The sequence below is a fragment of the Hemitrygon akajei genome, chromosome 8, assembly GCF_048418815.1.
Source record: "Hemitrygon akajei chromosome 8, sHemAka1.3, whole genome shotgun sequence".
In the NCBI taxonomy this organism is placed as follows: Eukaryota; Metazoa; Chordata; class Chondrichthyes; order Myliobatiformes; family Dasyatidae; genus Hemitrygon; species Hemitrygon akajei.
Genome location: NC_133131.1, coordinates 71,665,334 through 71,953,691, shown reverse-complemented (window position 1 = coordinate 71,953,691; position 288,358 = coordinate 71,665,334). Strand labels below are relative to the sequence as shown.

The window sequence follows — 288,358 nt, the reverse complement described above, 5'->3', positions numbered from 1 at the left end:
TAGGTGAGACCAGGTGAAGGGGGAGGTGGGATGAAGTAAGAAGCTGGGAGGTGATAGGTGAGACCAGGTGAAGGGGGAGGTGGGATGAAGTAAGAAGCTGGGAGATGATAGGTGAGACCAGGTGAAGGGGGAGGTGGGATGAAGTAAGAAGCTGGGAGATGATAGGTGAGACCAGGTGAAGGGGGAGGTGGGATGAAGTAAGAAGCTGGGAGATGATAGGTGAGACCAGGTGAAGGGGGAGGTGGGATGAAGTAAGAAGCTGGGAGGTGATAGGTGAGACCAGGTGAAGGGGGAGGTGGGATGAAGTAAGAAGCTGGGAGATGATAGGTGAGACCAGGTGAAGGGGGAGGTGGGATGAAGTGAGAAGCTGGGAGATGATAGGTGAGACCAGGTGAAGGGGGAGGTGGGATGAAGTAAGAAGCTGGGAGGTGATAGGTGAGACGAGGTAAAGGGCTGAAGAAGGAGGGATCTGACAGAAGAGGAGAGTGGAACATGGGAGAAAGAAAAAGAGGAGGGGAACCAGAGGGAGGTGATGGGCAGGAAAGGAGAAGAGAAGGGGTGAGAGGGAGCCAGAATGCAGATAAGAAAACGATTTAGGGTTACTAATTTGTGGAGGTGCTATTTTGGTGCTGGCCAGTTGTGGTCTGCCCCCAGCAGAATGCTCACTGATTTGACGCAAATGACGCTTTTCACTGTGTGTTTCGATGTTTTGATGTACTAAAGCTAATCTTTAGTCATTGTAGGTGAGGAACGTTAGACTTACTAGAGGCGACTCGATGATGATGACGCCCTGGGAGCTTTTATGCAGGACATTGGCAACACTTGACTTCCTGTTTCCCATCCTATCTGTCTGCAAAACAGAGACACGTTCCATTACTCATCGCGCCCAGCCACGGGCTCCGATCGACGGCGAGCCGGAATTGATCCTCAAGCACTCACAGTTTCATTCCATTGTCAAGTCTCTCCTTGGACGCGATTGTTGCTGTCCAGTGTTGGCACTGTGAAGCAAAGAAAACCACTGTCAGTACAGGGTCCTTAATCTCCTTTAGCATGACTTATTTGAAATGTACTTCTTATTGTAATTTATAGCTTTTAATATTAAGTATTGCACTGTACTGGTCTAGCAAAACAACACATTTCATGATAGTGGCCACTTGATGAGGTACCCCGGACACCTGCTCGTTACTGCAAATATCCAATCAGCCAATCACGTGGCAGCAACTCAGTGCACAAAAACATGCAGGCATGGTGAAGAGGTTCAGCCGTTGTTCAGACCGAACATCAGAATGGGGAAGAAATGTGATCTAAGTGACTTTGATCGTGGAATGATTGTTGGTGCCAGACATGGTGGTTTGAGTCTCTCAGAAACTGCTGATCTGGGATTTTCACGCACCACAGTCCAGAGTTTAGAGAATGGTGTGAAAAACAAAACAATAATCCAATGAGTGGCAGTTCTGAGGGTGAAAACGCCTTGCTAATGAGAGACAGGTCAGAGGAGAATGGCCGGACTGGGTCAAGCTGACAGGAAGGTGACAGTGACTCAAGTAACCACACGTTACACCAGTGGTGTGCAGAAGAACGTCTCTGAATGCACAACACGTTGAACCTTGAAGCGGATGGGCCACAGCAGCAGAAGGCCACTGACATACTCTCAGTGGCCACTTTCAGGGGTAAAGTGGCTACTGGGTGTAAATAAAAACATTTTCATTACTACAATGAGTGAGGGGTACACAGACGTCTAGACCCACTCTGATGGGGCACCATGTTAGCACAGTGGTTAGCGCAGTGCTATGTCAGCTTGGGGCATCGGAAATCAGAGTTAAAATCTGGTGCCGTCTGTAAGGAGTCCTCCCCTTAAACACGGGGGTGTCAGAGTCAGGTTCCTCTGGGTGTTCCATCCACAGTCCACAGGTGGACTGGTTAGTTGGTCACTGTAAACTATAGTGTGATTGAGCTAGGGCTATACTGGGGGATTGCTGGGCACCACGCCTCAAAGTGCTGGAAGAGCCTGTTTCATGCTGTAACTCCAAATAAAGTAAATAGATGAAATTTAATAAGTAGTGCAAAAAAGAGTACGAAAATCTGATGGCAGAGGGGAAGAAGCTGTTCCTGAGATGTTGAGTGTGTGTCTTCTGGACCCATCCTCCACCCAGATGGTAGCAATGAGAAGAGGGCATGTCCTGGTTGATGGGAGTCCTTAATGATGGACGCTGCCTTCTTGAGGCAACACCTTTTGAAGATGTCCTGGATGCCCATGATGGAGCTGGCTGAGTTTACAACTTGCTGCAGCTTTTTCCGATCCTGTGAGAAGAGAGCATGGCCTGGATGGTGGGGGTCCCTGATGATGGATGTTGCTTTCCTGTGTCAGGGCTCTGTGTAGCTGTGCTCAATGGGAGGGGGAGAGCTTTACCCATGATTGACTGGGCTGTATCCACTACTTTTTGTAGGATTTTCCATTGTTGTTTCCATACCGGGTCATGATGCAGCCAGTCAATGCAAACGGAAAAAGCAGAGGATACATGCCAGTCCATCTCAGGCAGAGCCCTACCCATCATCGTGCACATCTGCAAGGAGCCTGCCAAAGGGAGGAACACCCATCATGCAGGCCATGCTATTGTCTTGTTAATACCATTGGGCAGGAGGTTCTCATTCCTTCTCTTCTCCTCACCTGCCGATCACCTCACTCTGGTGCCCCTCTTCCTTCCCTTTCTCCCATGGTCCACTCTCCTCTCCTATCAGATTCCTTCTTCTTCAGCCCTTTACCTTTTCCACCCATCACCTCCCAGCTTCATTACTGCCTCCCTACTACTCCCCCTCTCTGATCTGAAGTTTTCTTCAGAATGTAGCTGTCCTGGGACTGTTGATGAGGACAATGTAGAGAGGATTGCACAGAAAGAGATTTGCTCAGAAGGTGACATGTTCCTTACTGGGCGAGAGACATGGGAAGAATGGGGTGGGAAGGGGGATCTAACTGAAATCTATCAAATATTAAAAGGCCTAGTAGAGTAGATGTGGAGAGGATGTGTCCTATAGTGTGAGAGTCTAGGATCAGAGGGAACTGCCTCAGTATACAATGATGTCCCTTTAGAACAGAGAGGAATTTATCCAAGCAAAGGGTGGTGAATCTGTGGAATTCATGACCAGAAACAGCTGTGGAGGCCAAGTCATTGGGTATATTTAAAGTGGAGGTTGATAGGCTCTTGTTTAGTAAGGGTGTGAAAGGTTATGGGGAGAAGACAGGAGAATGGGGTTGAGAGGGATAATAGATCAGCCATGATGGAATGGCAGAGCAGACTCGATGGACTGACTGGCCTAATTATGCTCCTATACTTAATGGTCTTTCTCAGTACTGATACACAAATAAGTTATTCGAGGCCAAGCTGTTGGACAAATCAGTCAAGAAGCTACTCACCATGACTCCTTCCTGGCTCACAGTTTCAGCATACCTACTTGGACTTGTTCAGGCCTAAAGAAGGGTTGGAATACGACAGACGTTTAGACAAGGAACAGGCAAAGACTGTACATACAAAGAAAAGAACTTCCCTTCAAGACAACTCCAAGCTTATATCTGGAAACAAAAGATCTTCATTAAATAGTTGCCTGTATTTCAGCATCTTCTGACCTAGCTTGGAGTGGCGAGGCACTGAGAGAAGCACCCCCCCCCCCCCATCATCATCGAGGACTCCCATGCTCTCTTCTTGAAGCTGTCATTGGCCAGGAGGTACAGGAACCTCAGGACACACACCACCAAGTTCAGGAACAGTTATTACACCTCAACCATCAGGCTCTTGAGCCAGAGGGGAAAACACTCAACTTCATTCACCTGGTCCCACAACCTATGGACTCACTTTCAAGGACTCTGCATCTCATGTTGACATTATTTATTTAATTATTATTATTAATTGGGGTTTTTTGCATTTGCACAGATTGCCTTCTTTTGCACATTGTCAGTCTTTGTGTACAGTTGTTCATTGTGTTTCTTGTATTTACTGTGAATGCCTACAAGAAAATGAATCTCAGGGTGGCATACGTAACTTTCATATACATACTTTGACAATAAATTTACTTTGAACTGTGAACTTTTTGAACTTTGGTATGTCTAGTCTGATGGACTAAACATACTGCAGAGGCTTCATGTTAAAAACAAACAGTGCTGGAAGCTCTCAGAAGGTCTGGTATTTAGTGGGGGAAGCGTGTGGCACTGTGGGTAGAAGGGCTACTTTGCAGTGCTGGAGAACCCGGTTCGATCCTGACCTCGAGCACTGTCTGTGTGGAGTTTCCACTTTCTCCTGTGGCTGTTCAGAGCATAGAACAGTACAATGCAGAAACAGGCCCCTCAGTCCACGATGCTGTGCGGAACCAAACAAATTAGTAGTGAAATAGCCAAGTAAACTAATCTCTTGTGCCTACACAATGTTCATATCCTTCCATTCCCCCCACATTCCCTGAACATCTCTTAGAAGTCCCTAATGCATCTGGCTCGAGCACCATCCCAGGCAGTGCATTTAGGGAGCCCAGCACTCTGTGTAAAAAACTTCCCCTCACATCCCCTTTAAAACTATCCCCACTCTCCTTCAATGCATACCCTCTGGTATTAGACATTTCAATCCTGAAAAAAAGACACTGTCTATCTACTCTATCTATGCCTCTCATAATCTTATAAACCTCTATCAGACCCCTCCTCAGCCTCTGCTGCTCCAGAGAAAACAACCCAAGTTCGTCCAACCTCTCGTTACAGCACGTGTCCTCTAATCCATTCTGACCCTCTCCAAAGCCTCAACACCCTTCCTCAAATGGGTGACCAGAACTGTATGCAATACTCCAACGTGGCCCAACTAGACTTTAATAAAACTGCAACATAACTTGCTGACATTTGCATCAGCAATCAATGCCATTTGCCTTAACCACCGATCAACCTGGGTAGCCATTTTCCATTGCCTCCCACACCCTGAGGACGTGTGTGTCAGTAGGTTAGTTGACCGATGTAGATTGCACCTTGTGTATAAGTGGGAGGGAGAATGTGGAGAGAGTTAAAGGATTTTTTAATAAGATTAGTGTAAAGTGGTGTCTGATGGTTGGCCCAGGCTTGGTAGGCCGAAGGGCCTGTTTCTGTGCTGTGTGAATCAATGATCGCCATAAGATCATAAGAGCAGAATTAGCCTATTGGTCCCATTGAGTCCGCTCCACCATTTCATCATGGCTGATTTATTAACCCTCTTCACCCATTATCCTGCCTTCTCCCGGTAACCTTTGACATCCTCACTAATGAAGAAATGGAGTAATTGAAAGCATTAGGTCCTCATCAGTGGCAAATCTCAGCATATCTGCATCTGTGCCAAGAGAAACACAATTAACGCTTTAGGCTGAGGACCCTTTGTCACAAATATGAAGGAGGCAGAAGTCTGAGGATGTGGAAGGGCAGAAAGGGGTGGATACGGCCCAGTCCATCAGGGATAAAGTCCCCCCCCCCATCAGTGACCACATCTTCATGGAGCACTGTCACAGGAAAGCATCTTCCAGCATGAAGTGGTGGAAGCAGCCCGGTCCATCACAGGCAAGTCCGTCCCCACCATTGAGCACATCGACACAAAGCTCTGCCACAAGAAAGCAGCACCCATCATGGAGGACTCCCTCCACCCAGGCCATTCTGTGCTCTTGCTACTACCATCAGGCAGGAGGTACAGGAACCTCAGGACCCACACCACCAGGCTCAGGAACACTGATTACCCTTCCACCATCAGACTCCTGAACCAGCTTGATGTTGATCAGGAGCACTGCTGTCTTCACCCACAAGTCTTTAATCTTTTCTCTTTAGATAGAGCGGCTGTGGAGAGGATGTTTCTTATACTGGGGGAGTCTAGGACCAGCGGGCGCAGCCTTAGAATTCAGGGACATGCATTTAGAACAGAGATGAGGAGGAATTTCTTTAGCCAGAGAGTAGTGAATCCGTGGATTACATTGTCACAGACGGCCGTGCAGGACACTTAAAGTGGAGTTTGATAGATTCTTGATTAGTCGGGTCATCAAAGCTTACATGGAGAAGACAGGTGAACGTGGTTGAGATGGAAAATAAATCAGACATGATGGAATGCCAGAACAGACTCGATGGGCTGAATGGTCTAATTCTGCTCCTACAGTTTGAGCTTCTGATCTATGAAATCACCTCTCAGCCTCCTCCACTCCAGGGAAAGCAGTCCGAGCCTAATCTGTCCCATCTGATAATGCAGGCTCTCCACCTCAGTAACATCCTCGTAATTCTTTTTTGCTCCCTCCACAGTTCTTTTTTATTTCACTATATTTTTTTACAAATCAGACAATAATATAAATTTCCTAGTGGACCCAGAGAGTGGGAGAAGATACATACACTCTGCACCCCAGTCACTGATTCAGGAACTGATTGTGGACTTCATGAAGGGGAAGTGGAGGGAACACACACCCCTCGTCATCGAGGGATCAGCAGTGGAAAGGGCGTCAACATCTCTGAGGATCTATCCTGGGCCCAACATATTGATGCAATTACAAAGAAGACTTGGCAGCGGCTATATTTCACGAGGAGTCAAAGAGTCTTGGAAAAGTACAACACAGAAACAGGCCTTTCAGCCCATCTAGTCCATGCTGAACCATTTAAACTGCCCACTCCCATCGACCTGCGCCTGGACCACCACCCTGCCAATCATGTACCTACCAAACTTCCCTTAAAGGTTGAAATTGAACTCACATGAACCTCTTGCACTGCAACTCATTGTACACTCTCATAACCTTCTGACTGAAGAAGCTTCCCCTCATTTTCCCCTTAAACTTTTCATCTTTCACCCTTAACCCATGATCTCCAGTTGAAGTTCCACCCAATCTCAGTGGAAGAAAAACTGTTTACATTTACCCTGTCTATAGCTTTCAGAATTTTGTATACCTCTATCAAGTCTCCCCTCAACCTTCTGTGCTCCAAGGAATAAAGTCCTAACCTCATCAAACTTTCCTGACCACTCAGGTCCTCCAGTCCAGTCATTGTAAATTTTCCCTATACTCCAACATTATTTACATCTTTTCCGTAGGTAGGTAACCAAAACTGGACACATTCTCCAAAATAGGCCTCACCAATGTCTTATGCAACTGTCCACTACACCCCCAATCTTGGTGTCATCTGCAAATTTGCTGATTCTGTTCACCACATTATCATCCAGATCATTAATATGGATGACAACCAACAATGGACCCAGCACTGATCTCTCTGGCCCTCCATTAGTCACAGGCCTCCAGTCAGAGAAAGACAACCATCGACAACCACTCTCTGGCTTCTCCCAGAACGCCAAATTCTAATCCAATTTCCTACCTCACCTTGAATGGCAAGTGGCTGAACCTTCTTGACCAGCCTCCCATGTGGGACCTTGTCAAATGCCATGCTAAAGTCCATGTGGACAACATCCAGTGCCTTGCCTTCAACTTTCCTGGTAACTTCCTCAATAAGATTGGTTAGACATGACCTAGCACACGCAAAGCCATGTTGATTATCCCTGATCAGTCCACATCTATACAAATACTCATATATATGGTCCCTTAAATACCTTCCAATAACTGATGTCAATCAGGTTCACTGGCCTATAATTTCCTGGTTTACTCTTAGAGCCTTTCTTAAACAGTGGAACAACATTAGCTGTCCTCCAATCCTCCGGTACTAATTTGCCTGCCTCAAGACAGCAAACAACTCCTCCTTTGCAAGCTGTATAGGATCCATGAAGTTGATGCATTTTGCCTCACTTCTATAGAGAGTCTCCTAAGTAAATACAGGTGCAAAAAATCCTTCTCAACTCTCCCCCATCTTGTTGGCCCAACACATGGGTTACTATTCTGATCTTACAGAGGACCAATTTTGTCCCTTGCAATCCTTTTGCTGTTAGCCTATCTGTAGGATTCTCCTTCACCTTGTCTGCTAGGGCACACTCATGTGTTCTTTTAGCCCTCCTGATTTATTTCTATACTCCATACATTTCCCTTGCATTTCCTATACTCCATAAGCACCTCATTTGTTCCTACCTGCCTATACCTGCTCCTTTTTTTTCTTATCTAGTGCCTCAATATCTCCTGTAAACCTAATTGCCCTACACTTGTTATCTTTACCCTTTATTCTGACAAGCACATACAAGCTTTGTACTCTCAAAATTTCATTTTTCCCACTTACCAAGAACACCTTTGCCAGGAAGCAGCCTGTCCCTCCTGCCACCGTCTCACTACATCATAATTCCAGCTGTTGATTCCTGCCCTGAGCTCACTCACCTTTCCTATGATACCTCTTGCATTGAAATATACACACTAGTCACACCATGCTCCTGACTTTGAGATCTCAGCAACAGCCTCTCCACTATCTGTTCTGGCACTCTGGTTCCCATCCCCCTGCAACCCTAGTTTAAACCCCACCGTGCAGCATCAGCAAACCATCCCACTGGGATACTAGTCCCGGTCCAGTTCAGGTGCAAACCATCCCACTGGGATACTAGTCCCGGTCCAGATCAGGTGCAAACCATCCCACTGGGATACTAGTCCCGGTCCAATTCAGGTGCAAACCATCCCACTGGGATACTAGTTCCGGTCCAATTCAGGTGCAAACCATCCCACTGGGATACTAGTCCCGGTCCAATTCAGGTGCAAACCATCCCACTGGGATACTAGTTCCATCCAGTTCAGGTGCAAACCATCCCACTGGGATACTAGTTCCATCCAGTTCAGGTGCAAACCATCCCACTGGGATACTAGTTCCATCCAGTTCAGGTGCAAACCATCCCACTGGGATACTAGTCCCGGTCCAATTCAGGTGCAAACCATCCCACTGGGATACTAGTCCCGGTCCAATTCAGGTGCAAACCATCCCACTGGGATACTAGTTCCATCCAGTTCAGGTGCAAACCATCCCACTGGGATACTAGTCCCGGTCCAATTCAGGTGCAAACCATCCCACTGGGATACTAGTCCCGGTCCAATTCAGGTGCAAACCATCCCACTGGGATACTAGTCCCGGTCCAATTCAGGTGCAAACCATCCCACTGGGATACTAGTTCCATCCAGTTCAGGTGCAAACCATCCCACTGGGATACTAGTTCCATCCAGTTCAGGTGCAAACCATCCCACTGGGATACTAGTCCCGGTCCAATTCAGGTGCAAACCATCCCACTGGGATACTAGTCCCGGTCCAATTCAGGTGCAAACCATCCCACTGGGATACTAGTCCCGGTCCAATTCAGGTGCAAACCATCCCACTGGGATACTAGTCCCGGTCCAATTCAGGTGCAAACCATCCCACTGGGATACTAGTCCCGGTCCAGTTCAGGTGCAAACCATCCCACTGGGATACTAGTCCCGGTCCAATTCAGGTGCAAACCATCCCACTGGGATACTAGTCCTGGTCCAATTCAGGTGCAAACCATCCCACTGGGATACTAGTCCTGGTCCAGTTCAGGTGCAAACCATCCCACTGGGATACTAGTCCCGGTCCAGTTCAGGTGCAAACCATCCCACTGGGATACTAGTTCCGTCCAATTCAGGTGCAAACCATCCCACTGGGATACTAGTCCCGTCCAATTCAGGTGCAAACCATCCCACTGGGATACTAGTCCTGGTCCAGTTCAGGTGCAAACCATCCCACTGGGATACTAGTCCTGGTCCAATTCAGGTGCAAACCATCCCACTGGGATACTAGTCCCGGTCCAGTTCAGGTGCAAACCATCCCACTGGGATACTAGTCCCGTCCAATTCAGGTGCAAACCATCCCACTGGGATACTAGTCCTGGTCCAGTTCAGGTGCAAACCATCCCACTGGGATACTAGTCCCGGTCCAATTCAGGTGCAAACCATCCCACTGGGATACTAGTCCTGGTCCAATTCAGGTGCAAACCATCCCACTGGGATACTAGTCCCGGTCCAATTCAGGTGCAAACCATCCCACTGGGATACTAGTCCCGGTCCAATTCAGGTGCAAACCATCCCACTGGGATACTAGTTCCGTCCAGTTCAGGTGCAAACCATCCCACTGGGATACTAGTCCCGGTCCAGTTCAGGTGCAAACCATCCCACTGGGATACTAGTCCCGGTCCAGTTCAGGTGCAAACCATCCCACTGGGATACTAGTCCCCGTCCAGTTCAGGTGCAAACCATCCCACTGGGATACAAGTCCCGTCCAATTCAGGTGCAAACCATCCCACTGGGATACAAGTCCCGTCCAATTCAGGTGCAAACCATCCCACTGGGATACAAGTCCCCGTCCAGTTCAGGTGCAAACCATCCCACTGGGATACTAGTCCCGGTCCAATTCAGGTGCAAACCATCCCACTGGGATACTAGTCCTGGTCCAATTCAGGTGCAAACCATTCCACTGGGATACTAGTCCCGGTCCAATTCAGGTGCAAACCATTCCACTGGGATACTAGTCCCGGTCCAATTCAGGTGCAAACCATCCCACTGGGATACTAGTTCCGTCCAGTTCAGGTGCAAACCATCCCACTGGGATACTAGTTCCATCCAGTTCAGGTGCAAACCATCCCACTGGGATACTAGTCCCGGTCCAATTCAGGTGCAAACCATCCCACTGGGATACTAGTCCCGGTCCAGTTCAGGTGCAAACCATCCCACTGGGATACTAGTCCCGGTCCAGTTCAGGTGCAAACCATCCCACTGGGATACTAGTCCCGGTCCAATTCAGGTGCAAACCATCCCACTGGGATACTAGTCCTGGTCCAATTCAGGTGCAAACCATCCCACTGGGATACTAGTCCTGGTCCAGTTCAGGTGCAAACCATCCCACTGGGATACTAGTCCCGGTCCAATTCAGGTGCAAACCATCCCACTGGGATACTAGTCCTGGTCCAATTCAGGTGCAAACCATTCCACTGGGATACTAGTCCCGGTCCAATTCAGGTGCAAACCATTCCACTGGGATACTAGTCCCGGTCCAATTCAGGTGCAAACCATCCCACTGGGATACTAGTTCCGTCCAGTTCAGGTGCAAACCATCCCACTGGGATACTAGTTCCATCCAGTTCAGGTGCAAACCATCCCACTGGGATACTAGTCCCGTCCAATTCAGGTGCAAACCATCCCACTGGGATACTAGTCCCGTCCAATTCAGGTGCAAACCATCCCACTGGGATACAAGTCCCGTCCAATTCAGGTGCAAACCATCCCACTGGGATACTAGTCCCGGTCCAGTTCAGGTGCAAACCATCCCACTGGGATACTAGTCCCGTCCAATTCAGGTGCAAACCATCCCACTGGGATACTAGTCCCGTCCAATTCAGGTGCAAACCATCCCACTGGGATACAAGTCCCGTCCAATTCAGGTGCAAACCATCCCACTGGGATACAAGTCCCGTCCAATTCAGGTGCAAACCATCCCACTGGGATACAAGTCCCGTCCAATTCAGGTGCAAACCATCCCACTGGGATACTAGTCCCGGTCCAGTTCAGGTGCAAACCATCCCACTGGGATACTAGTCCCGTCCAATTCAGGTGCAAACCATCCCACTGGGATACTAGTCCCGTCCAATTCAGGTGCAAACCATCCCACTGGGATACAAGTCCCCGTCCAGTTCAGGTGCAAACCATCCCACTGGGATACTAGTCCCGGTCCAATTCAGGTGCAAACCATCCCACTGGGATACTAGTCCTGGTCCAATTCAGGTGCAAACCATCCCACTGGGATACTAGTCCTGGTCCAGTTCAGGTGCAAACCATCCCACTGGGATACTAGTCCTGGTCCAATTCAGGTGCAAACCATCCCACTGGGATACTAGTCCCGTCCAATTCAGGTGCAAACCATCCCACTGGGATACTAGTCCCGGTCCAATTCAGGTGCAAACCATCCCACTGGGATACTAGTCCCGGTCCAGTTCAGGTGCAAACCATCCCACTGGGATACTAGTCCCGGTCCAGTTCAGGTGCAAACCATCCCACTGGGATACTAGTCCCGGTCCAGTTCAGGTGCAAACCATCCCACTGGGATACTAGTCCTGGTCCAATTCAGGTGCAAACCATCCCACTGGGATACTAGTCCTGGTCCAGTTCAGGTGCAAACCATCCCACTGGGATACTAGTTCCGTCCAGTTCAGGTGCAAACCATCCCACTGGGATACAAGTCCCGTCCAATTCAGGTGCAAACCATCCCACTGGGATACTAGTCCTGGTCCAATTCAGGTGCAAACCATCCCACTGGGATACTAGTCCTGGTCCAGTTCAGGTGCAAACCATCCCACTGGGATACTAGTTCCGTCCAGTTCAGGTGCAAACCATCCCACTGGGATACAAGTCCCGTCCAATTCAGGTGCAAACCATCCCACTGGGATACTAGTCCCGGTCCAGTTCAGGTGCAAACCATCCCACTGGGATACTAGTCCCGGTCCAGTTCAGGTGCAAACCATCCCACTGGGATACTAGTTCCGTCCAGTTCAGGTGCAAACCATCCCACTGGGATACTAGTCCCCATCCAGTTCAGGTGCAAACCATCCCACTGGGATACTAGTCCCGGTCCAGTTCAGGTGCAAACCATCCCACTGGGATACTAGTCCCGGTCCAGTTCAGGTGCAAACCATCCCACTGGGATACTAGTCCCGGTCCAGTTCAGGTGCAAACCATCCCACTGGGATACTAGTCCCCGTCCAGTTCAGGTGCAAACCATCCCACTGGGATACAAGTCCCCGTCCAGTTCAGGTGCAAGCTGTCCGTTCCGTACAGGTCCCACCTTCCCTGGAGGAGAGCCTGATGATACAAACATCTGATACTTCCCCCCTACACCAGCTCCTTAGCCATCTGTTAAACCGTATGTTCTTCCTATTTCTGGTCTCACTGGCACGTGACACAGGTAGCAATACTGAGATCATGGCCCTGGAGGTCCTGTTCTTAACTCAGCAGCTAACTCCCTGAACTCGCTTTGCAGAGCCTCAACACTCTTCCTATCTATCTACATGAACCATGACCTCTGGCTGTTCACCCTCCCAGACAGCAATACTGAGGACTCAATCTGAGAACTCAGACCTTGTCACCCAGGAGGCGACATACTATCCGGGAATCTCATCTACAGAATCTCCTTTCTGATCCCCTGTCTAGATAGATAGATAGATAGATACTTTATTCATCTCCATGGGGGAATTCAACTTTTTTTCCAATGTCCCATACACTTGTTGTAGCAAAACTAATTACATACAATACTTAACTCAGTAAAAAATATGATATGCATCTAAATCACTATCTCAAAAAGCATTAATAATAGCTTTTAAAAAAGTTCTTAAGTCCTGGCGGTTGAATTGTAAAGCCTAATGGCATTGGGGAGTATTGACCTCTTCATCCTGTCTGAGGAGCATTGCATCGATAGTAACCTGTCGCTGAAACTGCTTCTCTGTCTCTGGATGGTGCTATGTAGAGGATGTTCAGAGTTTTCCATAATTGACCGTAGCCTACTCAGCGCCCTTCGCTCAGCTACCGATGTTAAACTCTCCAGTACTTTGCCCACGACAGAGCCCGCCTTCCTTACCAGCTTATTAAGACGTGAGGCGTCCCTCTTCTTAATGCTTCCTCCCCAACACGCCACCACAAAGAAGAGGGCGCTCTCCACAACTGACCTATAGAACATCTTCAGCATCTCACTACAGACATTGAATGACGCCAACCTTCTAAGGAAGTACAGTCAACTCTGTGCCTTCCTGCACAAGGCATCTGTGTTGGAAGTCCAGTTTAGCTTCTCGTCTAACTGTACTCCCAAATACTTCTAGCGAATCTCCTATCACCAGAACTCGCCTCCTCTCCCCCCTTTCCTCAGAGGCACAGAGCCAGGTTCACTGCCAGAAACCTGACCGCTGGGAGTTTCCTCAGCTTCGTCATCCCCACCCCCCCCAGACAGAATCCAAAGTGGTACCTCTCCAATTGAGGGGGATGTTCCACAGGGATGCTCAGGAGTTTCAGGAGAATTGGTATGTCACCAAAGACCCTCTCAAATTTCTACTGGTGTACTGTGGACAGCATTCTAACTGGCTGCATCACTGTCTGGTGTGGAGGGGCTACTGCACAGGATCGGAAAAAGCTGCAGGAAGTTGTAAACTCAGCCAGCTTCAGCACGGGCACTAGTCTCCGCAGCCATCGAGGGCACCTTCACAAGGCGATACCTCAAAAAGGCAGCGTCCATCACCCAGGACAGGCCCTCTTCTCACCACTACTATCAAGGGTGAGGTACAGGGGCCTGAGGACACACACTCAACGATTCAGGTACAGCTTCTTCCCCTCTACCATCCGATTTCTGAATGGACATGAACCCATGTACACTATATCACTAAGGCACACGAGTGAATCTGCAGATGCTAGAAATAAATAAAAACACAAAATGCTGGCAGAACTCAGCAGGCCAGACAGCATCTATGGGAGGAGGTAGTGACGACGTTTCAGGCCGAAACACTTCATCAGGAGAGGGTTTCTTCACCCTCCTGATGAAGGGTTTTGGCCCGAAACGTCATCACTACCTCCTCCCATAGATGTTGTCTGGCCTGCTGAGTTCTGCCAGCATTTTGTGTTTTTACACTATATCACTAATTCTCTTTTACAGTATTTATTTATTTGTCCATTATTTGTTTATATATCTATTTATTTATTTGTTACCTGAGCCTAACAGTAATTTTTTTACATCTAGCACTGTACTGCTGCCACTAAACAAAATATTTCACAAGGTGCCAGTGATAATAAACCTGATTCTGATCCCTACTTCAAATCCCCCCTATGTTTCTGGTCTCTGGGACCAGACCCGAGACCCGACTCCAGCCATACCCTAGCTCAAAGCGTGTATTCTGGACCTCCAACTCACATTCTGAATTGATGAGTGAGGTAGAGGCCAGATTAACAGGATTTCTGAATTCCATATGCCGGATTACTACAGTTTTACTTCACTTAACTGGCTCCTCCAAGCGGACCACAACCTTGCCGTGGTTTGGAGGCTCGCGTGCCTCGATGACCTGGAGAGCTCTGCTGGCTAGAGTCAGGCCTTGAGCTTTGACTCTTGGTAGGGTCACCCATGCCAAACAGGTCAAAGGGTAGAGGCCACACTAAGAGTGGTCCACCGGCCCTCCAGTTTCGGGGGGCTTCAGCTCAGGGCTAACAACCCTGACAGGTCAAATAAAACTGTTTTGGGAACAGCGATGAAGAATCTTTCTCTTTCCGTGGTCAGAAATGCCCGAAATGTCAGGAGCATAACGGGCAGTAATTAAATAAGAGTTAGGGTCTTGCTGGGCTAGCTTACATCCTTTGTCCTGAAAGAAATCTCTCAGAAGCTGGGGAGCCAAGACCGAGACACAGGCAAACTGTTGCCATGGGCAGGTTGGGGTGGTAACAAAGTCGGAGCCGAGGAGGGTTAATGGCGCCTAACAATGACTCCTTTGCTTACATCTTCAGAAACAGCTCTATTTCCATCTTTACTATCTCTACCTTTTCTCTTTCAAGGTTCTTTTGAAGACCCTGACCTGGAGTTACACGCTGACTACGGTTCTTTGCGGGAATGGGACCCGCTCTCAGGGTTTCACAACTAGCCGTTGTTCGGCACGCCAAGGGCTCGGTGTAAGAGCTTCCCTCACCCTCAGAGCACCGAGTTTTTGTGGCTCTGGAGATGGGGGGGATTGGAAGTCTGTGTCCGAGCAGGAGACCAGTGCGTTGTGGAAGATGGAAGAGCTAAGGCTGTGTGCCCAGGGACCCAAGACCTTTGGGCACAGAGCTCGGAAAAAGTGACGTGGCAGACTTTTAACATCATAAACCAGCGAGTTGTTTATTATGTCTCCCCTCTCGCTGTGAAACAGAGACATCTCTTTTCCCCTCATTAGAACGAGAGAGAGAGTCTGCGGTATGTCGAATACTAGGTGAACAAGTCGTCTTTGGGGTAACTGCAAGTCTGTGTCTTTGCTGTTGCTTTGCTCACGTTTGAGGGCTCGGTGGCGGGTGCTGATGCTTCTTTTTGCTGGTGGGGGGGGGATTGTTACTTGCTGCTGGTTACACGCGGGAGGGAGGGGAACTGGGGGGGACTTTGGGGTTCTAACATTTAATTGTTGTTCATTCTTTGGGGCGCTCCTCTGTTTTCGTGGATGGTTGTGAAGAAAAAGCATTTCAGGATGTATATTGTATACATTTCTCTGACCTTTGAAACCTTTGAAACTGTGTCCAGTGATAATGAAACTGATTCTGATTCTGATTTTGAAACTGGGTAAATGCTTAGACGGGCATCTTTTCCAGCACGGATGACCTCCCTGCTCTATCACTCTATGACCCTAATCATGACTGCAAATACATCTTAATTCAGATAATTAAAAGAAGGTGGTAAGTAATTACTTTCACATTATCTATCTTTGAGTTACAGAGAAAGGTTGGATAGTTTAGGACTTAATTCCCTGGAGCGTAGGAGAGCGAAGAAAGATTAGATACAGGTATACAAAACTGTTCAAAGCTCAAAGTAAACTTATTATCAAAGTACGTATACGGTATGGCACCATATACAGCCCTGAGATTCATTTTCCTGTGGGCATACTCAGCAAATCGATAGAGCAGCAATTATGACAAGATGAATGAATGAAAAATCAACCAGAGTGTGGAAGGCAACCAAACAATACAAATACAAATAAGTGGCAATAAATAACAAGAACAGGAGTCCTTAAAGTGAGATCAGTGGTTGTGGGAATATCTCAATGGATGGGTAAAGTGAGTGTGGTTACCCCCTTTTGTTTAAGAGCCTGATGGTTGAGAGGTGGTAACAGTCCTTGAACCAGGCGGTCATAAAGAGTCCTGAAGCTCTTGTACCTTCTACCTGATGACAGCAGCAAGCAAAGAGCATGGCCGGGGTGGTGAGCATCTCTGATGATGGATGCTGCTTTCCTGTGTCAGCATTTCATGTCATTTCGGGTCATTATTAGAACAGGTGTGCACCAGGGGACCACTCTCTTATCAGAGACTAATTCTGAGTGTGAATTTAGTGTAGACTTCACACTGTCAACTGACAAGATTACACAGAAACAGGATTAATAGCAAAGATAGGCCGTGATAGCAGAATGGTGATTACAGAAAGACTGAATTAAATAACATTCCAGGTCTCAATTACAGAATAACACACACGATTCTGCAGATGGTGGAAATCCAGATTAACACACAAAGTGCTGGAAGAACCCAGCAGGCCAGGCAGCATCTACGGAGGGGAATAAACAGTCAATGTTTCGGGCTAAGGCCCTTCTTCGGAACTATCTACTTTATTCGCAAGTCAAACAGAGTAAACAGTTGGATGTTTCTAACAGTTTTCTGTACTACAACGGGTTCCAGTGAAGTTCCTGAGCGCTGGCCATCATCGCCGCACCATTCCTTGTCTCTACTTCCAGCCTTTGTCTGCGGTTCCCCGTTACTGCATCAGCACAACTCACATCCCCAGTTAGCAGTTTTTAACTCTCACAAGGAGCATTCTGCCTGGCATCATACCAAGAGATAAGATTCTAGCAGGCAAAGCGGAAACTGTTATCACAGCCCGGCTATAACATGGTGGTTAGACACAAAACAGCCTGCACACCGAAGGATGGGAAACATATGAGTGAAGGAAGATAAGAAGTGTATTGATAGACATGTACAAGATGACAAGAGGCACAGACAGAGTGGACAGCCAGAAACAGTTCCCCATGGCGGAAATAGCTAATACAAGGGGGCATGATTTTCAGTTGATTTGGGAAGGAAGCATATGGGGGATGTCAGAGGTAGTTGTTTTTACACAGAGAGGTACATGAGAAAACCCTGTCTCACTCAACCTTTCCTCATAAACATGCGCTCTAATCCAGGCATCATCCTGGTGAATCTCCCCTACACCCCCTCTAAAGCTTCCACTCCCTTCCTATAATGAGGCAATCAGAACTGAACACAATACTCCTAGTGTGGTGTGTCGATGTGGAGTCGTGCGAACTTTGCAGCAAAGGACATCAAAAATGCCAATTGCTGATAAGAATTGGACGGAGAGACAAAGTGTGACACAGTATAGAACACGGAACACAGAACAGCACAAGCCCTTCAGCCCACAATGCTCTGACCTTTTAACCTACTCTAAGATCAACCTAACCCTTCCCTTCCACATAACCCTCCATTTTCCTATCGCCCATGTGCCCATCTAAGAGTCTCTTAAATGTCCCCAATGGATCTGCCTCGACCACTGCCCCTGGCAGGGCATTTCACACACTCACCACCTCTGACACCTCCTCTATTCTGTCTTCCAGTCGCCTGAAAGTTATGCCATTTCATATTAACCTCTGCAACCCTGGAAAAGCATCCTGGCTGACCACTGTGTATGCCTCTTATCACCTTGTGCACCTCTTATCAAGTCACCTCTCATCTCCCTTCTCTTCTAAGAGAAAAATCCTTAGCTTGTTCAGTCAGTTCTCATAAACCTACTCGCTCATCCAGGCAGCATCCTGGTAAACCCTCCATGTCAAAGCCGGCTGGTGGAAACGTTACCTGTTGGAAGTGCACAGAGTCTGTGGAAACATGGGCAGGGTGACGAAGAAGGTGGCAGAGAGAAGATACTGTGGGAAAACATGAGGCTAGCCCCTCCCGTTGGTGTTCACTCAATGGAAGACAAGCTGGACTGCGTCTGTATGTTTGTCTGTGGACTGCTGCGGTCTGCTTGCTCTTGCTGATACCATCAGTTTACAGGACAGAGATGTGGGCTATATATCTTCTTGTGTGACATTAGCTTACTGCTGTCTTATACGTGCTAATGTGCCTTGTGTGACTGTCAGTACTGTGGTTTGCACCTTGGCCATGGAGAAACACTGTGTTGTTTGGCTGATAGTTGAACTTGAACTTGGGAGGAAGAATAGAAAGGGAAAATATTCTGATTGGCGATAAACGTACAGAAGGATCTCAGAGAGCTGGATCACAAAACACAGACAGCAATATTAGACTGGTCTCCTTTGCAGGGCACTGGGGCATGGAAGTTAGGAGAGGGTGCTGACGTTGGGCTTTGAGAAGCAACGATTCAGGAACTGCTTCTTCCCCTCTGTCAACCGATTTCTGAATAGACATTGAACTCATGAACACTACTTATTTCATGTAACTACTTTATATATAAATATACTTACTGTAATACTCATTTTTATTGTTATATATTACAATGTACTGCTGCTGCAAAAAGGAATTTGGCAACACCTGCGGGAGAGATTAAACCTCATTCTGATTCTGTTCTGCGCGCGATTCCCATCTCTGAACTTGCCTTGGGGTCGGTAGGGGGAGAGGACAGAGACTGAAGTTGGTGACTGAGTCCTACTCTAGGCCTTTATTCCCTGGAGCGTAGGAGAATGAGGGGAGATCTGATAGAGGTGTACAAAATCATGGGGGTTATTGATAGGGTAAATGCAAGCAGACATTTTTTCCACTGAGGTTGGGTCAGACGAGAACTAGAGGCCGTGGGTTAAGGGTGAAAGGTGAAATGTTTAGGGTGAACCTGAGGAGGAGGATCTTCACTCAGAGGGTGGTGAAATTGTTGAACGAGAACCAGCAGAAGTGGTGATTGTTCAAACACACCCTGGCGATGTTCAAACCTGGGCACTTGCCCTTCTTCACCCACTCAACTCCGCCCCCACACCCAATCCCCCCTCCCCACCACTCCACCTTGGCTCTTTCTGACACCTCAAAACTCCCCTCCTGAGGAGAATGGTGTTGAGACAGAGGGATAATAAATCAGCTATGTTGGGAAAGAAGAGACTCGATGGGCCGATTGGCCCAAATCTGCTCCTATGTCTCACTGTGCTATGGCTTCCCTGCCACTGAAACTTTCACCTGAATGCCCATCTGTTTGAGGAAGAGAACAGCCCCGCGCTCAACCCCACCACGTAAAGAGGAACACAGTTAATAAAGAGTTCTTGCCTGAATGAGGAGCTGCACCAGAGCTAAAGGGGAAAAATTGCTCAAAGACCGTCAAAGAGTGGCAGTTAAGGAGCTGGGACAGTGATCTGTGAGACTTTGCTGAGGCCCCATTGTGATTCGCGGTACACACGGGTGGCATTGTGAAGTCAGCGGTTACTGTGAGTGCCTTACAGTGCTGGCTGGCAGCCTGAGGTCACGTCCTCACTGGACCAGATAAATCCATAACCAAAGCTTTTTCTCTTCGTTTTGACCCTCCGTCCACACTAAAACGGCGTTTTCCTCCCCTGAGAATGGAGCTTTTCTAAAACACCCTCTAGAGTGTGTACATTTGAAAATGCCACTTGGGCAGGAGTAATGTGGACGGGGTAACCGGAGATTTCTAGAAACGTCATGACACACTGGAACAGATGGTGGCATTTCATTGTTTTCCTGAACGCAACCCCCACACAACCTAACAATTTCAGAACAGACGGCAACGAGACTGAAGCCAGAAGAGTTAGAAATGTTCTCACCAAATACTTTGACCCATAACTTACTGAATAAATAAGTATACTTACTTTGCCCTGTTTTCTGTCCTTGTTCGTATGAAGGTGCTATTTATGTAGGTACTTCTCTGATGATAGATGTGTTACAGCCTACTGTAACATTGTATGGAAATACAAGATAACACTGATGCAGACATGTTTTATACATTTAACAAGGTGCTTTATTAATGCAACAGAGTTAGTCAGTTTTTCAATGTTCGTCACTGGCCGGGTCAATCTGTCCGTGAACTCCCTGTCGGTTGCCTCCGTACACTCCAGTATTTGTTTTTTTTTAGTTTTAAGTCCTCCTGCGCGAGAGCCAACAGCTGTCCGGCGTTTGGCAATTTCCTTTTAAGTTTTTCTAGTCTGTAACTGGACGAACGTGGACTTTCACAGCGAGATTCAACACCAAACGTGTCGCTGTTTTCTGTAGATGTGTCCTGCGCATGCCCAGTAGGACGAGATTCGCCCAAGTACCCGTTTTAATGTGGACGGAGGTATTTTCAAAAACGCTTGGTGTAGACGCCTATCGTTTTTACGCGAAACCGGCGTTTTCAAAATTATCCAGTGGACATAGCCTCAGCCTGGCTCAGCATATCTGCGACTCAAGGAACACACTGCAGAGCCCATCTTTACAGGGAGAAGCCTACCAAGTATTGAAAGGCCTCGACAGAGTGGACGCGGAGGAGTGGGGGAGTCTAGGACCAAAGGGCACAGCTTCAGAATGGAGGGATGTCCATTTAGAACCGAGATGAGGAGGAATTTCTTTAGCCAGGTGGTGTCTGAATCTGTGGAATTCATTGCCACAGGTGGTTATGGAGGCCAAGTCACAGAGTATATTTACACTGGAGGCTGGCAGGTTCTTGATGAGTCAGGGTGTCAAAAGGTTACAAAGAGAAGGCAGGAGAATGGGGTTGAGAGGCATAATAAGTCAGCCACGATGGAATGGCAGGGCAGACTTGATGGGCTGAATGGCCTAATTCTGCTCCTGTGTTTTATGATCTTTACATCCTCACTCCCCTGACACCCGCTAACTCTCTGCCTCACACTCTGAACCCTGAGTCGCCCCATCAGCCAAAGTTCAAATTTGAAATATATTATCAAAGTATGTGCTATCCACTACCATACACTACTCTGAAATTCACTTTCTCGCAGGCATTCCCAGCAGAACAAAGAACTGCAACAGAATCAATCAATCAATAACTGCGGACAAACAACCAATGTGCAAAAGAAGACAAACACCGCAAATACTAAACAAACCAAATTAAATCAAGCATCACTGTCAGAAGCCTTCCAGAGCTTCAGTGCACTCAAAGAAGAAACTTTTCGGCACTTTTGTTTCTTTGTTTTATAATTATACTTCCTCATCTGTGATTCTGCCACATGAGCACAAAATGCAGGAGGAACTCAACAGGTCAGGCAGCATCTACAGAGAGAAATAATGAAGGCCTTGGCCTGAAACATCAACAGTTGATTCCTCTCCATAGAAGCTGCCTGGCCCGCTGAGTTCCTGCAGCATTTTGTGTGTGTTACTCTGCATTTCCAGCATCTGCTGAATCTCATGTGTTTGTGGTTCTAACACTTCGTGAAAATATCTCAAAGTTTAAAGCAACACATACAAAATGCTAGTGGAACACAGCAGGCCAGGCAGCACCTATAAGGAGAAGCACTGTCGACGTTTTGGGCCGAGACCCTTCGTCAAGTTTAAAGTAATTTTTTTATATCAAAGTATACCCTGTGCTACCCTGAGATTTATTTTCTTGCTGGCATTTACAGGGAAGTAAATAAAAAAAATAGCATTTATGAAAATAAATATAGTTATTTATAAAATAAATACATGTATTTATGAAACAAAGAACTGCAAAAAGATTTATAAAAAGCAATAGCTCAACATCTATAATCATTCCTACAGATCTGATCAAAGCGCTCCATTGCCTGGGCCTTGATGTCCTCACCAGAAGACTGCGGTCTGTGCGAATCAGAAACAGCATATTGATCTCACTGACGCACCTCAACGACGCTCTACTCTCCTTAACCCATGACTGTGTGGCTAGGCACAGCTCAAGTGCCATCGATGAATGTTCTGATGATACAACTGCTATTGGAGAAATTTCAGGTGGTGACGAGAGGGTGTCCGGGAGCGAGATACACCAGCTGGTCGAGTGGTGCCACAGCAACATCAGCAAGACCAAGGAGCTGACGGCGGACTTCAGGAAGGGTAAGATGAGGGAACACACACCGGTCTTCATAGAGGGAACAGAAGTGGAAAGAGTGAGCAGTTTCAAGTTCCTGGGTGCTAACATCTCTGAGGATCTATCCTGGGTCCAACGTATTGATACAGCTGCAAAGGCGGCTACATTTCATCAGGAGTTCGAGGAGATTTGATATGTCACTAAAGACACACAAATTTCTACCTATGGAGAGCTTTCCAACTGGCTGCATCACTGTCTGGTATGGGGGGAGTGGGCTACTGCACGAGATAAGCTGCAGAGAGTGTGTGAACTCAGTCAGCTCCATCATGGGCTCTAGCCTCCGTAGTGTCCAGGACATCTTCAAGGAGTGATGCCTCAGAAAGGCCATCATTAAGGACCCCCAACATCCAGGTCATGCCTTCTTCTCAATGATACCATCAGGGAGGAGGTACAGAAGCCTGAAGACACACACTCAATGATTCAGGGGCAGATTCTCCCCCTCTGCCATCAGATTTCTGAATGGACAATGAACCATGAACACTACCTCACTACTTCCTCACTTCTATTTTTGCACTAGATATTTAACTTAACTGTATGCCAGTGATATTACCCCTGATACTGACTCCAAACACTTTTGAGGCCCTCTGTTGGTCAGGGTTGCCCGGGAATGCTGTGTCCTAGCTCTCTATGTGACAGGACAGTATGAGATGGAGAGCAAGCTGACAGGCTCCCCCTCTTCTTGCAACTGATGAACCAAAAGCAATGGCAGAGACTGACGCAGTTCGGCACCAGCGGTGTTGCAGGATTGCCTTAGGGACTTCAGCTCCAGATTTCCCCCCCCTCAGGTTTTACTTCCAAAGCCCTCCCACGAGTGGGTTTAGCCACAAGGCAGCGGAGGTTTAAGATCTGAATTTCTCTTCTCCTGGACGAGCTGCCAGCCTTGGCTGGCGAGCCCCATCTGCCCGAAGCGACTGGCTTTAAGGCACCAGTAACCCGGCTTTGCCCCTTCTCCCGTCAGTGGAAATGGCTCCTGCCAGTCTTGGTAGCTAAGCCACACGTGAAGGCCAGGAGCTGGACTTGGTTGTCAGAGGCTATTTGAGGCGCATGCCATTGGGAGCAGTTAGTAGGATGTGGGAGCAATCATCTTTATATTTTGTTTCAAGGAGGTCACCCCTCATGAAGGAATACAGAGCAAAGCTGTCCAGGTCCTCTTGGTAGGACAGGCCCTCTCATCGGTGTAGTGGGAACATTAGGCAGTACACCTTTCCTTTGTCAGTCTACACCTTCCCCTTAGGGAACTTATTCTAGTCTCTCTAGATGGGGAGATGAAACAAGGAAGAAAGAAAAAGAGAGGGAAATTAAGCTCCTTAACCCAACACCAATAGCGGGAAAAATGCTGAAATCTGTAACAAAGGATGCAGTGTCAAGGCCACTTTATTAGGTACCCCTGTACACCTGCCCATTAATGCAAATACCTAATCAGCCAATCACGTGGCAGCAGCTCAATGCATAAAAGCATGCAGACATGGTCAGGAGGTTCAGTTATTGTTCAGACCGAACATCAGAATGGGGAAGAAATGTGATTTAAGTGACTTTGACTGTGGAATGATTGTTGGTACCAGACAGAATGGGTTGAGTATCTCAGAAACTACTGATATCCTAATATTTTCATGCACAACAGTCTCTTGAGCTAATAGAAAATGATGCGAGCAACGATAAAACACCCAGAGAGCGTCAGTTCTGTGGGGAGAAATGCTCTATTAATGAGGGAGGTCAGAGGAGAATGGCCAGACTGTTTCAAGCTGACAGGAAGGTGACAGTAACTCAAATAACCCCGTGTTACAACAGTGGTGTGCAGAACAGCATCTCTGAATGCATGTCGAACGTTGAAGTGGACGAGCAGCAGTTGCAGAAGACCACGAACGTACACTCAATGGCCACCTTATTAGGTACAGCCGTGTGCTTTGTCGGTGAGGAGGCTGTGTGTAGGGGCTTGGCACTGATCAGAGCTCAGACCTGAGATAAGACCATAAAACCATAAGGCATGGTAGTAGAGTTATGCCATTCAGCCCATCGAGCCTGCTCTGCCATTCCATCATGGCTGATTAACTATCCCTCTCAAACCCATCCTCCTGCCTTCTCCCCGTAACCTTTGAAGCCCTGACTAATCAAGAGGCTATCAACCATCACTTTAAAAATACCCAATGACTCGGCCTCCACAGCCGTCTGTGACAATGAATTCCACAGATTCACCACCCTCTGGCTAACGAAATTCCTCCTCATCTCCGTTCTAAATGGACATCGCTCTATTCTGAGTCTGCGCCCTCTGTGGCATGGCCTGAAGACTGACAGTGTGATGTTTTTGGCACTGTTATAATAAAACAAACAGCTGTATAAATATGTGGAACAGCAGAAATGAAAGATGCAAAGTGACAAGTGCGGGATGAGAGTGTGTTTGTGAGCTGGGGAGTGGGGAGGGGGGCAGGGGGCAAGGGGCACAGGGCATTCAGACAGAGTGTACGTGTGCTGAGTGGCAGTGTAGGGTAATGTACCGTAATTGGTGGAAATGTACAGAATTCACAGCTACTGACATTGAGTTGGGCTTCACTGTAAGAGGGTGATGGACGTGATGACATAATTATGTAAAGTACTTTTATCTCACTGTTTTTGGAGTATAATAAATGAGCTGTTATGGTTTTCCTTAAGCTTCAAATGCCTCACATCATTTCATTTGCAAAAGCCTACACTGGTGACCCTGATGCTCCAGGATGATTCCAGAGTTATTCAACGTGTCAGCCAACATGGTCGCCTTGAAACTGCCGGAGTTTTGGGAACAAAATGCTGTCCCTTGGTTTATACCAGCCGAGGCCCAATCTGCGCTGTGAGAAATCACTACGGATGACACCAAGTTCTACTACGTGGTAGCGTTGCTCAGAAACTCCATGGCTGCGAGAGTGGCGAGTCTGTTAGAACACCCGCCTGAACTCGACAAATACCAATTGCTGAAAACTCACCTTTTACAGACTTCTGGACTGTCAGAGTCTGAGCGCGCCAAACAGTTGCTGTCCCTACCCAGTCTAAGCTGTCGGAGTTAACGTAGCACGTGCTGACTCTCCTGGGAAATCACCATCCTTGTTTTCGTTTTAAAGAACTCTTCATGCAGCAAATGCCTGATCCAGTTTGCAAAGCCCTCGCTAATGTATCTGCGAAGGACTATAAGGAGCTTTTGCTAAACTGGCTGACGGTCTACACTCAGCCAGGCAGCGGCGCATCATTCCTCCTCTTTTCTCTTCCTCAATAAGCAAGGCCCTCAACAGACGACTAACCCACGCTGAGAAAGCGACATCACTGGCTCCGTGCTTCACCACGCTTGCTTTGATGGTGCCAGCACGCCGGCACGTCAGAGGTCAGTGAGCACCCTGGGTTACAGCTGCCAGGGTCGACTCTTTTCATTACGGACACCCCTTCAGGACAACATTTCCTGTGTGACGAGGCTGCTCGAGTGAGTGTGCTGCCAGCATCGCCTAATGATGAGAGGGCAAGAAGCAACAAAACCTCACTGGAGGCCGCCAAAGGCAGCACGATCCGGACTTACGAGGCATGACAGGTGACTCTCTGCTTCAGAGAGAGATGTTATACGTGGGACCATCTCGGCTAAAGTGGCTGGACCTCTGCTCGGTACAGATTTCCTGTCTGCCCAAGGACTGTTGGTCGATGTTAAAAGCTGCCGGCTTGTGGATGTCAAGGACTTTGGGTGGTCACCCTGATCCCCCAGTAAGTTCCCCACAATGACTGTCAAGCCCTGATGTGCACCGCTGCACGTGAGTTTACTCGACTGCTGGGTGAATTCCCAGACCTCACCAAGCCCACACTCTCCACTACAGTCCCAAAACACAGGGTTGAACACCACATTCCCACAACTGGCCCACCAGTCCATACCCGCATGTGTAGACAGGACCAGATGAGCTGGTGACCGTGAAGACTGAGTTTACCAACATGGAAAGACTTGGCATTGTACGTCAGTCAAATAGCCCCTGGGTTTCACCCCTCCATATGGTCCCTAAGTATAATGGTGGTTGTCACCCATGTGGCAATTACTGATGCCTTAACGAGGCATCCTCTGATCGCAGTCCCCAATCGTATCAGGCCTCTGGGCTATGATGGTGTTAGGCCACATCACACCACAGTGTATCACCCAGAGTCCAATGGCCAACGCGAGCAGTTCACCTCCCCCTTAAAGGCTGCTGTCCCGTGGGTCCTGTTGGGGCTGAGAACAGCTCCAAAAGAGAACCTGCTGTCATCGGCGGCTGTGTTGGTATACGGGCAGCCGTTACGAGTGCTGAGTGATTTTATTCCTGACTCCCCGATTGCCTGGTCAGCCTCTCAGTGTTAAATTCAGTTCCTCTGCACCGGTTCCTACCTCCCACCTTGGGTTCCTGTTGACCTACGTTTCCATCCGCCATGATGCACAGCTTATGCCCCCTTACGATGGCCCGTTCTGCGTCTTGGAATGGAGAGAAAAGACTTCTATCGTAGAGAAGGAGGACAAGCCTGAATAGGTTTCAGTAGATCGCGTTGAACAAGTTTTGGAGGATTCCATTACCACGCCCCTGCGCCTGTCAACACACCTCAGGACGAGCCGGGGGCACCTTCTGTTACTCCACCCACGGAACATGGGACCTGGGCCAGGTGGCTCGCCCGAGCTCCAGACAGGCTCACAGTGCTGGGGGAGCTAAGGGTAACATAATTAGTGGAAATGTGCATAATTCACAAGCACTGACATGGAGTTGGAGTTTCACTTTAGGAGGCTGGTCTGACATGATGCTGTAATTATGTAAACAACTTTGACCGCGCTTTGTGTTTTTATTTATTTCCAGCATCTGCAGATTCACTCATATTGACCGCGCTTTGTGTTTTTATTTATTTCCAGCATCTGCAGATTCACTCATATTGACCGCGCTTTGTGTTCAGTTTATTGGAGTTCATTAAATGAGTTGTTACAGTTTGTTTTCTAAGATGCCTCACGTTGTTTTATTTGCCAAATCCTACAGCGGCAGGGTGATAGAAGCCTAACAGCCTGGGGGAAGAAGCTGTTACCCAGCCTGACAGTTCTGGTTCTTACGCCATGCATGTGCTGCCTGATGGCAGGGGATTAAAGAGTTTGTTGGAAGGATGGCGGGGGGGATGGGGCTATTTGACAATACTGGAGACATTCTGTATCCAGCATTTCTGATACACGTTCCATGGGATCAATGATTACCCCTCCCCAACTGACTGACTCACTGCCTTTATCTGGTGACTCCTCTCCCCTGCACTCCCCATTCTGGTTCCCCTATCTTCTCCTCACCTGAACATCACCTCCCTCACAATCCTCTCCTATCAGATTCCTTTTTCTTCAGTCCTTTAACTTCTCCACCTATCACCTCCCAGCTTCTTACTTCATCTCCCTCCCCCACCCACCCACCCACCTGTCCTCTCACCTGGTCTCACCTATCATCTGCTAGCTTGACCTCCATCCCCTCACCCACCTTCTTATTCGTGCTTCTTCTCCCTTCCTTTCCGGTCCTGATGAAGGGTTTCAGTCTGAAACTAGAAGCACAACAGAATCAAGGAAAGACTGGTGGGTTTGGTCTTCCTCTGATTCTGTTGTGTTACTGTGAGTGCTCGTAAGGAAATGAATCTCAGGGTTCTATATGGTGACAGATTTGTACTTTGATTTAAAATTTACTTTAAACTTTAAAGTGAACTTCGGTTGTTTATTCTTCTTCATAGATGCTGCCTGACCTGCTGAGTTCCTCCACCATTTTGCATATATTAATCCTAAATATAATACATTCTCCCTCTCATTCAATTATATTCTAATCTGAGTTGTGCGGTTTCCCTGCCCTTTGCAGTTAATTTCTTTGTTACCTCTCTAAAAATGCCCTTGCAATCTCCACAACCACTTCAAGTTCAATTCTCATTCAACCCTACATGAACAGCAAAGTGAAATAGTATTCCTCTGGGGCCAAGGTGCAAACACATTAGCAACAGCGAACAGCACATTGCACATCTGGTTATGATTTCAGAAAACAGACAGTCACAAAAAATAATTTAGCCCAGACCCCTGAGCGTCTGATCTACAGTTCCTGCATAACTGTGGATTTTGCCAGTCCAGCTTATTCTTCCACTGAGCAAACACTGGAGAGCAGCACCGAAACGAGGGACTGACCCTACCCAGCACGATTCCACAGTGCCCAGCAAAGGCCCCTACTCACTCTCTCGGCCAACAGGCTACTGTGTCCAAGGTGACCCCATGGCCAAGGCCCAGTCCTTGCCACAACAGAGGCAATGCAGCTCCCCTGCCATCAGTCAGACCAATGAATGAACTTGCAGTATTCTATATTACTAATGTCTGTTGGTAACCTCCTTATGACCTCACTTCCCCTAGAAACTCTGACAACTGTCACCAACATCCTCTTTCCCTGAAGTACTTCACCATCCTCCTCCAGCTGCATGACCATTATTTGCTTTCACTATGACCTCCCATTCACTGGACATCTTCCCAGGCTCCCTAACCTTCGCAGCAACTCTGTTCCCAGACTCCCTAACCTTCCCGGCCACACTTTTCCCGGACTCCCTAACCTTCCCGGCAACGCTGTTCCCAGACTCCCTAACCTTCCCGGCAACGCTGTTCCCAGACTCCCTAACCTTCCCGGCAACTCTGTTCCCGGACTCCCTAACCTTCCCGGCAACGCTGTTCCTGGACTCCCTAACCTTCCCGGCAACGCTGTTTCCAGGCTCCCTAACCTTCCTGGCAACGCTGTTCCCAGACTCCCTAACCTTCCCGGCAACTCTGTTCCCAGACTCCCTAACCTTCCCGGCAATGCTGTTCCCAGATTCCCAACCTTCCTGGCAACGCTGTTCCCAGACTCCCTAACCTTCCCGGCAACTCTGTTCCCAGACTCCCTAACCTTCCCAGCAACGCTGTTCCCAGGCTCCCTCACCTTCCCGGCAATGCTGTTCCCAGATTCCCAACCTTCCCGGTAACGCTGTTCCCGGACTCCCTAACCTTCCTGGCAACTCTGTTCCCAGACTCCCTAACCTTCCCGGCAATGCTGTTCCCGGACTCCCTAACCTTCCTGGCAACTCTGTTCCCAGACTCCCTAACCTTCCCGGCAACGCTGTTCCCAGACTCCCTAACCTTCCTGGCAACACTGTTCCCAGACTCCCTAACCTTCCCAGCAACGCTGTTCCCAGACTCCCTAACCTTCCCGGCAACTCTGTTCCCAGACTCCCTAACCTTCCCGGCAACGCTGTTCCCAGACTCCCTAACCTTCCCGGCAACGCTGTTCCCAGGCTCCCTAACCTTCCTGGCAATGCTGTTCCCGGACTCCCTAATCTTCCCGGCAACGCTGTTCCCAGGCTCCCTAATCTTCCCGGCAACGCTGTTCCCAGGCTCCCTAACCTTCCCGGCAATGCAGTTCCCAGATTCCCAACCTTCCCGGTAACGCTGTTCCCAGACTCCCTAACCTTCCTGGCAACTCTGTTCCCAGGCTCCCTAACCTTCCTGGCAATGCTGTTCCCAGGCTCCCTAACCTTCCCGGCAATGCTGTTCCCAGATTCCCAACCTTCCCGGCAATGCTGTTCCCGGACTCCCTAACCTTCCCAGCAACGCTGTTCCTGGACTCCCTAACCTTCCCGGCAACGCTGTTCCCGGACTCCCTAACCTTCCCGGCAACGCTGTTCCCGGGCTCCCTAAGCTTCCCGGCAACTCTGTTCCCGGACTCCCTAACCTTTGCGGCAATACTGTTCCTGAACTCCTTAACCTTCTCTCCAATTTGTCTACGTAGGTTCTCAGTCATCCAGGTTATTATATATCAAGCAGCAGCAAATCAAGGCAACTGGACTCATTGTGTTGTCTGGAAGATGTTTCTCCACTCATCCAAGAGGCTTCTTCAGTTTGATCTATGGTAGGTAGTTTTCTGGTTTATAAACTCTGAGTTGTTTAAAGGTATAGCAACCACATGAGGTTCATTAAGAGTCGTAGAGGTAATGAGAGTCATTAGTCTTATCTTTATACGAATATAGGTGTGAACTGTTGTGGAGATACTGGAGTAGAGATGTTAGGACTGTCTTGCATGTAGCTGATTGGTGGTGTTGGGCCCCACCCCTGGGTTTTCCAGTTTGACAAAGATGGCTTCTTTAACCCCTCTTTTAAACCACCTGCCCTCCCTGTCCAAAATGTGAACATTGTTATCACCAAAAGAGGTCCCTTGTCCTTTAGGTGTTGATATACAGCTGGGTCTTGACCGGAGGTGTTAACCCTCCAGATGCCCAGATGCCCTTCATTTATTTGAGCACTTCGCACATAATCAGAGCAGGAGACTGCTGCCAAACTGTTTCTAACTGGCGTCAGACGTGTGCACCTGTGTGGCTGTTAAACAGAACACTGTGTTTAGAGATAACAGTTTCCAAATAGCATCAATTGAGTGTGCTTGTGTTCAAACAGCAATGGTTTTTGTCACTGACAGTAGGTGAGAAATAATCAGAAAGGCAATTCAAAACGGTTCTGCTCACTGCGCTTTCACGCATTCAGGCTTGGAGATGCCAGAAACAGCAAAATGATTTCACTACTTCAACAAGTTAGAAAGTATGAAGAAATTGAAGGTATTGGCAATCATCTTAAACGTTACAAAGAAAATGAAGATTTGGAAGATGCAATTATCAAAAGCATTGTATGAAGGCAGTCCATTATCTAACTAGGTTTTATTCACTTACGGTCAATCAAAAGAATATGACAGTGAACTCTGGATAAATTCTTCCATCAGTAAGTATTAGGAACTAATATGTACAGTATTTTTATAGTACAACAGTACAATTGGTAGTGTTCTAATTTGTTCTGTATTTCATTTAAATACATAATTTGTTATTCAGTTTGTCTTTTTGTTACCTTTTTAACTATTTCCATGAAACTTCAGCTAATTGGGGCACCTATTTAATTGGGCCATAATGTACTAGTCCTGATGTGTCCCAATTAACTGGAATCCACTTTATTTCGACAACAATGAGCGTATAGATGTTCAGCTATAAGCCTCATAAGATATTTCCTGGAATCATAAAGCTATTTCCCTATGCAATAGTAGTTTTATTTTCTATTTTAAGTTTTATGTGCTTTTTCATGACTCAGCAGTAATGAGGAAGCCTCGAGGTTCGGGATGTGTTCACACGGGAGTTTTTGAATTGTTTTATTTATTTACAGCACTACCCAGCAACCGCGATTTTCCCTTGAGGAAAACAAAATACAGGGACGGTTGGGCGGTATCTGTGGAGGGAGTATCGGAGTATGTGTCCACAGATGCTGCAGGAACAACTGAGTGTTTCCGACTTTGTGGTTTTTTTCTGATTTCTAGCACATTGTGATAAATTCAACTGGACAGGAATATTCTCGGGTTGTAAGACTCTGCTTTGATGTTTTCATTGTATGACCTCCTGTTGCCAATGACCTCAGGTGGTCATAAATAGTCAAGTAAACGAAAATATAGTCTCGGTGGCCACTTTAGCAGGTACACCTGCTCATTAATGCAAGTATCTAATCAGCCAATCACGTGGCAACAACTCAATGCCGAAAAGCATGCAGACATGGTCAGGAGGTTCAGTTGTTGTTCAGACCAAACATCAGAATGGGGAAGAAACTGGAGAATGATTGTTGGTGCTAGACAGGGTGGTTTGAGTATCTCAGAAACTACTGATCTCCTGGGATTTCCACACACAACAGTCCCTAGAGTTTACAGAGAATGGTGTGGGGGAAAAAAATAAAATTCAGTGATTCGCAATTCTATGGGCAAAAATGCCTTGTTTATGAGAGAGGTCAGAGGAGAATGGCCAGATTGGTTCCAGCTGATAGGAAGGTGACAGTAACTCAAATAACCACGTATTACAAAACAGTGGCGTGCACAACAGCAGCAGAAGGCCGTGACCGTACAATCAATGGTCACTTTATTAGATACAGGAGGGACTGAATAAAGTGGCTGCAGAGTGTACTTTTTCGACCTTCCTTCCGTTGTTTTGATAGGCTGCAGATCACCCTCACTATGAGTTTAATCTTTAGTTTCCGGAAACCACAGGGCAGTCCTTCAGGATTGGCCACCTACGTGGAACTTTCTGCATGCCATCCCAATCTGTGTGGAGCCTCTCCCTTACCAATCCAGGCTGATCTGCAGTTTGCAGGATGGCATCGACTTCCCCCAGTGTGGAAAGGGGGATCGATGCACCCCACACCGAATGAGGCCCTTTTGGTCCTGTTGAAATGGTGGGTTGAACCAGCATCCATATCGTGCTCTATGAAGTTCCAGTTAGACCACATTTGGAATATTGTGCTCAGTTCTGTTTGCCTCGTTGTAGGAAATAATGTGGAAGATTTAGAGGGGGTGCAGAGGAGATTTACCAGGATGTTTCCTTTGTGAATATGTGAGGCTTTTCCTCCTTATAATCAGCCAGTGAGATTCACACCTGGATGTCTGGGCCTGGCATAATTTTTGCTTTATAAACACAAAAGATAGAGTGACTGTCTAAGTAAGAATTCACTCCAGTAAGATTCAAGATAATTTATCACGTGTACATGAAAGCATGCTGGTGAAATTCATCATTTGCATTAACAAAGTGTCACCACACATTCCAGCTCCAACATAGCATGCTCACCGTGCTCGGCAGAACAACGCAGAACACAGCAAGCAACAGAACAGCAACCGCAAGACTAGCCCCTTTTCTCCTGCACGCTCACCCACATACTCCTTTGGACCCCAGTGGACTTGCAGAGATTCACAGACCCGTGGTGCTGGCCAACAGGCCTCGACTTCCTATCGATCCTTGGGCCTCAATACCTGGCAATAACCACAGCAGCTGCCGCAAACTCCAGACTCGCCGATGATGGCCTGAACACCAGCTCTCAAACTCCAGAATTACTGATGATGGGATCCTGAACACATGGCCTCAAACTTCAGACTTGCCGATGATGGGACCCAGAACTCCAGACCTAACGATGATGAAATCCCAAAATCTCTAACTCCAAAGTCACCAATGTCAGGACCTGAATTCCAGGCCTCAAACTCCAGACTCACCAATGACAGGAACCTGAACTCCAGGCCTTAGACTCCAGACTTGCTGATGACAGGACCTGAACTCCAGGGCTCTAACTCCAGACCTACCGATGACAGGACCCCGAACATCAGGCCTCAAACACCAAACTGTCCAATGACAGGACCCCGAACACCAGACCTCAGAGTCCAGACTCGCCAATGACAGGACCCCGAACACTCGGCCTTAAACTCTAGTGTCGACTGCATGAGGCAATCATTGGCAGGACTAAAATATGAAAGATTTTTTTGGAAAATATAGTTTGGAAATGGTGAATTGAAGAAAAATAATCTGGGACACAAATCTACAAGTTATTAAATGAAGCAAGTTAATAAAGTTTATTTCTAGACTGATCCACATGAAGAGCAGAAATAATATATTACAAGTTACAAATTTTCAAATAGACCACACTTGGAACTTTGGGAACAGTTCTGGACTCCATTTTATAAATAAGAAATGTCCCAGAGAGGGTGAGAAGTGGACTTCAATTTAAGTTTATAGATTTAATTTAGAGATACAGCACAGTAACAGGTCCTTCCTGGCCCAACGAGCCCCCACTGCCATGTGACCAACTAACCCACTAACCTGCACATCTTTGGAATGGGGAGGAAACCCACATGGTCACAGGGAGAACATACAAACTCTTTACAGACAGTAAAGACAGAGGCAGGAATTGAACCCGGGTCACTGGCCCTGTAATAGCGCTACTCTACCTATCATGCTGCCCCTAATGAGGATGAATGATTGGTTATAACCTTCCTGAGAGACTGATTAAAGGCTGATTTTGTCTCATAAATGGAAGTCTGGGATCTGAACTAAAGGAGGGCTTTGAGTTTGTGGAAAGATTTAATCAAGTAGGCTTAGGGAAGAAGATTCCAAATGTGAGGCGATTTAGTTTCAGGGAACATTAAAAGGGAACACACAATGAAGAACATGGAACTTACCAGCAGCGGCGAAGAGGTGGGTTTAAGGGGAAGTTGAGAAACATAAAGGAGAGAGGAACTGGATTATGTGCTTATTATCAGAAGTAGAAATAGTGAGCAGGTTCAATTCCTGGGTGTCAACATCTCTGAGGATCTGTCCTCAATTACAAAAAAGGAGCTATATTTCACTAGGAGATTTGGTTTGTTACCAAAGACACTCACAAATTTACACAGAGGTACCACGGAGAGCAGTTTAACTGGTTGCATCCCTGTCTGGTTTGGAGGGGCCACTGCACAGGATCGAGGGAAAAGCTGCAGAAAGTTGTAAACTCAGCCAGTTCTATCATGGGCACCACCCTCCCCAGCATCAAGAACATCTTCAAAAGGTGATGCTTCAAAAAGGCGGCATCCATTATTAAGGACTCCTATCACCCAGGACATACCCACTTCTCATGGCTACCATCAAGGAGACCTGAGGACACACACCCAAAGATTCAGGAACAGCTACTTCACCTCCGCCATCAGATTTCTGAGTGGACAATGGACCCATGAACACTACCTCAGTAATTCTTCCCTCTCTTTTTGCACTACTTATTTAACGTAATGTAACTTTTAAAAATATGTACTTATTGTAATTTCTAGTCTTTATTATTATGCATTGCAATGCACTGCTGCCACATAACAACAAATTTCACAACATATGCCAGTGATGCAAAGCCTGATTCTGATTCAAGGACCATTAGTAGGGAGCAGACCACGCAGAATGTGGAACTTGTCAGCTGTGGTGAACAGATGGGTTTAAGAGGATGTTTGAGAAATAGAAGGGGGAGAGGAATAGGAGGACATTTTAGGGAGACAAAGGAAATAAGGACAATTGTGGATGGAACATTCTAGTAGGTCCTTTTCCTGTGCCGTGCATTCCACATAATCATAAACACATTAGATTCCGCAGATGTTGGAAATCCAGAGCAACACACACAGAATGCTGGAGGAAGTCCGTAGGTCCTGATGAAAGCTCTCTGCCTGAAACTTCAACTGTTTATTCCTCTCCCAACTTCCAACTTCCCCTAGTGTTTTGTGGCTGTCACTCCATGCAGCATTAGCTCTTCTGTGAGAAGTTCAGAGGGGGCTGCCCATTGCTTATCCAAGTTGTGCTGTAGAACTGCAAAGCTTCTGGAAGCATCTCAGATTTTTAAAAAAAATGACGTGGCAAGGCAGTCTGTTTGACCAGAGAATGGATCCATGAGGAGGTGCTGCGAGAGAGTGTGAGATGTTGGAGATGCACCAGACTGGTGGGACCATTGCATGCCTTGTGTGGGTGGACCGCATGAACCATCCCGTCAGTGCGAGCACAGTAAACAGACAAAGTCCAAATCGTCAGAAGAGCAGAACCCACAATCGTAGATATATTTACAAGCCCGCAGAGGGTGAGGGTGGGGGCTTCCTCGCAGTGGGGTGGGGGGCGCTGGCGGGCATCAGGCTCAATCGCCGTATGACTTGTAGTTGTTGCAGATGTGGCAGTAGAGCGTCATGGCAAAGGACATGCCAAGCACCTGGAACACAGAACATAGCCGGTGAACAGCCCACCGCGTTGTGCCAAACCAATTAAACTCATCCTTTTTGTCTACACCATATCCCTGTTCTTCCATTTCCCTCTTTGCCTATCTAAATGTCTCTTAAAATTACCTAATGTTTCTGTCTCTACCACCACCCCTGGCAGCGCATTCCAGGTGTAAGTACGTATACAACTGCATGACTTTTGCCTGTCGATACCAACCTTTTACCCGATCGGTCTTTAGTTTGCTGCCCACTGACCTGCACCTCTGGTGTATTTAATTGCATTTGATCCCAGCTCCCCAGCATGATCCATCACTCAGGCTGGGGAATGCGGGTCCCTGTTCAGATATCTGTCCTCCACTTTGGAGGGATGGTGAGAGGCCGATCAGGACTAGTGGCGGCAACAGTATCGAGGGAGATTAGATGATCAACACCTTTTTATTTTGTGGAAACTAAGTCTTTTGCTCTCCTTTCTAAACAGCTTCTCTCTAACTTTGATAGAAGGACTAAAGACACAGACTATTTTCTAAATGAGGAGATCAGAAATCGGAGCTGCAAAGGGACTTAGGAGTATGTGCAGAACTCTTTAAAGTTCTAGTTGTAGTCTCACCTAGTCTCAGGGGAAAAAGCATGCTTGCATTTGGCCTAACGTTACTCATAACCTCATATTTGGCCTCATAATTCACTAAATGTAAGGATTCCTTAAAGGTTAATCTGCAGATTGAGTTGGTGGTAAGGAAGGCAAATGCAACGTCAGTATTCATTTCAAGAGGACTGGAATATAAACACGAGAGTGTAACGCTGATGCTATATAAGGCATTAGTCAGATCGCACTTGGAGTATCGAGAGTAGCTTGAGGCCCTTATCTAAGAAAAGGTGTGCTGACATTGGAAAGTGTCCAGAAGAAGTTCATAAGAATAATTTTGGAAATGAAAGGGTTAACATACGAGGAGAGGTTGACAGCATTTGCTGGAACTGAGAGGAATGAGAGGGAATCTCACTGAAACCTATTGAATGTGAACTCAGCCTTTTCTCCTTGCAGCAAAGGAGGATGAGAGGTGACCTGATAGAGGTGTATAAGATGATGAGAGGCATTGATCATGTGGATAGTCAGAGGCTTTTTTCCAGGGCTGGAATGGCTAGCACGTGAGGGCAGAGTTTTAAGGTGCTTGGAAGTCAGTACAGAGGAGACGTTAGGGGTAAGTTTTTTTATGCAGAGTGGTGAGTGTGTGGAATGGGCTGCGGGTGACGGTAGTGAAGGCGAATGCAATAGGGTCTTTTAAGACTCCTGGATAGCTACAAGGAGCTTAGAAAAATAGAGGGCCATGGGTAACCTAGGTAATTTCTAAGGTAAGGACATGTTCCACCCAGCAAACATGACAGGACATATGTGACAAACAGGGTTTTAGATTCTTAGACCACTGGGATCTGTTTTGGGGTAAGGATGAATTGTACAATACCAGTGAAAATCCACATTTCAGTGAGATTCATCAAAGGCATTTAATATTGCTTACTGAAGGAACATGTGTCAATTTACAAAGGAGACAGGTTGTACCTTAACAGGCGGGGGAATCAGCATTCTGGCAGGCAGGTTTGCCACTGCTACACGGGTGTGTTTAAACTAAGTAGTGGGGGGGGGGGAGGGGATGAACTGGAAATATAAGGATGGAGTTAAAGGGAAATAGAGAATAAGAAAAGTTAAGAAAGACAACAGAATTAACGGGGCAGAAAGCTCAGGAAGGGATTGGAGAGTATGGCCAAGTGCAGTAGGGATCGGTGAGAGAGGTGAGGGAAGTAATGGATTAAAAGTATTATGTATGAATGCACGAAGTATAAGGAATAAAGTGGATGAGCTTGAGGCTCAGTTGGAAATTGGCAAGTGTGATGTTGTAGGAATAACAGAGACATGGCTGCAAGAGGAGCAGGGCTGGGAAATGAATATTCAAGGGTATATGACCTATCGAAAGGACAGACAGGTGGGCAGAGGGGGTGAGGTGGCTCTGTTGGTGAGGAATGAAATTCAGTCCCTTACGAGGGGTGACATAAAATCAGGAGATGTAGAGTCAGAATGGATAGAACTGAAAAATCGTAAGGGCAAAAAGACCCTAATGGGAGTTATCTACAGAGTCCCAGATAGCCTGGACATAGGGTGCAAGTTGAATCAAGAGCTAAAATTAGCATGTCGCAAAGGTAATGCTACGGTTGTAATGGGGGATTTCAACATGCAGGTAGACTGGGAAAATCAGGTTGGTACTGGATCCCAAGAAAGGGAGTTTGTGGAGTGCCTCCGAGATGGTTCCTTAGAGCAGCTTGTACTGAAGCCTACCAGGGAGAAGGCAATTCTGGATCTAGTGTTGTGTAATGAACCAGATTTGATAAGGGAACTCGAGGTAAAGGAGCCATTAGGAGGTAGTGACCATAATATGATAAGTTTTAATCTACAATTTGAGAGTGAGAAGGGAAAATCGGAAGGGTCAATATTACAGTTGAACAAAGGGGACTATGGAGCCATGAGGGAGGAACTGGCCAAAGTTGACTGGAAAGGTATCCTAGCAGGGATGATAGTGGAACAATAATGGCAGATATTTCTGGGAATAATACAGAAGGTGCAGGATCAGTTCATTCCAAAGAGGGGGAAAGATCCTAAGGGGAGTAAGGGGCGGCCGTGGCTGACAAGGGAAGTCAAGGACAGTATGAAAATAAAAGAGAAGAGGTATAACATAGCAAAGATGAGCAGGAAGCCAGAGGATTGGGAAACTTTTAAAGAGCAACAGAAGATAACGAAAAAGGCAATACGGGTAGAAAAGATGAAGTATGAAGGTAAGCTGGCCAAGAATATAAAGGAGGATAGTAAAAGCTTCTTTAGGTATGTGAAGAGGAAAAAATTTGTTAAGACCAAAGTTGGGCCCTTGAAGACAGAAACGGGTGAATTTATTATGGGAAACAAGGAAATGGCAGATGAGTTGAACAGGTACTTTGGATCTGTCTTCACTAGGGAGGACACAGACAATCTCCCAGATGTAATAGTTCATCTGTAAGGAACTAGGGTAACAGAGGAACTGAAGGAAATTCACATTAGGCAGAAAATGGTGTTGGGACTGAAGGCTGATAAATCCCCAGGGCCTGATGGTCTGCATCCCAGGGTACTTAAAGAGGTGGCTCGAGAAATCGTGGACGCATTGGTAATTATTTTCCAATGTTCTATAGATTCAGGATCAGTTCCTAAAGATTGGAGGGTAGCTAATGTTATCCCACTTTTTAACAGACAGACAGACAGACATACTTTATTGATCCTGGGGAAATTGGGTTTCGTTACAGCCGCACCAACCAAGAATAGTGAAGAAATATAGCAATATAAAACCATAAATAATTAAATAATAATAAGTTAATCATGCCAAGTGGAAATAAGTCCAGGACCAGCCTATTGGCTCAGGGTGTCTGACACTCTGAGGGAGGAGTTGTAAAGTTTGATGGCCACAGGCAGGAATGACTTCCTATGACGCTCAGTGTTACATATCGGTGGAATGAGTCTCTGGCTGAATGTACTCTTGTGCCTAACCAGTACAATATGGAGTGGATGGGAGTCATTGTCCAAGATGGCATGCATCTTGGACAGCATCCTCTTTTCAGACACCACCGTCACAGAGTCCAGTTCCACCCCCACAAAATCACTGGCCTTACGAAAGGAGGGAGAGAGAAAACAGGGAATTATAGACTGGTTAGCCTGACATCAGTGGTGGGGAAGATGCTGGAGTCAATTATAAAAGATGAAATAGCGGCACATTTGGATAGCAGTAACAGGATCGGTCCGAGTCAGCATGGACTTACGAAGGGGAAATCATTCTTGACTAATCTTCTGGAATTTTTTGATGATGTAACTATGAAAATGGACAAGGGAGAGCCACTGGATGTAGTGTGCCTGGACTTTCAGAAAGCCTTTGATAAAGTCCCACATAGGAGATTAGTGGGCAAAATTAGAGCACATGTTATTGGCGGTAGGGTACTGACATGGATAGAAAATTGGTTGGCAGACAGGAAACAAAGAGTAAGGATTAACGGGTCCTTTTCGGAATGGCAGGCAGTGAGTAGTGGGGTACCGTAAGGCTCAGTGCTGGGACCGCAGCTGTTTACAATATACATTAATGATTTAGATGAAGGGATTAAAAGTAACATTAGCAAATTTGCAGATGACACAAAGCTGGGTGGCAGTGTGAAATATGAGGAGGATGTTAGGAGAATGCAAGGTGACTTGGACAGGTTGGGTGAGTGGGCAGATGCATGGCAGATGCAGTTTAATGTGGATAAATGTGAGGTTATCCACTTTGGTGGCTAGAACAGGAAGGCAGATTACTATCTAAATGGTGTCAAATTAGAAAAAGGGAAAGTACAACGAGATCTAGGTGTTCTTGTACATCAGTCACTGAAAGTAAGCATGCAGGTACAGCAGGCAGTGAAGAAAGTTAATGGCATGTTGGCCTTCATAACAAGGGGAGTTGAGTATAGGAGCAAAGAGGTCCTTCTGCAGTTGTACAGGGCCCTGGTGAGACCACACCTGGAGTATTGTGTGTAGCTTTGGTCTCCAAATTTGAGGAAGGACATTCTTGCTATTGAGGGAGTGCACCGTAGGTTCACAAGGTTAATTCCCGGAATGGCGGGACTGTCATATGTTGAAAGATTGGAGTGACTGGGCTTGTATACACTGGAATTTAGAAGGATGAGAGGGGATCTGATTGAAACATATAAGATTATTAAGGGATTGGCCACGCTAGACACAGAAAACATGTTCCCGATGTTGGGGGAGTCCAGAACCAGAGGCCACAGTTTAAGAATAAGGGGTAGGCCATTTAGAACGGAGTTCGAGTTGAGGAAAAACTTTTTCACCCAGAGAGTTGTGGATCTATGGAATGCTCTGCCTCAGAAGACAGTGGAGGCCAATTCTCTGTATGCTTTCAAGAAAGAGTTAGATAGAGCTCTTAAAGATAGTGGAGTCAGGGGATATGGGGAGAAGGCAGGAAGAGGGTACTGATTGTGGATGATCAACCATGATCACAGTGAATGGCGGTGCTGGCTTGAAGGGCCAAATGGCCTACTCTTGCACCTATTGTCTATTGTCTAAAAACAGCAGTTACTTACCCCAAACGGTAAGGCTTATCAACACCTCCACCCACTAACACAGCCGTTTACACCCCCAACCACCATGACTTTATCATTTCCTGTCAGTCAACCGATGTACAGACACTCCTGCGCCTAGTGTTACTTTATGCACAATCAATCTATGTATATAAGCTATCTTATGTATTTCTATTTATCGTTTGTTTATTATTGTGTTTTTTATCTTATTGTGTTTTTTTGTGTTGCATGGGATCTGGAGTAACTATTATTTTGTTCTTTACATTTGTGTACTGGAAATGGCATTAAACAATCTTCAATCTTGAATTTAACCCTTCATTCCTGCAAGCTGTGACAGCTTTACCTGGATTATTGACGCACAGATGACAGCAATTCCAACAACTAGGAAGTTTGACTCAAACCATTCCCGGACCAGGTCGTAACAACCCTGTGAATCAGAAGCACAAAGATTTCAGAAGTTGCCTTTCCTCAGCCAACAGCGTCTGCAAAACCCCTGAGATCATCTAGAGAGAGCAAACAACCTGACAGGAAAGTCAAACTGTGCAGTTTTTTTGCAGGTATAAGAACTCAGAATCAGGTTTAATATCACTGGCATATGTCATGAAATTTGTTGTTTCGTGGCAGCAGTACATTGCAAAACATAATAATAAAAACTGTAAATTATGATAAATATATGCATATAATAAGTAGTGCAAAACAGAGCACTGGTGGAGGGGAAGATCCTCCTATAAACATGCATGTTAGAGTCCTTATCGAGGGACTCGCAGTGGAGCGGATGAGCGGTTTCCTGAGTGTCAATATCCTGAGCTCTACACATTGAAGCAACACCAAAGAAGGCACAGAAGTACCTATATTTCATTCGTAGTGTGAAGGCAATTGGTATGTCCCCAAAGGTGACAGCAAATTTCTACAGATGTGTCATGGAAAGCATTCTAATTGATTGTATCCACCATCTGGTATGGAAGCTGCAATGCACAAGAGCACAAGAGGCCATAGACTCAGCCAGCCCCATCACGGGCACAATTCTACCCACCATCATGGACATCTCCAAATGGCAGTGCCTGAAGAAGATGGCTTCTATCATGAAGAAGTGTCACCACCCAAGACATCACTTTTTGAAAGAGTGCTATCTGTCTCTCCTTTGTTAGTGAGAGAGAGAGAGAGAGCAAGAGAGAGAGAGAGAGAGCCTGTGTAGACTGTGGTCTCTCTTTGGGGGCTTTGCTGTGGGAGGTGGGAATGATTATGCTTTATGCAAGAATAATTTGGGGGAGGAAGCTTCAGGGTTCTTACATCTCTTTTTCTGTCAGTTACTCTTTGGGGGGGTTTTCTTCTGTTTCGAGGATGTCTGCGGAGAGTAAGGATTTCAGGTTGTATATTGGATGCATTCTCTGAAATGAAATGGACCTATTGAAAACTATTAATTAGGCCATTCAGACCAACGAGTCTGGTGCACATGCCATCTTCTCATTAATACCAACAGGGATGAGGTACACACTAAACATACACACTCAATGTGTTAGGAACAGCTTCTTCCCCTTCACCATCAGTCTTCTGAACAGTCAATGAACCCACGCACACTACATCCTTACTCCTCTTTAGCTCAATTTATTGTAACTTATAGCAATTTTTATGTACTGCAATGTGACAATAAACTGATTTAGCTCTTTACTCTCCCAGCCTAGTAATTAAATGCCTTAACTCTTCCTTAAGTTTTGAAAGATCAGACAATAGTTTGAAAGCACCACTCATCTGATACTCAGTGGCTTGTCACAGAGGCATAAAGCTGGTCCAAACCCAGAAGAGATAATTCGTTCTTCTCACCTTGGAAAAATAGTTCTCGGAGATGCAGGATCTGTTTGGACAACAGGATTTGGGGATGTTATTGCCCCAGTCTGAAGAGTTCACAACGCCACAGCACTTCAACTAAGAGGAGACAGGATACAACAAAATCAGGATGACAATAGTATGTGGTTAACTGGATTAGCAAATTTGCAAAGTTGGGGTGTAGTGGACAGCGAGGAAGACGACCAGAGCTTGCAGCAGGAGCTGGACCAGCTGGAAAAATGGGCTGAAAAATTGCAGATGGAACTTAATGCAGACCAGTGTGAGGTACTGCAGTCCGGTAGGACCAACCAGCGTAGGTCTCACACAGTGAACGGCAGGGCACCGAGGAGTGTGGTAGAACAGAGGGTTCCAGGAATACAGATCGATAATTCATTAAAAGTGGCAACAGAAGTAGAAAGGTTTATAAAGAAAGCTTTTGGCACCTTTGCCTACATAAATCAATGCACTGAGTACAGGAAATGGGATGTTCTGTTGAAGTTGTATAAGACATTGGTAAGGCCTAAGTGTGTCCAGTTTTGGTCACCTACCTACAGAAAAGATATAAATAAGGTTGAAAGAATACAGAGAAAATTTACAAAGATGTTTCTGGGACTTGAGGAGCTGAATTATAGGGAAAAGTTGAATAATTTAGAGTGTTATTTCTTGGAATGTGGAAGATTGAGGAGAGATTTGACAGAGGCATACAAAATTGTGAGGGGTATAGATAGGGTAAATGCAAGCAAGCTTTTTCCACTGATTTAGGTGGGACTACAACCACAGGTCATGGGTTAAGGGTGAAAGGTGAAATATTTAAGGGGAACATGATGGGAAACTTCACACAGAGGGCGGTCCAAGTGAGGAATCAGCTGCCAGCACAAATGGTGAATGCGAGGTTGATTTCTGTAATCAAGAGAATTTTGGATAGGTACAAGGATGGGAGGGATATGGAGGGCTAAGGTGTGTCAATGGGAATAGGGAAATTAATAGTTCAGCATGGACTAGATGGACCAAAGGGCCTGTGCTGTAGTGTTCTATGACTCTAAAGTTACCCTCACACAAAGAGCTGTACACTTCACAACTTCCTCCGATGTGTGCTCTTGACTAACTTAAGTTCATTCCTGTATTTATTCTAGCTTTCAACCTAGTTCAGTATTTATGCCCACAATTGCCACTGTCAGAGATTCTCTCTTCTTGCCGTTGCCACCACGAAGAAAGTACAGGAGCCTCAGGGCTCACACTATATTGGATTTAGGAACAGTTATCACCCCTCAACCATCAGGCTCTCGAACCAGAGGGGATAACTTCACTCACCCCAACACTAAACTGTTCCCACAACCTATGGACTCACTTTCAAGGATTCTTCATCCCATGTTCTTGATGTTTGTTGTTTATTTATTTACTGTTGTTTTTTTCTGTTTGTGTTTGCATAGGTTGTTGTCTTTTGCATCTTGCTGTGTGCATTTTTTCATTAATCCTATTGCGTGTCTTGGTATGCAGTGTGAAGAAATTAATCTCAGGGTTGTATGTGCTGACATAAGTACTTTGATAATGAATTGACTTTGAACTTTGGTGGTAGGGACAGATACATTAGAAACATTTTAAGAGATTCGTAGATTGGCACATGGATGCTTATGCCATCATGTTGGAGGCTATCTAGACAGAATATGAGGTGTTGCTCCTACAGCCTGAGAGTGGCCTCATCATGGCAGTAAAGTAAGCAAAGGACTGACGTGTTGGAGTGGGGATGGGAATAGGAATTAAAACGACGTTGATAATTTTCTTGCATTGTCACTGACTTGCCAGTTAGATATTGGAGGGAGTTTTCCTGTTGCACCCACATTCACTCTAAGTTTTGAGGAAAATCCCTGGGGAATTTGCAGGTTAACGATAGATAATCCAATTGTAAGCGGACTGTACAAATGTTGAAATTGACTACACTTATTAAAGGTAAAGCTCTTTATTTGTCATGTGCACCATCAAAACATACAGTGAAGGGTGTCATTTGTGTCAAATGAAATCAGCAGGGATTGTGCTGAGGTACTCCCGTGTTACCGGTGCCAACATAATGTGCCCACAACTCATTAAACCTAATACTCACTAAACATCTTTGGAATGCTGAAGACCGGAATCTAATGCATTCCCTAACCAAAGCAACACCTGAGACCCTAAACACACATAGCCCTTAACATCCCCTAAAGGTATACCCATACCCTAAACAACACCCCATTAACCCTCAGCACCCATACTAAACAGCTTGTAGACCCTGTCTACACATCTCCCATCTCCATTGACACAGACTACACATCTCCCTTCTCCAGGGACATTGTCTACACATCTCCCTTCTCCACGGACATTGTCTACACATCTCCCATCTCCACTGACCCTGTCTACACATCTTCCCATCTCCACGGATCCTGTCTACACATCCCCCTTCTCAACGGACCCTGCCTTCACATCTCCCTTCTCCACGGACCCTGTCTACCCATCTCCACTCTCCATGGACCCTGTCTACACATTTCCCATCTCCATGGACACTGTCTACACATCTCCCTTCTCCACGGACCCTGTCTACACATCCCCCTTCTCAACGGACCCTGCCTTCACATCTCCCTTCTCCACGGACCCTGTCTACCCATCTCCACTCTCCATGGACCCTGTCTACACATTTCCCATCTCCATGGACACTGTCTACACATCTCCCTTCTTCAGGGACATTGTCTACACATCTCCCTTCTCCACGGACATTGTCTACACATCTCCCATCTCCATGGACATTGTCTACACATCCCCCTTCTCCATGGACCCTGTCTACACACCTCCTTTCTCCACGGACCATGTCTACACACCTCCCTTCTCCATGGACGCTGTCTACACATCTCCCATCTCCACGGACCCTGACTACACATCCCCCATCTCCACGGACCCTGTCTGCACATCTCCCATCTCCACGGATCTTGTCTACACATCCCACTCCTCCACGGACACTGTCTAGACATCTCCCATCTCCACGGACCCTGTCTACACATCCCGCTCCTCCACTGACACTGTCTACACACCTCCCTTCTCCACGGACCCTGACTAGACATCCCGCTCCTCCACTGACACTGTCTACACATCTCCCATCTCCATGGATCTTGTCTACACATCCCGCTTCTCCACGGACCCTGACTACACATCCCCCTTCTCCACGGACCCTGTCTACATATCTCCCATCTCCACGGACCCTGTCTACACATCTCCCATCACCACGGACCATGTCTACACATCTCCCTTCTCCACGGACCCTGTCTACACATCTCCCATCTCCACGGACCCTGTCTACACATCTCCCATCTCCATGGACACAGACTACACATCTCCCTTCTCCACGGACATTGTCTACAAATCTCCCATCTCCACTGACCCTGTCTACACATCCCCCTTCTCCACGAACCCTGTCTACACATCCCCCTTCTCCACGGACCCTGTCTACACATCTCCCTTCTCCACGGACCCTGTCTACACATCCCCCTTCTCCACGGACCCTGTCTATACTTCTCACTTCTCCACGGACTCTGCAATTTCTCACTTGTCCACACACTGTCTCCCAGGCCTAGGAGTAAGCACACCAATAGATCCTCTGATTGACCAGAATGCTATGATTTGACCATGTTTTAATAATGAACCAATTCGAATTCCAGTCCCTAGGTCCTGCACTGTCCAACCAGTGTAAGTTAGGGTTCCTGCTTACACATCTTTTTAGGGCAGGACACAGCTTAGTGATGGATTACAATTGCATTTCCCCCCCCCACCCCCCCCCCCCCCGAAGTTGGCCACTCGTGGCAACTTTAGCTTACATTTCCTTGGATGTTATCCCACAGTTCTGTGTTGTTATTTGTTTGAAGTTCATCCAGTGCCCTCTTCATGTCTTCTTCGATGTGTCTGTCTATCTGCAGGACAGAGACAAGATGGTCATGGGGTGACTGGCACTTTCATTACGTATGTGTGAAACCATCATCAACCATACAGTCCACACTGCTGCAGGGAGTTCAACAGTGAAGTGAGTGGGCAGTTCCTATGCACCACATGGACACAAAGGCCGCTGGTCAGGCAGAGTTGGGTCACAGAGTGAATTGTCAGAGAGCGACGGGACAGAGAGTGATAGGATGAGGTTGGAATGATGAGGTGGAGAATGATGGGGTTTCACAAGTAATGAGGTGTGTCTATGGACAGTGATAGACTGGGACAGAGAGTGGTGTCGAGGGAATGAGGAGGATATCTGGCCCACTGGACAGTCCTAGAAGTGGATAGGTCTGATCCAGAGTCTCAGAGGAGGGCAATAAATTAAGCTAAAACACAGCCATGACTGAAATGACACTGAAGGAGTAGTCCATCGTGATCTGCTGTGTTAACGCATGAACACATGCCTAAAATCCAGCTGCAGTTGCTTTTGGTGCCAGTGGATTTCCACCATCGATTACTTGTGATTGTTTGGCCACATGGGAGAACATGGCCACTGTGCTGTACCTCAATTACTTGGCATGCCTCCACCCCTCAGACGTACCTGTCTCTCATAGACAAAGAGGATGATGGCAGCCATGACTTCAATCAGAAGGATCAGGAGCAGTATGATGAAGAACTAGAGAGACAAGAGAGACAGGCAGGACCGTTAGTGTCAATTTCACCCTCTCTGAACGTGGCGACACTTTCATTGCAACAGCCAGGATCTCCCGGTGACATACTGTGAGATCCCAGTCACGCCTGACAGGGTCCTGTCAAACTGTGAGACCCAACACATCTCAGACAGGGGCCTGACACACTGTGAGACCACACACACCCCTGGCACGGTCTCTTCTCCTCACCTGCCCATCACCTCCCGCTGATGCCTCTCCTCCTTCCCCTTCTGCCACGGTCCACTCTCCCATCAAGTTTCCTCTTCCTCCTCCCTTTACCTTTTCCACCTATCATCTTCCAGCTTCTCACTTCGTTCCCCCTTCCCTACACCCACCCTCCATCCCCCTCCCCTGGTCTCACCTATCACCTGTCAGCTTGTACTCCTCCCCTCCACCCACCTCCTTATTCCGGCTTCTTTCCAGTCTGGAAGAGGGGCCTCAGCCTGAGACATCAGCAGTTTATTCCTCTCCATGGATGCTGCCTGACCTGCTGAGTCCCTCCTGCGTTTTATGTGCGTTGCCCTGGACTTCCAGAAGCTGCAGAATCTCTCGTGTTTATGACCTCCTTTGCCCACATGCATCCCGTTTCCAGCCTGCTTCACATGCATGCCCTTGCCACATGTGTGCAAACACACACATATGCACTCATGTGCAGATGGCACACGTGTGCATGCAAACTTTTACACCTCTGTAGTGTGCACATGCATACCCAGGAAAGAAAGAAAGAAATGTGTGTGTGTGTGTGTAAGACTACCAACACTTGCCAAGGGATCTGGACCAGCTGAAAAAATTAGCTTAAAGACAGTGGATGGGATTGAGTACAGACAAGTGTGAGGCGTTGCAGAGCGGGGTCACGGTGAGCAGTTGGGCCCTGAGCAATGCAGCAGAACAGAGGGATCTCTGAACACAGATCCATTACTCCTTGAAAGTGGGGTCACGGGTAGACTGGGTTGTGAAGAAATCTTTTGTCATATGCGCTTCATAAATCAGAGTATTGAGTCCAGGAGTTGGGATGTTATGTTGGAGTTGTATAAGACATTACTGAGGCCTAATTTGGAATATTGTGTGCAGTTCTGACTATTTACCTACAGGAAAGAATCAATAAGATTGAAAGATACAGAGAACATTTACAAGGATTTTGCTGGGACTTGAGGATCTGAGTTACAGGGTGAATAGGTTAAGACTTCATTCCCTGGAGCATAGAGAATGAGGGGAGATTTGATAGAGGTATACAAAATTATGAGGGGTGTAGATAGGGTAAATTCAAGCAGGCTTTTTCCACTGAGGCTAGGTGATACTAGAGGACATAGGGGAAGGGCGAAAGGTCAAATGTTTATGGGGAAACTTCATTACTCAGAGAGTAGCGAGAGAGCGGAAGAAGCTGCCTTCACAAATGGTGGATGCAGGTTCAATTTCAACACTGAAGAGAAATTTGGATGTGGGGTGAGTACGGAGGTCTATGGTCCAGGTGTGGGTTGATGGGACTTGGCAGAATAAAAGTTCAGCCTGGGTTAAACGTGCGGAGGGGCCTGTTTCTGAGCTGAGGCTTTTCTGTGGCTGTAAGTGTGGCAAGCACCAGTCACCTACAAATGACTGAGCTGTGGAACATCAAGGAATGCAGGGGCCCTGCGTGGGTCAGGGATGAGGGTCAACCACTGATCTACCAAACGGCGGTTAAAACCGAGACCCGTACCCGGCTGGAAGCACGAGAAGAGTTAATTCCTCATATTCGCTGGGAATACACTAAATCCTGTTTCCAGTAGATCTTCTGAACTGTGATCGATGCAGTCCGCTGCCTCTACTTTCCCTTTTTGCGGATGTAATCTGAATGAACCGGTGCGGTTGTGATCTCCTGGGGGACCGGGCGAACTAGACGACAACGCAGGTAGGAGCGCGGTCAAGGCCCGATGGCGGGAGGCGAACCCGTGGTCAGCTCCATTACTCCGAGGGCCGAGAGGGGAAAGCAGACATCTATCTGCCTGCGTCTGAGTGCTCTCCCTCTCTCCGGTTAGGTGGTGGGTGCGGGAGTGCCGGATTCCACACCGCCAGGTTCGAGCGCAGTTCTCTCCCTGCCGCCATCACTTCCCTCGCCACAACACTGACCGGGCTCACCTCCGGGGGCTGGGGCGGGGGTATCTGCAGCCGCGGGCTCACCTCCGGGGGGCGGGGGTATCTGCAGCCGCGGGCACCTCCGGGGGGCAGGGGGTATCTCCAGCCGCAGGTTCACCTCCGGGGGGTGGGGGGTCTCTGCAGGCGTGGGCTCACTTTCAGGGGCTCTGCAGTTCATGTTCCAATGTTTTTGTTTACTTTTTATTTACTATTTGCACAAGTTGTCTTCTTTTGCAGAAAAAACGATGTGTAGCAGTGCTGTGTGTTTTTTCAGTGAATTCAATTGTGTTTCTTTGTTTTATGAGTGCCTGCAAGAAGAGGAATCTCAAGGCTGTAGACCATACACACATGTTGATAACTAATTTAAACTTTGGATTTGATGGCAGGTAGACTGGTACCTCGAGTGCATAGGGCAGTTTTATCTCCCCGTCCCTCTGACTCTAGTATTCTGTTTCTCAAAGCTGAGGCTAAGTTGCCACGATCACTGAAACACGGTGTCCTCACTTCCCACTCTATTCCTGCGCGAAGGGCATCGAACAGCGCTTACCGACAGGAGGAGGCATTTGTTTTCCTTGATGGAGCCCGTGCAGCCCAGGAATGCCACCACCATTGTGATACAGCCCACGATGATGAGAATGTTTGCCACGGAGAGGGACGGCACACTGGAGAATAGCAAACTGACCATCCGCATGTTCAGCATGTAGATTCCCAATCCCATGATGACACATCCGCAGATCTGGAACAGAGAGAGAAGACTGTTTCTCCGTTGCATAGCAGAAAATCACATCACAGCACAGAAGGTGGCCATTCAGCCCACAGAGTCTGTGGTGACCATCAGTCACCCCTGTAGAGTAATCCCCCACTGATCCCATCATTTCTTCCTCATCCATTCCCTCCAGGCCCCACCATTCACTCCTAGGCCGATTAACCTACTGACCAGCACGCCTTTGGATTGTGGGAGAGCACCGGAGCACCTGGGGAAGCCCACACAGTCACAGGGAGAGCGTGCAAACTCCACACGGACAGCCGCTGAGGTGAGGATCGAGCTGGTGTCTCTGGAGTTGAGGCAATGACTCTACCTGATGGGTCATTGTGACACTAAGAACATGAATACTGAACACAACATAGAACACGGACATTACAGCACAGTATAGCACCTTTGGCCCACAATGCTGTGTCAACCTTTTAACCTTTCATTCTAACCCTTCCCTCACACACAGCCATCCATTTCTCTATCACCCATGTACCTATCTAAGAGTTTCTTAAACGTCAGTAATGCATTTGCCTCTACCACCACCCTAACAGAGCGTTCAATGCAGTCTCTGTAAAAGACCTACCTCTGACATCCCCCACCCACCTCTATATTTTCTTCCAATCACCTTAAAATGATGCCCTCTGGTATTAGCCATTTGTTCCCTGGGGAAAATGTATCTGGCTGTCCACTTGATCTATGCCTCTTATCATCTTGTACACCTATATCAGGTCACCTCTTGTCCTCCCTCACTCCAAAGAGAAAAGCCCTAGCTCACAAAACCTATCCTCATAAGACATGCTCTCTAACCCAGGCAGCACCCTGGTAAATCTCTACTGCACCCTCTCTAAAGCTTCGACATCCTTCCTATAATGAGGTGACCGGAACCGAACGCAATACTCCAAATGTGGTCTAACCAGAGTTTTATAGAGATGCAACATTACCTCACGGCTCTTAAACTCAATCCCACAACTAATGAAGACCAACAAAATACAGGCATCTTACCAGGTACAGCTCTGCACAAAATGACATCAAAATTACCCTTCAGCCTCCACACAGGGGTCGTCCTTCTCTCAGTGGGGCACCTCACCCACCTTCTCCTCCCCCTGCCCCTTCCCTCCGATCCCTCCCCTTTCTCTAAACCCACCCCCTGCTCCTCCGGCAGCAGGACTGACTGTAAAAGGATGGCTCCGCTTCACTGTTCATTGGCCAGGCTTGAGGCAATGGGAATGTGTGGAATGAGGGAGAAAATGAATCCTGAGATTCAGCAGAGGAGCCAAAGGTATTTTAATTAAAATTCAATCGAAGCTTTGTTCTTTTGGAGTGAAGGAGGATAAGAGGCAACTTGACAGAGATGTATAAGTGGCATAGATCGAGTGGACAACCAGAGACCTCTCTCCGGGGTGGAAATGGCTAATACGATGGGGCATAATTTTAAAGTGATTGGAGGAACGTATAGGGGAGATGTCAGAGAGCGGTGCGTGTATGGAACGCACTGCTAGGGTAGAGGCAGATATTTTAGGGACAATTAAGAGACTCTTACACGCAGTAGGCAGATGGATGATAGAAAAATGGAGGGTTCTGCAGGAAGGAAAGGTTAGATTGATCCAAGGGGACCTTGCTCTTTGGATCCAGAATTGACTTGCCCACTGAAGGCAAAGAATGGATGTAGACAGATCATATTCTGTATGGAGGTCAATGATCAGTGGTGTGCCTCTGGGATCTGTTCTGGGACCCCCTACTCTTTGTGATTTTTATAAATGACCTGGATGAGGAAGTGGATGGATGGGTTAGTAAATTTGCTGAAGACACAAAGGTTGGGGGTATTGTGGGTAGTGTGGAGGGCTGTCAGAAGTTACAGTGGGACATTGATAGGATGCAAAACTGGGCTGATAAGTGGCAGATGGAGTTCAACCCAGGTAAGTGTGAGGTGGTTCATTTTGGTAGGTCAAATATGATGACAGAATGTAGTATTAATGGTAAGACACTTGGCAGTGTGGGGGATCAGAGGGATGTTGGGGTCCGAGTCCATAGAACACTCAAAGCTGCTGTGCAGGTTGAATCTGTGGTTAAGAAAGCATGGGCCTTCATCAATCATGGGATTGAGTTTAGGAGCAGAGACGTAATGTTGCAGCCATATAGGACCCTGGTCAGACCCCACTTGGAGTACTGTGCTTAGTTCTAGTCACCTCACTATAGGAAGGATGTGGAAGCCATAGAAAGGGTGTAGAGGAGATTTACACAGATGTTGCCTGGATTGGGGAGCATGCCTTATGGGAATAGGTTGAGTGAACTTGGCCTTTTTTTCCCTGTGGTGAGATAGACAACCACTAATGTTTGGGTTGAGTTGTTCTCCAATTTTGGCAATCCATTGGCAAGCGTTTCATTGCCCTACAAGGAGACGTCATCAGTGTGTTGTTAATTTGTGGTGTGTCCTCCCGATGCTTGGCCTTTATTTACGTATCAATCAGCTGATTGGTCGATTACAGAAACTCAATTGTGACGTAGGGAGGGGCTCTTGTTGCTGATTGGCTGCGTGGCAAACACTGGAGTGTCATGGTCTGGAATTTTTGCCTGCATTGGCTTCTAAATGGGATTGAGATATCGATGCATGTTTACAGATTTGTTCATGGAAAGCCGGGCTTCTTGGAATTCTCTTGTGTGCCATGTGTTTGCTTGTGCCGTGACTTTCACTGCTGCCCAGTCAAATTTGTGCCCCTCTCGATCTTCATGGGTGGAGACCAGGGAGAGTTGGTTCCTGCTGCTTTGCAGCCCGTGGATAGTTTCCTTCCAGTTTGGCTGACATCATACTTGCTCCAGTCCACACATTGGATATTGTATTGTACTTGTCATGTTCTATAGGTCTGTAGTGCATTCTCCTCAATGTTACTGTTGGTTCATGTGTGACCAAAATTCTATGTTCTCGGAGCAATCGGGCTGTCATTTCTGAGATATTACAAGTTTATAGAAGGACAAATGTTACTGGGAGAAGGCAGGAGAATGGGGTTGAGAAGGATAATGAGTCATCTATGATGGAATGGCAGAGCAAACTTGATGGGCTGAATGGCCTAATTCTACTCCTGTGTCATATGGCTCCAGATTAAGGATGCAAATTAGGGATGCTATTGTAGCATAGCAGTTAGTGTGACACTATTACAGCTCGAGGCGTTGGAATTCTGAGTTCAATCCCAGTGTCCTCTAGATGGAGACTGTACGTCCTCACCGTAGAATGCTTGTGTTTTGTCCTGGTGCTCTGGTTTCCTCCCACATTCCAGAGAGGTACCGGCTGGTAGGTTAATTGGTCATTGTAAATTGTCCTGTGATTAGGCCGGGGTTAACTTGTGGGTTGCTGGGCCAGAACACGGGATACAGAGTGAAGGGAGGGTGGCACAACTCTGGGTCAGCAGGAGGGGTGGAATGCTGGCTGACTGTGCCTGTGGGACAATAGTTACACTATTGTAGATGCACACAGCATCTACTCGAGTCGAGTGTGGGGTTGTCTATTGGTAGGCCCTCAGAATTCTATTCAGGCCAATCCAGGATCCGCATATTCTGATAGGTTTCCTTAAAGGAGAACGCCTGTGTGTGTGATCTTGCTTAACGTGGGGAAGGTGAAGCACGGGCTGCTACCACACGGCCCTTGATAGATCGGGGTCAGGGTCCAGTGGCATGGAGTGCAAGACAACTGAGGGTTCTTCACCCGCCTTCACTGGCGTTGTGATGTGGCATCACCTTCTGCCAGCTCCACCACTGAGGCCTTCGTTGGATTGCTGGAAACTCCCCCTTCACCTCTCCACCATGGGTGACCCTACCAGGAGCTAAGCTCCAGGAACCATCGCTCTCGGGATCTCGGGAACTCACCAGCCCCTCCACCATGGCAAGGTGACAATCGTCAAAGAGGGATCGGCAGTAATGGCGTCTGGGGCTCTCCTGTGACACGACACAATGTAGGGTAACAACCCCTCATTGCACGGGATGAATTATTACTTTCAACTGCAGAGTTTGTTTTTCCTGTGAAGGTCGTTCCAGTACTCACCCAAAATAGCAGGTTGAATGCAAACAGCATATACTTCAGTGTCTTTAAACATCCGAAAGCCATCCTGAAAGCTTCTCACCTGCGACAGAAAAGTCCAACGTTATTCCACATCCGATCAAAGCTTAACGCCGGTTCTTCAGGACACACTTCATCTTTGTAAATAAGACCCAGTCCCAGCAACATTGCACAGTTACAGATTCATAGATCACTACAGCACAGAAACTGGCCCACTTGACCCTGCTGACCTATATCATTTGGCCAGAATATGGGTGACCCTTTCACTGGCCACCAGTCCACCTTCCCCATCGCCATAACAACCAAAACTTAATCTATTTACACTCAGTGGCCACTTTATTTGGTACTTCATGTAAAGTGTTCACTGAGTGTATGTTCATGGTCTTCTGCTGCTGTAGCCCATCCACTTCAAGGTTCAACATGTGCAATCAGAGGTGCTCTTCTGCACACCGCTGTTGTAGCGCCTGGTTATTGGAGTTACTGTCTCCTTCCTGTCAGCTTGAACCAGTCTGGCCATTCTCCTCTGACCTCTCTCATCAACAAGGCATTTTCACTCACAGAACTACCACTCACTGGATGGTTTTTGTTTTTCACACCATTCTCTGTAAATTCTAGAGACTGTTGTGTGTGAAAATCCCAGGAAATCAGCAGTTTCTGAGATACACAAACCACTCTGTCTGGCAGCAAAAAACTTTGCACGGTTTAAGTCATTTAGATCAAATTTCTTCCCCGTTCTGAGGTTTGGTCTGAATAACTGAACCTCTTGACCACATCTGCATTCTTTTATGCATTGAGTTGCTGACACATGATTGGTTGATTAGAAGTCTGCATTAACAAGCAGATGTACCCAATAACATGGCCACTGAGTACAGGTTTGAGTGCATGCAATAGTTTTGTATGTTAACTGTATAGTTTCCATTGCCTGCCTCGCTTTCATAATGATCTGGAGGAAAACCGTGCTGAAGGCCGGGTGCACGACCAAAGGGGACATTGATGTTAAAAATGAGACAACTGTTGCAAGACCAGGAAACCACCAGGTCTCTAAGCTGATATTCATCCCTCCCCCCCCCCACCCAGTCCCCAAGTGAAATCATCCAATCACAAACATCATTGCTGCTTGTGTGGGCTGTGCGTTCATTTGCCACTGCATTTCCAAAGACAACAGCAAATCAGAAAAGGAAACTCATTTGCTGTGAAGTACATCGACCCACCTTAGAATGGCAAGGATTGATCTAGAAAGACAGTAGTATGAGAAACAAATTACTCAGAAATGACATAAAGAAATGGAATGATTGAACAAGCAAGTGGTGATATAATCTCGTGCATTAGCAGACTCTGGCTGTGTTGCAAACTGTTGTCAGAATGTGCCCACATCCTGTTGTTCACTTCCTGATACAGGACATTGTACACTTCAACAGACGCGCACAAACACAAACCTGAAACACCTTCAAAAGAGTTGACAAGTTATTTACTCTCTCAGTTTCAATTGACTACACACACACACACACACACACACACACACACACACACACACACACACACACACACACACACAGATGTAAACCTATATATGCACTAACACACAGATACACACACATGTACACCTACCCCCCCCCCCCCCCATATGCACACTCATTCACGCATACAAAGACACACACACTGCCCATGACACACTGGAATATCCACATTCACAAGGAAGCCTTAAGAATATCCTTGAACGTTAGAACACAAGAAATAGGAGCAGGAGTAGGCCATTGGCCACCAAACCTACTCCACCAATCAATAAGGTCGTGGCTGATCTGACCATGAACTCAACTCCACCTACCTGCCTTTTTCCCCATTGCCCTTAATCCCCCTGCTACGTAACAGTCAATCTAACTGTGTCTTCAATATATTTAATGAGGAGTTTCTGCTTTCCCACAATCGGAGACATGCCGTTTGCTGATGATGCAGCAGTCACAACCCACACTCCACAAAAACCTCCAGAGTTTGATGGATCACTTCTCCCAGTCTGCAAGGAATTTGGTCTGGCTATCAGCCTGAAAAAGACATGGGGCAAGACATGGAGCCACCACCAGTCATTACCATTGATAACTACAAACTGGATGTTGTCCATCAGTTCACATACCTGGGGTCCATCATCAGCGGCAACCTCTCCTTGGGCACAGAAATCGGCTAGCAGATTGGGAAGGCTGCACCAACTCTTGCTGCCTCACCACACGAGTCTGGGAGAATTCCAAACCCTCAGTCAAAACGAGGATGGCAGTGTACGGTGCTTGTTTCACCAGCACACTGCTGTAGGGCAGTGAGACCTGGACAACACATGCTCAGCAGGAGAGGAGGCTCAACACCTTCTATTTAAGGTGTCTTTGTCACAGTTTGGGCATCTCCTGGAGAGGCAGAGTACCGAATACTGAGGTTGTCTCTCGCGCCGGCCCCCTGGCAGCGTAGGCTGTGCTGGTTTGGTCACGTCTGCTGCATGCAGGATGTCCGTGTTCCCAAAGACATCCTCTAGTCGGGCAAGGAAAAATTCCTGAAAGTGGCTGAAGACAAATGGGCCCACAGAAAGGAACGCTGGATCTCCTGCACAGATGGGACCACTTACGGACGCAACTTTTGCAACAGAGATTGCCACTCTCACATTGGTCTCGTCAGCCACAGACAGCACTGAACCAACAGTGTAGGTAACATGGTCAACTTTGACCAACGGAGGGCCACAGAATCTACAGCTTTCCTGGGCAGAGAACTCCACAGATTCACTACTCTCTGGGAAAAGCAGTTCCTGCTCATATCCATCCTAAATCTATTTCCCTGAATCTTGAGACCATGTCCCCTAGTTCTTGTCTCACCATCCATTCCTTTCATAAGTTGCCAGGCTGTATCACTACATAAGAATAGCAAAATACCATGGTCACCACCGTAGCATAGCAGTTGGCACAATGTCATTACAGCTCGGAGTGGAATGAAGTTTGGAGTTCAATTCCATTGCAGTCTGTACATTCTCCCCATTAACTGTGTGGGTTTCCTCCAGGTGCTTTGGTTTCCTCCCACAATCCAAAAATATACTGGTCAGCAGGTTAATTGCTCATTGTAAATTGTCCTGTGACTAGGCTAGGGTTAAATAGGTGGGTTGCTGGGTGGCATGGCCTGTTCCACACTATATCTCAAAATAAAATAAAAGATTGTTTTATATCTGTCTGTAAGAGTTCCTCTCATCCTTTCGAATTATGTGAGAATGCTGTTCTTGGACTACAGTTCAGCATTCAACACCATAATTCCCTCCAGGCTCGACAAGAAGCTCAGAGACCTCGGCCTTCTCCCTGCCTTGTGCAGCTGGATCCTGGGCTTCCTGTCAGACTGCTGGCGGGTGGTAAGAGTGGATTCCTTCACCTCTGCCCCTCTGACCCTCAACACAGGAGCCCCTCAGGTCTGTGTCCTAAGCCCCCTCCTTTACTCTCTCTATACCCATGACTGTGTTGCCACCCACGCTCCAATCTGCTAATTAAATTTGATGACGATACTACATTGGTTGGCCTAATCTCAAATAATAACGAGACAGCCTACAGAGAAGAAGTCATCACCCTGACACAGTGGTGTCAAGAAAACAACCTCTCCCTCAATGTCCCAAAAGCAAAGGAGCAGGAGGAATGGAGACAGGCTAACCCCTATTGACATCAATGGATCTGAGGTTGAGAGAGTGAACAGCTTTAAGCTACTCAACAAAAACACAACAGTGCCTCTTTCACCTAAGATGGGTGAAGAATTTTGGTCTGGGGCACAATTGAGAGCATCCTGACTGGCTGCATCACTGCCTGGTATGGGAACTGTACTTCCCTCAATTGCAGGACTCTGCAGAGAGTGGTGCGGACAGCCCAGCGTATCTGTAGATGTGAACTTCCCACTATTCAGGACATTTACAGAGACAGGTGTGTAAAAAAGGGCCTGAAGGATCATTGGGGATCAGAGTCATCCCAACTACATTCCAGCTGCTACCATCTGGGAAATGGTACCACAGCATAAAAGCCAGGACCAACAGGCTGCAGGACAGCTTCTTCCAACAGGCCATCAGACTGATTAATTCACACTGACACAATTGTATTTCTATGTTATATTGACTGTCCTGTTGTACATACTATTAATTACAAATTACTCCACATTTAGACGGAGACGTAATGTAAAGATTTTACTCCTCATCTACGTGTAGGATTCAAGTAATAAAGTCAATTCAACTCAATTCCAGCAAGTACAGTCCAAGGTGACTCAATCTCCCCTCAAAGGCCAACCCTCTCATCCCAGGAATGGACCTGATGAACCTCCTGTGTACTACCTCCAAAGCCAGTATATCATTCCTCAAGTAAGGAGGCTAGAATCCAGTGCAGCCTCACCAGCAGTCATCCCCCTTTGTCTGTCTGAACTGAGTGGAGTGTGTGCTTTGGGAATATGGTGCGGGCTGTCTGTCGAAGGTTTTCAATTACAGCCTCAGTTCTGGGGCTGTCGCCTTGGATGGGAACACTGACATAGTGCAATGTAATATGTGGCTGAGTAGTTATGGGGCGGTCAGATTCTAGAGAGGACTGTTCTGGCCAATTGATTTACGAGGGGCCCGGAGTTCAATGGAGGGAGGGTGCCTGGCTATACTATTTATTGCACCCCGCACTGCCTGGAAGGAGTTTGTGCATTGCCCCTGACCCCATGGGTTTCCTCTGGATTCCTCCCACACTCCAATGATGTACGGGTTAGGGTTAGTGAGTTGTGGCAGTGCTCCGTTAGTGCTGGAAGCATAGCATCACTTGTGGGCTGCCCCTACTACAATCCTCGCTGATTTGATTTGACGCTGGCGATGCATTTCACTGCATGTATCAATGTACACGTGACAAATAAAACTAATCTAGCCCAGTCTCATTCAAAGAGGCCAGTTGCAGCCAGTCTTGATGAAGGGTCTTGGCCTGAAACGCTGACTGTTTATTCATTTCCACAGATGCTGCACTGACCTGCACCAGTCTGTGTGTTTTACTTCAGAGGCAAGCTCTTATTTCAGCCATTATTTATTAGATGCAGAGTTATGGCTTCCACTAAGAAAAACGTGTATGCATATGAGCCTCTTGCCAGTTATGAGAGGAGTCTGGAGAGAGCTCGCCTTGTTTTGTTTGCAGTGGGGAAGGTTGAGGGACAAACTGACAGACACATACAAAATTAGGAGGGGCTTAGAGTTAAAACTTGGAAGCATTACCCTGGCATAGAAGTGCCACAACCATAAGAGGGCATAGTTCAAAGTTCGAAGTAAATTTATGAGCAAGATATGTAAATGTTGCCATATATTACCCTGAGATTTGTCTTGCTGCAGGAGATTACAGGGATAAAAGAAACAGAATAGAGTTTTATGGGAAATTACACATACGGATAATGTGCAAAGGAAGTCAAACAGTTAAAATAAATATAACACTGAGGACACGAGTTGTAGAGGCCTTGAAAGTGAGCCTGTAGGCTGTGGAATCTGGTCAGAGTTGAGGTGAGTGAAGTTATCCACACTAGTTCAGGAGCCTGATGGTTGTAGGTTAATAACTGTTCCTGAACCTGGTGGTGTGGGACCTGAGGCTCCTGTACCTCTTGTCCAATGGTGGCAGCAGGAAGAGAGCATGGCCTGGAATGTGGAGGTCCTTGATGCTGGATGCTGCTTTCTTGTGGCAGTGGCCTTTGTAGACATGCTCAATGGTGGGGAAGGCTTTTCCTGTGATGGAATAAGCAGTGCCTGCTAGCGACTTAGGTAAGGGAAGGTTAGAGGGAATCTGGAACGCACTGCTGAGGGGGTGGTGGAGGCAGAGACTCACACAACATTTAACAAGTATCTGAAAGAGCACTTGAATTGTCAAGACTAGTAGGCTGCAGATCAAGCACTGCTGAATGGCATTGATGGTCAGCATGGACATGATGGGTTGAATGGCCTGTGTGTACTTGCTAGTTGACTCAACACTCAGTGGCCACTTTATCAAGTTTAGGAAGTACCCTAAAAGATACTGTGATCTTGGTTTTCTGTTGCTGTAGCCTGTCCATTTCAAGGTTTGATGTGTTGTGCATTCATAGATGCTCTTCTGCACACCACTGTTGTAATGCATTGAGTTGCTGTCACCTTCCTGTCAGCTTGAACCAGTCTGGCCATTCTCCTCTGACCTCTCTCTCATTAACAAGGTGCTTTCACTCACAGAATTGCCACTCACTTTTTGTTTTTTTTTGCACCATTCTTTGTATATTCTAGGACTGTTGTGTTTGAAATCCCAGGAGATCATCACTTTCTGAGATACTCAAACCACCCCATCTGGCACCAACAAAGTCAATAGATCACATTTCTTCCCCATTCTGATGTTTGGTCTGAACAACTGAACCTCTTGACCATGTCTGCATACTTTTATGCATTGAGTTTCTGCCACATGATTGGCTGATCAGATATTTGCATTAATGAGCAGGTGTACAGGGGTACCTAATAATGTGGCCATTGAGTGTAGAATTCTATATTGCTGCCATGATTGATGGATGCCTGTAAATGACTTCAGATTTTCAGGTATTAACATCTCTGAGCCCAACGTATTAAAGTAATACAAAGAAGTCACAACAGTGGCTACATTTCATTAAGAGTTTGAAGAGAATAGGTATGTCACCAAACACACTCACAAGTTTCTACAGATGTTCTGTGGAAACCACTCTAACTGGCTGCATTACCATCTGATATGGAGAGAACATTGCCCATGATTGGAAAAAGCTGCACACTGTTGTAAACTCAGCCAGCTCCGTCACAGGCACCAGCCTCCCAGCAGTGAGGACATTTTCAAAACATGATGTCTCAGAATGGCGGCATCCTTTGGTAAGGACCCCATCACCCAGGACATGCCCACTTCTCATGGCTACCATCAAGGAGGAGGGACAGGAACCTAAAGACACACACTCAACTTTTCAGGGATTGCTTCTTCCCCTTCACCATTAGATTTCTGAATGGACAATAAACCCGTGAACACCAGCTTACTATTTTATCTGGTTTTGAAGAAGGGTCTCAGCCCAAACACTGACTGTTTATTCATTTCTGTAGATGCTGCCTGACCTGCTGAGTTCCTCCAGTATTTTGTGTGTGTTACCTCACTATTTTGCTCTCTTTTTGTCCCACTTCTTATTGCAATTAGTAGACATTTTTTTGTATATTACATTGTATTATTGCTGCAGAACAACAAATTTCACAACATACGTCCGTGACAATAACCCTGATTCCAGTTCAGAACCCACCACCTTCCTCGGGCAGCTCATTGCAGGCACCTACCATTGTCTGTGTTAAAGCCTACTTTGTAAATCCCTTTTAAACTGTTCAGCCTGCACAGGCAGGCACCTCCCGGTCTGTGCCCAGCTAAAAGAAATCATTTGCCACTCGTTTCCAACTCATCATCTACAGCCTATTTGTACAAACATCAAACCAGCCAGCCTCAGCCAGTTATTCCGAACCTCCAGCTACCTTGTCATGTTTAACATCTGTCCTCTCTTGTGTTGTGGCTTGTTATTTTGCAGGTTTTTTTTAGTAAAATATAGTTTACTGCTGAAACGTCTCCGCTGTTCTGCTTCTTGGTTAAACCTCTGCGTTCTCTGATATAAACTTTCCCCACTCACCTTAAACCCATGACTGTTAATATTTGACATCTCCACCAGGCTGACCATCTATGTCTCTCTTAATTTTAAATATTCTACAGATCACACCTCAGCCTTTGATGCTCAAGAGAAAACAGCCCATGTTTGTTCAACATCTCCTTAAAGATAATACTCCATAATTCATGCAACATCCTGGTGAAATGTTGTTTTTAATTTTTTTCTTGTGGGGAATCTGGGTGGCATTATCACTGGTTGCTAGACCCTTTAAGAACTAACCGCAGTACTAAATCTTTGGCCAATCTGCGTTAGGATGCTAGATCTCCTCCCTGAAGGGCACAAGAGGGTTTTTACAGCAAGCTAGCTGTTGTTGACTATATCAAGGAAATGTATTAACTCTAAATGTCTAACAGTGTTTACCTTTCCCAGATGCAATGGTGGGATTTGAACACTCATTCTGGGATTGTTAATCTATGTCTAAGACACATTTGTCAGGTGATTTAGAAGCTGTTTCTCCATTGTATCTGAATGAAATAGATCTCCCGCTCTGTATCTGTCTCTCTCTCACTGCCTCTCTTTCTGTTTCTCTCTCAGACACTCTCTCTCTCTCTCTCTCTCTCTCTCTAAGAAATCCTCAGGAAGCTGTGCTATGTAACAAGACATTGCAAACCACAATGTATTGCTAGTTGTATTTCTCAGCTGAAGAGGAATAGGCATTACTGAAGAGACACGCTCACATTATTAGCTGCTAACAATGAAGTCCCCACCCTGCTTCAGGAACTGCAGCTGTTAACTGATTCCATTCTATACCGTGTCTGGAGAGCTGCCTTGTGGAGATCAGAGATGGGGGCGTGGGGGGGTTGCTGAAAAGGTCCGAGAACACAAGCTGATTTGTGGAAAAGTCCAGAGACAAGCTGTGGCGGTCATGAATGACTCCATCTTGAAGTGGCGAGGAAGACTGAAACATCGAGGTGAATGCAGAGGGGGTCAGTGTGCTCTGCCCCTGGGTCGGCGGTCACTCTTTACGGAAGGACCGAGTTTGTAGCTTGTGCAGTGTTCTCCTCGTATGCAGATGAAAAGATGTTGTCCAATATTGTGAGATTTGTGTGATTATTGAACTGTACTTCATATTGGCTTCTTTCAGATTTGCATTGTTTTCTTTCTCGTGGACGAGTGGTAGGTGGGTGGTGATCTGTTAATCTATTGTGAGTAGGAGAAGGGGCTGGGAGCTTTGGTGCTACTGTCATTGTTCTTTTCTGCAAGTGAGGGGGTCGGGGATTGTTATTGTCGCTGTCTTTTTTCCTGCAAATGAGAGGGTCAGAGATAGTTAAGGGGTGGGATTGTTATTGTCACACTTTTTTTCTGTGAGGGTGGGGGGATTTTGGGGTCTGCAAAATTTGTTCAGTTTCTGTTTTGTGCTGGGGGTGGGAAGTTGATGTCTTTCCTTTCATCCATGGCCATGGTCTTTCTATATTCCCTGGTTATCTGGAGAAGACAAATATCAGAGTTGTATTCATACTTTGACCATATAATGAACATTTGGACCAGTGATGACTCAGCTTCTCATCTGAAGGAAGAGCAAGGCCACACCCTGCTGTCTGACCATCAAAGACTTTTTCATAGGGTGAAACTGACTAATACCAGAGGTGTAGGAAGGAAAGTATAGGTCAGAGGAGGTTTTCTTAAAATATAAACACAGGGTTGTGGGTGTGTGAAAAGGGCTGGATTGATCTTAGTTAAAAGGTCAGCACAATATAGTGGGTCGAAAGGTCGGTACTGTTCTATGTTCTAAAGACCCCGAACAGTTCCGGATTCGTCCAAATCCCAAACTGTGTATCAAAGCTAACTGGCCCACTGCTCTCTCTACTGTCCTGTGTCTATTCCAAAGAAGTCTCCACAATTCGGCATTAATTCACAGTAATCTCACTCTTATCTCTTGACCAATGTGTCCATTCCAAACTGGCACCTTGGTGCCCGTTCCATTTGGAAACAGGCCTTCAGGCCTAGCTGCAGACCAGGCAGCATCTATAGAAAAGAGTAAACAGTCGATGTTTTGGCTTCAGACCCTTCATGCAGTCCTGATGAAACATCGACTGTTTAGCCTTTTCCATAGATGCTGCCTGACCTGCTGGATTTCTCTAGCATTTTACGTGTGTTGCTTGGATTTCCAGCATCTGAAGATTTTCTCATCTTCAGCCTATCATTCTGCTTTGCTCCAAAGAGAAAAGGCCCTAGCTAATCCTGCATTAACCCTGTGCTCTTTCTTCAAGTTCTACCTTACAAAGTGAACCACTTCACACTTCTCCAGATTGAAGTCCCTCTGCCTCTTCTCAGCCCAGCTCTGCATCCTGGCAATGTTCTAAGTAATTTTATTACCAGAGAGTGTGTATGCCATTATATACCTCAGATTAATTTTCTTGTGGGTGTTCACAGTAGAACAAAGAAACACAATAGAACCAATGAGAAAGTACAGATAAACAAAGACTTGACAAATAAGCAATGTGCAAGTACAAAGAAAAACAAATAATAATAGATAAGTAATACTGAGAACATGAATTGTAGAGCCCCTGAAAGGGAGTGTGTAGGCTGTGGAATTAGTTAGGTGGGTGAAATTATCGTTCCCCCCCCCCCCCCCCAGTTCAAGAGCCTGATGGTAGAATGGTTATAACTGTTCCTGAACCTGGTGGTGAGAGTCCTGAGGCTCCCGTACCTCCTTTCCAGTGATAAAAGTGAGAGGAGAGCATGGACTGGATGCTGCTGTTTTGTGGCAGTGCCTCTAATCGCTTTGTAACCTATGACAAAGTTTTACACTAGCCACGACACTACCAACCTTAGGGAGAGAATGGAGCAATGGGGCAGTCCTTGATTCTCGTTATAGAAATGGAATGCAAGAATTAATCCCTCAGCTAATGGCATTCAGAACCTCTCAGTTAATTGGTGAGCTGCTTAAAGAATGGAAACAAATCAGGAAAATAGCCGGGATTCCCTTCATTTATTTGGGACACTATGCCACTTAACTGGGGCAGGAGACTGTTACCGAACAGGCGTCAGTTGTATGCACTTGCGTGACCGTTGGATACTACAATCCGCTTAGGGTGAACAGCTTTTAAAATAGTGTCACTTATGTGTGCTAATGTTCAAAAGCAGTGATTTGTGTTGCCAACAGTAGATGACAGATAAGCAGTAAGACAACTCAGAACTGGTTTACTCACCACCGTTTCAAGCATTCAGGCTCAGAAATGCCGAAAATGGCCGGGAGTGAAAATGAAATGATTTCACTACTTCAACAAGTTGGGAACTATGAAGAATTTGAAGGGATTGACAGTCACGTTGAATGTTACAATGAAAATGAATATTTGTAGGATGTAGTTATTGATAGCATTGTAAGAAGGCTACATCATCTACACTTGGTAACCGCGCTGATTTTGTTCATTAACAGAGAAGACAGCAGAGTACTCTGGATAAATTCCTCTGTTGATAACTATGAGGAACAAATGCACACAGTTTATAGCATTGTAGTAGTATTATTAGTGTTCTAATTTGTTCTGTATTTCATTTAAATACATAATTTATTACTCTTGTTTGTTGTTTTTTTAAAAAACCTTTTTAACTATTTCCATGAAACTTTGACGAATTGGAGCTGCTGCTTAATCGGGTCACAATGTACTGGTTCCAATGAACCAGAATCCACTGTATTTATACTTGCAAGTCAAATGCTAGGGGAAGTTCCAGCGTCAGGATCTAGAAAGAACAAACTTGGAAACTGTGAGCCACTAATGAGTCATTTACAAAGGGCTATGCTGAGTGCACACATCTGAAACTCTAAATGACCCCTGGGAGACCATCTACCTCTTTCCTATTGCCCTTTCTGAATGACACATTATAGGGCAGACTCTAGCTAACGATACATTACATTACAATAAATGACATTATTAGGCAAGCCCTCCTTATGTCCCCTGGGTGACAGTCCCTGCCTCTTTCCTATTAGTTATTCTATAAGTCACAAGAAACTTCTCATTTCCTGTGAAATTTGCCACATCTTTTTTTCACTATTATTATCTTACTTATTTCACTAAATTGTTATGACTCACGTATGACGAAAATCAGTCATCACCGGAACAAGCAGCACCCTTCATAGCCCTCACGCACGATCACGTTACACGTTACACTTTGCACCAAGCCTATACTGACATGGTCACTGTGCTGCCATGTTTTCAGAAGACCACAAGTACAGGCCCAGAGCCATCAAACGCTCCGCAAATGTTAATCCTACCATTCTTGACAGCCTCCTCTGCACCCTCTCCAATCCCAGCACGTCTTCTCTTAGATAAAGACCACAAAGCTGCTCACACTACTCCAAGTGCCGGCTGACAAATGCCTGATAAAGCCTCAGCATTACATCCTTGCATTTTTATTCTGGTCCTCGTGAAATGAAGACTAACATTGTATTTGCCGTACTTACCACTGACTCAAACTGCAAGCTAACCATCAGGAAATTCTTCACAAGGATTCCCAGTCCCTTTGCAGTTCAGATTTTTAAACTTCTCTCCCCATTTAGAAAATAGACTACGTTAGATGGAATAAAGGCAAAGTGCTTGACCATACATTACCTGACACTGTATTCCTTAACGCTACCTGCCCCTCCACCTAACTTGGTATCGTCTGCAAACTTGGCCACAAAGCCATCAATTCTGTTGTCCAGATCACGGACAACCTAAAAAGAAGCGGCCCCAACACCCAACACTCAAAACCAAAAATGTTTAGCTGTGGCAAAGTTTGTCAGACCACACTTGGAGTACTGCGTTCAGTTCTGGTTGCCTCATTATAGGAAGGATATGGAAACTTTAGAGAGGGTACAGAGATTTATCAGGATGCTGCCTGGATTGGAGAGCACATCCTATGCTTTCGAACAGATAGCACAGGATGAGACTTTGGGGTGAAAGAGGATGAGAGGTGACTTGATAGAGGTGAATGAGATGCTATGAGACATGGATCAAGTGAAAAGCCAGTGTCTTTCCCCAGGCTGGAAATGGCTAATACCAGGGGACATAATATTCAGGTGATTGGAGAGGGGGATGTCAGTCAACTTGTTTTTTTTAAAAAAACAGAGTGGTGGGTGTGTTGAACATACTGCCTGGGGTAGTGCTGGAGGCAGATACATTGAGCGGTGGGGTTTGAGAAACTCTTAGAAAGACACATGGATGATAGAAAAATGGAGAGTGGTATAGGAGGGAAGGGTTGAAATAGTTCAAAAAGGTCCCCACAACATTGTAGGCTGAATGTCCTGTACCGTGCTATATCAGGTTAAACCCCTTGTCTAAACCGATGCTGAAAATCAAATGCCCCTGCCTTGACAGCCTATGACAAAACACGTGGAAATCCCCCAGAATCCCTCCTGTGCTGTTCTGCTCCGGAAAAGCCAGGCACAGTTTTGCAAAGCCTGTGGAAACAAGCTCCATAAATCTGCTCACAGGCCCCTCCTTCCCCCCCCACCCCCCCCCCCCCCCCAGTAACAGTGTGGCAAGTGGGAGATGTGGCATCAACCAAACCACCAGGAAAAATGCCGGAATCCGAAATCAGCCCTGGTATCGCAGATAAAGTCAGCAATAGAGTCAAAGTTATGCAGTGGGAATCAGGCCTTCAGCCCAATGATAGTGCCCTCCTGGGCTAGCCCTATTCACCTGTGCTGGCCTATGCCTCGCTGACCTTTAACTTGTAAATTTTGTAAGTGTCTGTCGTCCTTCTTTACACCCATCACTAACACCCTGGCACAGAAAAGCCTACAAAAAAGTAGTGGATACAGCCCAGGCCATCATGGGTAAAGCTCTCCCCGCCACTGAGCACATCTACATGAAGCATTGTTGCAGGAAAGTAGCGTCCATCATCAAGGACACCCAGGACATGCTCTCTTCTCACTGCTGTCATCAAGGAGGAGGTTCAGGAGCCTTAGGGTCCACACCACCAGGTTCAGGAACAGTTATCACCCCTCAACCATCTGGCTCCACTTCACTCACCTCAACACTGAACTGATCCCACAACCTAGGGATTCACTTACATTATTTACTTCTTATTATTTTGTATTTGCACATTGATTGTTTGCCAGTCTTTGTGCACAGTTTTTGATTGGTTTTGTTGTGTTTCTTTGTATTTACTATGAATGCCTGCAAGAAAACGAATCAGGCTTGCGTATGGAGACATACAGTACGTACTTTTATAATAAATTCTTTCAACTTTGAACCCTCTGTGTGGCAATGTTGCTGCTCAGATCCCCTTAAAATCACCCCTCCTCTCTGTTTAAACCCATGCCTGCCAGCTTTGGAATACCTTATGCTGGGGGGACTGGCCTGTGACCTTCCACCTAATCTTTGCTTCTCACGATTCCATATACTTCCGTAAGGTCAGCCCTCAGCCTTCTTTGCTCCTGTGAAACCAGTCCAGTCACTCCTTATATCTCAAGCCCTCCATTCCTGACAACATCCGTGTGGATCTTCCATGCCTGTATTCCTAGCTTAATGCCATCCTTCCTAGAGCTAGGCGACCAGGACCGCACACAGTACTCTGAGCACAATCTCAACAAGGTCTTGCCTTATGCTATTGTCACACCACATCCCACCTTAGAGCATTGTTCTCTGAATTAGACCACAAGACATAGGAGCAGAATTAGGCCACTCGACCCATCGAGTCTGCTCCCCCATTCCATCGTGGCTGATTTATCATCCCTCTCAACCCCATTCTCCTTCCTTCTCCCTGTAACCTCTGATGCCATGACTCATCAATAACCTATTAGCCTCAGCTTTAAGTATGCCCAATGAGTTGGCTTCCAAAGCCCTCGATAACGATGAATTCTATAAATACACTATCATCCAGCTGAAGAAATTCCTTCTCATCTCTATTCTAAATTGACGCCCCTCTGTTCTGAGGCTGCATCATCTAGTGTTAGAGTCCCGCACTATAGGAAATACCTTCTCCATATCCACTTTTTCTAGACCCCATCATTCTAATCTCCAGCGAGTACAGACCCAGAGACTTCATATAACAGCCTTTCAGTTCATTAATTATTTTTGTGAACTTCCTTTGAATTCCCCCTGACGTCAGCACATCCCTTCTAAGATGAGAGGCCCAACACCGCTCACAAAACTCCGAGAGGCCTCACCACTGCATTTTAAAGCCTCAACATTACAGCTATGCATTTATATTTAGGGCCTCTCGAAGTGAACTCAAACATCGCATTTGCTTTCCTCACCAGCGACTCAACCGGCAAATTAACCTCAAAGAAGCCTGCACGAGAACACCCATGTACCTTTGCACCTAAGATCTTTGAATTTTCTCTCCAATTAGAAAATAGACTACACTTTAATTTCTTTTACCAAAATACATGACCATACACTTCCTGGTACTGTATTCTCCTAATCTTCTACAGCCTTCCTGCTCCCTCAGCACTACCTATCCACCTATCTTTGTATCATCCAGAACTTTGGCCACTAAGCCATCACTTCTGTTGTTTGAATCGTTGACTTATAACGCAAGAAGAAGCAGTCCCAACATAGACCCCAATGGAACACCACTAGACACTGGCAGACAACCAGAAAATGCTCCCTTTATTCCCACCCTTGCCTCCTGCCGATCAGCCAATGCTCTATCAGTGCTAGTGTCTTTTCTGTAATACCATGGGCTCTTATCTCGTTAAACAACCTGATGTGTGGCACCTTGTCAAGGGGCTTCTGAAAATCCAAGTACACTAAATCCACCGACTCTCTTTTGTCCATCCTGCTTGATATTTCTTCAAAAGTCTAACAGATTTCTCAGGCAGGACTTTTCCATGCTGACTTTGGGCTGTTTTATCATGTGCCTCCTAATACCCCAAAACCTCCTCTAGAACAATCAACTTCATCATCTTCCCTTCATTGAGGTAATGGGGTCAGACTAGCTGGACTAAAATTTCCTTTAATCTACCCCTCTACCTTCTTGAATAGCGGAGTGACATTTGCAAGTTTCCATTCCTCCATTCCTTGTGTTGGCGTGTGGCCTAGTGGGTAAGGCATCAGACTAGTAACCTGAAGGTCACTGGTTCGAGCCTCAGCTGAGGCAGCATGTTTGTGTCCTTGAGCAAGGCACTTAACAACACATTGCTCTGCGACATCACCGGTGCCAAGCTGCATGGGTCCTAGTGCCCTTCCCTTGGACAACATCGGTGGCGTGGAGAGGGGAAGGCCTGCAGCTTGGGCAACTGCCAGTCTCCCATACAACCCTGTCCAGGCCTGCGCCCTGGAAACTCCAGGCGCAGATCCATGGTCTCTCGAGACCGATGGATGCCACCACCATTCCTCCAGAACTATGCCAGAATCTATTGATCCTTAAAAGATCATTACTGTACTTCTGAAGAGAAGTACAGTCTACTCATGGATAGTCAACATGGCTTTGTGAAGGGAAGATCGTGCCTCACGAGCCTGATTGAGTTTTTTGAAGAGGTAACAAAAGAAATTGATGAGGGTAGGGCAGTGGATGTGGTCTACATGGACTTTAGCAAAGCATTTGACAAGGTCCCTCACGAGAGACTCAACCAGAAAGTCATGAGGCATGGGATAAGTGGAACCTTGCCTGTTTGGATAAAAAAATTGGCTTAAAGGAAGAAAGCAGAGGGTAGTTGTGGAAGGAAAGTATTCTGCCTGGAGGTCAGTGACTAGTGGAATGCCACAGGGATCTGTCCTGGGACCCCTGCTATTTGTGATTTTTATAAATGACCTGGATGTAGAGGTGGAATGATGGGCGAGTAAGTTTGCGGATGACACGAAGATTGGAGGACTTGTGGGTGGAGCTGTAGGTTGTCGAAGGTTACAAGAGGATATAGACAGGCTGCAGAGTTGGGCAGAAAAATGGCAGATGGATTTCAATCCAGACAAGTGTGAGGTGATGCATTTTGGAAGGACAAGCCAGAAGACTGAGTACAGGATTAATGGTCAATTACTTAAAAGTGTGGATAAACAAAAGGACCTTGGGTTCAAATCCATACATCCCTCAAGGTCGCTGCACAGGTTGATAGGGTAGTTAAGAAGGCCTATGGGATGCTAGGCTTCATGAACAGGGGGATTAAGTTCAAGGGTAGAGAGGTCATGTTGCAACTCTACAAATCTCTGGTGAGACTGCACTTAGAGTATTGTGTTCAATTCTGGTCACCTCATTATAGGAAGGATGTGGAAGCTATGGAGAGGGTGCAGAGGAGATTTACCAGAATGTTGCCTGGTTTGGAGAACAAGTCGTATGAAGCAAGGTTAACAGAGCTGGGACTTTTCTCTTTGGAGCGTAGAAGAATGAGAGGGGATTTGATAGATGTCTACAAGATTATGAGAGGCATAGATAGGGTGGATAGTCAGGACCTGCTTCCCAGGACATCAATAGTAAACACAAGAGGGCATATGTACAAAATTAAGGGAGGGAAGTTTAGGGGAGACATCAGGGCAAGTTTTTTTTTAAAATAAAACACAGACGGTTGTGGGTGCCTGGAATGACTTGCCAGGGATGGTGGTGGAGGCTAAAACATTAGGGGTATTTAAGAGCCTCTTGGACAGGCACATGGATGAAAGAAAAATGTAGGGTTATGGGTTAGTGTTGGTTTAGTTTTTTTAAATTAAGGATTATATGGGTCAGCACAACATGGAGGGCTGAAGGGTCTGTACTGTGCTGTAGTGTTCTATGATCTCTTGAGACACCTCGTTCAGAACCCTGTGGTTCACCATCCAGTCCAGGCGACTTATCTATGCTCACACCTTTCAGATTCCTAAGCACCTTCTGCCTGGGATCTTCACAGTTGGCCAGAACTTCACTCACTTCTCTCACCCCCCCCCCCCCCCGCCCCCACCACCACGAACCTTTTGAAATTCTGGCATACTGCTGGTGTCTTCCATAGTGAAGACCAAGTCAAAATACTTATTCAGTTTTTCTGCCATTTTCTTGTCCCCCATTACTACCTCTCCAGCATAATTTTCGATGGTCTGAAATCCACTCTCACCTCTCTTTTATACTTTATGGATCTGATATTCTTTTTAATATCAATGGCTACCTTCCTTTCATATTCCATCTTTACCTTCCTTATGACTTATTTAGATGCCTTCTACTGGTTTTTAAAAAGCTTCCAATCCTCTAACGTCCCACTAATTTTTGCTCTATTAAATGCCGTCTTTGGTTTTCATGTTGGCTTTGACTTCTTCAGTCAGCAACGGTTGTGTCATCCTGCCTTTAGAATGCTTCTTGTTCTTTGGAATGTTAAGGGTGAGAGGTGAAGAGTTTGAGAGGAACTTGAGGACAAACTTCAGGAGAGAGCTGTGGGAGTGTGCAACGAGCTGCCGGTAACTGTTGCATGCGAGCTCGATTACAATGTTTAAGAGAAGTATATGGGCGGCAAGGGAATGGAGGGCACTGGTCTGGGTGCAGGTCTAACTAGGCAGTTTAAATCATTTAGCACAGACTAGATGGGCTGAAGGGCCAGTTTCCATGTACTTTTCTATGACAAGCTCTCTAATCCAGGCGCATCATGGTATAAATCTCCTCTTCACCCTCTCTAATGCTACCACCTCATTCCTATAATGAGGCGACCAGAACTGAATGCAATACTCTTGAGTGTGATCTAACCAAAGTCTTATAGAGCTGCAGCATTACCTCTGAGCTCCTGAACTCTATTCCCCCGCCTAATGAAGGCCAACACACCATTACACCTTCTCAACAAGCCTATCAAGCTGTGTGGCAACTTTGAGGGATCTGTGGATGTGGATGTCAAGGTCCCAGAGTTCCTCCACGCTGCTAAGAATCCTGCCATTAACCACATAATTCTTCCCTCCTATATAAATGCCCCTAATGTATCTGCCTCCATCATCACCCCAGTAGTGTTCCATGCACCCACCACTCTCTAAAAAAAAACTTACCTCTGTCACACCCCCCCCTTATACTTTCCTCGAATCACCTGGAAGTTACACCCCCAGATGCCTTTAACATTATTGATTGCCAAGAGTCCACTCACCTCCGGTTCAACAAATTCATACAAATATTCTGAATCTGGGAGTAACCCAAGCATGGAGAGAACATGGGAGAGGCTTCTGCTGGGCTGAAAGAGTTAAGTTGGTGAGTAAGGTTTCAGTGGTTGGGAGCATATGGAGAAGCTAACGCTGTTTCCCTGAGAGATTCTAAGGCTAAGGGGAAATTTTACGGCAGCATGCCGAGCTCCGAAGGGTTCTGGTGGTGAAGCTGTTGGGAGGAGAGACGGAAATCTGCAGTTCCTGGAATCTGGAACAACACTGTCGCAGCATCTGTAGGGGGAAAGGAATTGTTGACACTTCATGTCAAAGCCTTGCATCAGAACTGAGGGGGGACAACACAGAACACAGAGCAGCATGATGCAGGAGCAGCCCCCTTTGGGCCCACAACGCTGTTCAAGGCTCGAAGTAAATCTATGATCACAGTACGTATGTCGCCGTACACTACCTCGAGATTCATTTCCTTGCAGGCATATCGGTTTGCTTCTGCCAAACTAATTAAACTAGTAATTAACTAATCTCTTCTGCCTACACAATGTCCACATTGCTCCATTCTCTGCATATTGATGTAACTATCTAAGAGCGCTGATGTATTTATCTCCACTGCCACCCCAGGCAGGACATTCCATGCACCCACTTGCCCCTCAGTCTGTGAGCTTACCTCCCTCAACTGCAACACATGCCCTCCAGCAAGAGATATTTTAACCCATGGGTAAAAGATAGCAGATCCCTGCTCTAGATATGTCTCTCATAATCTTACAAATGTAGAACACTGTGCTGTACAGGCCCTTCAGTCCACAATGTTGTGCTAACCTTTTGACCTACTCAAGGATCAATCCAACCCTTCTCTCCCACATAACCCTCCATTTGTCTATCATTCATGTGCCTGTCCAGGAGTTCCTTAACTGCCCCTAACGTATCTGCCTTTACCACCATACCTGACAGGGTGGTCCATGCACCCACCACTCTGTGTAAAAAAAGCTTATCTCTGAGACCCCCACTATACCTTCCTCCAGTCTCCTTAAAGCTATGAACCATGGAAAACTGCCAGGTGTGGTGGGGAGTGGGTGATTGGTGGACCAAGCACCTATGGAGGGGAATTGATGGAAGGAAAGTGGAATCCTGATCAAGTGTTTTGGCCTAAAGTGGTGATAGTTTACCCCCCCCCCCCCCTGTCCATAAATGCTGTCTGTGTTGCTCAGGATTTCCAGCACCCCTGGTATTTAGACTTTATCTTGAAACAGATTTAGGAGAAAATTTGGCAAGCGAGTAAAGGAGACTGTGTGTGGAGCGGGATAAGGAATGGACTACTGAAGGCTAGCACACAATGGATGTAATGGCTGCTTCTACACCTTGCCCCGCCTCTTTAGCCCAACGCCACCGAGTGCCCGCCTCTTTAGCCCAGCTCCTAATTCACCAGTGGTTTATTTCAGGATTGGCCTCCACCTCTCATCCCATTGATTTCACACATCTACTTCTGATGAATGGAAGGATTTGCATTTCCACTGCATGTCTCACCCAGCGAGACAGAGCAAGTGGCTTCACTCCCATTCTTCCTGTATTTCACGGTTATCTGGAGAAGATGAATATCAGTTGTATTGGACACACATACCTTGACAATAAAATGAACCTTTGATGTTCAAAAAGCAACTGTTATTTTTGAACATCCGAGGCGCCAAGCGGGCCTGTTCTGTGCTGTGTCTCAAATAAAATTAAGATACAATAAGCCACAAGGATGTAGACGATTAATTTGTCAGGTTCTTTGGGACTGTAGGGTTGATATGGCAGGTGCCTAGTTTGGATGGAAAAAAAAAAGGTGGTGTAGCAGTTAGTGTGAGAGTTCAGAGTTCAACTCCAGTGTCTTCTGTAAGGAGCATTTGTACAGCCTCCCTGTGCGATGTGTGCGTTTACTCCGGGTGCTCCAGTTTCCTCCCACAGACCAAAGGTGTACTGTTTGGTAGGTTAATTGGTCATTGTAAGCTGTTCGGTGATCAGACTGGGATCAGTAAGTGGTTGGTGGGTGGTTGTCCGGTGATCAGACTGGGGATCAGTAAGTAGTTGGTTGTTCGGTGATCAGACTGGGATCAGTAAGTGGTTGGTGGTTGGTTGTTCGGTGATCAGACTGGGATCAGTAAGTAGTTGGTGGGTGGTTGTTCGGTGATCAGACTGGGGATCAGTAAGTGGTTGGTGGTTGGTTGTTCGGTGATCAGACTGGGGATCAGTAAGTGGTTGGTGGGTCGTTGTTCGGTGATCAGACTGGGATCAGTAAGTGGTTGGTGGGTGGTTGTTCGGTGATCAGACTGGGATCAGTAAGTGGTTGGTGGGTGGTTGTTCTGGGATCAGACTGGTGTCAGTAAGTGGTTGGTGGGTGGTGGTTCTGGGATCAGACTGGGGATCAGTAAGTGGTTGGTGGGTGGTTGTTCTGGGATCAGACTGGGATCAGTAAGTGGTTGGTGGGTGGTGGTTCTGGGATCAGACTGGGGATCAGTAAGTGGTTGGTGGGTGGTTGTTCTGGGATCAGTAAGTGGTTGGTGGGTGGTGGTTCTGGGATCAGACTGGGGATCAGTAAGTGGTTGGTGGGTGGTTGTTCTGGGATCAGACTGGGGATCAGTAAGTGGTTGGTGGGTGGTTGTTCTGGGATCAGACTGGGGATCAGTAAGTGGTTGGTGGGTGGTTGTTCGGTGATCAGACTGGGGATCAGTAAGTGGTTGGTGGGTGGTTGTTCGGTGATCAGACTGGGATCAGTAAGTGGTTGGTGGGTGGTTGTTCGGTGATCAGACTGGGGATCAGTAAGTAGTTGGTGGGTGGTTGTTCGGTGATCAGACTGGTGTCAGTAAGTGGTTGGTGGGTGGTGGTTCTGGGATCAGACTGGGATCAGACTGGGATCAGTAAGTGGTTGGTGGGTGGTTGTTCGGTGATCAGACTGGTGTCAGTAAGTAGTTGGTGGGTGGTTGTTCGGTGATCAGACTGGGATCAGTAAGTGGTTGGTGGGTGGTTGTTCGGTGATCAGACTGGGATCAGTAAGTGGTTGGTGGGTGGTTGTTCTGGGATCAGACTGGTGTCAGTAAGTGGTTGGTGGGTGGTGGTTCTGGGATCAGACTGGTGTCAGTAAGTGGTTGGTGGGTGGTTGTTCGGTGATCAGACTGGGATCAGTAAGTGGTTGGTGGGTGGTGGTTCTGGGATCAGACTGGTGTCAGTAAGTGGTTGGTGGGTGGTTGTTCGGTGATCAGACTGGGATCAGTAAGTAGTTGGTGGGTGGTTGTTCGGTGATCAGACTGGGATCAGTAAGTGGTTGGTGGGTGGTTGTTCGGTGATCAGACTGGGATCAGTAAGTGGTTGGTGGGTGGTTGTTCTGGGATCAGACTGGTGTCAGTAAGTGGTTGGTGGGTGGTTGTTCGGTGATCAGACTGGGATCAGTAAGTGGTTGGTGGGTGGTGGTTCTGGGATCAGACTGGTGTCAGTAAGTGGTTGGTGGGTGGTTGTTCGGTGATCAGACTGGGATCAGTAAGTGGTTGGTGGGTGGTGGTTCTGGGATCAGACTGGTGTCAGTAAGTGGTTGGTGGGTGGTGGTTCTGGGATCAGACTGGTGTCAGTAAGTGGTTGGTGGGTGGTTGTTCGGTGATCAGACTGGGATCAGTAAGTGGTTGGTGGGTGGTGGTTCTGGGATCAGACTGGTGTCAGTAAGTGGTTGGTGGGTGGTTGTTCGGTGATCAGACTGGGATCAGTAAGTGGTTGGTGGGTGGTTGTTCGGTGATCAGACTGGGATCAGTAAGTAGTTGGTGGGTGGTTGTTCGGTGATCAGACTGGGATCAGTAAGTAGTTGGTGGGTGGTTGTTCGGTGATCAGACTGGGATCAGTAAGTGGTTGGTGGGTGGTGCTACTCAAAGGGCAGAAGGGTGTGTTTCGCACAGTATCTCTAAATAAAACAAATAAGCTGGAATGTGGGGCAATGCTCCGTACATATCAGTGTGAAAATTGCCAGGTAATCTTTGCAGGAGAAAAAGATTCCACTGCGTCAACGATAATTTCCCAGCTTCTCTTAGGAGGAAAACCAGCATGACGTCTTTCTGCAAGGGCGCACGTTGGAGCTTTGGTACAGAGAGTCATCCGGGGACAGGAGAGCAACACTCCTGAGTACCGGAATGAGACGGAGGGAGTGTGGGTAACAGGCTGTTAGATCAGGAATGGGGAAAACACAACTCTTCAAACTCAACAAGAGAGACAGTCACAGAAGCTGCAGTACAGAAAAGGCCTTTCAGTCCATCAGATACATGCCGAATGATTATTCCACCCTGTCTGCACCCAGACCACAACCCTGCATACCCCTCCCACCCATGGACCTATCCAAATTTTTCTTAAATATTGAAATCACAGCCGCATCCCACTTCTGTCGGCAGTTCAGTTCACACTCAGACCAGCTCCGAGTGAAGAAACTCTCCCCTTATGTTCACCTTAAATATTTCACTTTTCACCCTTAACCCATGATCTCGTCTCACCCAACCTCAGTGGAAAGAGTCCGCTTGCATCCAATTGAGGTGCGACACCGTTGTACCTTAATCACAAAGCCGATTGTTCGAGACCACGTCAAAAAGCCAGTTGAACAGACTCTGCCCAAGAGAATCTCCTCTCCCAGCCTTTGGTGAAGAGCGCTCTAGACTCCCGCTATCCAATCCGTACCTTGCCCGTGACCGCTGTCCCACCAAACTCGATGGAGTGACTCGGAGCCTGGCTGTGCTGGCGGTTCTGCTGCTGGGGTGATGCGTGGGGGAGTGAGGAGTGAAGTCTCATTACAACATCCTCTTGTTTTTAGTTTCACTCAGTTTCCTTTCCTGGTAGCCAAGCAGCAAGGGGAAGTTACAGGGGGTGGTCCATTTCAGTCGCTGCAGTGACACAGCAGCACAGCTGATGGCTCTGTGTACTCCTCGCTGAGCTTGAAGTTTGCAGAGATACATGGCATGAGATCTGGCCCCTTGAGCAAGTATAATTTTTTTGCTGTATATGTAATTGGGCTCTCTTTACCTAGTTTTAGGACTTATGTGAAGATCTGATCACATTTTAGATCATATTTATGCAGAAATAGAGAAAATTCTACAGGGCCCACAAACTTTTTTTAGCACCGCTGTACAATAGACCACAAGATGTGGGAGTAGCATTAGGCCATTCAGCCCATCAAGTCTGCTCCACCATTCCATCATGGCTGATTTATTATCCCTCTCAAGTCCATTCTCCTGCTTTCTCAATCTTTGATAGCCTGATCAATCAAGAACCTATCTATCTCCTCTTTAAAAATCCACAATGACTCGGCCTCCACAGCCGTCTCTGACAATGGATTCCACAGCTTCACCACCCTCTGGCTAAAGAGATTCCTCCTCATCTCTCTTCTAAAGGGAGATCTCTCTATTCTGAGGCTGTGTCCTCTGGTCCTAGACACCCTCACTCTCAGAAACATCCTCTCCACATTCCTTCTATTTAGGCCTTTCAGTATTTGACACATTCCAGTGAGAAAGCCCATCATTTTTCTAACCTCCGAGTACAGGCCCAGAGCCATCACTGCCGTGATGCTTGGTTTAAAGAATTTACACTTGTTGCATTCTGCTCTGAGCCCATAATCTTCTAATCTTTTTACCACTGCCTAGAGATTTTAGAGATGATCCATGTTACTTGGTAACAGGTAACACCGGATGCCTGGGCAGCCTTGCAGAACCTGTTCCGTAGATGCTACTCCAAAAATAAGCCAATTATAATGATAAAGCCCTTTGAGAGTGTTTACGGTGAAAAACCACTTCTGACTCTTCTTCCATCTCCATCTGGAGGTAGGCCCTAGTTAATTCCATGTTGCTGAAGTGTTTCTCTCCTTTTACCCCTTCTCTTTTCACCAACCATCACATTCCTCCAGTCCTCCTACTTCTTCCTTTTCTCCCAGGGTCCACTCTCTTCTCCTATTGGATTCCTTCTTCCTCAGCCCTTTACTTCTTCCACATATCACCGCCCAGCTTCTCACTTCACTCCCCTCTCCCACCCACTCACCTGACTGCTCAACTATCAGCTGCCAGCTTGTACTCCTTCCCCCTTCCCTGACCCTTTTCTCTGGCACCACCTCCATCCCTTTCCAATGCTGATGAAGAGACTCAGACAGAAACATTGGCTGTTTGTACCTTTTCAGAGTTGCTTCCTGACCTGCTGAGTTCCTCCAGCATGTGCGTGGGTGTGTCCTCTGTTTGTATATTTCCATGTGCTGTACTGCTTCAACAGAACAACAATTTTCATGACATCTGTCAATGGCAGTAACCCTCATCCTGAATTCCCAGGTGCCCATGGACAATAATGGTGGACGTTCCGATTCCCCAGGTCTCCATGGACGATAACAGTGGATGTTCTGATTCCCCAGGTGCCCATGGACAATAATGGTGGACGTTCCGATTCCCCAGGTCTCCATGGGCGATAACGGTGGACATTCCGATTCACCAGGTGTCCATTGATGACGGGTTTGTACATTTTGCTCATTTTTTGAGCCAGTGTGTCCATACCAACAACTATTTTATGATTCCTCTTCAAAAACCACGACCATGATTGTCGCCATTTGGGAGTTGGTTGAAGAGATGAAGAGTACATGCCAGCAGCTTTGAAGAGAGGAACTTCAACGAGAAGTGAATTGAGCCAAATGAGGAAGCTCGGGCAGTACGTTCTTGGTTTTCAGGGCTGTGGAGAGTGCAACTATTATTAACAATGTTACTTACAGACAAATGTGAAGAGCCAGTGTTAGAGGTGACATACGCATCACAGAAACTGCTGAGTTCCTTTCTTGTTATTTTAATTTGTCACATAAAGTTCTATGAATAGATGTGCTGTTTTTTTAAATTTAAAGATTTAGAGATACAGCACAGTAAGAGAGCCATCCGGCCCAATCAGCTCACATTGCCCTTTTAGAGTCATAGGAAAGTACAGCACAGAAACAGGTCTTTAGGCTGTGTCGAGCCATTTCAACTGGCCTCTCCCATTGACCTGTGCCCAGACCCTCGCCCTCCATATGCCTACCATCCGTGTACCTACCAAAACTTGTCCTAGATGTTGAAATAGAGCTCACATAAACCAGTTGGCACTGGCAGCTCATTCCACACTCTGAGCGAAGAAATTTCCCCCCATATTCCCCTTAAAAACTTTTAACCTTTAACCCTTAAACAATGACTTTTAGTTGTAGTCCTACCCAAGCTCAGTGGAAAAAGCCTGTTTGCATTTACCCTTTCTATGCCCCTCATAATTCTGCACACCTACATTAAATCTCCTCTCAGTCTAATCTATGTTCCAAGGGAATGAAGCCCTAACCTATTCAATCTTCCCTTATGACTCAGGTCCTCCAGACCTGGCAAAGTCCTTGTTAATTTTCTCTGCACTCTTTCAATCTTATTTACAATTTTCCTGTAGGTAGGGGACCAAAACGGCACACAATACTCCAAATTAGGCCTCACAGTCTCTTTTACAAATTCAACATAACATCCCATCTCCTGTACTCAATACTTTGATTTAAGAAGGCCAATGTGCCAAAAGCTTTCTTTATGCCCCAATCTTCCTATGACACTGCTTCTAATGAATTATGGACCTGTATTCCCAGATCCCTTTGTTCTACAGCACTGTTCGGTGCCAACCACTTATTGTGCAAGATGTACCCTGTGTGGTCCTACCAAAGTGCAAAACCTCACACTTGGCTGCATTAAATTCCATGTCATTTTTCAGCCCTTTTTCTGGCTGGTCCAGATCTCGCTGCAAGCACTGATGGGCTTCCTCACTAACCACTACACTCCCAACAGTAATCCCTGCAGCCACCAGTCAGAGAGGCAACCCACAAATCTAACATCTAATCCAATTTACTACCTCATCCTGAATGCTGAGGAACTGAATCTACTTACTCAACCTCCCACACAGGACCTTGTCAAACACCTTACTGAAGTCCATGTAGGCAACATCCACTGCCTTGCCTTCATCAACTTTCCTGAAAAACTCTAAGATTGGTTGGACATGACCCACCACACACAAAGCTGCCGTTGTGTGAATGAAGTCACTGGTGCAAAGTACTAGCAGATACAAAGCAGCTTCTTTACTTGATAAAACAAGGTACAGCAGGCATGGTACGGAGACACTTTTGATGGAAAGGTCTGCTGGCCCAACGTGGGGCTTGATATTTTATGTGCCGAACGTCAAAGGACCATTCCATATTTACAACGTATGGACAATGCTTTCTTTGAAACTGCACATACAGTTCTGGCCTCCCAATTCACACCCATACCACAGACATCCAAATGAATTTTACTCAGCACTGTCAGGACTGGGATTCACAGCTTCTAGGACTCCATTGTTCAGACCTGCACTCAGGCACTCACAATTTACACTCAGACCTGAAGACTGGTGGCCAAAGTCATTTGTCAAATGTAAATGTGCTGAAACTATAAAAATTTTTTATTTTTTTTTTATTTTTTTTTAAACTCGCTGTAGCAAAGCAACACTGACCATCCCTCATCAGTCCCTGTCTGATACTCAGACCTGGTCCCTTGGAGCATCTCCAAGAAATTTCCCACCATTGACGTCAGGCTCACCAGCCTATAGTTTCAAGGTTTATTTTTAGAGCAGAACATTAGCTATCCTGCAATCCTCCAGCACCTCACCTATCACAAAGGATGATTTAAATAACTCTGCTAGGGCCCCAACAATTTCTGCACTTGCCTCCCACAGGGTCTGAAGGAACACCTCGTCAGGCCCTGGGGATTTACCCACCCTAATTTTCCACAAAACAGCAAACACCACCTCCTCTGTAATCTGTATAGGGTCCATGAAGTTCATTGCCTCACTTCTATAGACTGTGTCCGTCTCGTGAGTGAATACCTACAGAAACCTACCAAATGGCAAAAACTACAGTGTTGAAAGGACTGGAAAAGATGGATACAGAGAGGATATTTCTAGTGGTGGGGGTGTCTGGAACTAGTGGGCACAGCCTCAAAATTGAGGGTCGACCCTTTAAGATCAGAGTTAAGGAGGAATTTCTTTTAGCCAGAGAGTAGTGAATCTGCGGAATGCTCTGCCACAGATTGCGATGGAGGCCAAGTCCGTGGGTATATTTAAAGCAAAAGTTGATTGGTCAGGGCATCAAAGGTAATGGTGAGATAGCAGGTGTATGGGGTTGAGTGGGTTCTGAGATCAGACATGGAATGGCCCAATTCTGCTTCTGACTTATGGTCTAAACACAGATGCCAAAAAAAAAAAAATAAAAAAATTCCAAGATCTCCTCCATCTGTAATCCAGACTGATTACCATTCTGGTCTTCCAGAGGACCAATTCTGCCCCTTCTATCCATTTGCTCTTAACCCATCTGTGGAATCCCCTAGGATTCTCCTTCACCTTGCCTGCTAGAGAAACCTCATGCCTTCCTTTAGCCATCCTGATTTCTTTCTCATGTGTTTTCTTGCGTTCCTTGTACTCCATAAGCACCTCATTCGTTCCTACCCATGTGACCAATCCATACAGCTTCAGACTGAGTGAAGGACCCGGCGCACCCGGAGGAACTTCACGCAGTCGTGGGGAGAACGTAAATAAACTCCTTACCGACAGCAGTAGGAATTGATCCCCCATCTCCCTGTGAGAAATCTAAAATAAAAGTTGATCATGCTAGGGTAATGTTGGAGAAATACTGGTGGTACTGGCTGAGAGGGGTATGAAGGCATATTAATCATGGCTCATCATTTCATTTAGAGATTCAGCACAGTGACAGGCACAATGAGCCCCCACTGCCCAATTACAGCCATGTGACTAATTAACCTAATAACCGGTACGGCTTTGGACTGTGGGAGGAAACTGGAGCACCCAGAGGAAACCCACACAGACACAGGGAGAACGCGCAGTCTTGTTACAGATAGTGACGGGAGTTGAACCAGAGTAGTTGGTACTGTAATAGTGTAACGCTAACCGGGCTGCCTCCAGGGAAATGAAAGGGAATGTAGACTCCAGAAACCATTTCCATTATCCAAGGCTGATCAAAGTAGAGGAAATAGCAAGAGGTTTAGAGGGATGTTGTCACCTAGGGAGAGGCAAGTAACGAACCACTGCTGGAGAGAGTGGGAGCAGCGGAACTACTAATGGCATTGGTCTAGACGACTCCTGAGTTGACAAGGTATAGAAGATGGGACCAGTACAGATGGCTGCATGTTGGTTGGTAGTGGTGCGATTCAGGGACACTAGCACATTACTCTGTTCTGTGCAATGTCTCCACATCCATTGCGACTGTTACAGATTGGGGCACTCCAGAGGCTGGAGTTCAATTCCAGTGCCATTCCCCAAGGAGTCTCTGTACATGGGATGCGTGTGTTTCCTCTGGGATCTCCAGTTAGCTCCCACAGTCCAAAGACGTGCAGGTCAGTAGGTTAATCGGTCACTGTAAATTGTCCCGCGATTGGCCGAGGGTTGCTGAGAGCACAGCTCGAAGGGCCAGAAGGGCCTGCTCCACAGTGTATCCACAAAGAAATAAAATATGTGGGTCGGGGATTGATATTGTCGCTGCTTTCTTCTACAGGGAGGGGTAGAGGATTTAATGCTATTGTTGCTGTTTTTTCTGCGGGGAAGAGGTTAGTGTTTTTTTGGAGTCAGTGAATTTTGTTTCTTTTCTTTTTCATGCTGGGGATGGGAGGGGTGGGATTTAGTGGCTTTTTATCAGTTCCCATGGTCTGTCTATATTCCCTGGCTATCTGGAGAAGACGAATATCAGAGTTGTATTCTATGTGCATACTTTGACAATAAACTGAACCTTTGAACATTTGATCTAAACCCCTCAATCTCACCTCATTCTCTATGCTCCAGGGGCTAATGTCCTAACCTATTCAATCTTTCCCTGTAACTCAGGTCCTCTAGTCCCAGCAACATCCTTGTAAATTATTTTCCACACTCTTTCAATCTTATTAATATCATTTTTGTGGGTAGCTGACCAGAACTACACACAATACTCCAAATTAGGCCTTACCAAAGTCTTATGCAACCTTAACATAACATCCCAAATCCTGGATTCAATACTTTGGTGAATTAATACCAATGTTTCAACAAAAAAAACCTAACTTACTTATGACCGCTTCAAACTTTGTCTTTAAATCCTGGTGGGATAATATGTCCACTTCACTCTTAGAGGATTACCTGCAATGCCAGAGATGATCTTTCAGCCATTGAGACACGTATCAGGGAAGCAGGCCTTTTAGCCCATCAAGTGCATGCTTGCAGATATATACAACATTATTCCCGAGATTAATGCTCCCTATCCCAGGCCCAGCATATTGATGCAATCACAACGGAGGCATAATATTAGCTATAGTGCTATAGACAACCCCCCACCCCAGAAGGTTTCATGTTTTATTGTTTTACAGCATTGAATCACAATGGATTTAATGTGATTCTTTTAATACTGATCAACAGAAAAGGACTCTTTCATGTCAAAGTGAACACAAATTTCTACAAATTGGTCTACATTTACTAAACACAAAATAATTGATTGCATAATTACTCACCCTCTTCAAGTCTTTATTTAGCAGATGTCCCTTTGTCAGCAATTACAGCCTTGAGCCTGTGTGGATTGGTCTCCATTTGCTTTGCACATCAGGCCACTGCAATCTTTTTCCCCCATTCTTCTTTACAAAATTGTCAAGCTCTGTCAGATTGCATAGGGATCATGAGTGTACGGCCCTTTTCAAGTATCCTCAATTGGATTGAGGTCTAGACTCTGACTTAGCCTCTCCAGGGCAATAAATTTTGTCGTTTTTTAGCCAATTCTGTGTGGCTTCAGATTTATACTGCAGGTCATTTTCTTGTTAGTAAACCAATCTTCTTCTAAGTCACAGTTCTCTTGCAGACTGCATCAGGTTTTCCTCCAGGATTTCCCTGTATTTTGCTGCATTCATTTTACCCTCTACCTTCACAAGCCTTCCAGGGGCTGCTGCAGTGAAGCATCCCCACAGCCTGATGCAGCCATCACTATGCTTCACAGCAGAGACAGTGTTTTTGATGATGTGCAGGGTTTGGCTTACACCAAACATAGTGTTTAGTCTGATGGCTAAAAAACTCAATTTTGGTTTCATCAGACCATAGAACCTTATTCCAGCTGTCTTCAGAGTCTCCCACATGCCTTCTGGCAAATTCTAGCCGAGATTTGTTTCAACAGTGGCTTTCTCTTTGCCACTCTCCCATAAAGCTGCGACAGGTGAAGCACCCGGGCAACAGTCTCTCCCATCTCAGACACTGAAACTTGTAACTCCTCTAGAGTTGTCATAGGTCATTTGGTGGCCTCCCTCATCAGTTCCCTTCTTGCACGGTCACTCAGTTTTTGACAGCTCTGGGCAGATTTACAGCGGTGCCATATTCTTCTCATTTCTTGATGATTGACTTAACTGTACTCCAAGGGATATTCAATGACTTGGAAATTTTCTTGTATCCATCTCCTGACTTGTGCTTTTCAGTAACCTTTTCACAAAGTTGCTTGGGGTGTTCTTCTGTCTTTGTGGTGTAGTTTTTGCCAGGATACTGCCACTGCCACTGCCTCGTCCTCGTGTTTTTACGGCAGTTGGCATCTACACTGTTGTGTTACTGCCAAGCAGTTAGACCTTCCACATATGGGTGTATTTTTACTACCATCAATTGAAACACCTCAACTACACACAGGTGATCTCCATTTAACTAATTATGTGACTTCTAAAACCAATTAGCTGCACCAGCGATGATCTGATGTGTCACATTAAAGTGGGCAAATACTTGTGAAATCAACTATTTTGTGTTTTATAATTGTAATTAATTTAAATCACTTTGTAGAGATCTGTTTTCACTTCGACACAGAGGAGTCTTTCTCTATTGATCAGTGTCAGAAAAGCCAAATTAAATCTACTGTGATTCGCTGTTGTAAAACAACAAAACATGAAAACTTCCAGGGGGGTGTGAATATATTTTATAGGTACTGTATATTCCATTAGGAGTTTGAAAAGAATAGGTTTGTCACCAAAGACACTCACAAATTTTCACAGATGTACCACGGAGAGCATTCTAACTGGTTGCATCACCATCTGGTATGGAGGGCCGCTGCACAGGATCGGAAAAAGCTGCAGAAAGTTGTAAACTCAGCCAGCTCCGTCATGGACACCTTCAATAGTTGATGCATTGAAAACACAGCGTTCATCATTAAGGACCCCCGTCACCCAGGACCTGCCTCTTCTTATTGCTACCGTCAGGGAGGAGGTACAGGAGCCTGAAGACCCACACACTATGTCTTAGGAACAGAGTTTTCCCCTCCACCCTCAGATTTCGGAATAGATTACCATCTCGACCAGCTGCATCGCTGTCTGGTACGGGAATTGCAAGAACCTGCAACAGACTGCCGAGAGGATCACTTGGGTCTCTCTTACATCCTTTAGAGATAATTATCGAATGCAGAGCCCTTAGCATTGTCAGTGATCCCTCTCATCCGTCCAACAATCTCTTTGGCCCCATACCATCAAGCAGGAGGTAGCATAGCATTAGGACATGGACAGCTTCTTCCTCAGCCTGTAGGACAACTGAACTCCCTGTCACCACCCAGGTCTCATCACGTATGAAGCACCAGTAGCGTTATACTGTTTACTTTTTAACTTATGCTGTCTATGCAGCTTATTAATGTATTTGTGGTAATATTACTGTATGTTTTATGTGAGTGAGTTATATATACTGTGCTGTGCACCTTGGTCTGGCGGAATGTTGTCTCGTTTGGTGGTATATATGTGTACAGTGAATGACAATTAACTTGAACTTCAGCTTGAACCCATGTATATTATCTCACTATTTTTAAACTTTTTATTGCTCTTTTCTGCACTACTTATTTAATTTATTTTTAATATAGTTCTTATTATAATTTATAGGATTATTTATGCCTTGCATAGTAACGCACCACCGAGCAACAAATTTCACGACATGCGTCTGTGATAATAAACCTGATTCTGATGTAGTTGGAATCCTCTCTGTGCAGTTACAGTGGCCAATTAACACCCCCACGCTCCCAGCTCTTTAGGATGTCAGGGGAAGCTCACTTAATTTCAGGGGGAATGTGCAAACTCCACGCCAGCTGTGCCCAAGGTAAGATTGACCCCGGGTCTCCAGCACTGTGACCCAACACTCTACGAGGCATGCCACTGTGCAGAGGATGGAGAAACTGTGGTATGTTGTAACAACAGGGAAGTCCAGCAGAAGTTTCCAAAGAAAACGCATAACTTTTTGAAAGGTTTTGGTAAATAAAGCAAATATGTGTTCACTCAGCGACAGGGTATGTAGACACAGATTTATGATATTTGTTCAAAGTACAAAGGACAAATTGTGCAAGTATACGTAATTAATAATGAATAAATAAATAAATAGATTGTTGTGAGGCCCTGCGGTGAGCCATGAGTGCTGGGCTTTGAAGTTTCCTGAGCACCTATATTTACTAACACAAAGTACACTGCAAATGCTGTGGTTAAAGCAACATGTATAACAAGGGTCTCAGCTCGAAACGTTGGCTGCTCGTTTCCATAGATGCTGCCCGACCTGCTGAGTTCTTCCAGCTTGTTGTACGTGTTGCTTTCACCTATATTTACTAATTGTTGTCTTAATTAGAGTCATTAAGCCCTGGGCCTTTCTGCTTAATCTGGTCAAGTTAATTGTGGCTGGCATGGGTTTTGTGCATTCTGTGATTATTTAAAGTGGACTCCGAATTAGCACTCCTTGCAGGGTCCTAACGTTGAGAATGGATTTGTCTTGCAGAGTCACTCAGTTGTGCCATCAATGTCCTGTGGAATTCCTATGTATAACCTCTTGTTCTGTCTCTACATGGGAGTCTGCCATTTTCCACACATGGGATCAGTCATTGCCAGCACTCACCGTGACAGAGCTACATGGATAAGTACATCAATAAACCTACAAATACTGAGAATATATTAGTTGTAGAGTCCTTGAAAGTGGTTCTGTAGGTTGTAGAATCAGTTCAGAGTTGAAGTGAGTGACATTATCCTCTCTAGTTCAAGGGTCTGATGGTTGAGGGGTAACAGCTGTTCCTGAGCCTGGTGGTGTGAGCCCTGAAGCTCCTGTACCTTCTTCCTGATGTCACCAACAAGAAGAGAGCATGGCCTGGATGGTGAGGTCCTTGATGGTGGATGCTGCTTTCCTGCAGCAGTGCTCCGTGTAGATATGCTCTGTGATGGGGAAGGCCTTACTGTGATGGACTGGGCTGTAACCACTACCTTATGTAGGAGATTCTCTTCCTGGGCATTGGTGTCTCCATACCAGGCTGTGCTGTATGACAGAAACAGCAGAGCAGAGGTAAGGAGACTTCTTTACACGTGGTCAGTAACTAAAATCCAAAACCATAATGACATCTCAAAGTTGATAACTAGAAAAGATATATTTGGCCAGAACACGGGGAAAGAACAGACATTTGAGAGCAATGCATACAAAATACTGGAGGAACTCAGCAGGTCAGGCAGCATCTATGAAGATTAATGAACATTTCGGGCTGAGACCCTTCATCAGGACTGGAAAGGAAGGGGGAAGACACCAGAATAAAAAGGTGGGGGGAAGGTGAGGGAGGAGAGCTACCAGGTGATAGGTGAATCCAGGTGGATGAGGGAGGAGTTGGATAGGGTAGACAGGGAACACAGGCTATATGGTGGGATGGTTGAGGAACAATAGAAGAATTTCAAAGAGATTTTTCACAGTGCTCAACAAAAGTGTATTCCAGTTAAAAGCAAGGACAGTGAGGGCGGGGAGAGCCAGCCTTGGATAACTAAAGAAATAAAAGAAGACATCAAACTAAAAGCTTGTGCATACAAAGTCGAAAAGAGTAGTGGGAAACTGGAAGAGGGGGAAAATTTTAAAAAGCAACAAAGCACCACTAAGCAAGCATAAAGGGAGGCTGGATTATGAAAATAAACTAGAACAAATAAAAGAACAGATAGTGCAAGTTTTTATAATTATATAAAGCAGAAACGGGTGGTTAAAGTGAATGTAGATCCCTTGGAGGATGAGAAGGGGGAATTGATATTGGATAATGAGGAAATGGCCAAAGCTTTGTCAGTCTTCACAGTGGAGGACACACCTAACATGCCAAAGAGAGATGATATGGATTGATGGGAGTTGAGGACCTCGATACAATAGCTATCACTAAAGAGGTAGTGCTGAGCAAACTTGTGGGCCAAGTTAGACAAGTCCCCTGGTCCTGATGGAATGCATCCCAGGTACTGAAAGAAATGGCAGAAGTTATAGTAGAGGCTTTGGTGATGATTTACCAAAATTCACTGGACACTGGGCAGCTCCTGGCAATTGGAAGACGGCAGATGTCTTGCCACTGTTCAAAAAAGGATATACTGTAGGCAAAAGGCAGCTAACTATAGGCCAGTTAGTTTAACATCTGTAGTTGGGAAAATGTTTGAAGTTATCATTAAAGAAGAAATAGCGAGGCATCTGGAAATAAAAGGACCCATCAGACAGACACAGCATGGATTCAGCAAAGGCAGGGCTTGTTTGACACACTTACTGGAGTTCTTTGAGGATATAGCGAGCACAGTGGATAGAGAGGAACATTATTTACTTGGATTTCCAGAAGGCATTCAATAAAGTGCCACACAAAAGGCTTAACCGTAAGACAAGGATGCCTAGAGTTGGGGTGATGTATTAGCATGCATAGAGGATTGGTTAACTAATAGAAAGCAGAGAGTTGGGATACATGGGTGTTACTCTGGTTGGCAATCAGTGGTGAGCGGTGTGCCACAGGGGTTGGTGCTGGGCCTGCAACTGTTCATGACATACATTAATGATCTGGAAGAGGGGACCGAGTGTAGTGTATCGAAGTTTGTTGATGATATTAAATTGACTGGAAAAGTAATTTGTGCAGAAGATATGGAGAGCCTGTAGAGAGATATAGATAGGTTAAGTGAGTGGGCAAGGGTCTGATAGATGGAGTACAATGTTGGTAAATGCAAGGTCATCTACTTTGGTAGGAAAATGGAAGAGTAGATTACTAATTAAATGGTAAAAAATTGCAGTATTGCCATTGCCTTCATTGGTTGGCCTTCGTTGCTAGAGGGATTGAATTTAAGAGCAGGGAGGTTATGCTGAAACTATACAGGGTACTGGTGAGGCCACACCTGGAGTACTGTGTGCAGTTCTGGTCTCCTTACTTGAGGAAGGATATACTGGCTTTGGAAGCTGTGTGAAGGAGGTTCACCAGGTTGATTCCAGAGATGGGGGGGTTAGGCTGTGAGGAGAGATTGAGTCGCCTGGGACTGTACTCTCTGGAATTCAGAAGAATGAGAGGAGATCTTATAGAAACATATACAATTATGAAAGGGATAGATAAGATTGAGGCAGAAAAACTGTTTCCACTGGAAGGTGAAACTAGAACTAGGGGACATAGCCTCAAGATTCAGGGGAGCAGATTTAGGAAAGCGATGAGGAGGAACTGCTTTTCCCAGAGAATGATGAATCTGTGGAATTCTCAGCCCAATGAAGCAGTGGAGGCTACCTCAGTAAATATGTTTAAGACAGGGCTGGATAGATTTTTACATAGTAGCAGAATTAAGAGTTATGGGGAAAAGGCAGATAGTTGGAGATGAGTCCATGACCAGATCAGCCATGATCTTATTAAATGGCAGAGCAGACTCGACGGCCGGATGGCCGACTCCTGCACCTATTTCTCATGTTCTTATGTTATGAGAAAAGGAAGGAGGAAGAAAACCAGAGGGAGATGATGGGCTGGTGAGGAGAAGAGATAGGAGACCAGAGAGACATTTGAGACCAGCTACGTACCTACTTGTACAAGCGTAGAAGTTGAGAATAATTCTGTGCTGGGTGTTTCTATAAAGGAGTAAGTTTCTGGTAATATTTTGTGAGTAAGAAAACCAGCTTCCCATATGCCCAAAATAGTTTGTGTGTCTACAGAACTCTTAATAACTCTTCTGCAAATGATACAAAACCTAATGGAAACATTTACTGCTTTGGTCCAGTACAGACACCTGCTGGAGATGTGTGAAAGTTGTGCAAGGTGGGGACTGTACTGAACTTCTCTTTTCTATTTTAACCATCTCACTGGCTCTGTTTCACCTTGGCCCATTTTGTTTCCTTGTAACCACCCTACATCTGCTGAGGGCACTTCACTCAGCTTCACTCGCCCCATCACTGAACTGTTCCCACAACATATGGTTTCACTTTCAAAGACTCTGAATCTCATGTTCCCCATATTTATTGCTTATTTATTATTATATTTTTTTCTTTTTATTTTTATACGCACAGTTTATTGTCTTTGAAAGATCAAAGTAAAAAGTAAATTTATTAACGAAGTACATATGTCACCATACACAACACTGATGTTCATTTGCTTGTGGGCATTCACAGTAAATACAAGAAACACAATAGAATGAATGAAATATCACACGCAGCAGGACGGACAAACAAACAATGTGCAAAAGACATCAAACTGTGCAAATACTAAAATAAATAAATAAATAAACAATAAATATTGAGAACACGTGATGAAGAGTCATTGAAAGTGAATCCATAGGTTGTGGGAACATTTCAGTAATGGGGTGAGTGAAGTTATCCTCACTGGTTCAAGAGCCTGATGATTGAGGAGTAATAACTGTTCCTGAACCTGTTGGTGTGAGTCCTGTGGCTCCTCTTCAAGATGGCGACAGCGAGAAGAGAGCATGACCTGAATGGCAGGGGGTCCTTGATGGTGGATGCTGGTTTCCTGCGACAGCACTCCGTGTAGATGTGCACTGTGGTGGGGAAGACCTTACTGTGATGGACTGGGCTGTAACCACTACTTTATGTAAGAGTTTCTCTTCCTGGGCATTGGTGTTTCCATACCAGGCCGTTTCATATGACAGAAACAGAAAAGCTGAGATAAGGAGACTTCTTCACACACAGACAGTTACTATAATCCTAAACCATAATGACATCTCAAAACTGATAACTGGAAAAGATATATTTGGCCAGAACACGGAGAAAGATCAGACATTTCAGAGCGACACACACAAAAAGCTCAGCAGTTCAGGCAGCATCTATGGAAATTAATGAACAGTTTGGGCCGAGATCCTTCATCAGGACTGAAAGGGAAGGGGCAGACACCAAAATAAAAGGTGGGGGGAGGGGAAGGAGGAGAGCTAGAAGGTGATAGGTGAATCCAGGTGGGTGGGAAAGGTAAAGGGCTGGAGAGGAAGGAATCTGATAGAAAAGGAGAGTGGGCCATGGGAAAATAGGAAGGATACAGAGGGAGGTGATGGGCCAGTGAGGAGAAGTTGTAAGAGGCCAGAGAGACATTTGAGACCAGCTACATATCCGTCTGTACAAGCGTAGAAGTTGAGAATCATTCTGTGCTGGGCGTTTCTATAAAGAAGTAAGTTTCTGGTAATATTTTGTAAGTGCGAAACCAGCTTCCCATATGCCCAAAATAGTTTGTATGTTATTAACTCTTCTGCAAATCATCATCATCAGGTGCCATGCCCAGTTTGAGCTTTGACTGCCGTGGCCCACACACTCCTGTTTCAGGTCAAGTGGATCAATTCATTGGTATTCATTTCCAGTTCTCTGGCTGCTGTCTCCATCATCATTTGTCTTTGCCTTCCTCTTGCTTTCTTCCCTTCAATCTTTCCCATAATTACCACGCATTCTAACTCCTCTTTCCTAATCACATGTCCAATGAAGTTACGTTGCCTTTTCATGATCTCATACGTTATTTCTCTTTTTGTGCTTGCTCTGTTCATGACATCCTCGTTAGATATTTGTTTTGTCCAAGTGATACCAAACCTAATGGAAACATTTACTGCTTTGGCCCCGTACAGACACCTGCTGGAGATGTGTGAAAGTTGTGCAAGGTGTCCAAACTTCTCTTTTCTATTTTAACCATCTCACTGGATCCTGTTTCACCTTGGCCCATTTTGTTTCCTTGTAACCACTCTACATCTGCTGAGGGCACTTCACTCAGCTTCACTCGCCCCATCACTGAACTGTTCCCAACAACATATGGTTTCACTTTCAAAGACTCTAAATCTCATGTTCCCCATATTTATTGCTTATTTATTATTATATTTTTTCTTTTTATTTTTATACACACAGTTTATCATCTTTCAAAGATCAAAGTAAAAAGTAAATTTATTAACGAAGTACATATGTCACCATACACATTTGCTGCTGTTCATTTGCTTGTGGGCATTCACAGTAAATACAAGAAACACAATAGAATGAATGAAATATCACACGCAGCAGGACGAACAAACAACCAATGTGCAAAAGACATCAAACTGTGCAAATACAAAAAAAGTAATAAATAAATAAATAAACAATAAATATTGAGAACACGTGATGAAGAATCATTGAAAGTGAATCCATAGGTTGTAGGAACAGCTCAGTGATGGGGTGAGTGAAGTTATCCCCACTGGTTCAAGAGCTTGATGGTTGAGGAGTAATAACTCCTCCTGAACCTGGTGGTGTGAGTCCTGGGGCACCCATACCTTTTTCTTGATGGCAGTAGCAAAAAGAGAGCATGACCTGGGTGGTGGGGGTCCTTGATGGTGGATGCTGGTTTCCTGTGACAGCGCTCCATGTAGATGTGCTCAGTGGTGGGGAAGACTGTACTGTGATGGACTGGGCTGTAACCACTACTTTTGTAGGATTTTTGTTAAAGGGCATTTGCTTTTCCAAGCCAGCAGTGATGCCTCAGGTCAACACCCCACATTTATAGAAGTTTTTTGAAGTTTTAGATGCCTGCCGAATGTTGGCAAATATCTCAGAGGTGCTGCCTTGCTTTCTTCACAGTGACACTTGTGTGCTGGCCCCAGTACAAATCCTCGGAAATTATACCACCAAGGAACTTAAAGTTGCTAACCCTCTCCCCTCCCCACCTCTGACTCCACCCCCCCACCCATTCCTACCAATGAGGACGGGCTCGTGGGCCTCTGGTTTCCTCCTCCTGAACTCAATAATCAGCTCCTCATTCTTACTGACAGAGGTTGTTGTTGTGACACCCCTCAGCCGGATTTTCAATCTCCCTCCAATATGCTGATTTGTCACCACCTCTGATTTGGCCATTGACAGTGGTGTCCTCAGCAAACTTGAAAATGGCTTTGGACCTGCGCTTAACCACACAGCCTAAAGTGTATAGTGAGTAGAGCAGGGCCTTGTGGTGCACCTGCGCTGATGGAGATTGTGGTGGAGATGTTGTTGCCAATCCGAACTGACTGAGGTCTGCAAGAGAGGAAATCGAGGTTCCAATTGCACAAGGAGGTATTGAGGTCAAAGTCTTCAGGCCTATTGATTAGTTTTGAGGGGATGATTGTATTGAATGTGAAACTGTAGTTGTTAAAGAGCATTCTGACATATGCATCTTTGCTGTCCAGATGTTCCAGAGCTGAGAGAAGAGCCAACGAAATGGCATTTGCTGTGGATATTTTGTTCTGGTGCACCAATTGAAACAGATCCAAGTCACTTGTCAGGCAGGATTTGACGTGTTTCATCACCAACCTCTCAAAACACTTCACTTCAGTGGATGTAGGTGCTACTGGATGATAGTCATTGGGGCAGGCTGCCACGTTCTTCTTAGGCACTAGTATAACTGAAAGTGGGTATCTTGAACTACTGAAGTGAGAGGCTAAAGATATTGGTGAATACTCCTGCCAGCTGATCAGCACAGGTCTTTAGTACTTGGCCAGGAGCCCTGTCTGGGCCCGATGTCTACTGTGGGCTCACCCTCCTGAAAATGATTTCATATCAGTCACAGGGCCATCAGGGGCTGTGGGAGTTTCTGAAGGTTCCTCCATGTTTCGATGGTTGAAGCGAGTGTAAAAGGCGTTGAGCTCATTTGGGAATGAAACCTTATTGTTACCTTTGTCAAGCAACACACACAAAATGCTGGTGGAACGCAACAGGCCAGGCAGCATCTATAGGGAGAAGCACTGTCGACGTTTCGGGCCGAGACCCTTCGTCAGGACTAACTGAAAGGGAAGATAGTAAGAGATTTGAAAGTAGGAGTGGGAGGGGGAAATGCGAAATGATAGGAGAAGACAGGAGGGGGTGGGGTGAAGCTGAGAGCTGGAAAGGTGATTGGCAAAAGGAATACAGAGCTGGAGGAGGGAAAGGATCATGGGACGGGAGGCCTAGGGAGAAAGAAAGAGGGAGGGGAGCACCAGAGGGAGATGGAGAACAGGCAAAGAGTGATGGGCAGAGAGAGGAAAAAAAAGGAAGGGGGGAATAAGTAAATCAGGGATGGGGTAAGAAGGGGAGGAGGGGCATTGACAGAAGTTAGAGAAGTCAATGTTCATGCCATCAGGTTGGAGGCTACCCAGCCGGTATATAAGGTGTTGTTCCTCCAACCTGAGTGTGGCTTCAACTTGACAGTAGAGGAGGCCATGGATAGACATATCAGAATGAGAATGGGATGTGGATTTAAAATGTGTGAACATATCAGAATGCGAATATCCATGGCCTCCTCTACTGTCAAGATGAAGCCACACTCAGGTTGGAGGAACAACACCTTATATACCGGCTGGGTAGCCTCCAACCTGATGGCATGAACATTGACTTCTCTAACTTCTGTTAATGCCCCTCCTCCCCTTCTTACCCCATCCCTGACATATTTAGTTTTTTATCCCCCCCTCCCTTTTTGTTCTTTCTCTCTCTGCCCGTCACTCTGCCTGTTCTCCACCTCCATCTCCCTCTGGTGCTCCCCTCCCCCTTTCTTTCTCCCGAGGCCTCCCGTCCCATGATCTTTTTCCTTCTCCAGCTCTGTATTCCTTTCGCCAATCACCTTTCTGGCTCTTAGCTTCACCCCACTCCCTCCGGTCTTCTCCTATCATTTCACATTTTCCCCTCCCCCTCCTACTTTCAAATCTCTTACTATCTTCCCTTTCAGTTAGTCCTGATGAAAGGTCTCGGCCCGAAATGTCGACAGTGCTTCTCCTTATAGATGCTGCCTAGCCTGCTGCGTTCATTTTGTGTGTGTTGCTTGAATTTCCAGCATCTGCAGATTTCCTCGTGTTACCTTTGTCGCTTGGTTTCACTTTGTAGGAGGTGACAGCAATCAAACCTGGCCGCAGCTGCTGAGCGTCTGTCAGCGATTCACGTTTGGTCTGGGATTGCCACTTTGCACGTGAGGTGGCTTTTCAGACCTCTTGTATCTCAGCGGATTACAGATCTCATGGTCCGTCCAGGGCTCCTGGCTGGGGAAGAGCCTGAACGATTTTGTGGGGACACACTCGTCCACTCATTTTTATAAAGTCTGTGGCAAGCGTGACGTATTCATTCAGATCCTCCAATGAGTCCTTGAACAGGGTTAAGTTCACTGACTCGAAGCAATCCCATAGCTGCTCCCCGCCACCTTTTTGTTGACCTATTTTCTGGAGCTTTTCTCTTCAGCCTCTGCCTGAATGCAGGTTGGAGATGGACAGCCAAGTGATCCGATTTATGGAAGTGCGGTCGGCATTCCTAATCGTAGTATAGTAGTGGCTGAGTGTGTTGGGAGCCCTGAAGCTGCAGGTTATATGCTGATGGGAATTGACCAGGGATTTCTTCAAGCAAGCCTAGTTCTGCACATTGTTTGTTTGTCTGGTCTTTAATTGTGTTTTTTGGTATTTACTGTAACTGCCCAACAGAAACAGAATCTCAGGGTGAGATATATGTACTTTGATAATAGATTTACTTTGTGTGTCAAATTCCAGCATTTACTGCTCTGAAGCACTAGCAGAATTTTTGAAAAATTTGTAATCTCAGCAAGTCCCGAAAAAGAATTCTGTGCTTTCCCGATGCTTAAAATGAAGTGTCATGTTCCCTGAACTCTTCTCATTTCCTCTCAACAGGCAGATTGTCTGACTGAAGGGTAATGCTTCAACCACTGCTGTGTACTGTACACTCGATCGCTGTGTTTGTCTGAGCTGTTTACACCTGTACATGCCTCAATATTTATGAGTAATTTTGATTGTGAAAGTGTGTGGTGGGTGAGTATACGTGTATCTGAATATGTGCATTGTATGAGTTCTGTTTTTGCAATCTGTTACTGTAGGTACTCTCTCTGGCTCTGTGCCTGCACTTGCCTGCATGTAAGTGTGGGGAACTATGTATTCTGCCCTGTGTTAGTGTGCATCATCCATCAGTAAGGACCCCCCATCACCCAGGGCATTCCCTCTGCTCATTGCTACCCTTAGAGAGGAGGTACAGGAGCCTGAAGACACACACTCAGTGTTTCAGGGGCAGATTCTTCCCCTCCACCATCAAATTTGACGTGGTAATGAAGCTGATTCTGATTCTGATCAAGAGCACCTGGTACTGGAGCAGCACAGTGGCTCAGAGATTAGAGGAGATACAAGAGAGCCTGCAGTCCGGAGTAACAAACGATCTACTGGAGACAGTCAGTGGATCGGGCAGTATCTGTGGAGGGAAACGGACAGTGACAATACAGCACAGTACAGGCCCTTCGGCCCAGGATGTCGTGCTGACCTTTTAACCTACTCTAAGATCAATCTAACCTTCCCTCCCACAAGGCCTTCCACTTTTCAATCATCTATGTGCCTCTTGAAGAGTCATAAAGTACAGCACAGAACCAGGCCCTTCAGTCCATCTAGTCCATGTTGAACTACTTAAACTGCCCACTCCTATTCACCTACACCGGGACCATAGTCCTCCATACTCCTACCATCCATGTACCTATCCAAACTTCTCTTAAACATTAAAATCAAGCTTCAAGCACCACTTTTGCTGGCAGCTCATTCCACACTCACATGACCCTCTGAGTAAAGAAGTTTCCCCTCATGTTCCCCTTAAACATTGTACCTTTAATCCATGATCTCTGGTTATAGTCCCATCCAACCTTAGTGGAAAAACCTGCTTGCATTTGCCCCATCTAAACCCCTCATAATTTTAAATACCTCTATCAAATCTCCCCTCAATTTTTTGTTCCATGGGATACAGTCCTAACCTATTCATTCCTCCAGTCTCAACTCAGGGCATCCAGACCCAGCAACATCCTTGTAAATTTTCTCTGTATTCTTTCAACCTTGTTAACATCTCTCCTGTAGGTAGGTGACCAGAACTGCAGACAGTACTCCAAATCAGGTCTCAGCAATGTCTTATACAACTTCAACATAACATCCCATCTCCTGCTCTCTATACTTTCATTTATGAAGGCCACTGTTCCAAATGCTTTCTTTATGACCCTATCTATATGTGACGTCTCTTTCAATGGATTATGAATCTGTGCTCTCAGATCCCTTTGTTCTACGACACACAGTTCTTGCCGATCAATCCCAAACATTGATTGGCCACTGCTCAAAGCTCCAAACAGCTGACAGTCTCTGCCTTTTCTGAGTGAACTACGTCTTCTCTCCGATTGGGCAATGCTCAAGGTTTTTAAAAATGTCCTTAATGTATCTAACACCGTCCCTGGAAGCAAGGTTCATGCATCCACCTATCTCTGTGAAAAAAAACTACCTCTGACACCACCCCCCCCCCCAACTATACTTCCCTCCAGTCACCGTGAAATTATGCCCCCTGGTATTAGCCAATTTTCTGCCCTGTCTGTGTGACTGTGTGGTTGTATGTCTCTGTGTCTGTATGCGTGTGTGCGTGTGTCCCCATTTGTGTCTGGGCTTTGTAGACCTGCAGTCACCCTTTGGCATGGCAGTTGTGGGTGTTTAATCCCTACTGGGATGAAGTCCTCAATTCCCACAGACATACAATGATTATTTGGTACAAATTCCTCATGTGCAGTGACCATTGGGATTGTACACTTAAGTAAATTCCCTGAATGTTTCAGGTTTATAACAGGAAGATTGTGGACACGCAGCATGCAGTGTGCTTTAGGGTTTTCATTCTCTGAATTTTTGTTCCAGTAGAGGAAATGAAAGGACTGATTATTTTCTAAGCGGAGAAAAATACAAAAATGGGAGGTGCAAAGGGACTTGAGAGTCCTTGTACAGGATTATTTGCAGGTTGAGTCTGTGGTGAGGAAGGTAAATGCAATGTTAGCATTCATTTCAAGAGAACCTAAAATATAAAATATTGAACATAAAAGCAATGTTGTAATGTTGAGTCTTTATAAACCCCTGGTGAGGCCTCACTTGTAGAACTGGGAGCAGTTTTGGGCCCCTTATCTTAGAAAGGATGTGCTAAAACTGGAGAGGGTTTAAAGAAGGTTCACAAAAATGATTTCAGGATTGAACAGCTTGTCATATGAAGAGCATTTGATGGCTCAGCGCCTGTATTCACTAGAATTCAGAAGAATGAGGGGTGACCTCATTGAAACCTATTGAATGGTGATAGGCCTTGGTAGAATGGATGTGGAGAGGATGTTTCCTCTGGTGGGAGAGTCTAAGACCAGAGGACACAGCCTTGGAATAGAGGCTCCCTAATGTATCTGTCTCTACTACCATCCCTGGCCTGGCATTCCACACGCCCATCACTCTCTGTAAAAAAAAAACACCTACCTCTGACATCCTCCCTATACTTTCCTCCAAACACCTATAAAATTATGCCTTCTTGTGTTAGCCATTTCTGCCCTGGGAAAAAGACTCTGGATGTCCACTCTATCAATGCCTCTTATCATCTTGTACACATCTATCATATCACAGCTCGTCTTATTCCTCTACTACCCCTTATCCTCCCCACGACTCCCAACCTTCCCTCCACCCCTCATCCCCCTCCATTCTTCTGATCCCTATTCCTCCCCTCAGCCTGCTCTCCCTGAACATCCCAACCCCCCTCTCCCTCCTGAGACCTCCCACTCTTTACCCTCCTCTGACCCCAGCCCCAACCCTTGCCATGTCTTCACCATCCCCTCTGACCTTCCCCTCTCTGAGGCAGAGCGTTCTGTGCTTAGCAAAGACTCACTTTTGTCCCCCTCCGTCCACACCTCAGTGAGTTCCGTGGCCGGCATGACGCTGAACTCTTCTTCTGTCGCTTATGTCTCCGAGCCTACTACTTTAACAAGGATTCCCCTCCCCCTATTGATGACCCCTTTTTCTGTCTTCAACCCTCCTCCTCCTCCTAGACACCCCCACTGGGCCTCCTACCTGCACTCGATCTTTTCATCTCCAACTGTCGCCAAGACATCAACCGTCTCAACTTCACCACTCCTCTCTCCTGTTCCAACCTCACTCCCTCTGAACGCACTGCCCTCCACACTCTCTGCACTAATCCTAACCTCAACATCAAACCCACAGACAAAGGTGGTGCCGTAGTGGTCTGGCGGACGGACCTCTACCTCAGTGAGGCCAAACGGCAGCTCTCTGACACCTCCTCTTACTTACCCCTGGAACAGGACCCAACCAAAAATAATCAAACCATTGTCTCCCGTACCATCACTGCCCTTATCAACTCCAGAGACCTTCCATCCTCAGCCAAAAAACTCGTAATTCCCACACCCCGCACTGCTCGCTTTTACCTCCTCCCTAAGATCCACAAGCCTGACTGTCCTGGTAGACCCATAGTTTCGGCCTGCCCCTGCCCCACCGAACTTGTGTCTGCCTACCTCGACTCCATTTTGTCACCCATAGTTCAGTCCCTCCCCACCTACATCTGGGATACATCCCATGGCCTCCACTTCTTCAATAACTTCCAGTTCCCCGGTCCCGACCGCTTAATTTTCAGGATGGATATCCAATCCTTATACACTTCCATTCCCCATCAAGAAGGCCTCAAAGTCCTCCGCTACTTTCTTGACAATAGACCTCACCAGTTCCCCACCACCACCACACTCCTCAGTTTGGCGGAACTGGTACTCACACTTAATAACTTCTCTTTCGGCTCTTCCCACTTTCTCCAGATCAAGGGTGTAGCTATGGGCACTCGCATGGGCCCTAGCTATGCCTGCCCCTTCGTGGGTTATGTGGAACAGTCTATGCTCCAATCCTATACTGGTACTGCTCCCCAACTTTTCCTTCAATACATTGACAACTACATTGGTGCTGCTTCCTGCACCCATGCTGAGCTCGTCAATTTCATCGACTTTGCCTCTAACTTTCACCCAGCCCTCAAATTCACTTGGTCCATCTCGGACACTTCTCTCCCCTTTCTCGATCTCTCGGTCTCCACCTCTGGAGATAGACTGTCCTCTGACATCTTCTATAAACCCACTGACTCCCATAACTACCTTGATTATACCTCTTCCCACCCTGCCAAATGTAAAAATGCTATTCCCTATTCCCAGTTCCTCCGTCTCCGCCGCATCTGTTCCCAGGATGAAGCTTTCCATTCTAGGACATCCCAAATGTCCTCTTTCTTTAAGGATCATGGTTTCCCTTCTGCCGTCATCAATGATGCCCTCACCCGCATCTCCTCCATTTCCCGCACTTCAGCCCTCACCCCACCGTCCCGTCACCACAACAGGGACTGTGTTCCCCTTGTCCTCACCTACCACCCCATCAGCCTCAGGATCCAGCATATTATCCTCCGCAACTTCCGCCACTTTCAACAGGACCCCACCACTAAGGACATCTTTCCCTCTCTACCCCTCTCCGCTTTCCGCAGGGATCATTCCCTCCAGAACTGCCTGGTCCACACGTCCCTCCCCACAGATCCCCCACCTGGCACTTATCCCTGTGAGCGTAAGTGCTACACCTGTTCCTACACCTCATCTTTCACCACCATTCAGGGCCCCAAACAGACCTTCCAGGTTAGGCAACACCTCACTTGTGAGTCTGTTGGGGTAATCTATCACATCCGGTGCTCCCGGTGTGGCCTCCTCTACATCGGCGAGACCCGATGCAGATTGGGGGACCGCTTCATCGAGCACCTACGCTCCGTCCACCACAACAGACAGGATCTCCCGGTTGCCACTCACTTCAACTCTGCTTCACATTCCCATTCGGATATGTCCGTATCCTCTACTGCCATGATGAGGCCAAACTCAGGTTGGAGGAGCCACACCTCAAAAACCGTCTGGGGAGTCTCCAGCCCCTTGGTATGAACATTGAATTCTCCAACTTCCAGTAATTCCCTCCCCCTCCCTTCCCCCATCCCACATTCACTCTGTCTCCTCCTCCAGCTGCCTATCACTCTCTCATGATTCTGCCTTCTTCTACTACCCATAGTGTTTTCCCCTTACATTCCTTCTTCACCTCTCCTGCCTATCCCCTCCCTGCTTCCCCTCCCCCACCCCTTGATCTTTCCTCTGATTGGTTTTTCACCTGGCACCTACTACTCTCCCCCCACATTCTTTATGGGCCCCTGCCCCCTCCCTTTTCAGTCCTGACGAAGGGCCTCGGCCCGAAACGTTGACTGCTCATTTCCATGGGTGCTGCCCAACCTGCTGAGTTCATCCAGCTTGTTTGTACGTGTATCATATCACCTCTCATCCTCCTGCACTCCAAAGAGAAAGGCCCTCGCTCACTCAACCTATCCCTATAAGACAAGCTCTCTAATGCAGGCAGCATCCTGGTGAACCTCATGATAACCTGCATCATTCTGTGATGTAATTATTATTTATATTACTTTAATATTATATCATTTTTCTGTTGTACTATTATATGTAGTATTCTCATATATTTATTATGTGCTTTTTTGTCTTCTTTTGCATGTTAATTGTCAGTCTTTGTACATAGTTTTCACTGATAATGGTCATAGAGTCATAGAGCACTACAGCACAGAAACAGGCCCTTCAGCCCATCTAGTCTGTGCTGACCATTAATCTGCCTAGTCCGATTGACCCATACCCCCCCCCCCCATCCATGTACTTGTCCAAATTTCTTTTAAATGTTGAAATCAATCTCACATCCACCACTTGCGCTGGCAGCTCGCTCCACACTCTCACCACCCTCTGAGTGAAGAAGTTCTCCCTCACGTTCTTCTTAAATATTTCACCTTTCATTCTTAACCCATGATCTCTGGTTGTAGTTCCACCCAAGCTCAATGGAAAAAAAGCCTGCTTGCATTTACCCTATCTATACCATTCATCATTTTGTAAATCTCTATCATATCTCCCCTTAACCTTCTACGTTTGAGGGAATAAAGTCCTAACCTGTTCAAACTTTTCCTGTAATTCAGGTCCTCAAGTCCCAGCAACATCCTTGTAAATTTTATCTGCAGTCTTCTTATCTTTCCTGTAGGTACGTGACTAAAACTGCACATGATACTCCAAATTAGGTCCCTACATCTTATACAATTTCAACATAACATCCCGTCTTCTGTACTCAATACACTGATTTATGAAAGCCAATGTGACAAAGCTTTCTTTATGACCCTACCTACTTGTGACCCACTTTCAAGGAATAATGGACCTGTATTCCCGGATCCCTTTGTTCTACAGCACTCCTCAATACCCTACCATTGACCGTGTTAAACCTACCCTGGCTAACCCTGCCCAGGTGCAATACTTCTCACTGGTCTGCATTAAATTCCACCTGTCATTTTTCAGCCCATTTTCCCAGTGGTCTCAGCACGTGAGTGCAATTATGAAAAAAGCCTTTACTTCCTTAGGAGTTTGTGGAGATTTGGCATGACTTTGAGCAACTTCAATAGATGAGTACTGGCTGCATCAGAACCTGGTATGGAAACACCAATGGCCATGAACAGAAAATCCTACAAAATGCAGTGGATACGGCCCAGTACATCACAGGTAAAGCCCTCCCCACCACTGAGTATATATTCATGAAACACTGTCACAGAAGAGCAGCCTCCATCTCCTGGAACTCTCTCCACCCAGGTCATGCTCTCTTCTCGCTGCTGCCATCAGGATTGTGGTACAGGAGCTTCAAGACTCACCCCATCACGTTCAGGAACAGTTGTTACCCCTCAACCATCAGGCTCCTGAGCCAAAGGGGAGAACTTCATTCAACTTCACGCGCCCCATCGCTGAAATGTTCCTACAACCTATGGGCTCACTTTCAAGGACTCTTCCATATGACCATATAACAATTACAGCACAGAAACAGGCCATCTCAGCCCTTCTAGTATGTGCCGAACGCTTACTCTCATCTAGTCCCACCAACCTGCTCTCAGCCCATAACCCTCCATTCCTTTCCTGTCCATATACCTATCCAATTTTACTTTAAATGACAATATCAAACCTGCCTCTACCACTTCTACTGGAAGGTCGTTCCACACAGCTACCACTCTCTGAGTAAAGAAATTCCCCCTCGTGTTACCCCTAAACTTTTGCCCCCTCTCAACTCATGTCCTTTTGTTTGAATCTCCCCTACTCTCAATGGAAAAAGCCTATCAACGTCAACACTATCTATCCCCCTCATAATTTTAAATACCTCTATCAAGTCCCCCCTCAACCTTCTACACTCCAAAGAATAAAGACCTAACTCGTTCAATCTTTCTCTGTAACTTAGGTGCTGAAACCCAGGTAACGTTCTAGTAAATCTCCTCTGTACTCTATTTTGTTGACATCTTTCCTATAATTCGGTGACCAGAACTGTACACAATACTCCAAATTCGGCCTTACCAATGCCTTGTACAATTTTAACATTACATCCCAACTCCTATACTCAATGCTCTGATTTATACAGGCCAGCATACCAAAAGGTTTCTTCACCACCCTATCCACATGAGATTCCACCTTCAGGGAACTATTCCTAGATCACTCTGTTCTACTGCATTTTTCAATGCCCTACCATTTACCATGTATGTCATCTCATGTTCTTCATATTTATTGCTTGCTTGCTTGCTCATTTATTTATCTATTTATTTGTTTGTTTGTTTATTTATTTATTATTTTGTTGTTTTGTATTTGCACAGGTTGTTGTCTTCTGCACTCTGGTTGAATGCTCAAGTTGTTGTGGTTTTTCATTAATTCTGTTATTACTCTATAGATGTATTGAGTATGCCCACAAGAAAATGAATCTCAGGGTTGTACACGGTGACATATATGTACTTTGATAATAAATTTACTTTGAACTTTGATAGTCTTTCTTGCTGTCCACTATAACACGAATCCTTGTGTCATCTGCAAATTTGCTGATCCAGTTTACCACATTATCATCTAGATCATTGATATAGGTGACAAACAACAAAGGATCCAGCACCGATCCCTGTGGCACTCCACCAGTCACAGGCCTCCATTCAGAGAAGCAACCATCTACTACCACTTTACTACCTCATCATGAATGCCAAGCAACTGAACCTTCTTGACCAACCTTCCATGCAGAATCTTGTCAAAGGCCTTGTTAAAGTCCACGTAGACAGCAACCACTGCCTTGCTTCATCAACTTTCCTGGAAAAACTCTATAAGTTTGGTTAGGCACAACCTACCATGCACAAAACCACGCTGACTGTCCCTGATCAGTCCATGTAGATACAGATACAATAAATCCATTTAAGATTTCCGCCATCTTTTTTAGATCCATGTAAAGATGACCATTCTGATCTTCCAGAAGACTGATTTTGTCCCCTGCTATCCTTTTAATATATCTGTAGATGCCCTCAGGATTCTCCTTCACCTTGTCTGCCAGAGCAACCTCATGTATCCTTTTAGCCCTCCTGATTTCCTTCTCTTACATTTCTTACACTCCTCAAGTATCTCATTTGTTCCTGCCTGCCCATACCAGCTAGGCATTTCCTTCTTTTTCTTAACCAGGGCCTCAATATCTCCTGAAAATCAAGGTTCCCTAAACCTGTTATCCTTGTCTTTTATTTTGACAGAAACATACAAACTCTGTACTGTCAAAATGTCACTTTTGAAGGCCTCCCATTTACCAAATACACTTTTGTCAGAAAACTTCTCCCAATCCACACTTGCATGATGTTTTGTGATAGCATCAAAGCTGACCCTTCTCCAATTTAGAAGCTCTACGCAAGGACCAGACCTATCCTTTACCCCCAATTACCTTGAAATGAATGGCTTTATGATCACTAGATGCAAAGTGTTTTCATACGCAAAATTCTGTCACTTGCCCTGTCTCATTCCCTAATAGGAGATCTATGAGGGGTGATTGATAAGTTCGTGACCTAAGGTAGAAGGAGATGAGTTATTAACTTCAAACTTTCTGCAAAATCACTCAAAGAGTTGAACTGCATGTGCATGTAACGAGAGCTGTATAACTCATCTCCTTCTACCTTACACCATGAACTTATCAATCACCGATGCTGTGGACCACTTCTGGAGGTCCAAGATCCATATGCTCCACGACAGCTGGACTAAGTGTGTAATTGTAGGAGGGGACTATGTTGAAAAACAAATGTGCTAGGTTTTCTAAAACTGACTCCTTCCACCTCAGGCCACAAACTTATCAATCACTCCTCATAGTCTCGCACACCTTCCAGTTGGGACTTCTATGCACTGATTAAGGAAATTTTCCTGAACACACTTGACAAACTCTTTCCCATCCAGTAAGGGAGTCCCGGTCGATATGTAGTGAGCACCAGAAAGAATGGTCATTTGTGTAATCACATCTACGGTTTATCACTCTGATATCTCCCCCTTTAACACGAGCACACTGAATATGACATTCGAACTACCGAACAGTTTATTCAACACACATTTCCAAAAACGCCACAGAAAGTGTAATGCAACATCTACATTTATATAGCGCTTTTCTCAGCGTCAGAATTTTCCAAACAACTTTAGGACAAGAAAACAGTTTGAAGTGCGGTCATTTTTATCTGGAGAGAGGTGCAGGAGTCAATTTGCTTGAAGTTGCCCACGATGAGTTAGTCTCCATCCGATGATGAAGGTCAGCCTGTGGAGGTGGGGCAAGCCTCTCACCACCCCCCTCCCCGTCACTTTGAGGCAATGATGCCTCTGGACCACTGTAGAGTGCTGGGAAGGCAGCTGTCGAACCGTCACAGCCAGCTCAGAGGACCACAGGAAGAAGGGCCGCGGTGAAAGATTCAAGGCTAGTTCACAGGTCGAAGGCTCAGCCTCTCCTTCTGTGACTTGTACCAGCATCATCAACCTGCAGAAACTATGTCAATAAGATTGAGAGGGTTCAGAGGAAATTTACGAGGACGTTGCTGGGACTTGAGGACCAGAAATATAGGGAAAGATTGAAAAGGTTAGGACTTTTTTCCCTAGAACGTAGAAGATTGAGGGTAGATCTGATAGAGGATTGCAAAATCACGAGGGGGATAGAGAGGGTAAATGCAAGCAGGCTTCTTCCACTGAGGTTGGGTGAGACTACAACTCGAGGTCATGGGTTAAGGGTGAAAGGTGAAATGCTTAAGGTTGAATATGAGGGGGAGCTTCTTCACTCAGGGTGGTGAGAGTGTGGAATGAGCTGCCGGTGGAAGTGGTGGGTGCGGGTTCAGAGAAATTTGGATGGGTACATGGATGGCAGGGATCTGGAGGGGCGTGGTCCAGATACCAGTCAACGGAAATAGGCAGGAAAACAGTTTGGCACGGAGTAGACAGACTGGAGGGCCTGTTTCTGTGCTGTAGTGCTCTGTGACTTTAACAAGACAAAAACCTGTCTGCTCGAAACGGCGTCTCCACGGCTGACTGGGCTTCCACGCTCCTCAGCACCCGATGACGAGGCTGCAGAGGGACCACCCTCCCTTCTCCAGGCTACACCAGTGGCCGTAGAGCAGGCCCTCGACGCAGTCATGGGAGCAGTAGCTGCCGGTGTAGTCCACCCGCGAGGCGGGCGAGCAGTAATCCCAGAGCGACAGGTCCCCTCCCAGCTTGTAGCACCAGTAGAACCGTTGCCCCCGCTTGTCGCAGCGGGAGGTGCAGATGCCCCCGGTGTAGGTGTACGTCACCACCTCGCTCGCTGCGAGGTGCCCAGCAGTGAGCAGCAGCAGCAACCAGGGCACCATCCTGCACAGGCTGAGACCGTCTTAACGCCTGCTGTCACCCGTCTGTGGAGCAGATGCAGACCAGAAGAAATACCCATCAGATACTCGGGCCCAAAACATCGAACATAGACACATTGCCCACTCTATTAGGTTTCGCCTGTCTTCAAGAACACTACAGCATAATACAGGCCCTTTTGTCCACGATGTTGTGCCAGCTTCTTAACCTACTCTTAGATCAATCTAACCCTTCCCTCCTACATAACTCTACACTTTCCTATCATCCATGTGCCCGCTTCAGATCTTCTTTGTGTCTTTGATATATCGGCCTCCAGAACCGTCCCCGGCAGGGCAGAAGTGTTGCAGACACTGAGCACTCAGCATTGTCAAGGACCAGTAAAACCATAAGGTACATGCACAGAATTAGGCTATCTGCTCATGGCTGATCCATTTCTCCTTCAGCCCTGATCTCCCGCCTTCCCCCCGTAACTCTAATCAGGAATCTATCGACCTCTGCCTTAAATACACCTGATGACTTGGCCCCCACAGCTGCTGTGGTAACGAATCCCACAGATTCACCACTTTCTAGCTGAAGAAATGCCTCCTCGTCTCCATTCTAAAAGGATGCCCCTCTATTCTGAAGCGGTATCCTCCGGTCTTAGACACCCCACCATTGGAAACACCCTGTCTACATCCACTCTATTGAGGCCTTTCACTATTCGATAGGTTTCAATGAGGTCACCCCTCATTCTTCTGAATTCCAGTGAGTAGAGGCCCAGAGCCTCAAACGCTCCTCATACAACTAGCCTCTCAATCCTGGTGTGGTGAACTACATATACCTGTCTGGACACGCCCCCTGCTGACTGCTCCTGTGGCTCCTCCCACTGACCCCGGTATAAAGGCGATTGGGGCCTGAGCCCGGCCCTCAGTCTCCAGGATGTAGTATGGTGGTCAACTACTGCTTGTTCTTTCTTCCAGTCAATAAAAGCCGATATCTCGCCTTCACATCTCAGAGTTATTGATGGTGCATCACCTGGAATCATTTTTGTGAACCTCCTTTGAACCCTCTCCAATGTCAACACATCCTTTCTAAGATAAGGGGCCCAAAACTGCTCACAAAACTCCAAGTGAGGCCTCACCAGAGCTTTATAAAGTCTCAACATTACATCCTTACTTTTATATTCTAGTCCTCTTGAAATGAATGCTAACATTGCATCTGCCTTCCTCACCACTGACTCAACCACAAATTAACCTCAAGGAATCCTCCACAAGGACTCCCCAGTCCTTTTGCACCTCAGATTTTTGAATTTTCTCTCCATTTAGAAAATAGTCTACTCTTTTATTTCTTCTACGAAAGCGCACGGTCATGCACTTCCCAACAGTGTATTCCACCCGCCACTTCTTTGCCCATTCCCCTAATCTGTCGAAGTCCTTCTGTAGCCTCTTTCCTATCCGTCCTGTATTCTCTTTGACCTCCTACTATCAAGCAGGAGGTACCACAGTACAAGAACAAGGACTGTCAGGCTGGGTAACAGCTTCTTCCCCCAGGCTGTGAGACCTCTGAACACCCCAATACCGCCCAGTAGACAATATTTAGGACAGCACCAGTAACAATAATACTGTTGTCTATTTAACTCTATGTCATATATGCACTTTTTGTCAACTTGTACATTACCAGAATACTTTTATCTGTTAATATTATGTTATTATTTCATGTGCTGCATGTGATATTTTTGCACCTCGATTGTTTCGTATACATGTGAACATTTGAATGACAATAAACTTGAACCTAACCAACTCTTCCCTCCCACACAACCTCCATTTTTCTATCATCCATGTGCGTATCTAAGTGTTTCTTAAATGTCCTGAATCTATCTGCCTCTCCCATCACCCTGGCAGGGTGTTCCACTCACCCCCACTCAGTGTAAAAAAAAAACCTACTTCTGACTTCCCCTCTATACTTTCCATCAAACACCTTAAACTTATGCCCCCTGGTGCACAATAATCAGCAAGAACACACTCATAAAAACACACATAGATACAGAAAACTATAGCTTATACAGCACAGACAACATATACATAGTTTACAGCTTCCCAGGTCCCAGGAGGGCACCCAAGGGTGCTGGGCTGGAGTGGGGGTAGAGGATGCTGAGCCTAGAGCTAGTAGGGACAATGGGCAGAATAGTCTCTGCCTTCGCTGTGCAATGACTGGGCAAATGCCCTGGACTGACCTGACACCCCCTCCTTCCCATAAACAGCTGCCTGCCCGCCCCTTCTCTCCCACCCAGAAAGACTCACTCCGGCAGCCAGCGTCTGCTTGATACTAACCCTTGACCCCCGACACCTGACTCCGGTGCAAACCAGTACCATCAGCCCCCTTGTCGCCCCCTGCTGGACTGGAGGAAACGGAATCACAGGGCACACAGCACAGAAACCTCCATACCTGCCCACACCTCCACCACTTTGCCCCCTGCTGGACTGGAGGAAACGGAATCACAGGGCACACAGCACAGAAACCTCCATACCTGCCCACACCTCCACCACTTTGCCCCCTGCTGGACTGGAGGAAACGGAATCACAGGGCACACAGCACAGAAACCTCCATACCTGCCCACACCTCCACCACTTTGCCCCCTGCTGGACTGGAGGAAACGGAATCACAGGGCACACAGCACAGAAACCTCCATACCTGCCCACACCTCCACCACTTTGCCCCCTGCTGGACTGGAGGAAACGGAATCACAGGGCACACAGCACAGAAACCTCTATACCTGCCCACACCTCCACCACTTTGCCCCCTGCTGGACTGGAGGAAACGGAATCACAGGGCACACAGCACAGAAACCTCCATACCTGCCCACACCTCCACCACTTTGCCCCCTGCTGGACTGGAGGAAACGGAATCACAGGGCACACAGCACAGAAACCTCCATACCTGCCCACACCTCCACCACTTTGCCCCCTGCTGGACTGGAGGAAACGGAATCACAGGGCACACAGCACAGAAACCTCTATACCTGCCCACACCTCCACCACTTTGCCCCCTGCTGGACTGGAGGAAACATGGCATCACCTGTCACCCCTCTGAACCCCTCGATACCTGATACCCAACACTGGCCCAGAAACCAACCCTCCCATCACATCACCCCTACTAGACAGAAAGATACAGTACATCACCACACACCCCACATACACAGAGATGCTCAACACGCTTACAAATACATACACAAACTACCCCCCCACACACACACACACATCCCCACACACTCAACACATCCCACACCCCACAATCCACCCATTCCATACACCCTCAACACCACCCACACAAACCACACATCCCATACACACACCCCACACAAAAATATTGCAGAGATCCCATACACACAACCCCCACACACACCTAAAACAAACCCACCCCTCACAAACCACATACATCACACACACCTCCCTGACCCATCCCACACACACCCCTGACCCACCCCGCACACACCCCATAGATTCCCCACACTCCCGACACACCCCACACAAAACAGACGTACCTCCGACACTCCCACCACACACGACCCCCACAGATCCCCCACACCCACGACATACCCCATACCCCCAATACATCCCCACACACAAACCACACACACCCCGACCCACCCCACAGATTCAAGTTGCTTTTATTGTCATTTCGACCATAAACTGGTTGTCCAGTACACAGTAAAAATGAAACAACCTTCCTTCAGGAACCTGATGCTACATGAGACACCACAAAACTACACTAGACTATGTGAGACAGCACAAGGATACGCTAGACTACATAAAACAACATAAAAATTTCACTAGACTACAGACCTACACTGGACTGCATAAAGTGCACAAAACAGTGCAGGCATTACAATAAATAATAAACAAGACAGTAGGCACAGTAGAGGACAAATTGCAATGTCAGTCTAGACTCTGGGTATTGAGGAGTCTGATGGCTTGGGGGAAGAAACTGTTGCACAGTCTGGTCATGAGAGTCCGAATGCTTTGGTGCCTTTTCCCAGATGGCATGAGGGAGAAGAGTTTGTATGAGGGGTGCATGGGGTCCTTCATAATACTGTTTGCTTTGCGGATGCAGCGTGTAGTGTAAATGTACGTAATGGCGGGAAGAGAGATCCCGATGATCTTCTCAGCTGACCTCACTACCCGCTGCAGGGTCTTGCGATCCGAGATGGTGCAATTTCCGAACCAGGCAGTGATGCAGCTGCTCAGGATGCTCTCAATACAACCCCTGTAGAATGTGATGAGGATGGGGGGTGGGAGATGGACTTTCCTCAGCCTTCGCAGAAAGTAGAGACGCTGCTGGGCTTTCTTTGCTATGGAGCTGGTGTTGAGGGACCAGGTGAGATTCTCCATCAGGTGAACATCAAGAAATTTGGTGCTCTGAATGATCTCTACCGAGGAGCCGTCGATGTTCAGTGGAGAGTGGTCGCTCCGTGCCCTCCTGAAGTCAACAACCATCTCTTTTGTTTTGTTCACATTAAGAGACAGGTTGTTGGCTCTGCACCAGTCCATTAGCCACTGCACCTCCTCTCTGTAAGCTGACTCATCGTTCTTGCTGATGAGACCCATCATGGTCGTGTCATCGGTGAACTTGATGATGTGGTTCGAGCTGTGTGTTGCAGCACAGTCATGGTTCAGCAGAGTGAACAGCAGTGGACTGAGCACACAGCCCTGGGGAGCCCCCGTGCTCAGTGTGATGGTGTTGGAGATGCTGCTCCCGATCCTGACTGACTGAGGCCTCCCAGTCAGGAAGTCTAGGATCCAGTTGCAGAGGGAGGTGTTCAGGCCCAGTAGGCTCAGCTTTCCAATCAGTTTCTGAGGGATGTGTTGAATGATGAACTTCCCCACAATCCTGCCACACCCACCTCACAGATCCCCCACACTCCTGACACACCCCACACCCCCAATACATCCCCACATAGACACCCCTCCCAAACAAACCAAATCCACCTCCCACACACTACAAAAAACACACACCCTACAGACCCCCAACACACACCACACTCACACACACACACCCGATGTACACGCCGCAAACACACACAAACCCCATCCACGCGCGCAGCCCACACACAAACACACCCATGTATTGCACACCACGTACACTACACACAACACACTCCCCTCACAGCCCCCACCCTCTGAACTGATAGGCCTGATGAGAGAAGGAACCAGAAGACTCAACAGTTGGAAGAGACGTTTATTTCTGTGAAATATTTTGAAATCACTGCGAATTTACCAGAGATAGAGAACCAGGCCGGTGCCCACAGGTTTGCTGACCTTCATTATGACTCAGATGGGGAAGTGGAAGGGTTGTTTAGTAAGTTTTCAGATGACACGAAGATAGGGTGGATTTCTGAATCACGGTGGGGTTTGCAACACGTTATTGTTATTGACAAGATGCAGAGTTGGTCTGAATCACGGCTGAATTATTTTCCCCGCCCACCCCATTCTCCTGCCTTTCCCTTTGAAAGCCTGATGACCCGGGTATCTATCAACTTCTGCTTAAATTATACCCAGTGACTTGGCCTGCACAGCCATCTGTGGCAATGACTTGCAGCCTCTGGATAAAGAAATTCCTCCTCTTCTCTGTTCTAAACGCAAGTCCGCCTGATCTGAGGCAGTCACCCACTTCCCAGAGTCTAAGAGTCACCTGCTGTTGGAAATACCCTCTCCACACCCACTCTACCCAGGCCTTTCAATCTTCAATAGGTATCAGTGAGATACCCCCTCATTTTAAACTGCAATGAGTACAGGCCCAGAGCCATCCAACGCTCCTCTTATGTTAACCCTTTCATTCCTGGAATCTGTCCAGTGGTAAGAGGCCCAAAGCTGCCCACAGTACTCTCTGCCATTTGACCTATGCCTGATAAAGACTTCCCATTACATCTTTGCATTTATACTCTAGTCCTCATGAAATGAATGCTAACATTGCATTTGCCTTCCTCACCATCGTGGGGAATTCTCAATTGACTGCTAATGTCTGCTTTGAGGCCACACGGCCAAGATGTGACGTAAGACACCAGAATGGAAGGCTGTCCCAACACAGACAGGAGAACATGGTGTAGAGCGGTGAGACAGTCTGGCCAGACAACTGAGTATGTGACGGGACAGTGTGGTGTGAGGGTGTCTCAGACTGTGTCCTGTCCCACCGCGACGGGACAGCGTGGCGTGAGGGTGTCTCAGACTGTGTCCTGTCCCACCGCGACGGGACAGCGTGGCGTGAGGGTGTCTCAGACTGTGTCCTGTCCCACCACGACGGGACAGCGTGGCGTGAGGGTATCTCCGGAGTGTGTCCTGTCCCACCGCGACGGGACAGCGTGGCGTGAGGGTGTCTCAGACTGTGTCCTGTCCCACCGCGACGGGACAGCGTGGCGTGAGGGTGTCTCAGACTGTGTCCTGTCCCACCACGACGGGACAGCGTGGCGTGAGGGTATCTCCGGAGTGTGTCCTGTCCCACCGCGACGGGACAGCGTGGCGTGAGGGTGTCTCAGACTGTGTCCTGTCCCACCGCGACGGGACAGCGTGGCGTGAGGGTGTCTCAGACTGTGTCCTGTCCCACCGTGATGGGACAGCGTGGCGTGAGGGTGTCTCAGACTGTGTCCTGTCCCACCGCGATGGGACAGCGTGGTGTGAGGGTATCTCCGGAGTGTGTCCTGTCCCACCGCGACGGGACAGTGTGGCGTGAGGGTGTCTCAGACTGTGTCCTGTCCCACCGCGACGGGACAGCGTGGCGTGAGGGTATCTCCGGAGTGTGTCCTGTCCCACCGCGACGGGACAGCGTGGTGTGAGGGTATCTCCGGAGTGTGTCCTGTCCCACCGCGACGGGACAGCGTGGTGTGAGGGTGTCTCCGGAGTGTGTCCTGTCCCACCGCGACGGGACAGCGTGGCGTGAGGGTGTCTCAGACTGTGTCCTGTCCCACCGCGATGGGACAGCGTGGCGTGAGGGTGTCTCAGACTGTGTCCTGTCCCACCGCGACGGGACAGCGTGGCGTGAGGGTGTCTCAGACTGTGTCCTGTCCCACCGCGACGGGACAGCGTGGCGTGAGGGTGTCTCAGACTGTGTCCTGTCCCACCGCAATGGGACAGCGTGGTGTGAGGGTGTCTCCGCAGTGTGTCCTGTCCCATTGCTGCAGGCTGTGACTGGACTACGTGCAGCATTTCTGTTTCGCTTTAGGCGTCTTCACCAAATCCGTTGGCTCCTCTTTGATCTTCTCTTCCTGCTGTTTCAGCAACCTGTGGAGGAATCCATAGTTACTGAGGGACACATCAATTTCATCCTTTTCAATCTCCCCACATTCCCATCAATTTCCCCAAGCAACTCACTGGGGAATTGAGTGAGTGAGAAAACCCTGGAGAAACAGGCACAAATCACCAGGGAAACAGGCACAAATCACCAGGGAAACAGGCATAAATCACCGGGGAAACAGGCACAAATCACCAGGGAAACAGGCACAAATCACCGGGGAAACAGGCACAAATCACCGGGGAAACAGGCATAAATCACCGGGGAAACAGGCATAAATCACCAGGGAAACACACACAAATCACCAGGGAAACAGGCACAAATCACCGGGGAAACACATACAAATCACCGGGGAAACAGGCACAATCACCAGGGAAACAGGCATAAATCACCGGGGAAACAGGCATAAATCACGAGGGGAACAGACACAAATCACTGGGGAAACGGGCATAAATCACTGGGGAAACACACACAAATCATGAGGGGAACAGACACAAACCACCAGAGAAACACACACAAATCACTGGGGAAACACACACAAACCACCAGAGGAACACACACAAATCACCAGGGAAACAGGCTTAAATCACCAGGATAACAGACACAAATCAGCCGGGATTCTCAGCGGATCAGGCAACCCCTATGGTGGAGAATCAGCTGTCGACATTTCAGGCTGAGACCCTTCATCAAGACCCGTCCTCCAGTATTTTGTGTTTGCATATAAATCTACATGGAGATGACTACCACAACCATACAGTATACACAAGAGATTCTGCAGATGCTGGAAATCCAGAACAACACACACCAAATGCTGGAAGAACTCAGCAGGTCAGGCAGCGTCTATGAGATGCATAAACTGTCCACATTTCAGACTGGGACCCTTCTTCAGGACTGGAAAGGAAGGGGGAAGAGACCAGAATACGAAGGTGTGAGTAGACTCATTGTGACAGTAGAGGAGGTCATGGACCGCCATGTTGGAATGGGAATTAAAGTGGGTGACTTCCAGGTGAAGTGTCGCCCGAATGGGGCGAGGGAGGAGGTGCAGGGACAAGTGTGGCCCTTGCAGGAGATCAGTGGGGAGGGACAACTGGACAAGGGAGTCGCATAGGTAAAACTATGGAAAGGCAAGAGGGTGTGCGTCACAGTAGTGTAGCAGTTAGCACGCTGCTAGTACAGCTCAAGGCATTGGAGTTTAGAGTTCAATACCAGCATCCTCTGTAAACAAGGTTGTGTGTTCCTTCCCCTGTGCCTGTGGGTTTCCTCCAGATGCTCCAGTTTCCTCCCACAGTCCCTAGACGTACCAGTCAGTATGTAAATTGGTCATTGTAAATTGATTGGTCATTGAAACAGAGCACAAAACAAATGCAAGAAGAAATCACTGGTAGGCTTGTGACTGAGCATTGAACCCATGTTCAGGGGTTCCTTAAATACTCAATTCTTGGTGCCAAAACATGACTATCAATTAACGGGAACATCCCAAGCCTTTAAAGAGCCCGCGCCAGCTATCCGAACTCTGGAGAGTTTGAACGGTTAAATCTTTGTGATATGGTGCAACTCAAACTACCTGCGTCTCAATATCACCAAGACCAAGGAGATGGTGGTGGACTTTAGGAGATCTAGGCTTCATATGGAGCCAGTGATCATTAATGGAGAATGTGTGGAGCAGGTTAAGACCTACAAGTATCTGGGAGTACAGTTAGACGAGAAGCTAGACTGGACTGCCAACACAGATGCCTTGTGCAGGAAGGCACAGAGTCGACTGTACTTCCTAAGAAGGTTGGCGTCATTCAATGTCTGTAGTGAGATGCTGAAGATGTTCTATAGGTCAGTTGTGGAGAGCGCCCTCTTCTTTGTGGTGGCGTGTTGGGGAGGAAGCATTAAGAAGAGGGACGCCTCACGTCTTAATAAGCTGGTAAGGAGGGCGGGCTCTGTCGTGGGCAAAGTACTGGAGAGTTTAACATCGGTAGCTGAGCGAAGGGCGCTGAGTAAGCTACGGTCAATTATGGATAACTCTGAACATCCTCTACATAGCACCATCCAGAGACAGAGAAGCAGTTTCAGCGACAGGTTACTATCGATGCAATGCTCCTCAGACAGGATGAAGAGGTCAATACTCCCCAATGCCATTAGGCTTTACAATTCTACCGCCAGGACTTAAGAACTTTTTAAAAGCTATTATTAATGCTTTTTGAGATAGTGATTTAGATGCATATCATTTTTTTTTTTACTGAGTTAAGTATTGTATGTAAGTAGTTTTGCTACAACAAGTGTATGGGACATTGGAAAAAAAAAGTTGAATTTCCCCATGGGGATGAATAAAGTATCTATCTATCTATCTATCTCAGAAGCTGGCGTGCTTGGGAGCAGGTCATAACAGCACCCTCTCCCCTATGGCTGACTCCTAACGATCCTGGTTGCTTGGAGAGGTGGTGATGGTAATCGTGGATCCAGGATGTCTCTTCCTGGCACCCAGCTCCTTTCCTCTGGTCCAAATCCCTCCCGGTCCACTAGGTATTGCTGAGCACCTTGAACAGTGTGCGAGTCCAAAAGCCTTTTCACCATGAAGACCTGTTCCCCCTCGATAAGCCTGGGTGGCAGTGGGACTGATGGTGGTGGAGCAAGGGGTTGGTGTAGACAAATTTTAAATTAGAGATGTGGCAGGTGGGGTTGATCTTTAGGGTCTTGGGGATCTGCAAAGTGTAAGCCACTAGGTTTACTTTCCTCAGGATCTTAATGGGACCAATGAACTTGGGTGCCAGCTTTCTAGTTTCCACTCGGAGAGGCAAATCGTGAGTGGACAGCCAGAACTGTTGCTCAGGCTGTAATGGGGGTCCCAGGCATCTCCTTCAGTTTGCTCCGGTCTCTACTGTCTGGGTAGAGGCCAGCAAAATCTCTCTTGCCCTCATCCATTTCTCCTTGCAGTGTTGGACAAGATCTTCTGCTGCAGGGACCCTAATCTCAGCTTCTTGTTCTGGAAAGAAAGGAAGAGGATGAGCAAACTGGACCTCAAATAGTGACACCCCATGTGCTGAATGTTGTAACATGTTGTGGATGATCTCTGCCCATATCAAATGGTCTCACCACTCATCAGGTCTTTCCAAGACCAGGCATCTCAGGGTGCGTTCTAGATCTTGGTTGGTCTGCTCTGTCTGGCCATTGAACTGTGGGTGAAACCCAGAGGAAAGGCTTGCTGTTGCCTCTATCAGTTTACAGAAAGCCCTCCAGAAATGTGATGAGAATTGTGGACCACGATCCAAGACAATGTCCACTGGGAATCCATGGACTCTAAAGACCAGGTCCAGGACAATCTTGGCTGTCTCCGCCATGGAAGTTAGCTTCTCCAAGGCCTGCAATGAACTTTCAGGCTTTCAAAGAAATGATCAACAACCACCACCATGACCAATTTCCCGTTGGATGGTGGAAGACCCATGACAAAGTCCATGGAATGGGTGGTGGGTGGAGGAGCCCTTGAAGTCAGGTACAGAGCTCCTTGTTCTGGGCACACACCTCACATGCCTGTATGTACTGCTGAACCTCTCTCATCATTTCAAGCCTCCAATCCCTCCCCTTGATAATCCCGAGGGTTCTGACACTCCCTGGGTGTTTGTGGTCATTCTTGACGAGTGTCCCCAAGGCAGTACCTGGAACTGGATGGAACTTCAATGAATGGCCAACCCAAAGGACTGTTCCCAGGAATCTCCCCCTGTGCTTGGGCCGTGTGAACGAGAGCATCGATTTCCCAGTGAACTGGCGCTACCACCCTGGCTTGGAGAAAATGTTGGTAGGCTGATCCTCTCGTTCTGGTTCATCAAACTGGTGGGACAAGACATCAGGCTTAGACCCCAGTCAGTAGGTCAGGATGAGATTAAACTGGTTAAAAAACAAAGACCAGCTGGCCTGCCTGGAATTCAGCCTCTCGGCCTCCTGGATATAGACCGGTTCTTATGGTCAGTTCAAATGATAAAAGGGTTGTTGGCCCCCTCCAGCCAGTGACACCATTTCTCCAAAGCTAACTTAACCGCAAGAAGCTCCCAATTCCCGATGTCATAGTTCCTCTCTGCCAGGGATAACTGCCTGGAGAAGAATGTACATGGATGCAGATTACTGTACAAAGTTGATCGATGAGACAAGAGGGCACCTACTCCGATGTCTGAGGTTTTCACTTCCACAATGAAGGGAAGGTCCAGGTTAGGAGAAACCAAGATGGGAGCTGTAGTAAACCACTGTTAAAGCTCTGCAAAAGCAGCCTCCACTTCAGTAGTCTATAGATTTCTTAGTTAGAGCCATCAGCGGAGCTGCCACTGAGCTGAAGTTCCTGATGAACTTCTGGTAGAAGTTAGCAAACCCCATGAATCATTGGACTTTCCTGATATTGGATGGTGGTGGCTAGTCTCTGACTGCCTGAGCCTTGGTAGGGTCCATCTCAAGATTACCATTAGAGACGATGAAACCCAAAGCTGAAACAGTTGTCACGTGAAACACGGACTTCTCCAACTTGATGTAAAGTCTATGGTCTAGTTGCCTCTTTAAAATGTCCCTGAGGTGAGTGGTGTGCTCCTCTATGGAATTCGAGAAGATTAGGATATCATCCAAGTAGACGAAGGAATACTTATGGAGAGCATCCCGGAGCACGTCGTTTATAAAGGCTTCGGAAATGGCAGGAGCATTTGCAAGGCCGAAGAACATAACCTGGTACTCGCAGTGCCCTGTTGGTGTATTGAGTGCCGTCTTCCACTCATCATTCTCCCTGATAGAGACCAGATTGTAGACACGTCGGAAGTTTAAATTTGTGAATACCCTTGCCCCTTGGAGCATCTTGAATGATGTATTCTTAAGAGGAAGGGGGTAACAGTTCTTGGTGATAGAGCAGTTTAATCCCCTGTAATCAATGCACAGCCACAGGCTCCCATCTTTCTTTTATACAAAGAAGAAACTTGCGCTGGTGGATGAGGTGGAGGACTGAATGAAGCCCGTGCAAGAGCTTCCTTTATATACTCCTCAATGGTGTTTCCCTCTGGTCTGAGAGTCCGTACAAATGACCCCACGGAGGACGAAACCGGGCAACAGGCTTGTGGCACAGTTCTAGGGTCAGAGTGGTGGACGAGTCAAGGCCTTCCCCTTGATGAAACCCCTCTAAGTCCTTGTAAACAGAGGGAATTTCGACTGGTTTCAGTGTTGTTATCTCCTCAGGACTTTCCTTCGAAGTTGACTCCTGGGAATTCTTTGGTGACGGGTGATTCGATGGGCTTCAGAGTGTTCTCCCTGAGCTCACAAAGTTCATCTGCGGAAACAGGCCAATGCGGTGTCCGATCCCCATCTGTATCCACTGGCAACGGCAGCGAGGTGTCACATCCCCGGGAATAGGCTTCAAGGATCGGTGTAAAGGAGTCATTCCCTTCCTTGAAGCCTGGCGGCTGGTTCCCTTCAGCTTAGCGGCCAGTTGCTCAACTGCTTCGGCATTCCTTGGTCTTCTCTTTATCTAGAAATTCCCTCTCTCTAGTTCCTGTGGGATCCGACTGGACTACATGAGGACTTGCACTGTCCGCTTGGCCAGAACCGGATTGTCCACTCTCGAGGACTGGACTAGTCTCCAGAAGGTCTCAGGTTACCTCGCACTGAAGCCTGCTCCCTTGTAGGCCGTTGGTCACCAGAGAGTCTGGGTGGCAGAGCACCATGTCGTAAACAAAGCCTCTTACCAGGACTGGACCAACAAACGATTCTCCCTCTCTCCAGTCCACAGATGGGTTCTGCTGGGACAGCCAAGGGTACCCAAGAATCAGTGGTATGAGTGGAGACTCAATAATGTAGAAACTAATGTCTTCCACATGATCCCCTGTCCTCATCTGCAAAACCACAGTCTGTTGTTGGATCTGCCCAGAATCTAGCGGTTGAAGACAGATGCAGGAAAGAACTGTCTCAACTCTGGCATGGTATATCGAACTGACAGGTGATTTCTAAATCCAGAAAATTATCTGTTACCCTCAAGTCCACAAAACCCTTCACCTATTTCAAGTTCTTATACCAGGTGAACTCCACCTTCAGTACAAAACCAGAATCTGTGGGATTGGGCATAGTGGCTGCTACTGTCACAGTTCCCCTGACACTGGACAGTCTTGCCAGTTCCCTAGTTGGCTGCAGCTTCAGACATTTGGCCCGCAGGTTACCTACCTAAAGTAAAGCAGCAACCCTGTCTCTGATACCGGGACTTCTCATCGGCAGGGTCTACTGCAACCGACCTGCATGTGTTCAGCTGAATCTTGAGCAGGCTGGTCATTGCCAGAGGCTGCGGAGTGGAACTGTGATGCATAGGGTCCAGGCTTGGACCAGCTCTCTTCGACCACATTTGCTCTACCAGACGATTATTGAGACAGATGGACAGGTTGATGAGAACCTCCAAGTTCTCTGCTGGCTCTTGCCAGGCAAGGGCACCCTCCAGTTCGTGTCAGAGTCCGTGGAAGTACAGCGGCCCACGGCCACTCTCCCGGGCCAAGGTCTGAAATCCGATCACATAGTCAGCCGCTGATCATTCCCCCGTCAAGTCTTCAGTCAGGAGAGAGGAAATGGAGGCCACTTCTCCGTGCTCCAAAGGGAGCCAGGGAAGCTGAAGTTCAATACTAACAGCCATTGGACGAGGAAGCTGTGGCAAGAGCCCGGTTTACTGTCGAATCTCTCTGGGGCTGGAAGATTTACTGGCTCCAGAGCGATACCAACTGGATCTGATAAGCGACTCTGGCTTCCTCCTTGCAAAAGCTGACCGATGGAGGTCGTGTATCTCCAGGCTCTGACTGGAAGTATCTTCGCTGCGACTGGTCACAGTGGACGATACCCCACTGGGTCCACGTTGGCTCAATCGTACTGTGACGAGAGTCCTTGACGGGGATGGCTCGGACCCAAATGCTGGAGTATCCGAGGCTGGGATTGAGACACGGGAATCGACAAACTGAGCACTAGATGAACTCACTGGCAGGCTTACAATTGAGCACACTGAACCTCTGTTCAAATGTTCCTTAAATACCCAAACCTTGGTGCCCAAAACATGGTTATCAGTTAACGGGAACATCCTAAGCCTTTAGAGAGGCTGCACCAGCTATCCGAACTCTGGAGGGTTACAGAAGCTGGTGTGGTTGGGAGGGGTCGTAACAATCTGGGTTACTGGGTGATGGAGTTTGAAAGGCAGTAGGGCCGGTTCCAGGCTGTCTCTAAATAAAAATTAAACAATAACGATGAGTTTGATGGAGGGTCCTGCTGAAGATGGCAGAAGTTAGGAGAATAATGTGCTGGATTCTTCCACTCACTTCCACAGAGGGGCAATTTACAGCAGCCACGGGGAGAGGAGTTCAGATCATCTGGAGGAAGCCCACACAATCCATAGAGACACAGACAGCACCCATGCAGAGGTCCCACCCTCTGTGCCACTCCGACATCCGGAGATTATAGCAAACAGAATAGAAACAGCAGGTCAGGACAGGACGGGCCGGGACCGCGGGTCAGTAACGCGTCACACTACCGCACTCACCTGGACAGGTGCACCATGCAAGCGGTGATGTTGTCCCCAGTACAGGCACTGCACTCACTGAACAAGATGTTGTACTCCTGAGAGAGAGGCAGAGAGAGAGAGAGTGAGAGGGTGAGGATGAGAGACAGAGAGCGTGAGAATAAAGGGTGAGAGAGAGAGAGAGAGAGTGAGAGAATGAGAGAGAGAGAGAGAGAGAGAGAGAGAGGGTAGTGAGAGAGAGAGAAAGAGGAAGTTAGAGTGAGGGGAGTGAGAGTGACAGAGAGGGAGAGGGGGATGAAAGAGTGAAGATGAGAGACAGAGGATGAGAATAGAGGGATGAGTGACAGCGAGAGAGAGAGTGTGAGAGAGAGAGAGAGAGAGAGACAGAGGGTGGGAGACCAATAGAGAGAGAGTAGACAGAGTGTGAAGAGAGAGGTGGAGAAACAGAGGGAGAGACAGAGGGTGATAGAGAGGGTAAGAGAGAGTGTGAGAGAGAGGGTGAGAGAAAGTGAGAGAGTGTGTGAGAGAGTGTGAGAGAGAGGGTGAGAGAGAGTGTGAGAGAGAAAGTGAGTGTGAGAGAGAGGGTGAGAGAGAAAGTGAGAGAGAGAGTGAGAGAGAGAGAGAGAGGGTGAGAGAGAAAGTGAGAGAGAGAGTGAGAGAGGGTGAGAGAGTAAGTGAGAGAGAGGGTGAGAGAGAAAGTGAGAGAGAGAGAGAGAGGGTGAGAGAGAGGGTGAGAGAGAGAGGGAGAGAGAGGGTGAGAGAGTAAGTGAGAGAGAGAGGATGAGAGAGTAAGTGAGAGAGAGGGTGAGAGAAAAAGTGAGAGAGAGAGTGAGAGAGAAAGTGAGAGAGAGGGTGAGAGAGAGAGAGTGAGAGAGAGGGTGAGAGAGTAAGTGAGAGAGGGGATGAGAGAGAAAGTGAGAGAGAGGGTGAGAGAGAGAGAGAGTGAGAGAGGATGAGAGAGTAAGTGAGAGAGAGGGTGAGAGAGAGAGAGGGTGAGAGAATGAGACAGCTTGAGGATTTCACACCCTGCACAGTTTCTGGGTCCAACACATGGTCACTGGAACGTGATTATGACTTTTCAACCAGGTACTGAGGTTACCTGTGGCAACCCTTACACCAGCCGTACTGAGAACAGTACAAGACAGGAACATGCTGTCAGATTTCTGAGCCCATCAACACTACCGCCCTACCTTGTAACACACACACAAAACTCTGTAGGATCGCAGCATGTCAGGCAGCAAACGGTCGACATCTCCCTATTTTGCTCCCTTGTTGCACTATTTATTTAATATGTTTACATATTTCTTATTGTAATGTAGGAGTATAGGTGGGGCGAAGTTAAGATGGCGCTAAACGGCGACTCCTTTGTTTGCATCTTTGGAAACAGCTTTGATCTACCTTTGTTCTCTCTTATTTCTCCTTTTCAAGGTTCTTTTGAAGCCCCTGACCTGGAGTTACACTCTGAGTTTGGTTCCTTGTGGAAATGGGACCCGCTCTCGGGGCCTCACGACCGGCCGCTTTTTGATATGTCAAGGACGAGGCCTGGAAGGTGAAGGCACCTTCAGGGTTCTGAGTATTTGTGGCTCTGGAGACGGGCTGATTCTAGGCCAGTGCCCCTGGCTGAAACATTGTGGGGCAACACAGAACATCGGGAGCAGCAAGTTGGCTGCCGGGGGTTGTGTGTCTGGAGACCCGAGCCTTTCTCGTACCAACTCTCTGGGTGCAGAACTCAGAAAAAGCGATGCAAAAGACTTTTAACATTGCAAATCAGTGAGTTGTTTGTTATGTCTCCCCTCTCACTGTGAAAATGGAGACACCCCTTTTTCCCTTATTAGGGAGAGAGAGAGAGAGCCTGTGGGATGTCGAATTACTGAGTGAACGAGTAGTCTTTGGGGTACTGCAAGTCTGTCTTTATTGATGCTTTGCTGCACGATTGAGTGCTCAGTGGGGAGGGGTGCCGATGGTTTTTTTTTGCTGATGGGGAGGGGGACCGTTGCTTTGCTGATGTATGGGTGGGGTAGCGGGGGTGGCTTTGGGGTTCTAACATTCAACTGTCATTCATTCTTTGGGGCACTCCTCTGTGTTCATGGATGGTTGTGAAGAAAAAGAATTTCAGGATGTACATTGTATACATTTCTCTGATATTAAACACACCTATTGAACCTATATTTTATGCCTTGCACTGTACTGCTGGTGCAAAAGAACAGACTCCTTTCAGAGGGCACCAGGATCAAACTCTCAATTCCAACATCCTCAGCTGTATTAGTGTCACACTAACCATGATGTACCTGATTCTGAACTCATTGACCGGGTAATTGAACACCTCTAAGTAACTATGTACAGAGGTATATGTGTATCAAAGTGTGTGTGTGAGTGTGTGTCTGTGAGTGAGCGTGTGTGTGTGTGTGTGTGTGTGTGTGTGTGTGTGAGTTGGTGTGTGTGTGTGTCTGTGTGTGTATGTGTGTGTGTGTGTGTGTGTGTGTGTGTGTGTGTGTGTGTGTGTCTGTGTGTGTATGTGTGTGTGTGTGTCTGTGTGTGTATGTGTGTGTGTGTGTGTGTGTATGTGAGTTGGTGTGTGTGTGTGTCTGTGTGTGTATGTGTGTGTGTGTGTGTGAGTGTGAGTTGGTGCATGGGTGTGTATGTGTGTGTGAGTGAGTTGGTGCGTGGGTGTGTCTGTGTGTGTATGTGTGTGTGAGTGAGTTGGTGCGTGGGTGTGTGTGTGTGTGTCTGTGTGTGTGAGTTGGTGTGTGGGTGTGTATGTGTGTGTGTGAGTTGGTGCATGTGTGTGTGTGAGTGTGTCTGTGTGTGAGTGTGAGTCAGTGCGTAGGTGTGTGTGTGAGTGTGAGTTGGTGCATGAGTGTGTATATGTGTGTGAGTGTGAGTGTCTGTGTGCGTGTGTGTATGTGAGTGTGAATGTATGTGTGAGTTTGTGAGTGTGTCTGTATGTGAGCTGGTGTGTGGGAGGGAGGAAAGGGACTTGTTTCACTGTTGTGTTGTGTTGCTTGTGTTCTGTGTTGTTCTGCCGAGCATTGTGGCAAATTCAGTGTTAGCATTTATTTCAAGTGGACTAGAATATAAATGCAAGGATGTACTGTTGAGGCTTTCTAAGTCACTGGTCAGACCACACTTGAAGGATTATGAGCAGTTCTGGGCCCCTTGTCTAAGGAAAGCCAATGTGCTGACATTAGTGAGGGTCCGGTCCAGAGGAGGCTCACGAGAATGATCCTGGGAATGAAAGGGTTAACGTGCGAGGAGCATTTGATGTCTCTATGCCTGTAAGCAATGGAGTTAGAATGGGAGGGGGGTGCGGAATCTCATTGAAACCTACTGAATATTGAAAGTCCCAGATAGAGAGGAGTGGAGAGGATGTTTCCTGTTATGGGGGAGTCTAGCCTCACAATAGAGGGACGTCCATTTGGAACAGAGATGAGAAGGAATTTCTTTAGGTTGACAGTGGCGTATCTGTGGAACTCATTGACACAGATGGTCTGGGGCCAAGTCACTGGGTATTTTTAAAATGGAGGCTGATAGGTTCTTGATTAGTTACGAGGAGAAGGCAGGAAAACGGAGTTGAGAGGGATAATCAATCGGCCCTGATGGAATGGCAGAGAGACTTAACGGGCTGGGTGGCCTAATTCTGCTCCTATGTCTGATGGTTTTATTTGGGTATCTAATGTCAGTTCATTTTAGGCTTTCCAGCAACAAGAGGCTTCCCACACGATGTGTGGGTATCATGTGAAACCTTCCCGCCCCAGCTGAGTGATTTGCCCCCTCTGCAGACTCAGCCGCACACCGTTGATGGAGGGTTTGTCCCTCTGGTTTCCCGCTGATGGTGGAGATACCTGAGCCAGCTGCTCCCCCTCAGTTCGGGGGACCTGACGACGGTCATCTTCGTCCAGTTTGTTCCCCAGCAGGAGAATACAGACCCGGTCAGATGTCGCTTCCTACAGGAAGAGAGAGAGAGAGAGAATGTGTTTGTGAGAGGCAGATGGAAGGAGGGAACTACAGAGATGGAGGAACACAGGCAGAATGAGGAGAGGGGAGAGGAAAAGGTGGGGAAAAATAAAGTGAAGAGCGAAGGGGGATGCCGAAGGAGAAAGACAAGTTAACAACAAAGAGAAATTAAACAACGGAGGAGGACCAGAGAGAGCGGAAAGAGGGAGAGTAATGAGTGAAATGTCTGGACGTACACTGGATGGCCACTTCATTCGGTACACCTGGACACCTGCTCATTAATGCAGATATCTAATCAGCCAATCATGTGGCAGCAACTCAGTGCATAAAAGCATGCAGACATGGTCAAGAGGTTCAGTGGTTGTTCAGACCAAGCATCAGAATGGGGAAGAAATGTGATCTAATTTCACCGTAGAGTGATTGTTGGTGCCAGACGGGGTGGTTTGAGTATCTCAGAAACTGCTGATCTCCTGGGATTTTCACAAACACCGGCCTCTACAGTTTACAGAGAGTGGCCGAGAAACAAAAAGCAAGGGGTTCCTAGTAAGGTGGCCACTGAGTGGTATATTCTGCATTTCCCTTTCTACTACTTGGAACTGCAGCCTCTGTTTTGTATTTGCTCAGTTTGTGGTCTTTTGCCAGTTAGGCGCATCTTACATTGATACTATTACATTTCTTGGATTTACTGTGAATGCCTGCAAGAAAACAAATCTCAAGATTATACCTGGTGACATATATGTAGCTTGATAATAAATTTACTTTGAACATACCTTTGTGTACCTCTATCAAATTTTCTCTCATTCTCCTGCGCTCCCTTGATTAATTCCTAACCCATTCAACCTGTCCCTATAACTCAGCTCTTCAAGTCCCGTCAACATCCTTGTAAATCTTCTTTGCACTCTTTTAATTTTATTTACATCTTTCCTGAAGGTAGGTGACCAAAACTGCACACAATGCTCCAAATTAGGCCTCACGTAAGATATTGGTCTTATGCAATTTTAACATGACATCCCAACTCCTGTACTCAGTACATTGATTTATGAAGGCCAGTGTGACAAAAGCTGTCTTCACAACCCTGTCTACTGTGATGCCGCTTTCAACGAATTATAGATCTGTATTCTGTTCTTCGGCACTCCAAAGTGTCCGACCACTTGCTGTAAGACATAGCGTGGTTTGTCCTCCCAAATTGCAGCGCCTTGCACTTGTTTTGACTTAGCTTGGCTAGCAGAAGAGGATGTCTGTGTCCCTAGCAACTTCAAGACCTGCTCGAGGCTCCAGCATGTTATCTTAAGCAGAGAAGGGACGGGGCACCGTTACTTACCTTGACACAAGACAGCCAGTAGCGCACCTCAGTGAACGAGCTCGTGGACGTAATGTCGTACATCACAACCACACCATCAGCATTCCTGAAGTACTGTTTGGTCACACTGTGGAACCTACAGGACGATGGTAAAATGACATCAGAAAGGAGCAGGGAGCAGGGACCATGAGACGATAAGATACAGGAACAGAGTCTGGCCCATTGAGTCTGCTCTGTCGTTCCATCATGGCTGGTTTATTATCGCTCTCAACCCCATTCTCCTGTCTTCTCCCCGTAGCCTTTGGCACTCTGACTAATCAAGAGCCTATCAACCTCTGTTTTATCTCTGTTCTAATTGGACGTCCCTCTATTCTGAAGTTGTATCATTTGGTCCTAGACTCCCCCACTATAGGAAACATCCTCTCCACACCCACCCTACTGAGGCTTTTCAATATTCAGTAGATTTCATTGTTCTAACTCCAGTGAGTACAGGCCTGGAGCCATCAAATGCTCCTCATATATTAACCCTTTCATTCCCTAGATCATTCTGGTCAGCCTCCTCTGGACCCTCTCCGTCGTGGATAATTTTTTAACTCTGAAGCAGCGAAGATCTGAGATTAAGAGGGGAAGTTGCTCCAAGTTGCCTAGACTGTGGAAAGTTACACCAAAAGGAAGTTTGCTTTTTGGGAAATTCACCTGATCATTAAGATGTGAGGAGTTACTTTAATGTGTTAAATAAGACCACAGGCCTCCTAAACACCAGAGATTCTGCAGATGCTGGAAATCCAGAGCAACACACACTAAACGCTAGAGGAACTCAGTAGGTCAGGCAGTGCCTAGGGTGGCGAATAAGCAGTCATGTTTTGGGTTGAGACCTTGATGCAATGAGTCAGGGTACTTCCGTAATGTTGCCATAAACCCAGGGGTGGTAACGGGGTTAAGCTCCCACTACCTATTACGTGCTCCCAATGTTGTCAAATAGCCTCTAACAACCAAGTCCAGCCCTTAGCCTTCACGTGTGGCTTGACTACCAAGCCTGATGGATCCATTTCTACTGACAGCAGAAGGGCAAAGCGGGGGCTGGTCGGCTGTGGCTGGCAGCTCAGCTAGGAGAAGGAATGCTCTGACCTTGCTGCTATACCCACTCATGGGAAAGGCTTCGGGAGTGAACCCTGAGGGAAAAATCTGGAGCTGGAGTCCCTAAGGCAGTCCGTCATTGAGATCACTGCTGTCTGGCAACTCCTATAACGCTGCCGGTGCCAACCTGTATCGGTCTCTGCCGTTCCTTTGGGTTCATCAGGTGTGTGGAGAGGGGAAGCCCGCTACATGGATAACAGCTCGCTCTCCCTATCGTACTGCCCTGGCTTGCACATCGATTGAACGTAGACAGCTGGGACACATCACCTCGACCATCAGAGGCCTCCAACATCTGTGGAGGCTTGTCAGCCTCCTTAGCCTCCTGGGACGTTTTAAGGTCAGCGTTTCATACTAGCCCACAGGTGATGAGCATTTTAGTGTGTGAGCAGAAACAGCGGATGGGAGAGGAACACACAAACGGCTGAGACGGCTCGTGAGCAGGTTCGGGAGGAGTGGCTTCGCTGACCCAGACAGCCGGCTCAGCACGCCCGGCCCCGTTCTGCTCACCGCAGCCTCTGATTTGTACAAACAGGCGAAATTCTGCATAGCAGTGTGTGAGCGACGACAGTTGGTGCCTATTGGCTGGGAGGGCGATCACATGGTCAGAGGGAGTTCCACCCCCACAATGTCATTCACCTGGAAGGCATGTGGGGCCGGAAGTCGAGAAAGGAATCTGATACACCAAGAGCAAGGGTTATTCAGAGAAACACACATGAAATTCTGGAGCAACTCAGCAGGTCATGAGGCATCAATGGAGGGGAATAAACAGTCACCATTCTGGGCCAAGAACTGAAATGGAAGGGGAAAGAGGCCACTCCTGTTGTGAGAGAAAGTGGTGGCGGGTGAGGCCAGGCGATGGGGTGAGTGGGGGGGAAGGGACAAAGTGAAAAGCTGGAAGGGGATAGGTGGAAGAGGTGAAGAAGCAGGAATCTGATTGGAGAGGGGAATAGACCATGGGAGAAAGGGAAGGAGGAGGGGAACCAGAGGGAACTGATGGGTAGGTGAGGAGAAGGGAAGGGGTAAGAGGGAAGTCAGAATGGGGAATAGAAAAGGAGATTAGTGGGAGGGGGGAGAAATCGATGTTCCCGCCATCAGGTTGCAGGCTACTCTGATGGAATATGAGGCGTTGCTCCTCCCACCTGAGAATATAGAGGAGGCAATGGACTGACATGATGGAATGGGAAGTCAAATTAATATGGGTGGGCACTGGGTGCTGGAGAAAGTGGTCCCCCAGTCTACGTCAGGCATCAGGAGCACCGAGTGCAGTAGGTGATCCCACTGGACCTCCTCCTCTTTCCCTTTCTTCCACCTTCAATGCACACCAGCACCTTTACTACTGACCATGTGAGCCTCTGTCGATGCCCCCGTCATCTCCCGTCAATTTCATAGAACAGTACAGTACAGCACAGGACCAGGCAGGCCCTTTGGCCCACAATGTTGTGCTGGACCAGTTAAATTAGTAAGCAAATGGCCAACTGAACAAATCCCTTCTGCCTACACAATGTCCATATCCTTCCATTTCCCTCACATTCCTGTGACTATCTAAACATCTCATAAAAATCTGTAATATTTCTGCCTCTACCTCCACCCCAGGCAATGCATTCTAGGCACCGACTGCTCTCCGAACAAAAAAGAACTTGCCCTTCACGTCCTTTGAAATTAACCCCTCTCACCTTTCCCTCCCTCACCTTCTTCCGATCCCTTTCTCTACCCGGCAGCAACACTCTTACGTGCTCAGTGTTTGCATTTTGCCATGGCCAGTGCCTCTAGCCTGCAGTTGAAGCTCCCACTTACCGCTCCTGCCCTGCTGTATCCCACACCTTTAGGGTGATATATCTGTTCTCCACATTCAGGGTCTTCACTCGAAAGTCTATTCCTGCAATAATGGGAGAGCAGATTAATGGGGCGATAAAGAGTGATGACAGCTCCACACACCCTGTGCTGTAGGAAGAACTTTCTGACAACAGGATGTGATTTCACTACAGACTCGCCTCTCTCATGGAGCCAGTGACCCACTCTTATCTGTGGGTGTGAACATGCAGGCTTTAAATCCTGCCCGGTACAACACACAGCATCCAATTTCAATAAACTGCTCCTGTCCTGTCCTGATAACAACAACTGCAATCTACTTCAAGAAAAGATTCAGTTTGGTTGTGTGTCAGGAACTCATTGTGTAACACAGTGGTATGGTGTATCCCCCTGACCCAGAGCTGTGTCTATGATACAGTGTCTCCCTGTCCCAGTGCAGTGTCTGGGATACAGTGTGTCTCCCTGTCCCAGTGCAGAGTCTGGGATACAGTGTGTCTCCCTGTCCCAGTGCAGTGTCTGGGATACAGTGTGTCTCCCTGTCCCAGTGCAGAGTCTGGGATACAGTGTGTCTCCCTGTCCCAGTGCAGTGTCTGGGATACAGTGTGTCTCCCTGTCCCAGTGCAGAGTCTGGGATACAGTGTGTCTCCCTGTCCCAGTGCTGTGTCTGTGATACAGTGTGCCCCCCTGTTCCAGATCTGTGTCTCTGATATAGTGTATCTCCCCGTCCCAGTGCTGTGTCTGTGATACAGTGTGTCCCCCTGTTCCAGATCTGTGTCTCTGATACAGTGTATCTCCCCGTCCCAGTGCTGTGTCTGTGATACAGTGTGTCCCCCTGTTCCAGATCTGTGTCAGTGATACAGTGTATCTCCCCGTCCCAGTGCTGTGTCTGTGATACAGTATGTCCCCCTGTTCCAGATCTGTGTCTCTGATACAGTGTATCTCCCCATCCCAGTGCTGTGTCTGTGATACAGTATGTCCCCCTGTTCCAGATCTGTGTCAGTGATATAGTGTATCTCCCCGTCCCAGTGCTGTGTCTGTGATACAGTGTGTCCCCCTGTTTCAGATCTGTGTCAGTGATACAGTGTATCTCCCCGTCCCAGTGCTGTGTCTGTGATACAGTGTGTCCCCCTGTTCCAGATCTGTGTCAGTGATATAGTGTATCTCCCTGTCCCAGTGCAGTGTCTGGGATACAGTGTATCTCCCCATCCCAGTGCTGTGTCTGTGATACAGTGTCCCCCTGTCCCAGTGCTGTGTCTGTGATACAGTGTGTTCACTGTCCCAGGGGCCGTCTGTGACTCAAGAGGAGCTTAAAGTGGCTGTGATACTTCACTGTGCTGCAGATTAAGGTGAGCTCACTCTCTCTGCTTCTCTTTGTATTATAATGCAGCAATCATTTCTGCTTTAGAACTCTGTGAAAGAGTGTGGAGGCTGCGTTCCTGTCCCTTGATGCAGAGATACCCCCCCCCTTGCTGTAAAGCCCTAGAATGGAAACAACTAATGCAAAACAAGTCGGGAGTAACCTGTAGAAACACTGAGGTGTAAAATAGTGGAATCCTTTTCCACAGCTGACTGTCTGAGCAGTAAGTCTGTAAACAGTTATGGTTTGATGGGAAACATCACTGAAAATAAAGAGGATTATAAGCAAGGTAAATATACACACAGAGGCTACTGTATTCAGTTCCTCCTCTATCTGACTAAAAGTTATTGGCTTAGTCGGTTTTCTTGTGATTGCAAGACCCTGTTTGACATTGGTGGCATGGGCTGCTACGCGTCCAGTTCACTGGTTTATTGGCGGACGTGCTGTGTGGCTTCAGCTGTAGCAGGGACTAGGCCACAGGCTGCAATGTCACCCTCTTCAGCAGCCACGAGAGAGGCACTGGAGGCGGTGTTGCACGCCTTCCGTTCTGCCACCGGCGCTCGGCAGAAGACAAGCTGTACTGTTCAGCTGCAACGTTCATGGACTCAGGGACTTGGACCATTTTTTGTGTGACTGTGATTTACTGCTGTGAATGACTGTTGGTACTGTGTTTTGCACCGTGACCCCGGACTAACACGGTTTGTTTGGCTGTATTCATGTATGATTGAATGACAATCAAACCTGACCTTGACCTTAATGAAGTGGCCACTGAATATATGTTCGTGATTACAGGTGCCCCCCCCCCTTTACAAAGGAAAGCGTTCCTATGAAACCTTTCTTAAGCTGAAATGGCATAAAGTGAAGAACCATTAATTTATATGGGAAAAATTTTCTTGAAAGCGAAAATCCTCTTTGTAATGCGAAAACAGGTTACTAATGTAGGTCTTTTGTAAAAGTGAAGCGGCGTAAAGCGAACATTCGTAAAGCGGGGGACACCTGTATTTGGGTTACCGTCGGTTTGAACCAGTCTGGCCATTCTCCTCTGACTTCTCTCATTAACAAGGTGTTTTTGCCCACAGAGCTGCCGCTCACTGAATGGTTTTTGTTTTGCGCAACCATTTTTTGTAAACACTAGAGACTGTTGTGTGTGAAACTCCCAGGAGATCAGCAGTTTCTGAGATACTCAAACCAGCCGGTCTGGCACGGTCAAAGTCACTGAGATCACATTTCTTCCCTATTGGTCTGAACAACAACCGAACCTCTTGACCATATCTTCATTCTTTTATGCAGTGAGTTGCTGCCACGTGATTGGCTGATCAGATATTTGTATTAGCAAGCAGGTGCACAGGGGTACCTAATAAAGTGGCCACTGAGTGTACTTGCATTCTCTCTAACTTGGCATTCGGTGAAAGAGCATCTCGAGTTGTTTAATCTGTTTGCTGGAATCATCCAGGACTACACAACGGGCTTTCTCCCCACAGAATGTCTGTGCAGCAAGTAGAACATAGATCATGGCCAAACAGTAGCAAAGCAGTCGGAACGAAGCTATTACAGATCGGTGTGTTGGAGTTTGGAGTTCCACTCCGACATCATCTGTAAGGAGTGTGTACCTCCTCCCCGTAGAATGCATGGGTTTCCACCAGGTGCCCCGGTTTCCTCCCACAGTTCAAAGACGTACCGGTTAATAAGTTAATTGATCATTGTAAGTTGTCCTGTGATTAGGCTCGGGTTAAGTTGGTGAGCTGCTAGTGGCATGACTCAAAGGGCTGGAGCCTCTAAATAAGTAAATAAGTAAACGGACAGTCCAGGCCCTTCGGCCCACAATGTTGTGCTGATGTTTTTATCCCAAGATCAATTTACTCCTTCCCTCCCACATAGCACTCCATTTCTCTATCATGGGTGTGCCTCCCTAGAAATTGTTAAATGCCCCTGATGTATCTGCCTCTATCACCCCTGGTGGGGTGGTCCATGCACTCACCACTCTCAGTGTAAAAATGTTACCTCTAACATCCCGCTCCCCACTAAACTCCCCTCCAATTACCCTCGTTATGCTCCCGCTCCCCGAATTAGTTTAAATCTGTCACTTGCACTTAACGATGTCACCATACCTATAGTGGAGGGGAGGCCTGGCTGGAAGCAGCCCTCACAGAAATTATGGATGAAGGATGTTTTTCCAGCATTCGTACTCCCGACAAAGATGACATTGTAGATTGGTTCGGGGTCGTGGGGCTTCTCTACCTGTGTAAAGGAGGGACAATGTTGTTGCATTGGGAGCATATTGTACATCCAATTCACACCGTTACTGTGAGATCAGGGTCACAGGTTCAGCAACTCCAATGGCTGCAAGACCGATCTCAGACACACATCTTCCATCCGCCTAGTACAATAAACCTATTAGACATGGTAGCAGAAATAGGCCATTGGGCCCATCAAGTCTGCTCTCCCATTCCATCATGGGTGATTTGTTATCTCTCTCAAACCCCTTTATCCTGCCTTACCCTGAAATCTGTGATGCCCTGTCTAAACAAGTACTTACCAATTTCCGCTTTAAATATACCCAATGATCTGGCTTCCACGACTATCTGTGGCAATGAATTCCACAGATTCACCACCTCCGGTTAAAGAAATTCCTCCTCATCTCTGTCCTAAATGGATGACCCTCTATTCTGAGGCTGTGCCCTCTGGTCCTAGACTCCCCCCACTATTGGAAACATCCTCTCCATTTCCAGTCTATCTAGGCCTTTCAATATTTGAAAGGTTTCAATGGGACCCCCCTCATTCTTCTAAACTCCTTCAAGTACAGGCCCAGAGCCATGAAATACTCCTCACATGTTAACCCTTTCATTCCCAGGATCATTCTCATGAACTTGCTCTGGATCCTCTCCAATGCCAATACAGTAATACACACTGCATCCGAAGGATGAGCAGGTATACAAAAGGGGTTGCGTGGCTCTGTTAGTAAAAAATGAAATCAAATTCTTAGAGAGAGATGACATAGGATCAGAAGATGTACAATCCTCGTGGGTAGAGTTAAAAAGCAGTGAGAATAAAAAGACCCTGATGGGAATTATTTACCGGCCTCTGAACAGTAGCCAGTATGAGGGATTATATTACAACGGCAGACAGAAAAGGCATGTTAAATGGGCAATGTTATGATAGTCATGGGGGATTTCAAATTGCAGCTAGATTGGGAAAATCAGATTGGCGGTGGATCCCAAGAGAGGGAATTTGCAGAAATCCTATGAGATGGCTTTTTAGAGCCCACGAGGGGAAAGGCGATTCTGGATTGGGTGTTGTGTAATGAACCACGTTTGATTAGGTAAAGGAACCCGTAAGTGTCAGTGATCATGACATGATAGGATTCACCCTGCAGTTTGAGAAGGTGAAGTCAGATGTATTGATATCATAGTGGAGTAAAGGAAATTACAGAGGCATTAAAAAGGAGCTGGCCAAAGTTGATTGGAGAAGGACTCTAGAACTGGCTATATTTAACGTAGTGGTTGATTAGTCAGGAGAATGGGGTTGAGAGGGATACACTGCCATGATGGAATGGTGGAGCAGACTCGATGGCCAAATTGCCGAATTCTACTCCTGTCTCATGAACTTATACCAGGACATCCTTTCCTAGGTAAGAGACCCAAAACTGCTCATAATGCCCCAGATGCAATCTGGTAATTGCCTTATACTTAATTAATCGTTTGCATTTCCATATAGCAGGAATTTTCTGTGACAGTTTGGTGTGACATGCAACAAAAAACAACAACATTCAACAATAATAAAGAATCACAAACTATAGAAAAATAAATTAGAGGTTAAAGTATGGATCTGTAATAAAATGTGCATAAATACATAAATACCAGCACGTATTTACAATGTAAACAGCATTAGAGTGTTCACAGTTTACACTGGAGTGATAGATGGGGGGGGGGGGGGGGGTGAGGGGATATCGGGAATGGTTGATCAGACTAATTTCCTGGGGAAAGGAACTTTGAAGATGGCATGGTTTTTTGTTTTAATAGCCCTAGAGCGCTTTCCAGAGGGAGCTTTTGGGAAAAGAGATTTTATAGGGTGGGTAGTCTCTGCGATGATTTTTCTTGCCTGCTTCTTTGTTGTGCCCATGTACATATCCTGCAGTGATGGTAGTCCACAGCCAACGTCTTTTCTACTGACTTGACGGTTCACTGTATTTTTCAGATGCTACCCCCCAGATGAGCTGTCTTGATGATCATTGTGGCATTTAACCTGAAACGGGGTGGGCTGTGGAGGGGGTGAGTGCAGGGGGGTGGTGGGTGTAGTCAGTCTCTCTCCTGTGAAAAACAACAATGTGAGGCAAGGATATTTCTGGTCTCGCATTAGCCAATGCCTGGGAATTGCCCGGGCTCTCATCCTTCAACACTGAGGATCTGCAAGTGTGACTGGACACTGTGCAATCTGCTCGGATGCACCAAGGAGACTGAGCAGGATTCTGCCTGGGTTAGACAGCGTGACTCATGAGGACAGTTTCAGTGAGCCATGGTTTTTCTCTCTGTAATGGAGGAGGATGAGAGCTGATTTCATAGAGGTGTGCAAGATGACATAGATAGAGTGGACAGCCAGACACTTTCCCCCAGTGTGGAAATGGCTAATACCAGGGGGCATAACTTTGGGGGAAAATATAGGGGGTTGTCGTAGGTAAGTTTTTTTTAACGTAGAGAGTGGTGATACGTGGAACATGCTACCAGTGGTAAAGGCCATTACGTTAGGTCCCTCATTCATTCATTCATTCATTCATCATTCATTCTCTCCAATGCCTCATCTCTTACTGAGGTGGCCACCATTCCCGCATGGGGCCCGCCTCCGCCTCTGCTGTCAAGCCTTGGCCCAGCGCCCTCTCCCAGGGTCTCCGGTTTGCTTGAAGTGTCACGAGCGGTCTGCAGCTGGATGGAAGGAGTCCTCTGCAGTCTGCGGAGGAGAGGTGACAGAGGGAGGGCAGGATTACTCTGCGTTTAATAGTAAAGCAGACAAGAGAATGCATTGAAAGTTTAAAGGCTTGCTGTAGGAACACTGATCACAGGGTTAACGGACTGAAGAAACCTGCAGACTGTTCAGTAATGCACTCGTTCCAGACTCGTCAGCCTCACACGGCCCATCTACGCTCGTCAGCCTCACACGGCCCGTCTACGCTCGTCGGCCTCACACGGCCCGTCTACGCTCGTCAGCCTCACACGGCCCATCTACGCTCGTCAGCCTCACACGGCCCGTCTACGCTCGTCAGCCTCACACGGCCCATCTACGCTCGTCGGCCTCACACGGCCCGTCTACGCTCGTCGGCCTCACACGGCCCGTCTACGCTCGTCAGCCTCACACGGCCCATCTACGCTCGTCGGCCTCACACGGCCCGTCTACGCTCGTCAGCCTCACACGGCCCATCTACACTCGTCGGCCTCACACGGCCCGTCTACGCTCGTCAGCCTCACACGGCCCATCTACGCTCGTCAGCCTCACACGGCCCGTCTACGCTCGTCAGCCTCACACGGCCCATCTACACTCATCAGCCTCACACGGCCCGTCTACACTCATCAGCCTCACACGGCCCGTCTACACTCATCAGCCTCACACGGCCCGTCTACGCTCGTCAGCCTCACACGGCCCGTCTACGCTCGTCGGCCTCACACGGCCCGTCTACACTCGTCAGCCTCACACGGCCCGTCTACACTCGTCAGCCTCACACAACCCATCTACACTCGTCAGCCTCACACGGCCCGTCTACACTCGTCAGCCTCACACGGCCCATCTACGCTCGTCGGCCTCACACGGCCCGTCTACACTCGTCAGCCTCACACGGCCCATCTACACTCGTCAGCCTCACACGGCCCGTCTACACTCGTCAGCCTCACACGGCCCGTCTACGCTCGTCAGCCTCACACGGCCCGTCTACACTCGTCAACCTCACACGGCCCGTCTACGCTCGTCAGCCTCACACGGCCCGTCTACGCTCGTCAGCCTCACACGGCCCGTCTACGCTCGTCAGCCTCACACGGCCCGTCTACACTCGTCAGCCTCACACGGCCCGTCTACGCTCGTCAGCCTCACACGGCCCGTCTACACTCATCAGCCTCACACGGCCCATCTACGCTCGTCAGCCTCACACAGCCCGTCTACGCTCGTCAGCCTCACACGGCCCATCTACACTCATCAGCCTCACACGGCCCATCTACGCTCGTCAGCCTCACACGGCCCATCTACACTCATCAGCCTCACACGGCCCATCTACACTCGTCAGCCTCACACGGCCCATCTACGCTCGTCAACCTCACACGGCCCATCTACACTCGTCAGCCTCACACGGCCCATCTACGCTCATCAGCCTCACACGGCCCGTCTACGCTCATCAGCCTCACACAGCCCGTCTACGCTCATCAGCCTCACACGGCCCATCTACACTCATCAGCCTCACACGGCCCATCTACACTCATCAGCCTCACACGGCCCATCTACGCTCGTCAGCCTCACACGGCCCGTCTACACTCATCAGCCTCACACGGCCCATCTACACTCGTCAACCTCACACGGCCCATCTACACTCATCAGCCTCACACGGCCCATCTACACTCATCAGCCTCACACGGCCCATCTACACTCATCAGCCTCACACGGCCCATCTACGCTCGTCAGCCTCACACGGCCCATCTACACTCGTCAACCTCACACGGCCCGTCTACACTCATCAGCCTCACACGGCCCATCTACACTCGTCAACCTCACACGGCCCATCTACACTCGTCAGCCTCACACGGCCCATCTACGCTCGTCAGCCTCACACGGCCCGTCTACACTCGTCAGCCTCACACGGCCCATCTACACTCGTCAACCTCACAGGGCCCATCTACACTCGTCAACCTCACAGGGCCCATCTACACTCATCAGCCTCACACGGCCCATCTACACTCGTCAACCTCACAGGGCCCATCTACACTCATCAGCCTCACACGGCCCATCTACACTCATCAGCCTCACACGGCCCATCTACACTCGTCAGCCTCACACGGCCCATCTACGCTCGTCAGCCTCACACGGCCCGTCTACACTCATCAGCCTCACACGGCCCGTCTACGCTCGTCAGCCTCACACGGCCCGTCTACGCTCGTCAGCCTCACACGGCCCGTCTACACTCGTCAGCCTCACACGGCCCATCTACGCTCGTCAACCTCACACGGCCCATCTACGCTCGTCAGCCTCACACGGCCCATCTACACTCGTCAGCCTCACACGGCCCATCTACACTCGTCAACCTCACACGGCCCATCTACACTCGTCGGCCTCACACGGCCCGTCTACGCTCGTCAGCCTCACACGGCCCATCTACACTCGTCAACCTCACACGGCCCATCTACGCTCGTCAGCCTCACACGGCCCATCTACACTCGTCAACCTCACACGGCCCATCAACGCTCGTCAGCCTCACACAGCCCATCTACACTCATCAGCCTCACACGGCCCATCAACGCTCGTCAGCCTCACACGGCCCGTCTACACTCGTCAGCCTCACACGGCCCATCTACACTCATCAGCCTCACACAGCCCGTCTACGCCCGTCAGCCTCACACAGCCCGTCTACGCTCGTCAGCCTCACACAGCCCATCTACACTCATCAGCCTCACACGGCCCATCAACGCTCGTCAGCCTCACACGGCCCGTCTACACTCGTCAGCCTCACACGGCCCATCTACACTCATCAGCCTCACACAGCCCGTCTACGCCCGTCAGCCTCACACAGCCCGTCTACGCTCGTCAGCCTCACACAGCCCATCTACACTCATCAGCCTCACACGGCCCATCAACGCTCGTCAGCCTCACACGGCCCGTCTACACTCGTCAGCCTCACACGGCCCATCTACACTCATCAGCCTCACACAGCCCGTCTACGCCCGTCAGCCTCACACAGCCCGTCTACGCTCGTCAGCCTCACACAGCCCATCTACACTCATCAGCCTCACACAGCCCGTCTACGCCCGTCAGCCTCACACGGCCCATCTACGCTCGTCAACCTCACACGGCCCATCAACGCTCGTCAGCCTCACACAGCCCATCTACACTCGTCAACCTCACACGGCCCATCTACGCTCGTCAACCTCACACGGCCCATCTACGCTCGTCAACCTCACACGGCCCATCAACGCTCGTCAACCTCACACGGCCCGTCTACGCCCGTCAGCCTCACACGGCCCATCTACGCTCGTCAGCCTCACACAGCCCATCTACACTCATCAGCCTCACACGGCCCATCTACACTCGTCAGCCTCACACGGCCCGTCTACGCTCGTCAGCCTCACACGGCCCGTCTACGCCCGTCAGCCTCACACGGCCCGTCTACGCTCGTCAGCCTCACACGGCCCGTCTACGCTCGTCAGCCTCACACAGCCCGTCTACGCCCGTCAGCCTCACACGGCCCATCTACGCTCGTCAGCCTCACACGGCCCGTCTACACTCGTCAGCCTCACACGGCCCATCTACGCCCGTCAGCCTCACACGGCCCATCTACACTCGTCAGCCTCACACGGCCCATCTACGCTCGTCAGCCTCACAGGGCCCATCTACGCTCATCAGCCTCACACGGCCCATCTACACTCGTCAGCCTCACACGGCCCATCTACGCCCGTCAGCCTCACACGGCCCATCTACACTCGTCAGCCTCACACGGCCCATCTACGCTCGTCAGCCTCACAGGGCCCATCTACGCTCGTCAGCCTCACACGGCCCATCTACGCTCGTCAGCCTCACACGGCCCATCTACGCTCGTCAGCCTCACACGGCCCATCTACGCTCGTCAACCTCACACGGCCCATCTACGCTCGTCAACCTCACACGGCCCATCTACACTCGTCAACCTCACACGGCCCATCTACGCTCGTCAGCCTCACACGGCCCATCTACACTCATCAGCCTCACACAGCCCGTCTACGCTCGTCAACCTCACACAGCCCATCTACACTCATCAGCCTCACACGGCCCGTCTACACTCGTCGGCCTCACACGGCCCATCTACGCTCGTCAGCCTCACACGGCCCATCTACACTCGTCAGCCTCACACGGCCCATCTACACTCGTCAACCTCACAGGGCCCATCTACGCCCGTCAGCCTCACACAGCCCATCTACACTCGTCAGCCTCACACGGCCCATCTACACCCGTCAGCCTCACACGGCCCATCTACGCTCATCAGCCTCACACGGCCCGTCTACACTCGTCAGCCTCACACGGCCCATCTACGCTCATCAGCCTCACACAGCCCGTCTACACTCGTCGGCCTCACACGGCCCATCTACACTCGTCAACCTCACACGGCCCATCTACGCTCGTCAGCCTCACACAGCCCATCTACGCTCGTCAGCCTCACACGGCCCGTCTACGCTCATCAGCCTCACACAGCCCGTCTACACTCATCAGCCTCACACGGCCCATCTACACTCGTCAGCCTCACACGGCCCATCTACGCTCGTCAGCCTCACACGGCCCGTCTACGCTCATCAGCCTCACACGGCCCGTCTACACTCATCAGCCTCACACGGCCCATCTACACTCGTCAGCCTCACACGGCCCATCTACGCTCATCAGCCTCACACAGCCCGTCTACACTCGTCGGCCTCACACGGCCCATCTACACTCGTCAACCTCACACGGCCCATCTACGCTCGTCAGCCTCACACAGCCCATCTACACTCGTCAACCTCACACGGCCCATCTACGCTCATCAGCCTCACACAGCCCGTCTACACTCGTCGGCCTCACACGGCCCGTCTACGCTCGTCAACCTCACACGGCCCATCTACGCTCGTCAGCCTCACACGCCCCGTCTACGCTCATCAGCCTCACACAGCCCGTCTACACTCGTCAGCCTCACAGGGCCCATCTACGCTCGTCAACCTCACACGGCCCGTCTACACTCGTCAGCCTCACACAGCCCGTCTACGCTCGTCAGCCTCACACAGCCCATCTACGCTCGTCAGCCTCACACGGCCCATCTACGCTCGTCAGCCTCACACAGCCCATCTACGCTCGTCAGCCTCACACGGCCCGTCTACGCTCATCAGCCTCACACAGCCCGTCTACACTCGTCGGCCTCACACGGCCCATCTACGCTCGTCAACCTCACACGGCCCATCTACGCTCATCAGCCTCACACAGCCCGTCTACACTCGTCAGCCTCACACAGCCCATCTACGCTCGTCAACCTCACACGGCCTGTCTACGCTCGTCGGCCTCACACAGCCCGTCTACACTCGTCAGCCTCACACGGCCCATCTACGCTCGTCAGCCTCACACGGCCCATCTACGCTCGTCAGCCTCACACAGCCCGTCTACACTCGTCGGCCTCACACAGCCCGTCTACACTCGTCGGCCTCACACGGCCCGTCTACGCTCGTCAGCCTCACACAGCCCGTCTACACTCGTCGGCCTCACACAGCCCGTCTACACTCGTCGGCCTCACACGGCCCGTCTACGCTCGTCGGCCTCACACGGCCCGTCTACACTCGTCGGCCTCACACGGCCCGTCTACGCTCGTCAACCTCACACGGCCCATCTACACTCATCAGCCTCACACAGCCCGTCTACGCTCGTCAGCCTCACACAGCCCGTCTACGCTCGTCAGCCTCACACGCCCGTCTACACTCGTCAGCCTCACACAGCCCGTCTACGCTCGTCAGCCTCACACAGCCCGTCTACACTCGTCAGCCTCACACAGCCCGTCTACGCTCGTCAGCCTCACACGGCCCATCTACACTCGTCAACCTCACACAGCCCGTCTACGCTCATCAGCCTCACACGGCCCGTCTACGCTCGTCAGCCTCACACGGCCCATCTACGCTCGTCAGCCTCACACAGCCCGTCTACACTCGTCAGCCTCACACGGCCCGTCTACGCTCGTCAGCCTCACACGCCCGTCTACACTCGTCAGCCTCACACGGCCCATCTACGCTCGTCAACCTCACACGGCCCGTCTACACTCGTCAGCCTCACACGGCCCATCTACGCTCGTCAACCTCACACGGCCCGTCTACGCTCGTCGGCCTCACACAGCCCGTCTACACTCGTCAACCTCACACAGCCCATCTACACTCGTCAACCTCACACAGACCATCTACGCTCGTCAACCTCACACGGCCCGTCTACGCTCGTCGGCCTCACACAGCCCGTCTACACTCGTCAGCCTCACACAGCCCATCTACGCTCGTCGGCCTCACACGGCCCATCTACGCCCGTCAGCCTCACACGGCCCATCTACACTCGTCGGCCTCACACGCCCGTCTACACTCATCAGCCTCACACGGCCCATCTACGCTCGTCAGCCTCACACGGCCCATCTACACTCGTCAGCCTCACACGGCCCATCTACACTCGTCAGCCTCACAGGGCCCATCTACGCTCGTCAGCCTCACACGGCCCATCTACGCCCGTCAGCCTCACACAGCCCGTCTACACTCGTCAGCCTCACACGGCCCATCTACACTCGTCAGCCTCACACGGCCCATCTACGCCCGTCAGCCTCACACGGCCCATCTACACTCGTCAGCCTCACACGGCCCATCTACGCCCGTCAGCCTCACACGGCCCATCTACACTCATCAGCCTCACACGGCCCATCTACACTCATCAGCCTCACAGGGCCCATCTACGCTCGTCAGCCTCACACGGCCCATCTACACTCGTCAGCCTCACACGGCCCATCTACGCTCGTCAACCTCACACGGCCCGTCTACACTCGTCAGCCTCACACGGCCCATCTACACTCGTCAGCCTCACACGGCCCATCTACACTCGTCAGCCTCACACGGCCCATCTACACTCGTCGGCCTCACACGGCCCATCTACACTCGTCGGCCTCACACGGCCCATCTACACTCGTCAGCCTCACACGGCCCATCTACACTCATCAGCCTCACACGGCCCATCTACGCTCGTCAGCCTCACACGGCCCATCTACACTCGTCGGCCTCACACGGCCCATCTACACTCGTCAGCCTCACACGGCCCATCTACACTCATCAGCCTCACACAGCCCGTCTACACTCGTCAGCCTCACACGGCCCATCTACACTCGTCAGCCTCACACGGCCCATCTACGCCCGTCAGCCTCACACGGCCCATCTACACTCGTCAGCCTCACACGGCCCATCTACGCCCGTCAGCCTCACACGGCCCATCTACGCCCGTCAGCCTCACACGGCCCATCTACACTCATCAGCCTCACACGGCCCATCTACACTCATCAGCCTCACAGGGCCCATCTACGCTCGTCAGCCTCACACGGCCCATCTACACTCGTCAGCCTCACACGGCCCATCTACGCTCGTCAACCTCACACGGCCCGTCTACACTCGTCAGCCTCACACGGCCCATCTACACTCGTCAGCCTCACACGGCCCATCTACACTCGTCAGCCTCACACGGCCCATCTACACTCGTCAGCCTCACACGGCCCATCTACACTCGTCGGCCTCACACGGCCCATCTACACTCGTCAGCCTCACACGGCCCATCTACACTCATCAGCCTCACACGGCCCATCTACGCTCGTCAGCCTCACACGGCCCATCTACACTCGTCAACCTCACAGGGCCCATCTACGCTCGTCAGCCTCACACGGCCCATCTACACTCGTCAACCTCACAGGGCCCATCTACGCTCGTCAGCCTCACACGGCCCATCTACACTCGTCGGCCTCACACGGCCCATCTACACTCGTCGGCCTCACACGGCCCATCTACACTCGTCGGCCTCACACGGCCCATCTACACTCGTCAGCCTCACACGGCCCATCTACACTCATCAGCCTCACACGGCCCATCTACACTCGTCAGCCTCACACAGCCCGTCTACGCTCATCAGCCTCACACGGCCCATCTACACTCGTCGGCCTCACACGGCCCGTCTACGCTCGTCAGCCTCACACGGCCCATCTACACTCGTCGGCCTCACACGGCCCATCTACACTCGTCGGCCTCACACGGCCCATCTACACTCGTCGGCCTCACACGGCCCATCTACACTCGTCAGCCTCACACGGCCCATCTACACTCATCAGCCTCACACGGCCCATCTACACTCGTCAGCCTCACACAGCCCGTCTACGCTCGTCAGCCTCACAGGGCCCATCTACACTCGTCAACCTCACACGGCCCATCTACACTCGTCGGCCTCACACGGCCCATCTACACTCGTCAGCCTCACACGGCCCATCTACACTCGTCAGCCTCACACGGCCCATCTACACTCATCAGCCTCACACGGCCCATCTACGCTCGTCAGCCTCACAGGGCCCATCTACACTCATCAGCCTCACACGGCCCATCTACGCTCGTCAGCCTCACACAGCCCATCTACGCTCGTCAGCCTCACACGGCCCATCTACGCTCGTCAACCTCACACGGCCCGTCTACACTCGTCAACCTCACACGGCCCATCTACACTCGTCGGCCTCACACGGCCCATCTACACTCGTCAGCCTCACACGGCCCATCTACACTCGTCAGCCTCACACGGCCCATCTACACTCATCAGCCTCACACGGCCCATCTACACTCGTCAGCCTCACACGGCCCATCTACACTCGTCGGCCTCACACGGCCCATCTACACTCGTCAGCCTCACACGGCCCATCTACACTCGTCGGCCTCACACGGCCCGTCTACGCTCGTCAGCCTCACACGGCCCATCTACACTCGTCGGCCTCACACGGCCCGTCTACGCTCGTCAGCCTCACACGGCCCATCTACACTCGTCGGCCTCACACGGCCCATCTACGCCCGTCAGCCTCACACGGCCCGTCTACACTCGTCAGCCTCACACAGCCCGTCTACGCCCGTCAGCCTCACACGGCCCATCTACACTCGTCAGCCTCACACAGCCCATCTACACTCATCAGCCTCACACGGCCCATCTACGCTCGTCAGCCTCACACGCCCGTCTACGCTCGTCAGCCTCACACGGCCCGTCTACACTCGTCAGCCTCACATGCCCATCTACACTCGTCAGCCTCACACGGCCCGTCTACGCTCATCAGCCTCACACGCCCATCTACGCTCGTCGGCCTCACACGGCCCATCTACGCTCGTCGGCCTCACACGGCCCGTCTACGCTCGTCGGCCTCACACAGCCCGTCTACACTCGTCGGCCTCACACGGCCCGTCTACGCTCGTCAGCCTCACACGGCCCGTCTACACTCGTCAGCCTCACACGGCCCATCTACGCTCGTCAGCCTCACACAGCCCGTCTACGCTCGTCGGCCTCACACGGCCCGTCTACGCTCGTCAGCCTCACACAGCCCGTCTACACTCGTCGGCCTCACACAGCCCGTCTACACTCGTCGGCCTCACACGGCCCGTCTACGCTCGTCGGCCTCACACGGCCCGTCTACACTCGTCGGCCTCACACAGCCCGTCTACACTCGTCGGCCTCACACGGCCCGTCTACGCTCGTCAACCTCACACGGCCCATCTACACTCATCAGCCTCACACAGCCCGTCTACGCTCGTCAGCCTCACACAGCCCGTCTACGCTCGTCAGCCTCACACGCCCGTCTACACTCGTCAGCCTCACACAGCCCGTCTACGCTCGTCAGCCTCACACAGCCCGTCTACACTCGTCAGCCTCACACAGCCCGTCTACGCTCGTCAGCCTCACACGGCCCATCTACGCTCGTCAGCCTCACACAGCCCGTCTACGCTCATCAGCCTCACACGGCCCGTCTACGCTCGTCAGCCTCACACGGCCCGTCTACGCTCGTCAGCCTCACACGGCCCGTCTACACTCGTCAGCCTCACACGGCCCGTCTACGCTCGTCAGCCTCACACGCCCGTCTACACTCGTCAGCCTCACACGGCCCGTCTACGCTCGTCAACCTCACACGGCCCGTCTACACTCGTCAGCCTCACACGGCCCATCTACGCTCGTCAACCTCACACGGCCCGTCTACGCTCGTCGGCCTCACACAGCCCGTCTACACTCGTCAACCTCACACGGCCCGTCTACACTCGTCAGCCTCACACGGCCCATCTACGCTCGTCAACCTCACACGGCCCGTCTACGCCCGTCAGCCTCACACGGCCCATCTACACTCGTCAACCTCACACAGACCATCTACGCTCGTCAACCTCACACGGCCCGTCTACGCTCGTCGGCCTCACACAGCCCGTCTACACTCGTCAGCCTCACACAGCCCATCTACACTCGTCAGCCTCACAGGGCCCATCTACGCTCGTCAGCCTCACACGGCCCATCTACGCCCGTCAGCCTCACACAGCCCGTCTACACTCGTCAGCCTCACACGGCCCATCTACACTCGTCAGCCTCACACGGCCCATCTACGCCCGTCAGCCTCACACGGCCCATCTACACTCGTCAGCCTCACAGGGCCCATCTACGCTCGTCAGCCTCACACGGCCCATCTACACTCGTCAGCCTCACACGGCCCGTCTACACTCGTCAGCCTCACACGGCCCATCTACACTCGTCAGCCTCACACGGCCCATCTACACTCGTCAGCCTCACACGGCCCATCTACACTCGTCAGCCTCACACGGCCCATCTACACTCATCAGCCTCACACGGCCCATCTACACTCGTCGGCCTCACACGGCCCATCTACACTCGTCGGCCTCACACGGCCCATCTACACTCGTCAGCCTCACACGGCCCATCTACACTCATCAGCCTCACACGGCCCATCTACGCTCGTCAGCCTCACACGGCCCATCTACACTCGTCGGCCTCACACGGCCCATCTACACTCGTCAGCCTCACACGGCCCATCTACACTCATCAGCCTCACACGGCCCATCTACACTCGTCGGCCTCACACGGCCCATCTACACTCGTCAGCCTCACACGGCCCATCTACACTCATCAGCCTCACACGGCCCATCTACGCTCGTCAGCCTCACACGGCCCATCTACACTCGTCGGCCTCACACGGCCCATCTACACTCGTCGGCCTCACACGGCCCATCTACACTCGTCGGCCTCACACGGCCCATCTACACTCGTCAGCCTCACACGGCCCATCTACACTCATCAGCCTCACACGGCCCATCTACACTCGTCAGCCTCACACAGCCCGTCTACGCTCGTCAGCCTCACAGGGCCCATCTACACTCATCAGCCTCACACGGCCCATCTACGCTCGTCAGCCTCACAGGGCCCATCTACACTCGTCAACCTCACACGGCCCATCTACACTCGTCGGCCTCACACGGCCCATCTACACTCGTCAGCCTCACACGGCCCATCTACACTCATCAGCCTCACACGGCCCATCTACACTCGTCGGCCTCACACGGCCCATCTACACTCGTCAGCCTCACACGGCCCATCTACACTCATCAGCCTCACACGGCCCATCTACGCTCGTCAGCCTCACACGGCCCATCTACACTCGTCGGCCTCACACGGCCCATCTACACTCGTCGGCCTCACACGGCCCATCTACACTCGTCGGCCTCACACGGCCCATCTACACTCGTCAGCCTCACACGGCCCATCTACACTCATCAGCCTCACACGGCCCATCTACACTCGTCAGCCTCACACAGCCCGTCTACGCTCGTCAGCCTCACAGGGCCCATCTACACTCATCAGCCTCACACGGCCCATCTACGCTCGTCAGCCTCACAGGGCCCATCTACACTCGTCAACCTCACACGGCCCATCTACACTCGTCAGCCTCACACGGCCCATCTACACTCGTCAGCCTCACACGGCCCATCTACACTCATCAGCCTCACACGGCCCATCTACGCTCGTCAGCCTCACAGGGCCCATCTACACTCATCAGCCTCACACGGCCCATCTACGCTCGTCAGCCTCACAGGGCCCATCTACACTCGTCAACCTCACACGGCCCATCTACACTCGTCGGCCTCACACGGCCCATCTACACTCGTCAGCCTCACACGGCCCATCTACACTCGTCAGCCTCACACGGCCCATCTACACTCATCAGCCTCACACGGCCCATCTACGCTCGTCAGCCTCACAGGGCCCATCTACACTCGTCAACCTCACACGGCCCATCTACACTCGTCAGCCTCACACGGCCCATCTACACTCGTCGGCCTCACACGGCCCGTCTACGCTCGTCAGCCTCACACGGCCCATCTACACTCGTCGGCCTCACACGGCCCATCTACGCCCGTCAGCCTCACACGGCCCGTCTACGCCCGTCAGCCTCACACAGCCCATCTACACTCGTCAGCCTCACACGGCCCATCTACACTCGTCAGCCTCACACAGCCCGTCTACGCCCGTCAGCCTCACACAGCCCATCTACACTCGTCGGCCTCACACGGCCCGTCTACACTCGTCGGCCTCAGACGGCCCATCTACGCCCGTCAGCCTCACACGGCCCATCTACACTCGTCAGCCTCACAGGGCCCATCTACGCTCGTCAGCCTCACACGGCCCATCTACACTCGTCAGCCTCACAGGGCCCATCTACGCTCGTCAGCCTCACACGGCCCATCTACACTCGTCGGCCTCACACGGCCCGTCTACACTCGTCAGCCTCACACAGCCCATCTACGCTCGTCAACCTCACACGGCCCATCTACGCCCGTCAGCCTCACACGGCCCATCTACACTCGTCAACCTCACACGGCCCATCTACACTCGTCAGCCTCACACAGCCCGTCTACGCCCGTCAGCCTCACACGGCCCATCTACGCTCGTCAGCCTCACACGGCCCATCTACACTCGTCGGCCTCACACGGCCCATCTACACTCGTCAGCCTCACACGGCCCATCTACACTCATCAGCCTCACACGGCCCATCTACGCTCGTCAGCCTCACACGGCCCATCTACACTCGTCGGCCTCACACGGCCCATCTACACTCGTCGGCCTCACACGGCCCATCTACACTCGTCGGCCTCACACGGCCCATCTACACTCGTCGGCCTCACACGGCCCATCTACACTCATCAGCCTCACACGGCCCATCTACACTCGTCAGCCTCACACAGCCCGTCTACGCTCGTCAGCCTCACAGGGCCCATCTACACTCATCAGCCTCACACGGCCCATCTACGCTCGTCAGCCTCACAGGGCCCATCTACACTCGTCAACCTCACACGGCCCATCTACACTCGTCGGCCTCACACGGCCCATCTACACTCGTCAGCCTCACACGGCCCATCTACACTCGTCAGCCTCACACGGCCCATCTACACTCATCAGCCTCACACGGCCCATCTACGCTCGTCAGCCTCACAGGGCCCATCTACACTCATCAGCCTCACACGGCCCATCTACGCTCGTCAGCCTCACAGGGCCCATCTACACTCGTCAACCTCACACGGCCCATCTACACTCGTCGGCCTCACACGGCCCATCTACACTCGTCAGCCTCACACGGCCCATCTACACTCGTCAGCCTCACACGGCCCATCTACACTCATCAGCCTCACACGGCCCATCTACGCTCGTCAGCCTCACAGGGCCCATCTACACTCGTCAACCTCACACGGCCCATCTACACTCGTCAGCCTCACACGGCCCATCTACACTCGTCGGCCTCACACGGCCCGTCTACGCTCGTCAGCCTCACACGGCCCATCTACACTCGTCGGCCTCACACGGCCCATCTACGCCCGTCAGCCTCACACGGCCCGTCTACACTCGTCAGCCTCACACAGCCCGTCTACGCCCGTCAGCCTCACACAGCCCATCTACACTCGTCGGCCTCACACGGCCCGTCTACACTCGTCGGCCTCACACGGCCCATCTACGCCCGTCAGCCTCACACGGCCCATCTACACTCGTCAGCCTCACAGGGCCCATCTACGCTCGTCAGCCTCACACGGCCCATCTACACTCGTCAGCCTCACAGGGCCCATCTACGCTCGTCAGCCTCACACGGCCCATCTACACTCGTCGGCCTCACACGGCCCGTCTACACTCGTCAGCCTCACACAGCCCATCTACGCTCGTCAACCTCACACGGCCCATCTACGCCCGTCAGCCTCACACGGCCCATCTACACTCGTCAACCTCACACGGCCCATCTACACTCGTCAGCCTCACACGGCCCATCTACGCTCGTCAACCTCACACAGCCCATCTACACTCGTCAGCCTCACACAGCCCGTCTACGCCCGTCAGCCTCACACGGCCCATCTACGCTCATCAGCCTCACACGGCCCATCTACACTTGTCAGCCTCACACAGCCCATCTACGCCCGTCAGCCTCACACGGCCCATCTACGCTCATCAGCCTCACACGGCCCATCTACACTCGTCAGCCTCACACAGCCCGTCTACGCCCGTCAGCCTCACACGGCCCATCTACACTCGTCAGCCTCACACGGCCCATCTACACTCGTCAGCCTCACACGGCCCATCTACACTCGTCAGCCTCACACGCCCATCTACACTCGTCGGCCTCACACGGCCCGTCTACACTCATCAGCCTCACACGGCCCATCTACACTCATCAGCCTCACACAGCCCATCTACGCCCGTCGGCCTCACACGGCCCATCTACACTCATCAGCCTCACACGGCCCATCTACACTCGTCAGCCTCACACGCCCATCTACACTCGTCGGCCTCACACGGCCCATCTACACTCATCAGCCTCACACGGCCCATCTACGCTCGTCAGCCTCACACGGCCCATCTACGCCCGTCAGCCTCACACAGCCCGTCTACGCTCGTCGGCCTCACACAGCCCGTCTACGCTCGTCAGCCTCACACGCCCGTCTACACTCGTCAGCCTCACACAGCCCATCTACACTCGTCAGCCTCACACGGCCCATCTACGCTCGTCAGCCTCACACGGCCCGTCTACGCTCGTCAGCCTCACACGGCCCATCTACGCTCGTCAGCCTCACACGGCCCATCTACGCTCGTCAGCCTCACACGGCCCATCTACGCTCGTCAACCTCACAGGGCCCATCTACACTCGTCAACCTCACACGGCCCATCTACGCTCGTCAGCCTCACACAGCCCGTCTACGCTCGTCAACCTCACAGGGCCCATCTACACTCGTCAACCTCACACGGCCCGTCTACGCTCGTCAGCCTCACACGGCCCATCTACACTCGTCAGCCTCACACAGCCCGTCTACGCTCGTCAACCTCACAGGGCCCATCTACACTCGTCAACCTCACACGGCCCATCTACACTCGTCGGCCTCACACGGCCCGTCTACACTCGTCAACCTCACACGGCCCATCTACGCTCGTCAGCCTCACACAGCCCGTCTACGCTCGTCGGCCTCACACGGCCCATCTACACTCGTCGGCCTCACACGGCCCATCTACACTCGTCGGCCTCACACGGCCCGTCTACACTCGTCAGCTTCACACGCCCATCTACACTCGTCAGCCTCACACAGCCCGTCTACACTCGTCAGCCTCACACGGCCCATCTACACTCGTCAGCCTCACACAGCCCGTCTACACTCGTCAGCCTCACACGGCCCGTCTACGCTCGTCGGCCTCACACGGCCCATCTACACTCGTCAGCCTCACACGCCCGTCTACGCTCGTCAGCCTCACACAGCCCATCTACACTCATCAGCCTCACACGGCCCATCTACGCTCGTCAGCCTCACACGCCCGTCTACGCTCGTCAGCCTCACACGGCCCGTCTACACTCGTCAGCCTCACATGCCCATCTACACTCGTCAGCCTCACACGGCCCGTCTACGCTCATCAGCCTCACACGCCCATCTACGCTCGTCGGCCTCACACGGCCCATCTACGCTCGTCGGCCTCACACGGCCCGTCTACGCTCGTCGGCCTCACACAGCCCGTCTACACTCGTCGGCCTCACACAGCCCATCTACACTCGATAACCTCACACGGCCCATCTACACTCGTCAACCTCACACAGCCCATCTACACTCGTCAGCCTCACACGGCCCATCTACGCTCGTCAGCCTCACACGGCCCGTCTACACTCGTCGGCCTCACACAGCCCGTCTACACTCGTCGGCCTCACACAGCCCATCTACGCTCGTCAGCCTCACACGGCCCGTCTACACTCGTCAGCCTCACACGGCCCGTCTACACTCGTCAGCCTCACACGGCCCATCTACGCTCGTCAGCCTCACACAGCCCGTCTACGCTCGTCGGCCTCACACGGCCCGTCTACGCTCGTCAGCCTCACACAGCCCGTCTACACTCGTCGGCCTCACACAGCCCGTCTACACTCGTCGGCCTCACACGGCCCGTCTACGCTCGTCGGCCTCACACGGCCCGTCTACACTCGTCGGCCTCACACAGCCCGTCTACACTCGTCGGCCTCACACGGCCCGTCTACGCTCGTCAACCTCACACGGCCCATCTACACTCATCAGCCTCACACAGCCCGTCTACGCTCGTCAGCCTCACACAGCCCGTCTACGCTCGTCAGCCTCACACGCCCGTCTACACTCGTCAGCCTCACACAGCCCGTCTACGCTCGTCAGCCTCACACAGCCCGTCTACACTCGTCAGCCTCACACAGCCCGTCTACGCTCGTCAGCCTCACACGGCCCATCTACGCTCGTCAGCCTCACACAGCCCGTCTACGCTCATCAGCCTCACACGGCCCGTCTACGCTCGTCAGCCTCACACGGCCCATCTACGCTCGTCAGCCTCACACGCCCGTCTACACTCGTCAGCCTCACACGGCCCATCTACGCTCGTCAACCTCACACGGCCCGTCTACACTCGTCAGCCTCACACGGCCCATCTACACTCGTCAACCTCACACAGACCATCTACGCTCGTCAACCTCACACGGCCCGTCTACACTCGTCAGCCTCACACGGCCCATCTACACTCGTCAACCTCACACAGACCATCTACGCTCGTCAACCTCACACGGCCCGTCTACGCTCGTCGGCCTCACACAGCCCGTCTACACTCGTCAGCCTCACACAGCCCATCTACGCCCGTCAGCCTCACACGGCCCATCTACGCTCGTCAGCCTCACACGGCCCATCTACACTCGTCAGCCTCACACGGCCCATCTACACTCGTCAGCCTCACACGGCCCATCTACGCCCGTCAGCCTCACACAGCCCGTCTACACTCGTCAGCCTCACACGGCCCATCTACACTCGTCAGCCTCACACGGCCCATCTACGCCCGTCAGCCTCACACGGCCCATCTACACTCGTCAGCCTCACAGGGCCCATCTACACTCGTCAGCCTCACACGGCCCATCTACGCTCGTCAGCCTCACACGGCCCATCTACACTCATCAGCCTCACACGGCCCATCTACGCTCGTCAGCCTCACACGGCCCATCTACACTCGTCGGCCTCACACGGCCCATCTACACTCGTCAGCCTCACACGGCCCATCTACACTCATCAGCCTCACACGGCCCATCTACGCTCGTCAGCCTCACACGGCCCATCTACACTCGTCGGCCTCACACGGCCCATCTACACTCGTCAGCCTCACACGGCCCATCTACACTCATCAGCCTCACACGGCCCATCTACGCTCATCAGCCTCACACGGCCCATCTACGCTCGTCAGCCTCACACGGCCCATCTACACTCGTCAGCCTCACACGGCCCATCTACACTCATCAGCCTCACACGGCCCGTCTACACTCGTCAGCCTCACACGGCCCATCTACACTCGTCGGCCTCACACGGCCCATCTACACTCGTCGGCCTCACACGGCCCATCTACACTCGTCAGCCTCACACGGCCCATCTACACTCATCAGCCTCACACGGCCCATCTACACTCGTCAGCCTCACACAGCCCGTCTACGCTCGTCAGCCTCACAGGGCCCATCTACACTCATCAGCCTCACACGGCCCATCTACGCTCGTCAGCCTCACAGGGCCCATCTACACTCGTCAGCCTCACATGGCCCATCTACACTCGTCAACCTCACACGGCCCATCTACACTCGTCGGCCTCACACGGCCCATCTACACTCGTCAGCCTCACACGGCCCATCTACACTCGTCAGCCTCACACGGCCCGTCTACGCTCGTCGGCCTCACAGGGCCCATCTACACTCATCAGCCTCACACGGCCCATCTACGCTCGTCAGCCTCACAGGGCCCATCTACACTCATCAGCCTCACACGGCCCATCTACGCTCGTCAGCCTCACACGGCCCATCTACGCTCGTCAGCCTCACAGGGCCCATCTACACTCGTCAACCTCACACGGCCCATCTACACTCGTCGGCCTCACACGGCCCATCTACGCTCGTCAGCCTCACAGGGCCCATCTACACTCATCAGCCTCACACGGCCCATCTACGCTCGTCAGCCTCACAGGGCCCATCTACACTCGTCAACCTCACACGGCCCATCTACACTCGTCGGCCTCACACGGCCCATCTACACTCGTCAGCCTCACACGGCCCATCTACACTCGTCAGCCTCACACGGCCCATCTACACTCATCAGCCTCACACGGCCCATCTACGCTCGTCAGCCTCACAGGGCCCATCTACACTCGTCAACCTCACACGGCCCATCTACACTCGTCGGCCTCACACGGCCCATCTACACTCGTCAGCCTCACACGGCCCATCTACACTCGTCAGCCTCACACGGCCCATCTACACTCGTCGGCCTCACACGGCCCATCTACGCCCGTCAGCCTCACACGGCCCGTCTACACTCGTCAGCCTCACACAGCCCGTCTACGCCCGTCAGCCTCACACAGCCCATCTACACTCTTCGGCCTCACACGGCCCGTCTACACTCGTCGGCCTCACACGGCCCATCTACGCCCGTCAGCCTCACACGGCCCATCTACACTCGTCAGCCTCACAGGGCCCATCTACGCTCGTCAGCCTCACACGGCCCATCTACACTCGTCAGCCTCACAGGGCCCATCTACGCTCGTCAGCCTCACACGGCCCATCTACACTCGTCAGCCTCACACAGCCCATCTACGCTCGTCAACCTCACACGGCCCATCTACGCTCGTCAACCTCACACGGCCCATCTACGCTCGTCAGCCTCACACGGCCCATCTACACTCGTCAGCCTCACACAGCCCATCTACGCTCGTCAACCTCACACGGCCCATCTACGCTCGTCAACCTCACACGGCCCATCTACGCTCGTCAACCTCACACAGCCCATCTACGCTCGTCAGCCTCACACGGCCCATCTACGCTCGTCAGCCTCACACGGCCCATCTACGCTCGTCAGCCTCACACGGCCCATCTACGCTCGTCAGCCTCACACGGCCCGTCTACACTCGTCGGCCTCACACGGCCCGTCTACACTCGTCAGCCTCACACAGCCCATCTACGCTCGTCAACCTCACACGGCCCATCTACGCCCGTCAGCCTCACACGGCCCATCTACACTCGTCAACCTCACACGGCCCATCTACACTCGTCAGCCTTACACAGCCCGTCTACGCCCGTCAGCCTCACACGGCCCATCTACACTCGTCAGCCTCACACAGCCCATCTACGCCCGTCAGCCTCACACGGCCCATCTACGCTCATCAGCCTCACACGGCCCATCTACACTCGTCAGCCTCACACAGCCCGTCTACGCCCGTCAGCCTCACACGGCCCATCTACACTCGTCAGCCTCACACGGCCCATCTACACTCGTCAGCCTCACACGGCCCATCTACGCCCGTCAGCCTCACACGGCCCATCTACACTCGTCAGCCTCACACGGCCCATCTACGCTCGTCAGCCTCACACGGCCCATCTACGCCCGTCAGCCTCACACAGCCCGTCTACGCTCGTCGGCCTCACACAGCCCGTCTACGCTCGTCAGCCTCACACGCCCGTCTACACTCGTCAGCCTCACACAGCCCATCTACGCTCGTCAACCTCACAGGGCCCATCTACACTCGTCAACCTCACACGGCCCATCTACGCTCGTCAGCCTCACACAGCCCGTCTACGCTCGTCAACCTCACAGGGCCCATCTACACTCGTCAACCTCACACGGCCCATCTACACTCATCAGCCTCACACGCCCATCTACACTCGTCGGCCTCACACGGCCCATCTACGCTCGTCAGCCTCACACGGCCCATCTACGCCCGTCAGCCTCACACAGCCCGTCTACGCTCGTCGGCCTCACACAGCCCGTCTACGCTCGTCAGCCTCACACGCCCGTCTACACTCGTCAGCCTCACACAGCCCATCTACGCTCGTCAACCTCACAGGGCCCATCTACACTCGTCAACCTCACACGGCCCATCTACGCTCGTCAGCCTCACACAGCCCGTCTACGCTCGTCAACCTCACAGGGCCCATCTACACTCGTCAACCTCACAGGGCCCATCTACACTCGTCAACCTCACACGGCCCATCTACGCTCGTCAGCCTCACACAGCCCGTCTACGCTCGTCAACCTCACAGGGCCCATCTACACTCGTCAACCTCACAGGGCCCATCTACACTCGTCAACCTCACACGGCCCATCTACGCTCGTCAGCCTCACACAGCCCGTCTACGCTCGTCAACCTCACAGGGCCCATCTACGCTCGTCAACCTCACAGGGCCCATCTACACTCGTCAACCTCACACGGCCCATCTACGCTCGTCAGCCTCACACAGCCCGTCTACGCTCGTCAACCTCACAGGGCCCATCTACACTCGTCAACCTCACACGGCCCGTCTACGCTCGTCAGCCTCACACGGCCCATCTACACTCGTCAGCCTCACACAGCCCGTCTACGCTCGTCAACCTCACAGGGCCCATCTACACTCGTCAACCTCACACGGCCCATCTACACTCGTCGGCCTCACACGGCCCGTCTACACTCGTCAACCTCACACGGCCCATCTACGCTCGTCAGCCTCACACGGCCCGTCTACGCTCGTCGGCCTCACACGGCCCATCTACACTCGTCGGCCTCACACGGCCCATCTACACTCGTCGGCCTCACACGGCCCGTCTACACTCGTCAGCTTCACACGCCCATCTACACTCGTCAGCCTCACACAGCCCGTCTACACTCGTCAGCCTCACACGGCCCATCTACACTCGTCAGCCTCACACAGCCCGTCTACACTCGTCAGCCTCACACGGCCCGTCTACGCTCGTCGGCCTCACACGGCCCATCTACACTCGTCAGCCTCACACGCCCGTCTACGCTCGTCAGCCTCACACAGCCCATCTACACTCATCAGCCTCACACGGCCCATCTACGCTCGTCAGCCTCACACGCCCGTCTACGCTCGTCAGCCTCACACGGCCCGTCTACACTCGTCAGCCTCACATGCCCATCTACACTCGTCAGCCTCACACGGCCCGTCTACGCTCATCAGCTTCACACGCCCATCTACGCTCGTCGGCCTCACACGGCCCATCTACGCTCGTCGGCCTCACACAGCCCGTCTATGCTCGTCAACCTCACACAACCCGTCTACGCTCGTCAGCCTCACACGCCCGTCTACACTCGTCAGCCTCACACGGCCCGTCTACGCTCGTCAGCCTCACAGGGCCCATCTACACTCGTCAGCCTCACACGGCCCATCTACGCTCGTCAACCTCACACGGCCCGTCTACGCTCGTCGGCCTCACACGGCCCGTCTACGCTCGTCAGCCTCACACAGCCCGTCTACGCTCGTCATCCTCACACGGCCCATCTACGCTCGTCAGCCTCACACGGCCCGTCTACGCTCGTCAGCCTCACACGGCCCATCTACACTCGTCAGCCTCACACGGCCCATCTACACTCGTCAGCCTCACACGGCCCGTCTACGCTCATCAGCCTCACACGGCCCGTCTACGCTCGTCAGCCTCACACGGCCCATCTACGCTCGTCAGCCTCACACGGCCCATCTACACTCATCAGCCTCACAGGGCCCATCTACACTCGTCAGCCTCACACGGCCCATCTACACTCGTCAGCCTCACACGGCCCGTCTACACTCGTCAGCCTCACAGGGCCCATCTACACTCGTCGGCCTCACATGGCCCATCTACACTCGTCAGCCTCACACGGCCCATCTACACTCGTCAGCCTCACACGGCCCATCTACGCTCGTCAACCTCACACGGCCCGTCTACGCTCGTCAGCCTCACACAGCCCGTCTACGCCCGTCAGCCTCACACAGCCCATCTACGCTCGTCAGCCTCACACAGCCCGTCTACGCTCATCAGCCTCACACGGCCCATCTACGCTCGTCAGCCTCACACAGCCCGTCTACGCCCGTCAGCCTCACACAGCCCATCTACACTCGTCGGCCTCACACGGCCCATCTACACTCGTCAGCCTCACACGGCCCATCTACGCTCGTCAGCCTCACACGGCCCATCTACGCTCGTCAGCCTCACACGGCCCGTCTACGCTCGTCAGCCTCACAGGGCCCATCTACGCTCATCAGCCTCACACGGCCCGTCTACACTCGTCGGCCTCACACGGCCCATCTACGCTCGTCAGCCTCACACGGCCCGTCTACGCTCGTCAGCCTCACAGGGCCCATCTACGCTCATCAGCCTCACACGGCCCGTCTACGCTCGTCAGCCTCACACGGCCCGTCTACGCTCGTCAGCCTCACAGGGCCCATCTACGCTCATCAGCCTCACACGGCCCATCTACACTCGTCGGCCTCACACGGCCCATCTACGCTCGTCAGCCTCACACGGCCCGTCTACGCTCGTCAGCCTCACAGGGCCCATCTACGCTCATCAGCCTCACACGGCCCGTCTACACTCGTCGGCCTCACACGGCCCATCTACGCTCGTCAGCCTCACACGGCCCATCTACGCTCGTCAGCCTCACACGGCCCATCTACACTCGTCAGCCTCACACAGCCCATCTACGCTCGTCAACCTCACACGGCCCGTCTACGCTCGTCAGCCTCACACGGCCCGTCTACGCTCGTCAGCCTCACACGGCCCATCTACACTCGTCGGCCTCACACGGCCCATCTACGCCCGTCAGCCTCACACGGCCCATCTACGCTCGTCAGCCTCACACGGCCCATCTACGCCCGTCAGCCTCACACGGCCCATCTACGCCCGTCAGCCTCACACAGCCCGTCTACGCTCGTCGGCCTCACACAGCCCGTCTACGCTCGTCAGCCTCACACGCCCGTCTACACTCGTCAGCCTCACACAGCCCATCTACACTCGTCAACCTCACACGGCCCATCTACGCTCGTCAGCCTCACACAGCCCGTCTACGCTCATCAGCCTCACACAGCCCATCTACACTCGTCAACCTCACACGGCCCGTCTACGCTCGTCAGCCTCACACAGCCCATCTACACTCGTCAGCCTCACACGGCCCATCTACGCTCGTCAGCCTCACAGGGCCCATCTACACTCGTCAACCTCACACGGCCCATCTACACTCGTCAACCTCACACGGCCCATCTACACTCGTCAACCTCACACGGCCCGTCTACGCTCGTCAGCCTCACACGGCCCATCTACGCTCGTCAGCCTCACAGGGCCCATCTACACTCGTCAGCCTCACACAACCCATCTACACTCGTCAGCCTCACACGGCCCATCTACACTCGTCAGCCTCACACGGCCCGTCTACGCTCGTCAACCTCACAGGGCCCATCTACACTCGTCAACCTCACACGGCCCATCTACGCTCGTCAGCCTCACACAGCCCGTCTACGCTCGTCGGCCTCACACGGCCCATCTACACTCGTCGGCCTCACAGGGCCCGTCTACACTCGTCAACCTCACACGGCCCATCTACGCTCGTCAGCCTCACACAGCCCGTCTACGCTCGTCGGCCTCACAGGGCCCATCTACACTCGTCGGCCTCACACGGCCCATCTACACTCGTCGGCCTCACACGGCCCGTCTACACTCGTCAGCCTCACACGCCCATCTACGCTCGTCAGCCTCACACGGCCCGTCTACACTCGTCAGCCTCACACGGCCCATCTACACTCGTCAGCCTCACACGGCCCATCTACACTCGTCGGCCTCACACGGCCCATCTACACTCGTCAGCCTCACACGGCCCATCTACACTCGTCAGCCTCACACGGCCCGTCTACACTCGTCAGCCTCACACGGCCCATCTACACTCGTCAGCCTCACACGGCCCATCTACACTCGTCAGCCTCACACGGCCCATCTACACTCGTCAGCCTCACACGGCCCATCTACACTCATCAGCCTCACACGGCCCGTCTACACTCGTCAGCCTCACACGGCCCATCTACACTCGTCAGCCTCACACGGCCCATCTACACTCGTCGGCCTCACACGGCCCATCTACACTCGTCAGCCTCACACGGCCCATCTACACTCATCAGCCTCACACGGCCCATCTACACTCGTCGGCCTCACACGGCCCATCTACACTCGTCAGCCTCACACGGCCCATCTACACTCATCAGCCTCACACGGCCCGTCTACACTCGTCAGCCTCACACGGCCCATCTACGCTCGTCAGCCTCACACGGCCCGTCTACACTCGTCAGCCTCACACGGCCCATCTACACTCGTCAGCCTCACACGGCCCATCTACACTCGTCAGCCTCACACGGCCCATCTACACTCGTCAGCCTCACACAGCCCATCTACGCCCGTCAGCGTCACACAGCCCGTCTACGCTCATCAGCCTCACACGGCCCATCTACACTCGTCGGCCTCACACGGCCCGTCTACACTCATCAGCCTCACACGGCCCATCTACGCTCGTCAGCCTCACAGGGCCCATCTACACTCGTCAGCCTCACACGCCCATCTACACTCGTCGGCCTCACACGGCCCGTCTACACTCATCAGCCTCACACGGCCCATCTACACTCGTCGGCCTCACACGGCCCGTCTACACTCATCAGCCTCACATGGCCCATCTACACTCGTCGGCCTCACACGGCCCGTCTACACTCATCAGCCTCACATGGCCCATCTACACTCGTCGGCCTCACACGGCCCGTCTACACTCGTCGGCCTCACACGGCCCGTCTACACTCATCAGCCTCACACGGCCCATCTACACTCGTCAGCCTCACACGGCCCGTCTACACTCATCAGCCTCACACGGCCCATCTACACTCGTCGGCCTCACACGGCCCGTCTACACTCATCAGCCTCACATGGCCCATCTACACTCGTCAGCCTCACACGCCCATCTACACTCGTCGGCCTCACACGGCCCGTCTACACTCATCAGCCTCACACGGCCGTCTACACTCGTCAGCCTCACACGGCCCATCTACGCTCATCAGCCTCACACGGCCCATCTACGCTCGTCAGCCTCACAGGGCCCATCTACGCTCGTCAGCCTCACACAACCCGTCTACGCTCGTCAGCCTCACACAACCCGTCTACGCTCGTCAGCCTCACACGGCCCGTCTACGCTCATCAGCCTCACACGCCCATCTACGCTCGTCGGCCTCACACGGCCCATCTACGCTCGTCGGCCTCACACAGCCCGTCTACGCTCGTCAGCCTCACAGGGCCCATCTACGCTCGTCAGCCTCACACGCCCATCTACACTCGTCAGCCTCACACGCCCATCTACGCTCGTCGGCCTCACAGGGCCCATCTACACTCATCAGCCTCACACAGCCCGTCTACACTCATCAGCCTCACACGGCCCATCTACGCTCGTCGGCCTCACACGGCCCGTCTACACTCATCAGCCTCACACGGCCCGTCTACGCTCGTCAGCCTCACAGGGCCCATCTACGCTCGTCAGCCTCACAGGGCCCATCTACGCTCGTCAGCCTCACACGGCCCGTCTACGCTCGTCAGCCTCACACGGCCCATCTCTTGATTTGACATTCAGAGATACTCCTCTGCACACCACCATTGCAACATGTGGTTATGTGAGTTACTGTCAGCTTGAACCAGTCTGGCCTCTCTCGTTCACAAGGTGTTTTTCACCCACACCACTGGCACTCACTGGGTGTTTATTTTTGTTTTTCGCACCACTCCAGACACCATTGAGTGTGAAAGTCCCAGGAGATCAGCAGTTTCTGAGATACTCAAACCACCCTGTCTGGCACCAACGAACATTCCATGGTCAATGTGACATAGGTCACATTTCTTCCCCCTTCTCTTGTTTGGTCTGAACAACAGCTGAACCTCTTGACCATGTCTGCACGTGTTTCTGCATTGAGTTGCTGCCACATGATTGGCTGATTAGATATTTGCATTAATGAGCAGGTGTATAGGTGTACCTAATAAAGTGACCCATGACATCTCCGGAAAATCACTGGTGAAGATGGCAAAAGCAATGTTAGTGTTTATTTCGTGAGGACTGAACTATAAAAGGAAGGATGTGATTCTGAGTCTTTATAAGCCACTGGTCATACTGCACTCGGAGTACTGTGAGCAGTTTTGGGCTCCTTGTCTAAGAAAAGGTGTGCTGGAATTGGAGAGGGTCCAGAGGAGGTTCACGAGAATGATTTTGGGAATGAAACAGTTAATGTATGAGCAGCCATCAATGGCTCTGGCTCTGTACTCACTGGAGTTTAGACGAATGAGTGGGATATCGTTGTGACCTATCAAATATTGAAAAGCCTAGAGAGAATGGATGTGGAGAGGATATTTTCTGTCATGGGGAAGTTTAGGACCAGGGGGCAGAAACACAGAATAGAAGGACGTCCATTTAGAACAGAGATGAAGCGGAGTTTGATAGGCTGTTGATTAGTCAGAGTGCCAAAGGCTACGGGGAGAAGACAGGAGAATGGGGTTGAGAGCGATAATAAATCAGCCATGATGGAACGGCAGAAAGAACTCAATGGGCCAGACTCTGTTCCTGTGTCTAATCCCATGGTCTAATGGGAGGTGTTGTCCCTGCTCCTTTCTGATGTCATTCCACAGTGTGACCAAACAGTACTTCAGGAAAGCCCATGGCGTGGTTGTGATGTACGACATTACGTCCACGCGCTGTAGTGGGGAAGTCTAGAACCAAAGGATACAGCCTCAGAGTAGAGGGATGTTGGTTCAGAACAGAGAGGAAAGGAATTTCTTTAGCCGGGGGGTGAATCTGTGGAATTGATTGTCATGGACGGCTGTGGAGGCCATCACTGGCTATGTCTATTTAAAGTGGAGACTGCCAGTTTCTTGATTAGCAAAGGGTGTCAAAGGTTACAGGGAGAAGGCAGGAGAATGGGGGTTGAGAGGGATAATAAATCAGCCATATTGAGGGGGCCAAAAGGTGCAACTCTACACTTGTCTTATGCTCTTAAATGTTACCATATACTACCTCTCTTGCAGACATTTACAGGAAGGAAGATAGGGAAAGATGTGCAGAGTGTGGAGAGTGTGCTGAGCATTGTCATGGAGTCATAGAACTCCACTGCACAGAAACAGGCCATGCCAAACAATTAATCTGCCTCGTCCCATTGCCCTGCACCCGAACTGGAGCCCTCCCGTTCATGTACCTATCCAAATCTCCCTTCAGAGTTGGAATTAAACCCACATCTAGCAACTTGCTGCACCGCCTGAGTGAAGACCTTCCCCCTCAGCTCATGTTCTTGTTCCGCGAACGCTCAACCAGACTCTCTCATCATACTGGCAAAGGGAGTGCAGGATGGCTACCCTCACCTCTCTGCCTCCTCCTGGAGGGTGACCAGCCGATCCTGGGCCTCCTGAAGCTCCCGTTGGATCCCCTCCAGCCGCGTCTCCATCTCCTGATTGGTCACTTTGAGCCGCTGGTTCTCGGCGCTGGTCTCTTCCTGTTGACCGCGCAGGGACTCGATCTCCGCCTGGAGCTGGAAGGACACAGAGAAACCTGTTCATCATCTCCCTTTATATCCCCTCATTAACTCTGTCCACCTTTCACAGTCTCTACCTCACTCCTTCCAACTCCCTATCCCTCTCCCTCCAGTCCTTTCTCCTTCTCTCTCTGACTCTCTCTCACTCGTTCACTGTCTGTGTCACCCTCTCTCTCTTTCTTTCTCTTTCTGTCTCTCCCTTTGACCCTCTCTCTCTCACACTCCCTATCTCCCTCTATCTGTGTCTGTCTCTTACTCACTCTCTCAGTCTCTCACTCTCAACACTACATCGATTGGCCTTATCTCAAACAATAACAAGGTGGCCTACAGGGAAGAAGTCATCACTCTGACACAGTGGTGTCAAGAAAACAAACTCTCCCTCAATGTCGCAAAAACAAAGGAGCTGGTTGTGGACTACAGGAGGAATGGAGATGGACTAACCACTATAGACTTCAATGGATCTGGGGTTGAGAAGGTAAGCAGCTTTAAATTCCTCGGCATCCACATCACCGAGGACCTCACGTGGTCTGTACACACCAGCTGTGTGGTGAAAAAGGCACAACAGCGCCTCTTTCACCTCAGATGGTAGAAGAAGTTTGGTACGGGCCCCCAAATCCCAAGAACCTTCCACAGGGGCAATATTGGGAACATCCTGACTGGCTGCATCACTGCCTGGTATGAGAACTGTACCTCCTTCAATCGCAGGACTCTGCAGAGAACGGTGTGCACAGACCAGCACATCTGTGGATGTGAACTTCCCACTATTCAGGACGTTTACAGAGACAAGTGTGAAAAAAGAATCACTGGGGACCCAAGTCACCCGAACCACCATCCGGGAAACGGTACCGCAGCATAAAAGCCAGGACCAACAGGCTCCGGGACAGTTTCTTCCATCAGGCCATCAGACTGATGAACTCACGCTGATTTGAGTGTATTTCTATGTCACATTGATTTTTATTTATTATAAATTACTATAATTGCACATTTAGACGGAGACATAACGTAAAGATTTTTACTCCTCATGTATGTGAAGGATGGAAGAAATAAAGTCAATTCAAATTCAATTCTTTCTCTCTCTCACTGTCTTTCTATCCTTCACACACACTCTCGGTCTCTCATTCTGTCAGTCTCCTACTCTAGTCTCTCTCCATCTCCCTCTCTCTCTCTCTCTCTCTCTCTCCCTCTCCCTCTCTCCATCCCCCTCACTAGTCCACACTCTTTCAGATCGCAATCACAGCCACGATAAATCTCCGGAATGAACTCCCCACTTACTGTCATGTTCCCCAGTAAATCCCCAGCCACTGACCTGGGAATCTCCTGAGACTTTTGATGACTTGGCCTCTGGCCATTCATTCAACCTGACCTCCTATGCTAATCTGTGACTTCATGCCTCAGTGAGAATGTGACCGAAACCAACCCAGGACAAGAATCCAGTTCCAGACTCAGGTCCCGAGTGGCTCCAGCTCTGTCTGGGATCCCGGTCTCTGGTCTGTGTTCTGATCACAATCTCTCAGTGGGACAATATTGTGCAACCCAATCCCTACAGGATTAGACCTTCCTGCTGCTTTAAACAAGGAGCAGTCTACTTCCGGGACCAGCTACCTCTTTAATTCTCTCCACTGCCTCGTCTCTTCCTGAGGCTGCTGCCATTTCTTCATGAACCCCATCTCCACCTTCTTCCAGGGTCAGGTCCTGACCTTCGACCCTCGGCCCAGGCCCTTCCCCCTGGGTGTCCAGTTTGTTCGAGGAGTCAGGAATGGCTCGGCATCGGATGGAGTGAGTTTTTTTCAGTCTGCCGTGCAGAGGAGACAGAGAGAGAGGACAGGATTACTGTGTGTTCAGTAACAAAGCAAGCAACAGAGTATGTACAGAGGTTCAAGGCTTCCTGGAGTGACAGTGACCTCAAGGTTGCTGGTTTCCAGGAAACTCCAGATCGTTCCATAACATTCTATATGGCCTCTCATTCTGGACTCGTAGAACACTACAGCCCAGAAGCAGGCCCTTTAGCCCATCTAGTGCATGCTGAACTAAAGCTCTGCCCAGTCCCATCGACCTGCACCTAAACCATAGCCTTGCCTACCCCTCCCATCCATGTACACACCTATCCAAACTTCTCGTAAACATGGAAATCAAACCCACAACCTCCACTTCCGCTGGCGGCTTGCTCCACACTCTAAGTCAGGGGATCCCAGACATTTTATGTCATGGACCCCTACCATTGACCGGGGAGTCTATGGATCCCAGGTTGGCTACCTCTGCTCTAAAAAGTGTCCCCTCGGCTTTTCCTCCTTGGAGCGACGGAGGATGAGAGGTGACCTGATAGAGGTGTATAAGATGATGAGAGGCATTGATCGTGTGGATAGTCAGAGGCTTTTTCCCAGGGCTGAAATGGTTGCCACAAGAGGACACAGGTTTAAGGTGCTGGGGAATAGGTACAGAGGAGATGTCGGGGTAAGTTTTTTACGCAGAGAGTGGTGAGTGTGTGGAATGGGCTGCCGGCAACGGTGGTGGAGGCGGATACGATAGGGTCTTTTAAGAGACTCCTGGATAGGTACATGGAGCTTAGTAAAATAGAGGGCTATAGGTAAGCCTAGTAATTCCTGAGGTAAGGACATGTTCGGCACAGTATTGTGGGCCGAAGGGCCTGTATTGTGCCGTAGGTTTTCTATGTTCCCCTTAAACATTTTACCTTTCACCCTTAACCCATGACCTCTAGTTCTAGACTTGCCCAGCCTCGGTGGAAAACACTTGCTTGTATTTACCCAATCTATACCCCTCATAATTTTGTATACCTCTATCAAATCTCCCCTCATTCTCCTACACTCCAGAGAATGAAGTCCTAACCTATTCAACCTTTCCCTATAACTGAGTTCCTCAAGTCCTAGCAATGTCCTTGTAAATTTTCTCTGTATTCTTTCAATCTTATTGGTATCTGGGGACTAAATAGAATGTTCCAGATGAAGGGTCGCAGCCCGTAACGTCAATGGCTTACTCCTCTCCTTAGATGCTGCCAGACCCGCAGGGCTCCTCCAGCGTTTTGTGTCTTTTACTCCGGGTATTCAGCAGCTGCATCACCTCTTGTTTTTATAACCAGAATCATCACATTAACTGTCTGGGGGAAGAAACCTTTAGGATGGCATGAAGTTTTTGTTTTAATAGCCCTACAGTGTTTTCCAGGGGGAGCTTTTGGAAAGGGCAGTTTGCAGGGTGGGTGGTGTCTGTGAGGATTCTCCCTGCACGCGTACACATCCTACAGTGATGGTAGACCACAGACAATTACCTTCTCTGCCAACCTGACAGCTCACAGCATTTTGAATGTGTTGCTCTTGCCCCTTTACACAGGAACCCAGGTCTCTCTCTCTCTCATACACACACACACACACACACACACACACACACACACACACACACACACACACTCACACACACACACACACACACACACACACACACACACACACACACTCTCACACACACACACACACACACACACACACACACACACACACACACACACACACACACACACACACACACACACACACACACACACACACACACACACACACACACACACACACACACACCAGTCAGTGGCTGGTGCAGGCAGGCTGTGCGGAGTCTGCCTGGTCCCACGTGCTGAGGACACAGTAGCTGGTGCGTTCGCTGGTCCCCGGGTACAGCAGAGAGTGAATGAGCAGGGGATGTATGGTGTTCAATGCACGTACCAGGTGGATACATGGAGGACTTGGTGAATGAACGGAGTGCAGGAGGTGCACAGCTATGCAGTGTGCAGGATGTGTATACAGGGAGCCTCACAATCCCACCATGTCCTACCCTTCTCGCTCCTCCTGGAGGGTGACCAGCCGATCCTGGGCCTCCTGAAGCTCCCGTTGGACCCCCTCCAGCCGCGTCTCCATCTCCTGATTGGTCACTTTGAGCCGCTGGTTCTCGACGCTGGTCTCCTCCTGTTGACCGCGCAGGGACTCGATCTCCGCCTGGAGCTGGGAGGGGAGGGTACGCATGTTGAAAGGTAAATCAGACAAGAAAGTTACTTGTAACCACACGACCACGTGCATCTCGCCTTCCCCGTCAGACTGTGGCATTTTCTATAATCCTTCTTGATCTCTGTCTCCCGTCCTCCTCTACTCTCCATTTTATTCCTCACCTATCCTGCGACTCCCTTCTCCCTCTCTCTCCATTTCTCTCTCTCTTTCTGTTCTTGCAACACTATGACCACGTTGATCATTTTCACTACAATGGAATCTGTGGATATGCTGTTCTAATTCTGCTTTTCCTTGTTTAATTTATGTCAAATTGATGCTTTTCCTGTGAATGACATGTTTCTGATGCTGTGTTTCAAAGTCGCACCAGGACATCGGAAATCCTGGGCCTCGCTCCCTCTGCACGGTCCTGCAGTGCCCCGGCACTGTCTGTGCATGTCATGCTGCTGAAGGTAATGTTTCCATTGCACCTGATCTCACATGGACTCGTGCAGGCGGAGATAAGCTGGACTTTAGCATCACGGAGCATGACATCACATAAACAGGCCCTTCAGCCATCTAGTTCATGCCGACCTGATCTACTGCCTAGTCCCATCTACGCACACCCGGATGCTAATCCCTCCATACCCCTCCCATCCCAGTACTTATGGTAAATGTGCCAATCAAACCCACAACCATCACTTGCAGTGGAAGCTCAGTCCCCACCCTCACCACCCCCTGAGTGAAGAGATTCCCCCTCAGCTTCCTCCTGAATATTCCAGCTTTCACCCTTAACCTATGACCTCTAGTTCTGCTCTCACCCAACCTGAGGGGCAAAAAGCTGATGTTCACGTTGGAGTTTCCCAACCACTACTATCTTTCATCAGGCTCTAATCCAGTGGCCTTATTCTCAGAGGGGACTGTTAGAGTATGGCTGAAACCCCATCTCTCTGATCTGTGATCTGATCACCGTATCTCACTGGGAACAACACCAGGGGTCCTTCCTGCTGCTCTAACCGAGGAAGGGTCTGGTTTCTGGGATCAGCTACCTCTTCAATTCTCCTTGCTGCCTTATCTCCTGCTGAGACAGCCTCAGTGTCCTCGTGGGCCACTTCTCCGTCTGCTGCCAGGCTCTCATCCTGACCCTCGACCCTCGGTCCAGACTCCTCTCCCGGCGTGTGCGTTTTTCCGGGAACGGCTCGGCGTCGGATGGAACGAGTTCTCTGGAGCCTGCGGAGCAGAGGTGACAGAGGGAGAACAGGATAACTCAAACGGCAGTGAGCGTACGATGACAAGGGATGATGATGGCCATCTGTTGGCTGGGAGGGTGATCACATGATCAGAGGGAGCTCCACCCCCACATGAGTATGGAGACAGTATGATTCACCTGGAAGGATCACGAGGCCAGACACCGAGAGGAGACAGAAATCCAACACAACAGGAGTGGAGGTTATTCTGAGAAACACACAAGATGCTGGAGGAACTCAGCAGGTCAGGCAGAGCAGTAAACAGTCAACATTTGAAGTCAAGACCATTTTTAAGTCTGGAAAGGATGTGGGATGACACCAGAATAAAAGGGTAGGTGGAGGGCAAGGAATACAAGCTAGCAGGTGATAGGAGGGAGCAGATGAGGGGGAAGCTCGGAGGTGACAGGCGAAACGTTGAAGAAGAAGCGATCTGATGAGAGAGGAGAATGAACTATGGGAGAAAGGGATGGAGGAGAGGTACCCAATGGAGGCAATGGGCAGTGAGGAGAAGAGACAGGGTGGCAGGGGATCAGAATGGGGAATGGATAAAGTGAGATGGAAGGAGGGGGTAGAGTAACTGAATGTTAGAGAAATCGATGTTCACCCCACCAGGTTGGAAGCGACCGAGATGGAATATGAGGTGTTGCTCCTCCAACATGATAATTATGGCAGTAGAGGAGGACATGGACTATCATGGCAAAATGGGATTGGGGAGTGAAATTAAAAAGGGGTTACTCAGTCAGTCAAGTGAGTGGATCAGAAAGAATTGATTAGCATGTCCGTCAGTCCATGAGGTAAGGGTTTGGGACAGCAGGATTGGGAAAAACTGACATGTAAATATACCATGTGTCTCAACTCTTCCAAGGACTTCCTCACCCTTCCTTCTGCTCCCGGTGAGCTGCCTCCTCCTGAAGGGTGACCAGCCGATCCTGGGCCTCCTGAAGCTCCCGTTGGATCCCCTCCAGCCGCTTCTCCATCTCCTGATTGGTCACTTTGAGCCGCTGGTTCTCGGTACTGGTCTCCTCCTGCTGACCGCGCAGGGACTCGATCTCTGCCTGGAGCTGGGGTGGGAGAGAGAACACAATGATAATCATCTCCATCTGAAGCTGTAGGTCCAGGGAACACACATTAAAAAGGTAAATCAGAACAAAAAAGTTACTTGAAACCATCACAACATAGCACTGACCTTTCCCATTGAGCTCCTCCTGATCTCTCTCTCTCTCTCACTCTCTCTCTCTCTCTCCTCCCCCTCCTCTCCATTTTATCCCTCTCCTGTCCTGTGACTTCCTTCCCCACCCCCCCTCTCTCTTCCTTTCTATCTCCATTTTTCCCTCTCTTTCTGTTCTTGATCACTCTGAAGGTTATGAAGGTTAAGGAGATTTGTCTGGTCACTGAACACTCTAACAAACTTCTACAGGTCCTGTTGAAAATGCCCGAACTGGTCACATCACGGTCTGGAGCAACAATTCTAAAGTACAGGAATGTAAGAGGCTGCAGAGAGTAGTGAACTCAGCCCATAAATCATGGGCACGTCCCTCCCTGCCGTCGGTAGTATCTACAGGAGGTGCTGCCTCAGAGAGGCAACGTCCATCAGAGATCCTCCCCATCCAGGCCAGGCCATCTTCTCACAGCTCCCATCGGGCAGGAGGTAGAGAAGCCGGAAGTCCCACATCACCAGGTTCAGGAGCAGTTAGTTAGTTCTTGAATCAACTGGCAAAACACTAACCACTATCTCAGTACGGCAAAAGACCATGACTACTCTGATCAGACTCACTACAATAGACTGTCGATATTTTGTTCTAATTGTGCTCTTTCTTGGTATGAGCGAGTGAATAAGGGCCTCCATCAGTCACAGTTGACCATGGATATCGCATCCTAGTTGTCTAGGTATGAAAGCCTGGGCAGTAATATTTGGAGAGAAAGCTGTTGCCCCTGTAGCATGTTTCATCTCTCTGCACATCTGATGAACCCAAAGGCATGGCAGAGACTGAAACAGTTTGGCACCAGCAACATCGCAGGAGCTGCCAGTCAGCATTGAACTCAATGTAGGACTGTTTAGTGACTCCAGCACTGGATTATTCCCTCAGGGTTTAATCCCGAAGCCTTCCCCATGAGAGGGTATGGCCACGAGACAGCAGAGGTTTGAGATCAGAGCTTTCCTTCTCCATTTGAGCTCCCAGCTACAGTTGACAAGCCCCATCTGCCCAAAGCAACTGGTTTTAAGGCACCAGTAATCTGCCTTTGTCCCTTCTCCTGTCAGTAGAACAGTTCTGCCAGGCTTAGAAGCTAAACCACACGTGAAGGGCAGGAGTTGGACTCAGTTGTCAGAGGCTATTTGAGGTGCCCCCATTTAGGTGCATCTAATAGGTTGTGGGAGCTTGTCCCCATTACCACCCCTGGTTGTAACAGCCTAAACGAACTTGTTTGACAATTTTATATAATTTATGTCTAATCGATGTTAATCTTGTGAATGTCGTGTCTCTGATGCTCTGAGTCTGTGATGCTACAGAAGGTAGGTTTTCCTGTATTGTCTGTGGAAGACATCCTGTATTGTCCCGGTACCGAAGAAACCACAACCAAAGGAGTTGAATGACTTCAGACCTGTTGCCTTGACGTCGCACGTGATGAAGACCATGGAGCGGCTGATAATACAGAATCTGAGGCCACAAACCAGGCATGCCCAGGATCCTCTTCAGTTTGCATATAAGGAGAAGGTGGGAGTGGAGGATACTATCACGTATTTGCTGCACAAATCACTCTCTCACCTAGAGGGGGTCAGTTGTGCTGTGAGGATTACATTCCTTGACTTCTCTAGTGCCTTTAACACCATCCAGCCCAAGATCTTAAGGCACAAACTAACGGAGATGGGAGTAGACTCTCACATGGTGGATTGGATAGTGGACTGCTTGATAGATAGATCTCAGTATGTGCGGTTGGGAGACTGTAGGTCTGACACGGTGGTCAGCAGCACAGGGGCGCCACAGGGAACCGTACTCTCTCCGGTCCTGTTCACCCTGTACACATCAGACTTCCAATATAACTCAGAGTCCTGCCATGTGCAGAAGTTCGCTGATGACACGGCCATAGTGGGGTGAGTCAGGAATGGACAGGAGGAGGAGTATAGGAAACTGATACAGGACTTTGTGATATGGTGCAACTCAAACTACCTGCGTCTCAATATCACCAAGACCAAGGAGATGGTGGTGGACTTTAGGAGATCTAGGCCCCATATGGAGCCAGTGATCATTAATGGAGAACGTGTGGAGCAGGTTAAGACCTACAAGTATCTGGGAGTACAGTTAGACGAGAAGCTTGACTGGACTGCCAACACAGATGCCTTGTGCAGGAAGGCACAGAGTTGAATGTACTTCCTAAGAAGGTTGGCGTCATTCAATGTCTGTAGTGAGATGCTGAAGATGTTCTATAGGTCAGTTGTGGAGAGCGCCCTCTTCTTTGTGGTGGCGTGTTGGGGAGGAAGCATTAAGAAGAGGGACGCCTCACGTCTTAATAAGCTGGTAAGGAAGGCGGGCTCTGTCGTGGGCAAAGTACTGGAGAGTTTAACATCGGTAGCTGAGCGAAGGGCGCTGAGTAGGCTACGGTCAATTATGGATAACTCTGAACATCCTCTACATATCACCATCCAGAGACAGAGAAGCAGTTTCAGTGACAGGTTACTATCGATGCAATGCTCCTCAGACAGGATGAAGAGGTCAATACTCCCCAATGCCATTAGGCTTTACAATTCTACCGCCAGGACTTAAGAACTTTTTAAAAGCTATTATTAATGCTTTTTGAGACGGTGATTTAGTTGCATATCATATTTTTTTTTTTACTGAGTTAAGTATTGTATGTAATTAGTTTTGCTACAACAAGTGTATGGGACATTGGAAAAAAAGTTGAATTTCCCCATGGGGATGAATAAAGTATCTATCTATCTATCTATCTATCATTTCCTCTGAGCGCACAGGGACTTGTGCAGATGGTAATCAACTCGACTTTAGGTCAAAGACCACTGCATCACATAAACAGGCCCTTTGGACCATCTAGTTCATGCTGACCTGATCTTCTACCACGTCCCATCTACACACCCCTAGATGGTATCTCTCGTACCCCTCCCATCCATGTACCTATCCAAACTTCTCGTAAGTGTTCCAATCAAACCAGCATCCGACACTTCCTCTGTTCCACACACTCACCACCCTCTGAGCGAGGCATTTACCCCTAATTTTCCTCCTAAACATTTCACTTTTCACCCCCAACCTACGACCCCAGGTTCTGTTCTCACTCAACCTAAGGGGCAATAGGCTGATGTTTAAGTTTGACTTTGAGTTCCCCAACACCAACCATCTTCAGGTCTGCTGGCTGTGTTCTCAATGGAGACCTTTGGAGTATGGCTGAGATGCCATCTCTCTGATTTGTGATCCGATCACTGTGTCTCTGTGGGAACAACACCATAGATCCCAGTCCCCCCATGATGAGACCTTCCTGCTGCTCTAACCGAGGACGGGTTTGGCTCCTGGGATCAGCTACCTCTTCAATTCTCTCTGAGGCAGCTGTCTTTTCCTCACGGGCCACATCTCCGTCTGCTGCCAGGCTCACGTCCTGACCCTCGACCCTCGGTCCAGACTCCTCTCCTGGCGTGTGCGTTTTACCGGGAACGGCTCGGCGTCGGATGGAACGAGTTCTCTGGAGCCTGCGGAGCAGAGGTGACAGAGGGAGAATAGGATAACTCAAACGGCAGTGAGCGTACGATGACAAGGGATGTTGGTGGCCATCTGTTGGCTGGGAGGGTGATCACATGATCAGAGGGAGCTCCACCCCCACATGAGTATGGAGACAGTGTGATTCACCTGGAAGGATCACGAGGCCAGACACCGAGTGGAGACAGAAATCCAACACAACAGGAGTGGAGGTTTTTCTGAGAAACACACAAGATGCTGGAGGAACTCAACAGGTCAGGCAGAGCAGTAAACAGTCAACATTTGAAGTCAAGTCTACTTTCAGGCCTGGAACGGAAGGGGGTAGACAGCAGAATGAAAAGATGGGTGGAGAGAAGAAGCTAGAAGGTGATAGGAGAGAGCAGATGAGGGGGAAAACATGATGAAGGGAGAAGCTGGGAGCTGACAGGTGAAAAGGCAAAAGGTTGAAGAAGAGGCAGTCTGATAGGAGAGGAGAATGGACCACGGGAGAAAAGGACGGAGGAGAGGCATCGATCGAGGGGATGGGCAGTGTGGAGAAGAGATGGAGTGAGAGGGGAACCGTGATGAGGAATGGAAAAAAGAGAGAAGGAAGAGGTTGGAAGAAACTTCCAGCACTTGGAGAAATCGATGTTCACACCACCAGGTTGGATGCTACCCAGGTGGGATGTGAGGTGTTGCTTCTCACCATGATAATGGCCTTGTTATGGCAGAAGAGGAGTCATGGACTAACATGTTGAAATGGGAATGGGAAGTGAAATTAAAATGGGATTATTCAGTTGTTCAAAGGAGTGGATCAGAAAGCAGTGAATAACATGTCCGTCAATCCCTAAGGGAGAAGAGTGGGAATAGCAGGATTGGGAAAAACTGGCATGAAAATGTATGATGTGACTCCACTCTTCTGAGGACTTCCTCACCCTTCCTTCTCCTCCCGGTGAGCTGCCTCCTCCTGGAGGGTGACCAGCCGATCCTGGGCCTCCTGAAGCTCCCGTTGGATCCCCTCCAGCCGCGTCTCCATCTCCTGATTGGTCACTTTGAGCCGCTGGTTCTCGACGCTAGTCTCCTCCTGTTGACCGCGCAGGGACTCGATCTCCGCCTGGAGCTGGAGGGGGAGGGAACACACAGAGGGATCACTCCTATCAGTATGTCCTCTGAAAGTCCTCCAATCAGGACCTCAGCTTCATCTATTCAACATCCTCTCTCCTTATCTGTTTTTCTGTCACTCTTTTCAGATCTGTTTTACACTCTGATCGGCTCTCCTGTCAGTCCTTTCCCTCTCCTACTCTCTCAATTCATCCATTCTGCCCTCGTTCTCTCTGACTCACTCTCTCGGTTCTGCTGTTTCCCTCTCTTCTGCCCCTGGGCAAACTGTGCCCGTATAAAAGGAAAAGCAAATAATAACAAACAAACAAAAAAAAAATAAATGATATTGGCCACATGAGTTGTAAAGACTTTGAAAGTGAGTCGGTGGGTTGTGGGAACCTATTCCCTTCGGTTGAAGAGCCGGATGTTTGGAGGGGGGGGGGATTCTGTTCCTGAACCTGCTGGTGTGGGGCCGCTGTTCCCTCTGAGTTGTGCGGGTGAAATGCCCCTCTGAACAGAGCCTTTGTCGCCATGCATCCGGAATGTTCTTTTCTATAATGTTCATATAATCTCGAAAACTATTCTAGTGAAATTGTTTGTGTTGTGTTGTTTCGTTTTTTTGTTTTTTTCCCTTTCCCCGTGGGTACGTCGGGGGGGTGTTGCTCTTACATTTGTTTTAATTGGGTTCTTTCAGTTTCCTTGCTTTGCGACTGCCTGTAAGCAAACAAATCTCAAGTTTCTATAATTTGTACATTCTTTGATAATAAAGCACTTTGAATCTTGTGAATTACCCTGTAATTATTTAATGTGTCAATGAATATAATCCATTAATTTCTAAATGATAAGCATACCACAGCCTTTACATTGAAACATTTTAGAGCTTCAGTCTATTTACATCGTCAGTGTTTTGAGGTTACAATACATTTACAAATTGTAACAATAAACACAGAATGGAATTTGGTATCTCATTGTTAATTAACCCCGCGCTCGCTGAATGCAAATGCCTATGTTGCGTAAGTTCAAAAAATTATGAAATATGAATGATTTCATTTGTTGTGCTTTCTTTCACTTAACCCTTCAAGGATTTGATTGTTCACTTTTTATTATTCTAAGTGTCAATAGAGTGCATGATACAAAAAAAATTGAAGAGCCACACAGTTTTCAGGCCATGTGAAAATTTCCCATTCGGAGTAGTGTCTGGTCCACGCAGCGATGGAAATTGCGAGAGGGAATGTTATGTGTGGGATGTAAACCTCTTCACCTCCGCCACCATATTTCTGAATGGTCAATGACCCCATGAACACTACCTCACGCTTTACTCTCTTTTCACACTACTTATTAGACTGTACATGTTTCCTGTCATAACTAAAAGTATTGCACTGTCGGGCTGCAACTAAACAACAAACCTCAGGAAATATGTCAGTGATCGACTGCACCCCAGACAGAACCGAGAGTTCAACCTCAGACACACACAGCAGTCACGGGATCAGCTCACCCATCTCCCCCCACCGTGAACATCCGATATTACCTGCTGAACAACAGCATCAGCTTTTCCACGCTCCGTGTCCAGCGACAGGTTACTCTCCCTGCAATGCGAACAGAAGAGAGAAGAAGGATAAAAGCGGACTTGACAAAGGGGTACAACTTGATAAGAGGTATAGATCAAATGGACAGCCAGAGACCTTTGCCCAGGAAGTCAGGAACTAATATCAGGGGCAAGATTCAAAGACAATTGGCGGAAAGTATAGAGGCGATGCCAGAGGTATTTTTGTTATACAGGGAGTGGTGGGTGTGTGGAACAGGGATTGTGTTTACACAGGGAATGGTGGGTGTGTGGAACGGGGTTTGTTTTTACACAATGTATGGAGGGTGTGTGGAGCGGGGTTTGTTTTTACACAATGAGTGATGGGTGTGTGGAACGGGATTGGTTTTTACACAGAGAGTGGTGGGTGTGTGGAACGGGGCTTGTTTTTACACAGAGAGTGGTGGGTGTGTGGAACGGGGTTTGTTTTTACACAGGGAGTGGTGGGTGTGTGGAACGGGGTTTGTTTTTACACAGAGAGTGGTGGGTGTGTGGAACGGGGTTTGGTTTTTACACAAGGAGTGGTGGGTGTGTGGAACGGGGTTTGTTTTTACACAGGGAGTGGTGGGTGTGTGGAACGGGGTTGGTTTTTACACAGGGAGTGGTGGGTGTGTGGAACGGGATTCGTTTTTACACAGGGAGTGGTGGGTGTGTGGAACGGGGTTTGTTTTTTACACAAGGAGTGGTGGGTGTGTGGAACGGGGTTTGTTTTTACACAGGGAGTGGTGGGTGTGTGGAACGGGGTTGGTTTTTACACAGGGAGTGGCGGGTGTGTGGAACGGGGTTTGTTTTTACACAGGGAGTGGTGGGTGTGTGGAACGGGGTTTGGTTTTTACACAAGGAGTGGTGGGTGTGTGGAACGGGGTTTGTTTTTACACAGGGAGTGGTGGGTGTGTGGAACGGGGTTGGTTTTTACACAGGGAGTGGCGGGTGTGTGGAACGGGGTTTGTTTTTACACAGGGAGTGGTGGGTGTGTGGAACTGGGTTTGTTTTTACACAGAGAGTGGTGGGTGTGTGGAACGGGGTTTGTTTTTACACAGGGAGTGGTGGGTGTGTGGAACGGGGTTGGTTTTTACACAAGGAGTGGTGGGTGTGTGGAACGGGATTGGTTTTTACACAGAGAGTGGTGGGTGTGTGGAACGGGGTTTGTTTTTACACAGGGAGTGGTGGGTGTGTGGAACGGGGTTTGTTTTTACACAGGGAGTGGTGGGTGTGTGGAACGGGATTTGTTTTTACACAGAGAGTGGTGGGTGTGTGGAACGGGGTTTGTTTTTACACAGGGAGTGGTGGGTGTGTGGAACGGGGTTGGTTTTTACACAGGGAGTGGCGGGTGTGTGGAACGGGGTTTGTTTTTACACAGGGAGTGGTGGGTGTGTGGAACTGGGTTTGTTTTTACACAGAGAGTGGTGGGTGTGTGGAACGGGGTTTGTTTTTACACAGGGAGTGGTGGGTGTGTGGAACGGGGTTGGTTTTTACACAAGGAGTGGTGGGTGTGTGGAACGGGATTGGTTTTTACACGGAGAGTGGTGGGTGTGTGGAACGGGGTTTGTTTTTACACAGGGAGTGGTGGGTGTGTGGAACGGGGTTTGTTTTTACACAGGGAGTGGTGGGTGTGTGGAACGGGGTTTGTTATTACACAGAGAGTGGTGGGTGTTTGGAACGGGGTTTGGTTTTTACACAAGGAGTGGTGGGTGTGTGGAACGGGGTTTGGTTTTTACACAAGGAGTGGTGGGTGTGTGGAACGGGGTTTGTTTTTACACAGGGAGTGGTGGGTGTGTGGAACGGGGTTTGTTTTTACACAGGGAGTGGTGGGTGTGTGGAACGGGGTTTGTTTTTACACAGGGTGTGGTGGGTGTGTGGAACGGGGTTTGGTTTTTACACAGAGAGTGCTGGGTGTGTGGAACGGGGATTGTTTTTACACAGAGAGTGGTGGGTGTGTGGAACGGGGTTTGGTTTTTACACAAGGAGTGGTGGGTGTGTGGAACGGGGTTTGTTTTTACACAGAGAGTGGTGGGTGTGTGGAACGGGGTTTGTTTTTACACAGAGAGTGGTGGGTGTGTGGAACGGGATTTGTTTTTACACAAGGAGTGGTGGGTGTGTGGAACGGGGTCTGTTTTTACACAGAGAGTGGTGGGTGTGTGGAACGGGGTTTGGTTTTTACACAGAGAGTGCTGGGTGTGTGGAACGGGGTTTGTTTTTACACAGAGAGTGGTGGGTGTGTGGAACGGGGTTTGGTTTTTACACAAGGAGTGGTGGGTGTGTGGAACGGGGTTTGGTTTTTACACAAGGAGTGGTGGGTGTGTGGAACGGGGTTTGTTTTTACACAGAGAGTGGTGGGTGTGTGGAACGGGGTTTGTTTTTACACAGAGAGTGGTGGGTGTGTGGAACGGGGTTTGTTTTTACACAGAGAGTGGTGGGTGTGTGGAGCGGGGTTTGTTTTTACACAGAGAGTGGTGGGTGTGTGGAACGGGGTTGGTTTTTACACAGAGAGTGGTGGGTGTGTGGAACGGGGTTTGTTTTTACACAGGGAGTGGTGGGTGTGTGGAACGGGATTTGTTTTTACACAGAGAGTGGTGGGTGTGTGGAACGGGGTTTGTTTTTACACAGAGAGTGGTGAGTGTGTGGAACGGGGTTTGTTTTTACACAGGGAGTGGTGGTTGTGTGGAACGGGGTTTGTTTTTACACAGGGAGTGGTGGGTGTGTGGAACGGGGTTTGTTTTTACACAAGGAGTGGTGGGTGTGTGGAACGCGATTTGTTTTTACACAGAGAGTGGTGGGTGTGTGGAACGGGGTTTGTTTTTTACACAGAGAGTGGTGGGTGTGTGGAACGGGGTTTGGTTTTTACACAGGGTGTGGTGGGTGTGTGGAACGGGGTTTGGTTTTTACACAGAGAGTGCTGGGTGTGTGGAACGGGGTTTGTTTTTACACAGGGAGTGGTGGGTGTGTGGAACGGGGTTTGTTTTTACACAGAGAGTGGTGGGTGTGTGGAACGGGGTTTGTTTTTACACAGAGAGTGGTGGGTGTGTTGTACGGGGTTTGTTTTTACACAGGGAGTGGTGGGTGTGTGGAACGGGGTTTGTTTTTACACAGAGAGTGGTGGGTGTGTGGAACGGGGTTTGGTTTTTACACAGAGAGTGGTGGGTGTGTGGAACGGGGTTTGTTTTTACACAGAGAGTGGTGGGTGTGTGGAACGGGGTTTGTTTTTACACAAGGAGTGGTGGGTGTGTGGAACGGGATTTGTTTTTACACAGAGAGTGGTGGGTGTGTGGAACGGGGTTTGTGTTTACACAGAGAGTAGTGGGTGTGTGGAACGAGATTTGTTTTTATGCAGGGAGTGGTGGGTGTGTGGAACGGGGTTTGTTTTTACACAGGGAGTGGTGGGTGTGTGGAACGGGATTTGTTTTTACACAGAGAGTGGTGGGTGTGTGGAATGGGGTTTGTTTTTACACAGAGAGTGGTGGGTGTGTGGAACGGGGTTTGTTTTTACACAGAGAGTGGTGGGTGTGTGGAACGGGGTTGGTTTTTTAAGTTGCTGTTTTTTCGTGTTTATGTTCTGTTGTTATTTTTGTTCTATTCTGTCCCCGAGCCTGTGTTTCGGAGTTTTCACTTAGTGAAGGTATCCATACTGGAGACCGGAGACCAGTAGTTCCATTACTTTTTAGCAGTTGATACTGCAGTTCGGAGCCTAAAGTTCTATCTGTAGTTTGCGAGTGTCTGTATTGAAGTTCGGTGCCTGGTTTGATTTGTAGTCCAAAGGGTCCGTACGGAAGATCAGAACACAAAGTTCATTCGGTAGTCCCGAGGCTGATACTGGAGATCAATCTTTAGTCCAATGGTGTCCGTATTGAAGATCAGAGCACAAAGTTCATTTAGTAGTCTGACGGGTCATTTCAGAAGATCTGAGCCTGAAGTTCGATCAGTGATCCAGAGATCAAATTATAATGACCAAATCTTGGAGACTGGAGACCTGAGCTGGAGTTGAACGACTGTGTATGTGTGTGCGAGTGTGCACAGTGCGTGGTGTGTATACAGTCTGTGGACCTTACACAGTGACGGCACACACTGTTCCGTGGCTCTCTGCACAGTGTTCAGCCTGTATGCAACACACCAGGTACCATGGTGACTGTGCTCAGTGTGTGGTGTGTATGGACTATGTACAGCAGATGAGGGGTGTGTACAGGGTATTTAACAGTGTTAAGTCGGTATACACACTGTGCTATATGCGTGTGTCATGTACAGCAGTGTGTGTACACTGTGTGATGGTGTGTACAGTGTATCTGCACACTGAGGAGTTTGCGGGGGTCCCTCACCTCTCTTTCTCCTCCCGGTGAGCTGCCTCCTCCTGGAGGGTGACCAGCCGATCCTGGGCCTCCTGAAGCTCCCGTTGGATCCCTTCCAGCTGCGTCTCCATCTCCTGATTGGTCACTTTCAGCTGCTGGTTCTTGGCGCTGGTCTCCTCCTGTTGACTGCGCAGGGACTCGATCTCCGCCTGGAGCTGGAGTGGGAGAGAGAACACAATGATAATAATCTCTGCCTGTAACTGCAGGTACAGGAACACACAATGACAATCATCTCTGCCTGTAACTGCAGGTACAGGAACACACAATGACAATCATCTCAGCCTGTAACTGCAGGTTCAGGAACACACAATGACAATCATCTCTGCCTGTAACTGCAGGTACAGAAACACACAATGACAATCATCTCTACCTGTAACTGCAGGTACAGGAACACACAATGACAATCATCTCTGCCTGTAACTGCAGGTACAGGAACACACAATGACAATCATCTCTGCCTGTAACTGCAGGTCCAGAAACACACAATGACAATCATCTCTGCCTGTAACTGCAGGTACAGGAACACACAATGACAATCATCTCTGCCTGTAACTGCAGGTCCAGAAACACACAATGACAATAATCTCTGCCTGTAACTGCAGGTACAGGAACACAGAATGACAATTATCTCCATCTGGAGCTGCAGGTTCAGGAAACACACATCAAAAGATAAATCAGTACAAGAACGTTACTTGATCCTACCAGCACTACGTGCCACTCGCCTTCCAAATTGATCTCTCGCTCCTCCCCCTCCTCTCCATTTTATCCCTCTCCTATCCTGTGACTTCCTTCACCACCCCCCCCCTTCTTTTCTATCTCCATTTTTCCCTCTCCTTCTGTTCTTGATCACTCTGAAGGTTATGAAGTTTAAGGAGATTTGTCTGGTCACTGAACACACTAACAAATTTGACTGCTCCCATCACAGTCTGGAGCAACAATACTAACGTACACGAATGCAAGAAGCTGTTGTTCTAATTGTGCTCTTTTTTATACAATTTTGTATAATTTATGTCTAATCGATGTTAATCTTGTGAATGTCGTGTCTCTGCCGCTCTGAGTCTGTGATGCTACAGAAGGTAGGTTTTCCATTGCCTCTGAGCGCACAGGGACTTGTGCAGATGGTAATCAACTCGACTTTAGGTCAAAGACCACTGCATCACATAAACAGGCCCTTTGGACCATCTAGTTCATGCTGACCTGATCTTCTACCACGTCCCATCTACACACCCCTAGATGGTATCTCTCGTACCCCTCCCATCCATGTACCTATCCAAACTTCTCGTAAGTGTTCCAATCAAACCAGCATCCGACACTTCCTCTGTTCCACACACTCACCACCCTCTGAGCGAGGCATTTACCCCTCATTTTCCTCCTAAACAATTCACTTTTCACCCCCAACCTATGACCCCAGGTTCTGTTCTCACTCAACCTAAGGGGCAAAAGGCTGATGTTTAAGTTTGACTTTGAGTTCCCCAACACCAACCATCTTCAGGTCTGCTGGCTGTGTTCTCAATGGAGACCTTTGGAGTATGGCTGAGACGCCATCTCTCTGATTTGTGATCCGATCACTGTGTCTCTGTGGGAACAACACCATAGATCCCAGTCCCCCCATGATGAGACCTTCCTGCTGCTCTAACCGAGGACGGGTTTGGCTCCTGGGATCAGCTACCTCTTCAATTCTCTCTGAGGCAGCTGACTTTTCCTCACGGGCCACATCTCCGTCTGCTGCCAGGCTCACATCCTGACCCTCGACCCTCGGTCCAGACTCCTCTCCCGGCGTGTGCGTTTTACCGGGAACGGCTCGGCGTCGGATGGAACGAGTTCTCTGGAGCCTGCGGAGCAGAGGTGACAGAGGGAGAACAGGGTAACTCAAACGGCAGTGAGCGTACGATGACAAGGGATGTTGGTGGCCATCTGTTGGCTGGGAGGGTGATCACATGATCAGAGGGAGCTCCACCCCCACATGAGTATGGAGACAGTGTGATTCACCTGGAAGGATCACGAGGCCAGACACCGAGAGGAGACAGAAATCCAACACAACAGGAGTGGAGGTTTTTCTGAGAAACACACAAGATGCTGGAGGAACTCAACAGGTCAGGCAGAGCAGTAAACAGTCAACATTTGAAGTCAAGTCTACTTTCAGGCCTGGAACGGAAGGGGGTAGACAGCAGAATGAAAAGATGGGTGGAGAAGAAGCTAGAAGGTGATAGGAGAGAGCAGATGAGGGGGAAAACATGATGAAGGGAGAAGCTGGGAGCTGACAGGTGAAAAGGCAAAAGGTTGAAGAAGAGGCAGTCTGATAGGAGAGGAGAATGGACCACGGGAGAAAAGGACGGAGGAGAGGCATCGACCGAGGGGATGGGCAGTGAGGAGAAGAGATGGGGTGAGAGGGGAACCGTGATGAGGAATGGAAAAAAGAGAGAAGGAAGAGGTTGGAAGAAACTTCCAGCACTTGGAGAAATCGATGTTCACACCACCAGGTTGGATGCTACCCAGGTGGGATGTGAGGTGTTGCTTCTCAACATGATAATGGCCTTGTTATGGCAGAAGAGGAGTCATGGACTAACATGTTGAAATGGGAATGGGAAGTGAAATTAAAATGGGATTATTCAGTTGTTCAAAGGAGTGGATCAGAAAGCAGTGAATAACATGTCCGTCAATCCCTAAGGGAGAAGAGTGGGAATAGCAGGATTGGGAAAAACTGGCATGAAAATGTATGATGTGACTCCACTCTTCTGAGGAATTCCTCACCCTTCCTTCTCCTCCCGGTGAGCTGTTTCCTCCTGGAGGGTGACCAGCCGATCCTGGGCCTCCTGAAGCTCCCGTTGGATCTCCTCCAGCCGCGTCTCCATCTCCTGATTGGTCACTTTGAGCCGCTGGTTCTCGACGCTAGTCTCCTCCTGTTGACCGTGCAGGGACTCGATCTCCGCCTGGAGCTGGAGGGGGAGGGAACACACAGAGGGATCACTCCTATCAGTATGTCCTCTGAAAGTCCTCCAATCAGGACCTCAGCTTCATCTATTCAACATCCTCTCTCCTTATCTGTTTTTCTGTCACTTTTTTCAAATCTGTTTTACACTCTGATCGGCTCTCCTGTCAGTCCTTTCCCTCTCCTACTCTCTCAATTCATCCATTCTGCCCTCGTTCTCTCTGACTCACTCTCTCTGTTCTGCTGTTTCCCTCTCTTCTGCCCCTGGGCAAACTGTGCCCGTATAAAAGGAAAAGCAAATAATAACAAACAAATAAATAAATAAATGATATTGGCCTCATGAGTTGTAAAGACTTTGAAAGTGAGTCGGTGGGTTGTGGGAACCTATTCCCTTCGGTTGAAGAGCCGGATGTTTGGAGGGGGGGGGATTCTGTTCCTGAACCTGCTGGTGTGGGGCCGCTGTTCCCTCTGAGCTGTGCGGGTGAAATGCCCCTCTGAACAGAGCCTTTGTCGCCATGCATCCGGAATGTTCTTTTCTATAATGTTCATATAATCTCGAAAACTATTCTAGTGAAATTGTTTGTGTTGTGTTGTTTCGTTTTTTTGTTTTTTTCCCTTTCCCCGTGGGTACGTCGGGGGGATGTTGCTCTTACATTCGTTTTAATTGGGTTCTTTCAGGTTCCTTGCTTTGCGACTGCCTGTAAGCAAACAAATCTCAAGTTTCTATAATTTGTACATTCTTTGATAATAAAGCACTTTGAATCTTGTGAATTACCCTGTAATTATTTAATGTGTCAATGAATATAATCCATTAATTTCTAAATGATAAGCATACCACAGCCTTTACATTGAAACATTTTAGAGCTTCAGTCTATTTACATCGTCGGTGTTTTGAGGTTACAATACATTTACAAATTGTAACAATAAACACAGAATGGAATTTGGTATCTCATTGTGAATTAACCCCGCGCTCGCTGAATGCAAATGCCAGTGTCAATAGAGTGCATGATACAAAAAAAATTGAAGAGCCGCACAGTTTTCAGGCCATGTGAAAATTTCCCATTCGGAGTAGTGTCTGGTCCACGCAGCGATGGAAATTGCGAGAGGGAATGTTATGTGTGGGATGTAAACCTCTTCACCTCCGCCACCATATTTCTGAATGGTCAATGACCCCATGAACACTACCTCACGCTTTACTCTCTTTTCACACTACTTATTAGACTGTACATGCTTCCTGTCATAACTAAAAGTATTGCACTGTCGGGCTGCAACTAAACAACAAACCTCAGGAAATATGTCAGTGATAATGAACCTGATCGACTGCACCCCAGACAGAACCGAGAGTTCAACCTCAGACACACACAGCAGTCACAGGATCAGCTCACCCATCTCCCCCCACCGTGAACATCCGATATTACCTGCTGAACAACAGCATCAGCTTTTCCACGCTCCGTGTCCAGCGACAGATTACTCTCCCTGCAATGCGAACAGAAGAGAGAAGAAGGATAAAAGCGGACTTGACAAAGGGGTACAACTTGATAAGAGGTATAGATCAAATGGACAGCCAGAGACCTTTGCCCAGGAAGTCAGGAACTAATATCAGGGGCAAGATTCAAAGACAATTGGCGGAAAGTATAGAGGCGATGCCAGAGGTATTTTTGTTATACAGGGAGTGGTGGGTGTGTGGAACAGGGATTGTGTTTACACAGGGAATGGTGGGTGTGTGGAACGGGGTTTGTTTTTACACAATGTATGGAGGGTGTGTGGAGCGGGGTTTGTTTTTACACAATGAGTGGTGGGTGTGTGGAACGGGATTGGTTTTTACACAGAGAGTGGTGGGTGTGTGGAACGGAGCTTGTTTTTACACAGAGAGTGGTGGGTGTGTGGAACGGGGTTTGTTTTTACACAAGGAGTGGTGGGTGTGTGGAACGGGGTTTGTTTTTACACAGAGAGTGGTGGGTGTGTGGAACGGGGTTTGTTTTTTACACAGAGAGTGGTGGGTGTGTGGAACGGGGTTTGTTTTTACACAGAGAGTGGTGGGTGTGTGGAACGGGGTTTGGTTTTTACACAGGGTGTGGTGGGTGTGTGGAACGGGGTTTGGTTTTTACACAGAGAGTGCTGGGTGTGTGGAACGGGGTTTGTTTTTACACAGAGAGTGGTGGGTGTGTTGTACGGGGTTTGTTTTTACACAGGGAGTGGTGGGTGTGTGGAACGGGGTTTGTTTTTACACAGGGAGTGGTGGGTGTGTGGAACGGGGTTGGTTTTTACACAGGGAGTGGCGGGTGTGTGGAACGGGGTTTGTTTTTACACAGGGAGTGGTGGGTGTGTGGAACTGGGTTTGTTTTTACACAGAGAGTGGTGGGTGTGTGGAACGGGGTTTGTTTTTACACAGGGAGTGGTGGGTGTGTGGAACGGGGTTGGTTTTTACACAAGGAGTGGTGGGTGTGTGGAACGGGATTGGTTTTTACACGGAGAGTGGTGGGTGTGTGGAACGGGGTTTGTTTTTACACAGGGAGTGGTGGGTGTGTGGAACGGGGTTTGTTTTTACACAGGGAGTGGTGGGTGTGTGGAACGGGGTTTGTTATTACACAGAGAGTGGTGGGTGTTTGGAACGGGGTTTGGTTTTTACACAAGGAGTGGTGGGTGTGTGGAACGGGGTTTGGTTTTTACACAAGGAGTGGTGGGTGTGTGGAACGGGGTTTGTTTTTACACAGGGAGTGGTGGGTGTGTGGAACGGGGTTTGTTTTTACACAGGGAGTGGTGGGTGTGTGGAACGGGGTTTGTTTTTACACAGGGTGTGGTGGGTGTGTGGAACGGGGTTTGGTTTTTACACAGAGAGTGCTGGGTGTGTGGAACGGGGATTGTTTTTACACAGAGAGTGGTGGGTGTGTGGAACGGGGTTTGGTTTTTACACAAGGAGTGGTGGGTGTGTGGAACGGGGTTTGTTTTTACACAGAGAGTGGTGGGTGTGTGGAACGGGGTTTGTTTTTACACAGAGAGTGGTGGGTGTGTGGAACGGGATTTGTTTTTACACAAGGAGTGGTGGGTGTGTGGAACGGGGTCTGTTTTTACACAGAGAGTGGTGGGTGTGTGGAACGGGGTTTGGTTTTTACACAGAGAGTGCTGGGTGTGTGGAACGGGGTTTGTTTTTACACAGAGAGTGGTGGGTGTGTGGAACGGGGTTTGGTTTTTACACAAGGAGTGGTGGGTGTGTGGAACGGGGTTTGGTTTTTACACAAGGAGTGGTGGGTGTGTGGAACGGGGTTTGTTTTTACACAGAGAGTGGTGGGTGTGTGGAACGGGGTTTGTTTTTACACAGAGAGTGGTGGGTGTGTGGAACGGGGTTTGTTTTTACACAGAGAGTGGTGGGTGTGTGGAGCGGGGTTTGTTTTTACACAGAGAGTGGTGGGTGTGTGGAACGGGGTTGGTTTTTACACAGAGAGTGGTGGGTGTGTGGAACGGGGTTTGTTTTTACACAGGGAGTGGTGGGTGTGTGGAACGGGATTTGTTTTTACACAGAGAGTGGTGGGTGTGTGGAACGGGGTTTGTTTTTACACAGAGAGTGGTGAGTGTGTGGAACGGGGTTTGTTTTTACACAGGGAGTGGTGGTTGTGTGGAACGGGGTTTGTTTTTACACAGGGAGTGGTGGGTGTGTGGAACGGGGTTTGTTTTTACACAAGGAGTGGTGGGTGTGTGGAACGCGATTTGTTTTTACACAGAGAGTGGTGGGTGTGTGGAACGGGGTTTGTTTTTTACACAGAGAGTGGTGGGTGTGTGGAACGGGGTTTGGTTTTTACACAGGGTGTGGTGGGTGTGTGGAACGGGGTTTGGTTTTTACACAGAGAGTGCTGGGTGTGTGGAACGGGGTTTGTTTTTACACAGGGAGTGGTGGGTGTGTGGAACGGGGTTTGTTTTTACACAGAGAGTGGTGGGTGTGTGGAACGGGGTTTGTTTTTACACAGAGAGTGGTGGGTGTGTTGTACGGGGTTTGTTTTTACACAGGGAGTGGTGGGTGTGTGGAACGGGGTTTGTTTTTACACAGAGAGTGGTGGGTGTGTGGAACGGGGTTTGGTTTTTACACAGAGAGTGGTGGGTGTGTGGAACGGGGTTTGTTTTTACACAGAGAGTGGTGGGTGTGTGGAACGGGGTTTGTTTTTACACAAGGAGTGGTGGGTGTGTGGAACGGGATTTGTTTTTACACAGAGAGTGGTGGGTGTGTGGAACGGGGTTTGTGTTTACACAGAGAGTAGTGGGTGTGTGGAACGAGATTTGTTTTTATGCAGGGAGTGGTGGGTGTGTGGAACGGGGTTTGTTTTTACACAGGGAGTGGTGGGTGTGTGGAACGGGATTTGTTTTTACACAGAGAGTGGTGGGTGTGTGGAATGGGGTTTGTTTTTACACAGAGAGTGGTGGGTGTGTGGAACGGGGTTTGTTTTTACACAGAGAGTGGTGGGTGTGTGGAACGGGGTTGGTTTTTTAAGTTGCTGTTTTTTCGTGTTTATGTTCTGTTGTTATTTTTGTTCTATTCTGTCCCCGAGCCTGTGTTTCGGAGTTTTCACTTAGTGAAGGTATCCATACTGGAGACCGGAGACCAGTAGTTCCATTACTTTTTAGCAGTTGATACTGCAGTTCGGAGCCTAAAGTTCTATCTGTAGTTTGCGAGTGTCTGTATTGAAGTTCGGTGCCTGGTTTGATTTGTAGTCCAAAGGGTCCGTACGGAAGATCAGAACACAAAGTTCATTCGGTAGTCCCGAGGCTGATACTGGAGATCAATCTTTAGTCCAATGGTGTCCGTATTGAAGATCAGAGCACAAAGTTCATTTAGTAGTCTGACGGGTCATTTCAGAAGATCTGAGCCTGAAGTTCGATCAGTGATCCAGAGATCAAATTATAATGACCAAATCTTGGAGACTGGAGACCTGAGCTGGAGTTGAACGACTGTGTATGTGTGTGCGAGTGTGCACAGTGCGTGGTGTGTATACAGTCTGTGGACCTTACACAGTGACGGCACACACTGTTCCGTGGCTCTCTGCACAGTGTTCAGCCTGTATGCAACACACCAGGTACCATGGTGACTGTGCTCAGTGTGTGGTGTGTATGGACTATGTACAGCAGATGAGGGGTGTGTACAGGGTATTTAACAGTGTTAAGTCGGTATACACACTGTGCTATATGCGTGTGTCATGTACAGCAGTGTGTGTACACTGTGTGATGGTGTGTACAGTGTATCTGCACACTGAGGAGTTTGCGGGGGTCCCTCACCTCTCTTTCTCCTCCCGGTGAGCTGCCTCCTCCTGGAGGGTGACCAGCCGATCCTGGGCCTCCTGAAGCTCCCGTTGGATCCCTTCCAGCTGCGTCTCCATCTCCTGATTGGTCACTTTCAGCTGCTGGTTCTTGGCGCTGGTCTCCTCCTGTTGACTGCGCAGGGACTCGATCTCCGCCTGGAGCTGGAGTGGGAGAGAGAACACAATGATAATAATCTCTGCCTGTAACTGCAGGTACAGGAACACACAATGACAATCATCTCTGCCTGTAACTGCAGGTACAGGAACACACAATGACAATCATCTCAGCCTGTAACTGCAGGTTCAGGAACACACAATGACAATCATCTCTGCCTGTAACTGCAGGTACAGAAACACACAATGACAATCATCTCTACCTGTAACTGCAGGTACAGGAACACACAATGACAATCATCTCTGCCTGTAACTGCAGGTACAGGAACACACAATGACAATCATCTCTGCCTGTAACTGCAGGTCCAGAAACACACAATGACAATCATCTCTGCCTGTAACTGCAGGTACAGGAACACACAATGACAATCATCTCTGCCTGTAACTGCAGGTCCAGAAACACACAATGACAATAATCTCTGCCTGTAACTGCAGGTACAGGAACACAGAATGACAATTATCTCCATCTGGAGCTGCAGGTTCAGGAAACACACATCAAAAGATAAATCAGTACAAGAACGTTACTTGATCCTACCAGCACTACGTGCCACTCGCCTTCCAAATTGATCTCTCGCTCCTCCCCCTCCTCTCCATTTTATCCCTCTCCTATCCTGTGACTTCCTTCACCACCCCCCCCCTTCTTTTCTATCTCCATTTTTCCCTCTCCTTCTGTTCTTGATCACTCTGAAGGTTATGAAGTTTAAGGAGATTTGTCTGGTCACTGAACACACTAACAAATTTGACTGCTCCCATCACAGTCTGGAGCAACAATACTAACGTACACGAATGCAAGAAGCTGTTGTTCTAATTGTGCTCTTTTTTATACAATTTTGTATAATTTATGTCTAATCGATGTTAATCTTGTGAATGTCGTGTCTCTGCCGCTCTGAGTCTGTGATGCTACAGAAGGTAGGTTTTCCATTGCCTCTGAGCGCACAGGGACTTGTGCAGATGGTAATCAACTCGACTTTAGGTCAAAGACCACTGCATCACATAAACAGGCCCTTTGGACCATCTAGTTCATGCTGACCTGATCTTCTACCACGTCCCATCTACACACCCCTAGATGGTATCTCTCGTACCCCTCCCATCCATGTACCTATCCAAACTTCTCGTAAGTGTTCCAATCAAACCAGCATCCGACACTTCCTCTGTTCCACACACTCACCACCCTCTGAGCGAGGCATTTACCCCTCATTTTCCTCCTAAACAATTCACTTTTCACCCCCAACCTATGACCCCAGGTTCTGTTCTCACTCAACCTAAGGGGCAAAAGGCTGATGTTTAAGTTTGACTTTGAGTTCCCCAACACCAACCATCTTCAGGTCTGCTGGCTGTGTTCTCAATGGAGACCTTTGGAGTATGGCTGAGACGCCATCTCTCTGATTTGTGATCCGATCACTGTGTCTCTGTGGGAACAACACCATAGATCCCAGTCCCCCCATGATGAGACCTTCCTGCTGCTCTAACCGAGGACGGGTTTGGCTCCTGGGATCAGCTACCTCTTCAATTCTCTCTGAGGCAGCTGACTTTTCCTCACGGGCCACATCTCCGTCTGCTGCCAGGCTCACATCCTGACCCTCGACCCTCGGTCCAGACTCCTCTCCCGGCGTGTGCGTTTTACCGGGAACGGCTCGGCGTCGGATGGAACGAGTTCTCTGGAGCCTGCGGAGCAGAGGTGACAGAGGGAGAACAGGGTAACTCAAACGGCAGTGAGCGTACGATGACAAGGGATGTTGGTGGCCATCTGTTGGCTGGGAGGGTGATCACATGATCAGAGGGAGCTCCACCCCCACATGAGTATGGAGACAGTGTGATTCACCTGGAAGGATCACGAGGCCAGACACCGAGAGGAGACAGAAATCCAACACAACAGGAGTGGAGGTTTTTCTGAGAAACACACAAGATGCTGGAGGAACTCAACAGGTCAGGCAGAGCAGTAAACAGTCAACATTTGAAGTCAAGTCTACTTTCAGGCCTGGAACGGAAGGGGGTAGACAGCAGAATGAAAAGATGGGTGGAGAAGAAGCTAGAAGGTGATAGGAGAGAGCAGATGAGGGGGAAAACATGATGAAGGGAGAAGCTGGGAGCTGACAGGTGAAAAGGCAAAAGGTTGAAGAAGAGGCAGTCTGATAGGAGAGGAGAATGGACCACGGGAGAAAAGGACGGAGGAGAGGCATCGACCGAGGGGATGGGCAGTGAGGAGAAGAGATGGGGTGAGAGGGGAACCGTGATGAGGAATGGAAAAAAGAGAGAAGGAAGAGGTTGGAAGAAACTTCCAGCACTTGGAGAAATCGATGTTCACACCACCAGGTTGGATGCTACCCAGGTGGGATGTGAGGTGTTGCTTCTCAACATGATAATGGCCTTGTTATGGCAGAAGAGGAGTCATGGACTAACATGTTGAAATGGGAATGGGAAGTGAAATTAAAATGGGATTATTCAGTTGTTCAAAGGAGTGGATCAGAAAGCAGTGAATAACATGTCCGTCAATCCCTAAGGGAGAAGAGTGGGAATAGCAGGATTGGGAAAAACTGGCATGAAAATGTATGATGTGACTCCACTCTTCTGAGGAATTCCTCACCCTTCCTTCTCCTCCCGGTGAGCTGTTTCCTCCTGGAGGGTGACCAGCCGATCCTGGGCCTCCTGAAGCTCCCGTTGGATCTCCTCCAGCCGCGTCTCCATCTCCTGATTGGTCACTTTGAGCCGCTGGTTCTCGACGCTAGTCTCCTCCTGTTGACCGTGCAGGGACTCGATCTCCGCCTGGAGCTGGAGGGGGAGGGAACACACAGAGGGATCACTCCTATCAGTATGTCCTCTGAAAGTCCTCCAATCAGGACCTCAGCTTCATCTATTCAACATCCTCTCTCCTTATCTGTTTTTCTGTCACTTTTTTCAAATCTGTTTTACACTCTGATCGGCTCTCCTGTCAGTCCTTTCCCTCTCCTACTCTCTCAATTCATCCATTCTGCCCTCGTTCTCTCTGACTCACTCTCTCTGTTCTGCTGTTTCCCTCTCTTCTGCCCCTGGGCAAACTGTGCCCGTATAAAAGGAAAAGCAAATAATAACAAACAAATAAATAAATAAATGATATTGGCCTCATGAGTTGTAAAGACTTTGAAAGTGAGTCGGTGGGTTGTGGGAACCTATTCCCTTCGGTTGAAGAGCCGGATGTTTGGAGGGGGGGGGATTCTGTTCCTGAACCTGCTGGTGTGGGGCCGCTGTTCCCTCTGAGCTGTGCGGGTGAAATGCCCCTCTGAACAGAGCCTTTGTCGCCATGCATCCGGAATGTTCTTTTCTATAATGTTCATATAATCTCGAAAACTATTCTAGTGAAATTGTTTGTGTTGTGTTGTTTCGTTTTTTTGTTTTTTTCCCTTTCCCCGTGGGTACGTCGGGGGGATGTTGCTCTTACATTCGTTTTAATTGGGTTCTTTCAGGTTCCTTGCTTTGCGACTGCCTGTAAGCAAACAAATCTCAAGTTTCTATAATTTGTACATTCTTTGATAATAAAGCACTTTGAATCTTGTGAATTACCCTGTAATTATTTAATGTGTCAATGAATATAATCCATTAATTTCTAAATGATAAGCATACCACAGCCTTTACATTGAAACATTTTAGAGCTTCAGTCTATTTACATCGTCGGTGTTTTGAGGTTACAATACATTTACAAATTGTAACAATAAACACAGAATGGAATTTGGTATCTCATTGTGAATTAACCCCGCGCTCGCTGAATGCAAATGCCAGTGTCAATAGAGTGCATGATACAAAAAAAATTGAAGAGCCGCACAGTTTTCAGGCCATGTGAAAATTTCCCATTCGGAGTAGTGTCTGGTCCACGCAGCGATGGAAATTGCGAGAGGGAATGTTATGTGTGGGATGTAAACCTCTTCACCTCCGCCACCATATTTCTGAATGGTCAATGACCCCATGAACACTACCTCACGCTTTACTCTCTTTTCACACTACTTATTAGACTGTACATGCTTCCTGTCATAACTAAAAGTATTGCACTGTCGGGCTGCAACTAAACAACAAACCTCAGGAAATATGTCAGTGATAATGAACCTGATCGACTGCACCCCAGACAGAACCGAGAGTTCAACCTCAGACACACACAGCAGTCACAGGATCAGCTCACCCATCAACCCCCACCGTGAACATCCGATATTACCTGCTGAACAACAGCATCAGCTTTTCCACGCTCCGTGTCCAGCGACAGATTACTCTCCCTGCAATGCGAACAGAAGAGAGAAGAAGGATAAAAGCGGACTTGACAAAGGGGTACAACTTGATAAGAGGTATAGATCAAATGGACAGCCAGAGACCTTTGCCCAGGAAGTCAGGAACTAATATCAGGGGCAAGATTCAAAGACAATTGGCGGAAAGTATAGAGGCGATGCCAGAGGTATTTTTGTTATACAGGGAGTGGTGGGTGTGTGGAACAGGGATTGTGTTTACACAGGGAATGGTGGGTGTGTGGAACGGGGTTTGTTTTTACACAATGTATGGAGGGTGTGTGGAGCGGGGTTTGTTTTTACACAATGAGTGGTGGGTGTGTGGAACGGGATTGGTTTTTACACAGAGAGTGGTGGGTGTGTGGAACGGAGCTTGTTTTTACACAGAGAGTGGTGGGTGTGTGGAACGGGGTTTGTTTTTACACAGCGAGTGGTGGGTGTGTGGAACGGGGTTTGTTTTTACACAGGGAGTGGTGGGTGTGTGGAACGGGGTTTGTTTTTACACAGAGAGTGGTGGGTGTGTGGAACGGGGTTTGTTTTTACACAGGGAGTGGTGGGTGTGTGGAACGGGGTTTGTTTTTACACAGAGAGTGGTGGGTGTGTGGAACGGGGTTTGGTTTTTACACAAGGAGTGGTGGGTGTGTGGAACGGGGTTTGTTTTTACACAGGGAGTGGTGGGTGTGTGGAACGGGGTTGGTTTTTACACAGGGAGTGGCGGGTGTGTGGAACGGGGTTTGTTTTTTACACAAGGAGTGGTGGGTGTGTGGAACGGGGTTTGTTTTTACACAGGGAGTGGTGGGTGTGTGGAACGGGGTTGGTTTTTACACAGGGAGTGGCGGGTGTGTGGAACGGGGTTTGTTTTTACACAGGGAGTGGAGGGTGTGTGGAACGGGGTTTGGTTTTTACACAAGGAGTGGTGGGTGTGTGGAACGGGGTTTGTTTTTACACAGAGAGTGGTGGGTGTGTGGAACGGGGTTGGTTTTTACACAGGGAGTGGCGGGTGTGTGGAACGGGGTTTGTTTTTACACAGGGAGTGGTGGGTGTGTGGAACTGGGTTTGTTTTTACACAGAGAGTGGTGGGTGTGTGGAACGGGGTTTGTTTTTACACAGGGAGTGGTGGGTGTGTGGAACGGGATTTGTTTTTACACAGAGAGTGGTGGGTGTGTGGAACGGGGTTTGTTTTTACACAGGGAGTGGTGGGTGTGTGGAACGGGGTTGGTTTTTACACAGGGAGTGGCGGGTGTGTGGAACGGGGTTTGTTTTTACACAGGGAGTGGTGGGTGTGTGGAACTGGGTTTGTTTTTACACAGAGAGTGGTGGGTGTGTGGAACGGGGTTTGTTTTTACACAGGGAGTGGTGGGTGTGTGGAACGGGGTTGGTTTTTACACAAGGAGTGGTGGGTGTGTGGAACGGGATTGGTTTTTACACAGAGAGTGGTGGGTGTGTGGAACGGGGTTTGTTTTTACACAGGGAGTGGTGGGTGTGTGGAACGGGGTTTGTTTTTACACAGGGAGTGGTGGGTGTGTGGAACGGGGTTTGTTATTACACAGAGAGTGGTGGGTGTTTGGAACGGGGTTTGGTTTTTACACAAGGAGTGGTGGGTGTGTGGAACGGGGTTTGGTTTTTACACAAGGAGTGGTGGGTGTGTGGAACGGGGTTTGGTTTTTACACAGGGAGTGGTGGGTGTGTGGAACGGGGTTTGTTTTTACACAGGGAGTGGTGGGTGTGTGGAACGGGGTTTGTTTTTACACAGGGTGTGGTGGGTGTGTGGAACGGGGTTTGGTTTTTACACAGAGAGTGCTGGGTGTGTGGAACGGGGTTTGTTTTTACACAGAGAGTGGTGGGTGTGTGGAACGGGGTTTGGTTTTTAGACAAGGAGTGGTGGGTGTGTGGAACGGGGTTTGTTTTTACACAGAGAGTGGTGGGTGTGTGGAACGGGGTTTGTTTTTACACAGAGAGTGGTGGGTGTGTGGAACGGGATTTGTTTTTACACAAGGAGTGGTGGGTGTGTGGAACGGGGTCTGTTTTTACACAGAGAGTGGTGGGTGTGTGGAACGGGGTTTGGTTTTTACACAGAGAGTGGTGGGTGTGTGGAACGGGGTTTGTTTTTACACAGAGAGTGGTGGGTGTGTGGAACGGGGTTTGGTTTTTACACAAGGAGTGGTGGGTGTGTGGAACGGGGTTTGTTTTTACACAGAGAGTGGTGGGTGTGTGGAACGGGGTTTGGTTTTTACACAAGGAGTGGTGGGTGTGTGGAACGGGGTTTGTTTTTACACAGAGAGTGGTGGGTGTGTGGAACGGGGTTTGTTTTTACACAGGGAGTGGTGGGTGTGTGGAACGGGATTTGTTTTTACACAGAGAGTGGTGGGTGTGTGGAACGGGGTTTGTTTTTACACAGAGAGTGGTGAGTGTGTGGAACGGGGTTTGTTTTTACACAGAGAGTGGTGGGTGTGTGAAACGGGGTTTGTTTTTACACAGGGAGTGGTGGGTGTGTGGAACGGGGTTTGTTTTTACACAAGGAGTGGTGGGTGTGTGGAACGCGATTTGTTTTTACACAGAGAGTGGTGGGTGTGTGGAACGGGGTTTGTTTTTTACACAGAGAGTGGTGGGTGTGTGGAACGGGGTTTGTTTTTACACAGAGAGTGGTGGGTGTGTGGAACGGGGTTTGGTTTTTACACAGGGTGTGGTGGGTGTGTGGAACGGGGTTTGGTTTTTACACAGAGAGTGCTGGGTGTGTGGAACGGGGTTTGTTTTTACACAGAGAGTGGTGGGTGTGTTGTACGGGGTTTGTTTTTACACAGGGAGTGGTGGGTGTGTGGAACGGGGTTTGTTTTTACACAGAGAGTGGTGGGTGTGTGGAACGGGGTTTGGTTTTTACACAGAGAGTGGTGGGTGTGTGGAACGGGGTTTGTTTTTACACAGAGAGTGGTGGGTGTGTGGAACGGGGTTTGTTTTTACACAGGGAGTGGTGGGTGTGTGGAACGGGGTTTGTTTTTACACAGAGAGTGGTGGGTGTGTGGAACAGGGATTGTGTTTACACAGGGAATGGTGGGTGTGTGGAACGGGGTTTGTTTTTACACAATGTATGGAGGGTGTGTGGAGCGGGGTTTGTTTTTACACAATGAGTGGTGGGTGTGTGGAACGGGATTGGTTTTTACACAGAGAGTGGTGGGTGTGTGGAACGGAGCTTGTTTTTACACAGAGAGTGGTGGGTGTGTGGAACGGGGTTTGTTTTTACACAGCGAGTGGTGGGTGTGTGGAACGGGGTTTGTTTTTACACAGGGAGTGGTGGGTGTGTGGAACGGGGTTTGTTTTTACACAGAGAGTGGTGGGTGTGTGGAACGGGGTTTGTTTTTACACAGGGAGTGGTGGGTGTGTGGAACGGGGTTTGTTTTTACACAGAGAGTGGTGGGTGTGTGGAACGGGGTTTGGTTTTTACACAAGGAGTGGTGGGTGTGTGGAACGGGGTTTGTTTTTACACAGGGAGTGGTGGGTGTGTGGAACGGGGTTGGTTTTTACACAGGGAGTGGCGGGTGTGTGGAACGGGGTTTGTTTTTTACACAAGGAGTGGTGGGTGTGTGGAACGGGGTTTGTTTTTACACAGGGAGTGGTGGGTGTGTGGAACGGGGTTGGTTTTTACACAGGGAGTGGCGGGTGTGTGGAACGGGGTTTGTTTTTACACAGGGAGTGGTGGGTGTGTGGAACGGGGTTTGGTTTTTACACAAGGAGTGGTGGGTGTGTGGAACGGGGTTTGTTTTTACACAGAGAGTGGTGGGTGTGTGGAACGGGGTTGGTTTTTACACAGGGAGTGGCGGGTGTGTGGAACGGGGTTTGTTTTTACACAGGGAGTGGTGGGTGTGTGGAACTGGGTTTGTTTTTACACAGAGAGTGGTGGGTGTGTGGAACGGGGTTTGTTTTTACACAGGGAGTGGTGGGTGTGTGGAACGGGATTTGTTTTTACACAGAGAGTGGTGGGTGTGTGGAACGGGGTTTGTTTTTACACAGGGAGTGGTGGGTGTGTGGAACGGGGTTGGTTTTTACACAGGGAGTGGCGGGTGTGTGGAACGGGGTTTGTTTTTACACAGGGAGTGGTGGGTGTGTGGAACTGGGTTTGTTTTTACACAGAGAGTGGTGGGTGTGTGGAACGGGGTTTGTTTTTACACAGGGAGTGGTGGGTGTGTGGAACGGGGTTGGTTTTTACACAAGGAGTGGTGGGTGTGTGGAACGGGATTGGTTTTTACACAGAGAGTGGTGGGTGTGTGGAACGGGGTTTGTTTTTACACAGGGAGTGGTGGGTGTGTGGAACGGGGTTTGTTTTTACACAGGGAGTGGTGGGTGTGTGGAACGGGGTTTGTTATTACACAGAGAGTGGTGGGTGTTTGGAACGGGGTTTGGTTTTTACACAAGGAGTGGTGGGTGTGTGGAACGGGGTTTGGTTTTTACACAAGGAGTGGTGGGTGTGTGGAACGGGGTTTGGTTTTTACACAGGGAGTGGTGGGTGTGTGGAACGGGGTTTGTTTTTACACAGGGAGTGGTGGGTGTGTGGAACGGGGTTTGTTTTTACACAGGGTGTGGTGGGTGTGTGGAACGGGGTTTGGTTTTTACACAGAGAGTGCTGGGTGTGTGGAACGGGGTTTGTTTTTACACAGAGAGTGGTGGGTGTGTGGAACGGGGTTTGGTTTTTACACAAGGAGTGGTGGGTGTGTGGAACGGGGTTTGTTTTTACACAGAGAGTGGTGGGTGTGTGGAACGGGGTTTGTTTTTACACAGAGAGTGGTGGGTGTGTGGAACGGGATTTGTTTTTACACAAGGAGTGGTGGGTGTGTGGAACGGGGTCTGTTTTTACACAGAGAGTGGTGGGTGTGTGGAACGGGGTTTGGTTTTTACACAGAGAGTGCTGGGTGTGTGGAACGGGGTTTGTTTTTACACAGAGAGTGGTGGGTGTGTGGAACGGGGTTTGGTTTTTACACAAGGAGTGGTGGGTGTGTGGAACGGGGTTTGTTTTTACACAGAGAGTGGTGGGTGTGTGGAACGGGGTTTGGTTTTTACACAAGGAGTGGTGGGTGTGTGGAACGGGGTTTGTTTTTACACAGAGAGTGGTGGGTGTGTGGAACGGGGTTTGTTTTTACACAGGGAGTGGTGGGTGTGTGGAACGGGATTTGTTTTTACACAGAGAGTGGTGGGTGTGTGGAACGGGGTTTGTTTTTACACAGAGAGTGGTGAGTGTGTGGAACGGGGTTTGTTTTTACACAGAGAGTGGTGGGTGTGTGAAACGGGGTTTGTTTTTACACAGGGAGTGGTGGGTGTGTGGAACGGGGTTTGTTTTTACACAAGGAGTGGTGGGTGTGTGGAACGCGATTTGTTTTTACACAGAGAGTGGTGGGTGTGTGGAACGGGGTTTGTTTTTTACACAGAGAGTGGTGGGTGTGTGGAACGGGGTTTGTTTTTACACAGAGAGTGGTGGGTGTGTGGAACGGGGTTTGGTTTTTACACAGGGTGTGGTGGGTGTGTGGAACGGGGTTTGGTTTTTACACAGAGAGTGCTGGGTGTGTGGAACGGGGTTTGTTTTTACACAGAGAGTGGTGGGTGTGTTGTACGGGGTTTGTTTTTACACAGGGAGTGGTGGGTGTGTGGAACGGGGTTTGTTTTTACACAGAGAGTGGTGGGTGTGTGGAACGGGGTTTGGTTTTTACACAGAGAGTGGTGGGTGTGTGGAACGGGGTTTGTTTTTACACAGAGAGTGGTGGGTGTGTGGAACGGGGTTTGTTTTTACACAAGGAGTGGTGGGTGTGTGGAACGGGATTTGTTTTTACACAGAGAGTGGTGGGTTTGTGGAATGGGGTTTGGTTTTTACACAGAGAGTGGTGTGTGTCTGGAACGGGGTTTGTTTTTTACGCAGGGAGTGGTGGGTGTGTGGAACGGGGTTTGGTTTTTACACTGAGAGTGCTGGGTGTGTGGAACGGGGTTTGTGTTTACACAGAGAGTAGTGGGTGTGTGGAACGAGATTTGTTTTTATGCAGGGAGTGGTGGGTGTGTGGAACGGGGTTTGTTTTTACACAGGGAGTGGTGGGTGTGTGGAACGGGATTTGTTTTTACACAGAGAGTGGTGGGTGTGTGGAATGGGGTTTGTTTTTACACAGAGAGTGGTGGGTGTGTGGAACGGGGTTTGTTTTTACACAGAGAGTGGTGGGTGTGTGGAACGGGGTTGGTTTTTTAAGTTGCTGTTTTTTCGTGTTTATGTTCTGTTGTTATTTTTGTTCTATTCTGTCCCCGAGCCTGTGTTTCGGAGTTTTCACTTAGTGAAGGTATCCATACTGGAGACCGGAGACCAGTAGTTCCATTACTTTTTAGCAGTTGATACTGCAGTTCGGAGCCTAAAGTTCTATCTGTAGTTTGCGAGTGTCTGTATTGAAGTTCGGTGCCTGGTTTGATTTGTAGTCCAAAGGGTCCGTACGGAAGATCAGAACACAAAGTTCATTCGGTAGTCCCGAGGCTGATACTGGAGATCAATCTTTAGTCCAATGGTGTCCGTATTGAAGATCAGAGCACAAAGTTCATTTAGTAGTCTGACGGGTCATTTCAGAAGATCTGAGCCTGAAGTTCGATCAGTGATCCAGAGATCAAATTATAATGACCAAATCTTGGAGACTGGAGACCTGAGCTGGAGTTGAACGACTGTGTATGTGTGTGCGAGTGTGCACAGTGCGTGGTGTGTATACAGTCTGTGGACCTTACACAGTGACGGCACACACTGTTCCGTGGCTCTCTGCACAGTGTTCAGCCTGTATGCAACACACCAGGTACCATGGTGACTGTGCTCAGTGTGTGGTGTGTATGGACTATGTACAGCAGATGAGGGGTGTGTACAGGGTATTTAACAGTGTTAAGTCGGTATACACACTGTGCTATATGCGTGTGTCATGTACAGCAGTGTGCGTATACTGTGTGATGGTGTGTACAGTGTATCTGCACACTGAGGAGTTTGCGGGGGTCCCTCACCTCTCTTTCTCCTCCCGGTGAGCTGCCTCCTCCTGGAGGGTGACCAGCCAATCCTGGGCCTCCTGAAGCTCCCGTTGGATCCCTTCCAGCTGCGTCTCCATCTCCTGATTGGTCACTTTCAGCTGCTGGTTCTTGGCGCTGGTCTCCTCCTGTTGACTGCGCAGGGACTCGATCTCCGCCTGGAGCTGGAGTGGGAGAGAGAACACAATGATAATAATCTCTGCCTGTAACTGCAGGTACAGGAACACACAATGACAATCATCTCTGCCTGTAACTGCAGGTACAGGAACACACAATGACAATCATCTCAGCCTGTAACTGCAGGTTCAGGAACACACAATGACAATCATCTCTGCCTGTAACTGCAGGTACAGAAACACACAATGACAATCATCTCTACCTGTAACTGCAGGTACAGGAACACACAATGACAATCATCTCTGCCTGTAACTGCAGGTACAGGAACACACAATGACAATCATCTCTGCCTGTAACTGCAGGTCCAGAAACACACAATGACAATCATCTCTGCCTGTAACTGCAGGTACAGGAACACACAATGACAATCATCTCTGCCTGTAACTGCAGGTCCAGAAACACACAATGACAATAATCTCTGCCTGTAACTGCAGGTACAGGAACACAGAATGACAATTATCTCCATCTGGAGCTGCAGGTTCAGGAAACACACATCAAAAGATAAATCATTACAAGAACGTTACTTGATCCTACCAGCACTACGTGCCACTCGCTTTCCAAATTGATCTCTCGCTCCTCCCCCTCCTCTCCATTTTATCCCTCTCCTATCCTGTGACTTCCTTCACCACCCCCCCCCTTCTTTTCTATCTCCATTTTTCCCTCTCCTTCTGTTCTTGATCACTCTGAAGGTTATGAAGTTTAAGGAGATTTGTCTGGTCACTGAACACACTAACAAATTTGACTGCTCCCATCACAGTCTGGAGCAACAATACTAACGTACACGAATGCAAGAAGCTGTTGTTCTAATTGTGCTCTTTTTTATACAATTTTGTATAATTTATGTCTAATCGATGTTAATCTTGTGAATGTCGTGTCTCTGCCGCTCTGAGTCTGTGATGCTACAGAAGGTAGGTTTTCCATTGCCTCTGAGCGCACAGGGACTTGTGCAGATGGTAATCAACTCGACTTTAGGTCAAAGACCACTGCATCACATAAACAGGCCCTTTGGACCATCTAGTTCATGCTGACCTGATCTTCTACCACGTCCCATCTACACACCCCTAGATGGTATCTCTCGTACCCCTCCCATCCATGTACCTATCCAAACTTCTCGTAAGTGTTCCAATCAAACCAGCATCCGACACTTCCTCTGTTCCACACACTCACCACCCTCTGAGCGAGGCATTTACCCCTCATTTTCCTCCTAAACAATTCACTTTTCACCCCCAACCTATGACCCCAGGTTCTGTTCTCACTCAACCTAAGGGGCAAAAGGCTGATGTTTAAGTTTGACTTTGAGTTCCCCAACACCAACCATCTTCAGGTCTGCTGGCTGTGTTCTCAATGGAGACCTTTGGAGTATGGCTGAGACGCCATCTCTCTGATTTGTGATCCGATCACTGTGTCTCTGTGGGAACAACACCATAGATCCCAGTCCCCCCATGATGAGACCTTCCTGCTGCTCTAACCGAGGACGGGTTTGGCTCCTGGGATCAGCTACCTCTTCAATTCTCTCTGAGGCAGCTGACTTTTCCTCACGGGCCACATCTCCGTCTGCTGCCAGGCTCACATCCTGACCCTCGACCCTCGGTCCAGACTCCTCTCCCGGCGTGTGCGTTTTACCGGGAACGGCTCGGCGTCGGATGGAACGAGTTCTCTGGAGCCTGCGGAGCAGAGGTGACAGAGGGAGAACAGGGTAACTCAAACGGCAGTGAGCGTACGATGACAAGGGATGTTGGTGGCCATCTGTTGGCTGGGAGGGTGATCACATGATCAGAGGGAGCTCCACCCCCACATGAGTATGGAGACAGTGTGATTCACCTGGAAGGATCACGAGGCCAGACACCGAGAGGAGACAGAAATCCAACACAACAGGAGTGGAGGTTTTTCTGAGAAACACACAAGATGCTGGAGGAACTCAACAGGTCAGGCAGAGCAGTAAACAGTCAACATTTGAAGTCAAGTCTACTTTCAGGCCTGGAACGGAAGGGGGTAGACAGCAGAATGAAAAGATGGGTGGAGAAGAAGCTAGAAGGTGATAGGAGAGAGCAGATGAGGGGGAAAACATGATGAAGGGAGAAGCTGGGAGCTGACAGGTGAAAAGGCAAAAGGTTGAAGAAGAGGCAGTCTGATAGGAGAGGAGAATGGACCACGGGAGAAAAGGACGGAGGAGAGGCATCGACCGAGGGGATGGGCAGTGAGGAGAAGAGATGGGGTGAGAGGGGAACCGTGATGAGGAATGGAAAAAAGAGAGAAGGAAGAGGTTGGAAGAAACTTCCAGCACTTGGAGAAATCGATGTTCACACCACCAGGTTGGATGCTACCCAGGTGGGATGTGAGGTGTTGCTTCTCAACATGATAATGGCCTTGTTATGGCAGAAGAGGAGTCATGGACTAACATGTTGAAATGGGAATGGGAAGTGAAATTAAAATGGGATTATTCAGTTGTTCAAAGGAGTGGATCAGAAAGCAGTGAATAACATGTCCGTCAATCCCTAAGGGAGAAGAGTGGGAATAGCAGGATTGGGAAAAACTGGCATGAAAATGTATGATGTGACTCCACTCTTCTGAGGAATTCCTCACCCTTCCTTCTCCTCCCGGTGAGCTGTTTCCTCCTGGAGGGTGACCAGCCGATCCTGGGCCTCCTGAAGCTCCCGTTGGATCTCCTCCAGCCGCGTCTCCATCTCCTGATTGGTCACTTTGAGCCGCTGGTTCTCGACGCTAGTCTCCTCCTGTTGACCGTGCAGGGACTCGATCTCCGCCTGGAGCTGGAGGGGGAGGGAACACACAGAGGGATCACTCCTATCAGTATGTCCTCTGAAAGTCCTCCAATCAGGACCTCAGCTTCATCTATTCAACATCCTCTCTCCTTATCTGTTTTTCTGTCACTCTTTTCAGATCTGTTTTACACTCTGATCGGCTCTCCTGTCAGTCCTTACCTCTCCTACTCTCTCAATTCATCCATTCTGCCCTCGTTCTCTCTGACTCACTCTCTCTGTTCTGCTGTTTCCTTCTCTTCTGCCCCTGGGCAAACTGTGCCCGTGTAAAAGGAAAAGCAAATAATAACAAACAAACAAACAAACAAACAAACAAATAAATAAATAAATGATATTGGCCACATGAGTTGTAAAGACTTTGAAAGTGAGTCGGTGGGTTGTGGGAACCTATTCCCTTCGGTTGAAGAGCCGGATGTTTGGAGGGGGGGAGATTCTGTTCCTGAACCTGCTGGTGTGGGGCCGCTGTTCCCTCTGAGCTGTGCGGGTGAAATGCCCCCATGAACAGAGCCTTTGTCGCCATGCATCCGGAATGTTCTTTTCTATAATGTTCATATAATCTCGAAAACTATTCTAGTGAAATTGTTTGTGTTGTGTTGTTTCATTTTTTTGTTTTTTTCCCTTTCCCCGTGGGTACGTCGGGGGGATGTTGCTCTTACATTCGTTTTAATTGGGTTCTTTCAGGTTCCTTGCTTTGTGACTGCCTGTAAGCAAACAAATCTCAAGTTTCTATAATTTGTACATTCTTTGATAATAAAGCACTTTGAATCTTGTGAATTACCCTGTAATTATTTAATGTGTCAATGAATATAATCCATTAATTTCTAAATGATAAGCATACCACAACCTTTACATTGAAACATTTTAGAGCTTCAGTCTATTTACATCGTCAGTGTTTTGAGGTTACAATACATTTACAAATTGTAACAATAAACACAGAATGGAATTTGGTATCTCATTGTTAATTAACCCCGCGCTCGCTGAATGCAAATGCCTATGTTGCGTAAGTTCAAAAAATTATGAAATATGAATGATTTCATTTGCTGTGCTTTCTTTCACTTAACCCTTCAAGGATTTGATTGTTCACTTTTTATTATTCTAAGTGTCAATAGAGTGCATAATACAAAAAAAATTGAAGAGCCGCACAGTTTTCAGGCCATGTGAAAATTTCCCATTCGGAGTAGTGTCTGGTCCACGCAGCGATGGAAATTGCGAGAGGGAATGTTATGTGTGGGATGTAAACCTCTTCACCTCCGCCACCATATTTCTGAATGGTCAATGACCCCATGAACACTACCTCACGCTTCGCTCTCTTTTCACACTACTTATTAGACTGTACATGCTTCCTGTCATAACTAAAAGTATTGCACTGTCGGGCTGCAACTAAACAACAAACCTCAGGAAATATGTCAGTGATAATGAACCTGATCGACTGCACCCCAGACAGAACCGAGAGTTCAACCTCAGACACACACAGCAGTCACGGGATCAGCTCACCCATCTCCCCCCACCGTGAACATCCGATATTACCTGCTGAACAACAGCATCAGCTTTTCCACGCTCCGTGTCCAGCGACAGGTTACTCTCCCTGCAATGCGAACAGAAGAGAGAAGAAGGATAAAAGCGGACTTGATAAAGGGGTACAACTTGATAAGAGGTATAGATCAAATGGACAGCCAGAGACCTTTGCCCAGGAAGTCAGGAACTAATATCAGGGGCAAGATTCAAAGACAATTGGCGGAAAGTATAGAGGCGATGCCAGAGGTATTTTTGTTATACAGGGAGTGGTGGGTGTGTGGAACAGGGATTGTGTTTACACAGAGAGTGGTGGGTGTGTGGAACGGTGTTTGTTTTTACACAGAGAGTGGGGGTGTGTGGAACGGGATTGGTTTTTACACAGAGAGTGGTGGGTGTGTGGAACGGGATTTGTTTTTTACACAGAGAGTGGTGGGTGTGTGGAACGGGGTTTGTTTTTACACAGGGAGTGGTGGGTGTGTGGAACGGGGTTTGTTTTTACACAGAGAGTGGTGGGTGTGTGGAACGGGGTTTGTTTTTACACAGAGAGTGGTGGGTGTGTGGAACGGGGTTTGGTTTTACACAGAGAGTGGTGGGTGTGTGGAACGGGGTTTGTTTTTACACAGGGAGTGGTGGGTGTGTGGAACGGGGTTTGTTTTTACACAGAGAGTGGTGGGTGTGTGGAACGGGGTTGGTTTTTACACAGAGAGTGGTGGGTGTGTGGAACGGGGTTGGTTTTTACACAGAGAGTGGTGGGTGTGTGGAACGGGGTTTGTTTTTACACAAGGAGTGGTGGGTGTGTGGAACGGGGTTTGTTTTTACACAGGGAGTGGTGGGTGTGTGGAACGGGGTTTGTTTTTACACAGGGAGTGGTGGGTGTGTGGAACGGGGTTTGTTTTTACACAGAGAGTGGTGGGTGTGTGGAACGGGGTTTGTTTTTACACAGAGAGTGGTGGGTGTGTGGAACGGTGTTTGTTTTTACACAGGGAGTGGTGGGTGTGTGGAACGGGGTTTGTTTTTACACAGAGTGTGGTGGGTGTGTGGAACGGGGTTTGTTTTTACACAGGGAGTGGTGGGTGTGTGGAACGGGGTTTGTTTTTACACAGAGTGTGGTGGGTGTGTGGAACGGGATTTGTTTTTTACACAGAGAGTGGTGGGTGTGTGGAACGGGGTTTGTTTTTACACAGGGAGTGGTGGGTGTGTGGAACGGGGTTTGTTTTTACACAGAGAGTGGTGGGTGTGTGGAACGGGGTTTGTTTTTACACAGAGAGTGGTGGGTGTGTGGAACGGGGTTTGGTTTTACACAGAGAGTGGTGGGTGTGTGGAACGGGGTTTGTTTTTACACAGGGAGTGGTGGGTGTGTGGAACGGGGTTTGTTTTTACACAGAGAGTGGTGGGTGTGTGGAACGGGGTTGGTTTTTACACAGAGACTGGTGGGTGTGTGGAACGGGGTTTGTTTTTACGCAGGGAGTGGTGGGCGTCTGGAACGGGGTTTGTTTTTACACAGGGAGTGGTGTGTGTGTGTAACGGGGTTTGTTTTTACACAGAGAGTGGTGGGTGTGTGGAAAAGGGTTGGTTTTTACACAGAGAGTGGTGGGTGTGTGGAACGGGGTTTGTTTTTACACAGAGAGTGGTGGGTGTGTGGAACGGGGTTTGTTTTTTACACAGAGAGTGGTGGGTGTGTGGAACGGGGTTGATTTTTACACAGAGAGTGGTGTGTGTGTGGAACGGGGTTTGTTTTTACACAGAGAGTGGTGGGTGTGTGGAACGGGGTTTGTTTTTACACAGAGAGTGGTGGGTGTGTGGAACGGGGTTTGGTTTTTACACAGGGAGTGGTGGGTGTGTGGAACGGGGTTTGTTTTTACACAGAGAGTGGTGGGTGTGTGGAACGGGGTTTGGTTTTTACACAGGGAGTGGTGGGTGTGTGGAACGGGGTTTGTTTTTACACAGAGAGTGGTGGGTGTGTGGAACGGGGTTTGTTTTTACACAGAGAGTGGTGGGTGTGTGGAACGGGGTTGGTTATTACACAGAGAGTGGTGGGTGTGTGGAACAGGGTTGGTTTTTACACAGAGAGTGGTGGGTGTGTGGAACGGGGTTTGTTTTTACACAAGGAGTGGTGGGTGTGTGGAACGGGGTTTGTTTTTACACAGGGAGTGGTGGGTGTGTGGAACGGGGTTTGTTTTTACACAGAGAGTGGTGGGTGTGTGGAACGGTGTTTGTTTTTACACAGGGAGTGGTGGGTGTGTGGAACGGGGTTTGTTTTTACACAGAGTGTGGTGGGTGTGTGGAACGGGTTTTGTTTTTACACAGGGAGTGGTGGGTGTGTGGAACGGGGTTTGTTTTTACACAGAGTGTGGTGGGTGTGTGGAACGGTGTTTGTTTTTACACAGAGAGTGGTGGGTGTGTGGAACGTGGTTGGTTTTTACACAGGGAGTGGTGGGTGTGTGGAACGGGGTTTGTTTTTACACAGAGAGTGGTGGGTGTGTGGAAAAGGATTGGTTTTTACACAGAGAGTGGTGTGTGTGTGGAACGGGATTGGTTTTTACACAGGGAGTGGTGGGTGTGTGGAACGGGGTTTGTTTTTACACAGGGTGTGGTGTGTGTGTGGAACGGGATTGGTTTTTACACAGGGAGTGGTGGGTGTGTGGAACGGGGTAAGTTTTTACACAGGGACTGGTGGGTGTGTGGAACGGGGTTTGTTTTTACGCAGGGAGTGGTGGGCGTCTGGAACGGGGTTTGTTTTTACACAGGGAGTGGTGTGTGTGTGTAACGGGGTTTGTTTTTACACAGGGAGTGGTGTGTGTGTGTAACGGGGTTTGTTTTTACACAGAGAGTGGTGGGTATGTGGAACGGGGTTTGTTTTTTACACAGAGAGTGGTGGGTGTGTGGAACGGGGTTGATTTTTACACAGAGAGTGGTGTGTGTGTGGAACGGGGTTTGTTTTTACACAGAGAGTGGTGGGTGTGTGGAACGGTGTTTGTTTTTACACAGGGAGTGGTGGGTGTGTGGAACGGGGTTTGTTTTTACACAGAGTGTGGTGGGTGTGTGGAACGGGGTTTGTTTTTACACAGGGAGTGGTGGGTGTGTGGAACGGGGTTTGTTTTTACACAGAGTGTGGTGGGTGTGTGGAACGGTGTTTGTTTTTACACAGAGAGTGGTGGGTGTGTGGAACGTGGTTGGTTTTTACACAGGGAGTGGTGGGTGTGTGGAACGGGGTTTGTTTTTACACAGAGAGTGGTGGGTGTGTGGAAAAGGGTTGGTTTTTACACAGAGAGTGGTGTGTGTGTGGAACGGGATTGGTTTTTACACAGGGAGTGGTGGGTGTGTGGAACGGGGTTTGTTGTTACACAGGGTGTGGTGTGTGTGTGGAACGGGATTGGTTTTTACACAGGGAGTGGTGGGTGTGTGGAACGGGGTTTGTTTTTACACAGGGACTGGTGGGTGTGTGGAACGGGGTTTGTTTTTACGCAGAGAGTGGTGGGTGTGTGGAACGTGGTTTGTTTTTACACAGAGAGTGGTGGGTGTGTGGAACGGGGTTTGTTTTTACACAGAGAGTGGTGGGTGTGTGGAACGGGGTTGGTTATTACACAGAGAGTGGTGGGTGTGTGGAACAGGGTTGGTTTTTACACAGAGAGTGGTGGGTGTGTGGAACGGGGTTTGTTTTTACACAAGGAGTGGTGGGTGTGTGGAACGGGGTTTGTTTTTACACAGGGAGTGGTGGGTGTGTGGAACGGGGTTTGTTTTTACACAGAGAGTGGTGGGTGTGTGGAACGGTGTTTGTTTTTACACAGGGAGTGGTGGGTGTGTGGAACGGGGTTTGTTTTTACACAGAGTGTGGTGGGTGTGTGGAACGGGGTTTGTTTTTACACAGGGAGTGGTGGGTGTGTGGAACGGGGTTTGTTTTTACACAGAGTGTGGTGGGTGTGTGGAACGGGGTTTGTTTTTACACAGAGAGTGGTGGGTGTGTGGAACGTGGTTGGTTTTTACACAGGGAGTGGTGGGTGAGTGGAACGGGGTTTGTTTTTACACAGAGAGTGGTGGGTGTGTGGAAAAGGATTGGTTTTTACACAGAGAGTGGTGTGTGTGTGGAACGGGATTGGTTTTTACACAGGGAGTGGTGGGTGTGTGGAACGGGGTTTGTTTTTACACAGGGTGTGGTGTGTGTGTGGAACGGGATTGGTTTTTACACAGGGAGTGGTGGGTGTGTGGAACGGGGTATGTTTTTACACAGAGAGTGGTGGGTGTGTGGAACAGGGTTTGTTTTTACACCGAGAGTGGTGGGTGTGTGGAACAGGGTTTGTTTTTACGCAGCGAGTGGTGTGTGTGTGGAACGGGATTCGTTTTTACACAGAGAGTGGTGGGTGTGTGGAACGGGGTTTGTTTTTACACAGGGAGTGGTGGGTGTGTGGAATGGGGTTTGTTTTTACACAGGGAGTGGTGGGTGTGTGGAATGTGGTTTGTTTTTACACAGAGAGTGGTGCGTGTATGGAACGGGGTTTGTTTTTACACTGAGAGTGGTGGGTGTGTGGAACGGGGTTTGTTTTTACACTGAGAGTGGTGGGTGTGTGGAACGGGGTTTGTTTTTACATAGAGAGTGGTGGGTGTGTGGAACGGGGTTTGTTTTTACACGGAGTGGTGGGTGTGTCGAACGGGCTTTGTTTTTACACAGGGAGTGGTGGGTGTGTGGAACAGGGTTTGTTTTTACACCGAGAGTGGTGGGTGTGTGGAACAGGGTTTGTTTTTACGCAGCGAGTGGTGTGTGTGTGGAACGGGATTCGTTTTTACACAGAGAGTGGTGGGTGTGTGGAACGGGGTTTGTTTTTTACACAGAGAGTGGTGGGTGTGTGGAACGGAGTTTGTTTTTACACAGCGAGTGGTGGGTGTGTGGAACGGGATTGGTTTTTACGCAGTGAGTGGTGGGTGTGTGGAACAGGGTTTGTTTTTACACAGAGAGTGGTGGGTGTGTGGAACTGGGTTTGTTTTTACACAGGGAGTGGTGGGTGTGTGGAACGGGGTTTGTTTTTACACAGGGAGTGGTGGGTGTGTGGAACGGGGTTTGTTTTTACACAGCGAGTGGTGGGTGTGTGGAACAGGGTTTGTTTTTACACAGCGAGTGGTGGGTGTGTGGTACGGGGTTTGTTTTTACACAGCGAGTGGTGGGTGTGTGGAACGGGGTTTGTTTTTACACAGGGAGTTGTGGGTGTGTGGAACGGGGTTTGTTTTTACACAGCGAGTGGTGGGTGTGTGGAACGGGATTGGTTTTTACACAGAGAGTGGTGGGTGTGTGGAACGGGGTTTGTTTTTACATAGAGAGTGGTGGGTGTGTGGAACGGGGTTTGTTTTTACACAGGGAGTGGTGGGTGTGTGGAACGGGGTTTGTTTTTACACAGAGAGTGGTGGGTGTGTGGAATGTGGTTTGTTTTTACACAGAGAGTGGTGGGTGTGTGTAACGGGGTTTGTTTTTACAGTGAGAGTGGTGGGTGTGTGGAACGGGGTTTGTTTTTACATAGAGAGTGATGGGTGTGTGGAACGGGGTTTGTTTTTACACAGGGAGTGGTTGGTGTGTGGAACGGGGTTTGTTTTTACACAGAGAGTGGTGGGTGTGTGGAATGTGGTTTGTTTTTACACAGAGAGTGGTGGGTGTGTGGAACGGGGTTTGTTTTTACGCAGGGAGTGGTGGGTGTGTGGAACGGGGTTTGTTTTTACACAGGGAGTGGTGGGTGTGTGGAACGGGGTTGGTTTTTACACAGGGAGTGGTGGGTGTGTGGAACAGGGTTTGTTTTTACACAGAGAGTGATGGGTGTGTGGAACGGGGTTTGTTTTTACACAGGGAGTAGTGGGTGTGTGGAACGGGGTTTGTTTTTACACAGGGAGTGGTGGGTGTGTGGAACGGGGTTTGTTTTTACATAGAGAGTGGTGGGTGTGTGGAACGGGGTTTGTTTTTACACAGAGAGTGATGGGTGTGTGGAACGGGGTTTGTTTTTACACAGGGAGTAGTGGGTGTGTGGAACGGGGTTTGTTTTTACACAGGGAGTGGTGGGTGTGTGGAACGGGGTTTGTTTTTACACAGAGAGTGGTGGGTGTGTGGAATGTGGTTTGTTTTTACACAGAGAGTGGTGCGTGTGTGGAACGGGGTTTGTTTTTACACTGAGAGTGGTGGGTGTGTGGAACGGGGTTTGTTTTTACACTGAGAGTGGTGGGTGTGTGGAACGGGGTTTGTTTTTACATAGAGAGTGGTGGGTGTGTGGAACGGGGTTTGTTTTTACACGGAGTGGTGGGTGTGTGGAACGGGCTTTGTTTTTACACAGGGAGTGGTGGGTGTGTGGAACAGGGTTTGTTTTTACACCGAGAGTGGTGGGTGTGTGGAACAGGGTTTGTTTTTATGCAGCGAGTGGTGGGTGTGTGGAACGGGATTCGTTTTTACACAGAGAGTGGTGGGTGTGTGGAACGGGGTTTGTTTTTTACACAGAGAGTGGTGGGTGTGTGGAACGGAGTTTGTTTTTACACAGCGATTGGTGGGTGTGTGGAACGGGATTGGTTTTTACACAGTGAGTGGTGGGTGTGTGGAACGGGGTTTGTTTTTACACAGCGAGTGGTGGGTGTGTGGAACGGGGTTTGTTTTTACACAGGGAGTTTTGGGTGTGTGGAACGGGGTTTGTTTTTACACAGCGAGTGGTGGGTGTGTGGAACGGGATTGGTTTTTACACAGAGAGAGGTGGGTGTGTGGAACGGGGTTTGTTTTTACATAGAGAGTGGTGGGTGTGTGGAACGGGGTTTGTTTTTACACAGGGAGTGGTGGGTGTGTGGAACGGGGTTTGTTTTTACACAGAGAGTGGTGGGTGTGTGGAATGTGGTTTGTTTTTACACAGAGAGTGGTGGGTGTGTGGAACGGGGTTTGTTTTTACACAGAGAGTGGTGGGTGTGTGGAACGGGGTTTGTTTTTACATAGAGAGTGATGGGTGTGTGGAACGGGGTTTGTTTTTACACAGGGAGTGGTGGGTGTGTGGAACGGGGTTTGTTTTTACACAGAGAGTGGTGGGTGTGTGGAATGTGGTTTGTTTTTACACAGAGAGTGGTGGGTGTGTGGAACGGGGTTTGTTTTTACACAGAGAGTGGTGGGTGTGTGGAATGGGGTTTGTTTTTACACAGAGAGTGGTGGGTGTGTGGAATGTGGTTTGTTTTTACACAGAGAGTGGTGGGTGTGTGGAACGGGGTTTGTTTTTACACTGAGAGTGGTGGGTGTGTGGAACGTGGTTTGTTTTTACACAGCGAGTGGTGGGTGTGTGGAACGGGCTTTGTTTTTACACAGGGAGTTGTGGGTGTGTGGAACGGGGTTTGTTTTTACACAGCGAGTGGTGGGTGTGTGGAACGGGATTGGTTTTTACACAGAGAGTGGTGGGTGTGTGGAACGGGGTTTGTTTTTACATAGAGAGTGGTGGGTGTGTGGAACGGGGTTTGTTTTTACACAGGGAGTGGTGGGTGTGTGGAACGGGGTTTGTTTTTACACAGAGAGTGGTGGGTGTGTGGAATGTGGTTTGTTTTTACACAGAGAGTGGTGGGTGTGTGGGACGGGGTTTGTTTTTACAGTGAGAGTGGTGGGTGTGTGGAACGGGGTTTGTTTTTACATAGAGAGTGATGGGTGTGTGGAACGGGGTTTGTTTTTACACAGGGAGTGGTGGGTGTGTGGAACGGTGTTTGTTTTTACACAGAGAGTGGTGGGTGTGTGGAATGTGGTTTGTTTTTACACAGAGAGTGGTGGGTGTGTGGAACGGGGTTTGTTTTTACGCAGGGAGTGCTGGGTGTGTGGAACGGGGTTTGTTTTTACATAGGGAGTGGTGGGTGTGTGGAACGGGGTTGGTTTTTACACAGGGAGTGGTGGGTGTGTGGAACGGGGTTTGTTTTTACGCAGGGAGTGGTGGGTGTGTGGAACGCTGTTGGTTTTTACACAGGGAGTGGTGGGTGTGTGGAACGGGGTTTGTTTTTACGCAGGGAGTGGTGGGTGTGTGGAACGGGGTTTGTTTTTACACAGAGAGTGGTGGGTGTGTGGAACGGGGTTTGGTTTTACTCAGGGAGTGGTGGGTGTGTGGAACGGGGTTTGTTTTTACACAGAGAGTGATGTGTGTGTGGAACGGGGTTTGTTTTTACACAGCGAGTGGTGGGTGTGTGGAACGGGGTTTGTTTTTACACAGGGAGTGGTGGGTGTGTGGAACGGGGTTTGTTTTTACACAGAGAGTGGTGGGTGTGTGGAACGGGGTTTGTTTTTACGCAGGGAGTGGTGGGTGTGTGGAACGGGGTTTGTTTTTACACAGGGAGTGGTGGGTGTGTGGAACGGGGTTTGTTTTTACATAGAGAGTGGTGGCTGTGTGGAACGGGGTTTGTTTTTACACAGAGAGTGATGGGTGTGTGGAACGGGGTTTGTTTTTACACAGGGAGTAGTGGGTGTGTGGAACGGGGTTTGTTTTTACACAGGGAGTGGTGGGTGTGCGGAACGGGGTTTGTTTTTACACAGAGAGTGGTGGGTGTGTGGAATGTGGTTTGTTTTTACACAGAGAGTGGTGCGTGTGTGGAACGGGGTTTGTTTTTACACTGAGAGTGGTGGGTGTGTGGAACGGGGTTTGTTTTTACACTGAGAGTGGTGGGTGTGTGGAACGGGGTTTGTTTTTACATAGAGAGTGGTGGGTGTGTGGAACGGGGTTTGTTTTTACACGGAGTGGTGGGTGTGTGGAACAGGGTTTGTTTTTACACCGAGAGTGGTGGGTGTGTGGAACAGGGTTTGTTTTTATGCAGCGAGTGGTGGGTGTGTGGAACGGGATTCGTTTTTACACAGAGAGTGGTGGGTGTGTGGAACGGGGTTTGTTTTTTACACAGAGAGTGGTGGGTGTGTGGAACGGAGTTTGTTTTTACACAGCGAGTGGTGGGTGTGTGGAACGGGATTGGTTTTTACACAGTGAGTGGTGGGTGTGTGGAACGGGGTTTGTTTTTACACAGCGAGTGGTGGGTGTGTGGAACGGGGTTTGTTTTTACACAGGGAGTTGTGGGTGTGTGGAACGGGATTGGTTTTTACACAGCGAGTGGTGGGTGTGTGGAACGGGGTTTGTTTTTACACAGGGAGTGGTGGGTGTGTGGAACAGGGTTGGTTTTTACACAGGGAGTGGTGGGTGTATGGAACGGGGTTTGGTTTTACGCAGGGAGTGGTGGGTGTGTGGAACGGGGTTTGTTTTTACACAGGGAGTAGTGGGTGTGTGGAACGGGGTTTGTTTTTACACAGCGAGTGGTGGGTGTGTTGAACGGGATTGGTTTTTACACAGAGAGAGGTGGGTGTGTGGAACGGGGTTTGTTTTTACATAGAGAGTGGTGGGTGTGTGGAACAGGGTTTGTTTTTACACAGGGAGTGGTGGGTGTGTGGAACGGGGTTTGTTTTTACACAGAGAGTGGTGGGTGTGTGGAATGTGGTTTGTTTTTACTCAGAGAGTGGTGGGTGTGTGGAACGGGGTTTGTTTTTACACAGAGAGTGGTGGGTGTGTGGAACGGGGTTTGTTTTTACATAGAGAGTGATGGGTGTGTGGAACGGGGTTTGTTTTTACACAGGGAGTGGTGGGTGTGTGGAACGGGGTTTGTTTTTACACAGAGAGTGGTGGGTGTGTGGAATGTGGTTTGTTTTTACACAGAGAGTGGTGGGTGTGTGGAACGGGGTTTGTTTTTACACAGAGAGTGGTGGGTGTGTGGAATGGGGTTTTGTTTTTACACAGAGAGTGGTGGGTGTGTGGAACGGGATTGGTTTTTACACAGGGAGTGGTGGGTGTGTGGAACGGGGTTTGGTTGTTACACAGAGAGTGGTGGGTGTGTGGAACGGGGTTTGGTTTTTACACAGGGAGTGGTGGGTGTGTGGAACGGGGTTTGTTTTTACACAGAGAGTGGTGGGTGTGTGGAGCGGGGTTTGTTTTTACTCAGGGAGTGGTGGGTGTGTGGAACGGGGTTGGTTTTTTAAGTTGCTGTTTTTTCGTGTTGATGTTCTGTTGTTATTTTTGTTCTATTCTGTCCCCGAGCCTGTGTTTTGGAGTTTTCACTTAGTGAAGGTGTCCATGCTGGAGACTGGAGACCAGTAGTTCCATTACATTTTAGCAGTTGATACTGCAGTTCGGAGCCTAAAGTTCTATCTGTAGTTTGCGAGTGTCTGTATTGAAGTTCGGTGCCTGGTTTGATTTGTAGTCCAAAGGGTCCGTACGGAAGATCAGAACACAAAGTTCATTCAGTAGTCCCGAGACTGATACTGGAGATCAATCTTTAGTCCAATGGTGTCCGTATTGAAGATCAGAGCACAAAGTTCATTTAGTAGTCTGACGGGTCATTTCAGAAGATCTGAGCCTGAAGTTCGATCAGTGATCCAGAGATCAAATTATAATGACCAAATCTTGGAGACTGGAGACCTGAGCTGGAGTTGAACGACTGTGTATGTGTGTGCGAGTGTGCACAGTGCGTGGTGTGTATACAGTCTGTGGACCTTACACAGTGACGGCACACACTGTTCCGTGGCTCTCTGCACAGTGTTCAGCCTGTATGCAACACACCAGGTACCATGGTGACTGTGCTCAGTGTGTGGTGTGTATGGACTATGTACAGCAGATGAGGGGTGTGTACAGGGTATTTAACAGTGCTACGTCGGTATACACACTGTGCTATATGCGTGTGCCATGTACAGCAGTGTGTGTACACTGTGTGATGGTGTGTACAGTGTATCTGCACACTGAGGAGTTTGCGGGGCTCCCTCACCTCTCTTTCTCCTCCCGGTGAGCTGCCTCCTCCTGGAGGGTTACCAGCCGATCCTGGGCCTCCTGAAGCTCCCGTTGGATCCCCTCCAGCTGCGTCTCCATCTCCTGATTGGTCACTTTGAGCTGCTGGTTCTCGGTACTGGTCTCCTCCTGTTGACCGCGCAGGGACTCGATCTCCGCCTGGAGCTGGGGGTTTGGGGGAGGGGGAATGTGTGGACACAGAGGGGATGGTCACTATTTTGCATAGAATGTGAGACATGTACCACTTAGTGTGGGGCCATTTGGCCCTTCGCTGCCATACTAGTGACATAGAATCCGATTGATAACTCACATTCCGCAGCTCTCTGTTTCTGCTCGCTTACAATTCCCACCGGTGTTCCACTGAACTGTGCTTTGGGTCTCAGCCTCCCCTCCCTGACTGGCCATGAGCCCCAGCCAGACACTACTGTTCAGCTGAAACACCTCCCTCAGCTGCCCCCTCTCCCACTCACCCAGCCACTCAGTGAGCTCAGTGTTCCAGAGATATTAAACCTCAATTAAACCTCATCTCATGTTCCACGTGTGTCAACCCAACCGGGCATTCTCTCCCCAACAGCCCAGCAATAAGGGCAAAATTCTGGAAACCCTCAGCAGATGAGAAAAGAGAGAGAAAATCCATTCCCTCTCAGATCGACGACTTCCACTAGAACAGCAACTTATACAGTTCTTATGATTGACCTGAAACATCTCCCTCTGCAGATGCTGAATGACCTGCCCAGCGTTTTCAGCATTTCAAAGTTCAAAGTCAAAAGTATGCAGACAAACTTGAGATTCATTTTCTTGCAGGCAGCCATGAATCAAGGAAACATAATAGAATCCATGAAAACTCCCCCTCAACAAAGACTGAAATGAGTGAAAGAAGAACAAATCGTGCAGCCCGTAAGATTGCAAACAAACAATAGAGAGACAATAGGCCAGAGGGTCCCCGAAAATGAGTCACGGTGGTGGGGCCAGTTCAGCGCTGAGACAAGTGAAACCCTGCAACAATTGCTGCCGAACGTGGAGGTGGTGGGACGCAGGACCCCCGTAGCACCTGACCGATGGTAGTAACAAGAAGAGAGTGAGATGAGCCAACCCCAGGCAGGCGGGGCAACCTCGGCGGGGTGGACGGAACTTGGTTGACAGGAAGAAGTAAGCAGAACACTGTTTCGACCTCCACCCCTCCACCCTCGGCCTCGATGCCTTAACCTTTTCATTCTGACTTGGCACTTACAGTAAATCAGTTCATTTTCCACTCCTGGCCTCGATGGTTTTATCTGCCCTGGGGTCCACTCCAGCAATGGCCGTACCTGAATTTTGGAAAGTTCAGTTTGCCAGATCCTTCAGGAGAACACAAAAGCGTCAGGTCGCTCAGAGAGTTCAAAAGCACATCTCCGAAAGGGAAATGGCGGTCTATGGATTGCAGTGATCATAGTCCAGAAGGACTATATTTAGCACAGTACTTCGTAGTTTAATGAGCTGCCAACAAAATATTGCCATATATTGATCGCCATCATCATCTTGCAAGTCTCTGTTGATTTCAGATTTCCAGCACCTGATGCATCTTCAGCAGCACTCCAGCCGCAGTATGCTCTTCGTTCATCTGCTTCTCACCCTCTCTGTGCCATCCGTCCTTCCTGTAGAGAGCTGTGTGATGTACACACAATTCCTAGCTACTGTGTTGTACAGTTCCGACACAACCACTCCGCTCACACTCACCTTGCTTCAGACAATAGTGACAAGTTTCGTACAGTTCCGACATGACCACTCTGTTCACACTCACCTTGCTTCAGACAATAGTGACAAGTTTCGTACAGTTCCGACATGACCACTCTGTTCACACTCACCTTGCTTCAGACAATAGTGACAAGTTTCATACAGTTCCGACATGACCACTCTGTTCACACTCACCTTGCTTCAGACAATAGTGACAAGTTTCGTACAGTTCCGACATGACCACTCTGTTCACACTCACCTTGCTTCAGACAATAGTGACAAGTTTCGTACAGTTCCGACATGACCACTCTGTTCACACTCATCTTGCTTCAACCAATAGTGACAAGTGTTGAACAGATCTGACACAACCACTCCGTTCACACACACACCTTGCTTCAGATAATAGCGACAACTGTCACACAGATCTGACAGGACCAGGGGTGAGTGCTGTGGACACAGTACCAGAGAATAGGGTGCAGTTCCCTGCTCTGTCTGTAAGGAAGTTGTTCTCGTGCATGTCAGGATTTCCACTGGTTGCTCCGGTTCCCTCCCACAGTCTAGACACTTGCAAGTTTGCGTTAGTGATTTTCCAACATGCTATGTTGGTGCCAAAAGAAAGGCAACACTTGCGGACGGCCCAGCACAATCCTTGGTCACCGGTGCAAGCTCTGCATTTCACAGTACGTTTCGATGTATGACAAATAAAACTAACCTTTATCTTTATTCTGACCTGACCCACTACCTCAGGAACCTACAGACCGCAGATGCAAGTCTCCGTGGTCCTCGTCCTCTCTACATTCCAGTATCCCACCGTGTATCCTGCATTCCTGCATGTTGTTTACCCTCCCCGAATCTCACACATCTCTGCACTTAGTCCCCGTTGTCCCCTCTATGTCAGCCCCTGTGAATCCACTCAAAACTTCCAGCAGACAAATGCATTATTCAGAATCAGAATCAGGTTTAATATCACTGACGTATGTCGTGAAATTTGTTGTTTTGCAGCTGCAGAACATTATAATGCATAATTATAAAAAATCAATAAATTGCAATAACAAGTATATATTAAGTTAAATAAATTAAATAAATAAATTTAGTTAAGCTAAATAAATAGTGCAATAAGAGAGCAGAATTTAAAACAAATAGGAGGTAGTGTTCATGGGTTCATTGTCCATTTGGAGATCTGATGTCAGAGGGGAAAGGTTGTTCCTGAGACATTGTCCGTCTTCAGGCTCCTGTACCTCGTCCCTGATGGTGTTGTTTCAGAAGAAGACACATCCTGGGTATGAGGCTCCTTGATGCCACTGTTTTGAGGCATCTCCTACCAGACTCCTGGGAGACAAATGCCCATGATGGAGCAGGCTGAGTTTCTGCAGCTTTTTCCGATCCTGTGCACTGGCCCGTCCATACCAGACGGTGATGCACCCAGTTAGAATGCTCTCCACGGTACATTCCCAGAAATTTTCAAAACTTTGTTGACAATCCAAGTCTCCTCAAATCTCTAATGAAATATAATGGCTGTCGTGCCTTCTTTTTAATTGCATAGATAGGTTGGGCCCAAAAAGATGAGATTAACACCTGGGAACTTGAAACAGCACACCCATTCCACTTCTGATCCCTTTATGAGGACTTCCTGACACTCTCAATCGGCTGATCTGTCTCACTCCTGTACAACTTCTTGTCACCATATGAGATTTTGCCAACAATAGTTGCGTCATCATCAAATTTATAGATGGCATTTGAACTGTGCTTAGCCACACAGTCGCGATTGTAGAGAATGTAGAACCGTGGGCTAAGAACGCTCCCTTGAGGTGCGCCAGTGTTGATTATAAGCGGGGAGGAGATGTTATTTTGGATCCGCACAGACTGTGGTCGTCCAGTGAGGAAGCCGAGGATCCAGTGGCAGAGGGAGGTACAGAGGCCCAGGTTTTACTGCTTGCTGATTGGTATTGAGAGGATGCTGGTGTTGGTGGTTTGGCGGCGGCTGCTCACTCCTCCGTTTTCCTACAATTGTCCGGACATTTCATCGCAACCTGAAATCAGTCTCCAAGTCACCAATGTACTGGCCAAGAAGTACACAGGGGCTCATCGGAGCCCCCTGAACACTCCTCACACACTCCCCTCCAGATGCTGACTGTCCCAATAATGCTTAACTATTGTATTGTACTGCTGACACAAACTTCCATCCATCTCCACCGTCCCTCATCAATCTGATCTGTGGGACTTTGTCAAATATACTGACAAAGTCCATGTAGACAACATCAACTACTCTCCCTCATCGAGACTCAGAAAAAATTAAATCCCATCAATGACCATTTCAAGGCCTCTGATCAGTCTGGTCTCCTTAAAGACTGATTTATCCTGCTTCCCCAGAACTTTGCCCAGTACTGTGGCCTGCACCAAGCTTACCTGCTGGAAAGCTTCATCGGAACATGGTCCCACACCGTCTGCAGGATGACCGGACTCTCTGTAATCAGACAGAGAGGGAGAGAGGGTCAGAAACATTGAGGTGGGCCTCAAATGGATACATTTTACTGTCTGTGTTTAGAGTGTGTAGAACATGACTCTCTGATGAGATATTTGCATTAATGAACAGCGGTACAGGTGTGCAGGTATGTAAAGAGGTGACTTTATATTGTCCAGGATAGGACAACCGTCAAACCCGAAGGCAGAGAAAAATGTTAATGGCAGGGTTCCTCGCAGTGTGGAGGGACAAAAGGAGCTTGAGCTCCTTGTCCAAAGGTCCCTCAAAGCTGCTGCGTGTGGGGTGGTGTGTTGGCCTTCATTTGTTGTGGGATTGAGTTCAAGAGCTGTGAGGTAATCTTGCAGCTCCACAAAAGCCTGGTTAGGCCATGCTCGGAGTATTGTGTTCATTTCTGGTTGCCACGTTATAGGAAGCACATGGAAGCTTTAGAGAGTTTTTCTGAGGAGATTTACCAAGATGCTGCCTGGATAGAGAGCATGTCTTATGAGAATAGGCTGAGGGATCTAGGGCCTTTCACTCTGGAGTGAAGGATTATGAGAGGTGTACAAAATAATAAGAGACCCAGATCAAGTGGACAGCCAGTGGTTTTTTTCCCAGGGTAGAAATGGTTAATTCCATAGGGGGAATATTTTTCTGTTTGGCAGAAGTATAGGGGGATGTCAAAGGTAATTTTTTTACACAGTGCATTCGTGGAACATGCTGCCAGTGGCAGAGGTCAACACATTCGTGAGACTTAAGAGACTCTTAGACAGGCACATGGATGATGGCAAAATGGAGGTCTATGTGGGAGGGAAGGATTGGATTTACAATGGAGAGGGTAAAAGGGCTGGCACAACATTGTGGGCTGAAAGGCCTGTACTGTAGTATACTGCTCGTTCATCTATGTCATGTGGGAAGACAGAACTCAGTGTGTGTGTGTGTGTGTGTGTGTGTGTGTGTGTGTGTGTGAGAGAGAGTGTGTGTGTGTGTGAGAGTGTGTGTGTGTGTGAGAGAGTGTGTGTGTGAGTGTGTGTGTGTGTGTGTGTGAGAGTGTGTGTGTGTGTGAGAGAGTGTGTGAGTGTGTGTGTGTGTGAGTGTGTGTGTGTGAGTGTGTGTGTGTGTGAGAGTGTGTGTGTGTGAGAGTGTGTGTGTGAGTGTGTGTGTGTGTGAGAGTGTGTGTGTGAGTGTGTGTGAGTGTGTGTGTGTGTGTGTGAGTGTGTGTGTGTGAGAGTGTGTGTGAGAGTGTGTGTGTGAGTGTGTGTGTGAGTGTGTGTGTGTGTGAGTGTGTGTGTGAGAGTGTGTGTGAGAGTGTGTGTGTGTGAGTGTGTGTGTGTGAGAGAGTGTGTGTGTGAGTGTGTGTGTGTGAGTGTGTGTGTGTGTGTGAGAGTGTGTGTGTGTGTGAGAGTGTGTGTGTGTGAGTGTGTGTGTGTGTGAGTGTGTGTGTGAGTGTGTGTGTGAGAGTGTGTGTGTGTGTGTGAGTGTGTGTGTGTGAGAGTGTGTGTGTGAGTGTGTGTGTGTGAGTGTGTGTGTGTGTGAGAGTGTGTGTGTGAGTGTGTGTGTGTGAGAGTGTGTGTGTGTGTGAGTGTGTGTGTGTGAGAGTGTGTGTGTGAGTGTGTGTGTGTGAGTGTGTGTGTGTGAGAGTGTGTGTGTGTGAGTGTGTGTGTGTGTGTGAGAGTGTGTGTGTGTGTGAGAGTGTGTGTGAGTGTGTGTGTGTGAGTGAGTGTGTGTGTGAGTGTGTGTGTGTGTGAGAGTGTGTGTGTGAGTGTGTGTGAGTGTGTGTGTGTGTGTGTGTGAGAGTGTGTGTGAGTGTGTGTGTGTGTGTGTGAGAGTGTGTGTGTGAGTGTGTGTGTGTGTGTGTGTGTGTGTGTGTGTGTGAGAGTGTGTGTGTGTGTGTGTGAGAGTGTGTGTGTGTGTGTGTGTGTGTAGAGGACACTCGCATGGAGCATGGTGGGTGTGGGCTCCCTCACCCTTCCTTCTCCTCCCGGTGAGCTGTTTCCTCCTGGAGGGTGACCAGCCGATCCTGGGCCTCCTGAAGCTCCCGTTGGATCCCCTCCAGCCGCGTCTCCATCTCCTGATTGGTCACTTTGAGCCGCTGGTTCTCGGTGCTGGTCTCCTCCTGTTGGCCGCGCAGGGACTCGATCTCCGCCTGGAGCTGGGGGGGACACAGAGCTTCAATCTATGAACAACAATGATCCTTTGGAGGATAATTTCATATCAAGTTCAAAGTTCACAGTTCAAGATAAATACATTATCAAAGTACATACGTGTTACCGTATACAACCCTGAGATTCATTTTCTTGCAGGCATTCACAGTAAATACAAGAAACACAATCAAATCAATAAAACACCACAGCAACAGGATGGACAAACAACCAACGTGCAAAAGGTAACAGCTCTCCACATATTCTCCCTTGACTCTATGACAATGCCCTGCAAACTCTCCACATATTCTCCCTTGACTCTATGACAATATCCTGCAAACTCTCCACATAATTCTCCCTTGACTCTATGACAATGTTCTGCAAACTCTCCACATAATTCTCCCTTGACTCTATGACAATGTTCTGCAAACTCTCCACATATTTTCCCTTGACTCTATGACAATATCCTGCAAACTCTCCACATATTCTCCCTTGACTCTATGACAATATCCTGCAAACTCTCCACATATTCTCCCTTGACTCAATGACAATATCCTGCAAACTCTCCACATATTCTCCCTTGACTCAATGACAATATCCTGCAAACTCTCCACATATTCTCCCTTGACTCTATGACAATACCCTGCAAACTCTCCCCACACTGCACATCCTCATCCATCTTTCATCACATAACATTCTATTCCTGTAAATGCCTACCAAAAAGGTAATATATGGTAACATATAAGACATAAGTGTAGAATTAGACCATTTGGCCCACTCCCTTATGGCTGACGTATTATCCCTCTCAACCCCCATTCTCCTGCCTTCTCCCTGTAACCTTTCATACCCTGACTAATCAAGAAACTACCAACCTCTGCTTTAAATATACTCAGTGATTTGGCCTCCACAGCCGTCTGTGACAACAAGTCCCACCGATTCGCTAGTTAAAGAAATTCTGTTGTAAATGGACATCCGTCTGGTCCAAGACTCCCCCACTACAGGAAGCATCTTCACCATGTCCACTCTGTCTAGACCTGTCAATATTCAATACATTTCAGTGAGATCCCTCCTCATTCTTCTAAGCTCCAGTGAGTACAGGCCCAGTGTGATCAAATGTTCCTTCTACATTAACCCTTTCATTTCCAGAATCATTCATGTGAACCTCCCCTGGGCCCACCTTCAATACCAGGTCATCCTTTCTTAGATAAGGGCCCCAAAACTACTCACAGTATTCCTAGCGCAGACTGACCAATGTCTTATAATGTCTTAGAAGCTGGCTAGCGATCCCTACCTCTGCGATAACATCCGCTGCACCATCTCTCCATGGAGGACCGGCCACCTCCACAAAGACAGCATCCGCAGCTGTCACACTGTTGCCCCGCTCGGCAGTCTCCAGGCCCTGCTGCGGCAGGGGCTCCTCCTCGATGGAGATGATGCGACTTTCATGGGTCAGGACTTCCCGACAGGGCTGAAGGCTGACAAGAGGTTGCACGGATCAAAAACAACAATCTAAGGGCAGCAAACGTCTCTATCACAGGGGCTGAGCAGCACACACAGAGAGCTGGAGGAGCTCAGCAGGTCAGGCAGCATCTGTGGAGGGGGATAAGCGGTCGATGTTTCAGACTGAGACCTTTTATCAGGACTGGTGAAGGCTCTTGGCTCTAAATATCTACTGTCTATTCTCTTCCATAGGGCCTCTGGATTTCCAGCAACTGCAGAACCTCGTGTGTTTATTAGTTCAGTGGGACAGACCCTGATGAAGAGCCTACAGTCCCGACAAAGGTTCTCAGCCCAAAATGTTGACGATTCATTCCCCTCTACAGATGCTGACTGGCCCGTTGAGTTCCTCCAGCATGTTGTTTGTGTTCTCTGGATTTCCAGCATCTGAAGAATCTCTTGTGTTGATGATACCAGGGCTTGAGGTGTTAAATAAAGAGGGGCAGGAGCATAGACACAGATGGTGTGTTAAAAGGCTAACCGGGTGAGCTGATCGTCATGCTTGGAATGTCGGGAAGATGTAGCAGGGTGGATAAAGTCGATTTTCTCTTGGGTGAGTAGGTGGAGCGCCAGACACCCAGGTTTGATCCTGATGTTGGACGCTGTCTGTGCAGAGTTTGCGTTCTCACTGTTCCCCTCCTGGGGTTTCGCCCAGGCACTCCAGTTTCCTGCCACATCCCAAAGACGGGCAGCTTAGCCTCATGTGCAGGTCAGAATCAGAATCTGTGGGGAACGGACAGAATGTGGGAGAGAATAAAATAGAATTAACATAGGATGAGGGTCAATTTTAATTTTTTGGGGGGATGTTTTCTGGTGCATGATTCGTAGGGATGATTTTGGGGACCAAGAGGGAAGTCAGGGGATCAGGTTAGGATTTGGGGACAGGGATGAGGGTGGAATTAGAGGACTGGTCTGCGTATAGGCCCTTGCTCAGCATTCGAAGGCCAGTGACGAGGGTGTGGCAGATGTCAGATTGGCTGACTACTGAGGACTTTTAGTGTCCTGTCATTGGTGAGACCAGAGTTTGAGGCCTAGTTTTCGGGGTCCCGTCATTGGTGAGTCTGGAGTTCAAGGCCTGGAATTTAGGCCCTCATTCATTGTCATTGGCCAGTCCTGGGTGAATACTGAAGATCAGAATCAGAATCAGGTTTATTATCACCGGCATGTGACGTGAAATTTGTTAACTTAGCAGCAGTTCAATGCAATACATAATCTAGCAGAGAGTGAAAAAAATAAAATAAAACATAATAATAAATGAACAAGTATTCAATTACGTATATTGAATAGATTTTTTTAAATGTGCAAAACCAATTAATATATATTAAAAAAGTGAGGTAGTGTTCAAGAGTTCAATGTCCATTTAGGAAACGGATATTAGAGGGGGAAGAACCTGTTCCTGAATCGCTGAGTGTGTGCCTTCAGGCTTCTGTACCTCCTACCTGACGGTAACAGTGAGAAAAGGGCATGCCCTGGATGCTAGAGGTCCTTAATAATGGACACTGCCTTTCTGAGACACGGCTCCATAAAGATGTCCTGGGTACTTTGTAGGCTAGTACCCAAGATGGAGCTGTCTAAATTTACAACCTTCTGCAGCTTCTTTCAGTCCTGTGCAGTAGCTCCTCCATACCAGACAGTGACGTAGCCTGTCAGAATGCTGTCCACGGTGCAACTATAGAAGTTGATGGGGGGTTCAGATCAAAGCCCGGAGGTCAATTGGGAGCCCAGAAGCTGAGGCCCAAAGGCAGGAGCCTCGAGTCTGTGAATTTCTCTGTCAGGGCCTGCGTCTGCAAATCCACAAGTCTGCTGGGGGCTGAAGAAGACAGGCTACCCTGGGGTCAGTGTAAGTGGCTGGGAGAAACAGGACTTGTTCGGCTGTTGTTGTTTTGTTGCTTGTTGTGTCCTGTGTTGTTCTCCTGAGCGTTGTGGGTGTGCATTGTGGGCAACAGTTCCGGGCTGCCCCCAGCGTACCCCTAGGTTGTGTTGGCTGCTCACACAAACGACACATTTCACTGTGTGTTTCACTGTAGCTGTGATGAATGATTCTGAACGTGTGGCTGACCGTGCATACAGACACAAGTGGGCTGAAAGGTTTGCACCCGTGTTGTACCTCTTGGTGAATCTAATAATAAGGATGCATTATCTTTGAGATAGGTGACCCCAGAGAGACCCCTGAAACAACGTCTCACACCAGGGCCATCTGGAATTCACTCAGCCAAAGGCTACAGGTGCCTGCAGCCCGAGAGGCTAAACTGTGAGGTGAATTATTTTCTGTCCATTGATACCAGAGATGATGTCACAGGAGTTTCTGCAGATGCTGAAAATCCAGAGCAAAACACACAAAATGCTGGAGGAACTCAGCAGGTCAGGCAGCGTCTGTGGAAAGGATCAAAGGTCCTGATAAAGAACGTCAGCTGTTCATTGCTGTCCATAGATACCGCCTGACCTGTGGAGACGCACATCACACATCTCTCTATGCTATTCCATGGCCAAGGGCGGCTCTACTTAACGAGGAAAGTTGTCCAAGGAGATACAACACTTACGTTTCAGACTTTAGGCTCCTCGGCCTTGTGTCCTAAAAGGAAAAAAGCTGATGATTATAAACTGAAAAGCAGATGATCTCCAGACCCACACCCATCTTTCCCAGTTCAGCAGATGATCGCCAATCCCTCACTAGCCATCTTTAGCAGCCCCCTCCTTCCATCTCTTCATTTCACTTTGGAAGGATTTAACACGAGCTCTCCAAAAAACACAGCGCAGTTAATCATAGCAGAATTAAACCATCTGGCCCATCGAGCCTGCTCCACCATTCTGTCATGGCTGATTTATTGTCCCTCTCAACCCCAGTCTCCTCCCCTCTCCTTGTAATCTCTGATGCCCTGAGTAATCAAGAACCTATCAACCTCCACTTTAAATTTACTCAAAGACTTGGTTTCCACAGCTCTCCCAGTAGTGAGATGTTCACCCCCCTCGAAGCCAGACCCTTTTTCCTACTGCTGAGTCTCTGGCGACGATCTTTGCATCATCAGTGGGGACGGGGGAGGTTCCGGAGGATTGGAGGGTTGTGAATGTTGTTCCTTTATTCAAGAATGGGAGTAGAGATAGCCCAGGAAATTATCGACCAGTGAGTCTTACTTCAGTGGTTGGTAAGTTGATGGAGAAGATCCTGAGAGGCAGGATTTATGAACATTTGGAGAGGTATAATATGATTAGGAATAGTCAGCATGGCTTTGTCAAGGGCAGGTCGTGCCTTATGAGCTTGATTGAATTTTTTGAGGGTGTGACTAAACACGTTGTTGAAGGTAGAGCAGTAGATGTAGTGTATATGGATTTCAGAAAGGCATTTGATATGCTTATTGAGAAAGTAAAGAGGCATGAGATCCAAGGGGACATTGCTTTGTGGATCCAGAACTGGCTTGCTCACAGAAGGCAAAGAGTGGTTGTAGACGGGTCATATTCTGCATGGAGGTCAGTGACCAGTGGTATGCCTCAGGAATCTGTTCTGGGACTCTTACTCTTTGTGATTTTTATAAATGACCTGGATGATGAAGTGGAGGGATGGATTAGTAAGTTTGCTGATGACACAAAGGTTGGGGGTGTTGTGGATAGTGTGGAGGGCTGTCAGAGGTTACGGCAGAACATCAATAGAATGCAAAACTGGGCTGACAGCTGGCAGATGGAGTTCAAACCAGATAGGTGTCAGGTGGTTCATTTTGGTAGGTCAAATATGATGGCAGAAGGTAGTATTAATGGTAAGATTCTTGGCAGTGTGGAGGATCTGAGGGATCTTGGGGTCCAAGTCCAAAGGACACTCAAAGCTGCTGCACAGGTTGACTCTGTGGTTAAGAAGGCATACGGTGCATTGGCCTTCATCAATCAAGAGATTGAGTTTAAGAGCCGAGAGGTAATGTTGCAGCTATATAGGACTCTGGTCAGACCCCACTTGGAGTACTGTGCTCAGTTCTGGTCGCCTCACTACAGGAAGGACGTGTAAACCATAGAAAGGGTGCAGAGGAGATTTACAAGGATGGTGCCTGGGTTGGGGAGCATACCTTATGAGAATAGGTTGGCTTTGAACTTGGCCTTTTCTCCTTGGAGTGATGGAGAATGAGAGGTGACTTGATAGAGGTGTACAAGATGATGAGAGACATTGACAGTGTGGATAATCAGAGGCTTTTTCCCAGGGCTGAAATGGCTAGCACAAGAGGGCACAGTTTTAAGGTGCTTAGAAGTAGGTACAAAGGAGATGTCAGGGGTAAGTTCTTATGCAGGGAGTGGTGAGTGCGTGAAATGGGCTGCCGGCAACGGTGGTGGAGGCGGATACAATAGGGTCTTTTAAGAGACTTTGGATAGGTACATGGAGCTTAGAAGAATAGAGGACTATGGGTAACCCTAGGTAATTTCTGAAGTAAGTACATGTTCGGCACAGCATTGTGGGCCGAAGGGCCTGTGTTGTGCTGTAGGCTTTCTGTGTTTCTAGTTAGTGCAATGCTTTCCAGCAGCATCTGTAGGATTGGGTTCAACTCCTGCCACTGTCTGTGTATTCTCCTCATGACTGCGTGGGCTTCCTCCCACGGTCAGGGTTACTGAGCTGGTGCCAGAAATGTGGCCATGCTTGCGGGCTGCCCAGCATAATCCTCGCTGATTTCATTTGATGCAAACAATGCATTTCACTGTATGCTTTGATGTACACGTGAGAAATAGCACTATTCTTTAGTAACAAGTGCTGGGGGAATTCAGCAGGCCAGGCAGCATCTATGGGAATGAATAAACAGCTGACGTTTCTGGCCAAGACCTTTCATCAGGACTGAAAAGGAAGTAGGGGGGAGAGGTCAGAGTAAAAAGGTGGAGCAAGGGGGAGAAGGACAGTTTAGAAGACGATAGGTGGGTGGAAGAGGTGAAAGGCTGGAGAGGAGAGTGGAACACAGGAGAAAGGAAAGGAAGAGGGGAATCTGGGGGAGGTGATAGGAATGTGAGGCCGGAGTAGTAAAAGAAGAAGGCCAGGGCAGTATTTTTTTACTGGAAAGAGAAACGGATGTTCATGCCATCAGGTGGAAGGTACCCAGATGGAATATAAGATGCTGTTCCTCTATCCTGAGGATGATGTCATCTTGGCCATGGACCGACATGTTTGGAATTAAAATGCCTGGCTACCAGGAAGTTCCTCTTGTACCCGATGGAGTGGAGGTGCTCGACGAAGTGGTCCCCCAATTTACGATGGAGGAGGCCTCATTAGAAGCACCAGATACAATAGAGAGATTCACAAGTGAAGTGTTGCCTCTCCTGGAAGGACTATTTGGGGCCCTGAATGGACGCTGATATTTTAATCTTTTGCCTGCACCGTTTAACTGGGGGGAGAGCTTCACAGGAGCGAGGGCCTTTCTACCCGTCAGATCACTGACTATCAATCAGAACTGGTCTTTAAAAACATGCAGAGGGCAAGTTGCCCTTTGACCCAGCTGAACTCCCGCCCCCATCCCCACTTCATTACCTTCTCACTGTGTGGAGATTGGTTCCACTCTCTGTAATGAAATGAGAGACTCAGTTAGATGTGGGGAGAGGCAGTGTGCTATTGAGAGTGTCACTGGCCACATTATTGTTAAGTGTCCGCACCTCATGCATTTCAGCCTCAAGAGCCTGACCAGGGTCAGGGGTTCAACAACAGAGCCTGTCCTTGGCCAACATGGATGCCACAGGGAAGAGAGGGCACAGGACATAACTACAATCAGGGAGAATTGAGCACATCTGCAGGGAGTACTGCCACTAGAAAGCAGCATCCACCATCAGGGACCCCCACCACCCAGGCCAGGCTCTCTTCTCACCACTAATGTTGGGAAGGAGGCACAGGAGCCTTAAACCACCAGGTTCAGGAACCAGAGAGGATAACTTTACTCACCACAACAGTGAACTTTCCGGGAGTCTACATGTCTATCTACGTATTTGTATTTGCTTAGTTTCACTTCTTCTGCACATTGCCTGTTTGTCAGCCAGCCTTTGTCCATAGATTTTCATTGGTTTTGTTGTATTGTTTTGTTCTGCTATGAATGCCCACAAGAAAATGAATCTCGGGGTTGTATTTAGTGACCCATAGGTACCTCAATAATAAGTTTACTTTGGACTCTAACTTGGCGGGGTACAGGAGCTTGATGACACACTCGATATTTAGGAACAGCTTCTTCCACTCCACCATCAGATTCCGGAATGGTCCATTAACCCATGAACTCTGTCTCACATTTTTCACTACTTATTTGTTGAATTTTTCTTTAATTTTTAATATATTTCCTATCGTACGTCTTAGAAACTTTTATGCATTGCACACTACTGCTGCTGTAAAGAAGCAAATTCCACGACATTGGCCACTTTGTCAACTACACCCGTTCACCTGTCTGTTAATGCAAACATCTCATCAGCCAATCACGTGGCAGCAACTCAACGCTTAAAAGCATACAGATACGGTCAAGAGGTTCACTTGCTGTTCAAACCAGACATCAGAATGGGGAAGAAACGTTATCTAATTGATTTTGATCATGGAGAAGGCATTTTTGCCACAGAACAGCCGCTCGCTGGAGTTTATTTGCTTTTCGCTCTACTCCCTGTAAACTCTAGAGACTGTTGTGCATGAGGGTCCCAAGAGATCCTGAAATACTCAGACCATCCCAGTAATCAGCCACCAACAATCACATTCGCATGCTTTTATGCACTGAGTTGCTGCCACGTGGTTGGCTGATTAGATATTTGCATTAACGAGCAGGTGTAGCTGATAAAGTGGCCACTGAGTACATGTGTCACCATTCATTTTCTTGCAGGCATTCATAGCAGAACAAGGAAATACAGCAGAATCCAAGAAAAACTACAAAGACAGACAGCAAATGTGCAAAAGGCATACTGTGCAAAAAGATAAATGAGCAAATAAGAACCTGAGAACGTGAGATGAAGAGTCCTTGGAGGTGAGTCTGTAGGTTCTGGAATCAGTTCGGTGTTGAGGTGAGACGAGTTATCCACCCCGATTCAAGAGTGTCATGGCTGAGGGGAAGAAACGGTTCCTGAACCTGGTGCTGTGGGTCCTGGGGTTTCCTCCCAATGGCAGCGGTGAGAAGCGAGCGGGGCCTGCCTGGTGAGGGGCGTCGATGATGGAGGCTGAGTTCCTGTGGCAGAGCGATGCGTAGACGTGCTCAGTGATACTTGCTAGTCAACATGGACGTGACCGGTCACAGGATCTGACATGGATGTGACAGGCCAGAGGGTCCGACAGGGACGTGACCGGTCTGAGGGTCTGACAGGGATGTGACCGGTCTGAGGGTCCGACAGGGACGTGACCGGTCAGGGGGTCCGACAGGGACGTGACCGGTCAGGGGGTCCGACAGGGACGTGACCGGTCTGGGGGTCCGACAGGGACGTGACCGGTCAGGGGGTCCGACAGGGACGTGACCGGTCTGAGGGTCCGACAGGGACGTGACCGGTCAGGGGGTCCGACAGGGACGTGACCGGTCTGAGGGTCCGACAGGGACGTGACCGGTCAGGGGGTCCGACAGGGACGTGACCGGTCTGAGGGTCCGACAGGGACGTGACCGGTCAGGGGGTCCGACAGGGACGTGACCGGTCTGAGGGTCCGACAGGGACGTGACCGGTCAGGGGGTCCGACAGGGACGTGACCGGTCTGAGGGTCCGACAGGGACGTGACCGGTCAGGGGGTCCGACAGGGACGTGACCGGTCTGAGGGTCCGACAGGGACGTGACCGGTCAGGGGGTCCGACAGGGACGTGACCGGTCTGAGGGTCCGACAGGGACGTGACCGGTCAGGGGGTCCGACAGGGACGTGACCGGTCTGAGGGTCCGACAGGGACGTGACCGGTCAGGGGGTCCGACAGGGACGTGACCGGTCTGAGGGTCCGACAGGGACGTGACCGGTCAGGGGGTCCGACAGGGACGTGACCGGTCTGAGGGTCCGACAGGGACGTGACCGGTCAGGGGGTCCGACAGGGACGTGACCGGTCTGAGGGTCCGACAGGGACGTGACCGGTCAGGGGGTCCGACAGGGACGTGACCGGTCTGAGGGTCCGACAGGGACGTGACCGGTCAGGGGGTCCGACAGGGACGTGACCGGTCTGAGGGTCCGACAGGGACGTGACCGGTCAGGGGGTCCGACAGGGACGTGACCGGTCTGAGGGTCCGACAGGGACGTGACCGGTCTGGGGGTCCGACAGGGACGTGACCGGTCAGAGGGTCCGACAGGGACGTGACCGGTCAGGGGGTCCGACAGGGACGTGACCGGTCTGAGGGTCCGACAGGGACGTGACCGGTCAGAGGGTCTGACATGGTTTAGTCAATGGCTCGATTTCATTCGGAGTTTGAAGAGAATTGGTATGTCCCTAAAGACCCTTGCTAATTTCTACAGATGTATCATGGAAAAATACTAACTGGTTGCATCACCATCTGGTAAGGAGGGCCCACCCCACAGGATTGGAAGGAGCTGCAAGTGTTGCAGCTTGGCCAGCTCCATCGTGGACACTGGCCACACCAGCACCGAGGACATCTTCAAAAGGCAGTGCCTCAAAAAGGTGGCGTCCGTCAGCAAGGACCCCCATCACCCAGGACGTGCCCTCTTCTCATTACTACCATCAGCGAGGAGGTACAGGAGCCTGAAGGCACACTCTCAATGCTTTAGAAATAATTTCTTCCCTCTGCCATCAGATTTCCGAACGATCCATAGTATTAATCTTTTGTTTGTCATTATTTACTTATTTTGCAATTACAGTAATTTTTATATATTTGCTGTGTAGTGCTGTGCAAAGCTATCAATTTCATAAAAGTCAGTGTGATCAGCTCATCTCTGATACTCTGCAGTGTTTACATGAACCTTGAAACATACGTGTGAGGTGGGGAGAGTGTGTGTAGTCGAGGCACCGAGTGTGAGCTGTGCGTGTGTGGACTAGAACCTGTGTCGATCCCGAGCCTCCTCCAATTCCCGTTGGATCCCCTCCAGCCGCGTCTCCATCTCCTGATTGGTCACTTTGAGCCGCTGGTTCTCGGTGCTGGTCTCCTCCTGTTGGCCGCGCAGGGACTCGATCTCCGCCTGGAGCTGGGGGTGTGGGTGGGGGCGGGGGAACACAGCAATAAAGGTGATGCAAAATGGCTCAAGATAGAAACATAGGAACATAGAAAATGTACAGCACCATACACACACTCCAGAAAAGGTTCCCTTTATTCCCACTCTTCGCCTCCTGCCAATCAAGCAATTCTGTGTCCAGGCTAGTATCACTTTTATTATATCACAGGGTCTTATCTTGTTAAGCAACCTCATGTGCGACACCTTGTCAAAGGTCTTCTGAAAATCCTAGGACACAACATTTACAGATTCTTCTTTGCCTATCCTGCTTGTTACTTCTTCATAAAATTTCAACAGAGTGTCGGGCAATATTTCCTCTTAAAGAAACTATGCTAACTCTGGCCTGTTATCATGTGCCTCTAAGTACCCTGAAATCTCATCCTTAATAATCAACTCCAAAATCTTTCCAACCACTGAATTCAGGCTAACTGCCTTTAATTCCCTTTCTTCTGCTCCCCTCCCTGGCTCTTTAATTCCCTTCACTCCACCGCAGTACTGATATATCTGACTTTTGTTTCTTCCTCCCAAATTGCAGGGTGAATTCCATCACAATATGATCACTGACTTCTAAGAGTTCCTTTACCTTCAGCTCTCTAATCAAATCCACTTCATTACACAGCACTCAATCCAGAACGGCCTTTCCCCCAGTAGGCTCAACCACAAACTGCTCTAAAAAGCCATCTCGTAGGCATTCAACAAATTCACTCTCCTGGGATCCAGCACCAACCTAGTTTTCCTGATCTACCTGCGTATTGAAATCCCCCCGACTATCGTAACATTGTCCTTTTGACATGCATTTTCTAAATCCTATTGTAATTAGCAGCCCACATCTCAGCCACTGTCCGGAGGGCTGTATGTAATGAGTGCCACTTTTTCCACCCTTACACTACCTTAACTCTACCCACAAGGATTCTGCGTCTTCTGATCCTGTGTCACCTCTTTCTAAGGATTTGATTTCATTTTTTAGCAACAGAGCCAATCCCATCCCCTCTGCCCACCTGCCTGCCTTTTCAATACAATGTGTATCCTTGGAAGTTAAGCTCCCCAGCTATAATCGTCTTTCAGCCACGACTCAGTCATTCCTGCCAATCTCTAACTGCATGACAAGGTCATCACCCTTATTTCAATACTGCATGCATTTAAATTTAACACATGCCATCCTGCATTCATGATGCTTTTCAATTTTGTCCCCCCTTTAAAATTGCAGCCCATCCTGCCGACTGCTGTTTTGCCCTATCATCTGCCTGTCCTTCCTGACAGTCTCACTACACACTGCCTCTGCCTGTACACCAACTTCCCCATCCTCAGGCCTGTCACTCTGCTTCCCGTCTCCCTGCCACTGCTCCAATATGGGGAACGGGGTCAGCACAGAGAAGCAGCGCCGTCTCCGGGGATGGAGGGGGGGGGGGGGGTGTCAGGAGCCTGCTTCATGACACCGAGGGATCTTGGGTTCCATCCCCTAAAGGTGCTGCTGTACAAGTTGATCAGGTGTTTAAGATGGTGTATGGTCTGTTGGCCTTCATTAGATGAGGGACTGAGTTCAAGAGCCATGAGGTAATGTTGTAGCTCTGTAAAACTCTGGTTAGACCACACTTGGAGTATTGTTCAATTCTGATCTCCTCATTATAGGAAGGATGAGGAAGCTTTAGAGAGGGCACAGAGGAGATTTACCAGCACTCTTCCTGGACTAGACAACATGACTTATGAGGACAGGTTGAATGAGCTCAGAATTTTCTCTTTGGAGCAGAGGAGAATGAGAGGTGTCTTGATAAAGGTGAAGAAGATCGTAGGAAACACAGATTGAGTGGACAGCCAGAGACATTTTCCCAGGGTGGAAATGGCTAATAGGAGAGGGCATCATTTTTAAAGTGCTTGGAGGAGAGTATAGGGGGGATGTCAGAGGTATGTTTTTCACAGGGGGAGTGGTGGGTGTGTGGAACACCCTGCCAGGGGTGGTGGCAGAGGCAGAAACATTAGGGACATTTAGGAGACACGTAGATGGGCACATGGATGATGTTGTGAGATGGTAAGTTTAGAGTTATCTTTGAGTAGGCACATTGTGAGCCAGAGGGCCAGTACTGTGCAGTAGTGTTCGAATTGTCTGTTGTACAATACGCCATTCCTACACAGATCCCCATATTCCCATCCCCAGATACTCCCACTCCCACTCCCCTGGGGCAGTTTACAGCGGCACAGAATCGGGATGTGAGAGGGAAGTCTGGCACCTGGAGGAGACCCATGTTGTCACAGGAAGAAAGTACGAACTGCACGGAGTCCATTCCACTCCCCTCCACTACCTACAAGCTCACTTTCAAGCACTCTGTAACCCGTGTTCTCACTATCATTTTTTATTAGTCGCACAATTTGTCTTTATTTCCACGCTGGATGTTTTTCAGTCACTATCTATGTGCAGATTTTCATAAATTCACTTGAATTTCCTTAATTTCCTGTTAATGCCTGCAAGGAATGGAGTGGCACAGTAGTTTAGTCGGTATGAATTCAATACCTGCCAGTGTCTGTAAGGAGCTTGTATGTTCTCTCCGTGTCCATGTGCTTACAGTGAGAGTGACCCGGGTACGATTCCCGTCACTCTCCGTAAGGGGTCTGTACGATACCCCCGTGTCCGTGTGCTATTACAGTGAGAGTGACCCGGTTACGATTCCCGTCACTCTCCGTAAGGGGTCTGTACGATCCCCCCGTGTCCGTGTGCTATTACAGTGAGAGTGACCTGGGTACGATTCCCGTCACTCTCCGTAAGGTGTCTGTACGTACCCCCCGTGTCCGTGTGCTATTACAGTGAGAGTGACCCGGGCACGATTCCCGTCACTCTCCGTAAGGGGTCTGTACGATCCCCCGTGACCGTGTGCTATTACAGTGAGAGTGACCCGGGTACGATTCCCGTCACTCTCCATAAGGGGTCTGTACTATCCCCCCGTGACCGTGTGGTACTAAAGTGAGAGTGACCCGGGTACGATTCCCGTCATTCTCCGTCTGTACGATCCCCCCGTGTCCGTGTGCTATTACAGTGAGAGTGACCCAGGTACGATTCCCGTCACTCTCCGTAAGGGGTCTGTACGATCGCCCCATGTCCGTGTGCTATTACAGTGAGAGTGACCCGGGTACGATTCCCGTCACTCTCCATCTGTACGATCCCCCCGTGTCCGTGTGCTATTACAGTGAGAGTGACCCGGGTACGATTCCCGTCACTCTCCGTAAGGGCTCTGTACGATCCCCCCGTGTCCGTGTGCTATTACAGTGAGAGTGACCCGGGTACGACTCCCGTCACTCTCCGTAAGGGGTCTGTACGATCGCCCCATGTCCGTGTGCTATTACAGTGAGAGTGACCCGGGTACGATTCCCGTCACTCTCCATCTGTACGATCCCCCCGTGTCCGTGTGCTATTACAGTGAGAGTGACCCGGGTACGATTCCCGTCACTCTCCGTAAGGGCTCTGTACGATCCCCCCGTGTCCGTGTGCTATTACAGTGAGAGTGACCCGGGTACGACTCCCGTCACTCTCCGTAAGGGGTCTGTATGTTCTCCCTGTGTCCGTGTGAGTTTCCTCTGGGTGCTCCAGTTTCTTCCCACACTCCAAAGATGTACAGGTTAGTAGGTTAATTTGTCATGTGGGTATAATTGGGCTCATTGGGCCAAAATGCTCTGTTTCAATGCCGTGTCTCTAAATAAAAAGTGAGAAAATGAATCTCAGGACAGTATTTAGTGACATATATGTACTCTGATAATAAATTTATGTTGACTTTGACTCTGACTTAAGTTCAGGTTTGAACCCAGATCTCAGGAGCTGTGAGAAGTGACAGCTCTAACAGCTTCACCACTGACTGTGGTCTCGATTCCTGCTCCCTCCGCAATCCTGACTGTCACCTTTTGCCCTTTCACCTTTAACCCTTAACCCATGACCTCTAGCTCTAGTCTCACCCAACCTCAGTGGAAAAAAAGCCTGCTTGTATTTACCTTATCAATAATTTTACATACATCTATCAAATGCCCCCTCAATACACTGCATATGTGAAGATGCATTTGGAATTTACACACCTGCCCCACCTTTGGATTCATCCAGAAGAGCCTCTGACAATCAATCTCTCCACAGTGCAGTTCCACACTGTGAATAAAGACCCTCACGCTCTCACAGTGTGGCTTCGGTCTGGAGTTCACCTTGGATGGGCAGTGAATGTGAATGTTGTGCCTCTTTCCTAGACCAGACCTACTAAGTTTGAGTTGAAGTTTAATTGTCATTTCACCGTACACACGTGTACAGCGAAATGGAACATCGTTCACCCGGGGCTAAGTTGTAAAACAAAGCACATACAGGCAGACACAGTGCATATAGTGACAATCCTGCACATACAGTCACAGAATAGTACCAGCACAAGTCCCTGAGTGGTATGGCCTGAAGATTGGTGGTTTATGGGATGTTGTACTGGAGCCAGGTTTCTGCAAGGACAAGCACACAGCAGTTCCTCATCTCCCCCGGGCCAGCAGTAGACAAAGATAATCCAGTTTCTCTTCCAGGGAGTGAACCCTGGAGAGAAGCAGCGATGGGAGTGCTGGCCTGCACAGATTCCAGTGGACCTGCCTCATCCCTGTTCTCTCCCACACCACCTCCGGTGCCTCCTCCCCGGGTGGCTGCACAGGCACCCCTGCGCGATGAGGGCCAGGTCCGCACAACAACCCGAGGGTCCCCAGCTCCTCTGCCGTCAGTCTCACCAATGACCCAGACTGAGCCTGTTCTGTATTTCCTCATTACCTGCTGAACAGCTTCTCCCAAGCGCACTTCCTCTCCGCTAGGAGATCGGTTCCACTCTCTGCAACAGATAGCGATAATGTCAGGTGGAAATTTTACAAGTTTTCCCCACTCCTCTGTGCGTCCATTTCGAGTCCCTGTTCTACAGGAGCGCAAAGTCTTTCTGCATCTGGGTCTATCTGTACACACTGCCCCTGTGCACTGTACACTGTCTATGGCAGGCGGTACGGCAGCATAGCCACTAGCATAATGTTATTACAGCACCAGCGATTACAGATCAGGGTTCGATTCCCGCCACTGTCTGTAAAGAGTCTGTACGTTTTCCCTGTGACCGTGTGGGTTTCCTCCGGGTGCTCCGGTTTCCTCCCACAGTCCAAAGAGACACTGGTGAGGGTTAGTGAGTTGAGGGCATGTTACATTGGTGCTGGAAGTGTGGTGACAATCGTGGGCTCTCCATAGGGCAGTCCTCACTGATCTGATTTGTTGTGATGTACACGTGACAAATAAAGATAAAGAGTGGGAGAGCCTAGGACCGGCGGCACAGCCTCAGAATACAAAGGTGTCCCTTTGGAACAGAGATGACAAGGGACTTCTTCAGGCAGAGGGTGGGGAATCTGTGGAATTCATTGCCACATTCAGCAATGGTGGCCAAGGCATTTGGTATATTTAAAACAGAGTTCTTGATTAATCAGGACATCAAAATTTACCGGGAGGGGGCAAGAGAATGGGGTTGAGAGGGGTAATAAATCAGCCGTGAATCAGACTCGATGGGCTGAATGGCCTGATTCTGCTCCTATGCTGTATGGGATACATTAGTATGTTAGGTTTACACATTGTACACAGGGTGTGGTATACGGTACATGTACATTGTGTGGCATGTGTGCATCTACAATGTGTGCACAGATCGAAGGGTGCGTGCACAGTGCGGTGTTGGACTATCTTTCAGATTTCTCTCGTATTTTCTTAGAACGTAGGAGGTCATGCAAGGTCCAGTCTGTCCCAGCCATCCCAATGCCCCATGTAGTTCCTCTGAGATGCCTCACCCTTCCTTCCCCTCCCGGTGAGCTGTTTCCTCCTGGAGGGTGACCAGCCGATCCTGGGCCTCCTGAAGCTCCCGTTGGATCCCCTCCAGCCGCGTCTCCATCTCCTGATTGGTCACTTTGAGCCGCTGGTTCTCGGTGCTGGTCTCCTCCTGTTGGCCACGCAGGGACTGAATCTCCGCCTGGAGCTGGGGGGGAAGGAAAGGACAGGTATGCTCATGATTGCAACTGGATATGTCCTTCCAACTTGGATAAGTTTCTTTTATTTTCTTTGTCTTAGTGATGAGCCACCATCCTATCTTCAATGTTATGTTTTTATTCACTAGTGTCCGACTATTCGTTAATAAGCCTGCATTGTTCCTGTCTTTGCACGATATTCTCCACCCTGTGTACTCTGTACCACCATGTAGCCTGGAGGCAGGATCTGAATCTCTGTGCTTTGATCCATTGCTCCAACATCGCACCACATCAGACAGTATTCATGCTGAAATAATCATTGATTACCAGTTCACGTTTCAGACTTGTTGTCCGTTCACCTTCAAACAGAAACACACACACACACACACACACACACACACACACACACACACACACACACACACACACACACACACACACACACACACACACACACACACACACACACACACACACACACACACACACACACTCACACCCATTTGGTGCATTGTGAGGAGTTCGAGGCCCTCTTACCTCAGAGAGGATGTCCTGGCATTGGAGAGGGTGCAGAGGAGATTCAATAGAAGGATCCTGGGAATGAAAGGGTTAACTTATGATGGCTCAGGGCTGTGCTCACTGGAGTTTAGAAAAATGAGTGGATCTTATTGAAGGTTACTGAATATTGAAAGATCTAGATAGCGTGGATGTGGAGAGGATGGTTCTTGTAGTAGGGAAACCTAGGGATCAGATGACACAGCCTCAGAATAGAGGGACGCCCATTTAAAACAGAGATGAGAAGGAATTTCTTCAGCCAGAGGGTGGTGAATCTGTGGAATTAGTTGCCACAGACAGCTGTAAAGGCAAGTTGATTGGGTATGTTATCAGCTATAATGGAATGTCAGAGCAGATTCGATGGGGCAAGTGGCCTATTCTACTCTCATGTCTTATGGTATTATGGCCTCTCTCGCAGACACACAAAATATGATGCCTATCTGCGCATTCCCTTTCAGGTTACCCTCTCGCACATTAATGCAGGTCCTCCCGCAGAGGTGTGGATGGGTAGGTTACCTGGAGGAGAGAGTTGGGAGGAATGGATGTGGGTGGATAGCAGGTCAATGGGCAGGAGAAGGACAGATGACAGTGACATCTGTTCAAACAGGGCTGAGGGGATTTGTCCAAGAGCTGGCATAGGCCAAGGGGTCATAGAGTCAAAGAATCATCACAGAAACTGGCCCTTTAGCCCATGTCTCAGCATATCGACCTGCAACTGCACCTTAACCCTGTATATCCCTCCCATCCACATACAGTCAGTTATCACACTAACAGGCCTTACAGCTCATCTAGTCTGTGCTGAACTGTTATTCCGCCTAGCCCCATCAACCTGCACCCAGCCAATAGCCCTCCATACCCCTCCCATCCATGTATCTCTCCAAGTTTCTTTTAAATGTTGTAATCAAACCTCTATCCACCATTTCCACTGGCAGCTCGTTCCACACTCTCATGACCCTCTGAGTGAAGAAGTTTCCCCCTCAGGTTCCTCTTAAACGTTTCACCTTTCACCCTTAACCCATGACCTCTAATTCTAGTCTCACCCACCCTCAGTGGAAAAAAACCGGCTTGCATTTGCCCGACCTAAACCCCTCCTAATTTTGTACACCTCTATCTAATCTCTCCTCATTCTCCTCCACTCCTGACCTATTCAACCTTCCCCTATAACTCAGGTCCTCAAGTGAAATGCTCTCACTTTGTGGCCACATATCTGCCCAGCGTGTGCATGCTCACACGTGGAACCTGGGCGAGGTGGTAGATCAGTGTCGCGTGACCCGAGAAACCGAGGGAGCAAAGACTGGAAATATCGAGAATGTCGGGCAGGATCTCTCCCGATGAAAGAGCATCGCACAAAATGTTTGAGGAACTCAGCCGGTCAGGCAGCATCTGTGGAGGGGAATGAACAGTCGATGTTTTGGACCCAAACCCTGCTTCGGGTCCTGATGAAACATTATTCTCTCTCCACAGATGCTGCCTGATGCCTGACCTGCTGATCTGCAGTTTGGTTTCAGTTTCATGTCACCAAAGACTTTATTTCTATAAACGTACCCGAGGGAGCTCTCTGACTGGTCGCATCGCTGCCTGGTATGGAGGCTGAAACACTCGGGATCAGCCATCTCCATCGTGGGCACTAGCCTCCCTAGCATCGAGGACATCTCCAAAAGCAATGCCTCCATCACTCAGGAACGCTGTCACCCAGGAGGTACAGGAGCCTGAAGTCACACACTCTACCTTTCAGGAACAGCTTCTTCCCCTCTCCCATCAGAGTTCTGAATGCACAATGAACCCATGTACACTAGCTCACTAGTTCCTTTGCAGTATTTATTAATTCTTTTTGAATCTGTAGTGTTTTTCTTTACCTATTGCACTGTACATTTTCTACAAAACAACAGATTTCTTGGCAGATGTCAGTGATAATGATCCTGATCCTAATCTCAGTCCAGATTCTGATCCTGATCCAGATTCCAATCCTAATTCTGGTTCTGATTCTGATCAATGCACTCACCACTCTCTGCGTAAAAAACTTACCCCTGATATCTCCTCTGTACCTACTTCCAAGCACCTTAAAACTGTGCGCTCACGTACTAGCCATTCCAGCCCTGGGAAAAAGCCTCTGACTATCCACACGATCAATGCCTCTCATCATCTTGTACACCTCTATCATGTCACCTCTCATCCTCCGTCGGTCCAAGGAGTAAAAGCTGAGTTCATTCCACCTATTCTCATGGCATGCTCCCCAATCCAGGCAACATCCTTGTAAATCTCCTCTGCACCCTTTCTATGGTTTCCACATCCTTCCTGTAGTGAGGCAACCAGAACTGAACATAGTATTCCAAGTGGGGTCTGACCAGGGTCCTATATTGCTGCAACATTACCTCTCAGCTCTTAAACTCAATCCCATTATTGATGAAGGCCAATGCACCGTATGCCTTCTTAACCACAGAGTCAACCTGTGCAGCAGTTTTGACTGTCCTATGGACTCGAACCCCAAGATCCCTCTGATCCTCCACTCTGCCAAGAGTCTTACCACTAATGTTATATTCTGCCATCATATTTGACCTACCAAAATGAACTACCTCACACTCTTCTGGGTTGAACTCCATCTGCCACTTCTCAGCCCAGTTTTGCATCCTATCAATGTCCTGCTGTAACCTCTGACAGCCCTCCACACTATCCACAACACCCCCAACCTTTGTGTCATCTGCAAACTTACTAATCCAACCCTCCACTTCCTCATCCAGGTCATTTATAAAAATCACAAAGAGTAAGGGTCCCAGAACAGATCCCTGAGGCAAACCACTGGTCACCAACCTCCATGCAGATATCACCCACCCACAACCACTCTTTGCCTTCTGGATCCACAAAGCATGTTTCCCTTGGATCCCATGCCTCCTTACTTTCTCAATAAGCCTTGCATTGGTTACCTTGTCAAAAGCCTTGCTGAAATCCATATACACTACATCTACTGCTCTTCCTTCATCAATGTGTTTCGTCACATCCTCAAAAAATTCAATCAGGCTCATAAGGCACGACCTGCATAATAACAAAGCCATAATAATCACGAAGCCATGCTGACTATTCCTAATCAGATTATACCTCTCCAAATGTTCATAAATCCTGCCTCTCAGGATCTTCTCCATCAACTTACCAACCACTGAGGTAACTCATGGGTCTATAGTTTCCTGAGCTATCTCTACTCCCTTTCTTGAATAAGGGAACAACATCTGCAATCCTCCAATCCTGCAGAACCTCTTCCGTCCCCATTGATGATGCAAAGATCATCGCCAGAGGCTCAGCAATCTCCTCCCTCGCCTCCCACAGTAGCTAGGGGTACATCTCATCTGGTCCCGGTGACTTAACCAACTTGATGCTTTCCAAAAGCTCCAACACATCCTCTTCCTTAATATCTATATGCTCAAGCTTTTCAGTCCACTGCTAGACATCCCTACAACTGGCAAGGTCTTTTTCCATAGTGAATACTGAAGCAAAGTATTCATTAAGTACCTCTGCTATCTCTTTCAATTCCATACACACTTTTCCACTGTCACATTTGATTGGTCCTGTTCTCTCATGTCTTATCCTCTTGCTCATCACATACTTGTAGAATGCCTTGGGGTTTTCCTTAATCCTGCTCGCCAAGGCTTTCTCATGGCCCCTTCTGGCTCTCCTAATTTCATTCTTAAACTCCTTCTTGCTGGCCTTATAATCTTCGAGATCTCCATTATTACCTAGTTTTTTGAACTTTTTGTAAGCTTTTCTTTTCTTCTTGACAAGATTTCCAACAGCCTTTGTACACCACGGTTCCTGTACTCTACCATACTTTCTCTGTCTCATTGGAATGTAGCTTTGCAGAACTCCACACAAATATCTCCTAAACATTTGCCATATTTCTTCCGTACATTTCCCTGAGAACATCTGTTCCCAATTTATGCTTCCAAATTTCTGCCTGATAGCCTCATATTTCCCCTTACTCCAGTTAAACGTTTCCCTAACTTGTCTGTTCCTATCCCTCTCCAATGCTGTAGTAAAGGAGATAGAATTGTGATCACTATCTCCAAAATGCTCTCCCACTGAGAGACCTGACACCTAATCAGGTTCATTTCCCAATACTAAATCAAGTATAGCCTCTCCTCTTGTAGGCTTATCTACATATTGTGTCAGGAAACCTTCCTGAACACCCTAACAAACTCCACCCCATCTAAACCCCTCACTCTAGGGAGATGCCTATCAATATTGGGGAAATTAAAATCCCCCACCACAACAACCTTGTGATTATTACACCTTTCCAGGATCTGTCTCCCTATCTGCTCCTGATGTCCTTGTTAATATTGGGTGGTTTATAAAAAACACCCATTAGAGTTACTTACCCCTTCCTGTTTCTAACTTCCACCCACAGAGACTCAGTAGACAACCCCTCCATGACTTCCTCCTTTTCTGCAGCCGTGACATTATATTTGATCAACAGTGACACGCCCCCATCTCTTTTGCCTTCCTCCCTGTCCTTTCTGAAACATCTAAAGCCTGGCACTCAAAGTAGCCATTCCTGCCCTTGAACCATCCAAGTCTCTGTAATGGCCACAACATCATAGCTCCAAGTACTGATCCACGCTCTGAGCTCATCCGCTTTGTTCATTATGCTTCTTGCATTAGAATAGACACATCTCAAACCATTGGTCTGAGGGCATCCCTTCTCTATCACCTGCCTATCCTCCCTCTTGCACTGTCTCCAAGCTTTCTCTATATGTGAACCAACCTCCCTTTCCTCCGTCACTTCAGTTTGGTTCTCAACCCCCAGCAATTCTAGTTTAAACTCTCCCCAGTAGCCTTAGCAAACCTCCCTGCCAGGATATTGGTCCCCGGGGATTCAAGTGCAACCCGTCATTTTTGTTCAGGTCACACCTGCCCCAGAAGAGGTCCCAATTATCCAGAAATCTGTATCCCTGCCCCCTGCTCCAATCCCTCAGCCACACATTTATCCTCCACCTCATCCTATTCCTATTCTCACTGTCATGTGGCACAGGCAGTAATCCAGAGATTACTACCTTTGAGGTCCTGCTTCTCAACTTCTTTCCTAACTCCCTGTAGTCTGTTTTCAGGACCTCCTCCCTTTTCCCACCTATGTCGTTGTTACCAATATGTACCACAACCTCTGGCTGTTCACCTTCCCACTTCAAGATATCGTGGACGTGATCAGAAACATCCTGGACCCTGGCCCTGGGAGGCAAACTACCATCCGAGTTTCTTTCCTGCATCCACAGAATCGCCTGTCTGACCCCCTAACTGCAGAGTCCCCCATCACTGCTTCTGATTCTGATCCTGATCCTGATTTTGATCCTAATTCTGATTCTGATCCTGATTCGGAGTCTTATTCTGGATCTGACTGTAATTCTGAACCTGATTTGGAGCCTGACTCTGACTTGGATTCAATCCTTATTAGAACTTTGCAAAGGTCACCTTTTGCATTGGGTCACAGGTCTTGTAGCAGTTCCCAGTTCATTGATTCACCATGAGCCTCAGCTGGAGATGGGGAATCAGGGTGTGATCATAGATTCCATTGTCACATCTGGGATACACATCTGGTTTACCTGTGTCACATCTGGGATACACATCTGGTTTACCTGTGTCTGCATTTGAAGAAGTTGCTGCACCTCATCCTGTTTACTGTCTGACTCCTTCTGCAAATCTTGGCTCTGTACCTGGAACTTGGCCATACTCTGCAAGGAAGGAATAAGATGTATATTCAGTCAATGGATGTGTGTACAAGGGGCGGCAAGAACACAGTGAGGCCACTGGATAAGCAACCCAGAGAGCATGGGGTCAAATCCCAGCAGGACATTGAGAAATTAACAAAGAACTAGAGCTGATATTGCAACAATGCCCATAAAGAAACAATCTCACTCCTTTAATAAACTGAGCAATGCGAGGGGACACAATTTTAGGGTGATTAGAGGAGTCACCTTAATTAACTGTGGTGACGCCTTTGGGCTGCGCCCCCTACTCTCCCCCCCCACCCCCAGCGCAGCCTCGGCAGCGTTGGCTGTTAACGCAAACAATGCGTTTTTTTCAACATTCAAGATTGTTTAATGTCATTTCCTGTACACGAGTGTAAAGGAGAACAAAATAATTGTTACTCCGAATCCGGATCAGCACAGAAAAGAAACCACAATAAGATAAAGAACACAATAATAACAAGAACACAATCAATACAAATGCACAAGTTTGCTTAAGGGTCTTTCCATAAAATGACTCTGACAGGAAATGATAAAGTCATGGTAGTTGGGGGTATGGAGGTGTTGACCAGCTGAGAAAAGCAACTGATTTTCAGTCTGGTGGTCCTGGCGTGGATGCTATGTAGCCTCCTCCCTGATGGGAGTGGGACAAACAGTCCATGAGCAGGGTGGGTGGGATCCTTCATGATGTCAAGGTACATAAATTTGAACAATAAATTTGATAAATTTGAAATTTGAATCTTCAAAGAATGAGGGATGTTAGAGGCAGGGTTTTACACAGGGAGTGGTGGGTGTGTGGAACGCACACACGGGTGATGGTAGAGGCAGGTACATTTGGGACATTTAAGAAACTCTTAGCACGTGGATGATAGAAAAACGGAGGGTTGTGTAGGAGGAAAAGGGTTAGATTGACCTTGTAGTCAGTTAAAAGATGGGCACAACATCGTGGGCCAACAGGCCTGTACTATGCTGTAATGTTCTATGTTCAATATTTGACATTCTACGTTCCAACCAGATCCCACATTCTGCAACACATTCCCTGTCCAGTCATCTCTTGTCATTGATTAGAACGTGGACCACCTTCACTCCATTGACAGCTTTGTTTAACATCCCAACTGTACGTCACAAGAAACTCAGCACAGTAAACCTTGATGAAGGGTTCTCAGCTGAAACATCGACTGTTTATTCCTCCCCATTGACACAGCCTGATCTGTGAGTCCCCCAGCATTTAGTGTGTGTTGTTTGGGATTTCCAGCAACTGTAGAATCCCTTGTGTTTACAGTAAATGTGAATTAACTACAAAGAGCAGTACAGCACAGTACGGGCCCATCTGTCCACGATGTTGTGCCCATCTTTTAACCTACTCCAAGATCAATCTAACTCTCCCTCCCACATATCCATCCAGTTTTCTATCATCCATGTGCCTATCTAAGAGTTTCATAAATGTCCCTAATGTACCTGCCTCTGATAGCAGGTTCCATGCACCCACCATTCTCTGTGTAAAAAGCTTACCCCAATGCTTCCAATCACTCTAACATAATGCCCTTGTATTGGCCTTTTCTGCCCTGGAAAAGGACTCTGGCTGTCCACTCAATCTATGCCTTTTATTCTTTTGTACGTCTCCATCAAGTCACCTCTCATCCTCCTTCCCTCCAAACAGAAAAGCCCTCACTCACTTAACCTATGACGTGTTCTCTAATCCAGACAGCATCCTGGTAAATTTCCTCTGGACCCTCTCTAAAGCTTCCACTTCCTTCCAATCATGAGGCGATCAGAACTGACCACAATAAGTGTGGTCCATCTAGGGTTTTATAGAACTGCAAACATTACCTTGTGGCTCTTGAGCTCAATCTCCTGACTAATGAAGGCCAACACACCATACACCTTCTTACAACCCTATGAATGTGTGTGACAGCTTTGTAATATCTATTTGAATATTGCTCGGGCTGTGGCTGGGTTAAAGCTCAGCCCCACAGGTCTCACCTCAGTCTCAATCCTTTCCTTCTCACTCTGAATCTGCAACTCCATCTCCTCGTATAGTCTCTGCACGTCTGCGTTGTGCTCCACCATCTTCCTGAGGAACCAGAACAAAAGTAAGTTTCAGACAGGGTCCCCAACATCTGGAAATCTCACCCCAGCTCGGATTTTTAGAAAGAAAGGCTTCGAATGTCCCTTTGCTTTCTTTAGCAGGGAGTTATCATCATGAGCCATGTAGTATGTCATGGTTTATGACCATGTTTGTTCTTGTTCAATGTTTCTGCAGAAGGTGTTTACTATTGCCTTCTTCTGGGCAGTGTCTAAACAAGGCGGGTGACCCCAGCCCTTATCAATACTCTTTAGAGATTCTCTGCCTGGCATCAGTGGTCGCATAACCAGGACTTGTGATCTACACCAGCTGCTCATATGACCATCTCCCAATGCTTCACGTCACCCTGATCAGGGTTCTAAGCAAGGGTGACCTGCAGGCTAACAAAGGGAAGGAGTGCCTTATACCTCCTTTGGTAGAGACGTATCTCCACCCTGCCACTCATCTAGCAGGGAGTAACAGGTATGAAAAGTCGAAGTTTGCAAATCAGGCAGTTTGTGTGGGGAACTGAAAATCAGGGGTAATATTACAGCAGGAACATGACGTTCTGATGGAAGGTTATTGACCTGAAACATTCACCCTGGGCAGTGGTATTCAACATGCCAGGCCATGATGCAACCAGTCAGGATACTCCTCACCACGTTAGTCAAAGGTGAATCTGCACAAACTTCTAAGAAAGTAGAGGCACTGCCATGCATTCTTTGTGAAGGCACTGACGTGCTGGTCCCAGGACAAATCCTCTGAAATGGCAATGCCAAGGGATTTAAAGTTGTGACTCTCTCCTTCTCTGAGGACTGGCTTATGCACCTCTCGTAGTCAATAATCAGCTCTTTGATTTTGTTGACATTGAGGGAGATGTTTTTGTAGTGGCACCATTCGCCCAGAATTGGAATCTCCCTCCTATATGCTGATTCATCACCACCTTAGATTTAGATAATGACAGTGGTGTCGTCAGCAAACTTAAATGTGGCATTGGAGCTGTGCTTAGCCTGGCAGTTATCAGTGTAAAGCGAGTAGAGCGGGGAGCTAAGCACACAGGCCTATGGTGTATCTGTGCTGATGGAGATCATGGAGGAGATGTTGTTGTTGATCCGATCTGACTGGGGTCTGAAAGTGAGGAACTCGAGGATCCAGTTCCACAAGGAGGAACTGAACCTCAGGCTCAGTTTAACTCTTTGGGGACTCGTGCAGACACTGCACTTGGAGCAACGTGTGCATTTCTCATCTCCATCCTGTAGGAAGGATTGGATTACACTGGAGAGAGTGCTGCAAGGATTCCTATGGGTGTCACTCCTTAAGCAATAAGGGGAGAAGCTGGACAGCCTGAGAGTTTTCCCTGGAGTGAAGGAGATAGGTGTGACCTTACAGAGGTTTATAAAATTATGAAGGTCATAGATAAGGTAGACTTCTTCACAGACATTTCCCTAAAGCAGTGGTATTCCACAGGGACCCTGCTCTTTGAGATGTTCATAAATGACTTGTTTGAGGAAGCAGAAGGGTAGGTTAGCAAGTTTGTAGATGGCACGAGGCTGGTGGAGTTGTGGATTGTGTAGAAGGTTGTTCAAACAGGCAATTGAAAGGATGCAGAACTGGGTTGAGAAATGGCAGATGGAATTCAATCCAAAAAAGTGTGAACTGATTCACTTTGGAAGGTTGAATTTGAAGGTGAAGTGTAGATGGACAGGAGGTCCAAGTCCATAGATCCCTCAAAGTTGTCATTCTAGGTGATAGAGTTGATAAACAGGCATCAGTTGGGGGATTAAGTTCAAGATCTGTGAGGTAGTGTTACAACTCTGAAAACTCTGGTTAGACCACACTAGGAGTATTGTGTTCAGTTCCGATCACCTCATTATAGGAAGGGTGTGGAAGCTTTAGAGACGGAGATTGACCAGGGTGCTGTCTGGATTAGAGAGCAGGTCTTACGAGGATAGGTTGAGCAAGCTAGGGCTTTTCTCTCTGGAGTGAAGGAGGATAAAAGATGACTTGATAGAGGTGTACAAAATGATAAGAGGTATAGTTCGAGTGGACAGCCAGAGACTTTTTCCCAGGGTGGAAATGGCTAATAAGAGGGTACATAATTTTAAGGTGATTGAAGGAAAGCATGAAGAAAGGTCAGCAATAGGCTTTTTACACAAAGAGGGGTGAATGTGTGGAATGCTTTGGTTATGGCAGGTACATTAGGGCCATTTAAGAGACTCTTAGATAGGCATTAGTATGATAGAAAAATGGGGTTTCTGTGGGAGGGAAGGGTTAGATTGATCTTAGAATATGTAAAAAGTCAGCCCAACATCGTGGGCCGAAGGGTCTGTAATGTGCTGTAAGGTGAGAGAAGAATTACTTAATGGGGATCTGAGGGGCAATATTTTCACCCAGAGGGTGGGGGGTGTATGGAATGAGCTGCTAAAGGATGTGGTAGAGGCGGGTACACTTGCATTTAAGTGTACACTTCCTGAAGAAGTCGATGAATTGGAAAGGTTTAGAGGGATATGGTCCAAATACAGGTAAAGGCAACTCAGGCAAATAGGCACCTGGGTTGGCCTGGAGGAGATGGGCTGAAGGACCTGTTTCAGTGCGATGCAACTCCATGACTCTGAAACTCTTCAGATCTTGGTGAATTTGAACGACGTCTCCTGCAAGATCAATGGATGCTCGAGAAATAGGTTCTCTGATTAACATGGCCACTCTAATAGGTGCTCGTTACTGCAAATATCTAATCACCAATCGCGCGGCAGCAACTCAGTTCATAAACATATGCAGACATGAGCAAGAGGTTCAGTGGTTGTTCAGACCGAACATCAGAATGGGGAAGAAATGTGATCTCAGTGACTTTGACAGTGGAATGATTGTTGGTGCCAGACAGGGTGGTTTGCGTATCTCAGAAACTGCTGATCCCCTGGGATTTTCACACACAACAGTCTCTGGAGTTTACAGAGAGTGGTGCAAAAAGAAATCCAGTGAGCAGCAGCTCTGTGAGTGAAAATGCCTTGTTAATGAGAGAGATCAGAGGAGAATGGTCAGACTGGTTCAAACCGGCAGGAAAGCGACAGTAACTCAAATAACCAGGCGTTCCAACAGTGGCGTGCAAGAGCACCTCTGAATGCATCTTGAAGTGTATGGACTACAGCAGCAGAAGGGCACGAACATACACCCACTGGCAACTTTATTAGGTACAGGAGGCACGAGCCACTGAGGGCATTTATAAATGTCAAAAGTGCAGAGAGTGACTAAGGTGATTCAACAATGACAAAGTTTAGTGGAACAAAAACTGAAAACACCAACTCAACAGGTTTGGGAGAGAAACATTATTTCAGGTTGATGAAATATCACTAGGCTGAAACATTATCTTGGTTTTTCTCTCTCCACAGACGCTGCCTGACCTGGCGAGTGTTTCCCGCACTTTCTGATATATTTATTTCAGGTTTTAGGCATCTGCACCGTTTTGGTTGGAACACTACTCACTTTTTCAGGGTGTGCTCCAGTTCCTCCTTCTCCTGCATGGTGTCCTGGATCTGACCGCTCACTTTGCACAGGAAGTCCTCCAGGTGTCCGAGCAGGTTGGGCTCACTGGCTCGGAGCTGTGACCATAGCTTCCAAATCTCTGTCTTACTGAGGGGGTGGGGGAGGGAGGGAGAGAGAGGGGGAAAGGGAGAGGGGGAGGGAGATAGAGAGAGAGAAACAGGGAGAGAAGAGAGGGGAGAGAGTGAGGAGAGAAAGGGGGAAAGACAGGGGGAGAGAAGATGAGAGAGAGGGGAGAGAGGAGAGAGATAGAAATGGGGAAAGAGAGAAGGGGAGAGAGGGTGGTAGAGAGTGAGTGAGAGAGAGGAAGAGTGACAAAGAAGGAGAGAGAGTGAGGAAAGAGGGGGTGGAGAGAGAGAATGATAGAAGAGGGGTGAGTGGTGAGAGAAGAGGGAGAGAGAGAAGGGGTCAGAGAAGGGGAAGAAAGTGGGAGAAATAGAGGGGAAAGATTGGGAGAGAGAAGGATGGAGAGGGAATGGAGAGATGGAGAGAGATAGGAGAGAGAGAAGGAGAAAGAGGGAAAGGGAAGTGAAAGGGAGGAAGAGAGATAGCATGTGAGAGAGAGGGGAGAGAGGCAGTGGGGGAGAGAGAGAAGGGGAGAAAGAGGAGAGAGCAGGGGAGACAGGGGGAGACAGAAAGGGGGTGAGACAGAGAGGGAAGAGAGAGGGTGAGAAGGAAGGAGGGGGAGAAAAGGGGGAGAGAGGTGGAAAAATGGTCAAGAGTAAGGGGAGAGAGAATGGTAGAGAAAGTGTGAGAGGGATAAAGGAAGGAGAGAGGGTGAAAGAGAGAAGAGAGGGGAATAGAGGAAGCGAATGATAGAGAGAGGGGAGAGGGGGAGGGGAGGGAGGGGGAGAGAGGGAGAGTGGAGGGGGGGACAGAAGAGGAAGGTGAGGAAAAAAAGGAAGGGGGAGTGGGAGAGGGAGAGAAGGGTTGAGAGAAAGGAGAGAGAGGGGAGAGGTGGAGAGAGGGAGGAGAGAGAAAGAGAAAGAGGGCAAGAGAGGTGAGAGGGAGGAAGAGAAATAGCATGTGAGAGGGGGAGAAAGACGGGAGAAAGGAGAGTGAAGGGGGAGGGAGGGTTGAGGGGGAGGGGAGAGAGAGTAAGTCAGATGGACAAATGATACAGAATTAGCAGAGACTCTGAATGCTTACAATACTCCAAGCACAACTGCAACAGTCCACATCTCTGGTGGAGACATGGAAGTTGAAAGAATTCCAGAGTTTGGACTGTGAATGCTGAACGGATCCATCGTGGAGAAATGCCATTATTTACAAACACTGTTTGCAGCAGAGGTGAAAGGCCATTGTTGTCTTTAGCTCTGGGAGCACAAGAAACCCATATTTCTAGTGATCAGAATCAGGTTTAATATCATTCACGTGTTGTTTTACAGCAGCAGTTCAGTGCAATACATAATTTAAAACAGACGTCAATACATTAAATAAATCAATAACGTGTGACCCACCAGACCTTCTCTCTGATACGATGTATCTCACACCATCAGCATTACTATGCTGTTCCCACGTATCTTATCTTATAGACTGTGACCATCCACGTGATCACTGCCAGATCACCATCAGACATTAAGAAAGTTTTTCTCCTTTCCAGTCCCGATAAAGGGATCAGCATGAAATTTGATGTGGAGGGGCCGCTGCACAGGATCGGAAAAAGCTGCAGAAAGTTGTAAACTCAGCCGGTATCATCGTGGGCACCAGCCTCCCCAGCATCCAGGACACCTTCAGCAGACAATGCCTCAAAAAGGCAGCAGAACCCCTATCACCCAGGACCTGCCCTCTTCTCATTGCTACCATCAGGAAGAAGGTACAGGAGCCTGAAGACACACACTCAATGTTTCAGCAACAGCTTCTTCCCCTCTGCCATCGTGTTTCTCAATGGACAATGAACTCACGAACGCTACCTCTGCTTTTTGTCTTTATTTCCTCTTTTTGCACTATTCATTTTACTTTTTCAGATATGAATATTTTTATTGTAATTTATGGATTTATTATGAATTGCACCATACTGCTGCTGCAAAACAACATATTTCATAACATGTGCTAGTGATGTTAAACCTGTTCCTGATTCTGATTTCGATTGTCCATTCCTCTCCACAGTTGAAGCCTGGCCAGCTGAGATCCCCCAGCATTTTACGTGTCGGTCTAGATTCATCATCACAGTGCCCCCTCACTGCCCACAGCTTCAGCACTCTTGCCACTCACTGTCCACACCCCCCTCCCCTCACTCTCCATACTGTCCCCTCACTTTAACGATGTCTCAGGTCAGACTTAACTAAGATAACTTCGTGGGAAACCACAGCTAATTATAACAGCATCTTTCCAGTTGGATCTTGCCAATGTTCGTGGTTAGGCCGCTGTGGCTTTTTTCATTTATATACGGGATGTGGGCATCGCCAGTTAAGCCAGCATGTATTGCCCATCCCTAGTTGCCCTTGAGAAAGTGGTGATGAGCTGCCTTCTTGAACTGCTGCAGTTCCTGAGGTGTAGGTACACCCACAGTGCTATTAGGGAGGGGATTGCATGATTTTGACCCAGAGACAATGAAGGAATGGTGATATGTTTCCAAGTCAGGATGGTGAGTGACTTGGAGGGGGATTTCCAAGTGGTGGTGTTCCCAGGTATCTGCTGTTCTAGATGGTAGTGGTCGTGGGTCTGGAAGGTGCTGCTTTAGGAACTTTGGTATGTTGTTGCAGTGCATCTTGTAGACAGTACACACTGCTGCAACTGTCCGTCGACGGTGGAGGGATTGGATGCTTGTGGAAGGGGTACCAACCAAGTCAGCTGCCTTGTATTGGATGCTGTTGAGCTTCTTGAGTGTTGATGGAGCTGCACTCATCCAGGTGAGTGGCGAGTATTCCATTACACTCCTGACCTGAGCCTTGTCGATGGTGGACAGGCTTCGGGGAGTCAGGAGGTGAGTTCCACCCTGCAGGATTCCTGGCCTTTGACTTGCTCTGGTAGCCACAGTGTTTATATGGCTAGAGCAGTTCAGCTTCCTGTCAATGGTAACCCTCAGGATGTTGATAGTAGGGGATTCAGTGATGGTGATGTCACTGAATGTCAAGGGACGATGGTTAGAGCCTCTCTTGTTAGAGATGGTCATTGCCTGGCACTTGCGTGGCTCGAATGTTACTTGCCACTTGTCAGCCCAAGCCTGGATGTTGTCCAGGTCCTGCTGCATTTGGGTATGAATTGTTTCACTATCTGAGGAGTCACGAATGGTGCAGAACGTTGTGCAGTCATCTGTGAACATCCCCACTTCTGACCTTTCTGAAGGAAGGTCATTGATGAAGCAGCTGGAGATGGTTGGTCCTTGGACACTTCCCTGAGGATCTCCTGCAGTGATGTCCTGAGGATGAGATGATTGACCTCCAACTACCACAACCATCTTCCTTTGTGTCAGGTATGATTCCAACCAGTGGAGGGTTCCCCCTAATCCCCATTGACTCCATTTTAGCTAGGGCGCCTTGAAGCCATATTCAGTCAGATGCCGCCTTGACGTCGAGGGCTGTCACTCTCACCACACCTCTGGTATTTAGCTCCTTGGTCCATGTTTGGACCAAGGAGGTGATGAGGTCAGGAGCTGAGTGGCCCTGATGGAACTCAGACTGGGCATCCGTAAGCAGGTTATTGCCGAGTAGGTGCTGTATGATAGCACTGTTGATGACCCTTCCATTACTGTGCTGAAGATTGAGAGTAGGCTAATAGGACGGGAATTGGCTGGGTATAACTATTTCTTTATGGTGGATTACACTTCTCCTTGGAGAAGATACCAAGGGCTCCTAGTCACTGACAGACCCTTAACCTATGCAAGGAATCCCTGGATTACACAAAAAGAGCCGGTAACATCACCCACCCACCCTGCTCTTGGATTTCTTGTTCCATCCCATCAGAGAAGAGGCTACGAAGCAAACTCAAAAACAGTTACTTTCCGCAAGCAGTAAGGCTGATCAACACCTCCACCCACTAACCACCTCTGCTTTATCATTTCCTGTCAGTCACCTTATGTACAGACACTCACGTGCCTAGCATCACTTTGTGGGCATGCAATCAATCTACATATATAAGCTATCTTACATATTTATATTTATTGTGTTTTTTAAATTTTTGTGCATTTTTTGTGCTGTATTAGAGCCAGAGCAACAATTATTTTGTTCTCCTTTACACTTGTGTACAGGGAATGACATTAAACGATCATGAATCTTGAATCTTACCCTTCAAAGATGGCGCTAGCTCCCAGTTTCTCCAGCAAGGCAGCAAACTGCTGCTTCTCCTCGTCCTCAGAGTCCATCTGTTGTTGAAGGCTGGGGGACTGGTACAGGGAGACAGACGGCTCCTTCAGATCGTCACCACCCGTGGGCTCACTCTGGTCACTCAGGAAGTGGCCTGAGAACGAGAGCGGGCACGCTTCAGTTCAAACACCGCGTCTCCACAGGACAGCAGGCTGATCTCTACCACCCGAAGGGTTTGTGGGTTAAACCAGTCCAATCCCACCAATCACCGGTCCCCGTAACTCCACAAACTGATCATCGGTATTCAGGGAAACACAAGGGATCTGCAGGTGCTGGGATCTGGAGCCACTCACAAAATGCTGGAGGAACTCAACATCTGGGGCTGGAGATGGAGAGTCCTCGGTCTGAGTTGAGATCTTTCATTTGTAGGACATGACTTTGAAGAAATTTTCCTTCTCTCCAGTCCAGATTAGACCATAAAACATAGGAGCTGAACTAGGCCACTCCATCCATCAAGAATGCTCCGCTAATCTATCATGACTGATTTGCCACCCATCTCAACACCATTCTTCACTCCTGTAACCTTTGGCACTCACATTCACCCTACACCCTCCTCACTCCACCTCACTCCCTTACACTAATCCCTCACTCCCTCACCCCTCCCTCATTCTCTCCTCACCCCACTCACACCCATATATCCCACACTCCCCTTCACACCCCCTTACTCCCCCCACACTAACCGCCAAATCCCCTCACTCCCCCTCACTATCCCCAGAGTCTCCTACACCCCCCTCACTCCCCCACTCTCCCATTCCCCCTCACTCTTTCTACATACCACTCACTCCCTACACTCCCCCTTCACCCCCTCACTCCCCTCACACTCCCCTCACACTCCCCTCACTCCCCCTACACTCCCCCACATTCTACTTAATGACACAATTCTGCCCACACTAAACCCTCGCATCCTTCACTCTACACTCCCCCTCACTCCATCTACAATAACCCCTCACTCCCCACACTCCTCACTCTCCCAAACTCCCCTCACTCCCCCCTCAATCTCTCCTCACCCCACTCACTATATTCTCAATATTTACCCGGGCACGAACATACCCCCTAAACATTGCCAGGCAGTCTGCCCGGGGAGATCCTCCCGCCACCCGTTTCCAAGACCCACGGATGGCTGTTTTCGCCTGCCCCAGGAGCAAGTTGGCAAGGACATCCTCATCCCTCCATGCCCCCCCCCTTTACTGGATGACCATATATAAATAGGGTGGGGCTAAGATGCAACCAGAAGGAGAGAGGCAGCCCACACAGATATGCAAAAAGGGGCTGCAGCCTCACACGCTCCAGATACATGTGGTACACAATCTCCTCCAGCCCGCAGAAGGGACATGTGGCTGGGATATCCGTGTACAAACTAAAGGATTTATTACAGGGCACCGCTCTATGCAGCACCCCCAATCCCCCAGGTGCATGGGAAGAACCCCCCGTGAAGGGACTTCCATTGGGGACCCCCCTCACCTCCGGGTGGAAAGACTGACCGTCATGGCGTGTCGGGACGGTGGACAAGGGCAAGGAAGTGGAGGGTGTGGAGCAGCAGCCCATACAAATACCTCCTACCTGCATCCCTGAATGGGATTGTGGGTGTTGAGGAGAGACAGCTCAAGTTGTGTGGACTTGGCTCTCAGATAAGGTCGCGGGGCCTGGGCCTGACGAGCAGCTCAGCCTGAGTCGTTCCACACACCTGAGCCGCACCGACATCCGTTGAGGTAGGGCAAGGGTCGGCCAGGACTCCACCCTCTGCCAGAGGAGGGGATTCCCAGCCTGAGGCAACCATGTTCCAGACTCTAAGTAGGTCCTGATAGAAGCCGGGCAGACTCCGCAAAGCAGCACGGCTGACACCTGCTGGTGGTAGCTACATCTCTTCGTGAAGACAGCAGCCCCACTGGAGGAAGAATGTCGCCAACACGTGCCACCTGGGAGGGTACAGGAATCTCTGCAGAGTCCTGAGGCGGAGAGCCGCCAGTCATGTATGTACGCACACCAGTGACTGTCCGCCCTCTCCCACAGCATGGAGGCTACCAGCTGGTTTATGACCACCAACATGCCTCAATAGGAATATACCCTAAGAAGGCCTGACCAGCGCCCCAGCAGGGCCATGACTTTCTTCTCCAGGTGTGGGTGATATTGACGAGGTGTGTGGATGATCTTGGTGATATGATATCCACTTTATACAGAACGTTGACATAATTGTCCAACTTATGTGGGGAGAATACCTAAGTGAGCATTTTAGGGGATTAAGTCCCAAAGGCCTATTCTTTCACCAGAGTGACAATTCCCATTGTTGTGAGCATTTACTGATCTGGGTCTCTCTCGGACACTCAGAGCCTGACTCCATCAGCTACTTCAGTCTCCAGTGAGAGACCCACATGTGGACCCACATTCTTCTGTATTTCCTATTCGAGATCCCATATCCCAGCCCCATAGTGGCCATCAGATATCATATTCTGAACTTACTCAGCCCTGCTGTGAGTTGTTCAGGGGTCAAAATGCCTTTGTCGTCATTGTCGAGTTTATCAAACACTGTCTCCAGCTCCTCAGAACTGAAGGGAAACTTCTCCTGGAGTTTCTGTTGACAGATGAAAGAAGCAGTTCTTAAATGTGCTGACAACTCAAGGACAGATGGGGAAGTGAGTGCTGAAGAGTACCAGATGAGGTCACAACAGTATCTGCACAGGTTAACTGAGATGACAAAGTTGTCAATTTGAGCCAAATGTGGAGGAAAGCAAGTATAGAACATCAGACATGGAACAGAATTGGATAAACGTCCCTCTTGATGGCAAAATGGATTTAATGAATGATAAGCTGTTTGCATTGTGTTTTCTGTCTATATTTTGTACAATTACAATAGGTAAAACAGATAGCAATGAAGATAGAACAACCTTTTAACCTACTCCAAGTTCAAACTAGCCCTTCCTTCTCACTTAACCTTCCATTTTTCTATCATCCATGTGCCTATCTGTGATACGGGAACACAAAATACTCTGCAGGTGCTGGGGTCAAAGCAACACGCACAACACACTGGAGGAACTCAGCAGGTCGGGCAGCATCTGTGGAAATGAGCAGTCAACATTTCAGGCCGAGACCCTTCGTCAGGACTGAAGGAGGAGGGGGAAGGGGCCCTGTAAAGAAGGTGGGGGGAGGGTGGAAGATGCCGGGTGAAAAACCAGTAATGGGAAAGATCAAGGGGTTGGGGAGGAGAAGCAGGGAGGGGATAGGCAGGAGAGGTGAAGAAGGAATGTAAGGGGAAAGCACTATGGGTAGTTAAAGGAGGCAGAACCATGAGGGAGGTGATAGGCAGAGGGAGGAGGAGGCAGAGTGAAACTGGGATGGGGGAAGGGAACTACCGGAAGTTGGAGAGTTCGATGTTCATGCCAAGGGGCTGGAGACAACCCAGACAGTAGATGAGGTATTGCTCCTCCAAACTGAGTTTGGCCTCATCATGGCAGTAGAGGAGGCCATGTATGGACATATCCAAATGGGAATGTGAAGCAGAGTTGAAGTGAGTGGCAACCGGGAGATCCTGTCTGTTGTGGCAGATGGAGCGTAGGTGCTCGATGAAGCGGTCCCCCAATCTGCGTCGGGTCTCGCCGATGTAGAGGAGGCCGCACCGGGAGCACCGGATGCAATAGATGACCCCAACAGACTCACAAGTGAAGTGTTGCCTCACCTGGAAGGACTGTTTGGGGCCCGGAATGGTGGTAAGAGATGAAGTGTAGGGACAGGTGTAGCACTTACGCTCGCAGGGATAAGTACCAGGTGGGAGATCTGTGGGGAGGGACGTGTGGACCAGGGAGTCGCAGAGGGAATGATCCCTGTGAAAAGCAGAGAGAAGGTTAGAGAGGGAAAGATGTCCTTAGTGGTGGGGTCCTGTTGAAGGTGGCGGAAGTTGCGGAGGATAATATGCTGGATCCGGAGGCTGGTGGGGTTGTAGGTGAGGACAAGGGGAACTTGGTCCCTGTTGTGGTGACGGGAGGATGGGGTGAGGGATGAAGTGTGGGAAATGGAGGAGATGCGGGTGAGGACATCATTGATGATGGCAGAAGGGAAACCATGATCCTTAAAGAAAGAGGACATTTGAGATGTCCTGGAATGGAAAGCCTCATCCTGGGAACAGATGCAGCAGAGACAGAGGAACTGGGAATAGGGAATAGCATTTTTACATTTGGCAGGGTGGGAAGAGGTATAATCAAGGTAGTTATGAGAGTCAGTAGGTTTATAAAAGATGTCAGTGGAAGTCTGTCTCCAGAGGTGGAGACCAAGAGATCGAGAAAGGGGAGAGAAGTGTCCGAGATGGACCAAGTGAATTTGAGGGCTGGGTGAAAGTTAGAGGCAAAGTCAATGAAATTGACGAGCTCAGCATGGGTGCAGGAAGCAGCACCAATGTTGTCGTCAATGTATTGAAGGAAAAGTTGGGGAGCAGTACCAGTATAGGTGTGGGTTCCACATAACCCACGAAGAGACAGGCATAGCTAGGGCCCATGCGAGTGCCCATAGCTACACCCTTGGTCTGAAGAAAGTGGGAAGAGCCAAAAGAGAAGTTATTAAGTGTGAGTACAGTTCCGCCAACCTGAGGCGTGTGGTGGTGGTGGGGAACTGGTGAGGTCTATTGTCAAGAAAGTAGCGGGGGGCTTTGAGGCCTTCTTGATGGGGAATGGAAGTGTATAAGGATTGGATATCCATTGTGAAAATTAAGCGGTCGGGACCGGGGAACTGGAAGTTATTGAAGAGGTGGAGGGCTTGGGAAGTATCCCAGATGAAGGTGGGGAAGGACTGAACTATGGGTGACAAAATGGAGTCGAGGTAGGCAGATACAAGTTTGGTGGGGCAGGAACAGGCCGAAACTATGGGTCTAGCAGGACAGTCAGGCTTGTGGATTGTAGGTGGGAGGTAAAACCGAGCAGTGCGGGGTGTCGGAATGATGAGTTTTTTGGCTGAGAATGGAAAGTCTCTGAAGTTTATAATGGCAGTGATGGTATGGGAGACAATGGTTTGATTATTTTTGGTGGGGTCCTGTTCCAGGGGTAAGTAAGAGGAGGTGTCAGAGAGCTGCCGTTTGGCCTCACTGAGGTAGAGGTCCGTCCGCCAGACCACTACGGCACCACCTTTGTCTGCGGGTCTGATGGTGAGGTTAGGATTAGAGCAGAGAGAGGGTGGAGGGCAGTGCGTTCAGAGGGAGTGAGGTTGGAACAGGAGAGAGGAGTGGTGAAGTTGAGACAGTAGATGTCTTGGCGACAGTTGGAGATGAAAAGATCGAGTGCGGGTAGAAGGCCCGGTGGGGGTGTCCAGCAGGATGAGGAGGGTTGAAGAAGGGAGAAGGGGTCATCAATAGGTGGAGGAAATCCTTGTTAACGTAGTAGGCTCGGAGACGTAGATGATGGAAGAATAGTTCAGCGTCAAGGTGGGCACGGAACTCACTGAAATGTGGACAGAGGGGGTCAAAAGTGAGTCTTTGCTAAGCACAGAACACTCTGCCTCAAAGAGGGGAAGGTCAGAGAGGATGGTGAAGATACGGCAAGGGTTGGGGCTGGGTCAGAGGAGGGTAAAGAGTGGGAGGTCTGTGGAACAGGATGCAGAGAGATTTAGGGTCTGTGGGACAGGATGGGAGAGAGATTTAGGGTCCGTGGAACAGGATGTGAGAGAGATTTAGGGTCTGTGGGATTGGATGTGAGAGAGATTTAGGGTCCGGGGAACGGGATGTGAGAGAGATTTAGTGACTGTGGAACAGGATGGGAGAGAGATTTAGGGTCTGTGGATTAGGATGGGAGAGAGATTTAGGGTCTGTGGAATGGGTTGGGAGAGAGATTTAGGGCCTGTGGAATGAGATGGGAGAGAGATTTAGGGTCTGTGGAACAGGATGGGAGAGAGATTTAGGGTCTCTGGATTAGGATGGGAGAGAGATTTAGGGTCTGTGGAATGGGATGGGAGAGAGATTTAGGGCCTGTGGAATGGGATGGGAGAGAGATTGAGGGTCTATGGGATTGGATGGGAGAGAGATTTAGGGCCTGTGGAATGGGATGGGAGAGAGATTGAGGGTCTGTGGGATTGGATGGGAGAGAGATTTAGGGTCTGTGGAATGGAATGTGAGAGAGATTTAGGGTCTGTGGAACAGGATTGGAGAGAGATTGAGGGTTTGTGGGATTGGATGGGAGAGAGATTGAGGGTCTGTGGGATTGGATGGGAGTGAGGTTTAGTGTCTGTGGAACGGGATGGGAGAGAGATTTAGGGTCTGTGGAACAGGATGGGAGAGAGATTTAGGGTCTGTGGAATTGGATGTGAGAGAGATTTAGAGCCTGTGGGATTGGATGGGAGAGAGATTGAGGGTCTGTGGGATTGGATGGGAGAGAGATTGAGGGTCTGTGGAACAGGATGTGAGAGAGATTTAGGGTCTGTGGAATGGAATGTGAGAGAGATTTAGGGTCTGTGGAACGGGATTGGAAAGAGATTGAGGGTCTGTGGGATTGGATGTGAGAGAGATTGAGGGTCTGTGGAACGGGATGGCAGAGAGATTTAGGTTCTGTTGGATTGGATGGAAGAGAGATTTAGGGTCTGTGGGATTGGATGGGAGAGAGATTTACGGTCTGTGGAACAGGATGTGAGAGAGATTGAGGGTTTGTGGGATTGGATGGGAGAGAGATTTAGGGTCTGTGGAATGGGATTGGAGAGAGATTGAGGGTCTGTGGGATTGGATGTGAGAGAGATTTAGGGTCTGTGGAATGGGATTGGAGAGAGATTGAGGGTCTGTGGGATTGGATTAGAGAGAGATTTAAGGTCTGTGGGATTGGATGGGAGTGAGGTTTAGTGTCTGTGGAATGGGATGGGAGAGAGATTTAGGGTCTGTGGAACAGGATGTGAGAGAGATTTAGGGTCTGTGGGATTGGATGTGAGAGAGATTTAGAGCCTGTGGAATGGGATTGGAGAGAGATTGAGGGTTTGTGGGATTGGATGGGAGAGAGATTTAGGGTCTGTGGAACAGGATGGGAGAGAGATTTAGGGTCTGTGGAATGGAATGTGAGAGAGATTTAGGGTCTGTGGAATGGAATGTGAGAGAGATTTAGGGTCTGTGGAATGGGATTGGAGAGAGATTGAGGGTTTGTGGGATTGGATGGGAGAGAGATTTAGGGTCTGTGGAACAGGATGGGAGAGAGATTTAGGGTCTGTGGAATGGAATGTGAGAGAGATTTAGGGTCTGTGGAATGGAATGTGAGAGAGATTTAGGGTCTGTGGAACAGGATGGGAGAGAGATTTAGGGTCTGTGGGATTGGATGTCAGAGAGATTTAGGGTCTGTGGAACAGGATGGGAGAGATTTAGGGTCTGTGGGATTGGATGTGAGAGAGATTTAGGGTCTGTGGAACGGGATGCGTGAGAGATTTTGGGTCTGTGGGATTGGATGGGAGAGAGATTTAGGGTCTGTGGAACGGGATTGGTGAGCGATTTAGGGTCTGTGGAACGGGATTGGAGAGAGATTGAGGGTCTGTGGGATTGGATGGGACAGAGATTTAGGGTCTGTGGAATGGGATGGGAGAGAGATTTATGGTCTGTGGAACGGGATTGGAGAGAGATTGAGGGTTTGTGGGATTGGATGGGAGAGAGATTTAGGGTCTTTGGGATTGGATATGAGAGAGATTTAGGGTCTGCGTAACAGGATGGGAGAGAGATTTACGGTCTGTGGAACGGGATTGGAGAGAGATTGAGGGTCTGTGGAACAGGATGGGAGAGAGATTTAGGGTTTTTGGGATTGGATATGAGAGAGATTTAGGGTCTGCGTAACAGGATGGGAGAGAGATTTACGGTCTGTGGAACAGGATGGGAGAGAGATTTAGGGTCTGTGGAATGGGATGGGAGGGAGATTTATGCTCTGTGGAATAGGATGTGAGAGAGATTTAGGGTCTGTGGAATGGGATTGGAGAGAGATTGAGGGTCTGTGGGATTGGATGGGAGAGAGATTTAAGGTCTGTGGGATTGGATGGGAGTGAGGTTTAGTGTCTGTGGAATGGGATGGGAGAGAGATTTAGGGTCTGTGGAACAGGATGGGAGAGAGATTTTGGGTCTGTGGGATTGGATGTGAGAGAGATTTAGGGCCTGTGGAATGGGATTGGAGAGAGATTGAGGGTCTGTGGGATTGGATGTGAGAGAGATTTAGAGCCTGTGGAATGGGATTGGAGAGAGATTGAGGGTTTGTGGGATTGGATGGGAGAGAGATTTAGAGCCTGTGGAATGGGATTGGAGAGAGATTGAGGGTTTGTGGGATTGGATGGGAGAGAGATTTAGGGTCTGTGGGATTGGATGTCAGAGAGATTTAGGGTCTGTGGGATTGGATGTGAGAGAGATTTAGAGCCTGTGGAATGGGATTGGAGAGAGATTGAGGGTTTGTGGGATTGGATGGGAGAGAGATTTAGGGTCTGTGCAACAGGATGGGAGAGAGATTTAGGGTCTGTGGAATGGAATGTGAGAGAGATTTAGGGTCTGTGGAACAGGATGGGAGAGAGATTTAGGGTCTGTGGGATTGGATGTCAGAGAGATTTAGGGTCTGTGGAACAGGATGGGAGAGATTTAGGGTCTGTGGGATTGGATGTGAGAGAGATTTAGGGTCTGTGGAACGGGATGCGAGGGAGATTTAGGGTCTGTGGGATTGGATGGGAGAGAGATTTAGGGTCTGTGGAATGGGATTAGTGAGCGATTTAGGGTCTGTGGAACGGGATTGGAGAGAGATTTAGGGCCTGTGGAACGGGATGTGAGAGAGATTTATGGTCTGTGGAATGGGATTGGAGAGAGATTGAGGGTCTGTGGGATTGGATGGTAGAGAGATTTAGGGTCTGTAGAACGGGATTGGAGAGAGATTTAGGGTCTGTGGAATGGGATTGGAGAGAGATTGAGGGTCTGTGGGATTGGATGGGAGAGAGATTGAGGGTCTGTGGGATTTGGATGGGAGAGAGATTTAGGATCTGTAGAACGGGATGGGAGAGAGTTTTAGGGTCTGTTGAATTGGATGGAAGAGAGATTTAGGGTCTGTGTAACAGGATGGAAGAGAGATTTAGGGTCTGTGGAACAGGATGGGATAGAGATTTAGGGTCTGTGGAATGGGATGGGAGGGAGATTTAGGGTCTGTGGAACGGGATTGGAGAGAGATTGAGGGTCTGTGGGATTGGATGTGAGAGAGATTTAGAGCCTGTGGAACGGGATTGGAGAGAGATTGAGGGTTTGTGGGATTGGATGGGAGAGAGATTTAGGGTCTGTGGGATTGGATGGGAGAGAGATTTAGGGTCTGTGGAATGGGATTGGAGGGAGATTGAGGGTTTGTGGGATTGGATGGGAGAGAGATTTAGGGTCTGTGGAATGGGATTGGAGGGAGATTGAGGGTCTGTGGAATGGGATGTGTGAGATATCCAGGGTCAGCAGCAGTGAGTTAAAAGCAGTTGTTGAGTCTGGAGCTCCTGTATTTTCTCCCAGAAGGCAGAAGATAATTACATAATGCCTGGACCTGCCAATCATTTCAAGAAACTTTGGTTTTTATTTGATAAACACAAGAGATTCTGCAGATGTTGGAAATCCTGAACAACATGCACAAAATGCTGCAGGAACTAAGCAGGTCAGACAGCATCTATGGAAAGGACTGAAACAGTCAACATTTCAGGCTGAGACCTTTCATCAGGGCTGGAAAGGAAGAGGAAGAGGTCAGAATGTCCTGATTTATTTTAAATTTCTGCACTATGATTACTAATTTGCAGGGAATGGGTTGGGTTGATCATGAAGTCGGTTTAAACACTCAGCACAACGGTCAAAGATCAATTTTATCACTATATACATATACATGTACACTCAGTGGACACTTTATTAGGTGCCACATGGAGTCATGGAGTCATAGAACAACTACAGCACAAACCACCTCCTTTGGCCACTCTAGTCTGTGCTGTCCCATTGATCTTTCTGCTAACACTGATCTCTCTGGTCACATTGATCTTTCTGGTCCCATTGATCTGTCTGGTCACATTGATCTGTCTGGTTCCATTGATCTGTCTGGTCCCATTGATCTGTCTGGTCACATTGATCTGTCTGGTCACATTGATCTGTCTGGTTCCATTGATCTGTCTGGTCCCATTGATCTGTCTGGTCACATTGATCAGTCTGGTCCCATTGATCTGTCTGGTCCCATTGATCTCTCTGGTCACATTGATCTATCTGGTCCCATTGATCTGTCTGGTCCCATTGATCTGCTTGGTCACATTGATCTGTCTGGTCCCATTGATCTGTCTGGTCCCATTGATCTGTCTGGTCACATTGATCTCTCTGGTCACATTGATCTTTCTGGTCCCATTGATCTGTCCGGTCCCATTGATCTGTCTGGTCCCATTGATCTGTCTGGTCACATTGATCTGTCTGGTCACATTGATCTATCTGGTCCCATTGATCTGTCTGGTCCCATTGATCTGTCTGGTCACATTGATCTGTCTGGTCCCATTGATCTGTCTGGTCCCATTGATCTGTCTGGTCACATTGATCTATCTGGTCACATTGATCTGTCTGGTCCCATTGATCTGTCTGGTCCCATTGATCTATCTGGTCACATTGATCTGTCTGGTCACATTGATCTGTCTGGTCACATTGATCTATCTGGTCCCATTGATCTCTCTGGTCCCATTGATCTCTCTGGTCACATTGATCTTTCTGGTCCCATTGATCTGTCCGGTCACATTGATCTGTCTGGTCCCATTGATCTGTCCGGTCCCATTGATCTGTCTTGGTCACATTGATCTGTCTGGTCACATTAATCTGTCTGGTCCCATTGACCTGTCTGGTCCCATTGATCTGTCTGGTCCCATTGATCTGTCCGGTCCCATTGATCTGTCTGGTCACATTGATCTGTCTGGTCACATTGACCTGTCTGGTCCCATTGATCTGTCTGGTCACATTGATCTATCTGGTTCCATTGATCTGTCTGGTCCCATTGATCTGTCTGGTCACATTGATCTGTCTGGTCCCATTGATCTGTCTGGTCACATTGATCTGTCTGGTCCCATTGATCTGTCTGGTCACATTGATCTGTCTGGTCACATTGATCTATCTGGTCCCATTGATCTGTCTGGTCCCATTGATCTCTCTGGTCACATTGATCTTTCTGGTCCCATTGATCTTTCCGGTCACATTGATCTATCTGGTCACATTGATCTGTCTGGTCCCATTGATCTGTCTAGTCCCATTGATCTGTCTGGTCCCATTGATCTGTCCGGTCCCATTGATCTGTCTTGGTCACATTGATCTGTCTGGTCACATTAATCTGTCTGGTCCCATTGACCTGTCTGGTCCCATTGATTTGTCTGGTCCCATTGATCTGTCCGGTCCCATTGATCTGTCTGGTCACATTGATCTGTCTGGTCACATTGACCTGTCTGGTCCCATTGATCTGTCTGGTCACATTGATCTGTCTGGTCCCATTGATCTATCTGGTCACATTGATCTGTCTGCTCCCATTGATCTGTCTAGTCACATTGATCTGCACCCAAATGGAGTCATTTAACCTGTACCTATTAAAGTGGCCATGGACTCCTGCTTCTGTAGCCCATCCACTTCAATGTTCAACATGTTTGGCATTCAGAGATGCTTTTCTGCACACCACTGTTGTAATGTATGGTTATTCATGTTCCTGTCGCCTTCCTGTGCATGAAAACCCCAAGAGATTGGCAGTGTCTGAGATACTCAAACCACCTTGTCTGGCACCAACAATCATTCTGTTGTGAAAATCACTTAGATCACATTTCTTCCCTATCCTAATGTTTAATCTGAACAACAGCTGAACCTCTTAACCATGTCTATTCTCCAAACGTACTTTCTTTTAAGCAATGAGTTGCTGCCACGTGATTGGCTGATTAGATATTTGCCTTAACGAGCAGATGTACAGGTGTACCTAATAAAGTGGCCACTGAGTGTCTATGGACCGGATATCCCCGTGAATATCACTGAAAAGCATGGAAGTTGTAGCTGTCAATCACACTGAGCTGTGGTGAGTTGGTCAGGGTAGACGTGCAACAAACAACATTCAAGAGTTATAAAAAATAAAGAATTATAGAAAAGTAGAGTTTAAAATACAGATATGGAATAAAATATATATGTACTGAATTGACTGAAAATAAACAAACACAGAACGACACACCAAAACACTACAGCCATCATTTTGGGTACCATGCTCACGTGAGTATCAACATTGTGAGCCGAATGGCCTGTACTGTGCTATACTGTTCTATGTTCCATGTTACATAATTCTGCATGCCCATTCTTTGTGATAATCAAATGTTTAAATTAATTAGCTGCGTTCGAGTTCTCCAGATGTCTGTGACATGCTAGGTAGGAACTGGGAAGCGGAGAGGGAACAGTTCTTACCTTCATGTCTTCCCGCGTGATGAAGCCCCTCTCATCCCCACCGCACTCCTGAAAGAACTCATGGACCTTCTCCATGATGAACTTTTCTCCGGAGCTCACCCTTTCCGCCCGTTTCTGCTCCTTGGGCTCTGGGTCCTGGAACTCGGGAAGTCCCCTCCTACGTCTTGCTGTCCTCCGACCAACCCCGGTGAACTTCCTGGCTTTGGGAGTATCATTTCTGTTATCCGCCATCCCATCAGACCAGTCTTCCTCTTCCTACCTGCATGGAAGACGAGGATAGGGAGTTAATTCTGTGCTGACTATCGGGTATGATTCAATATAAATTATTAATTGAATTATATAATGGGTTCAAGAGAGAAAAACACTTTCCATACATGAAGTATGTTGAGGAGTGATTAACCAAGGAAACTATTGGTAATATTACCAAGATATTAGTAATATTATGTTAAGGAAAATATTACACTTTCTTAACAACCCTTTCAACTTGTGTGGCAACTTTGAGGAATCTTTAGACATGGACCCCACTCTGTTCCTCCACACTGCAAATAATCCTGCCTTTGAACTCACCCTTCAAATTTGACCTTCCAAAGTGAATCACTTCACACTTTTCTTGGTTGAACTCTACCGAGATCGGTATCCTATAAAAGTCCTGTTCCGGCCTACGACGGAAACAAACATCACTGTGGTGATTGTACGCTCTAGATCAATTGTTTAGTGACAATAAAGTAAGACAGTAAGTAAGACAACCTTCTACAGTATCCACAACTCCACCAACCTTCAAGTCATCTGCAAACTTACCAACCCACCCTAACACTTCCTCATTCATAAAAGTCGCAAAGAACATGGGTTCCAAAACAGATCCACGAGGAATACCACTGCTCACCAAATTACAAGCAGAATGTACTCCATCTACAACTGCCCTGTGCCTTCTGTGGGTGAGTCAATTCTGAACCAGAATGATTCAATACATATTGTTAATCAGATTAAATAACGAGCACAAGAGAAAAAAACACTTCCCACTAATATGTCAACGAGTGACTAACTAATTAAATGTACACTCAGTGGCCACCTCATTAGTTAAACTCTAGTGACTGCTACACGTGTAAACCTTAGGAGATACTCAAACCACCCCATCTGGCACCAACAATTATTCCACTGCCAAAGTCACTTAGATCACATTTCTGATGTTTGGTCTGAACAACAACTGAACCTCTTGACCACGTCGGCATGCTTTTAAGCATTGAGTTGCTGCCACGTGATTGGCTGAGATTTGCATTAACGGGCAGGTGTATAGGTATACCTAATGAAATGGCCACTGAGTTATGAGTGTGCTCAGCCAAGATCTGTCCAATCAAAATGACAGCACAGTGACACAACTGGGAAAGCTGCTGCCCCACAATGCCAGAGACACAGTTTCACTCCTGCCCTCAGGTGCTCTGTGAATGTGTGGAAATTGTACGTTCCCTCTGTGACTGAGTAAGTTTCCCCCAGGCGCTTCGGTTTCCACTGAGATCCCTATGATGTGTAGGTTGGTGGGTTAATGGGACACTGTAAATCGTCTTCAGTGTGTGGGTAAGAGGTGGAACCTGGAAAAGGGCAGAAATGGGATCTGCGTGGTGTAAGTGGCGGCGGGGGGCTGATTTATTTACACTAGGGCAAAGTCCCATTTCAGCCCTACAGTACAGGCCAACAGTACAGTATTTCCAGAATGTTGCTGAGGCCTAATTTCAAGAGGTTAAAGTTCAAAGTACTAACACAAACAGACAAACAACCAATATGCAAGAGAAGACGATCTTAGCAAATACAAAACAAACAAATGAATAAATCAATAATAGTTAGATAGGGTCGTAAAGGAAGCTTTTGTCACATTGGCCTTTATATATCAAAGTATTGAGTACAGGAGTTGGGGATGTTATGTTGAAGCTGTATAAGACATTACTGAGGCCTAATTTGGAGTACTGTGGGCAGTTTTGGTCACCTACCTACAGGAAAGATGTAAGTAATGTTGAAAGAATGCAAAGAAAATGTAAATGGATGTTGCTGGGACTGGAGGACCTGAGTGATAGGGAAACATTGAATAGGTTAGAACTTTATTCTCTCAAGCATCGGAGAATGAGGGAATTTAGACAGAGATATAGAAAATTATGAAAGGTATGGATAGGATAAATGCAAACAGACTTTTTTCCATCGAGGTTGTGTTAAGATTAGGACTAGAGGTCGTGGGTTAAGGGTGAAAGGTGGGTACCACGGTAGCACAGTGGTTACAGCTTGAGATGCGCCAGAATTCAAAGTTCAATTCTGGAGCTGTCTGTAAGAAATTTGAACGCTCTCCCCATGAATTGGCGTCTCAATATCACCAAGACCAAGGAGATGGTGGTGGACTTTAGGAGATCTAGGCCTCATATGGAGCCAGTGATCATTAATGGAGAATGTGTGGAGCAGGTTAAGACCTACAAGTATCTGGGAGTACAGTTAGACGAGAAGCTAGACTGGACTGCCAACACAGATGCCTTGTGCAGGAAGGCACAGAGTTGACTGTACTTCCTAAGAAGGTTGGTGTCATTCAATGTCTGTAGTGAGATGCTGAAGATGTTCTATAGGTCAGTTGTGGAGAGCGCCCTCTTCTTTGTGGTGGCGTGTTGGGGAGGAAGCATTAAGAAGAGGGACGCCTCACGTCTTAATAAGCTGGTAAGGAAGGCGGGCTCTGTCGTGGGCAAAGTACTGGAGAGTTTAACATCGGTAGCTGAGCGAAGGGCGCTGAGTAGGCTACGGTCAATTATGGATAACTCTGAACATCCTCTACATAGCACCATCCAGAGACAGAGAAGCAGTTTCAGCGACAGGTTACTATCGATGCAATGCTCCTCAGACAGGATGAAGAGGTCAATACTCCCCAATGCCATTAGGCTTTACAATTCTACCGCCAGGACTTAAGAACTTTTTAAAAGCTATTATTAATGCTTTTTGAGATAGTGATTTAGATGCATATCATATTTTTTACTGAGTTAAGTATTGTATGTAATTAGTTTTGCTACAACAAGTGTATGGGACATTGGAAAAAAAGTTGAATTTCCCCATGGGGATGAATAAAGTATCTATCTATCTATCTGAACATTGTGGGTTTCCTCCAGGCACTCTGCTTTCCTCCCGCAGTCCAAAGATGTACCAGTTAGTCGTTGTGAATTGTCCTGTGATCAGGCTAGGGTTAAAATAGATGTGTTGCCGAGTGGCGCAGCTCTCTGGGCTGGAAGGGCCTATTCCACACTGTATCTCTATAAAAATAAATAACTTCTTCATTCGGAGGGCTGTGAGAGTGTGGGAAGAGCTGCCAGAGGAAGTGGTGGATGTGGGTTCAATTTCAACATTTAAGAGAAATGTAGGACATGGGGTATGGAGGACTATGGTCTGGGTGCAGGTGGATGGTACAGGCAGAATAACAATTCAGCACGGCCTACATGGGTCAACGGGCCTGTTTCTGTGCTGTAGTGCGGTGTGACTCCGTGACTCCAACATTATGACAGAGCCTTCTCCATAGTAGTCTTGGATCGACAAAATCTGCTACATAGCTTCAAAGTTCAAAGTAAATTTATTATCCAGCTATGTGTACAACCCTGAGATTCATTTTCTTGCAGGGATTTACATGAAAATAAAAAGATGCAGGAGAATTTATGAAAATCTACACACACACTAAGACTGAGAAGCAGTCAATGTGGAAAAGAAGACAGATGGTACAAATAATAAAAGGTATGTAATACTGAACTGTGGAGACCTTGAAAATGTGTTCTCTGTGACTCCATGAGCCTTTGACTTGAACTTGGGCTTGACACAAAACTTAAAAAGGAGGAAGTGTGAGCATTTGATCAACATGAAGGGTGACTTCAAAGAGAAAGTGATATTAATGGGAATCACATTTATTTCCATTGACTAGAAAACACCCAGGTCTGAGGCGCCTTCCTGTTTCAAGCAGGCTGTGATTATGCCATGCCTAAGAAGAACACACTAACCTGCCTCAAACAAGAGAAACTCTGCAGATTCTGGAAGTCCGAGCAGCACACACAAATTGATAGAGGAACTCAGCAGACGAGGCAACATCTATGGAAAAAAGTGCAGTCGATGTCTCGGCCCGGAACGTTGACTCTTCTTTTTTCCATAGATGCTGCCTGGCTTGCTGAGTTCCTCCAGCATTTTGTGAGTGTGTAACTTGCCTCGATGACTATCGTCCAGCAGCACTTACATCCGCTGTGATGACGTGTTCTGAGAGGCTGGTGATGAAACGCATCAACTCCTGCCTGAGAAGTGACTTGGATCTGCTCCCATTTGCCTACCAGAGCAACAGGTCCACAGGAGATATCATCTCACTGGCTCTTCACACAGCTCTGGAACCAAGCACAGCTCCAAGCCCGTATCCAAGTTTGCTGATGACACCACTGTTGTGGGCCGTATCAAAAGTGGTGATGAATCAGTATATAGGAAGGAGACTGAAAACTTGACTGAGTGATGTAATAACAACGACCTCTCACTCAGTGTCAGCAAGACCAAGGAGCTGATTGTAGACTTCAGGAGAGGGAAACCAGAGATCCTTGAGCCAGTCCTCATTAGAGGTAAAGAGGGTCAGTAACTTTAAATTCCTGGTGGGGGGGCACTATCTCAGAGAACCTCTCCTAGACCCACCATATACCCTGTAAATATAACTGCAAAGAAAGCACGACAGCACCTCAGGAGTCTGCAGAGGTTCAGCATGTCATCAAAAACCTTGACAAACTTCTGTCCAGGTGTGCTGGCTGGCTGCATTATGGCCTGGTATGGGAACACCACTGCCTTTGAACAGAATGTAGTGGATTCAGCCCAGTACCTCATGGGAAAGCCCACCCAACCAGTCAGCACATCCACGTGAAATGCTGTTGTAGAAAACAGCATCCATCATCAAAGATCCTCACCACCCAGGCCATGCTCTTTTCTCACTGCTGCCATCACGTATAAGGTACAGATGCCTCGGGATTTGCACCACCAGGTTCAAGAACCGTTACTACCCCACAACCTCAGGCTCATGAACAAAAGAGGACAACTCCACCCATCTATTGAGATGTTCCCACAGCTAATGATCTCACTTTAAGGGCTCTTTATCTAGTTATTTCATGCTCTCGTTATTAATTGCTATTTATTGATAGCTGCATTTCAACAGTTTGTTGTCTTCTATGATCTTGCTCTTTCATTGATCCTGTTTACAGTTACTGTTCTGTAAATTTGCTAAGTATGCCCACAGGATTAAGAATCTCAGGGTTGTATGTGGTGACATGTATGTATTCTGATTTTAAAAAATTACTTTGACCTTTGAACTTCCGGACAACGAAGATGCCTACATTGGGATGCTCTTTATTGAAAGCAGCTTGGTATTCAAAATTATCATCCCCTCAAGACTAATTAATTAATTCCAAGGCCTTGACCTCAATACTTCTTTGTGCAATCAAACACTCGATTTTCTCATTTGCAGACCCTGGTTTATTCAGATTGGCAACGACATCTCCTCCATGATGTCCATTAGCACATGTGCATCACAAGTCTGTGTGTTTAGCCCCCCGCTCTACTCACTTCACACTCATGTCTGTGAGGCTAAGCACAGCTGCAATGCCACATTCAAGTTTGCTGATGACACCACTGTTGCAGTCTGAATCAAAGGTGGTGACAAATCAGCAAACAAGAGAGAGATTGAAGATATGACCGAGTGGTGCCATAACACCAACCTCACACTCAATGTCAGCAATACCAAGGAGCTGATTATCGACTTCAGCAGGAGAAAACCAGAGGCCCATGAGCCAACCCTCATCAGGGGCTCAGAGGTGGAGAGGGTCAGGTTTAAATTCCTCAATGTTATAATTTCAGAGAATTTGTCCTGGGACAGAACATAATTGTCCATACAAAGAAAGCAAGGCAGTACCTCTACTTCCTTAGGAGTTTGCAAATATTTGGCACAACATCGAAAACTTCTATAGATGTGTAATGGAGAGTACGTTGGCTGGTTGTATCACGGCCTGGGTATGGAAACACCAATGCCCTCGACTGGAAAATCCTACAAAGAGGAGTGGATACAGCCCAGTCCATCACAAGTGAAACACATCTACACCGAGTGCTGTTTCAGGAAACCAGCACCCACCATCCAGACCATGCTCTCTTCTTGCTGCTGCTGTGAGGAAGAAGATACAGGACCCACACCACCAGTTTTTACCCCTGAACCATCAGGCTGTTGAACGAGAGGGGATAATTTCACTGACCTTCCCTCACACCATCACTGAACTGTTCCCACAACCTATGGACTCTTCATCTCATGTTCTCGCTACTTATTGTTTTTTTTTCCATTTACAGTTTTTTGTCTTTTGCACCTTGGTGTTGCCCATCATCTTGGGTGCAGTCTTTTGTGATTCTATTCTGTTTTTTGGCCGCAAGAAAACAAATCACTGGGTTTTATATGGTGACATACGAGGGGTGATTGATATGTTTGTGGCCTGAGGTAGAAGGAGTCAATTTTAGAAAACCTAGCACATTTATTTTTCAACATAGTCCCCTCCTACATTTACACACTTAGTCCAGTGGTCGTGGAGCATACGGATCTTGGACCTCCAGAAGTGGTCCACAGCATCGGTGATTGATAAGTTCATGGCCTAAGGTGGAAGGAGATGAGTTATACAACATGCACATGCAGTTCAACTCTTTGAGTGAAAGTTCAGAAAGTTTGAAGTTAATACCTCATCTCCTTCTACCCTAGGCCACGAACTTATCAATCACCCCTCATAAATGTACTTTGATAATGAATTTACTTTGAACTCTGAATTTGAAGTTGCTCGTTTGAAATGGGATGAAGTCCTTCTTGTGGAAATGCCTGGATCTCAAAGCTGGGAGTGGTGATGCACAGGCTTCCAGAATCACATTTAAGAAACGGCAGCGGGGCCTTTCCAAAGCCAGATGCACTGGCTCCTTCAGACTGGCAGCACGGTGGCACCGCAGGAAGAGCCGATACCCCCAGTACCGGATGCCCGGGTGCTACCCGCGTGGAGTTTGCACGCACCCCTTCTGACCGTGGGGGTTTTCCCCAGATGCTCCGGGGAAGGCAAACGTTGCGTGTGCTTTTGCGTTGATTGCCCGCTCTCAGCTGTCTCTGCATGTTAGAATCCAGGAGGAGGGTTGGGTGAGTGAGAAAGAATAGGTTAGTGGGGAACAAGTGTTCAAAGTTCAAGGTAAGTTTATTATCAAGTGCGTATACCCTGACAGTCATTGTTCTGCAAGCATTTACAGGGAAAAGAAAAAGCAATCACATTTTAAGAAACACTATACATAAACAGACAAAGACTGACAAGCTACCAATGAGCAAAAGTAGACAAACTGTGAAAATAATTTTAACGCTGAGAACCTGAATTGCAGGCTTCTTGTTCGGTTCTGAGTAGGAGCAGTGAGGCAGGAGGGATCTCCCTGCTCAGCTAACAGAGACGCAGTCTACAACATGGAACTGTATGTCGGCAGTAATGATGAGAAAGGACACCAACAGGCAATGCCACAAAAAGGAGGCATCCACCGTGAAGGACCCCCATCATCCAGGACATTCGCTCTTCTCATAGCAAGTAACAAGGAGGAGGTACAGGAGCCTAAAGACACACACCCAATGTTTTAGGAAAAGCTTCTCCCCACACACCTCAGAAGGTAGTGCTACTATTTACTGGTGGTGTCCTGCTCAGACACTGCACATTGTCGCAGCTAGAAATCACCAGCCTCAAGTTCTAAACATACGTAAGTCTTCTTCCTAATATCATATTTTCATCAGCATACATGTTGTATGTTTTCATCCATATTAGAGAGAGGAAATGAGAGGTTAAGTTATGGCAGAATCTGCTATCATATTCCAGTTGTTTTCAACACAGTCTTGGAGATGAATACACAATAAGAGGGTTCCAGTTATGAATTTCAACACTATATCATGTGCTGCTGTTAGTCAATGCCTGAAATTAATGACAATTAAAAACAGGAAATAACAACAGAGTCCACTTGGGCTGAAGTGCATCAACACCAGATCCAAATATCAGAAATTAACAGGAATCACCAACAGGCCCCAACAACAGGAATCATCAACAGGCACACAACAGGAATCACCAACAGACCCAACAACAGGAACACCAACAGGCTCCAACAACAGGAATCACCAAAAAGCCCCAACAACAGGAACACCAACAGGTCCCAACAACAGGAATCACTAACAGACCCAACAACAGGAATCACCAACAGACCCCAACAACAGGAATCATCAACAGGCACACAACAGGAATCACCAACAGACCCAACAACAGGAATCACCAACAGGCACACAACAGGAATCACTAACAGACCCAACAACAGGAATCACCAACAGGTCCAACAACAGGAATCACCAACAGGTCCCACAACAGGAATCACCAACAGGCCCCACAACAGGAATCACCAACATGATCCCACAACAGGAATCACCAACAGGCCCCACAACAGCAATCACCAACAGACCCAACAACCGGAATCACCAACAGACCCAATAACAGGAATCACCAACAGGCACACAACAACAGGAATCACCAACAGACCCCAACAACAGGAATCATCAACAGGCACACAACAGGAATCACCAACAGACCCAACAACAGGAATCACCAACAGCTCCAACAACAGGAATCACTAACAGACCCAACAACAGGAATCACCAACAGGTCCAACAACAGGAATCACCAACAGGTCCCACAACAGGAATCACCAACAGGCCCCACAACAGGAATCACCAACATGATCCCACAACAGGAATCACCAACAGGCCCCACAACAGCAATCACCAACAGACCCAACAACCGGAATCACCAACAGACCCAATAACAGGAATCACCAACAGGCACGCGTGCGCGCGCACACACACACACACACACACACACACACACACATGCGCGCACACACACACACACACACACACACACACACACACACACACACACACACACACACACGCACACGCGCGCACACACACACACACACACACACACACACACACACACACACACACACACACATGCGCGCACACACACACAGATCTAGTCATGCTCTCTCACACACACATCTGCACTGATGCTCTCTCTCTCACGCACACACGTGCACACAGATCTACACTCATGCCCTCTCTCACGCACACACGTGCACACAGATCTACACTCATGCTCTCTCTCACGCACACACACACACGCACTCTACACTCTACACTGAACTATTCAGCAATTGCACACACAGTTAACCTGCTGGGAGTGTGCAAATGGGAAGCAGCCACTCACGATGAATGTGGCAAACTCAAACACTCAGCAAACACAATCCACTGACTCACACCACCACCGCTCCTTAAGCAGAGACGTGCCACAGCCTCTGTACTCAGGGCAGAAGGGCAGTCTCTGTGTGTGTTCCACCATTGGCCGTGAGCCCATCTGGAGCCGTCCTTACCCTGGTGTGTGCTCCGTGTCCTCTGTGTGCATTCGGCACGGTGGAGAAAAGCTGGAGTCATGACTTGCATCAGACTTTCCGCTGATTTTATCAAGTCGAGCTGAAGCAATAACCACGGCAGCCAGTGACACTTCCTGTGCGAGGGGGGAAGTGCAGGATCGGATATGGACGCGATGTGTTACTCTCAGTCCTTGCTGCTCAGATCAGTGAGGGGATGGACAGATCACCAAGTGCGACTGGGTCTAATATTAACCACCATTTATTATAGCAAAGCACCACAGAATAGGCCCTCCCAGTCCTACGAGCCACACCGCCTGCAACCCCCAATTTAACCCTGGCCTAATCATGAGACAATTTACAATGACCGGTTAACCTACCAGCCGCCATGCCTTTGGCCTGTGGAAGAAAAACCGGAGTACCGAGAGAAAACCTCCCAGTTCACGGGGAGGATGTACAGACAGCTTACCGGAATTGAACTCTGAACTCCGACTACTGTGGGACACCGTGAGGCCTTTAAAGAGGCTGATCACAGTCACAGCTCAGCAAGTCGGGGCAAAGAGAGTCCTCTCCACGGATTCTGTGTGCACTTCTGGCTGCCACGATGCAGCAGCCAGAATAATCAAAGACCCCACCCATCTCGGACTTGCTCTCTTCCCCCCAAGTTCATTGCCATTCCACTGCGCACATGTATAACGCCAAATAAAACAATGTTCTTCTGCGCCAATGTGCACAACACAGTACAGATAACTCACACACAACTCACAAAGTAACGTTACCACAGGAAAATTAACAAATGATAAAAAATGTTCCAGAAGATTAACAGTTGAGCAAAGAGAGTATTTACACCACAGGCCAAAATGTAATCAGTACAACACCCTTGGTATTTCATACGTGATCAGACATGCATGGTGGCAGGAGGTTCAGTGGTCTTACAGCCTGGGAAAAAGCAGTTTCCCATCTCAACAGTCCTTCTCTTAATTCTGAGTGTGGATGGACAGGTGTCTGTGTGTACCTCTGTCTGTACAAATGGCCGAGAGAGGATGGACAGGTCTCTGAGTGTATCTGTGTCTGTACACACACCAGCTGTGGGCAGGTCTCCATGTGTATGGGGCAGTGCACATCCACCAGGGTGGAAACGGGCAGATCTGCAAGTCTACCTCTGTCTGGACATTCACCTTGTAGAATGGGCTGGACCAAACTCTCGGTAAGTGGGCCAGTACACTTATCCTCTAGAATGCAAATGGGCTTGGGTCTGCAATAGCTGGTCCTGTGCACTTGTCTGGTAGATAGAAGTGGACAAGTCCCTAAAAGAACACTGGCCTCCTCACTCATCCACTGGGCTGTGAATGGACCCATGTCTGGAATACCAGGGCCTCCTCACTCATCCACTGGGCTGTGAATGGACCCATGTCTGGAATACCAGGGCCTCCTCACTCATCCACTGGGCTGTGAATGGACCCAAGTCTGGAATACCAGGGCCTCCTCACTCATCCACTGGGCTGTGAATGGACCCATGTCTGGAATACCAGGGCCTCCTCACTCATCCACTAGACTGTGAATGGACCCATGTCTGGAATACCAGGGCCTCCTCACTCATCCACTGGGCTGTGAATGGACCCATGTCTGGAATACCAGGGCCTCCTCACTCATCCACTGGGCTGTGAATGGACCCATGTCTGGAATACCAGGGCCTCCTCACTCATCCACTGGGCTGTGAATGGACCCATGTCTTGAATACCAGGGCCTCCTCACTCATCCACTAGACTGGGAATGGACCCATGTCTGGAATACCAGGGCCTCCTCACTCATCCACTGGGCTGTGAATGGACCCATGTCTGGAATACCAGGGCCTCCTCACTCATCCACTGGGCTGTGAATGGACCCATGTCTGGAATACCAGGGCCTCCTCACTCATCCACTGGGCTGTGAATGGACCCATGTCTGGAATACCAGGGCCTCCTCACTCATCCACTAGACTGTGAATGGACCCATGTCTGGAATACCAGGGCCTCCTCACTCATCCACTGGGCTGTGAATGGACCCATGTCTGGAATACCAGGGCCTCCTCACTCATCCACTAGACTGTGAATGGACCCATGTCTGGAATACCAGGGCCTCCTCACTCATCCACTGGGCTGTGAATGGACCCATGCCTGGAATACCAGGGCCTCCTCACTCATCCACTGGGATGTGAATGGACCCATGTCTGGAATACCAGGGCCTCCTCACTCATCCACTGGGCTGTGAATGGACCCATGTCTGGAATACCAGGGCCTCCTCACTCATCCACTGGGCTGTGAATGGACCCACGTCTGGAATACCAGGGCCTCCTCACTCATCCACTGGGTTGTGAATGGACCCATGTCTGAAATACCAGGGCCTCCTCACTCATCCACTGGGCTGTGAATGGACCCATGTCTGGAATACCAGGGCCTCCTCACTCATCCACTGGGCTGTGAATGGACCCATGTCTGGAATACCAGGGCCTCCTCACTCATCCACTAGACTGTGAATAGACCCATGTCTGGAATACCAGGACCTCCTCACTCATCCACTGGGCTGTGAATGGACCCATGTCTGGAATACCAGGGCCTCCTCACTCATCCACTAGACTGGGAATGGACCCACGTCTGGAATACCAGGGACTCCACACTCATCCACTAGACTGTGAATGGACCCATGTCTGGAATACCAGGACCTCCTCACTCATCCACTAGACTGTGAATGGACCCATGTCTGGAATACCAGGGCCTCCTCACTCATCCAGTAGACTGTGAATGGACCCACGTCTGGAATACCAGGGCCTCCTCACTCATCCACTGGGCTGTGAATGGACCCATGTCTGGAATACCAGGGCCTCCTCACTCATCCACTGGACTGGGAATGGACCCATGTCTGGAATACCAGGGCCTCCTCACTCATCCACTAGACTGGGAATGGACCCATGTCTGGAATACCAGGGCCTCCTCACTCATCCACTAGACTGGGAATGGACCCACGTCTGGAATACCAGGGCCTCCTCACTCATCCACTAGACTGTGAATGGACCCATGTATGGAATACCAGGGCCTCCACACTCATCCAGTAGACTGTGAATGGACCCACGTCTGGAATACCAGGGCCTCCTCACTCATCCACTGGGCTGTGAATGGACCCATGTCTGGAATACCAGGGCCTCCTCACTCATCCACTGGACTGGGAATGGACCCATGTCTGGAATACCAGGGCCTCCTCACTCATCCACTAGACTGGGAATGGACCCATGTCTGGAATACCAGGGCCTCCTCACTCATCCACTAGACTGGGAATGGACCCATGTCTGGAATACCAGGGCCTCCTCACTCATCCACTAGACTGTGAATGGACCCATGTCTGGAATACCAGGGCCTCCTCACTCATCCACTGGGCTGTGAATGGACCCATGTCTGGAATACCAGGGCCTCCTCACTCATCCACTGGGCTGTGAATGGACCCATGTCTGGAATACCAGGGCTTCTTCACTCATCCACTGGGCTGGGAATGGACCCATGTCTGGAATACCAGGGCCTCCTCACTCATCCACTGGGCTGTGAATGGACCCACGTCTGGAATACCAGGGCCTCCTCACTCATCCACTAGACTGTGAATGGACCCATGTCTGGAATACCAGGGCCTCCTCACTCATCCACTGGGCTGTGAATGGACCCATGTCTGGAATACCAGGTCTTCTTCACTCATCCACTGGGCTGGGAATGGACCCATGTCTGGAATACCAGGGCTTCTTCACTCATCCACTGGGCTGTGAATGGACCCATGTCTGGAATACCAGGGCCTCCTCACTCATCCACTGGGCTGTGAATGGACCCACGTCTGGAATACCAGGGCCTCCTCACTCATCCACTAGACTGTGAATGGACCCATGTCTGGAATACCAGGGCCTCCTCACTCATCCACTGGGCTGTGAATGGACCCACGTCTGGAATACCAGGGCCTCCTCACTCATCCACTGGGCTGTGAATGGACCCACGTCTGGAATACCAGGGCCTCCTCACTCATCCACTGGGCTGGGAATGGACCCATGTCTGGAATACCAGGGCCTCCTCACTCATCCACTGGGCTGTGAATGGACCACGTCTGGAATACCAGGGCCTCCTCACTCATCCACTGGGCTGTGAATGGACCCACGTCTGGAATACCAGGGCCTCCTCACTCATCCACTGGGCTGTGAATGGACCCATGTCTGGAATACCAGGGCCTCCTCACTCATCCACTGGGCTGTGAATGGACCCATGTCTGGAATACCAGGGCCTCCTCACTCATCCACTCGACTGTGAATGGACCCATGTCTGGAATACCAGGGCCTCCTCACTCATCCACTGGGCTGTGAATGGACCCACGTCTGGAATACCAGGGCCTCCTCACTCATCCACTGGGCTGTGAATGGACCCATGTCTGGAATACCAGGGCCTCCTCATTCATCCACTGGGCTGTGAATGGACCCATGTCTGGAATACCAGGGCCTCCTCACTCATCCACTGGGCTGGGAATGGACCCATGTCTGGAATACCAGGGCCTCCTCACTCATCCACTAGACTGTGAATGGACCCATGTCTGGAATACCAGGGCCTCCTCACTCATCCACTGGGCTGTGAATGGACCCATGTCTGGAATACCAGGGCCTCCTCACTCATCCACTGGGCTGTGAATGGACCCATGTCTGGAATACCAGGGCCTCCTCACTCATCCACTGGGCTGTGAATGGACCCATGTCTGGAATACCAGGGCCTCCTCACTCATCCACTGGGCTGTGAATGGACCCATGTCTGGAATACCAGGGCCTCCTCACTCATCCACTAGACTGTGAATGGACCCATGTCTGGAATACCAGGGCCTCCTCACTCATCCACTGGGCTGTGAATGGACCCACGTCTGGAATACCAGGGCCTCCTCACTCATCCACTGGGCTGTGAATGGACCCATGTCTGGAATACCAGGGCCTCCTCACTCATCCACTGGGCTGTGAATGGACCACGTCTGGAATACCAGGGCCTCCTCACTCATCCACTGGGCTGTGAATGGACCCATGTCTGGAATACCAGGGCCTCCTCACTCATCCACTGGGCTGTGAATGGACCCATGTCTGGAATACCAGGGCCTCCTCACTCATCCACTGGGCTGTGAATGGACCCACGTCTGGAATACCAGGGCCTCCTCACTCATCCACTGGGCTGTGAATGGACCCACGTCTGGAATACCAGGGCCTCCTCACTCATCCACTGGGCTGTGAATGGACCCATGTCTGGAATACCAGGGCCTCCTCACTCATCCACTAGACTGTTAATGGACCCACGTCTGGAATACCAGGGCCTCCTCACTCATCCACTGGGCTGTGAATTGACCCATGTCTGGAATACCAGGGCCTCCTCACTCATCCACTAGACTGTTAATGGACCCACGTCTGGAATACCTGGCCCTGTATACTCACTGTGAATGAATGGGTGCTTAAGAGTAAAAGGATCTTCACACTCATGCACACCAGCTGGCCCAGTGGTGCACCATCCCATTGACTGCCCCATTGCAGGACAAAGTGAGAGCCAGCCATTGGTCAAACTGCAGAGAGGAGAGCTGAGCGCTCCTGCTGTGGTCAGCCATTTCCTACCCTACCTGCTGGAGAACGACTTGCCTGAAGGCTCCCCACACACAAGGGTGGTGCAGTTATTCACTGAGGTCAGTGGGGAAGAAACTCCATACCCTTGTACGTTTGTGAAATTTCACACCCCTCGTACCGGTCATGAAGAAAAGCGCAGCATTGAAGTGGAGCCTAGCAATGTCACGATGAGCAGTAAGTAAATAACCAGCAACATGTTACATCCTTGTCGGAGATAAAATGGAAGGAAAATCCTTCCCCTCTACTTCAACAGCATCACAGAACCTCCTGTTGACATTTCTCACCCGAGAGACGGCAACAGTGATGGGCCAGGGCTGGAAGATAGCCAGCGTCGAGGGAAAAGCTTAAACCCTCAACCCTACAACCTTCTGACTCCTGAACTGCCATCAAAGCTTCACTCACCTCAACTCTGAACTGACTACACACCTACAGACTCACTTTCAAGGCCTCTATAAATCACCTGTCAGTATTAGGCCATAAAACACCGGAGCAAAAATAATAATCTCGTACTTCCACAGTTTGCCTTCTCTTACACACCGCTGTTGTCTCTTTATTTTGTTGATAATAAATTTACTTTGAACTTTGACTCTTGACTGCAGCACACAGTGGGAATTGTTCCCAAGTAAACCGTTGCTGGAAACAAGTCCAGAGTGGGGCAGACATTTCTCATAACAACACGGAGATCGCCGTCTCATTTCCTGTGACCCTCTCTGATCATTTCAGGAGTGGGGCAGACTGTTCTCATAACAACACGGAGATTGCCGTCTCATTTCCTGTGACCCTCTCTGATCACTTCCTGGCATTTTACTTGGTGTTAGTATCTGAGATGCATTCTGCTGGCTCTGAAAGAGTCTCCGTTTCCAATCTGGGACTGCTGCTGGGCTGGCCTGGTCAGGTCTGGTTATTGAACTTGCTCTGTTCACTCAGTGCTTGGCCTCTCCCCTCACACTTGGCTCAGAATAGACAGTGGCTTGTGTGCCTGCTCCTTTCACAGGAAGCACACTTACCACAGGTGCTCACGCCTCTCGCGGTCACATGGAGATATTTAAACCCAATCCTTCAGCAGAAGGCCGGTGTGAATGCAGATGTTTACTGTCACCAGCTGATCTCCTGTGTGAAGCCTGCTCTGGACTGCGTCCACCAGCGCCAGCTGGGATGGGTTTGAACTACAGTCCCAGTGACCCCCGTTCCTGGTGTACGACCTGACCCGTGTCACAATGGAGTCAGCACACCTGCAAAGCAGGCCAGGGCTTCGCTCTGTAAGGCATCTCTCCTAAATACAGCCCTTCTGGGGGTTTATAGGCCCAAGTGTCAGTGGAGGCCATGGAGCAGAGAGTGAGGCCACAGTGTTGAGGGGGCATTGTGGAGGGAGGAGGCAAGAACCAGTGGGGTCAAAACACCAGCCTGAGCCACACAGACAGACAGACTCACACACACACACACACAGATACATACTCATACACACACATACTCACAATCTTTAGAGAGGGCGCAGTGGAGATTCACCAGGATGCTGCCTGGATTAGAGATCATGTCTTATGAGGATAGGTTGAGTGAGCCAGGACTTTTCTATTTGGAGTGAAGGAGAACAAGAGGTCCAATCACACACAAGAGAAAATCTGCAGATGCTGGAAATCCAAAGCAACACACACAAAATGCTGGAGGAACTCAACTGGCCAGGCAGCATCTGTGGAAAAGCGTCAACAGTCAAAGTTTCGGGCTTGAGAGGAAAAGATGAGGAGTCAGGGTAAGAAGGTGGGAGGGGAGGAAGAAACACAAGGTGATAGGTGAAACTGGGAGGGGGAGGGGTGAAGTTCAGGGCTGGGAAGTTGATAGGTGAGAGATACAGGCCTGGAGAGGGGAGAGTCTGATAGGAGAGGGTAGAAGACCATGGAAGAAAGGAAAGGTGGAGGAGCACCAGAGGGAGGTGATGGACAGGTAAGGAGATGAGATGAGAAAGAGAAATGGGAATGGGGGGGCAGGTCCTTCCCACTCTGACTCCTTATCTTTTTCCCTCCAGTCCTGATGAAGGGTCTCGGCCCAAAACATCGACTGTGCTCTTTTCCGTAGATGCTGCCTGGCCTGCTGAGTTCCTCCAGCATTTTGTGTGTGTTGCTTGAATGAGAGGTGACTTGATGGAAGTGTACAAGATGGTAACAGGCACAGATAGAGTGGACAGTCGAAGACTTATTTGCCAGGGTGGAATTGGCTAATATGAGGGGGCATAATTTTAAGGTAGGTGGAGGGAAGTATTAGAGGGAGTGTTTATAGGTAGGTTTTCTCACAGAGAGTGGTGGGTGTGTGGAATGTTCTGCCGGGTGGTGCTAGAGGCAGATACATCAGGGACATTTAAGAAACTCTTAGATAGGCATTTGGATGATAGAAAACTGGAGGACTATGTGGGAGGGAAGGGATAGATTGATCTTAGAGTGGATTAAAAGATTGGCACAACATCATGGGCCGAAGGGCCTGTACTGTGCTGTACTGTTCAATTTTCTTGCCCTCTGCCAGTCCATAAGCAGATGGACACTCCCTCACTATTCCTCCCATGCACGATTTATTTATTGATTAACTTAGAGCGTTGTTTTTATCTTGCACTGTACTGCTGCCGCAAAGCAACAGAACTTACCCAGGTACGTCAGTGATGAAAAGCCCGACTGATTCGCTCTGTGTGTGTGGAGTCTGCGTGGTGCACGAACCCCCAAGAGTGCTCCGATTCCTTCCCACGGCCCGAAGATGTGCGGCTTGGTGGGCTGAATTGTCACTGTACGTCAATTCACTGTGGTTGGCGGGAGCAGGAGAAAGTGAGGGGGCAGTGTTCCTACAGTGTAGTGGTTCCCACATGTTAAAGGTCCCTGGTCCGAAACCAGGCAGAAACACACCAAATTCCCCTGGGCAGCATGGTGGTGTAGCCCTCAACGTACCATTATTATAGCACCAGCGACCCGGGTTCAACTCCCAGCACTGCACGTGAATACTTTGTACATTCTCCCAGTGACCCCGTACGGTTTCCCCCACATCCCAAAGTGCGGGTGAGTAGATAACTGGGTGTGATTGGGCAGCATAGGCTCATTGAACCAGAAGGGCCTCATACCATGCCGTATCTCTAAATAAGTGATAAAACAAATCTCTTGCTGAAGACCAAGGTGTTCCTCAGTTGTACGTCTGTCCCAGGGAATGGACCGTCCGCTCCCTGTGAGACCGGAGGTTGCAGCCAACTGAGCGAGCAAATGGGGTAGGTGGGGTAGCTCTGAAAACAAACCCAGAGTTGATGGGCCAAAGAGCCTCCGTCTGCCTGGCAAGGAACTATCGGGATATTGGAGAAAATGGGACAGGGATCCAAGCTATGAGATGGCTCGGAAAGAGAGCTGGGCAGCACAGTACCCTGTAATAGGGAAACTCGACCCCTGTCAGATCCTGCCCGATTCACACAAACCAATAAAGCTCCTGTGTACTCTCTCATGGGGAAAATGTGGTTAAACTGGAAAAAGTGCAGAGATTTACAGAGGCGTTGCCAGGACCAGAGAGAGGATGGCCAGGCTGGGTATTTATTCCTTGGAGCACGGGAGAATGAGGGGTGACTTGATAGAGGTTTATATGATCATAGATAAGGCCATAAGGCATAGGAACAGAAGTAGGCCATTTGGCCCATCAATCATGGCTGATCCTCTTTCCACTCAGATAAGGTGGATGGTAGCAGGTTAGGGGAGTTCAAAACCAGCAAGCATGGAGTTAGTGTGAAAGGGGAAGATCTGAGGGGCAATTTCTTCAGACAGAGGGCACAGTGAGCATATTGCACAGGCGGTACAAAAGCATTTGGGTAGGTACATAGAAGGGAGAGGCTTGGAATGCAGGAAACTGGGGCTAGCTGGGTGGGCAACATGGTTGACATGAACTCTTTGGGCCAAGGGGCTTGTATCCGGGCTCTATTTGTCCAGTGCTCCATGATGGCTCAAGTCCTTGGCGTGATTATCCATCAGCTCTGCACTACACTGTGAAGCTGGGGCTTGTACAGTTCTTTTCAGTCCACTAAGTCCTTGCTCCCCCTTTCAGTGAGATCACTGGGCTGCCTGGACAGTCACTTACTGCAATAGTAAAGGACTTGGTGAGATCTTGTGTAAAGTTTTGGTTTCCTTATCTACTAAACACGTGATCAGCTGTGGAAGCGATGTGATAGATACCCGTCTGGGGGGTGGGGGGTCAGATATGACCATGCCCATCATGGCTGATTTATTATCCTTCTCAACCCCAATCTCCTGCATTCTCCCCATAACCTTTGATCTCCTTACCAATCAAGAGCCTATCAACCTCCTCTTTAAATATACCCAAGGATGTGGGCTCCATAGGCACACATGGCAATGAATTCCTCAGGTTTGCCACCCTCTGACGAAAGAAATTCCCTCAACACCGTTCTAAAGGGGAATCTTATTATTCTGAGGCTGTGCCCTCTGCTCCTAGACTCTCCCACTATAGGAAACATCCTTTCCACGTCCACTCTATCTAGGCCTTCCAATATTTGATAAGTTTCAGTGAGATCCTTCCTCATTCTTCTAAACTCCAACGAGTACAGGCGCCAAGACACCGAATATTTTTCATGCATAATCCCTTTAGTTCCCAAGATAATTCTGGTGAACGTCCTCTGAACCCTTTCCAACATTCACACATCCTTTCTGAGGAAAGGGGCCCAGAGTTGCTTGCAATGTTCCAAATGCAGTGTGGCCAATGCCTTATTATGTGGGTTTGTGCAAACAAAATGCACTTTATGCATCAGAAAAGCAGTAACAATTCTTTTATTTGAATTCAAACACTGAACACAAAGAGAACCTTTCGTAATTACATCATCACATCCGACCAGCCTCT

The 288,358-nt window shown here is 49.0% G+C and overlaps 3 protein-coding genes across 7 annotated transcripts in view; all 3 read right to left on the bottom strand.

Annotated features, from left to right (window-relative positions):
* LOC140731428 (uncharacterized) overlaps positions 1 to 999 on the bottom strand; it is a 13,625-nt gene extending 12,626 nt beyond the window's left edge. Inside the window, exons 1-2 of the mRNA XM_073052932.1 lie at positions 940 to 999; positions 764 to 850 (exon numbers count right to left, since the gene is read on the bottom strand). Coding sequence (XP_072909033.1) covers positions 764 to 841 — 78 coding nt within the window. The 5' untranslated portion in view covers positions 842 to 850; positions 940 to 999. The remainder of the gene's footprint in view (positions 1 to 763; positions 851 to 939) is intronic.
* A 33,030-nt stretch (positions 1,000 to 34,029) lies between these two features.
* On the bottom strand, positions 34,030 to 78,175 carry LOC140731979 (leukocyte surface antigen CD53-like). Of its 2 annotated transcripts, none has more exons than XM_073054027.1 (8): positions 78,043 to 78,175; positions 54,707 to 54,785; positions 50,467 to 50,655; positions 47,702 to 47,776; positions 46,995 to 47,087; positions 43,156 to 43,257; positions 41,678 to 41,761; positions 34,030 to 36,200 (listed from the first exon to the last, which is right to left on the bottom strand). In XM_073054027.1, the coding sequence occupies exons 2-8, from the start codon at positions 54,767 to 54,769 to the stop codon at positions 36,129 to 36,131; spliced, it is 678 nt and encodes a 225-aa protein (XP_072910128.1). In that variant the 5' UTR covers positions 54,770 to 54,785; positions 78,043 to 78,175; the 3' UTR covers positions 34,030 to 36,128. The 2 variants fall into 2 exon arrangements, with proteins under 2 accessions (XP_072910128.1, XP_072910129.1); XM_073054028.1 differs by having other exon boundaries at positions 77,918 to 78,129.
* Positions 78,176 to 113,313: 35,138 nt separating this feature from the next.
* Positions 113,314 to 277,937, bottom strand: LOC140731978 (uncharacterized). 4 transcript variants are annotated; one of them, XM_073054023.1, is made up of 44 exons: positions 277,689 to 277,705; positions 268,930 to 269,021; positions 268,363 to 268,621; positions 258,444 to 258,555; positions 255,909 to 256,080; positions 251,626 to 251,772; positions 248,064 to 248,154; positions 245,970 to 246,065; positions 239,626 to 239,810; positions 238,586 to 238,643; positions 233,651 to 233,793; positions 230,206 to 230,236; positions 227,258 to 227,289; positions 224,512 to 224,695; positions 223,047 to 223,231; positions 221,025 to 221,082; positions 216,886 to 217,070; positions 206,131 to 206,188; positions 204,410 to 204,594; positions 203,328 to 203,490; positions 201,629 to 201,813; positions 194,566 to 194,623; positions 192,970 to 193,154; positions 191,888 to 192,050; positions 190,189 to 190,373; positions 186,345 to 186,402; positions 184,749 to 184,933; positions 183,667 to 183,829; positions 181,968 to 182,152; positions 177,604 to 177,661; positions 175,910 to 176,094; positions 174,826 to 174,988; positions 171,172 to 171,356; positions 170,098 to 170,278; positions 168,903 to 169,069; positions 166,668 to 166,857; positions 164,896 to 165,062; positions 137,227 to 137,365; positions 134,533 to 134,662; positions 131,053 to 131,134; positions 128,143 to 128,257; positions 126,710 to 126,811; positions 122,889 to 122,965; positions 113,314 to 115,362 (listed from the first exon to the last, which is right to left on the bottom strand). In XM_073054023.1, the coding sequence occupies exons 3-44, from the start codon at positions 268,591 to 268,593 to the stop codon at positions 115,275 to 115,277; spliced, it is 5,712 nt and encodes a 1,903-aa protein (XP_072910124.1). In that variant the 5' UTR covers positions 268,594 to 268,621; positions 268,930 to 269,021; positions 277,689 to 277,705; the 3' UTR covers positions 113,314 to 115,274. The 4 variants fall into 4 exon arrangements, with proteins under 4 accessions (XP_072910124.1, XP_072910123.1, XP_072910125.1 ...); XM_073054022.1 differs by lacking the exons at positions 268,930 to 269,021; positions 277,689 to 277,705 and adding an exon at positions 277,852 to 277,937; XM_073054024.1 differs by lacking the exons at positions 170,098 to 170,278; positions 171,172 to 171,356; positions 268,930 to 269,021; positions 277,689 to 277,705 and adding an exon at positions 277,852 to 277,937.
* Positions 277,938 to 288,358: the final 10,421 nt, after the last annotated feature.

Coding starts and splice junctions, on each gene's coding strand:
- LOC140731979 (XM_073054027.1), bottom strand. CDS start 54,769: ATGGCTTTCGGATGTTTAAAGACACTGAAGTATATGCTGTTTGCATTC. Junction 50,656..54,706: donor CATTCAACCTGCTATTTTGG/GTGAGTACTGGA, acceptor TCTCTGTTCCAG/ATCTGCGGATGTGTCATCAT. Junction 47,777..50,466: donor ACAAATGCCTCCTCCTGTCG/GTAAGCGCTGTT, acceptor TTGTCTCTCTAG/TTCTTCATCATACTGCTCCT.
- LOC140731978 (XM_073054022.1), bottom strand. CDS start 268,593: ATGGCGGATAACAGAAATGATACTCCCAAAGCCAGGAAGTTCACCGGG. Junction 239,811..245,969: donor TTCTTCAAATGCAGACACAG/GTAAACCAGATG, acceptor CTTCCCCCCCAG/CTCCAGGCGGAGATTCAGTC. Junction 134,663..137,226: donor CGGGAATGGTGGCCACCTCA/GTAAGAGATGAG, acceptor TCCTTTACACAG/GTAGAGAAGCCCCACGACCC.